This window comes from Ictidomys tridecemlineatus, chromosome 7 (genome assembly GCF_052094955.1).
Source record: "Ictidomys tridecemlineatus isolate mIctTri1 chromosome 7, mIctTri1.hap1, whole genome shotgun sequence".
In the NCBI taxonomy this organism is placed as follows: Eukaryota; Metazoa; Chordata; class Mammalia; order Rodentia; family Sciuridae; genus Ictidomys; species Ictidomys tridecemlineatus.
Genome location: NC_135483.1, coordinates 42,918,074 through 43,161,866, shown reverse-complemented (window position 1 = coordinate 43,161,866; position 243,793 = coordinate 42,918,074). Strand labels below are relative to the sequence as shown.

General features: G+C 35.9%; 2 protein-coding genes and 1 long non-coding RNA gene across 7 annotated transcripts; 2 read left to right on the top strand and 1 right to left on the bottom strand.

The window, feature by feature from the left end:
* The first annotated feature begins 573 nt into the window (after nt 1-573).
* Lrrc69 (leucine rich repeat containing 69) lies at nt 574-102,630 on the top strand. Of its 2 annotated transcripts, XM_005328680.4 has the most exons (8): nt 574-1,269; nt 17,180-17,306; nt 20,213-20,285; nt 28,078-28,273; nt 33,581-33,652; nt 79,812-79,913; nt 84,715-84,894; nt 102,418-102,630. In XM_005328680.4, the coding sequence occupies exons 1-8, from the start codon at nt 1,087-1,089 to the stop codon at nt 102,526-102,528; spliced, it is 1,044 nt and encodes a 347-aa protein (XP_005328737.1). In that variant the 5' UTR covers nt 574-1,086; the 3' UTR covers nt 102,529-102,630. The 2 variants fall into 2 exon arrangements, with proteins under 2 accessions (XP_005328737.1, XP_040149805.1); XM_040293871.2 differs by lacking the exons at nt 17,180-17,306; nt 20,213-20,285; nt 28,078-28,273; nt 33,581-33,652.
* On the bottom strand, nt 99,843-123,395 carry LOC144365460 (uncharacterized). The gene is made up of 3 exons (XR_013423925.1): nt 123,273-123,395; nt 120,508-120,595; nt 99,843-100,142 (listed from the first exon to the last, which is right to left on the bottom strand). It is a non-coding gene; the product is annotated as an uncharacterized LOC144365460 (long non-coding RNA).
* Nucleotides 123,396-126,445: 3,050 nt separating this feature from the next.
* On the top strand, nt 126,446-226,758 carry Slc26a7 (solute carrier family 26 member 7). Of its 4 annotated transcripts, none has more exons than XM_013360095.4 (19): nt 126,446-126,588; nt 126,871-127,075; nt 146,366-146,476; nt 151,940-152,112; nt 164,417-164,581; nt 179,048-179,200; nt 182,857-182,939; nt 185,061-185,208; nt 187,430-187,543; nt 195,383-195,460; nt 196,658-196,753; nt 203,698-203,804; nt 205,579-205,645; nt 208,349-208,486; nt 212,304-212,352; nt 219,989-220,089; nt 224,778-224,832; nt 224,916-225,019; nt 226,061-226,758. In XM_013360095.4, exons 2-19 carry the CDS (start codon nt 126,883-126,885, stop codon nt 226,094-226,096), a joined length of 1,971 nt encoding a protein of 656 aa, XP_013215549.1. In that variant the 5' UTR covers nt 126,446-126,588; nt 126,871-126,882; the 3' UTR covers nt 226,097-226,758. The 4 variants fall into 4 exon arrangements, with proteins under 4 accessions (XP_013215549.1, XP_040149803.1, XP_077873056.1 ...); XM_040293869.2 differs by having other exon boundaries at nt 126,458-126,588; nt 126,767-127,075; XM_078016930.1 differs by having other exon boundaries at nt 126,465-126,588; nt 126,852-127,075.
* Nucleotides 226,759-243,793: the final 17,035 nt, after the last annotated feature.

Sequence of the window (243,793 nt, the reverse complement as noted above, 5' to 3'; positions counted from 1 at the left end):
GCCCAGGTCTGACATTGCATCTGTCTGTTATTTGTCTTATGTTTCATTTTCTTCACAGCAGTTTTCTCTCTTTTTATTGAAATCATTGATTTGTTGATGAAACCTTGTGCCATTGGCCCTATAAAATTTTTCATGTTCTAGATTTAACTGAATGCTTTCCTGAAAAGAATTTTAATATGCAGTCTAGAAAATGGGTAATTAGATCTTGAAGCCATGATTAGATTCAGGTTCAATTTTTTTCTTTTAGGCAAGAAAATTTATTTGGTGGTACTGTGTACTTTTTATTACATCCTACATAGAATTTATAACATGTGATTGCCCCAGTTTTAATGATGACTAAAATTGATTAGTTAGTTAAATTATTAACTTGGTTCCTTCCTTATAAAGTCTCTTAGCAAACTTTCATTGAATACTTTTAGCATTCAATTTGATTTTTGCATAGATTCTTTATTGCTTTAGAAACTTGCAAAAATAGTTAATCTTCTAAAGCTATTTTTCTTCTGTATTTATTAGCTTAAATTTTTCTATGAATAAAAGCTTTATTAATTATTAGATTATGCTGATGCAATTTATACTAGAAGAACAGAATAAAGCTTAATTTCTTCCTCCTTATCAGTTTCATATTGAGTTAGCAACTCCCAGTGTGATTAATGAGTTTCTTTAAAAAAAAATACCATTTTGAACTCTTTAGATTTTAATATGGTTTGATGTGTTTCAATCCACTCTAATTTTTTCCTCCCCAGATCTTCAGTATTTTTCATCTTAAACTAGTGGAGCTCTCAGAACTTGGCTCCTGTGTCCTTTTGATGTGATCTTGTCTTTGATAACATCTTTGTCTCTGGCCTAAGGTATTCAAGGTTTATCTTGCACATTTCCTGCTCCAAACCTGAACCAGCTATTTTCCCTCTCTGCCTTTTCTATAGGAAACCATCCAGTGCCTCCTACCTTCACCAGGGAGGATCTCAGAATGTTTCTGTTTCTATGACACACCAATTCTACAGTTAAAGATTCTAAAGATGAATAAGAAAGAACTCTAATCTTTGATGTGACATTACTTTCTTCATTTTCTACTTCTCTTCAAAGATCATGACTGAGAGATTGTTAATAAGAGCAATAAAGGGTCATGGACAAACTCAGATCGTTACTTTGAATGGGAAAAAAATAAGAAAGATGCCCTCAACTTTAGAACTACTGCCTGACCTGAAGAATCTATGTCTTCAAAATAACCTAATCTCCAAAGTGTGCCCGGAGATAAGCACCTTGACCCAGGTGAGGAATCGAGTGTCTTTGGGTTGAGGATGGAAATAGGAAGAGAGACAAAACAATAAGACTTTGATCTATGGTGACATAGCTCTCTGGAGACTTAGTGTGGAGTGTTGTTGGAGAGGCATCAGAAGGTTTTCTTGCTTAGGGAATTACACATGGTAGGGAGAGGAGATGTTTCAATTTATTCATGTGCTCTTTGGCCTACATCTGGAATCAGGGGATTAGGTCTCTCTACCACAGTCATCTTTCTGGAGGCTGTCATCTGGAAAAGGGCTAGAAGCCTAGGTCTGCTCTCTACCTTGGGGGCTCACATCTGGAAACAGGTTTGAGGATCCAGGAGAGGCTGTTCACCCTGAGGATGGTCCTTAAGCTTTTACAGAAGAAATGAAGAGACATTTAGGATGTAGAAAGGGAGTTCCTTTTCAATTTCCTGGAGCAGGTCAAAACTTTGAAATGGAGCATTGGCAAGGAATAGGAAGGAGGGGACATTCATTTCTTCTGAAATAGTCCTTAAAAGAAGGTTAATATTTTAAATAAGGAATGCCCTTCTTAAGGAGCAACAATCGACATGAATGAATCCCAGATGCTTGTGTTAAACATTTCTGTGTAACAATGTGAATCTCCAGCTGCGAAAAATGTTGAGGTTGAGAGAAGGCCAGGGATATTAATGTTGTTTTTTCTTTTTGTTCACTTCTAAACTGTCATCGTTGCCAAAAGAACATATAAGCAGCTAAGTCATTTTAGCTCACTGATCTTTGAGTTCCCAAAACTAAATATCTTCTTATCTTCACTCTGCCTCATTGCCTTTTTAGGCTTAAGAAGTTATTTGAGCTTGTTATCGATGGTTGTATCTTTACAAGAAATAGGGTAATGTTCATAAATTCCTCCCTTGGGTAGTAACTTCAAATAGCACACTTCTAAGGCAACAAGGATTTGAGCTTTTCTAATGAGTAGATGAATTTCTATGCAAAATGATTTAAGGTTTGACTAAGCCATGATTGGATTCTCTCTCTTTGCTTGAATTTATTTCTGTTGTAATAATACTGTACATTGTTTCAAGAAAATGAAATTCTAAAAAAAAGCTTAACATAAAAAACTATCTTTTGTGCCATCCTCCCTTATACCCAATGGTAACCTCTATAAAGAATCACTTTTAATTCTTTTTTCTTGACTTACCATTTATTACCTATATTGACTGTCTTTTTGCCCTGATTGGACTGATGCCCTCCTGGTTGGACCCATGGTTTTTCTGTATTCCATATTATCCCCATATTCTTTGTTTTGTTTTGTTTTGTTTTTTTAGGTTTTTTTAGTGGTAATTCTCTAAATATCATCTTAGTCTGGGTATGTGATTTTTTTTTTTAATCTTTTTCATATCTGAAAGTGTCTGTATTCTTATTAAATATGGAAAATGACAAATCCTCAAAATAGTGAGCCCTGGGGGAATGAAAAGGAAAGCATACATCGAGAGCACTGATCCTTTCCCAATACATTCTTTCCGGGTGATAAAACAAAACATGGGGAAGAGGTGTCCATAAAACTTAGAAAAGCAGTCTCTGGGAAGAGGCCAAAGCATTAATCTTTCTGTAAACAAATCCTTTCCAGATATCAACCACCCCAGGCCCTCCATTAGGTCTAATAAGATAAATCCCAGAGCCTGACTGCTGACCCTAGACTCCCTCTCATTTCTCCTGGTAAAACAGACCCCCAATTTTTGAGTGTCCAAACTGACACGCTCATTAATTAAGTCACCTCTCAGTATAACCTACATGAGCCCAGTCCCCTCTTTTGTTCAGGAAAGTGGGTCCATTCCCGTTTGTGTAGTCCCATTTCTGAATAAAGGCTGAAATGATCTGTGAAGTTTGCATCTGGCCTGGTCTCTTTGTTCTAGCAAATCTTTCTCACATTTGATTAATAGTTTTGCAGTAAAGACTTATATGTTCTAAAATTCACTTTGGGGGTGGTAGTGGTGCAACAGTCTAATTGATTGCCCATAGCATTGTCTTCATTTTGTGACTTCTTTGGTGCTTCTTTCCTCATTATGTCTACTATTCCCGAGTAACCCTAAGATTTGACTTCAATTTACTCTCTCTCAATTTCTTCAAGAAGGAACTGGATCAATTCTTCTTATTATCAATACTTTTTGGGGGGTGGGGGTACTGGGGATTGAACTCAGGGGCACTCAACCTCTGAGCCACATCTGCAACCCTATTTTGTATTTTATTTAGAGAGAAGGTCTCACTGAGTTATTTAGGGCCTGGCTTTTGCTGATGCTGGCTTTGAATTCTCCATCCTCTTGCCTCAGCCTCCCAAGTCACGAGGATTACAGGCATGGGCCACTATGTCTGGCTCAACTCTTATTTTTAAAGAAGAAATCACATTGCTACAAATTCAACTGATTTGAAACTTGGCTACGTTTGGTCCATCTTTAAAGAGCTTTACAAGGTTAATTCAGGCTAATGGCATTAAGCAATTTAACTGTTCATGAACTAATAGTTTTTCTTAAAGACTAGTATTTTTTTCTTAAAAAATGAGTAGTTTTTTTTTCAAAGATTGTGGAATTTTGAAAGTCAAAACTATTTCCCCTTTGTAATGGAAGTTCTAGAAGCAACTACAAAAGAATGTACAGGAAATACTTGAAGAATGGATATAGATTTTTGACACAATTCAGAACTATTTCTCAGCCCTGCAACTGCTAATAAAAAGGGCAAGAGAGAGAGAGAGAGAGAGAGAGAGAGAGAGAGAGAGAGAGAGAGAGAGAGAGAGATTGAAAATAAAAGGACTGAATAAGAGTTTGGAAGTGCTGCCACATAGAAGTGTTGCAATAACTGTACTGGTTCAGCCACTTTTTAGTTAAATAAAAAGCACTTAATCTCTATGGGTCTTGCCAATCTAAGGAACATACAGAGAAAGATTCTCCAAAGATTAGCATATTTATTTGGAACTAGTAGAATACTGCAATATAAATATATGTGACATGGTAAACTATGTGTGTGTTCAAAGAGGTTGAGACAAGGGAAAATTTTTAAAGGCAAAATGAGAAGGATTATGTAAATTACTTTGATAGAATAATCCTGGGCCACAAGGTTGGTGACAAATTTGAGAAGACAACTCCTGAATAGGAGTCCTGGCAGAAGTATTCTCCTGCAAGGTTGTGGTTCTGGTAGTCTTTTATCAATGGTTGTTGTTATCAAGCACCCTACAAACATAATTTTCTCCTTCATAATCTCCCAGCTCTATAATAATAATAATAATAATAATAATATTGTTTATGTTTTTGTGTGGGCTTCACAAATTAACTCCATTTTGATTCTGACTCCTTTTACAACCTCAATTTCTGCCTTCATTTTATTCAATCCACAACAGTATTGAGCACCTAGAAACTGGTATTCAGCAGTGAGCAAAACATGGAAATCCTGCCTTCACAGGATTTGCTTCTCATCAGAAGAGTTGTAGGAAACAACCAATTAGGAGGCCAGGGGATGATTAGTACTCAGGAGAAAAACAAAGCAGGAGAAAGAGGTGGGGCTTGTGGTATCCCATGAAATGTCCAATGACTTGTGATGAAAAGTGTCCTTGTGGTCTTTATAACCTGGGATATATATGCTATACTTCAGTAAACATAACAATCCTTATTGTAATGTTTTCCTGTATAAAATCCACAATGTAATTTTCAAAAGTTAGTTTGAATTCTTTCTTGCATTGCTGTAAGTTATACACTTCGTCAATAATGATTTTAAAACTATCCATCCATCCACTACTTTTGTTGGTATTGTGCTTGTCTTTTACTACCTTTTCTTTAATCATCATAGGAATTCCAGTTTACTATAGTTTGGGGATTATATTAGATGTCAATATCTATAAATTTCCATAGCTGGCACATGGGAACTTTTCAATATATTTTTGTTGCTAATATAATTGATTGTTACCATTAGGATATAACCAACAACACTGATAAAAATAAAGGGGTTTAGTTCTTTGGAGAATTCCAATTCTCTCTCTTCCTATATATATATGTGTGTGTGTGTGTGTGTGTGTGTGTGTGTGTGTGTGTGTGTGTGTGTACACATATGTTTATATTAGTTGTTGATACACCTTCTTTATTTATATGGTGCCAAGAACGGAACCCAGTGTCTCACATGTGCCATGCAAGTGTGCCACCGCTGAGCCACAGCCCAGCCCCTCTCTCTCTTCTTTTTGAGATTTTTGGTTTTGTTTTGTTTGTTAATTTGACTGAAGAAGCTCTGCAAAATTCTAATCACTTGTAATGACTAGGAAAAAAGGGTTAATTTTTTATAATTTATGATGATTTTTGTTCTATCCTTCACAGAATGCAATGTGTTAAGATAATCTTGATAATTCTTTGGTTCCTAAAACAAGCATACCACTTTTACATTTCTGCACTCACAAGCCAAGAGAATAACATCAGTCACTTATTGAGAGCCAGATACCAGAGCAGGAGATCCTCATTCATTTTATGTAATCCTGCGAGGGAATTGCTACCCTCCAGCTGTTATTAAAAGTATTGTTCAGGAAGAGGTTAAGTCAACATATCAAAGGTCACCTAACCAGTGAATACATTTATAAAATGAGGTTTCTTCTGAGGTTGTTTTCAGCTCTATTATTTTGTTAGTCTATATATTTAGTGTGAAATTTCTCAGAGTATGGTTTTCAATCTACAGTTCTTAAAAAAAAAATAAGAATCAGGTTGACTGAAGATGGCCAGCTTGGACACTATGTGGAATTGCCCTTGTTTGTGTACACATTCTTTTATCAAATGTATCCCATTTACTTCCTTATGTTTAAGCTGGTCCTGAGAATATAGGTGCGAGAAAACTGTTGCTTCTCCTTCATGTTTAGGGATTAAATCAAATGTTAATATATATATATATAATTCCATAGCTAGCACATGGAACTTTCAATACATTTTATTTACTATTATAATTGGTATTACCATTATGATGTAACTAATAATAATAAAAAAAAACAAACAGGGGAGGGTCTTTAATGAATATAGATCTTCCTTTTCCTCCTCCCCTCTTTTTGCTAATTTGACTAGTGAAGATCTGGAAAAATTCAATTACCTGTAGATACAGGAAAAAAATGAGTTGATTTCTTATAATTTTTGCTGACTGTATTTAGTTTATTATTGTTGAAATGTTGAGATGTCAATAATTTATAAATAAATACTATATGAATTTTGAGGGCAAAACTGTCTTGTTTCTAGTGCCTGGCACCTAGTAAGCCATGTATTGTCACCTCAAGTGGAATGCAATGGAAGCAATTTTCAAAGTCCAACTTAAATGAACACAATACTCTTATGATTATGGAATCATCTAGGAAAATGTTTTCTTAAAGGCAAATAAGACATCATTTTAAAATCCCCAAAGAAACAAACAGCTGTCATGTCCAATTGTGTTAGCATTGTTGAAACGCATCACAAGGTTCCATGGCAGTGTGGCAATGTTCCCCTTAAGCTGCTCACATGAGTGGGTTGCCTGGGACAAACCCTGGTCTGCCTTAGCTTTTTATTTGACCATAAACAATTGACAGTAAATAAGACCAACTCAAAGCAGAGTTGAATAGCTTATAAATTTGTTATTGTTTCATATGTTTACTGTTCTTATCACCCCAACCCAATTAATTTTGTTCATTCATTCATATAATTAATAACTAGTTATATATGCCTGCAGTAGTCTAGGTACTCTGCTAGGTAGTGACAATATAAAAAGGAACAAAACATCCATGTGTCCCTGTTCTCAGGTTTAGTTAGGAAAGGCAATAAATATATAGATAAATGTAAAATTGTAATTGCAAAAAGTGTTAATGAAAGACAACTGCTTTATGCTATTTGAGTCTCTAGTCAGAGAAGTCAGAGAATTTGGTCCTGTGGAAGTTCTAAAATAATGAAGGAGAGAGTTATATAGAGGAATAGGAGAAGAATGATGGTAGGTAGATTTTCCCTCTTTGGGCATTGAGTCTCAATCCTACCAAAGCAGAGAGGATCTGATATTATTTACACCATTTATCAGCATCAGGTCTTTCCTTTCTCTTGTCCAATCCACTGAAAACCTCTTCTTTCTCCATCATCTATATGAAAACCTCTTCTTTTCTAAGCCTGGCTATCAAAGAGGGATTCATTATCCTGGTTTATTGTATCCTATTTTGGTACAGGGACACCTAGTGAGTTCCTTTTTACCAAGCTACTTTCATTCCTTCCTTCATCTGCTTCTATGCTCAGGCTTGCACTAAGACTTCTGTACTGCTACTGAGACTTTAACTTCTTAGTGGTATGGTATTGCTCCAGAGTGATGTCAAACAACCCCATAAACTATCTGAAAAGGAAATCAAGAAGACAATTCCATTCACAATAAAATACTTAGGAATAAGCTTAACCATAGAGGTTGTTTTAGCCAGATTTGCATCTCTGTAACCAAAAGACCTGAGAAGAACAATTTAGAGGAAGAAAAGTTTCTTTTTGCTCCTGGTTATATAGGTTCAGTCCACAGTCAGCCAACTCCATGGCTCTGGGTCTGAAGTGTAGCAGAATGTCATGGTGGGTGGGCATGGTGGAGGAAAGATGCTCAGAGAGAGTTCCTCTCACTAGGGACAAAATGTAAATCCCAAAGGCATGCCCCTCACAACATTCTTCCTGCAGTCACACCCTTCCCACCTACAGTTACCACCCAGTTAATCCTACAGTTACCACCCAGTTAATCCATATCAGTTGATTAATCCATGAATTAGGTTACACTTCTCATCATATAATCATTTCACCTTTGAACATATTTGCAGTTTTTCATATATGAGCTTTGGGGGAGAAACTTCATATCCAAAATGTAACAGGTTAAGGGTGTGTATGTTGAAAACTATGGAACATTGATCAAGGAAATAAATGGAAAGACACCCCATGTTCATGGATTGGAAGAATCAATATTAAAATGTTCCATTCAAAATGTTCATATTACCAGGAGCAGTCTATAAATTCAATGCAATATTTATCAAAATCCCAATGATAGCTGAGTGTGGTGGTGCACACCAGAATCCCAGCAACTTGGGAGGATGAGGCAGGAGGATTGTGAATTCAAAGCCAGCCTCAGCAACTTATGGCGGCTCTAAGCAACTCAGTGAGACCCTGTCTATAAATAAAATAAAAAGGGTTGGGGATGTGCTCAGTGGTTAAGTGCCCCCAAGTTCAATCCCTGGTACAAAAAAAAAATCCCAATGGTATATTTTACAAAAATGGAAAAACAATCCTTAAGTGCATTAAAGGTCCTGAGTAGCCAAAGCAATCTTGAGCAAGAAGAGGAAAGCTGAAGGCATCATAATTCCTGGTTTCAAAATATATTACAAAGTCATAGCAATCAAAACTGCATGGTTTTGCCATAAAATAAGACAGTGGAACAAAATAGAGAGCCCAGGAATAAATCCATACATTTGTAGTGCACTTATCTTTGATGATAGTCCAAGAGCACACAACTACAAAAGTATAGTCCCTTTACTAAATGTGTTGATAAAACTGAATATCCATGTGGAGAATAAGAAAATTGGATCTGTATTTCATATCATATGCCAACATGAACTCAGAATGGTTTGAAGATTTAAATATAAGATCTAAAACAGTAAAATTACTAGAAGGAAACATAAGGGAAAAGTTTATTGACATTGCTCTGGGGCAATGATTCTTTTAGAACATGACACCAGTATACAGTAAAAGTAAACAGACAAGTAGGACTACATCATAAAAGCTTCTGCATAGCAAAGGATACAATCAACAATGTGAAAAGGAATCCCATGAGAAAGAAAATATATTTACAAATCCTGGATATAATAGGGGGTTGATATCTAAAATATGTAAATAACTAAAGAACTTAACTTTGCAATTCAATAGGAAAAAATCAAATAATCTGATTAAAAATGAGTAAACGGACTTTTAAATAGACATTGCTCAAAAGAAGCCATTAGTCATTAATGGAAATACAAACAAAACCAAAATGGGTTGGCATTTTATATCTGAAAGATTGGCTATGATCAGAAAGAGAAAAGATACCAATTGTGGTGAGGATGTAAAGAAAGGGAATCTTTGTGCACCATTGGTGGGATTATAAATTGGTATAGCCACTTTGGAAAACAGTGTGAAATTTCCTCAAAAAATAAAAAATAGAACTACCTTTATAATCCAGCAATTCCACCTTTGGTTATATATCCAAAGGAAATACAATGTGGAAGAGACACATGCACTCCTATGTTCATTATGTCATTATTCATAGAAGATGAAATATGGAAATAACTTAAAGGTCCATAAATGGATGAATGGATAAGTGTTTGTTTGTGTGTGTGTGTGTATGTGTGTGTGTGTGTGTGTGTGTGTGTGTTAGAACGAGTGAATTTCTGTCATTTGTAACAACATAGATAAACCTCATAAATAAGCTAAGTGAAATAAGTCAGACACAGGAAGACATACTACGTGTGATCACTTTATGTGGAATCTAAAAAACTCAAACTCTTAGAAATAGAGTATACAATGGTGGTTACATGGGAGATGGGGAGATGTACATTAACAGGTAAAATGTTCAGTTTTACATTGTAAAAAAATCTCTGAAGATGTAATGATCAATTATATTGCTAGAGGTAATATTATATTGCATATTTGAAATTTGCTAAGAGAGCAGATCTTGTGTTTCTCAACACACACACACACACACACATACACACACACACACAAAGTTACAAGAAAAAGTTTAGAACCTTGGGTAGAGAAAGATGCTAAATAGTAGAATGAGATTTTGTTTGTTGGCCATCTATTTTAATCAGAAGCTGAACTCATCTCCTGGCAGGTAACGTATTTGTGAGAAGGGGACCTACAGGAACTTTGTGAACTCTGGAGGCTCACGCATAGTCGATAGTGGCAGTCGAGTTAGTATCCAACTCTAGTGGATTTTTGCCTCATCTGGATTGTGTTTAAGGTTTTGTTGCAATCAGACCACTTAGAAAAGCTTCTATGAGTCATATCCATTGTCCAAGCTGATTTTAGATGTAATTCAGTAAATGGAATCCATTACTCTCCAAGTGTTAAATTGCACAGGAACGTTTCTCTCAATTATTCCAGCCTAAAAGTGTTTCTTAAGTGTCTCTTAGTTTTTGAGGGTTCCCCTTTAGTAATTTGTAATATAAAGTGATTTTCTAAATTCATTCAAACTAGAAGAGAAAATAGGTTTGTCGTTAGTAACTGTGGCCCACAACTATGGTTAGAGAGTTATTAGTGTGAAGCAGGCTGACTTCTAGGCCCATGGTTGACCCTGCACATGGAGATCCTACCAATCCTATTGCATATTTATGGATATTGTGCCTGCAGCTAAACCTAACAGGCATGGTTTACCTTGTACTGAGTAATGAATGTGTGTTTGTAATTTAATCATGATTTAAACTGTATTAAACTTTGTGCCCCAGGCCTTTTTAAAAAAGTGACGGTGACTGTAGAAATATTTGAAAAAATGAGTTAGAAGTTAAGAAAGCAAATAGGTTTAAAATTTGAAAATAAGTAGAAGTGTGTGTGTGTGTGTGTGTGTGTGTGTGTGTGTGTGTGTGTAAAATACCTAATGCATTTCTAGCACCATGTGTAACATTTTCTCCCAGGACCTGGGCCCAAAAGATTATACTTAGTAATTAATAATAGCTGTTATTTGCCAGGTACCTCATAGTACTGTCACTAATTCTTTTCTTTTCTTCCTTTCTTTTTTTCTAAGTGTTGTATTTCTTTATTTTATTTATTTATATGTGATTCTGAGGATTGAACCCAGTGCTTCACACATTTTAGGCAAGTACTCTATCACTGAGATACAGCCCCAGCCCCTGATGCCAATTCTTAAAACTGCTTTAAGAAGAAGATACTACTAACATCCCCATTTTCAAAAAGAAACAGAGGCTTAGGAACTTGAGTGATTTGCCCAAGATCAGGTAGCTAGTACACTGCATAGGGGATGGTTTCCAAAGCCTGTGCTTTGACTATTGCACAATATGCACACAAATAAAAGAAGTGTACTTAAAGTGTACATTCAATGAGTGTATGAGAGACAATTCCATTTTGTGTGTACATTTGTAGGTGTATATGTGTATGTACGATCATTTTGAGCAAGAGTAAGTTCTCCTTGAAAATAGATAGTATAGTTGGTATAATAAGTTGGGAGTATAAATCATAGAGACAAGAGACATTATTTTACTCTAAATCACAGTTTGGGCCTTGGATTCAGTTTCCTTTAAAATCAGTGTTATTGTGAGGTCCATATTAGTGTTCAAGACTATTTGTCACATACTAAATTCCACTTAAGTGTTAGCACTTAGTATTATCATTAATAAATTAATCAGTTACTTTTTCTTCTTAAGTTTTGATGTACTTCTCTCCTACTTATTCAAAGACTGCTGCTATACATTTAAGCTAGATTTTATAATCTGAAGGCATCAATGAACACTGACATGCTTTCCTCCTATTCAGTCTGAAAGAAGAACTATATCTCAAGGCAGGCCACTGTAAGGTTAAGTTAGAGGTATGAGGGTGCCATTGGAATTAAATAAATTTATAAAGAGTTGGGAGAGAGAAAGAGACTATTTGTGGCAAGTGTACAAAACCAAGAAAAGGCTACAGGGAGGTTGAAAACAGGATGTACTAGGTAGGGAATTCCTCAAAGGTTGATTATTGGGCAGTTATTTAGGTATTGCCTAGTAGAGTTGGGCAAAGGAATCTAAGTGATAATACATCCCCTTCTTTGCATCTTCTGCTATGCAATGTCATAGGCAGGCATAATTAGCACTAGTACTAAGGGACAGAAGTGAAAAGATGCATTTAGGAGCCATTTTGACAGTAGAAATTGGTGATAGTTGATTTAGTTGAAGGAAGAGAAAAAAGTTCTAGGTGATTCCTGTTTTCGTGCAAAAGGACCGAGCCAGGTGCAAACTTCATGGATTAGCACAGCCTTGATTCAGTGGTGAAATCACATATCTGGTGGACCACTTTCCTGGTGGAAAATGAGTCATTGGCCAAAGTGGGAATCTGTGCTTATATAGATTACACTGAGAGGTGACTTAAATTAATGAGCATGTCAATTTGGGGACTCAGGAATTTCAGATCTGTTTTTACTGGGCAAGATGGAGGGTATGGGGAAGGATTTGTTTTGGGAAAGATCAATGTTTTGGCTTTTTCCCAGAGACTGTCATTCCAGGCTTGATGGATGTCTCCTCCCCAGGGCTTGTCTTGTCACTGGGAAAGAATGTATTGGGAAAGGGTCAATGTTATCAATGTATGTTGCATTCTTCCTCATTTCCTCTTCCCAGGTCACACTATTTTGGGGTTTGTCATTTTTCATATTTAATAATTCCAAAGTTCGACCATCAAAGTATTATAAGAACAATGGGTGTCTTGTCCATAGTAGAGGTGGGAAAAACAGAACTAGCTTATTCTGCAGTCTTATCTAGTTTTAGGCTTTGAATTAAGAGTGACCCTCTGGAGATGACTTAGGAGCCAAAACCAACAAGATACAATTTTTGCAGAGTTAAATGTAAATCATACATTTAGGTTAAGAAAAGAATTCAGTTGCACAATTCAGGATGTGGGTTATCTGCTTGACAGCTAACTTAGGAGGGTTTGTTGGCCACAGGCAAAATTAATTATGCACCAACAATGTGCCCTGTTGCTGAAAGAGTGCATGCCATGTTAGAATGCATTAAGACGAGTGTAATCATCTGCCCTAGGGAGCCCAGTGGTCCCACCAGCATCTGTGCTATGAGCTCTCATTTCTCGTCTCACCCCAGGCACCATATCTTCAGAGGGGAGCACTCAGAAAGATTAGAGAGCAGACAGGATGGTCAGGGGTCTGGAAATTATGTCCTAAGGGACATGGTTAGGGGAGAATAGAGCACATTTAGGAAGAATATGATCACAATCTTCAAAAATGTAAGATTGTTACATAGGAGAATAAAACTATTTTTTATTGTTGATGTGGAAGAATTATTTAGAAGTTACAGAAAGCCAAATTACAAAAGGTAATGAATAGATGAAATTTTTGAACAGGATAAAAGAGCTCCTTTTACTGATGTGTTCATGAGGAAATGCCCAACTGTGTTTTTATGTTGGACTTGATGACTTATAAAAGGTACTTCTAATTGTGAGATGCTCTAACTCCTGTGTCATGGGTTTATAAGAAGTTATTAACAAGAGGAGTTACTAAGAATACCAGCAAAAATTCATTCTTTAAATAATTATTGAAGTAAAGCAGGCTTTAAAACTTATCAGGTTGTATGTTATATAACTGAAAACCTTTCTTTAGGAACTATCCACAACCATGCAGTGTTACTAATGAAACATGGCAAAAACTCTTTCCTGTGGGGCGGTAGTGTGTGTGTGTGTGTGTGTGTGTGTGTGTGTGTGTGTGTGTGTGTGTGTGTATGTGTGTGTGTATTTATTTTATTTCTGCAGATCTTTTCAGTAAACCATTTTGAACAACCTATCAAGAAGTCCTAAATTTCTCACCTCAAACATCTCCTCCTCAGAGGAGATTTTTGATTTCCTTACAATCTAACCTGACCTCATGTTACTTTTCATCTCATTTTCCTGGTTTCTTTCCTTCATATCTAGCACTGAGCACTAAAGGGAATTGGTGGTCTGTTTGTTTACTTATTTGTTGTCTGCCCCACTTCTCAACATATAAGCAGGATCTTTTGGGTCTTGTTCACAGTGGTACTTGTAACATTCAGAAGAGAGCTTCCAGTATGTTATAAACACATGATAAATATAACTGAATTCATGAAGCATCTAGGTTGTGAGACATTTCTCAAGGTAACTCAGTCTTTTCCTCAGTGTCCCTGCACCTTATGTATAATTTAAGTAATATGTGTTGAAGCCTGCATGTTTGCCAAGGCAACAGAATGTGAATCTTGTCATCTGTCCTTTAGGAGAAATGTGTGAAGTTAAAGGCCACCACTGAGACTTCCTTTGGTTATCTTACTCTATGAAGGATAACCTTTCTGGGTGCTGTGGCACCACCTATAATCCCAGTGACTCAGAAGGCTGAGGCAGGAGGATTGCAAGTTTCAGATCCTCAGCAACTTAGAGAGGCCCTGTCTCAAAAAATAAAATAGGGCTGTGGATATGGCTCAGTGGTTAAGCACCTCTCTGTTAAATTCCTAGGAGAGGGGGAAGGAAAGAGGGAAGGGGAGTGGAAGAGGGAGGAAGAAAGGAAGGGGGAGGGAGAGAGAAAAGAAAGAACAAACCTCAGGTCATATTTTCTTCACCCCCTTTTAACGTCTACATTTCACAATCTTTCTTGTAGAGCTTAGAATTTGTGTAACATTTTTTAGCCAAACTGCTCTGTAGTTAGTACATCAGATAAAAATGGCCTTTCTGGGTCATCTGTGCCTTTTGCAACATTTTTTTTTTTTTCTGGGAGCTAAGCTGGATCAAAAACCAACCATGATAGTCAGTCCCCCTGTGGTATTTCTAGCTTACTTTGTACAATGATTTTTTTTTTCCTTTTCTTCAGACTCTTGTATCTTCTCCTCCCACTGGATGACTTTGTTTCATATCCTGTGTAGAAAACAGATATTGCCAGCCAGTCAGGAACCCCATCTTTCCATCACCAAACCCATTCTCTTCCCTACCTGCTCTTGCTTTCTCTACCTTTCTTCTTACTACCCCAGTTGACGAGCCCCTACTCTTCTGGCCAGCATCCGCTTGTACTTTGAGTCCCATCTTCTAAATCATTTGATTCTGTAATTATCCCTCTCCTTATATAATTAGTTTCTCATTTCCCATAGGATTTTTTTTCTATCAGCATATAAATAAGCTGTACTATCTTTTTAGTTTTGAATTTAAAGGAAAAAAAATACCCTCCAGTTCTTTGCTTATTTTTTATGTTTTTCTTAATAGCAAAAGTTCTTACAAGAATTTTCTACAAGTTATTGTCTTTGCTTTCTTATATTTTATCCACAGCCCACTTCAATCAGACTTTTTTGCCCAGCACTTCACCCCTATTGTTAAGGTCACTAATGGCTTTCATGTTGCTAAATCCAGTGGCTCTTTTTGTACTTTCTTAAACTTAACCTTCCCCCTGGAGTTGACCCGCATCTTTCTTCTTGAAATCATTTTCTTCTCCTTTTCTTTCCTCTTGGCTTATGTGACACTGCTTATCCTGGAAAGCGGGAGATAGAGACTTTTGTAATCAACTGAGGGAGAAACATGGAAAGGAGTAAATAAAGGACAGAACAGGGAGAAAAAAATTAAAAAGGGCAAAGATATGGTTGGGATAATTTGTTACAGACTCTGAAATAAGCCTTTTCATTCAAATGACTGCAAGAATGTATTCCAACTTCACCTTTACAATAGAATAAGGTCTCCAAACTAATAAATGCATTGTGCTTGTGTACACATGCACACGTGTACACACACACACATACACACACACGTATATAGAACAATGTTAATTCTCAGGTGAAAACACATATGGAAGTGAAACCATTACCATGAATTCTTGGGATAAGAAATTTCATTGTAAAAGTCTCTGTCTACTATTTTTTATATTAATTTAAACCATTGACAAAAGTCTATACCAAATATAAGTAAAAATGTAAAATTGCTCAAATTTGTACCTTAATTATTTTTCTTGTCTTGCATAAATTGATTTGTGAAAGCACCCAAGATTCATTTTCTTTTGCCCTTAATATTAAAAGTCTAAACCGTGAAGTTGATAATTGTCCATGAGTGGTAAATTACACTTGGAAATCAAAGAGCAGATTTTTTGTCTCTTGAAAAGACTAGTAGAGTGGAGGAAGGGGACAAGGGGAAGGGAGGAGGGGAGAGGAAGGGAGGTATGGGGTACAAAACTGACAAAATTGTATTGTGTATATAAATATATAACAATTAATGCACTATTATGTACAGTTAAAATGCACCAATAAAAATAAAAAGAAAAGCCAGGCATAGAGGTGCACACCCTAATCCCAGTGGCTCAGGAGGCAGCGGGCTCTCCAGTTCAAAGCCAGCCTCAGCAAAAGCCAGGCTCTAAGCAACTCAGTGAGACTCCGTCTCTAAATAAAATACAAAATAGGGCTGGGGATGTGGCCCAGTGGTTAAGTGCCCCTGAGTTCAATTCCTGCTATAAGTAAATAAATAAATAAATAGAAAGAAAGAAAACTGCCATGCTTTAGAAAACAATCCTTTATCACTGATTTATTGAACTAAAAGACTAAGAGGGAACTTTTAACCTTTTTCTATGTGCAGTTCTTCCTATGTCTGACCAATCTGTTATTTGTAGGACAGGTACATCCAGGGCACATCTTCTCTGGTTTACTCAGACCATTTCAGTAGATGCCTTTGTGAATTTTGTGATCACACAGAGGGCCGCCAAAGTTAAAGACCCTCAGTTATATCCACATAATGGAGTGGTCTTGTTAGCTCATTTGGGAATAGTATGATGGAAGTCTTCAGCTCTTTAGCTGTTTCTGATTTCCTTTTACTGAGATTTCAGTGGTTGATTCTGTGGGTCACAATGTTAGAATACTGCTGGGTTGCTCAAGTGAGTTATGAATGGGTCATTAGTTCATTTTAAAATGCCCCTTTTAATTTTTTTCATAATAGCAAAAGTTCTTCCAAGAATTTTCTTACATATTATAAGAATTTGTAATATGATTTTAATGAAGTTGAGTGCTTTGATTAAGACTTAAATTGTGATTTAATTGGCATAGCGTTTGAGCATGAAGCTCAAGTGAACTTCATAAAGATATTTTCAGGTGTGTAAATGAAGTAATTCTCAAATATCTTGGTTTCCTTAAGTTAGGTAGATCTGAGCAAAGGGGCTTAAATTATTTATTTTTTCATCTGAAGGTGGATAATGTATGAGCTGATTAAATCTCTATATGTTTGTAGTTGAAAATACTAAATCTAGGAAACAACCTTTTAGAAGAAGTCCCAGAAGAGATGAAATACCTTACCTCCTTGAAGAAGCTTCATTTATTTGGAAATAAGATTTGTAGATTTGCATCTGGAGCATGTGGTAAGTTAGTCAAAGAATGACATTATAGTTTCAAATTTAACCCTTCATATTTAATAATATGAACTGAAATGAGAAAGAATTTTTCATGCTTTAATAATTTTTTTTTTGTTTTGGAGCTATTTTCACTTTTAAGGTTAAGAAATTTTTGAGGCACTACTTTTGCTTTTCAATTTTTATAACAAACATTAATTTCCATGTAGATCTAAGAGAATAAAAAAAACATTAGTGTTAAGCTTAAACCAAACTGGTGTTCATTTTCTCCTTTTCAGAATTGGTGTACATTGAGACTCTTTGGAGGTCTTTTTCCTGAGTCAGAGTAAAATATTTTGAAAACAAAAATCAAGAGGAGCTCTTTACTATTCTCCTTGTTCTTTTCATTTTTAATTTGCTCCAGCTATTAAGTCACAGTTTTTTATCAAAATGTTAAATATGAGTCAATTTGGGAAGGATTTTAAAGGAAAGATATGAGATCCAATGACTTGCAGTCTTTACTTTGTGTGTGTTTTAAGCTAAATATTTCTCCATTCAGTATGCCACTCTTATTTAATAATATAGGTACAGTGGGTTTAAGGATACATTTATGACAAAGAGATCCCAGGTGGTCTATATAGCTTTAACTCATGTAGGCACTTCACCACCTTGTTAGTTAGCTGTCATTGCAGTAACAAAATACCTGAGATAAACAACTTAAAAGGAAGAAAGGTTAATTAGGGCTCACAGTTTCAGAAGTTTCAGTCTTGGGTACTGTGTTAGTCAGCTTTCTCACTGCTATCACCAAAAGACCTGACAAGAAGAGGAAAGGTTTATTTTGAAGTTCACAGTTGCAGATCATAGATGACCAACTCCATTCCTTGGGGCCTGAGGTGAGGCAGAACATTGTGGTGGAAGGATTTGGTGGAGGAAAGTGGCTCATGACATGGCACCAGGAAGCAGAGGGTGTTTTGTTCAAGAAAGACAAAATATAAACCCAAAAGGAACAAGCCCACTGACCTACCTCCTCCAGCAAAACCCTACTTGCCTAGGTTACCTTACCCTAGGCAGTTAATCACTGTCAGTGGATGAATGCACCAATTAGGTTAAAGCTCTCATAATCCAATCATCTCTCCTCTAGACTTTCTTTCATCATCTCTTGCATGAGCTTTTGGGGAACACCTTATACCTAAACCATAACAGGCATTTGGCTCTGTTGCTTTTGGGCCTAAGGTGAGGTGGCACATCATAGTGGAAAGTATGTGAGGAGCAAAACTGCTCACCTCAACAGTGGCTTGAAAGCAAAGAGAAGGCAGCAGGAGGGTGGGGAAGAAGGGGGTGGGTTTCCAATACCCTCCTCCAGGGCACTTCTCCACTGTCCTAACTTCTTTCCACTAGGTCCTGCCTCCTAAAGATTCTACCATCTTCCAATAGCTCCATCAAGTAGGGACCAACCCATCAACACATGAGCCTTGGGTGAACATTCAAGATCCAAACCATAGCAGTTCCTAATGGCAAAACTAGAGACACGTTATAGAATTTATGAATTTCTGTGAAATTTGGGGGACAGGGGTGCCATCCATCATCAACACTGCAATCACGTTCTCATATAATAACCACAAGGTACTTTATTTATTTGTATATTTTGCAAGGTTGGGGATTGAATATGCTAGGAAGGGCTGGCTCTACCATGAGTTACAGCCTCAGCTGTCAAGGCAGAAATTTGAAAATTTCCCTGTGATTTTTTATTTAAATTATAAGGTCCTGATTATCCAGGGGTAGAAGTGATTTGGCATCAGGGGTTGAGCGTTGTTCAGTGTGGGTTGAAAGCCTTGCTGTGTTACATGGGAATCTGTCCCTCTAACCAAAGCAGATTGACCAGAACAGACATGCATCACCACCCTGAATCAGTCATACACTCTCTTTCTTGAGGGTTGTGATAGTCTAAAACAGTTTAACTGGTTTGAGAAAAATCACATGACCTGAGACAAATGGAATGAGCTGAATCTGGGTCATAAATAAATTGGTTCTGTTTCGTTGGCCATTTCAAAATTTTTAACCGGGTGCCAAAATTTTCAAGTAGGAGAGTTCACAAAAATGTCTAGATCTCTGGCTCTTTTCTGTTTTACAAAAAGAAACAACACTGTAATCATATTCCCCCCTGATAATTGCAGGGAGTTGGCTACATGGTGGTGGCTCTGGTTGACAAAGCATAAGGCTTTCTTGATTCCTGTAGGCAATTGAGGTGGAGAACTCTGTTTACCCTGACTGTGAACATTCAAACTCAGGAGTTGTGGAATGGTCCAGCATGGGAAAAGAGAGCAAATCTGTTCAAAAGAGAAAGAACATATTGGGTGGGGAGAGACAGAGCAAAGAGAGAGGATGTAAATATGGAACTCAGAGAAGCTTTAATGTGAAAATAAAGCTTCTACAGAGTTATTGGAAGAGTATATCCCTGGTTCTGAGTGGCCTTGATTTCTAGTTCCAGTTTGTGGAGAGTCTGGTTGTACCTTCTGTCTCTCAGACACCATGACTTAGCTTCTAGTACTGGGGATTGAACCCAGAGGCGCTTTGCCACTGAACTTTATCTCCAGTCCTTTTCTTTCTTTTCTTTCTTTCTTTCTTTCTTTCTTTCTTTCTTTCTTTCTTTCTTTCTTTCTTTCTTTCTTTCTTTCTTTCTTTTTTGAGACAGGGTCTTGCTAAGTTACTGAGGGTTTTTCTAAGGTTCTGAGGCTGGCCTCAAAGTTGTTATCCTCCTGTTTAAGCCTCTGAAGTCCTGGGCTTACAGGCATATGCCACCGTGCCTGAACTCTATGAGGGTATTTGTCAACAGCAACCAAAACAAAAAGCCAGAAGGAAAACAAAGGTGTATATAAAAGTGACTAAACCTTATTTTCTAACAGATGGCTCAAATGACTGAAATTATTTTCTAACAGATGGCTTACAAAATTTGATCCTGCTTAATCTGAACAGAAATCAGCTTACGTGGCTTCCTCAAGAAGTTAGCAAGTAAGTTGTTCATGGCAAGACTTGGTTAAACATTGCCCCCTTCTCTCCATCCCCATTCAGATCCTCTGAAAGCATGGCGTCCAGCCTCGTGTCCTTGGGGGATTTATACACAACACAAAGGTTCTGAGAGACTGAAGTAAGATGATGATTTCAAGCAGATGATTCCCTCAATACTTAAGAGAACCCAGAAACAACATGACTTGGGTAGTCTAAGTGGAAAAGTGGGGGTTTGAAACAAAGTTCTAAAACTGATGTTGTTATGGATTTCTCAACTCTGGGATTCTTAGCACTTGCTCAGCCACAGAATTGGGGGCATTAAATTTTATTTTATATGAGTGTAGTAAACCATTATGAGCTTGAGGGAAAAGGTAATATAAAAGCAAAGGATTTAAAACTACTATGTCATTTTCATTAAAAAAAAAAAAAAAGAAACACCCACCCATTTTATTATCACTAACAACAGCAACAAAAAATGCTGTTTTCTCCTATCCTGCACATCTGTGCCGACAGGCTGCCATTACAGTGCCTTTCCGGAGCCAGCTGAGGGTCTCATCTTTCTGCAGGCAAAACACCCTCTTGGGCTTTTCCTCTGACAGATGGAGAGAGAACTCTGTTCAGGTTTACTTTGGAGACTCTCTTTATTGCCTGTTGAACAGAAACAGATGCATTACAAAGTAAGAGCATCCAGATTTTATGGGGGTTATGAAACTACGAATAGTTGTCCACGCAGGGCTTTCTGCAGTACCTAAAGTCTGTTCCAATTCACTTGTCTATACCTCCAGCTGAGGTATTATCTTTTACAAAGAGACTTTTATAAGGAAAGTAATATTATAAGGCAGGGCACCTAGAAAAAATTGAATTAATTTAATTTGTATAGAGGAGAAATATATATAGTAATTAAAATGCCAATAATTGGCTTCCTCCCCTCTTATTCAGCTCATCAATTGATTTATGTATTGATGATGACATAATAACCAGAGGGTCACCTTAAAAGATCTGCTGAATGAGGTTTAAGACATATCTTTGTGCAACCAACCATATGACCTTGGGCAAATAATTTAACTGCCTAGGACCTCATTTTTCTCATCCCTTAACAGAAGAATTTTGACTATCTGAACATCAAAGGCCTTGCAGCTATAGTTTGTTATAATTTCATAATTCATAAAGCTTATTTCTATTTGCAGTAGGATGTACAATATTCAAGGAATCATAAATCTCAGGTGATATGTTGAAAAGTGAAGGACAACTTTCTCTGAAAAAGTAGGATGGTGAACTCGACAGGCCTCAGTTACTTTCCAGCTGGTTTTGGGTTGTCTGTATTCTTGCTTGGCCCTACATGCAAGCTGATCAGTCATCTCCCCAAGCAGAATTCCATTTCCTGACCTTGAAGAAGTTTCTTCCCCTTTCCACTCCTTAAATGTCTTCCTCTGCACCATGAGGATGAAAACAGTACCCACTTTATAGGGTTGTTCTGAGATTCAAATATGTTAATCCATAAAAGGGATTTAGGATTGAGTAAGTGCTCTGATGGATGTTAGCTTTTATTATTATGGGAAGCTATTTTTAGTCTAACTCTTTTTCTATTTCCCTCATTCACCTCTTCCCACAGACAAAAGAGTGACTCAGTGAATTTGGGAAGAGCATTGGACACGCATGGCTTTATGGCTCCTCTCCCCCCACTCTCAAGTTAGCAGTCACCTCAGCAGGAAAGCCTATGAATTAAAGTTCAATTCAGAAGAGGGCTAGTAAAGAATCTGAGAAGAATCAGGGCAGCTCTATGCTTCTCCTTCTGAGTCCTGTCTTATTTCTCAATTTGTTTAGAATCCAGAAGAGATATAGAGAAAAAGAGGATGTGTGGTGTTTTGGCTTGCTTAAGCCACATGAGCTTACTGTCAAAGCAGGGGAGGTGAGAGTTTTACCCCTGAAGGACTTTGTCATAGGTGGATCTTCACAGCTCCACAAGGAGGAGAATGTAGGCATCCTGGAGACAGAATCTCTGAAAGACAGGCAAAGTGGAAGGAACCAAGCCAAAGGACTCATTTTGTCCAAATTCACCACTAGTGAGGTTGTTATGTGAACAGCCATTCATCAGCTCACTGGGGAGGAAGGAGGACAAGAAGCTGTAAGTGTAGTTCCTCCTCAGTTATTCTTTGGAAAAGTAATTTTCCCTGCTCTGTAGAAATGCAACCAAAATGGATACTTGTTTCCTCCCTCTCCTTTTAACTCCCCCCCCCTCCGCAAGTGCATGCTGAACACATTTGTAACAGACCCTGAGTTCATTTTAGTGCCTTGAAGTGAAAAAGAAAGAAAAGCCAACTCCCATATAGTAATCCAGAATAAAGTCAATTAAACTAATGATGATACCGTGATAAAAATCAAACAGGGCCGAGTTCTGTTTCCCCAGATGTGAAGACTGAACACCCAAGAAACGCTGAGGTGTAGGAAGCAAGTTTTATTTGAAGGATAGAACAGAGATAGACTTCTTCTCAGAGAAGGGGCCCCAGAGCGGGATATCCAAAGTGTGGGGGGGTGTCTTGTCCCTTTTATACATTGGGAATTCCTTTGTTCTCATGTTCTCCTCCCCTTATCTTGCCTCTCTCCTCTCCCCATCTGGCTATGTGACAAATCACTCAAAAGATGGGCCAAGAGTGAACCAAGCAGGAAGGTAGCAGCCCAGGAAGCACTAATTAACAACTCCTACCACTCCTTGCAGGGCGAAACAATCCCTGGGGCAGGTTACCTTAGCAACAGGTTGGAGGAGGAAGGGGAAGGGCTTTGAAAATGTCAGCATTTGATTTCCTTTCCTTTCTAACCAGCCCCCCCCATCTTGCTGATCAGATTCAATTATTCATTTTTTACATTGACTGCCTTTTGCCCCCCCCCCAACCTGCTTCAATGATTATAAAAATGACTAATAAAGAAAACTCTCCATCCCTTTCTTCATAGGACCTACTCACAAAATTCCACTCCCTTTCAATCTGAGTTTTTCTTCTATGACCCTTTGTACTCCCTGCAAATGAGTCTGCTTTTTACTTTATCTAGAATATTGAGCTCCCTCAGTTCCCTTCTTTCAACCCCTTTGTCTTCATTGATCAAACTTCTTTTCTTTCTCTCTGGCTCTCTCATGGTCTCTCTAAGGTGCTCTTTCCATAGCTTTTGTTCATTCTTTCCTGCCCTCCATTTTATTGTAAATCCTTTTCAAAGGTCAAGAATGTACTTAAGTTAGCCAAATCTTATGGCATTTTCTCTCTGCTGAATAAAAATCACATAAAATTCATGACGGTATACTTCAAAGAGTTTTGACAAAAATACAAACATCAATAATATATAGAATATTTCCTATAATCTAGTGATTTCCTCATGTTCCCTTCTAGTGGATTTTTACTTCTCGTAAGCAACTAATACTGACTTTTATCTCTACAAGTAAGTTTTACCTGTTGTAGAACTAAATGAATGGAATCATACAGTATATAAAAATTCTTTTGTGTTTGTCTTATTTTGTTTAGTGCATATATATATATATATAATTTTTTTGTCTTTTGTTTAGTGCATATATATATTTAGAGAGAGAGAAATAGAGAGAGAAATAGAAAAGAGAGAGAAATAGAAAGAAATAGGAGAGAAGAGAGAGAGAGAGAGAGAGAGAGAGAGAGAGAGAGAGAGAGATTCATCTTATGATGCTTTTATCAATAGCTCATTTTTTTTTGTTTATCCTAAATGGCATTTTATTGCATGAATGAGCTGTAAAGCATTATATTTTTCTTCTGTTTATGCACATTTGGGTTGTTTTCAGTGTGGGGTTATTATGAATTAAGCAATCAAACATTCTTGTGCAAGTCTTTTTGTGGAGTTATGTTACTTCCATTTCAATTCCTAAGAGTGAAATTATAGAATCAAAAGGTAAAAGTGTAGGTATTATGTAACTTGTGAAAGATTTACCAAGTTTTAACAAAGTGTGTGCCTTTTTACATTCTAAACAGGGTTTTTAAAAATTGTATCCATTCTGGTATGTGTGAAGAAAAGTCTCATCATAGTTTCAGTTTGCATTTTCCTGATGGCTACCGACTTAAGCACCTTTTAATGATCTTATTCACTCTTTATATATCTTCTTTTGTGAAATATTTTTTGTCATTAAAAATATCTGTGTTGTTTCTTACAATTGAACTGTAAGGATTCTTTAATGCATTTGGGATACAAGTGCAATGACAAGTTCATGTACTGCAGATATTTTCTTCCAGTCTGCAGTTTATCTTTTAATTTTCTTAATGGTAACTTTTGATGGACTGAAGTTTTTAACTTTGATGATGGCAATTTATAAATATTTTTTCTTTTATGATTAGCGCTTTTGGAGAATCTTTTAAAAGAAACTTTTCCTGGCCAGACACAGTTGAAAATTATAATTATAATTCAGACACAGCGGCACAACCTGTAATCCCAATGGCTTACGACCCTGAGACATGAGTTCAAAGCCAGCCTCAGCAAAGGCAAGGTGCTAAGCAACTCAGTGAGACCCTGTCTCTAAATGAAATACAAAAGAGGGCTGGGGATGTGGTTTAGTGGTCCAGTGCCCCTGAGTTCTAACCCCAGTATCCCCCGACCACCCAAAAAAGAAATATTTTCCTATCCCAAAGTTTTCTATCTTTTGTTTTTCAATGATTGTAGTTTTAATTTTCATTGGGATCTATCATTCATCTTGAATTAATGTTTGTATATGCATGGTGGAAGAGGGTGGTCAAAGTTCATCCAGTTTCTAGAACATTTTGTTCAAAAACTCCCTCTTAATTGAATTGCTTTGACACCTTTGTCAAAAACCTATTGATCATTTATGGATCATTTGGACTTTATTTTGTTCTGTTGATTTATTTTTCTGTCTCAGCCCATTTGGGATGCTCTAACATACCATAAACTGGGTAGCTTATATACAATAGATTTTTTCCTTATAATTCTAGAAGCTGGCAGATTTGATATCTGAGAGGACACATTTTCTGGTTCAGAGAACAGTGCCTTCTCCTTGTGTCCTCACATAGTAGAAGGGGCAAGGCCACTCTCTGGGGCCTTTTATATAAAGCTGTGATCCCATTTATGAAGGTTCCACCCTAATGACCTAATGGTCCCACCTTTTAATGATCTCCCAGTGGTGATGGGTCTCTAACATATGAATTTGGGTGGGTGGCGGGGACACAAATAGTGAATCCATTACACTATCATTTTTTTTTTTTTCCAGGACTGAACTACCTTGGTTACTGTAGCTGCCTTGTAAGATCTGAAACTGGATTATAGGAATGCCTCCATACCTCCCCCTCCCCTTTCCTCTTTCTTTTCTTTCCTTCCTTCTTTTTAATTTTGTTTCTTTAGTACTAGTTCTTGCTATTCTGGGTCCTTTGAATTTCCATATAAATATTAAAATTGATTTGTCAATTTTAATGTCAAAAAGAACCCATTGAGATTTTTATTTGGATCTCTTACTGAATCTACAGATCTATTAATGGAAAAATTGACATGTTAGCAGTATTTTTTTCTTTCTACACTTGAAATTCAAGATGGATCTCTACTTTTGTTTAGAATCTCTTTAAATTTTCTGAATTTATAAATTTTATAATTTATAGTTTTCAACATAAAGGTCCCTCATATCTTTTGTTAAATGTTTTCTTACCTATTCTATAGAGAGTTTTAAAAATTATGTTTCTACAGATGGAATTCCTTAAACTGTACTTTCCGATTGTGGCTACAAGGTAGAGATAGAATAGATCTTTAGAATATTGACGTTATAATTTCTCTCTCTGCTTTCAGTTTTACCTTTAGTTTGTTAATTTCAATTATATCTCTTTGACATTTAAACTCAACATTTAAGTTCTTGACCATCCCTTTGATTTTTAAGTACTCTTCTCCCACACCTTTAGAGATTACTAGTTGATCTGAGTCTTTTTCTATTTCTCCACTCATGACTTGTCTGTGTGCCTTTTAAGTTTTAATTGTCAGGTATTCATTTTTCTGAGGACTCCTCCTGTTGGCTTCCCTCACTCTCTTTCCCCGCCTCCATTTTCTACTTTTTTCTCCTGTCACTCACACGGTTTCCACCATTGTGTGCATGGAGTCCCCTCTCAGTTGCTCTCACTGGTGTGATCCCTTCCCTAACCTCTAGTCTCACACTTTCAACTGCCTAAGAATAATAAGAGAAATAATTCTGACTTTGAGACCAGAGATGATACCCGTGTGGAGAATCAGATTCTAAGTCCCTGTTCCCCTGGGGCACCTGAAAAGAGCAAAATGACTCTTCCACAGAGGAGGGGGTCGAAAGCTGGTGCCCCAGGGAGTGAGGGAGTCCTTTTATAGATTTCAGATTTCCTTTGTTCTTATGCCCCCTCTTCTCATTCTGCCCTCATAACCCAAAACATGGGATGATCCAAATGCAGGAACAAGCCACCCAGGGGTACAGGCAGAAAGGGAGCCACCCAGGGGCTACTCATTCACAACTCCTTGTAGGGAGGAATAATTCCCTGGAGGCAGGTAAACTTGGCAACAGGTTGGAGGAGGGGGAAGTTTCTGGAGGTATTAGCATTTTATTTCCTTTTGAATCAGCCCCCATCTTCCTCACCCAGTCATTCACTACCTATAGGACTGTCCTTTTGTCCACTGGCCTCAACTTCAGGGTTATACTGATTATTATATTTAATATACAATTCATGCTTCGTGGTAACAATTCCCTTCTGTTTCCTTATTCATAACATTTTTATAGCTCAGCATTCCCTCTTGTGGTTTTCCTCTTTTACTAGTTCTATTTTTCAGAATAAAATAAAAAATGTTAGTTCTTCCAAAAAAAACTTGTGATATACCTCAAGTGCAATATCTGCCATAGTAGACTCACATTTCCTTCATGTTCATTTCCCTATCATCTTCCTTTCTTTTAAAAAAATTTTTTTAGTACCTAGTGGTATTTTCCTTCTGAGTCACATCTCTGGTTCTTTTTATTTTTTTATTTTGAGACAAGGTCTCACTAAGTTGCTTAGAGCCTCATTAAGTTGCTGAGGTTGGCTTTGAAATGGGGATCATGGGGGATCCTCTGCCTCAGCCTCCAGAGCCTCTGGGATTCAGGTATACACCACTGCACCTGGCTATCCAGTACATTTTTTATCTTCACTTTCTGGTTTTAATGTCTTTTTCTAAACTGTGGTATCCGAAAGAGCAAAATTTGTGGTTGATTCATCTTTGTGTATTCCAGAGCAAAAAATTAATACTGCTTGGTACTAGATATGTCTTTACTATTTATCTATATCTATTTATACCTATATCTCTATCTATCCATCCACATGTATATGCATGTCTTTCTTTGTCCTCTAGCTTCCTTTTTGATAGTTAATGTATAAGTATAAAGATTGAAAATAAAATTTTACTTTTAAAAAAATCTATATATTTATTATATAACATATTTATGACATAGACATCTGATTATAAAGAAATCCTTTTTTTAATATTTATTTTTTAGTTGTAGTTGGATACAATACCCTTATTTATTTATTTTTATGTGGTGCTGAGGATCAAACCTAGGGCATCACCTGTGTTAGGCGAGTGCTCTACTGCTGAGCAACAACCCAATCTCCAAAAAAGAAATCTTTAAAAATTAAATTTCAGCAAAGACTTTTTTGCTAAAATGACTTACAGTAGATGTGAACACTTGACTAAAGTGAACCTCAGATGAGGTACGTAAAATAAGTGACACATGGCTTCTGATGGGTCGTGCCTGTACTGTGGATTCTCTTATTATGAATTTCATTCATATGCTTTTTTTTTTAAGATTAAAAAGCCTTACACATCTGAGTTTAAATTGCAATAAGCTAGTCAGCATTCCCACAGAACTTTGTCTCCTTAAGAATCTTCGTGAACTTCAACTTAACTACAATGAACTCAGTTGCATACCTGAAGAGATTAAGTTCTTGAAGAAGCTCCAGAAGTTTCTTCTGGTCAGGAACTACATTGAGGTTTTGCCAGAGGTAAGCAAAGCATGGAACCTTGTGTTTTGTTTTGTTTAAGTGAGTAGTATATATGTTTAATCTATAACCATCTATATAGAATAAAGCACAGGTTCATTTGAAATATGTGCTGGATGTCTTCCATTTTTCCTCTTTATCTGTCATCAATTCTTTACAACCTGCTCTGTGCCTGGGCAGTTTATTAGTTATAGGCATCTAACAAAGGAGTTAGAGCTCCTTTGTCCTCTGGCTTCTTCTTGGATATAACCAATGATATCCGTTAGCTCAGAATGAAAGGGCAGGAGAGAGAGAGAACCAGAAGCAATTACTATGGCACCTTCTCTGGCAGGGTGAGCTAGGTTTAAGGAGCCACTTTTCTAAGGTTTGAGGAACCTTAGCTTTCTTAAAACTAGTCTTTTATAAATAGTGCCTTTACTAAACTTTCCTCAGATTTCCCAGTTTGAGAGTTCTATTCTACCAGGAACATGTCAATACATTTACCTTCCTTCCTTATGCAAATTAGAAATAATTTGACAAGGAATGCATGTTGTACAGCAAATCAAGGAACAAAAAATTAGCAGATTAGAGCAGTTTATGCTAAGTGAAGCTTGCCAATCCCTAAAAAACAAATGCCAAATGTCATCTTTGATATAAGGAGAGCAACTAAGAACAGAGCAGGGAGGAAGAGCATGAGAAGAAGATTAACATTAAACAGGAATGAGAGGTGGGAGGGAAAGGGAGAGAGAAGGGAAATTGCATGAAAATAGAAGGAGACCCTCATCGTTATACAAAATTACATATAAGAGGAAGTGAGGGGAAAGTGGGAAAAAAAAACAAGGGAGAGAAATGTATTACAGTAGATGGGATAGAGAGAGAAGATGGGAGGGGAGTGGAGGGGAGGGGAGGGGGAATAGTAGAGGATAGGAAGGGCAGCAGAATACAACAGACACTAGTATGGCAGTATGTAAAAATGTGGATGTGTAACCGATGTGATTCTGCAATCTATATATGGGGGAAAATTGGGAGTTCATAACCCACTTGAATCAAATGTATGAAATATGATATGTCAAGAGCTTTGAAATGTTTTGAACAACCAATAAAAAAAAATAAAGGACTGTGGGTGTAGTTTGATGGCAAAGCACCCCTGATTCAGTCCTCAGTACCACAGGAAAAAAAATTAAAATAAAAAGAGTAATAACTTGCAAATTGATTCTAAAAAAAATTAGCAGATTGATTAGGCATGTATATAAGTGAAAACTCCCTACCATTTCACTTTTCTTTTATAAGAATAATACTTTTAAAATTTTTATCTATACTATAATCTGTGATGACATGGTGGTAGGCTGTAACTGAGTGAATTTCAAAAATTTTATTCTAAAAATTCCAATTTCTGTAAACACATAATAAATGTTAAAATTATAAAATAAATCTATTAAAACAAATTTTTGTTTGAGGGAAATCTATAAAAGCTGCAATGCATCATCATATAAAACAATTTTTTTAGTGTTCACAACAGTTCTGTGACATCACACTTCTTATTATTACCATTAAAATAAGGAACAAGAACTGTTGTAACTTGACACAATATTGAAAGAGAAAAGGGGGTGATGCCCATATCTGTCTGATTTAAACATATGTTCATCAAATTTGACCTTACTCTTATTGCAATTTTATAAATCCCAAGAAGTATAAGTTTTTAAAATTAAAATTATAATCAGTCCTATCATGAACTTTCATCTAAATAATGCCTTGGATAATTTAATTGTTTGGACATTTAATATGATTCAATCTATCATTTTTATTTTTTGCTTGCATTATAAGTGATAAGGCATTATAAAAACTCTTTGTTTTCATAAAGAGCAAATTATGAATCTTTTCTTCTACATTGTAAATTACATTTACACTTCTTGTGGCTTTAGAAGTAAGGCAGATAGATCATAAGGTAACAATGGCAGCAGAATTTGAAAGCTCCCAAAAAGAATTTCAGAATTCATAAACAAAGATAGATAATTAGGAACTAAAATAAGAGTGGTCAACATAAGGTCTAATCCATCTTTCCCCAAACCACTCTCCAAGGGTATGAGTCTTGTGTATTCTTTTGAGAACATGTGTTTTCAAAGATGCTATCATGGACTGAATGTTTGTGCCCCTCCAAAATTCATATGTTGAAACCCTAACTTACAATGTAATGATACTAGCAAGTGGGGACTTTGGAAAGTGATTAGGTCATGAGGGTGGACCCTCATAAATGGGATTATTGCCCTTATAAAAGAGGCCTCAGAGGGCTCTAAAGCTCTCTTTCTACCCTGTGAGGATCTGAGAAGTTAGCAGTTTGCAACCCAGAAGAGGATATGCTGGAGTCCTGACCTTGGACTTGCAGTCTCCAAAAATGTGAGAAATAATTTTTTGTTGTTCATAAATTTCCCAGTCTGTGGTACTCTGTTTTAACAGCCCAACTTAGATAGGTATATCACCCCTTCTTGGAGATTTAGAAAATGCATTAGTATGTTAAAAGTCTTGCGAAGTCCTATAGTAAAGCTGCTTAACTTTGTTAACAGAGAATTTCCTGAATTTAACTTAGATTTCATACTTGATAGCAATATCCCATGGAATCTGCTTTTGTAAAATTGGACAAATGACAATTTTTTAAAAATTTAAAGATGTAATTCATATGTTTTCATTCATCATAATAAATACTATGAATACTATCCTTTAACTCAGTGATTAGTATATAGTTGACATTAAATATATGGTTACGTTTTTCTTCCTAGCATCCATCTATGCTTATTCTCATAATGGTATCAGCATTTAGCTTTGTGAAATTCCCCCTTCTCCAATCACTTTGTGACGTTTCCTTAGTGTTGACCTTTCCCACTGGTCAGGTCAGGTCAGGTCCAGCATATCAGAATATTCCATCCCACTAGACGTAGTGACTTGGTCAATGATAGGCGTTTGACTTAAGCTAGATCAATGAGAAGGAACTTTGCTGGACTCATGGGAAACGAATGCATTCTTTGTGTTGTGATTGGTAAACTGGGAAAATGCAAGCCCAGATCTACTAGTTTCTATCTTGCCATTCTTTAGGAGACTCTGACTTCAATGTACTATCACAAAAGAAAGAGACAATGGTACTACTGAACACCTAGAACCAGCTGTAGACAATATCAATATTTAAAAATTTTTCTGTTACCTCAATTTACCCATTTGTTTATTTGGGTTGGGTTTCTATTAACTTGCAATCTAAAGAATCCCAAGAAATTAATACACATGACATGCATAAAAGACATTTCATAATCTGAATTCTTCTTTCCTCAGTCCTTTTTGCTTACTATCTTTTGGACCAACTACATGCCTTATGGTTATCTCCTAGGGATTCTTGTCTCTTAATTGAACATTCTTTATTGCAAACATATCAAACAATCTCAGCTTAAACTTTATTTCTTCTGGAAAGCCTTGTCTGATCTCATAATACCAAATGCCCTATAATTTTCTCTCATATTTCTGTATCTTTAACGCTTCAGAACACTTGCCATTCACACAGTACAACTTTGTCATCACTCATTTGTGAGTTTTTAATTCTTGATTAAGGAATTTTGGAGAATGTAAATATGTAAAGATAAAACCACGTCAAGAACAAAAAATATCAAGAGGGATCAATAGCAGCAGTCATGAACAGCAAGAACAAAAAATGGAAAAGAAACTTAACAGCCATAGAGTTAGCACTATCAAGTGTTTCAAGTGGCTGGAAAGCCCTTATATTTTAACTTGTAGATACTGAGGACATATTGAGAGTTGGAAAGTCTTTTAAGCTAACACAATAATGAGAGTATCATGGCAATGTAAGGTTTTGTGGGACTTAAGGAGAGGACTTTGTGTGTAATAGATGGTATATTTCCCTTCAAGGACCTGTTAGTCAGCTGTAGGAGTGGGGACAGCAGACAGGCTTAGTTAGCTATTCAGTTGCAGGGAACCTCCTTTCTTCTCCAAGCTCATTCTCTTCCTGGAACCTCCCAAATTCCGTGATTGACAGCAAGGAAGGGTTATAAATAGATGGCTTTTTCTGCCTGATAGAGAACAGTTTGGATGGCAATACCCACTAGAGCTCCCGACCCAGTTGAGTGAAGTCTATTGGGTCTGTAGCCCACCTTGACTTTTCCATTTGCCAATTCTACTTATTGACCCTACTTTTTATAGGGTTAGGTCCTTAAAAACCATCTAGTACCCCAAATTCCATCTCAACATCTGCTTTCAGGGAATGAAACCTGTGATAAGATCAAAGAGATAGACAGTTGTCACAACTAAAGAGACATATACCATTCTCCAGGGAGAGGTTGGTCATTAAAATAAGAGTGACTGTTCAGAGCTCTCTCGACAAGTGGTTGAAATCATTTAGTGTATCATGCCCATATTTTTCTTTTTTTTTTTAAAGAAAAATAAAGAGACAGAGAGAGAGAGAGAGAGAGAGAGAGAGAATTTTTTAAATATTTATTTTTAGTTTTCGGTGGACACAACATCTTTATTTTATTTTTATGTGGTGCTGAGGATCAAACCCAGCACCCCACTCATGCCAGGTGAGCACGCTACGGCTCAAGCCACATTCCCAGCCCATATTTTTCAATTAATAAAAAAGCTTTTGATGTTTCTAGTGAAAAATAATCCTACTTATCCTTTGCTTATTACTAGAAATGCTAAAACTAAGATGTACCATAACAACCAGGTGGTTACTATGGCAACGCAGTCACACTGGGTGTAGAGATACAGCAACAGATTTTATTTCTTTTGTAAGGAAAGTTTTTGTATGCACAGTGCTAACCAAAAGGAATATGCATAATACATTTTGGTGACATTATCAACAGAAACAACATTCCAGAATTGTTTTGTTTCTCAGATTCTTTCTGTTTTAATAATAAGTACAGACTATTGAGTGCTCATAACATATTAGGCCCTTTCATAAACACTCAAGTTAGCAACTTACTTAATCTGTGAACAGCTACTTGAAGTAAGGATTTTTATTAGCATTTTCATTTTACAGATGGAGAAGTCATACTTATAAAATTTCCCAAAGTTACATGTATTCACTGTCAGAATTGATATCTGAATCTAGAAGTAGTCTAACTCATAGCATGTTATAATGCCCTGGGGTGGTCAAAAAAAAATGGAGAATTCAAAGTTCTGTGGCAACCCATAGGGATCTTCTTAGGAAAGGTATATGGAGGAATTGGTCAAGCAATTGGAAAAGATACTCACTGTCATCAAGTTTGAACTTAAATACTTGTGATTTTAGATATTAGATTTTATAACATTTCTCTTTTTTGTTTTCTGACACAGGGGATTTGTCATCTTAAAAATCTAAGGATTCTAGACATAGCTGGAAATACTATTCAGATATTTCCACCAGGAGTAAGTAAAACCAACTTCTATTATAATTGAAAATAATTTTGTTGATGCTATTGGGAATAGAAAAATATGGGCAGCCAGTAAAAGCTGCAGTAACTGGAACCTTGAAGTATACAAATGACTCAAAGATTTGCTTTGCTCTTGAATTTCAAAACCTGTTCTTTTGATTCTTTGTATTCGGTGCCTGCTGAACTTATTTAAACAAAATGAACTCTGATTGCTATCATAAATATTTTAATATATCAGTTATGATTAAATTTTTTTGGTGGTTACTCATTGCTTTTGATCACCTCAGGTTTTTTGAAAACTACTACTTTACAAGGCATAAATTTTTATCCCTTGTAGTTAGTCCAAAGATGACACTTTTGTTAGTTGTTTTTAAGCTAAACCATGAAAATGCACTTTTTTTTCCATTTGAAAGTGAAGTTTGAACTTGTTTTACTTCAATAACTGAGAAACACTTTGTTTGATAACTTTTAACTTTTGAGGTAGAAATGCTAGTTTTTCCTATTGCGTGCGTGTGTGTGTGTGTGTGTGTGTGTGTGTGTGTGTGTGTTTGAGTGAACATACTTGAACATTCAAGGTGATAATCAGAAGTCCATTAATCCAGGGGATGCTCTATAAATAGCTGTTGATCCACTTTTTTTTCTGATTGATTGAATACAAATTGAGGTTTTCTTTATCATCCATGAGAAAAGTGAATGATTCAAATATGAAAAAAATGTGTGTATGTGGTGTGCATGTATGTACATATAAGCACATATACTTATGAAAATGTAATATTTACCATTTAAACCATCTTCAGTGTATAGTCTATGACACTAAGTACTTTCCCCAACTAAAATTCTTTGTCCATTAAACATTCCCCATTCCCTTTGTAGCACCCATTTTAGAGGTCTCTATGCACGGTTTAAAATAATTACCTTTTAAAAATAAGACTTCTCCCCCTCCTCTGGAAACCACCATTCTACTTTCTGTCTCTATTAACTTGACTATACTAAGCATCACATGTAAGTGCAATCATAGGACACTTGTCCTTTTGTGACTTATTTCATTTTTTATTATTTCAAAATGTCTCTAAAATTTATCCATGCTATAACATGTCAGAATTTCCTTGCTTTTTGAGGCTGAATAACATTCAATTGTATGTAGATACCCTGTTTTGTCTTCATTTATCTGTGCATGGACAATGGGGTTGTTTCTACCTTTTGGTCATTGTGACTAATGCATGTATAAATAGAGGCATGCAAATATTGGTTGTAGTTTGTACTTTCAATTCCTCTGTGTACATTCTCAGACATAGTATTACTGAATTACTAATTCCATGTTTAATTTTTTAAGGGTTTATTACATTGCTTCCAAAACTTACAGTTTTGAATATATAGGAACAGTTGGATGTTGTTAATGTGAACCTGGTTAATCCCACATGTTGGTATTCATCCTGCGGTCTTAATTTAACTCTCTGTACTTGGAATGCCTCCCTGACTTCCAGCGGAGCCTTCATGTGCCACTTCTTCCATGGGGCCACTGCAGCTGAGATCTCACAATGGAGTGAGTCTTTACAAGTCTGTCTTTTGTTAGACGGTATGCTCCACCAAGAAGGAGTGCATTTTAAAAAACTTTTATCCAGAAGAATCTTGAATATCAACTTCATATATATTTCTTAAATGAATAAATTTAAATAATTTTCTTTAACTATACTCAGTATTCACCTTAGTGGTGCTGTTAATTAACTTTTTCTTCTACAAAGTGATTCTGTACTCACAATTTTGATGACACACCATGAGTTAGGTTCCAAAAGTTTAAAATAATTGGGTCAGTTTTGCCTTTATAGCACCTATTTCAGAAATTTTAATAAGCACTCTAAAATGAGATAGTCTATGAACTCATCTGAGCTTTGGTGCAAAAATAATTCACCTCAAATTTTTATAAATGATTTTTCTTTTTTAAAAAAGTAATAATTTGCTTCAAATTATTTTGGACAAATTGGTGCGAAATTGTTTTCCCACATTTGATAGATGGAGTTACTAATGAACAAATGACAAACACAGAGGAATGAATGAATGTAGGCCATGAGCATCAGTGAAATTAAGTTTCAAAGTGATGGTAATGAACTCTAAAAACATTGACATGTTTTTTAGGTAGAATAGTAGAGAAATGAAGATCATGGACTTTGGAATCATACATACATAGGTTTAAAGGCCTAATTTCTCATTAGCTAAATTTATAATCTCAAACAAGTTGCTTAACTTCTGAGATGCCGTTTCCTCATCTATTAAATGGATATATTAAACCACAAACTTCGTAAGGTTATTAAGTCAGATAATGCTTATAAATCATTTTGTACATAATTATCTACAGAAGGGAAACTGTTATTATTATAAGTTGCATATAAAAATATACCAATACTCAAATGTTAATCAGTAATATGTAATTAGAGCTATCTTTCCCTGTCTACTGGTGATAATAGGAGGCATTAACCTTGTATAGTACATTTTAGATTTTTTTTTACTATAAAAATATTCAAACATACATAAATCAGGAGTGAAGCTAAAATCTATGTACCTTTTACTTTGAAGCATACTTTAATTCCAAGACTTGAAACTGTTTTCTGCAGAATTATCTTTACATGGTTTACTTTATTGCCTTACAATTGCTCCCTCTTAAAAAGACAGATCTTTATAGAGGATTATTTAACAATTTTATGACCTAAAATTTGTTGTGCCACTTGGAAAATGCAATTATTTTACAGTAATATATTTTTTTATTCACAACAGCTTTTATATAACCGAGACTGAATTTTCATCAGGACTTTTGTATAAAAGTGTACATTAAGTGAAAATCTCTAAAAGTGTACATTAAGTGGAAATCTCTAACAAGAAATGGGACATTATAAATACTTGTTTATATGCAAAGACTCTAAAACTTTTCGGATTATTTAATTATGGAGAAAATTCTGCCATGCATCACATAGTAAAGTAATTGTTTGGAATTAAATGTGTCAAGACTTTTCCTTTTTTCCTTTATTTTTTTTAAAGTTTTAAATATTATATAAATGATGTATCCTCCTTAACATTTCAAGCAATACAAAAAATATGGAATAAAAATGAAAGTCTTCATTTCCAGGACCTCTCCATGTGTATGCTTTTAGAAAAGTCTGCTAAAACAGTTTTAAAAATATTATAATATGTATTCTGTTTTAATTTTTTCATTGCTGCAATCAAAAGACCTGAAAAGAGCAATTTTAAGGAGGAGAAGTTTACTCTGAGGCTCATGGTTTCAAAGGTCTCAGTCCATAGATGGCCAACTTCATTCTATATGGTGGTGGTAGAATTATGTGGTGGAAGAAAAAGGCTCAGGGAATTGCACCAAGAAGCAGAGAGAACTCTGCTCAACGGACTATACACTCCAAAAGCACCCTCAATGACCCACCTCTTTCAGCCATATCCTACTTGCCTACTGTTACCACCTGGTTAATCTTTATCCAGGGATTAATTCACTGATTGGCTTAAAGCACTCATAACCCAATCATTTCACCTCTAAAATTTCTTGCATTTCTTCACACATGAGATTTTGGGGGACACCACATATCTAAACCATAACAGTTTCATTATATTCAATTTTCAAGTATATTTTTTCTTTCTGACAAAGTACTATCCAAATATTCAAAAGATGCCATCTACTATTGAGAGAAGCCAAAACTCAGGTTGATTTGATCTGATTTATCAGCGCACATTTTAGTACATTCTCAACTCTTCACATAAAGTTATTTGTTATCTAATTCCTTTCTAAAACACATAAAATTGTTCACCTTAATAGTTTGCAAAGTGTCCTCTGGTTCTTGGATGAATAGGTATTGTTAAGATTTATTTTAAGATAATTATTGTCTTTCTACTCATTTAACTTGCTTGTCTTTCCGTGTCTCTAGTAAGTAGAAGTTTACTGGAAGCTTTTATAGAAATAATTCATTCACTGTACAAAATGTAGAAACTAAATAAGAATAGGAAGAGTTAAATGCTGTTTTAGTCAGCTTTTTTACTGCTATGGCTTAAAGACCCAAGCAGCACAATTACAGAGGAGGAATAGTTTATTTGGAGGGCTCACAGTTTCAGAGGTCTTATCCACAGAAGGCCAGCTCCATGCCTCAGGGCTCAAGGTGAGGCTGGACATCATGGAGGGATAGTGTGGCAGAGGGAAGCAACTCACATCATGGTGATCAAGAAGCAGAGAGAGAGAAACTCCACTTGCCAAATACAATTATGTACACCAAAGCCATACCCTAATTTCCACCGTCTCCAGCCATACACTACCACTTCATTTACCACTCAGTTAATCCCTATCAGGGGATTCAATCACTGATTGGGCTAAGACTCTTAAAATCTGATCATTTCTCCTCTGAACCTTCTTGCATTGTCTCACATGTGAGCTTTTGGGGGATAACTCATATCCAAACCATAACAAATGCTAAGTACTTTTAAATTTACCTCTCAGTGGTGACACTGATATTTTCTTCAAGCATCTTATTTTTATAAGTTCACTTTAAAAATAAAATGGAGAGTACACTTTATAAAAGTCTGTTTTTTGTAAAGAAAAGAGATTTATTTTGGTTCATTGTTCTGGTCCCATGGTGAGGAGCTCTATCTAGATGGCCTTTTTGCTGATGGAACTCCAGGGCAGCAGAAAGTGTGTGTGTGTGTGTGTGTGTGTGTGTGTGTGTGTGTGTGGGTGTGTGTGAGAGAGAGAGAGAGAGAGAGATAGAGAGAGAGAGAGAGAGAGAGAGAGAGAGAGAAAGGGAGAGTATATATGTCTTATTGTTTTAACATTATATATGGAACATTTTCTTTAATCAAATATTTTTCAAATATTTGATTTTTAATCACTAGGTTTATCATATGTTTACTTTTCCTTACATTTTAACTTATCACTGGAGTTAGATTATATTTTGAATGAACAAACTTTGAAAAAAGAGTGGTCTGAAAAAAGTGTCTTTTATTTGCATTTCTCTTTGGGAGAGTAACAGTAGCAAAATGTGGCCTGTGGTAGACAGTGGATAGTCTATGGAAATTCTCTTAGTTGTTTAGTTAGTACAGGAAACATGGATCCTTGGTATATTAGTAGTGTTCCACAAATACTACAACATAGAACACTAATTGAGACTTAAAGTAATATGCCTCTACTTTACTGTCTTGAAAAGACGTAAGATCTTAGGTTTTGCTTTACTTTTTTTTTTTTTTTTAGTATGATCATCTTAGCTTATTATATCTGCAAAGATTGTTTCTAAATAAGGTCACATTCTGAGGTTCTGGGTAGACATAAATTTGTAGGGGGACACTATTTAATCCTTTACTTTGGTAGAATATTGAATTTTTTATGTTCTATTTAGTATCAGTCTATGTGATATATACAGATTTTCTATGTGAGGCTTATATAAAAAATAAATTCAACAAATATTGAGTATCTCCTCTTTGATTACCTCTCTCTGAAGTGCTGAGCTTGAAGATTTGAAGAACTCTCCCCCCTGTGGGACTGTGGGGAGGCATGAATTATGAATGTTGCTTTGTAGGAAGTTTGGGATTCATGTTGAGGAAGTCTCTGGAAATTGAAGTTGGCCCTGGAGAGATCACAAGAGAGAGATAAATACAGAAATTTAAAATTAGAAAAATTAGACAAAGTGACATTAATTAGCTTGGAGGTGGATAAGTAATAATGTCATTGCAGAGTTCAAAGGGAGAAATTGTCCAGTTGCCCTGATAACTTTAGACAATGGGGAAATAAAAACTTATGGTTATTTACTGCTGAAGAGCTTTGGATAGGGTGTTACTAGGATTTCTGGGAGGAAAGGGTTATCAGTCTCTCTCTTTGGATTCTAAAGTAAGGGCTAGGACATTCAGTCTTTGAAGAAGTTATAAGTCAGTCATTTCAACAGGGATAAAAACGAAGTACTGAGTTTTTTAGTTCCTTTGAAACAATTTTAAAATGCAGATTTTCTTTCTCTGGCTCCTCTTTCCCCCAGGAGCCCAGTTATTTTCCAAACTGCAATCATTTGAAGAAGTTGAGCTGACAAAAGTGAGAAAAGGTTTAATGATCATCACCAGGGGGCATTGTGAGGTTTGTCTTTGATGCAAAGTTCATTACAAAATATCATATATAAAACTTCACATTTCAATAACGGTCTCAGAATCCTCCATTAGCAATCTATCTAGCCACCTGAACTATTCTGATCACTTTTCAGATAGATAGAGAAATGGCATTGAAAGTTATCATTCTGGATAACTCTGCAATTATCTAGTTATTTGCAATTTTGCAAAACAATTTTGCATGTTATAAAATCTATTGATATTGGATAATCCTTTGAAGAGACAGGTCTTATTATTACTGTTTGAAGCTCCAGAGAAGTAGGTTGTCTCAAGCAGTTGGCCTCAAACTTGAGTGCACATTAGAATCCCTTGGATGGCTAATTAAAATCCAGAAGGCTGGGCCCCACTCCCAGAGTTTCTGAGTCAGTAGGCTGGGAAGCCCAAGCACTTGTATTTCTATTAAGTTCTTAGGTGATGCTGAGGCTGCAAGTCTGGGGACCACACGTGGAGAACCACTAGGCTGAATAACAAAGCAATGAAGACTTCATTGCAAGCTCAGACCTCCTCCTGTCTTAGCACACTGCTTTGGAGGAATCTATTCTTTGTCTCAGAAGTAATAAGAAGGGCAGTTTCTGTTTTTCTGCAAAAACAAATAAGACATTTCTTTTTATCTCAGTGGGAGTTTGCATTCAGAGAAATTCACTGTGTCCTTGACTAAAATGATACTCAAAGAACATTTCTTGAACAATGGAATTCTTATACACTGTGAAAAATGCTTTACCTAGAAACTGAAATTTTGGTATGTGAAAACAAGGAATGTCTACACAGTTGGAAGCTGAGATTTATATGTTGCTTAATGGAGTTAGCTTACTCCTTTTAGCCACATTGTGGATGTATTTATTGCCTATATGCCATTGAAAAAAAAATTGTTAAAAGTTTACTTATTTGTTTAAGTCGTGTATATCCTCCTGACTCAATCTGGGCAGATCATATGGCTTAAGAAATTTATTGATGCCGACACTATCTTCTATTTTATTGGAGTATAAGGTTTCAAAATAATTTCTAATTATCTTCTGTATTTCTGTAGTATCTGTTATGATATTGCCTTTTTCATCCCGTATGCTAGTAATTTGGGTTCTCTCTCTTCTTCTCTTCGTTAGCATGGCTAAGGGTCTGTCAATCATAAGATTATTTTTTCAAAGAACCAACTTTTGGTTTTGTCAATTTTTTTCAATTGTTTCTTTTATTTCAATTTCATTGATTTCAGCTCTAATTTTAATTATTTCTTGCTTTCTGCTGCATTTGCTGTTGATTTGCTCTTCTTTTTCTAGGGCTTTGAAATGTAGTGTGAGATCATTTATTTGTCGGCTTTTTCTTTTTTTGAGGAATGAACTCCATGCAATGAATTTTCCTCTTAGAATTGCTTTCATTGTGTCCCATAGATTTCAATATGTTTATATGTTTGTTTATTTTTGTGTTTTCATTTATCTCTAAGAATTTTAAAATTTCTTCCATGATGTCTTCTGCAACCCATTGTTCATTCAGTAGCATATTGTTCATTCTCCAAGTGATGTAGGAATTTTTCTTCCTTATTTTATCATTGATTTCCAATTTCATTCCATTATGATCAGATAAAATGTGTGGTAATATCTCTGCTCCTTTATATTTGTTAAGAGTTGCCCTATGGCATAATATGTGGTCTATTTTTGAGAAGAATCCATGTGCTGCTGAGAAAAAAAAGTGTATCTGTTTGATGATGGTTGATATATTCTATATATGTCAATTAAGTCTAGGTTATTAATTGTATTATTGAGTTCTATAACTTCTTTATTCAACTTTTGTTTGGAAGATCTGTCCAGTGGTGAGAGAGGTGTGTTAAAGTCACCCATAATTATTGTGTTGTGGTCTATTTGTCTTTTGAACTTGAAAAGAGTTTGTTTGATGAACATAGCTGCACCATTATTTGGGGCATATATATTAATGATTGTTATGTCTTGTTGGTGAATGGTTCTCATAGTGTCCTTCTTTATCCCTTTTGATTAACTTTGGCTTGAAGTCTATTTTATTTGATATGAGTATGGACACCCCTGCTTGTTTACGAGGTCCATGTGAGTGGTATGATTTTTCCCAACCTTTCACCTTCAGCCTGTGTATATCTTTTCCTATCAGATGAGTTTCCTGTAGGCAGCATATTGTTGGATCTGTTTTTTAATCCAGTCTACTAGTCTATGTCTCTTGATTGGTAAGTTTAAGCCATTAACATTTAGGGTTACTATTGAGATATGGTTTGTACTTCCAGCCATATTTGTTTATTTTTGTTATTTAACTTGACTTGGTTTTCCTTTTTGATTAGTTTTTCCTTTACTGTACTACCTCCCTCTGCTGGTTTTCATTGTTATTTTGAATTCCTTTCTCTCACCATTGCACAAAAGTTAACTCAAAATGGATCAAGGATCTAGGAATCAAACCAGAGACTCTGGGTCTAATAGAAGAAAAGGTTGGCCCTATATCCATCACGTGGGGTCAGGCCCCAAATTCCTTAATAAGACACCTATAGCACAAGAGTTAAAATCAAGAATCAACAAATGGGATGAATTCAAACTAAAAAGTTTTTTCTCAGCAAGAGAAATAATGTGTGAGGTGAATAGGGAGCCTACATCCTGGGAACAAATTTTTACTCCTCACACATCAGAGCTCTAATCTCTAGAGTATACAAAGAACTCAAAAAGTTAAAACAACAACAACAAAAAAACCCAATCAACAAATGTGCCAAGGACCTGAACAGACACTTTTCAGAAGAGGATATACAATCAATCAACAAATACATGAAAAAATGCTCACCATTTCTAGCAATCAGAGAAATGCAAATTAAAACTACTCTAAGATACCATCTCACTTCAGTAAGAAGGCAGCCATTATGAAGTCAAACATCAACAAATGCTGGCGAGGATGTGGGGAAAAAGGCACACTCATTCACTACTGGTGGGACTGCAAATTGGTGCAGCCAATTTGGAAAGCAGTATGGAGATTCCTTGGAAATCTGGGAATGGAACCACCATTTGATCCAGCTATTCCCCTTCTTGGACTATAACCAAAAGACCTAAAAAGAGCATACTACAGGGATACAGCCACATCAATGTTTGTAGCAGCACAATTCACAGTAGCTAGACTATGGAACCAACCTAGATGCCCTTCAATGGATGAATGGATAAAAAAAATGTGGCATTTATACACAATGGAATATTACTCAGCACTAAAAAATTACAAAATCATGGCATTTGCAGGGAAATGGATAGCATTAGAGCAGATTATGCTAAGTGAAGTTAGCCAATCCCTAGAAAAACAGAGCCCAAATGTCTTCTCTGATATAAGAGGGATGACTCAAAATGGGATAGGGAGGACGAGCATGCGAAGAAAATTACCACTAAATAGGGAAGAGAGGTGGGAGGGAAAGGGAGGGAGAAGGGGAATTGTATGGAAGAAGGAAGGAGAGCCTCATCATTATACAGATTACATGTATGATGATGTGAGGGGAAAAAAAAAAGTAGTGTGTCCCATTAGATTTGGTAGAGAGAAATGATGGGAGGGGAGGGGAGGGGAAGGGGGGATAGAAAGGATAGCAGAATAAAATGGACACTAGTAATGCTATATGTATATACGTGACTGTATGACCAATGTGATTCTGCAACTGTACACTCAGAATAATGAAAAATTATACCCCATTTGATTCAAATGTATGATATGTCAAGATCATTGTAGTGTCATGTGTAACTAATTAAAACAAAAATAAAAAAGTTTACTTATCAATCTAAAAATAGAAGTTTTTTTTCTTTGCATGTAATTTTAATGCTAAATTTCATTTTAAAGAAATTTTGGGAAAGCCAATCTTCACCATGTTTTTTATTCATTTTGTGGTGTTGGGATTGAATCCAAGGCCTCATGCATGCCAGGCAAGTGCTCTATCACTGAGCTACATCTCCAGTCCTTTTTAAAGTTTTCATTTGGAGCTAGAGTCTCACTAAATTGCCCAGGCTGACCTCAAACTCGCAATCCTCCTCTCTTTGCCTTTGGAGTAGCTGAGATTATAGGCATGTGCCCCCATGTCTGGCTCTGTTATGAATTTTTGTCTTTATGAAGTGTCCCATTTACATTGGCTGGTGGTAGTTTGGAAATGAAACTCAGGTTTAGCTGAAACATTTACATGGATACAGATCAATGTGAGAGCTTACAAGAAGTGCTTTGCTGAGAATGGACTTGAAAAATGTGCTTTAAAGAGATGTAAATCATAGCCAATACTACTTTTACACAGTTGCTGCTTTCTTTCATTTTCAGATTCATTATATTAATGTTCATTTGAATTTCTGGCTTTCATAAACAGATCCTGTGTCAAAGTCAAGAATCTTAAGTATTTGTATATCTCTAATGTTTGCAGGCACATAGTGTTTTTGTAAAAACAAAAACAAAAACAAAAACAAAAAAAACAGGAAAAAAGTCTCATGCAATGGTGTTGTCATGAGAAAAATTATGCTTGGACTATTTATGGGAAATAATAGTTATAGCACCTATTCCGTTTCATCAATGCCCTCCCTTTTTCCTTCAAGAATTCTTTAATGTTACTATAAATCAAATTTGAGAATAGTGAAAACATTTTTCTCTTTTACAGTATGAGAAATATAGGAGGGAAAAAAATGCAATGACTTTCCCAGAAACACAAATCATTTGAAGAGTGAAGATTTGAATCCACTGTTCCCAAACAAAAATCAATTTTGCCTCACTTAACAGTTTCCCAGTTTTGTGACCTTCGACATATAAACCAATTCCACTATGTCTCATCTTTTTTTTTCTCTTTATGTTGGAGATATTAATAACACTTGTATCATAACATTGTAGAGAAAGTGTCTGACACATCAGTTGGTGGTTAGCAAAAATAGAATGAATAGATAATGAAATGAGATAAGGTATGTAGATCCTTTACCAGTGTCTTGGCACATGATATTTATTAAATGTTAGTCTCATTTTAAGGATTGATCTGAGCTACCTGTCATTCAACCCATCTCCAATTCATAGTTGTATTTGTAGGATTTCAAAACCATATGATCACCTGCATGATTCTATGGTGCTACTCTCAGGGTAACCATCGATCTGTGACAAGAGCGTATAAGGGGACTTGCTAGCATGCTCTGCTTCCTATCCTCCATGAGCTCTTCCCTGAATAGTTGTTCCATGTTATTTTCCTTTGCAAACCCATTTACATTCTTTTGATTTACCTTGATTATGTAACAAAACAGAACCTACAAACTATCATCCTTTCCCCAAGATCTTCACCTTTGATTCTCTGTTTATTTCTGTCTTATCCCGCCCTTCTCAATTTCTGATTTCTAGATTATATTTCTTTAAAAACAAGCCCTTCATCACTGATTTCCATTTGTCTTTGTCACTTTATTTGACTTGTTTCCTACTAATTATTCTGAGGTCCCTTCTTTCCTTTGATACATTTAGTTTGAAGTGACTTCTCTATTCATATCAATGCTGACTGATTTTGACTCACTGAAGTCTAAGCACACCTTGTTATAGTGTTCTTGACTGCAGATTCTGGGCTGACATGTATTATGGTATAGACTCTAGTTTGCTGTCATCTCTGCTTGATCCTTGTCTAATTCAGAATGCTTAAGTATTTTACAAGTGCTTCCAGGGTCTTGTTATTTTTATCTTTTTGTCTTTAATCTAAAGCCAAGTGAAGAAAGCCATTTTATATTTGAATGACTCTTCCATTTCAAAATGGCCTCACCTGCCTTCGACAGAGTAGTTTCCATGTATGAGCAGTTAGACACCAACGTGCATGTTCACAAGGCATTCCTAGGGAGACCATTTAGTTTTGGATTAAGAGAAGCACTCCTGTGAAATTGAACACATGGAGAGTGACAATGACAAATTTCATCTTGTCCATGATCAAATATATCTTTAAGTGGTCCAGAAAGCACATTGTGGGGAAAAAGCCCTTTGGGAAAATGAAACAGTATCATTTTGTAAAAACTTCTATGAAAACTTTAAAAACTCCTTTGCAAGACAGTTAAGAAGAGCCTCGAAAATTAAAAATGGGACACAGCAAAATGTCCACGAAGCTGCAGCCAACAACATCCCCAAACATCTCCACAGTCTAGTGATTTTGACTGAGGCATACATTTTGCTCAGAGAGTCCCGAGAAATTCTAGTTGTCTGCTTCATCCCATTTGCTATTCTGCTTCTCTTGAGTAACAATATTAAAGATGCACTTTGTTCCTGTTCCCATATTGATAGTTTATTTTCTGTCTCTGTTGAATATTAAGGAAAACTCTTACCCTAGCCTTGAAACTCATTAAATGCCTCTCTACAATTTGACCTTGATTTGAAAATGGTTATTTTTTTTTGGTTGTCAATGCTGCCTTCAGTGGCTGAGTTTATTAGGAGACATACATCTAGAACAACATTAAATGACCTTTAAGAAAATGGGACACAAGCCAATGCTTTCCTAATGGAAACCCCTTGTGGGCTCTGTGGTTTTATGTAAAGTGATGTAAGCTTAGCTAATATAGAATTAGCGAGTTCCAAAACTTGACTAAATCCTCTCCCGGTCACTACTTTTATGAGAATGAGATCATGTTTTCTGCTGTTTCTTATTTGGGGGTGGGTAAAGAGGACAGTGTTGAATTATATGTTATTGCTTCTTTTACTATACTAATTCTAAAATTTCACAAGATAGACTTTTTGAAATGAAAAGCAAAGAGAAAATTTATAAAATATTACTCTGGATGCAGTGCTGATTTTTTTTTCTTTTTTTGTAAAACTCTGGTTTAAAAATTGAGTGCCCAATTAAGTTAGGGGGTATGACTATTTTTCTCTGCTTAGCTAAATTAAATAATCTAGATTCTGACTTTCCATTTGTATATGTGATCTTATTGAAATTGAAGACAGCCTAGAGTTGTGTGCCTATAAAACTTATGTGCTGCAAAAGGACCCCATGCCACATGGTATGGTGGTTGGTGAACAGTGTTTAGCTATTATCAATTAAACACTTGGAAATTTCACTCTTCTAGCCAAGTAGTTAATGGTCTGATGATTCTGGAGATAAGAGGGACCTGATGATTCAGGAGATGAAAAGAGATTCCAAGATTCAAATAATACCTATTTTGTTTCCTTTTTTTTAAAATATTTTTTTAAAGAGAGAGAGAGAATATTTTTTTTAATATTTATTTTTTAGTTCTCGGCGGACACAACATCTTTGTTTGTAAGTGGTGCTGAGGATCGAACCCAGGCCGCACACATGCCAGGCGAGCGCACTACCACTTGAGCCACATCCCCAGCCCCCCATTTTGTTTCTTGAGAGAATAGAAGGACATAGTTATTTGTTCAGAGTCAGAACGTCTGTCCTTTTGCCTTGTCATACAAGAAGAGTTCAAATAATTACAAAACCAGAGTCAGTAGTTTTCAGAGAAAAAGCATAGAAACAAATGAAAAATATAATAGAGTGGCTTGGGGGCTTGAGGTTGTAGCTCAGTGGTATAGCATTTGCATAGGAAGTGTCCTTGGGTTTGATCCCTAGCACCACAAACAATAAATAAAAATCAATCCTTCAACCAGCCAATCAAGAGTGGATCTGATTGATATTCAGTAATGTGGCTCTCATGCTGTTTATTGATCTTCATTTAGATACTGAGTTCTCTCTCTCCCACCACCCCTCCTTAAGTCAGCCGCATGAAGATAAAGATTTTGTTTCATTTCATTGATGAATTCTAAACACAGAGCTCCATGCCTGACACAGAGTAGGCACCCAGTAAATACTTGATGAATGAATGGATAGACAGATGGAAGGATGGGTGAGTATGAATTTTATATAACAAACATGACTGCTTTTCTATGTCTAAAAAATCAAAACTGATTTGTGGCTGTTAGTAATAAAAAAAGATTGGTTCAAAGAAATGATTTTCAACTGGGAACGATTTCTGTACCCTAGGGTATTTGGCAGTGTCTGGAGACATTTTTGGTTATCTAAATTGAGGAGTAGTACTACTGGTATCCAGGGGAAGAGGCCAGAAATCCTGCTAAACATTTTGTAATACATAGGATAGTCTACCCTAAAAAAAGTATTATCTAGCCTAAAATGTCAGTTTTAAGCCAGGTATGGTGGCACTTACCTGTAATCCCAGTGGCTCCGAAGGCTGACGCAGGAAGATTGTGAGTTCAAGGCCAGCTTCAGCAAAAGTGAGGCATTAAGCAATTTAGTGAGACCCTGTCTCTAAATAAAATACAGAATGGGGCTGGGGATGTGACTCAGTCGAGTGCCCTTGAATTCAATCCCTGATATTCCTGCCCCCAGCAAATGTCAGTTTTGAGTTTGAGAAACCCTAAAACATAAAACCCTAGTTTAAGCTTTATGTTTCCCAGGCCTTATGAAATAGATTTTCAGATGCATAAGAATCAGAAAAGGTGATCATTAAAATTTTGATACCTTGCTATGTAATATATTCAGAATTATTGCTAATAATATTTTGGGTTTGAAGTTATTTTTTTCTGATATCAATGCAGTTATATTAGCTGTATTTTGGCTAATGTTTGTATGATATAGCTGTTATCTCTCCTTTACTTTCAACCTTTGTATATCCTGGCATTTTAGATGTATCTTTTAAAAATAGCACGACTCATCATTTTAAAAAATCCAAGATGATAAGTTTTGTCTTTAAGTTGAAGCATTCAGTTCATTATAATTTAACATAATTTTTTATTTATTTGGTGCTAACCCAATATCTAACTATATATTTTAAGTTTGATCTATTTGTTCTGAGTTCCCTTTTCTCTACTTTTGTAGTTATTGAATATTTTTATGATTTCATTTTAAAAATCTTAGTAAAAATTTTACACAATTTACTGTTTTTAACTAACTATCTTAAAAATTTAAAAAGTTCTTCCTTGCTTTATGAGGATTATTAATTTATACTTATGCTCTCATCCTAGAAAATTAAAGAACTGTAAATCTGTTTACCTGCTCCCATTCTTCAATGTTTTCTGTTGTATATTATAATTTTTTGTATCTTAAAAAATTATATTATTTTGCAAGATGGCACTCACTTAGATTTATCATTAGTTTTACTATTTTCATTGCTATTTTTTTCTTCCTGTGTCTCTGATCTTTCTTTTGGAATTCTACATTTGCCTCTAGCTCAAACTATATTCTTTAGTCTTTTCATTGTTATTTTTTTTTGCAGTGAGTCGACTTGTAGTTCATTATCCAAGTTTTTATTCAATTTAAACCCTAGCTTTATTCTCTAAGAAAAATTATAAATTGACAATATCATATATTACCACATTCAAAATTTCATTGTGCTAACTTCTACCTTCCAGCTTCTAGCCTCCATTGTTGCTGCTGAGAGGTCTGCTGTCCATCTTGGTCCCATGCTCAAAACATTAGCATGTTTTTCCTCTGTAGGTAATCTGTTTTTCTTTTCCTGGAAGCTTTTAAGATTTTCTCATGGTCCTCTATATTATATATTTCACTTATGATAACTCTAGTTATAAATTTCATTTTACCTTTTTTTTTGCCTGTAGTTTATTGGCTGCTTAAATATGTGGAATCAATGCCTTCCATTATTTTTGAAAAGTTCTTAGTCATTGTCTTTTCCTATATTGCTTTTACTTCCCCCATTCTCCTTTTGTAACTAACTTTATACCTTCTCACTATATATTTTTTGCACCTTTCCTTTTTTGTGTGTGGGAGGGTGAGGGTACTGAGAAATGAACTCAGGGGCACTTGACCACTGAGCTTCATCCCCTGTCTTATTTTGTATTTTATTTAGAGACAGAGTCTCACTGAATTGCTTGGCGCCTCTCCGCTGTTGAGGCTGGCTTTGAACTCAAGATCCTTCTACCTCAGTCTTCTGAGCTGTGGGAATTACAGATGTGCGCCACCATGCCCCTTATCTTTTCTCTGCTCTGTTTTCCATCCCTTTGTGTCTCTCTGCTTCATTCTAGAGATGTTCTCCTGATACATTTTACAATTGGATAGTTTACTTCTTAGCTGTGTGAATGCATTTGTTAAATCCATTTATTAGGTTACTTATTTCAGTTTTACTCAGTGTACAATTTCTGGTTGGTTCTTTTTCAAATATACTATTACTTTTTAATATTTTTTCAATTGTTTCTTGAAAAATTTAAACTTGGCTTTTAATTGATGAACATGCTAAATGTACTGATTTTAATGTGTGAGTCTATATATCCAGTATTTCAGAGTACATTTTAGGTCATTTCTGTTGTCTGCTTATTAGTGCAGTTTCATTCTTCCATATCAGAGTTGTCCAGAGGAACCCTATTCAAGCCAATGCACCATCTTTTTTTCTTTTATAGTTGATTATCTTTGACTTTACCTTGGACATTGTAATTAAAAATATTTTTTGAAAAAAATTTTCAGTCTCAGATGAGGTGAGATGTTTTCATTTGATTTTTGTGTGAAAAAGTAATATAGCATCACTTTAATTCAATGGAGACATTATTTACTTTAATCCAATTTCAATGTTCAAGGAAAACCTAGAAGATTTGATACTGAGCTGCTATCTATGGGGGCCTGGATGATTTCTGATGTACCCTTAATTCTTAGGTGAAAACACCTTTTAGTCCCATGGAACCAAATTAATTCCAAAGGTGAGATACATTCTTTGTATATCTGTTTGCTCCTAAATTTTGTCTGGACTGTTTCTGATGATCTTTTAAGAACTTTTTGATCTTATGAAGATTTTAATGTATGTTTTACTAATGTTTACTGGGAGGTATGTCTGAATTAACTTGGTTTTTCATTTATTAGAATTGAAAGTACTTGATTAATTAAGACACTAAGAAAATTGGAGGGACTTTATTCTGAAAAACCCATACTCCTTCTTCAAGAATCAATGAATTTCTTCTTCTTTTCCTTAATGAAAATTCACCTCTGATCATTTCTAGTACTCTTCTACAAGTATCGAAACATTCTAACTCTAGCTCAAACTGTTCTCTTATTGATGTATAGGTCCCAGATCTGACTTTCTGACCAAGCAGTGTGGTGGTCTCCTTATTTCCTGCCTTTCAGGAAGAATAGTCTCCCCTTTGATCTTGGCACTGCTGGTTCTTTTGTATGATAAGGTCTCAACTCAGATATCAATTACTCAGAATGGTCTTTCCTGATCAACCAATCAAATAACCATCACTCTATTATATTACATTAAACTTTTTTCCCTAGAAGTTACCACTATCTAACTTTCTTTATTTGCTTATTATTTATATGTATCCATCCTTCATTTTTTTTATCACCAATAGAATACAAGTTATCATGAAAACAACATATATGTGTTTTTATTTTATTTTTTATTAGAACTTTATAGTTATTCATAGTAGTTGAGTTCATCCTGATAAACTCAGACATGCATGGATTTGATTTTAGTTCATGATCCCTTCTTTTTCCTTCCCATGCTCCCTCTCCTCCACCGTTTTTCCTCTACTCCACTAGACTTCCTTTTTCTGGTCTATTTATTTATATTTGATTGGTTATTTCTACATACATATAAAGGTGAAGTTCCCTGTGGTATATTTATATATGCACACGACATGATGTTTTAAGAATTCAGTCTGCATTTCCTCCCTTTACCCATCTCTTCACTCTGCCTCTTAATTTCCTTCTGCATTACTAATTTTCCCTTTATCTTTATGTTATCCTTTCTCTCTTTTTTTTTTTTATTTTACTCTAGCTTCTGCATGTGATAGAAGACTTTTGACCTCTGAGTTTCTGAGTTTGGCTTATGCGAACAATATATTTGCCTGTTTATTCATTGCTATATTTTTATTGCTTAGAGTACAAGCTGGTGAATGACAAAACTTGCAAAATTTGTTGAGTGAAAGAATACATGAATGTTTGATCAAATCTATTGCCTGATTTCCCTATTTATTTATTTATTTTTATCTTATGCCTATGAGTCACAAGCAGTGGGAGGGTTTCAGGAATTTTCATTGACCTTGTGTGAGAATGTATCTCCATTTTGGCCCAACCTTCGCCAATTTCCACTTTATTTGCTTGGTTGTATATTGGTTTCTTGCTCCATTTGTCCTTCAGGGGACTCTGTTTTTCCATTTTTCAAGATGTTCCAAAGGTAAATCTCTGATAATAGATATGTTGCTTTAATAATGTAGTCATATTCCTTTTAATTTCTATTCCTATAATTAAAATTATATAAACCATTTATAATTATGTTTGCCTTAACTTTCAATCAATTCAGAAAAAAATTAAGAGTTTGCAATCATGGAATCATGACCCTTTTCTAAATTTTGATCTCTTATTTAATTGGCGACAATTTATGTATCTTCCATTATAAACCACCTAGATTTCTTTGATCATAAAATATATATTAAAATATAAGTCAAACAAAAAAATGAAACACAGCCCCTGATTGAGAGGATATTTCAAGATATGTCTAAAGCTCTCTATTTTTTAAATTGCAGTATATTTCACTGTATTTGATTTGTTGTCAGCAGTAAAGGTAGGAGACAGAGGGCTCCATTGTCTCATTATTCCTAGGGTTTTTATGAGTACAGACCAAATAAATTTAGAAAAAACTGCCTGCTCTTTTATAAATGTCAAATTTCTCTGGCTTTTTACTCTAAGTGCTCATCTACAGAAAATCACACTGTTGTAGATTGAGGAGGAAGTATAGAGAGTGGTAAGATAGACACAGTGATTATTGATACTAAAATTCTACAACCTAATGGGGAGGGGGACTCACTTCTGTGTCAGGAAGACAACCACTCAGAAATGTTAGGGAATTAGGCCCAGGAAAATACTTTTATCAGAGCCACAGTAGCTTTTTTCAAGGAAATTCTGGCAAGGAATTTTCATTGACCAGAGGTCTGATGATTCAAGGCAGTCATCAGAGTTGGACAAAGGCCACTGAAGGCCAAATTTTTAGTCTGTGTTATGTTCAGGATGGTTTGTGAAGGTTTCCTCTTTCTAGTTCACAGACACTTACTATAAACGGGAATATGCCAAGAGGGGATATGTAAAACTTATATATAAAGACAATGGTGACCAATATTTTTTGATCTTTATGTGGTTGGTTTTGTTTTAAGCCCTTTCATGTATCATATTATTTAAAACGAACTATTACTCCCTGAGCTAGGTACTATTACTATTCCCATTTTACAGATGTGAAAGATATGAGAAGAGATTAAAATACTGTGAAGCTTTGAGAAGAGATTTAAAGTACTTCACCAAAATTATAGAACACAGATGAAATTCAAACCTAGGTTGCTTGCATGCCAAAATACTCTTAATTACTAGAGTGATTTATACTAATGCATGCTTGTCACATGTATAAATAAATACACAAATTTGTATAAATTCCTGGTTGTCATATATTGTTCCTCACTGCTCCGCAAGACTGCATTTCTTTTAATTGTTGAGGAAGGGGTGGCTGAGATGAAGGAACCAGAGAAGGGATGGATGTGAGAGGCTTTCCTAGCTCACTTTGGAAAATAGAAGTCAAGCCCCACAGAAATGTGTTCTTTAGGACTATCAAAAGCACAAGTCCACTGGAGATGAGGAGCTGAGATTAGCGCCTGATGCGGAAAGCCCTTTTGGATGGACATTTTGTGCCTGGTAATTAGGAGAAAATATTGGCAGCCTCTGTAGGTCCCTCTACAAAAGGAACATTTAACCTAATGTTGAGAGAAGGAAGCACACAGGGGTTGGGAGTGTTTCAGGCTCCACATCTTAGAGTCGGTTGCTGGTGTTCCTGTGGTCCAGGACAGAAAGTAGATATCAAAATTACAGGTGTGGCTTTCTAGGAGGATACACTAGAGAGAGAAGAGCGACAAGTCAAGAAAATAATTCCAAACAGAACAGAAGACTGTGGGGCTAGAAGAAGGCACAGGCGACTAAGCTGGGCAGTGGATGTCCTGGAACCAGCTCACGAAAGGGTGACAGTAAGTGACCAGGAGGAAACCTGTTTGTAGTGTTATGGGGAGACTGTGAGGCTTTAAATCATGTGGTTGTTTTATTTACTTTAGAATATTGCAATTTTGTTCACTTTACCTTTCTTATGCTTGTGAGTAGGGAAATGGTGCTTATCAATTGGAATCCCTTGGTGGTGAGATTTCTTCAGGTATTTGGGTACTTTTTTGAGTTTGAGGCTTTTTCCACTGTGCGTTTCTGTCATAAAAAATTACAGGTGGGGCTGGGGATGTGGCTCAAGCGGTAGCGCGCTCGCCTGGCATGCGTGCGGCCCGGGTTCGATCCTCAGCACCACATACAAACAAAGATGATGTGTCCGCCGAAAACTAAAAAATAAATATTAAACTTCTCTCCTTCTCTCTCTCTCTTAAAAAAAATTACAGCTGCATCAAACCATAGTCCTTCCTATTCATCTTTAATCAATGCATGTAGTTAATGAGCTTTTCATTTTTTATGTATTATGGGTGTGTGTGTGTGTGTGTGTGTGTGTGTGTGTGTGTATTTATTTATTTATTTATGCATCATTGGAAGAATCTATGTTGGTTCTAACAGCAGAAAGTCAGACATACTCTGGACCATACAAACCTAGTTTGAATCCTGAATCTGACTCCTTATGATTCTTACAGATAACAGCCCATTGCAAGAAATCTCTTATTTGGCCACCGAAAACAGGATTTTGTTTTTTGTTTTTGTGGATTTATAAATCAGCCCTCCCAGGGACAGCTACCATGATGTCAGGGCCCTCAGTAGGCTCTCCTAAAAGGTACTTTATTGCTTCCTCTTCCAGTTTTCCCCTTAAACGGCCTTTTAAATATTTGGGAGTCTTGTAGTAATATGACCCAGCCTATGAGAGAATGAATTTTGGGTGAAGGAGATTTGACAAAAGTAAACCAAAAAAGCATAATCTATGACTACCTGAAGAGTACTCTTGGAAATATAATTTTTAATATTAGCAATGACCTTTTAAAACTTTGTAAGAGGAAGAGGAATTATGATTTATGTTCCTGGATAGAATATGTACTCCATAAACTAAGAATAAAAACAACGAAAAGTCAAAAGGTAAACATATAACTTGCATTAAATACAAGAGTGGGAGAAGCCACTTTATAAAAATATTTTACAGTACACACAATTTTTTATTTATGGACTCAGTATTTTAGATACAAGTTCCATTGATTGACCCCTGAGGAACAATAAGCAGAGTCAACCCAGGACTACCTGTCCTCATATAAAAAGAACAAGGGGTTTTATGCCTCCAAGGGACAAACTCAGAACTGCCACCCAAGTGCTGTTTACAGCAAAGGTTCTGTCCTTGCTCATTTTAATAGACACAGAGCTGGTAATAAATTCTGTCCTCTTTCCCCTCTTACACCCTCTTGATGTTGCCTGATTTATCTGCAAAATAGAAATAAGTTTTAGTTAGTGTTTTGCCCTGCCTCTGCTGGGCTGTGGTACTTGTTCAATGAAGAGTTGGACAGTGGAGGAAGTAAGAGGCACCAAGCTGGACACTTGGTAAATACCACAGGAGCAGCAAACCAAGGACAACTCCCTGAAAGATGAGAAACTCATTATGAGTGATTCCAGCATTAACACAGACAAGGGAGAGGACTGGGACATATACAGCAGTTTGCTGGTCCATGTTTCACATCTAGCTTTCAGCTGGTGGTGGTGGTGCTGGGGGCTCTCATTAGCATGTGCCAGTTTCCATGGTGTAAATATTCTCACCATGCTCACTGTTGCCTGCCATTTTTTTTTTTTTTTTTTTTTTGTCTTTTGAATGCCAAGAACTGTTTTAGGCATTCTGGATAGAGAGGAGAATAAAACAAACTCCCTATCTTCTTGGAGCTTATATTCTGGGAAGAAAGAGTGATAATGAACTGTTTGATAAACAAAAAATTCAAGCAGTATTATGAAGAAATGCGTGAGGTACTGCAAACCTCGAGAGGAGATTATGTCTTTTGGGCACTATTGTATCCTCAGTGCCTTTGACATTGCAAGAGGAATGTCAGAAGTCTCTCTGAGGGGTTGACATGTGATCCTCTCTGTTTCCAGGACTTGATTGAGATTAGCAGCCATTCTAGGACCATAAGTGGCAAGTATGAAGACAATGGCCCCCCTGTCAAGCATAAGCATGATGGATGGAAGGTTGGGTCTCTGGCCACCATAGGACCTCATCAGATACTCCAGGACTCCCTCTTCAAACTCTTGTTACACAAGATAATGACACATGACACTCAATATATTGTCTGTTTTTGGAACTGATATAGCAAACCAGGCCAAAAGGGAAAAAAGAAAAAAAAAAGAATGTTATAGGAAGTGTAATGAGGATTAAGAGAATTATGTCATATAAAACCCTTGCTAGAATTTAAGAAATTATGCTCAAAATGTTATATTATGAAGGGCTCAAGTAACAAAGAATAATTACATATTTTGAGCCCCTAATCAGTGCTTTATAACAAGAATCATAATAATATGAGTGATTACAGAATAGAATAAAATAATGATTGTTAGTCTAAAATCTTGGGACTAATGTTAATAACTATCTGAACACAGTTCATCAAAGCTTCACACAGCCGTATTTAAAAATAAGAAGCATTACAATGCTTAGAAAAAAATCTAGCATTTTATAAAATCTCATCCTTTTTAGCATAGAAACTTCAATATAGAAGCAAGTCATAAGAGTTAATGGGTAGTTTCCTGAAGGAAATGTGTGTATTTTGGTGTGTGTGTGTGTGTGTGTGTGTGTGTGGTGTGTGTGTTGTTTGTGTATGTGCTTAAAAAATCATTAGAATTGAAGGTATATAAAAGAATAATTTGGGTTTTACAGTCCCATACTGAACCAGAGTTTCCTAAGTTTTATTGTTTCCCCACCTCATCCCCACCTTTGAGCCTTTTCAGTAATTTTAAAAATAACTCCTCCAAACCTCTAGTAATTTTAATATCAGTGATATTCTGTATATATGTTTGTACTATCAGTAGGGCCTAAACCAGTATAATTCCTACAAAGTTTTTAATCTTTTCCATAAACCAATTTTCACCTCCTTGGGAATTTTATCACCCTTTCATGGACATGCACAAAAAAAAAAAAAAAAGAAAAGAATTTGAAACAAATATTTCTTACTTTTTTTTTTTTACCTCATGGGCAAGATATGTGGGAGAATTTGCAAACTTCTGAGAAAATGTTAGAATCAGCACCCAGATGTTGATATAACTTTCATGAAACTCTTGTAATATTTTTAGCCCTGGGAAAATTTTATCTACTTTGGGAAATTGTATTTTCAATCTTTTAGCCTAAAATAGGGCTCTCACATTGCTCTCTCCCAAACTTGTCTTCTGAAAGTTTACAGATTGTTAATCAAAATTAGGGTGATTTAAATCTAATTATTCCCAGAAAAACTTAAAAATTTTTTCCACTGTGGATTATTTGGGAAATACAGATAAGTGAAAAAGAAAAACAAAATTATGTATAATCTGAATACCATCAGGGGCAGGATCCATACCATCAATATATTGGTTTATATTTGTTAGTATTCTTTTAGTTTTTTTAAAAAATGGATCTTTGCATATGAATGCATACATAACATGCACATATAGGTATTTTTCTTAAGAAGTGTATATTTACACGTTTGCATGTCAATATTATTAATATCACTTATACATATGTGCTTTATCACACACCTTTTAAAATTTTTACTGTAAACATTTCCCACATCACTGTTTCTAATGTCTGTATAGTATTGATGTATGTATATATTTAAATAAGTCCTATTTTTTTGACAGGTAAAAAATTTCAGACTTCTTACCACAATAAAAAGGATTCCATGAATTTCAGTGTAGCTAATCTTCACATACATCATTAGTGATTTTCTTTTTTTAAAAAAAATTTTTAATTGTAGATGGACACAATACCTTTGTTTTATTTATTTACTTTTATGTGGTGCTAAGGATTGAACCCAGTGCCTCATCTGTGCTAGGCAGGTACTCTACCACTGAGCTACAACACCAGCTCCCCATTACTGATTTTCTTACAAAATATTGCTAGTTGTGCTGTTGCTGAGTCAAAAATTATGAATACATTGATTTTTACAAATGTTGCCAAGTTTAGCTTTAGAAAGCTTATAGGAATCAACATTTCCAAGTTTTCTCATTGATTCTTTTTATCACCTTTTCTTGCTTTATTTAAGTAGTATTTCAATCTACTTCCCTGAAGATATGAATTACACTAATTATTATATATTATTGTCCTATTATATCTATTTTCTCTGGTATAAATTCTAGTTTCTCCTATGGTGTTGTCATTCTGTGTTTATCAGGTAATATCATTTAAAATTTTTTTTACCTTTTAAAAAAAATTTGGAGCACTTGAGAATTCTCTAAAAAGTTGGTAGCTGTTTTTGGCAGTTCATGTTGTAGGAGAGAACAGAGGTCTGACTGGGAAGGCTCTGAAAGGACAGAAATGCCTGAAAAATGCCACCAAGTATAGTGCGTGCTGATCCCTCCCAGATGTTGGCAGCCACTCAGGGGCCCATCACATCTCTGTTCAAACCACCGCTCCTTCCAGTTATGGGTATATGGGATTCAGGGGAATAGAGTAGGATGGTAGGAGTGAGTGTGGCTGTGGGGTGAAGTGTGGGTACTGAGTCCACAGAGCAGCCCATTTTTTTAAGCCCTTTTTTTCTCCGAAGGCCTCTATTGCGTCTGTGCACTGAATTCCCTGAATTTTTGGTAAGAGTTCGTCTCTGGGCTTGCACATTCCTTTTGGTTTGATGCTTCCTTCTTCACTTGATACTGTCCACACATGGTTTGGTTTCTGTTCCTGTAAGAAATTCTCTTCTTGTCTTTAAGTGTCTATTTATTTACTATTTTTAAAGGTTTACCATTTCTAGGATACATAATGGGAAAGGGAGAGTGCTAAATATATTTAGTTCTGCCATCTTGAATCTGGAAATATTTTCATCTCTTTAATAACACAGTCAGTATATGAAATTTATCCTCTTCTGGTAAAAATGAATGGAAGCAAAGTAATTGTTTTAGTTGGTTCGGTCCACTATAACAAAATGACTTAGACTAGATTATTTATAAAAAACAGAAATTGCTTATAAATTTGAGATGTCTCAGATCAGGGCACCAGCAGATCTGGTATCTGGTGAGGGTTTACTCTTTGCTTCAAGGGTGGTGATGCTTAGCTGTGTTCTCACATGGTAAAGGTGGATAATTCCCTAACCTTTTTACTTTATTTTTGGTTCCAGGGATTGGAACCAAAAATAACCTTTTTATTTTATTTTTGGTTCCAGGGACTCTTTACCACTGAGCCATATCCCCACCATTTCTTGAAAATTATTTTCTTTTACATTGAGACAGGGTATCGCTTAGTTGCTTCATGTCTAAGGTGCTAAGGCTGGCCTTGAACTTACAATCATCCTGACTCAGCCTCCTGAGTCCCTGGGATTACAGGCATGTACCACTGTGCCTGGCTCCCCCGAACCTCTCATATGAGGGCACTAATCTCATTTGTGAGGGCAGAGCTCACATGACCCTATCACCTCCCAAAGGCCTCACCTTTTATTTTTTTGAAATTATTTATTTATTTATTTTGCATTATAATTTTTAATACACCATTATACAATAATTAAGGCCTCACCTTTTAATACTACCACCCTGGGAATTAAATTTCAACATATCAATTTGGGAAGAAGGGGAACATGAATATTCAAATCATAACAGTAATGAGAAATAAAAAGGAAGGAAAAATAATGGCTGAGTCTAGTAAGTATTTTCTGTTGAAAGAAAAAAGAAATATGACTTCCTCACTTTAATGGACTGTAGTTTGCTATATTACCTCATTTTCTAGAATGCCTCAAAGTCTACCAAGTACTTTAATAATTCTTCATTTGATCTTCACCTTATAATGAGAACCTATAGAGAAGTACAGGCTCAACTGCTTTAAATGACATGTACAGAGAGGTTGTGTGTAAGAAATGGATTTCAACCCAGTCCCTTCCATTTAGCCCAGGATTCTCTCTAGTAAAATTATTACATAAGATTAAGTTATATGAAAAGCTAAAAAACATTTTATTTTTTGTTTTGGTATTTTGATTACGATACTAGTAATTTAAGAGGAAGTGAAGAAAAGCATTGATATCTAGGTTGAATAAAAAGAACGAAGTGAGTGCAATTAAAAGTGTTATGCTTTTGAGAGGCCTAGCCACCCTGGGACTTGTGGGTGTGGAAATCAAGTTAGGAGCTACGGACTGACATTTTTCTGCACTTTCTGTTGTGAATCTGGCCCCTCAAGTTTTAATTTCCTGTCAAGATAAGAAAAATGGAAGACCAAAGATGCCACAATTAGTTTTTAAACCATAAACAGCTTTTACAAAATCCTTGAATATCTTTCTCCTAGCTCACTGTTCTGAATTGTTGCCCAGTCTGAGTAGATTTTGAAATGAAATTCTCCAGTTTAAGTTATCTACTATCCTAGGCCAGAGGTTGAGAACTTTTGTTTTTGGCATTTCCTGAAGAAATTGCCCTTCATAAGAATTTGGTTTCTGCTCTTTCTTGCTTTTTTTCTGTAACCATGGCTTGGAGGGTTTGAAATATGATGAAAGAGTATCTCTAGGTATATCACTCCCCTCCCCAGCAGAGAAACTAGTCACATAAGTTGCTTTCAAAACCTAAAAACAAACTGGGTGCGGTGGTGCTTGCGGATAATCCCAGTGGCTTGGGAGGCTGAGGGAGGAGGATGGAGAGTTCAAAGTCAGCCTCAGCAAAACTGAGGTGCTAAGCAAATCAGTGAGACCCTGTCTCTAAATAAAATACAGAATAGGGCTGGGGATGTGGCTCAATGGTTGAGGGCCCCTGAGTTTAATTCCCAGTACCCAAAATAACCAAACCAAACCAAAATAAAAAGTAAAAACAAGACTGTCTTAAGAGTAATGGACTAAGGAATGAAAGTATCAGATAGAGAGGAAGTAGATGTGTATGTTTTGCAAAAGAGTTCATAAGAAAGCAATTATGAAGGATATTTGGAGTGACTCAAATATTGGAGAAACTTGTCTTTGCTGTGAGTGAGTCAAGAGAATTTTATCACATGTTGGAATTGGCATGTAACTGGTAATTTGGTTGCAACATAAGTGAATTTTAATTAAAGTTACATGGGGGAATTAAGGAGAATCTTGTGAGGATTTAAACAGACAATATGGTAAAACTGGGCAGGGATCAGGTGTCCTGGAATTAGTATGTGATTCTGAGTTCAAGGAGGTTCTGGAATCCTCAGCTGCATGAATATTTAGTCATGACATGAATTACCCTATTGGTATACATAGCTATATTCCAGATGCATTGAAAACATTTTGAATATGGCTATATACCTTTTTTCCATTGCTTTATAGCTTCAACATACACATGGCCCACTGTGGACTCTTCATTCCCTGACATAACAGCTGTTCTATTTAAGCTTCCAGAAATAAGGGGAAAATTATTTCCATATTTCTTGGATCAAATTCCCCCCAAAATATATGATTAGGCTAGTCCTTTTGATTCTAGATGATTGAATCAGAGTTTGTGGCCAGGCTGTGATTGGCTTTCTTTGGCTCAAGAGTCAAGGCCTTGTTCGGTCAGTTCAGTTTCCAGGCAGAAGAATCATATGGTGATATATGATTCATATGAAACCTGCAGGTTGCAGGGCCCTGGGATGGGTGGTTACACTTAGGAAGAAGGCAGGGAGCTGAGCATGGTGGCACATGCCATGGTCTCAGTGACTAGGAAGGATGAAGCATGAAATCTCCTTTGAGGCCAGCCTCAGCAACTTAGCAGGATCCTGTCTCAAAACAATAAAAGGGTCTGGGGATGTAGTTCAGTGGTAAAGTGTCCCTGGGTTCAATCCCCCAGTATCACAAATAAGTAAGTAAGTAAGTAAATAAATAAATAAATAGGGAAAGAAAGAAAAGAAAAGGGGAGAGGGAGACAGCGAGGGAGGGAGGGAGAGAGAGAAAAGAGAGAGCACATGTGTGCATGAGTGATCAGGGAGGTATGGCTCTAGCAAAATAAGAAAAGTTTGTTGGTCCTAATATATGTTTAATTGTATTCTTGATTAATTTTTAGTGTCTTTGAGAGCTAGGCCTAAGTTATGAATGAGATGTAACACCACTTTGGTTCTTTGACATGATCTGACATGTTCTAAAGGACCACTCTAGAAGCTCTTAGGGAAGGACCACTATGCACATTTTGCTGTATTTCCTTCTTGTCCAGGGCAACAACACCTCTTTTGTGAATATTCTTTGATCTCTCATGTATGATTAGTTAACATTTTGTGGGTATCTCTATTGAAGAATTTATTGCATGGCATTTTGTTTTCTTCTCCTGATGGTCATTACAGTTTCATTGCCTCTTTCCTTAGTAGAGTCTTTAACTTGTGGTTTCTGACGCCATCCTTCTCCATGATACCTCTTAAATAGATATATCAGTGTTCTCTAGAGAGACAGATCTAATAGGATATCTATCTATCTATCTATCTATCTATCTATCTATCTCCATGAGGAGATTTATTATAATTAATTTACTCACATGATTTTGGAGGCTGAGAAGTCCCATTATCTTCCATCTGCAAGTTGGAAAACCAGGAAGGGCAGGGGTATAGTTTCAGTTCAGGCCCAAAGCCTGAAGCAGGGGAGCCAATGATGTAAGTTTAAATCCAAGTGCACAGGAAGACTGATGTGCTTTCTTTCACTTTTGTTCTTTTCAAATCCTCAGTGGACTAGATAATGCTCATTCATGTCAGGGAGGTCAATCTGCCTCACTCAATTAATCAATTAAACTGATAATTTCCTCTACAAACATCCTCAAAAACACACACTGATAATGTTTAGCTAAATATCTGGGCACCTTGTGGCCCAATTAAGTTGACACATAAAATTAGCCATTGCAATAAAAATGTTAAAATTATTTGAAACATTATTATGTTGTCTGATTTGATTTACCATTGTTCATAGTTAACTATGTGGTCATTTTATTAAAAATTGGTTACCATCATTTTTATTTTGGGGGAGAAATCACATATGAATTATTTATTTTATTTCTAATTATAATATTCTTTAATCAACAATGGATTCACTAGCATACAAAGTGTGTACTGTCTAGTGCTATAGATGGCAAGTTGAATGGAGAGTATCAGAACTTACACTGCACACACACACACACACACACACACACACACACATATATATGTTGTATGCACATCAACTCATTCAGCATACCTTAATTATAAAAAGGGTAAAAGTTAACAGATTTTAAAATAGCTTTTTCAGTATTCTCTTAAAATTATCAGTGAATGTATTATATGAAAGGCCTGACAATCAAGTGTTCTTCATTTCCATCTGTGTTAGTTAGCTTTTCATTGCTGTGACCAAAATACCTGATAAGAACAACTTAGGAGGAAATAAATGTTCATTTTGGCTCACAGTTTCAGAGTTCTCAATTCATGGTCAGCCAACTCTGGGCCTGAAGTGAGGCAGAACATCAAGGTAGAAGGTTGTGTGGAGGGGCAAGAAAAGAAGGAGGGAGGGAGAGAGGAGGATGGGGTGGGGAGAGACACCAACAGGTACAGTATATAGTCCAAGGCCACACTCCCAGTGACCTACTTCTTCCAGCCATACCCTACCTGTCTACAGTTACCACCTAATAGCCCATTCGAATCCATCAGATGGATAAATCTACTGGTTATTTTATAACTCTCATAATCTAATCATTTAACATTCCTGCATTGTCTCACATATGAGCTTTTTCACAGACACCTCATATACAAAGTGTAACACCATCTCAGCTATTGCTTAGCCTTATCTAAGGCAAATATTCTATTGCATGTAACATTTTATTTTGATCAAACACAATAGGAATTGACAATAATTATTTAAATTTAATAAAAATCATGGCTCAAGTCAGTTATTTGAAGGTTGTTTATTTTGTTACATTCATTGTAATTTAGTAAGTAAAATAGCTCTTTTGATGCCAGTTGTATTGGGGTCCTATATCATATTTCAGAACAGTGAGCATGCCACTCAACATATTATAAATAACCCAACTGGAATGCAGAAGATTTTATTTTCAAAAGAAAGCAAGAGAACAAGAAGAAATGAAAATGAGAAAAACCTATTACTCTTGAGGAATAAAAGTACTGTAATGTCTAGCAGCAAATATTAACAAATTAAAAATCTGTCTTGCTTTCTCTTTTCAAACATCCCAAGTTTAATCATCTTAACACTAAAGATTGTGTTATGGATTCATCAAGTTTATGTGATGGATGAAATGTGATTGAAATATGATGGCTAAAAGAGTGAAATGGGTTGGAAAGAGTTCAGGACTGGAGGCCTATTTGATTTGTGTTTGCGACAGCTGAGAGGTCGCCATCAACAATGGCTCCTTTTCTTCTTGGGTCACTTAAAATAAGCACTTTGGCACTCATTAACTTATTCTGATTGATCTTTTATTCTCATTAATTAACTTAGATGACTTTCTAACAGAGGGAAGAGACAGGGATAATACAACAAAAATATTTCTGATTTTGCATTAATTATACAATTAATATAAATGCTCCATGACTTACAACAGGGTTGATCACCTGTTGTAAGCTAAAAATATCAGAAGTAAAAAATACATTAAATAGACCTAGTCTATAGTCTTGCTTAGCCTACATAAACACACTCAGGACACTAAGAGCATATAATTGGGCAAAATATAACATAAATTCTATTTTATAATATGGTGTTAAATAGCTCATGTAATTTACTGAGTACTGAAAACAAATCCAGAATGATTGTGTGGCATGCTTTAGCACCAGTGTAAAGTTGAAAAAATGGCAATTTGAACCATTGATAAGTAAAGGACTGTCTGTACATAAAATTGATGCAAATGTTTTGGTAAGCAGAGAAGTATATTTGATTTTTTTTGTGATCTTCCTGCCTCAGTTTCCTGAGGTTGCTAGTATTATAGGCGTATGCCACTGTGCCCTTCTAAGTTGGGATATTGTAATGCAATACACTGGTAGTTCTAGAGCTTCAAATTAAAGTTCTCTGAGTCCAACAGAATGGTAAGCTTTTGAAGGCAGCAATCAGTCTTTAATTCCATTTCTCTGAGCCTGAGGTGACACAGAACATCATGGCAGAAGGGTGTGGTGGAGGAAAGGTACTTTTCATTGTTTTTTTAGCATACTGTCGTCTTCTTCATAATGATGGGATTTATGTAACAAATTGCCACAAACTTTAGCAGTTTAGAATAACAGACATTGATTTTTCCACACAGGTTCTGAGAATTAGGAGGCTGGGTGTGTTTTAGCTGTGTTTCTGACTTAGGGTCTCTCATGAGTTGTGACCAAATTCCCACCTGTGATTGCAGTCATCTGAAGACTTGGCTGGAGCTGGGGGGTTTGCTTCCAAAATGACACACTCCTGGGACTTCCGGCAGAAAGCCTGGGTTTCTCACCATGTGGGCTTCATAGATGTCCTCACATCACAGCAGTTGGTTTTCCACGGAGTTAAGTAATCCAAGAATAAGTGAGAGCAAACAGGAATTGCAATGCTTTTTATGATTTAATCTCTGAAGTTGCACACATCTCTTTATTTTATTCATTAGATGTGAGATGCTAAGTCTAGGGGACAAAGGGAAGAGGAGGAGGACCTATCTATTAAAGGAGTAGTGTGGAATAATTGGTGGGAACATGTTAAAATTACTACAATGTATTAATAGAACAGAATTTGTTTTGTCATATTTTTCTTCCTGAAATTTGTAGATTGAGAGCAGAACTTCAGAAAATATGTAAAATCCTGAAGACTGGGAAAACAAAGATAGGAGGAATTAAGAGAATACACAAGAGTTTAGAAAGAACAAGAGTCTGGCATAGGGCAAGAATGTCCACAGCCTGGAGATATTTTGTGCTGATGGTCTTAGGTAATCATAAGAAAGAGGCAAAAGAAAATGATAATGAAGGATGGTAGTAGGGAAAGAATGGAGAAGGAAAAAAATAATTGAAAGGAAAAGAGGAAAAATTAAGTGATATTCTTAAAATGGGTTGTGTAAAAAGTAGAAGAGTGAAAGAAGGAAAGAAAAGAAAAAGTACTTGAGGAAAAGGCTAGAGAATGGTCAACAAATATACGAAAAAATGTTCAGCATCTCTAGCAATTACAGAAATGCAGATCAAAACTACTCTAAGACTTCATCTCACTCCAGTCACAGTGGCAATTATCAAGAATACAAGTGAAGATGAATGTTGGTGAGGATGTGGGGGAAAATGTCACTCATACATTGCTGGTGGGACTCAAATTGATGCAACCACTGTGTAAAGCAGTATGGAGATTCCTCGGAAAACTTGGAATAGAACTATCATTTGATGCAGTTATCCTGCTCCTTGTCATATACCCAAAGAACTTAAAATCCACACACTACAGTGATGCAGTGACATCCTTGTTTATAGCAGTTCACTTCACAATAACTAAACTATGGAACCAACTTAAGTGCCTTTCAACAAATGAATGGTTAAAGAAAATGTGTTATATATACACAATGGAATATTACTTGACCATAAAACAGAATGACTTTATGACTTTTGCTGGTAAATGGATGGATCTGGAGACTATCATGATAAGTAAAATAAGCGAATCCCCAAAAACAAAGTCTGATGTTCTCTATAATATGCAGATGCTAACATACAATAAGCGGGCAGGAGGGAAGAATAGAAGTTCATTGGATTAGACAAAAAGGAATGAAGGGAAGGGAGATGGGACTAGGGAATACAGTAGAATGAATCAGACATAACTTTCCTATGTTCATATATGAATATACCACCTGTGAAACTCCACATCATGTACAATCACAAGAATGGGATCCTACTTAAAATAAGTTATACTTCATGCATGTATAATATGTCAAAACACACTCTACTGTCCTGTATATATAAAAACAACAACAAAAAATGTCTATAGAACAAATTTATTGACCAGTTGCAAATCAACAAGCTCATTGGGAGTGTGCAAAAGGGTTATTTTTGAAGTCTTTGTTGTAAAATAGTTAAAATATGAATATTTTAGATGTTGTAGTAATTAAGGTATCAATACTGAACAGAATGAATTAAGATTTAAGAGGAGCAGTTTATGATTTTTAAAGTGAATATCTGAAAAAATCTAAGAATTTCCATAAGTTCTTTATATGAAGTATTCAGAAATAAAATAGTTATGAGAGACAGAACAATTGTACCACTATAATTATTGCTGGTCAAATTATAAACAGATTTATCTAAGAGAAAGGGAATGTAAATGTGTAATGAAACCAAAGCAAGGCAGAATCGAAATGGCATTGCCTTACTCCCCCAGGAATTACTTAGGGGGTAAAGAAAACTACTGAGGTCATTTACTTGTATAAAATACAGATATAGAGCAATTTTATTATATTGTTGTGTCATGTTTAGATATCAGGGGTACAATCATATGTGGAGCTGACATAATGTTCGTGTGAACTAAGTGATAAGATGGATATATTGCTTTAGTTTTGTAGGTCAGCACAATTACACAAAGGAAAAGTATGATATAAAGTATGACCAAGACATTATTTAGAGGTTAAAGAGTCAAAACTCATAAAAATAAACTGGCAAGATTTTATCAGTTCAGTGTGAAGAGAGGCATTGCAGAATTCAGATAATACAAAGAGTAAATGGAGGCATAACTTGGGAACATCAATAGGAGAAAGAACCAGCTAAATGCTAAATTGGTAGTAATGGTCCTCACGAGAAAGGAATACTATTTAAAATAAGGGGGCTGGAGTTGTGGCTCAGTGGTAGAGCGCTTGCCAAGTATGTGTGAGGCACTGGATTTGATTCTCAGCACCACATATAAATAAATATATAAAGGTCCATCAACTACTAAAAACATCTTTTTTTTTTTTTTTTTAAAAAAAAGGATGTTCAAGGGATGTAATTAGGTTGTAAAAGGCAGAGTAAGACTTTAAAGATAGTCATTGGTGACCCAAAATGGAGATTTTGTTTTAAATAAGAATAAAAAAAAATTATGTTTTTTTCCACAAAATGTGAAAAAATTAAAAGACAATTAGGAAATTGACAGGTAATTTTTTATTTCACATTAGGAAGCCAATTTTTTTTTCAAGATTTAAATGAAGAAAGGATAGTCCATTGTTTCTTTGGGTATAAAGTAGTTTTCTATAGAAAAATTTGGAAAATATAGGAAAATGTGAAAGTGCATAAAAAGTCCTCACTTTAATGACAATTATTGATATTTCAGTACTTCTATGCTTCATGTTAATATTTTTGAGATATCTTTTAAAAGTTATCTTTTTAGAGCAATTTTGCATATTGCTTACCTTGCTGAATATTATTATATCATGAAAATTTTTGTCATAAATTAATTTTATTAGCTTTTTAATTTTGAGTAAATTTTAAGTGTATGATATCTAATCTAAATATTTACTAAATGTATTATAATAACATGTATTCTAAATAATAGATGTTTAAATTATTAATTGGTTAAAATTACTTGTTGACTATCTGATATGATAATGATCAGTATTAATTATTTATTCTCTCAGCGGCATTGTTCTAATTCTTTACAGAGATTATGTCCTTTAAAAATCATATCGATCCTATGAATAAGCTATCATTATTGTTCCCATTTTATTTGAAGACATTTGGTAATACGGCTCAAGTTCTCACAGCTAGTCAGTGTAGATCTGGAATTCAAAAAAGGCAATTTGACTCCCAAATCCATTCTCCCAAGTCCATACACTTATATAACATGTACTAAACCCTGCACTGGGCACTGGGGATATAATGGTAAGGAAACAGCAAGGTTATCTCCACCCCCTCAAAGCCATATAGGCAGGGAAATAGATATTAGCCAAGCAATTGACTTTGTGAATGTGTATTTACAAACTGAAATCTATATATTCAGAGAAAGGGGCATGGGTCTGTGAGAGATGATAGGAGTCTGACTAAACAGCTTGGAGAAGTCTTCCCGGAGGAAGACTGAGACCTGAAGAATAAGTAACCTTCAATTAGGTGATTACTCTGTATAGAGTGAACTCGTGGAAAACACGAGGTGGGAAGACACGTGGATGTCAGGGCCACAGGAATTCAGAGATCGGATGGGAGGGGACTGGGGCAAAGGAGAGTAGAGCGTGTTAAGGATTTTTGATCCTTATTTTAAGGTTCATAGAAATCTCACTGTTTTAGATAAGGGATGACATAATTAGATTTGAATTTTGTAAAGTTCTTTCCCTGTGCATTGTGGAGGCCAAAGGGCATGTGGATGGTATTCTTAGTAGATTTTTTGCTGAAGCCAACAAAGAAAGGATGGTAATTTAGTCCAAATTGAGGCAATAGAGGTGGAAACATCTGAGCAGATTCAATGGATATTTCAGAGGTAAATTCTAAATGATGATGGGTTAGTAAGCTTTTCTATGGGCTGAGATAGAAATCCCTAGAAAAGACCAAAACTAGGAAGGTAGATTATGAGTTTAATCTTGCACCCAGTGATTTTGGTGTGTATTTAAGACACCTAAACAAAGAATTTAGTTACACAGTTGGCTATAGGGTGTAGAACCAAAGTCATTGCCATAGATAAAATTGCCCCCCAGGAAAGAAGATAAAATGTAAATAGAGTTCACTAGTCTCTGGGAAGACTATTTCATGGTTGGGTAAAGAATCGTGAGTTGGCAAAAAAAAGTGTTGTGAGGAGACAGGTTGTAGCCTGTCTAATGTAGGTTAGAATTACCAGTGATCATTGAAAGCACACTGGAAGTTGGTGACCATGAATTTATGGTGAATCCATCTGCCCTGAGGGGTGACTCTGCAAACAGCACTTGTGTAGTTGGGTGCAAAGGCAGAAAAGCTGAAGAAGACAGGGATGACCCAGGATTGTTTTCAAGGTATGTGGAGTGAAAGGCAGAGAACCCCAGAATTCAGGCACATAACATCATGTAGCATAAAATTGTTAATATAGAAAAAGGCTTTAAAAATATTAAACAACTCTGAGAGCTACATTTTATGCTGAAATATTTGTTCCCATTTCCAATATTTCTTTTGGATAAATTCCTAGAATTACTCAGTCAAAGAGTAAGAATAATATTCAGAAGGAGCTTTAATGACATTACCAATTTGTTTCAAATAAATTTCCCTAGTTTTGTTTGCAACAGTGTAGTGGGTGTTCTCATTTTCATTCTTTGCATCTTGACAGGCAAAAAGGATGTATCCTTTAAGTTCTTGTAATTGTTACTTTTGGGGGGGGCTACTCTGTGTTTGATAAATTTTCCTTGGTTAAGATACATATCTTATGGCCCATATGAGAAGCCCTTCCTGTTGCTTTTATAGAGCAATGAAACCTCATCTGGTTATTGAGTTTTGGAGTCATAAAGCACTTCTTGCAAACCAATACATTATATTCTGAATTTTTGGACAAATCTGAGTGCAAAGTGTTCCAAGAAGAGGATAATGGAAAGGCCCCAAAGTAGACAATGCTTAGGAAGAAAACCAGTCTTACCTGAGCAGAGAGGGAGAAATAGGAAAAATGAGAGAGCAAATGTTAAGAGATGAGGTCAAAAAGATAGTGCAGGGTCCAAATATAACAGGGTCGTGAAACCAGGGTGAGGAATTTGCATTCTGTTTTGAGTGAAATGAGAAACCTTGGATGATTTTGAACAGGAGAGTGATGTGATCTGACTTTAAAGAGATGACACTGTTGGGTGGCATGTACAGGACAGAGTGGAAGCAGAAGCCTCTTCAGGATATTAATTCTCTGGTAGTTCAAGGGCAGAAGTGGGGTCCGAAGCAGGTATAGGCTGAGGACTATGAGATGATACAAATAAACCCTTTTAATTCTGTTCTTTCTACACTGATGTGTAAGTTGAGAGGCTCAAAACAGATGCTGGAGACTTGTTCCTTTAACTTCAATGCCCAGGAGGTTGAAGGCAGGACAGGCCTGGGGTTTGGGGATCTTCAGCTGCTGCTTCCTAAGGAGAACTGGGAAAGAGAGTGTGTGTGTGTGTGTGTGTGTGTGTGTGTGTGTGTGTGTGTGTGTGTGTGTGTTTTCACAGCCCAGGAGTCCATTTATCTCTTTCCTCTCAGTCTTGGCTCTGAACCTCCTCTCTGCGACTCCCTCTAAGGATCTCTCTTGGGACCTGTATCTGGCCAATACTGAAAGATTATATCTCTCACTCACTTTCTGCCCATTTTCTCTCCTACTCATGCAGGGTGTGTGAGACAGTGGTTCCAAATGCAGAGTTTTGGGCTTTCTTATGTTCAAATGATGTCATCAGCATAGTCATCCCAGATCATCCCAGAATCATCCCATTCTGATTAGATAGCAAGTTTATCATGCAGCATCTTTAATTTCCCATTGGACATACATATTTTATCCATATGCTTTTTTTAGAATTCATAATTAAATCTATTCTTTGGATGCCATACTCCCTGCACTTAAATCTTATCCTCCTCACAACTCAACCCTCAGCCTATTTAGAAATCCCAGTTCTCACTAAAGGGTAACTCTGTGATCTTTGAGATGGTTTGAAGAATGTGTAGTAATTTGATATAACTTATCAATTTTATTTTTGAGTCCATGTGAAATCTCAGCCTCTTCCCCCACTGTTTGCATTAAAAAGCTCTTTCTAAACTCCCTTTTGACCTGCTTCATGATTTTAGGTTAGTCTGAAGTGTACTGGGTGGTGTATGTAGTTCCTGAGGCCTGGGGGAACAGTCATGTTAATTTACCAAGTCTAGAGAAGAAGGCCTTTGCAAATTTTGAGTCCCCAAGGAGAGGTGTCTGTTGCAGGATTTTCTGAGAAGATGTTAATTTATATATCAATTATTTATTGGACTTCAGTTCTGTACTTGGTACTGACATGATGTAGTCACTTAAGACTTAATTCTTAAAGTCACCAAAGCCTGTTAAATGAAGACAGACTTTCCAACAACGAATATCTCAGCAGTTTATAGGAACTGTGATACACAGGGATCAATGAGGAGACAGAGACATTTGGTAAATGTCTCTGGGAGGGATGGTATTTTAGTTCTAAGGAGAAGATCCAGATTTGGAGTGAGTTAAAAAGGATACAGCATAAGAAATAATTGTGCCATAAGACACAGACCTGTTGTGAGATCTCTAAATACCTCAGTATGGGTACCAGGTTGGATGCTGGAAAGAGCCTAGGAAATGAGGTCAAAGAGATAGTGGACAAAAGGGAGCCATGAAATTCTTTAAGATAGGTTTTATTAGACCATATTTTCATTTTAAAGGACTGCGTAGGGAGCAGAGTTTGCTCTGAACCCAGAGAACTACTGCGGTCACTTACTTAATAGGAAATTCTCAATAAAGGTGGGGAAGGGCTGGGGCAAAGGGTAGAATGAAACTGTTCAGTGATGGTGCAGATGTGGGTGGAATGGGGGATGGGAATAAAGGATAGATTCTGAACGGGTTTTTGCACAGTATAGAGCTGATTTATCTATTTTTTAGTGCTTATTAAAATTTGATTCTTTTTTAAAAAATGTATTTTTTAATTTGTTATTTTTAGTTTATACATGACAGTAGAGTGTATTTGATATACATTTGCCGAAGTCTGGCTTGGCACAATTCAGGAGCCACTTGTCAAAAGAAACTAACTTTATTTTTAGAACTACAAACGCCAAACAAAACAGCTCCTCAGGGAAAAACCCTCAGAGCCCAACTGCCACCACCGGCTTCCACAAGCCTCTCACCCCCACACCAGCCTCTCAACCTCCCACAATCCTCCTGCTCTTGAGGCCGATTGGCTGGGTTGCGTGGGAAGAGCCAAAGAAGTCACCCAATGAGCAGCTCCGTGGAGGAGCCAATCAGCTAGATGTTGCTGGGGCCGCTGTGAGCCAATCATCAGCTGGCAGTCTGAAGGGCAGGGAAACAGCCCAATGAATATCCCCGCAGAGGAGCCAATCAGCTAGATGTTGCTGGGGCCACTGTGAGCCAATCATCAGCCAGCAGCTGGAAGTTTGCTGGCAGCTGGATCATCAGCCGGCAGCTGGAAGTTTGCTGGGGCCCCTTTGGCTGTGGCTCTCAACATACATTCATGGAGTTTAACTTCCCATTTTTGTGGTTGAGCTTGATATGGAGTTACACTGGATGTGTATTTAATATATGAATGTAGAAAAGCTATGTCTGATTCATTCTAGTGTCTTTCTTATTCCTATCCTCCATCCTTTATTCCCCTTTGTCTAATCCAATGAACTTCTATTCTCCCCTCCTCGTGCCCTTATTGTGTGTTAGCATCCACATATCAGAGGGAACATTCAGCCTTTGTTTTGGGGGGAATTGGCTGAGTAAAATTCCATTACGTATATGTACCACATTTTCTTTATCCATTCATCTATTGGTTGGTTCCATAGCTTAGTTATTGTGAATTGATGTGGTTATGTCACTGTATTATGCTGATTTTAATTCCTTTGGGTATATACCAACGAGTGGGATAACTGAGTTAAATGGTGGTTCCATTCCAAATTTTCTGAGAAATCTCCATACCACTTTCTAGAGTGTTTGCACCAATTTGCAATCCCACTACCAATGTATCAGTGTGCCTTTTCCCCCACATCCTCTCCAACATTTATTGTTGCTTGTACTCTTGATAGTTGCCATTCTGAGTAGAGTGAGATAGAATCTCAGTATAGTTTTAATTTGCAGTTCTCTAATTGCTAGAGATGTTAAACATTTTTTCATGTATTTGTTGCCCAATTGTATTTCTTCTTCTGTGATGTGTTTGTTCAGTTCCTTTTCCCATTTATTGATTGGGTTATTTGGTGTTTTATTTTTTTTTGGTGTTAAGTTTTTTGAGTTCTTTATATATCCTGGAGATTAATGCTCTGAGGTGTAGAGGGCAAAAATTTTCTTCCATTCTATAGGCTCTCTCTTCACATTCTTACTTGTTTCCTTTGCCACGAAGAAGCTTTTAAGTTTGAATCCATCCTATTTATTGATTCTTGATTTTACTTCTTATGTTTGAAGAGTCTTGTTGAGGAATTTGGTTCCTAAGCCGACATGGTGGACATTTGGGCCTACCTTTTCCTCTAGTAGGCACAGGGTCTCTAGACTAATGCCTATGTCTTTGATCCACATTGAGTTAAGTTTTATGCAGGTTGAGAGATAGGGGTTTTCATAGCATCATTTCATTTTTCTGCATATGGATTCCCAGTTTTCTAAGCATCATTTGTTGAAGAGGCTATCTTTTCTCCACTTTATGTTTACAGAACCTTTATCTAGTATGAGATAACCATATTTACATGGGTTTGCCTCTATGTCTTCTATAAATGCTGAAAGTTTTAAGAAGGGTCAATTGACAGGACATAGTGAGAGATTTCATGTGAGTGATGAAGAAAAGGAAATAGTAAAATTTGGGAGAAACATGAGTTCCATTTTCAAATGTTGGAATTTCAGGTACACATGGGACTTCTAGCTACAGATGCCCAGCAGATAGCCATTAATCTGAGACCATTAATACAGAAAGGTATTGATACAAATATCTTAGACTCAAGATTCTTTGAATCTTTGATATATTTTGTCTCTCTCTGTCTCTCTGTCTCTGTCTCTCTCTCCATCTCCTTCTCTTACCTTCTCTGTTATGGTTTGGATATGAGGTGTCCCCCAAAAGCTCATGTGTGAGACAGTGCAAGAAGTTTCAGAGGAAAGAAGTGATTGGATTGTGAGTGTCTTAACCCAATCAGTAAATTAATGCCTGATGGGATTAACTGAGTGGTAACTAAAGGCAGGCAGGGTGTGGCTGGATGAAGTGGTTAGTCAGGGGCATGGCCATGGGGTATATATTTTGTGTCTGGAGCTGGAGTCTCTATCTCTCTGCTTCTTGATCACCATAATGTGAGCTGCTTTCCTCTGCCACCCTCTTCTGCCTCACCTTGAGCCCTGAGGAATGGAGCTGGTCTTCTTTGGACTAAGATCTCTGAAATTGTGAGCCCTCAAATAAACTCTTCCTCCCCTACAGTTGTGCTGATCAGATCTTTTAGTTATAGCAGCAAAAAAGCTAACTAAACCACCCTCTGCCTCTCTCTTCTTTCCTGTGGTGCTGGGAATCAAGCCTGGGTCCTCATGTTTGCCAGGCAAATGCTCTACTACTGAGCTATATTCCCTTAGCCCCTTGATCCTTGATTTCAATAACCTTCTCAGTCTTCACCTCCTGAAACCATATATACAGTCATGTCTAGATCTTGACATCATCTTCACTTGATCTAAATTTGAAGAATTAAAGTCCAGAATGACAATCTGACCACTGGTTCTTCCTATGTTCAAGCTCTCTTACTATTTTATAGCCATGTCTTTTCACTTGGTCATTGAGATTTCATGTCCCTCTACTTAAAAAAAATTGTTCTAATTGGTTGTGTATGACAGTAGAATGCACTTTGACATATTATACATAAATGGAGTATAATTTCTCATTCTTTTGGTTGTACATGATGTAGAATCACACTGGTTGTGTTGTCCTATGTGTACATAGGGTAATTATGTCTGATTCATGCTACTATTTTTCCTACCCTCATACCCCCTCCCTTCCCTTCACCCCCTCTACCTAATCTAAAGTAACTCTATTCTTCCCTTGCTGCCCCCAACATTGAAAATTAGCATCCATATATCAGAGAAAACCTTCAGATTTTGGTTCTTTGGAATTGGCTTATTTGGCTTTGCATGATATTCTCTAGCTCCATCCATTTACTGGCAAATGCCATAATTTCATTCTTCTTTAAGACTGAGCAATATTCCTTGTGTAAATATACCACATTTTTAATCCATTCATCTGTTGAAGGATACCTAGGTTGGTTTCATAGTTTATCTATTTTGAGTTGAGCTGTTATAAACATTGATGTGGTCATGTCACTATAGTATGCTAATTTTAAGTCCTTTAGGTATATACTGAGGAGTGGAATAGCTGGGTCAAATGGTAGTTCCATTCCAAGTTTTCTGAGGAAATCTCCATTTCACTTTTCATAATGGTTGCACCAATTTGAAACCAATTTCTTTCACATCCTTGCTAATATTTATTGTTGCTTGTATTATCGAAAATTGCCATTCTGACTGGAGTGAAATGAAATTGTAGAGTAGTCTGATTTTCATTTCTCTAATTGCTAGAGATGTCGTATACCTTTGTGTATATTAGTTGATTGATTGTATTTCTTCTTCTGCGAAGTACCTGTTCAGCTCCTTAGCCCATTTATTTAAATTGAGTTATTTGTTTTTTTGGTGTTAAGTTTTTTGAGTTCTTTATATATACTGGAGATTAATACTCTATATGAGGTATACGTGGTAAAGATTTCTTCCCATTCCGTAGGCTCTCTGTTCACATTATTGATTTTTTTTTTCTGAAGCTTTTTTGTTTGAATCCATCCCATTTATTGATTCTTGATTTTACTTCTTGTGCTTTAGGAGTCTTTTTATGGTGAACATTTGGGCCTACTTTTTTTTTTAACTCTTGGTTCAATAAAGATTTATAGTGTTATTTCTTTCTTTATCCAATCTAGGCCATAAAAGAGTAGTCCTTTTATTGTTCAGAACATGTAATATACTAATTCCCTTATTTTCTGATATACCCATTCTGCAAGTTCTAAATGTTGGATCTGGGATACTGGGTGCTAAGGGGAAGTGACAATTATGCAGACAGGGACCACCACTAATGTGTGGATTCAGTAGGTTCCTCAGCAATTATGTGTCAAATGTCTGCATATCCCTATCTACCCTATCTAGATTCCTCTTCTGAATCCTATAGCATGTTCAGATCTTCACCATTTTGACTCTTTCCACACTAACACCATGCTGCAAAACTTGACTGATAGTCTTTCCATTTCAAAGACAAAATAGAAGGAATCATATTGGACTCCTTCAACATACAATATACCACTCCTTCAAAGGTATCCATGGGAACTTTTACACGTTCTTTCCTCTGGCCACAGAGAAGAACATAACTAAAAGATGTTAATATTCAAAAATCAGTCTGTGTTCTTGACTTGATCATTTCTCTTTCAGCGATTCCTTCTTTCTCTGCTACATTAATCTTGTGTATATTGTCATTTACTGTCAGTTTTGCATTTGCTATGACCAAAGTACTTGACAAGAACAGTGTAGAGAAGGGAAAGCTTCTTTGGGGTCACAGTTTCAGAGGTTCAGTTCATGGTTTGTTGAGTCCATTGCTCTGGGCCATAGGTGAGGCACAAAATCATGGAAGAAAGGCATGACAGAGGAGTACTGCTCACTTCATTGTGGCCAGGAAGCAAATAGAGGGGTAGAGGCTGATGGAAAGATGTATCCTTCCAGGGTACACCCCTAGTTACTTACCTCCTCCAGTGATATCTCACCTACCTATACTTACCACCAGTCAGTCCATTCAAGCTAAGATGGACTGATTAGGTCACAGCTTTCACAATTCAATCATTTTACCTACGAATATTCCTGCATTAACACAGGGGCTTTTGAGGGAAATCTCATATCTTAACCACAACACTTACCTTCTCCATGCTCAAGACTTCTTAAAAAAAAAAAAAAAGGAAAACCCTCAATTGAATTTGAATCCATCCTTGAGCTGCCAATTCCTTCTCCAAATCAGATGGGTCAGTGTCTTTTTATGCTCTTCTGCCTTTAAACCAAATTTCACAACTTCAGCACTATTGATATTTTGGGTTTGATAATACTTGTTGGGGCACTGTGTACTCAAGGGATGTTAGCAGCATCCCTGGTCTTTAACAACTAGATGCAGGAGCACTCCCCCTACCAGCTGTGACAAACAAAATGTCTGCCGACACTGCAGGGTGTATGTGTGCAAAATCATCTCAATTGAGACTAAACTCATAACACTGGCTGTTTAAACAGGCGTGCACTGAGACTCTGAACAGACCTTGGGAACGTTTCATTATCAGGGGAGAATGTAGCTGATTTTACTACTGGAGTGACCACGATAACAAATAATTTTGTTTTCTTCAGAAGCTATGTTGACAGGAAACTCAATATTTCTAAAGAGAGAGGACGTGAATTTCACATCCTGGTAATATTCAGAGTGGTCATCAAGAGATCCATGTGGGTTTTAGTCAGCTGTTTTGTCACTGTGGCTAAAAGACCTGACACGAATAATTTTGAGAAGGGAAAGTTTATTTGAGGGCTAATGGTTTCAAAGGTCTCAGTCCATAGACAGCCGACTCCATTCCTCAGGGCCTGAGGTGAGGCAGAATATCTGTGGAAGAGTGTGATGGAGAAAAGCAGCTAAGGACATCTCAAAAGGAAGGAGGGAGGAAGGGAAGAAGGGGGGGAGAGAGAGAGAGAGAGAGAGAGAGAGAGAGAGAGAGAGAGAGAGAGAGAGAGAAGGAGGGAGAGAACGAGGAAAGGTGGGGGAGGGAGAGAAGGAGAGAAAGAGTAGGAGAGAGAAAGGGGGAAGGAAAATACTATGCTCAACAAAGACAAAATATAAACCCCAAAGGCCTGCCCCCAACGACCCACCCACCTTCTCCAGTAACACCAGTTTTCACCCAGTTAATCCCTATTAGGGGATTAATGTACTGATTAGGTTAAATCTTTTATAATCCAAGCATTTTAATTCTAAACTTGCTTGCATTGTCTCACATGTGAGCTTGTGGGGGACACCTCATATCTAACCCGAAAAAGTGTGACTTTAGGTTATTGAAACATACCTTTGGCAAGATATGCATTATTGATTTTCCATTAAGGTAACTTCTTTCAGATAGTATTTGTATTGAATTACAAGCTGGAGAATTCTTTTTATTATGCTTGATGGAATAATAGTGAAAGGACCTGAAGGAAGAAAACATGACTGTAAAGAGAAATGCGTGTCCTCTGAACTGGGGTCAAATTTATTGGGGTTTACATATATTGATCCTATTTACATATCAAAGATGCTCATCTTTTAATCTTTGTGAGTTTAGGTACAAATTATGGAATGCTACTGATTAAGACAAGGAGGAAAAAAATTGGTTGTGTATAACATTAAGTGCTGGAAGTATCCCTTTTAATTTTAGTAACCCGCATTTAAGTATGGCTGCCTTTGGATTCAACTCTCTAGATTGTTTCCTGGAGTGGGATATCACGGGAGACTGCATTAAGAAAGTTAGAATGAATGCCCCTGGTGAAACCAGGACTAAATATGATACTAAAGAGGCCTTGAGCTGGCTTTTTTATTTAGAAGTCTTTTCTATGTTGTACAAGCTTTACTGTAACTTTTGAAACCTAATGACATGGTGCCCTGGAATGATGTTTTAAATCAGTTGTTTATAATTTGTTGAGTGCTTGCTATCTTTCAAATCCTGGGCTGAAATCGCAGAAATCTAATTCTCCCATAAATTTTGTGAGATGCTGCATTGTGTCAGAGCCAACTTACCTTGGCTCACAAGAGTAGATTTTGGATATGTCTTTCCAACTGTGTGTTCAGGGTATTTCTTTCTTCTTCCCTTCTTGTTTTCTTCTCTTCTTTCCTTCTTGCTTTCTTCCCTTCTTTCCTCCTTTTCCTTTCTCATTTAATCTTTCTTTCTCCCAGGGAACTTGTTGATCAGCATAACACTGAAGATAGGTTCAGTCTTATCTTCATTTTATTGTCCTCATTTTATTGCAGAATTCAGGTTCAGAGCTGTAATTCCTTGAACAAGTTTAACTTTTAAAACTACATAAGTTCTTGGGCTCTTCACTGGACATACATGGATGCTAAGACAAGCTTTGAAATTTGGAGTATGCTGCATTTCAGAATATTTTTCATCATGCTTGGTTTCCTAACATGTATTTCCAAAATGTTCCCAGCATTTGTGTTATTAAACCCCTTTCTAGCACTGATCGGTTCTGTGACCCTCAGCATGTTCTCAGCCACTCAACATGGGGGATGTGACCATACTGAGGGACCTTTAAGATCCTGCCCATTCATGCCAGCATTAAAATTCTTATACTTGTAATGACATCTTCTAGAAGATGTCCCATTTAAAAAATATTAATTTAGAATGCCTTAAATAATTCTAGTCTAATTTTATTGAAAATGTAGCTTTGGTGGGGACATCTGTCATTTTGTTGTTATTTTGTTTTAAAAGTTTCAGAATCTGAAGCTGAAGGAATTCTACTGTGAGGAAAACCCACTTTTCGTGAAGCGGCCAGCCATTGCTCTGCAACAAGAGGACATCTGGAGTTTACAGGTGAAGGTTTACTTCATTCACATAAGTCTTCAAACTAAAGCCATGGTTTAAAGTTCAAAAGGTCTTTCTTTTAAAGTGTTCTGGCCAAGCCAACAAATGATTAATGTAACATAAGACCATTGGCAATGTGAATCCTACACATAATTTTTTGACTTGCTTACAAAATCCAATGTAATCCTATCTGATTTCCAGAGTGACTAAACACAGAGAAATGGAAATATTTTGTTGGAACAAAAGAGTGGACTTTATTTTCACTTTGGCCTTCTAAGTACTTTTTCCTGTATCATCTAAAGATGCATTTGATTTGTTTTAGTGGGGTCTTTACCTCTTCTATCTCCTTTTTATTTGTCTCCAATCCTACTGACTGAATGAATATGATCCAGAACTCATGTTTACTTTAGTAAAACAAGATGATTTTTTTTTGTACTTGTAAGTAAAGCTGGGGGCAGGGGGAGAGGAAGATGTAAACACTGAGTCACATCCCCAGACATTTTTATTTTTTGAGACAGGGTCTTGCAAAGTTGTGGAGGGCTTCACTGAGTTACTGAGACTGGCCTTGAGCTTGTGAACCTCCTGCCTCAGCTTCTTAAGTTGCTGGGATTACAGACATGTGTCACCATACCAAGCCCCTCATTGGTGATATTAAAAAAAGAAATAGGAAAGCATAGTAAAGCATTGCATTCATAATTGACAAGTTACAGATTGCAAATCCTCCCATATTTGGGTATCATGAATTTGGACTTCTCCCAGATCCATTTAGGTCTTAGCTGAGCATGTAAGGTTGTCATAAGAGTTTCAGGAATTGTATAGGGTTCACATTTCCTGTTGTAGGAAACAACCAACCCTTTTCAATGGCTTAATTTGTTTTAAAATACATTTCCCCCCTTTTTGTATAAGTCATACATACTAATTACTGAACACTAGAAAATACAGATGGACAAAGAAGAAACTAAAAATTAGTTATAATATACTGCTTTGGGAAGATTCTTACCATGAGTAGAGAAATTAGAAACTGATAAAAAATACTCAGAATTGTAGTGTGCATAGATATAACCACTCTTCTCTATGACATTATTGTTCTAGAAACTTCCTATGCATACAGATGTGTTTTAAATCAAAGATGAATTCAAACTCTATACATTAAACTTGTTTTTTTCACTTAAAGTATTGTGAATTTTTTCCAGTCAGGAAAAGAGATTGACACCTTTTTTGATAGAAATATGATATTCTGTAATGTCATATAACATTTCAACTATTTCCACCTATTTGAATTATTAATAAGTTTTGGCTTTTTGGTTTTTATATTTTATATTGTCTAAGGCAACAATGACCACAGTAAATGTCTAGCTCATGTCCATATCTCCATGAATGAAATTGGTGGGGCAAAGATTTGGATTCTTTTACAGATTAGTTCTTTTCAAATTTTCCTTTTAGAGAATATGTCTATAAATAATATTATTTCCTACTGTTGTGTGGAAAAAATACTCACTTTTGAAATTCAATCCTAAATCATTGAAAAATTGTAGCTTTCAATTTATTTAATTCCTTACAACCCATTTTTCCTCCTGCATCAGAATAGTATAGAATATTTCCAAATATCAGCAGCTAACACTTATTTATGCTTCCTTGTAATAAGGCAGGAATTTAAGTGTTCTAAGTATTTAACAGGAATGGATAATGCAGTTTTTTAATAACACTGGAAAGATAGGAGCTATTATGGTCCCCTTTTTATAGAGAAACAGACCCAGAAAGGTTATATAACCTGTTCAAGGTCACAGAAACAGTGTTTGGACACTGATATCAGGTTAAAGAATTGAACATTAAACTTCTACTGCAATATTGCCTCAGAAATTGGATGAAGGAAGGTGAGGAAAATGGAGACTGGGTATTCCTGGTCTGAGGAGATTCTGATTTGTGAAGAAGGCTGGATGACCAGGTAACCCAATATGGCAGCAATCTCTCAGACAGACTTCAAGGGCAAGAACGTTGCCAACACTCAGGATGACAGCAATATATTTTTTTTCTAATTTTCAAAACTATAAAGTCCAGAAGCACAAGAGCTAATTTTATATGCACACAAAAAGTATCACGTGTAATATATAATATAAATATATACTTATATTCATAAGAATTACTATTTTCTTGCAGTATGTGAAATATTTTGGTATTTTAAAAAAATCTCCAAGAATTTTTCTTAGAAAGATGACTTAAATTAATTATAAATTTTATATTTGTACTTAAAGTCACAGTCATTTTGACTAGATTTTTGGTTAATGTTACTGATTAAACTCCCTCCTTTGGGTGTCAAAACATTATAGTTTTGAAATAGTCATGACTTGGTAGAGAATTTTTAAAACTTCTTCATCTCAGAGATAGATAGGTAAGCTAAAATTGAATGTTCATAACTAAGTTATAACAAAATATTAACTAGAATATATTGTATTATACCTGCGATACTGTTTTACCAGTATTAGCTGATTGAATTCTCAAAACTTTATGTGATGGCATTGGAAAAATCCTTATTTTTAAAAGGAGGGATACAAAATCAGAGAAGTTAAAGGCTTGTCCAAATAGGGTTCAAAGCTTATAAATCCCAGAGCCAGGATTGAACCCCTGTATCTCTTTGAATCTGACAGTGAATTCTTCTTAAATTCCTTAGTGCCTCTCATATACAACATGACAGCTATTTTTGAAATAGTTACAAAGCCTATCATTTCTTCTAAGGTTTCATATTTGTTTCTACATTTAAAATTTTTTATGCTTATATAAGTACAAATCATAGATGTATAATTTCATAACATAAATGAAATAATCACATGTAAGGAAAAATAAAATAATTCCCATGAAAATAATTCCAATTTATGATGAATTAGAAATAGGAATAACTGACCTGCATAAGTTGGCTTACAAATATTCTAATAATAACATATAAGCTATTCAAAATGAACAATTTATTTGCCTTTAAAAGATTTCCTAATTTTTAATAATCCTGTTCTTGGGCCATTACTAAATTGTTTACTGCCAAAAAAAAATTGCATTGAATGTATCTCTCAGAGGTGTTCTAAAAGGTACTATTGTTCAGGTAAATAGTATTTTACTTTATATATACTTGCATTTCCAGGTAATAGCTTTACTTTATATTTTAATGGTGTACATTTATTCCTCCAAAGTAACACATTGGCAGCAAATAGAAGAATATAAAGAAAGGTTGATGTCAGAATTGTCAAGATATACTGAGTGCAACAAATATGTTTGGGTCCAGCAATCATGAAGGGGAAAAGTGATCTATACGAACCTATTTATAGGTCTCATGCATTTCAACAAATTCTATTTAGGGGTGATGAATACTTACCCATGAATTTTCTTCAGCTTTATAGTGAGACCTAGCCACTGAATTCATGTAGCTAACAATGTATTTCATTTAGAAACACCAGCTAGGCTCTGCTTACATAGTTTGAAAAAGGGGGGCATTGGACATCTGAATTAGGAGTCCTGGTAATATTAGTGCTTTCAGATTCATTCTTTCAGCTGACCTCAGTCCTATAACCACCCAGGAGAATGAGCTGAATCCGGTAGGAGGTTGTGCTATTGAAGGACCAGACATTTAAGGAACACACACTCAGGGTTGTTTGCAGCATAAAGTCTCTTGTTAACTGGGAGGGATAAGGTAACAGGGAACAGGGCTGTAGGAATTTGTAGGAGTTTGTTTTTATTTAAAAAATTTTAAAGATTTTAATTGGGGTTAATGAGTGAAAGATTATGTATGTATGCACGCGTGCATATATTCCCAAAGATTCCTATGAGAGCCTGATGTGGACTATTCTTATCCTCTTGGGAATTCTTTCAGTTTGGCTAGGAAAAAAAGTGTCCCAAGTAAACTATGCCCATATACCATTAGCATTTCAAGCAGTGTTTGTGTTACATTATACAGGACTTCTGTGCTACTGGCATAGACAATGGGCAAACATTTAGGGAGTGAGGCAAATGTTTGTGTTCTTAGTGAAGGTTTGATTTTACATATTATATATTATATACTTTTACTTTAGGATGATATGTTGCTGACGGCCCTGGCGAAAGGCAACTTCCATTTCCTCACTACCTCTATTATAATTTAATATTATAATATTATGATTGCACAAATCAGTTGAACACCTATGTAACCAGGTCTAACAGAGGTTGAATTCAGAGATTTAGTTCATAGAGATTATTGCTCTTGAACAAGGTGGCATATTCAGGTACTTAATACGGCTAATCATTTAAAACAGCCCTTCTTAAACTTTAATATGCACACAGATTACTGGGGCGCTTTGTTGAGATTTTGATTCCGTACTACTGGTTTATAGTCAGGATTCTTCATTCCCGATAAGCTGCTAATTGATGAAGATGATACTGGCTTGTAAGCCATGATTATAAAAATTATTTAGACCTTAGTGAATATGACACACTCAATTTTTGAGTCAGTCAGAATGTTTGTGCAGTCCTGCTTACTGAAATGAAATATACCAAATTTGAGCCTAAACTATATATTACTTTATTAAACAGGTAGTGCAAATTTATTGTAACTTTGATTCCTGTATGCGGGAGACATAAATGTATTACCATGGAAGCAACTTACTTATATTAATTAAAACCAAACTTATTTACAATGTCAGTCCTTTACAACCTAATTCATTATACTGAAGAATCTTCATTTAACAAAAACTTAGGAATAAGAAATTTGAATTAGTAAAATGGGAATCAATGTAATGTAAGATTTAAAAAAAACAATTTTAGAAACCATATTCTTCTTTTTTTAATTTAGGAAATAACATCAAGATATGTCATGAATCAGCTAGCAAAAAAGCATCCTTTCCTAATGTGTGCTATTGAACAGTATCCAGAGGTCAGGAACTTAATCTCTCAGGGAAAAAAATGTCCAATATGTGGAAAATATTTTTTATCCATATGGCTGGAATGTGTTCGGTTCATTCCTCCACCAAAGGTAAATGGTACTTTCCTGTGAATATGAACATGAGGCCCACTCCCATGTTTTGTCCTTATTTTTTAAATCCACCTGTACTAAATAGACTTATATCTAAGCATTGACTTCTATGGTAGTAGGTTAATTTTGGGTCGATAAATTTGTGTATCTGGCAATGATAATCATGACCCATTCCATTTACTTTCACACTTTTTATGAGAACATACTTTCTATCAAAGTTCCAAGGAAATTGAAAATTTGTAATCAGTAAATAATTTTTCATTATTTTTATTAATAAAACCAGAACTATGTTCTCTTAGGGAGAAGAATTTTTCAGTAGTCTATAATGTCGTTTGGGTGGAAAACAGGTGCACATGCTGGTTACTTTGTGTCATAATGACATTCTAGAACACCAAATGCGCCAGGATGTGAGTTATAGCATTATGTCACCTGGAAGTTAAGCACCCCTGGCCAGTTTGTAGCTCATAAACCATGTTCTAGACCAGTGCCCAGCAGGTTCCTTTTTCTAAAATTAGCCAAATAGTGAATATTTTAGGCAACGTGATTCTTGTCACAATTACGTAACTCTCCTTAGTAGCATGAAGGCATGTGTAGACAATGTGTAATTGAATGTGTCTATATTTCAATACAACTTTATTTATGAACCTAAATTTTTAATTTCATGTAATGTTCACATATCACTAAATATTTTTTCCTAATTGTGTAAAATGTGAAAACTCCAGCTCATGTGTCTAATGGAAACAGAGTGTGGGCCAGATTTGGACCAGGGACTGTAGTTTTCTTAAATCTGTTCTAGACCATCCAACATATGTTCTTGATGTCATAACTTCCTCTCTGCTTTTGGTGAACACTGGCCTTTCTTGGGACAGCACATAGTGCAATGGTTGGTAATAATGTTAAATAAATGAGCAAACACAGATGCAGTTCCTGTCATTATGAAGATTATCATCTGGTGAAAGAGGCTAACATTAAACAAATGAACACACATGCAATTTAAAATTGTGATAAATATTATGACATAGACGGATAATATATTATTTTGTTAAGGCTGATGTAACAGTACCACATACTGGGTGGCTGAAGGAACAGAAATTATTCTTTCTCTGTTCTGGAGGCTTGTTGTCAAATGTCAAGTTATTGGCAGGTTTTCTTCCTTCTGAGAATTGTGAGGAATAGTCTGTTCCAAGCTTCTCTCCTTGACTTATAAGTGACTCTCTTCTCCCCACGTCTTGTCACATTCTCTTCCTTCTATGTGTATCTGTGTTCAAATTTCCTCTTCTCACATCTGTCATATTGGATTAGGCCCCATACTAAACTCTTTTTTTGTGTGAGTGTGTGTGGTACTTGGGATTGAACCCAGGGCCTGAGCATGCTAGGCAAGTGCTCTATCACTGAGCTACATCCCCAGCCTAATGACCTCATTTTAACTTGACTACTTTTGCAAAGGTCCTGTCTTCAAACAAGATTATCTTCTAAGGCACTAGGGGTAAGGATTCAACCTTCCATTTTTTTCGGAGGTGGGATACAATTCAAATCATAACATGTACATGTCATAAACAAGGAACAAAGAAATTCCCTTTTAAAATCTGGGATAAAGAAAGTCCTCACAGAGGAAAGGACATTTTAACAGACACTTAAGAGACGAGGAGGAGTTGGTTCAATAAAGAAGTAGAGAAGAGCATGTCCAGGGAGGGGGAACAGTGTGTATTAAGACTTTGAGATGGGAAATCACTTACTGATTTGAGGAACTGAAAGGCAGTTCAGTCTGACTGAAGAGTATTAATCGAAAGTGACGCTGAGGTAGGCAAAAGTTGTTTCACAGAATACCAATCAGTCTTCACTGAGGAATTTGGCTTTTACTCAATATGCAATGAAACCTAGCTGAAGGATTTTAAGTAAGAGTGACATATCCTGATTTGTATTTCAAAAAGGTAACTTCTGAGTGGAGGGTGGATTAGAAGAAGGTGAGGACATGAGGATATTAGGCAGAAGGCTATCATCCCAAACTGGGTGAGAGAGAACGATGGTGGAGACAGTGGAGATAGATGGATCTGAGTGAGATATGTTTGCAGGAAGAAGTAAGAAGACTTCCAGTTTTCCGGCTTAAATCACTACATGAATGCAGATGGCTTTTTGTTGATATAGGGATGACTAAGGGAGAAGCAGGTTTGTTGGGGGAGAGATAGAAGTTCTGTTTGGGCATGGGAAGTGTGAAATTCCTACAACCAAAGAACATGAGCAGCTTGAAGCCCTAGACTCTGATCCAGTGTGCTGGGAATCTAGAGTTGTGGATATGCGAGTTTGCGTGGTGGGAGGCAGTGGGGGGCAGATTTTGGAGCAGAGCTATATGTATGATCTCTTATATCATTTCTACAGAGTCTGATTCTAAACCTTGTGGTTTTAGCGATTGAAAGTGTCTTTCCACTGAGGCAGTCTTTGTGCTAATAAAGGATCTCAGCTGAGTTGGCTTACAGCTGCCTCAGTGGATCTTATCACTAATCACTCACCAAACTTACCTACAAAGCTATTTAAAAATACAGACATTCCATTACACACCTACTAAATCAGAATCTGTGGATATAAGGCCCTGGGCATCTACAATTTTATCAAGTTTCCCTGTTGATTTTCATGTGCAATCAGGGCGGGGAATCTCTGTCCTTCTTGTTCAGGGCTGTCTTTTTGAGTGAGCAAGGACTCCTCAGTGCCTTATCCATAGCTGAGAGCAAGACTCATTGATTGAATGTATGAATTAATGAATGACCTCTAGTGACCAAGGTGAGATATGAATAATAGTCAAAAAGAAAAGGCGAGAGTTGGTGAAGGGGTAAATCCACTGTGTGAATGGGTGACCAACACATATTTTCATTTGGCTTCCACCTGGGAACCCCTGAGTAAATCCCCAGGAAGTCAGCTTGAGAGCACATTGTAGAGTTTTCTCTCCATCTGTCTGCTTCTTGGAAGTCATGCTGAAAGGCTTTCCATTTATCCGGCTGGAAGCAGAACAAAGGCTCCTACAGCAGAGATCTGTGTTCCTAAGTGTCTTTGGAGCCAGGATTAGGGCTCTCACAGCTGTTTCTTCCCCAAGGACAGTTGGGGAGCTTATGGGGATGCTGATAATGTATTTTCACTAGCGTTATTAGTTGCTGTTTCATAGGTTTACGTTTCTAACTGCTGGATGAGATCATCACTACTTATATTTCAGAGCTATATTAGGTTTCTCCAAATTGTTAATTGTGGGAATTTCTTTTATGAAATTAGCTGTGTGCCGTTCATGATAAAGTCCAGTAAGAACAACTACTTTTCCCCACCAACTTTTCATTTTGAAAAAAATTTGAAATCAGCTCAAAAACCTGAGTAACTAATACAGTGGACATTTTTTATACTCTCAACCTAAAGTCATCAAGTTTGAGTAGTTTGTTTCATTGGCTTCTTATATTTTTGCCTTTAAAATTCATTTGGTCTAGAACAAATTGGGATGACAAAAATCAAGAAAAGTTCGTACCTAGAGAGATTGTATCACTTTCTAGGAAAAAAAGAAAAGATTCTGATTCAAAGAAATAAAAATAAATAAGTATCTGTGCTTCATATCAAGTAGAGAGTTTTTATCAAAAGTAACCCCTGTTGATGGTCCATAAAATATGTAGGTTATTTTAGCTGTAATAAGCCATGAATAGGTTGTGGAGGTTCCCAGTATTAACTGTTCACATCTAAGAAGCAGAACACAGATTTTATTGTATTTTATTTATTTATTTATTAGTTGTCAATGGACCTTTATTTTATTTATTTATATGCAGTGCTGGGAATTGAACCCAAGGCCTCACACATGCTAGGCAAGTGCTCTACCACTGAGCCTGTACAATGCAGCTCCAGAACACAGATTTTATAAGAACCACTTTAAGTAGATAATTTATAATTCTGTAGGATGAAATTTGGATTGTCACTTAGTTCACATCACCTGATGTCAGGTTTTTACCCAGGAATGTTGTGTAGCAGGCGACAGGATTGCAGAGCAATGGGATTTTACTCCAATGAGTAAGAGATCTAAGCCAGCTATGGTTGTGGTATGGAGCTTCTAAAATTTTTCTCACAATGTCTTTTGCCATAGTTTTTGAATCTAGCAAGTATTTGCAAATGTTACACATATTATACAAAAAGGCAGGGGAAATCTCTCAAAAATAGAAGGAACACAAATAGAGTAGAGGAAGGGGATTGAGAAGGAGGGAGAAGAGAAGGGCATGGAAAAGTACTGAGGAATAAAGCCTACAAAATTCTGCTATATCTATGTGCTAATATACTACAGTGAATTTAATATACATAGAATAGTGCACAGATTAAAACAACAACAATAATAGGAGATCAGTGGAGTAGATCAAGTAGATTGGGGGGAGGGGAGAGGAGGGGAAAGAAAAGGAAGGTACAAGATTGATCAAATTATGTGCATATATGAATATTGCAAAATGAATTCCTCTGTCATGTAGAGTTATAATACACCAATAAAAATTAATAAAAGAAACAAAGACTACTAATCCAAATAGAAAAAAATGTTATACATGATAACCCACTTCTTTATGAATGAGCTCTCACTCATCACAAAGGAATGATGCTAAAATAATTCAGAAAGTATATGGGTCTCATTCCTCATATAAACCATTTCTAAGAAATTTGTACCATCACCATAATCACATTGGCAAGAGATTTGTAAAATACTTTCTTGAGGAATTGGGAGCCTAAATGGAAGGTTAATTTTTCCCACTCTTAATCCACTCATGAAAAATCATGTCTGTACTAGGCAGATCTACTTGATCTTAAGAAAACAAATTTAAAAAAAGAAACATTTAATCAAAGAAAGTGTCCTCAACCCAGCAACATGTATATAAGCCTCTATTTTTGTGATTATATGCCTACAGAAGTTCCTTTTGAATAAGAAACTGCCATTTCAATTGTCTAATCCTTTAACACATTGATGCTCTTGCTATGGAAATGTCTTCATGGCACTTAGAAAAATTTGAATTCATTTATTTCATTGGTGTTCAAGGACTTTCTTTACCATGAACGTAAGTACCAGGAATTCAAGGACTGCTTTGGTTCCCTTCATCATTTGTAGAAAACTTCACACACAGCCTGGTACATGTTTGGTTTCTACTGGAGTCAGAAAATCTGGATTTGAATACCAGCTCCTCTTTTTCTTTTAATTAGGTTATTAATATATTCCATGAAATGCAGCATAGAGCACAATCTGGCAGACCTGCTACCAGTGAGGGCTAATGTCAAGGTTTCAAAAAAACCTGGACCAAGAACAAACCATGTCGCCAAAGAGAACATTGAAATAATGGGTTAGGAGAAATTTAAAACTAGCTGGAACTAAGCAGCAAGAACAAAGAGAGAGCATCAGTGAGAAAGTATAGAAATGAATGTTTTAGTCCACAAGGTGGGAGTAAATATGTAATCGTGAGCACATGTGTAACTTATCTGTGGAATTGTTCACATTACCATCTGGAATGGCTTGTTGTAGTCAAGAGTCGTTTAATGATTACAACATGTCAGATTACTTGGCAAAAGTTGCCCCAAACCCTATTTTCCGCTGGCCATGTTATGAACACCTTGGACAAGTTGCCCTATTCATTTCTATTCTGACAGATTCCATCTCAAAGTCATCTGATGAATTGCTAGTCTCATTTTAAATCCCTTTTGCAGAAATTGCAACCTAATAAAAATAATGACGGCTAACAGTTAGTTGGCACCAAGTGTATGTCTGATGCTGTGTTGAACACGTCTCCTAAAATACCTTTATTAATGTCCAGAACAACCCAGGACACTAATGAGAAATTCCAAGCACAGAGAAGTCAAATAAGTTTTCCAGGTAAACAACTCTGAGGAGGAAATTCAGGTGTATGATTTTTTGTTCTCAACCAGATGTCCTGGGCCATCTTTCAGAGGTTTACAACCCAATCATTCCTCATCTACTTCAACCAAATTTAAGATATTTATGTTGAAGAGGTTCCTGTAATTATTTGTTTATCCACTAAAACTCGTTTATTTTTTTCCTGTTATGAGTCAGGTTCTTTGACAGGCATATGGGAATGCAGAACCCTGGTCATTGAGAAATTCCTGCAAGAAGTGGAATTAGAATAAAGTGACTGAAATCTGACAATTTAAGCTTGAAGAACAGCCGCAGTGCTTGCTAGCAGTGAAAGCTTAATTTTCTCTTTGAGGCAAACCTTCTTCCACTGTCAAATGGCAATAATAGTAGTGTCCACCTTACAGGGATGTGGTGAGGGATATGTGAGGTAATGCATAGATGATACTTAGCATAGCAGGTGCCTAGTAATGATAACACAATAGATGCTTAATAAGGGGAGTTATTCTTTTTTAATCAAAGGCTTTCAGCAAGAAGGGATTTATGACATTCTTGTAATAAGTTGATATGGAGGTGCACAGGGTTCTATGAGAAGAAGGTACCCCAACTAAATTGGATATTCCTTGATTTATACCTGAGGCCAACTGCAGTGATTATATATGGTATATGGAGGATACACAATAAAGGTTTAAACTTATTTTAAAAGGCATCTCTTGGAAATGTGCTTTGAAGAATAGGGAGGCATTAGAGTAGATCATGGACCAGTGGGCAGTCATTTTGGGTGAGGCAGCTGCCTGTGCAAAGCTAATCTTGTACAGATAAATTGCACAAGGAGTACTAGAACTCTCTGAAGGTGACATGTGGGAAACAAGATTGGAAACACAAGCGGAGTGAGGGAGAGGGCTCTTGTATGTCAAGTTGGAACTTACTTTTGAAAGCTATTACATAGTTTGCTAGGGATACTCCTATAGACTAGACAGATTTGGGGCCTTCAAAACAGAAATTTATTTTCTCAGAATTCTGATGTCTAAAAATTCAAGGCCAAGGTGTCAGAAGGCTTGACTTCTTTGGTGGGCTTTCTCCCTCACTTGTAGAGGGTTGATTTTTCCCTTGTTTTGACATGGTATTCCTTCTGTGCATGTATATGTCCAAATTTACTATTCTCATAAGGATATTCATAATATTTGATGAGAACCCCCAATAATTGACTTAATTTTAACCTAATTATCACTTTAAAGATCCTATCTCCAAATACAGTCACTTTGAGAACTACTGGGGGTTAAGACTTCAACATATTGATTTTTGGGTGTAGTTTTAGTTTATAAAAGCTACCTGGATAGTTGTAAGTGCTATAGCAAAAAGAAATGTTTGTTTGACAAAAAGAAATTTGATCTGGTGATGTGAATTACAGAATTGGTTTATGTAAGCATACTATTTATTGAAGCCATGGAAATGAAGATTGCCCAAGGAGATTTGCCCAATGAGGAGAAAGAGCCCTTGAAGACAGTGATTTTTAAAAGGTGGGAAGAATGTAGAATTAGCATAGGAGAACAAGAAGGAAAACACAAGGATAGAAGAAAAAAAATCTAGTAGAGAGTGCACTAATTGTCCAACTTTAAAATGCAGATGTGTAAGAAATAGAACTTTGTTTTTCTTCTTCTATTTGGGTTCCCGTTCTACTGGAAAATTTATTCTAGTCAATTCCTAGCTTGTGTGCTGACTTTAGGATGTTGTTAGTTATTTCAGGTTTAATCTTTATCATTTACAATTTCCTTACCCTCCCTTTCTTCCTGTACTATCCATCTTTTGGACCTCTTAAATAGTTTCATGGCATTAGGATGTGGGAGCAGAATGTTCTGCCAATGTCCTTTGTTATATATGGGCATCCCCTGAGGTATAAGATCATCCTATCTAGACCTCGAATATGGTCATTGCTCCACGATGGTGTCTACTCCCATTGATGTCTATCCATCAGGTTCCCTGTGTTGTCTTGTTCTGACTTTTTAAGTCCCATTGCTGGTCCTCTTTCAAACACTTCCACACTATGCTTTGAATATGAGAAAATTTGGTCCCTTCTTTACTCCAATATAGGCTCAAAGATGCAATTATTAAATATGCCAAGATGAGAGAAAAAATGATGAAAAATTGGAGGAGGACCATGGTGTCCTTTGTGTCACTAAGTGGCAGGGTTGGAAGCAGGCTGCATTAACCAGAAGACAGAAGGTCAACAAGTCTTGAGTAATCTCCATGAAATGTAGAGTTAAAAGGCAAGAGAGCTACAGTGTGATTCCTGGAAGGTGAGAAAAGACTTTGAGGTGCGGGAATATGTGCATGAGTGTAGGATGTGGAAGGAGCTAGCAGAAGGTGGAGCTTGAAATCAGTGTGTTTTATATGCCACCGGTTGTAAGATTTTAATATTTTGATTGTGTCTTGATACTTTTAGAAATTAATAGAGCTAGAATTTGGTGACCACATAATGAGCTTTGTTGTATTCCACCACATTAGGGAATTGAATATGCTAAAGAGGAGATTTGAAAGTTTTTATATAGCTAGAAAATGGCCAGTGGTAGTGCTTTTCAATTTACAAAATTATTTTTACTGTTTTATTGTTTGTTTGTTTTAATACCTTTATTGGATGCTTACTGTTTTCAAGGTGCTGTGTTGGGGTCTTCAGATCCCAGACACAATCCATTCCACTGAACAGATCACAGACTATATATTTTAAATGCAATGTTATAAGCATTCTCAGAAAGCATTATACCTCCATGTTTATGGAATCACCGACAGTGAGTATCTACATAGGAAGTGTAAAGGAAACTTTCCACTAGAGATAATATTTGAGTAACTTGAGTTCCCCATCGTCATATTAGCTTTTTGATGTGGTTTTCATTGTCTCCAGCCATAGATGAGAAAACTAAGGCTAAGCAAAGTCTAGTAGTTTTTTTTTTTTAAACAAGTTTCAAATCTATCAAACAATAAAATTAAGACTTCAGCTTATGTAGTTCCTTATAATATTACCTTCAGATTTCTTTTTGCTGCACTATGGTGTGCACATTTTTATTTTGAACCATAGGAGAGTATGCAAATAAATTTATTGATTGATGGTGATATAGGTATTTCTAGTAGCTACCTTCATTCAGTTGAAAGACCATCATATAAAAGAGAGATAAAGATTTTCTTCTACTGATTTCTGGAATGGAACATACAACCACTGGTATATAGGTCAGAAAAGATAGATGGAAGAATTTTGTTATAAGACTTTACACACACACAAGGTTAAACATTATTTATCACTGAAGAAACAACAAAGACGGAAGAAAGGAAATAAAAAAAAAATAAAGAGATTTGGTATTCAATAATTTATTTTAAAATATTAAAAGAGAAGTTAGAATTATTTTTTCAATCAGCTCAATGTGTCTGAAGGCACTATAAAAACAGAAACAGAGTGCATGGGGGATATAGCATGGTTTAAAAACACAGTAGTTAAATTAAATAAGCCAGACATCTGGGTGTAGATTATAGTTAATGGCAGAAAATATTGAAGAAAGATATAATCTCTCAGGTTGAAAAATCATGTTGAATGTCAGGTAGAATAAATAAGTACAAATCCATATGTAAGCACATTTTGGTGAAACTGTACATAACAAAGACAGACTATTAAGAGCTAAGGACAAAATGTTTTGAAAAATATATAGGTCACCTATAAAGAAATTACAGTAGACTGAAAGTAAATTTTTCTTAGCAGTAATAGAAGCCATAAAAAATAAAATAATATCTTCACAAAGGGAAAAGAACTCAAAATCTAGACTTATATGGCTAGATAAGTTGATAGACAAAAGGCAGTGGAGTGTAAAAAGATTATGAGAAAAAATATTTTGAAAAGGAAAATTATTTTACTTTGAAACAACCATTCTTTCTAAATCATTAAAATTTAAAATGGTAAACTAATAATAGTATATGATAGTGCAAAAGTATGACAGAGAAACAAGAATAAGTATATAGTATTAAATCCATTAAACAACAGAACTTACTAATCATTACAAGCAAATTTAAGGGTATTTAAAATTATTAAAATTTTAAAGAGACTTGATTATTTATTACCAGGTGAGCAGCAATTGAAACATACATTTGTTATGCTTAGTTCTTTGTTTACAGAATGAAAACATGCATCAAATACCTGGGGATGATAATCAATTAACCATCATGTTGGTAAATAGTCACTTTTATATATCTTTAGGGTTTTATGCTGCTTTTCTACTTAAGAAGATAGAAATTATACAAACATTAGTTTGTCTAGAAGCCTCCCTTAAGAAAAAAAAATCAACTTCTGATTATCCCTTCAGGAACTAAACTTAGAGAACGCTGATCTTTACAGTAAAGACTTTATCATGAAGAGAGAACCCACTTGATAGATCTCAGCGTCTCACTGTCTGTCCTTTTGTGCCTTACAGAATGTTCTGCTAACAGTGCTTGCATTCAAAGAAGGGAGAACCCCAGGTGATAGATGGCATTAATTCCTGACATAAAACACTGAAACAACCAGATATCAATTACAATGTCTTATATTTAGGTGAATGTGAGATTATGCCATGCTTGCTTTCGGAAATAGTAGCATGATGATTGGAAAACAGACGGTAAAAAATGACACTCTGTCTCCAATATTAATCTCTACTATAATTCATCTGGAAGCTGTTGTCTTTTTCTAAATATTTGAATCCTGCCATCTGAGTTTTTAGCCCTTAGCGATTAAAGAATTATCAATAATTCTAATGTAATTGGTATTTCAGTATTAACTACTAAGGTTATAAATCTTTAAAACAGCAACAAAAATTAATCCTTTTTAGTTACTACTAACTTGGGCCACATTTGGACTAGTAACCTAAATAGTTTCATAAAATCCTTTCCAAACACTTGAGTGTTTCTGTGCCCAAGATATGCATTTGATAGTTTTCATTTCTTATAGTTTTTCATTAGTTGAACTTAACATTTCCCCAGATTCCTTTAAAGTTGAAGAGTTTAGGGAGGGAACAGTTTGGACATGAACTCTCAACCCTGTATTGTATGATGTAATGTAATTAAAACTACCCTCAAAAGAGATTAAACTGAATAAGTCTCACTACAAATGAGTGAAAACGCTCATCTACTTTATGAAATCTGTAACCTTAATCCCTTTTTTATGACAAACTGCCAGTAATGAAACATAATATAAGATTACATTTAATAATTTTACTCATTACTTATAGAGTAAAATCTTACTTTGCAGTAAAAAGTTATTACTGTTAAGATACCACTGACATTCATTTATGAAACTGATCATTTCAACCAGTCAACTGTGAAAATGAATGTAGGTTTTAAAACATTTATGCAGCAGTTAGTCAATTTAATGTACATTAGACACTAAGAGGATCAGAAGGCATCCCATTTTGAATACTAAATGGTTGTGAAAGTAATATGTATTTATTGTTCAGAAAAATTGAAATGGTATTGTACTCTCTTTATTTTATTCAGAAAATAGCAAAAGACAATTATAGTATAAATGCACTCACACACTGTGTTTTGATTACTTCTATTCTTATAAGAACTCCCCGAATCCTCTTTTCCCTTTAAAAATCTCTCCCTTTTGTCCTTAAATTGCTGGATAGAGTCATAGTTATATGCAGCATCTACGATTCTTTTCTCCCAAAGAATCTTAAAAATATATTCAACTCAAGTTACATTTATCTGAAGCTGTGCATCACCAAAATGTTGAACCTCCCAGGTGAAATTCAAAGGTCACTGATTTTGCAGGAGGTAGTAGCGGCGAGCAGGACCAGTCTGTAGAAGAGAGAATTCCACTTAGCTTCCTGGATGGCTTGGACATGGGTAGGATTTTTTTTTTTTCTAATTTCTGCCTTTACCACAGTCCAAAATCCTCTAAGGGTAGAATGACCATGGAATTTGTCATGTAAGCCAAGATGCTTTTGAGAGTGGAAGTGAACATTATCAATAGCCGGAAAACTATCAAGAAACCAGGCTGTCCTGTGTGTATCTGAATGTATGGCAACCCTTGCTAAACGGAGGAGTTAACCACAGAGTAGTGCTCTTTGCCTTTGCACTGTCATTGAAGTCTCAGAGGAATTGTCATTCTGAATCTCCATCTTGGATTTAAGAAATTATTTTTAGTTACTCCATAAATATCTGAGGGCCTACTTTAAGCAGGAAACTCTGGGTGTAAATAAGTAGAGGACCTACTCAGTCCCTAGTGGTTTAAAAATTTGAGTTTAAGCTCTAAAAAAGTAAAAGACATTTGCAGTCAAAGCTAACTGCTAAACAAGTAGTAAAGACCAATTGCTTTAGGGCTTCCCGGTGGAATAGGAGATCACTGCAGGTTGTCTGGCTTGGGAAGTACCCAGAAAAGTGTGGTGTCTTACACCAGACCTTTAAAGAGGCAGAATTTAGACAGATGGAGAAGGAAGCTGAGAGGACCTGTTAGAAGAGGAGGGCAGCATGGAGGAGAAGAGATCATGTTCCCAGGGCAGTGAATCAATAAAACTGGTTTGTGTACAGAAGTGGGAAGAAGAGACAGAATTTTAAAAAAGAGGTAAAATTCTATAAGCCTGTTATAGGATAGACTAAGATGTTTGAAATTGACCCAATTTTGAGTGGCATCTATTGAAAGTTGGCTGCAAGTCCATGATATAAAAAAAATTTTTAGAGTTTTTTAGTCATTTAGCAGTAGTGTGCTTGGAGGTTGAAGAGGAACTAAAGAAAGGTTAGAATGGCCGTCTTATAGTAGGAAAAAGGTATAGCAGTAAGTGCACTGAAGGGAGATACCGCAAAAAGGAAATGACAGAATGTACCACCTCTGACGGGGGCGGGATGAAGGGAAAGAAGATCAGTGAGGAGTTTCAAGTGATGCTGGATGATTCAAGTGAACATGTGTAATCATCAACCTGAAACAGGAAGAGAGTAGAGCAATATGCTTCTCTTGGACATTATCTGAAAATACACACTTTCCTACAGCTGGTAATGCTATCAATCTGTTCTGCAATATCAGCCCACTAATCACAACCATTCATTAGTGAAAGGGCTAGGGACAAGCTATGATTAACAGAATCTTGTGAACTTGGATTCTAGTCTGGTCTGTATCTTGAACATGAGGCCTAAGGTAGGTCACCTACTTTCTTGCTGTATCTGAACTTGTTTCCTCATCTGGACAATGAAGGGAATAGACCAAACAAAGTCTTTTTTAGATTGCAGTTGCCTTGACTCCATAGAGGGAGAGAGACTGCCTTCCCCAGGGCTGGTCCTTCAAAGAGAGAGTGTCATTCTTCCTTTGTAACAAGTCCTGCTAATCTGGAATGTGAGACCACTGTTAAGTTTTCTATTCATGCTGTAACAAATTGCCCTGAACTTGGGACTTAACAGAAGATATTCATTGTCTTGGGGTCCAATGGGTCAGGGATCCAATATGAGTCTCACTGAGCTAACAGGCATTACAGGCTGAGTTGGCTTCTGGAAACTATGGAAGAGAATCCACTGTCTTGTACTCTACAGCTTCTAGAGTTGCCCACATTCCCTAACGCATGCTCTTTCTCCATCTTCAAAGCCAGTCTTGGTAGATCTGGCCCTTCTCATATCATATCACTTGAACCTTTTCTTCTGTCTCCCTCTTCCACTTTTATTTGTTTTCTTTTTTTAGTTGTAGATGGACACAATATTTTTATTTTTATTTATTTATTTTTATGTGGTGCTGAGGATCGAATTCAGGGCCATGCACGTGTGAGGCAAGCACTCTACCACTGAGCCACACCCCCAGCCCTCCCTCTTCCACTTTTAACAATGATTATGTTTACTTAGGGCCCACCTGGGTAATTCAGGATAATCTACCTAGCTTAAGGTCATTAACTTATTCATATCTGCGAAACTCTTTTTTGCCATGTGATGTGACATGCATATATATAGGTTCTGTGAATTAGGATGTCGCTATCTTTGTAAGGGTTGGGATGGGGATATTGTTTCGTCTTTTCATGATATCTTTTCCTGAGGAAACAGGAAATTATTTTACTCTTTGTTCTATTTCTTGTGCTTCACATAATATTGAAACCTTATCTGAACTTTATACTGTGTGCTATACAAATATATTCAATAATTTTTAATTTATCAACATTTAAAATATGGAAGTCATTGTCATTGAGTCATATGTTGAATGATTTAAAAATATCCCAATTCTACCCATTCAACAAACATAAAACTTAGAAAACATGCATATTTAAATTTAGAGTGGAAAACTATTTTTTCCCTGAAGGAAGAAAAGGGATATAATTGAGTTTATTTGCCTTAGGAAATAATAAAAATAGTTGAAGAGTGAGAAATTAAACTTAAGTATAGCGTTTCACTTTTTAAAGCTTTTTTTTTACTAAATGATATCCTTTCAAAACAAAAGCATGTCTATAAACTCTTTTTCTCTTCTCCGTCTTTAGCTTGACAAAAAGGATATTTTGCTTGGTGTTTTAATTTCTATTTGTAAACAACAATGTAGTAACTGTCTTTGACAGTCGGGAGGATTTGTTAAATGAGGTTTATGAAGAGTGGTCCTCCACAGAGTGTGTCACTTTTCCTTTGTAACATGCTCATTTCGAATGGACATATGTTGTACCAGCAGAAACAATGGAGACCAAACCACAAGTGGAAATAGAAATTTCAGCATATGAAAGTGAAGCATTAGAGAATTTTTCTCATGCAAACTTACTGAGGATGATGAGTCTAGATGGAAAAGTGTATTTCCAGAAGTCATGTCGAATCCTTTTTACTCAGCAAAATTCCCAGGAAACAGTCCATAGCCCTGAGAAATACTATACTACAAACCAAAGTTATTAATTTAGAGAATAATAACCAGCAAAGTTACACATTCACTACAAAAGTGATAACGGCCTTGTGCAAAACAAATTCCTAAAAATCTAAACAAAACATTTTATTCAATTAACTAAATCATAATCCTCCCCAGAAGAGGAAAAGAGGGCACAGACACTTTACATTCCTGCTTGCAACAAGAGCCAACCCAAACTCTGCCCATGTAATTTCTAAATGACACAAGGGAGATGGCTAAAACCACAGTGGAAATAGAAAATGCCTTTAATACTTTCTATTATAAACTTTTCATCTCATGAAGAAACTCGGACCAAGCACATTGGATAACAGTATGGCCCCACTTGCTCCCATGGTTTATTTTTGCTTCTTTCTCTAAACTGCTCCTCTTCGTTCACGGCTCTGTCGTTGGTTCTGATGTCTTAAATGGGAGCTGAGTAAGATTGATGTGGCGTGGTTTATTTTCGATAGTCCCATTGTTCCAGCTGAGATAAGTTTCAGAAGTGGGCAGGAAGAGCTGTTGGATGAGAGGGCTGTCTACTATCTGGAAGGAGAAAGACGACAATCCGTTTTGGTTTTTTGCCATTTGTTCTCCCAGCACAATTTCAACACTTACCAATTATAGTTAAGTAATCAATATTATCTCATTTAGAGTACATTCAAAATATTATAATGTGTCTCTCATTGCAAAAATACTCTTAAGTTCTTTTTACTCCTATATGTATTGTTGATATCCCCTGGTTTAATCTTTTCTGGTCTAGTTATCATTTGAACTGTGTTGTTTCCCCAGTATTCTTAACGTGCATTCTTGAATTTCTGCTCTCAAGTTTACAATTTTTAAAAAAATGTCCTCTGGCCTCCTCTACAGGCAGCCACATCTAGTCATCTTCCTTCCGAATCCAGCTTGCCTTTTTTAAATATTATGGAATCTTACATAGATGCAGTTTATGGTAATGTCTCCCTTCTCTGCATTCATATAGAACTTATCACTATAGAACTAGCCATATGTTTCTAGTTATTTATTGTGTTTAGTTCTTGTCTTTCCAACTGCTAAAAAGGTTCTTGGAGGGAGGGATTGTTTGCTGCATATTTTAGTATTTATGGCACTTTGCCTAATATCATGCAGATTTTAGGTTACTTATAATTGATTAGGACTCTTGGTTGAATGTTAAAAAAAAACTTAATTCACACATTAACTCAACTAATGAAGGCCAGGGGTTGGTCGGGCTGAATACTTAGCCATCACTAGACCAGGTTTCCAAATTTATCTGTCCTTTTCTACTTATTGTCTCTGCTTTCTTTTGTCTTTGCTTCCGTTTTAGGTAGGAGCTCCCTAAATTGTACCCTATGAAATAGAAAGAGAGCTTTCCTCTCTCAATAGATCTAGAAGAAAGTCTTAATGTTGTTACTCCTTGGCATTATTGGATCATGTGATTACCAAGGCTATCAAGGTTGTCAGAAGGAAGTGCTTGGGTCATTGGCTGAATCTGAGTTATGAGGTCATTTCTTGAATCAGGAGGTGTATGATCTGTGGCCTTGGTGCTCTCCATCACAGGAACTGAGATTGGAAGAGGAATGGTTCTCTAGTGGAAAAAGTGGCCTTTTGTGCCATTAGAATGGGAAATGGGCACTAAGCAGACAAAACCATGATGCTCACTGGGGAGTTCAGGAAATGTTTGCTAACTGATCAGCTTAACATCCTTGTAGGAATAAGTCAGGATTGTAGATATTCTTTTTACCTTCACCCAAAATATTTTGTGGTTAAGATAGTGCTTCACAGTCCTTGTTTGAGGTGGGTGTGAAGGTGATGTGACCTATGTCTTTGGCCCCCCTCTGTAACAGGTCACCTGTATTAAGGAGGCTGTTATTCTCTCAAGTGTGGGTTAATAACTGTGTGTACGTAGTGTTCAAACCTCTAAATAGGATCTCAAAGTTCTTTTGCGGAAGAGTAGATAGAACAGTAATCAAATCTCTCTTTGTGGTTTGTGATATTGGCCAAATTGTTTCATGGTAAAGCAACATAGAGAGCATTGTTAAGTGACTAAAGCGCTGGTTTTATGTCTCTGTTTTGAATCCATTTACTGAGAACTATGTTGACTCCAGAAATTGATTACAAAGCATACAAATGGTAAGCCTTTGAAGTTGTGAATATTTCTTCTTCTTTTTTCTTTTTGGCATTGCTGAGGATGAAACCCAGGGTTTTGTTATGGTTATTTGGAACATGAGTATTCAGGATATTTTCTGAGTATTCAGGATGGCAGGATTTTGACTACCTATTTTGTACAATGAGAAGTAAGAACAGAAGTTGTTGAAGTGTAAAATTTTAAGTCATGCATTGAATAATTTGCTGGAAATCCAGCCAGTGAACTTGTTAATGAACATTGTAGATAGCGAACAAAGAATATTAGGAAAGTTAATTTCCATAGGAAATGGCTGCTGGATAGGCAAAACTGAGATGCCCAGAGGAAAGTTCAGCCAGTGTTTTGCTGACTGACAATTTAATGCCCCTGTCCAACAGGAGTCAGGTTTATGTACTATTTTCACCTTCAACCAAGCACTTTATGGTTGAACTGTGTGCTAAAATTTGGATAAAAGCACATATAATCCTTTATCATTTGAATTTTGTTTGATATTGAGTATGCATTTCTTATCTAGTTAAGTTTGTTTATTTGTTTTGGGAAAAGAGCAAATCAAGCATAAAAGAAAAGAGTGTGTCCTTTAGAAGTCAATGTTCTGAAACCTCTGAGTGAATAGTTATTACAATCAAAAACATTTATTGGATCCTGCCTTAAATTAATTTTTAATCTTTACTTTTTTAGAACTGGAAGATAAGCAGAAATCTACAGCTGGTACCTGTCCAGGTATTAATTTGTTCTTACAAATGTTTAAATCGGCGTGACCCTAACCTCTTTGGAATTGCTCATATGTAGAGCAGGTGAGACGCTCTTTCAGAGCCTCGCTAGACAGCTCTATCAGCTCTGCACACTGGTGTTAATGCCTACCTAGGATGCATCTGGTCTCTTTATCAATATATTAATCAAAGGAAGACAAATAATTCAATTACAAAGATCTCAATTTAAGTATTATACTTTTAGATTGTTTACCTTCTTAGGTGTGCTATTTTTTTTTCTCTTGGGCTCAAAAAAATAAAACGAATGAATAAAAAATGGAAAAGATCTGTGTGGTACAGAGTTATTTTTTTTTTCCTGTCACTTTATGACCACCAAATCTCCTTTTCTAGAAAAATATTAAGAGACTTTGATGAGGAGAAGTGTTTATGTGATGAATGTTTTGCGATTGAAAGATTGCAATTGAAAGATCGATTTTTATTGCTGGATACTTGTATTATGTTAGTATGATTTCATTTGAGGGACCAACATATATTGAATTAAGTTCAAACTTTCATTCTGCCCTAAAATGGGTGAAAGGCTGGATCTCAGATAAGCTAAATCCTCACACCACTTCATTACTGTTTATAAAGTTTCAATTTTTAAATTTTTTTTTTCAACAAGAAAAACTTAAGAAAGCCAGGGAAGTAGTGCTTTCTTTGAGGGGAAAGTTAGGAAAAGAAGTTATACAAATGTATGGTATATTTTGCATAGACCATTGGTTCTTGGGAGTGCATTTTTTTTTTCCTAGCACCATATACAACACTTGGGAACTTGTTACAAATGCAAATTATTTGGCTCTACCCCAGAAATACTGAATCAGAAACTCTGGGAGTGTGGCCCAGCAATCTCTGTTTCAACAGCCCTCTGGGTGATTTCTTTGTATGCTCTAGTTTGAGAACTACAGTTCAGTCTGCTTTGCTGTGTATTCAGAAAAGCAAGAAATTTAATCATAATTTTTTATTTAAACTTCATTGGAAATATATTTCTCCATGTAATTATTTTTTGGTTCTTCTAGCAGAAAGCACAGTCTCTTCTTCCATGCATTTATTATCATGTTACCTTCACAGCTAGGCCTTTGTGAGTTCAGTTTAGGGCATGCTCCTTTGCGCATTAGAGTTGCCTCTGGCATACCTGGGAAGCTAAATCCATTGTGTACAGCAGAGAGGCTCCCCATTTCCAAAGAGCAAGGTTCAGACCCCACTCCATTACCCAAGAATGCATTTTAAACAAAAATAAAAATTAGAATAAAAATGAAAGGCTTAGGAGCTCATTAATAATAAGTTGTAGAAATACACTCTGTGCTTATTGAGGAAAAGCTGCTCAGTAAATTGATTTTGATTAGGGAAATACCTTAATACAACCTGTGCTGTTTTCTTTACCATATAAATGTTTTGTTTACCATATAAATCCCTTGACTTCAGTCACAAGTTATGTGCCATTTGGGTTCTGAAGAGAAATTCCATCTATTTATCTATCTATGTATAATTTATTCAACAAATATTTCCTTGAAGCTCCAGTGATGTGAGAGAGGATCTTGGCTTGCTCCCTTTCTATCCTGGTTTTCTTTATCTCTGAAGGTACAGCAACCTGGATTCTGATTCAGCATCCCACTCCGACTGGCCTTTCATAGGTCATCATGTGTTCCTTCCTAGCTACCTGCTCTTATATAGCTGATACTCATTGCAGGTTTGGGCACCATTGACCAGTGGCCTCCTTAAAACTGTGTGTCTAAAAAAACAAAAACAAAAAACAACAACAACAAAAAAAAACTGTGTGCCTAAGTTTCATTCCTCCTCCTCCTCCTCACTTCTCTTTTGTACCTTACTTTTAAAAACTGGCATTCTATGAGATTCTCTACTCATTTTCTTCTCACTGTTTCTTTAGTGAATGAATTCATCTACCCCCACCATTTTTATTCAGTATCGTTGATCATCTGAGTTAGCATCTCTTCAATATCCTCCTCTGTTTTTGACCCATGTTTCTAAGCTCCTCATTCTAAACTATCCAAAATAGAACAGTGTCTCTTCTACTAAGTTGTTATTTTTCCATTTATTCATTTATTAGGCAATGTTTATCGAGGGGCTATCTACCAGGCACCATTCTTTGTTGTAAAGATATAACAATGAAGAAGACCAAGGGGCCCAGCTCTCATAGAGTTTGCTTTGCTAATGGAGGGAGGTGAATGATAAACAATAGACAAATAATAGGGTGATGAATATTTTGAAGAGAAATAAAATAAGATTCAAGAGATAGAGAATGATGGGAATATTCTTTTATGTAGGGTGGTCTAGGTCTGATAGGGCAATATTTGATCAGAGATTTCAAGTTTCTGTAATAAAGCCAGTTGGGTAATTGAAAGCCTAAAAGGTTAGGATGATATCAGAAAGCATCAAATAACCAAAAGTGTGCTAAAGAATAACCATGACTCTGATGTCAGGAAATTTAGTGTTGCTGGCTGCATGGTCAGTATCAAGTGTTGCCATGGGAACCACACTAAAGAAGGATGCATTTGCCTTTGCCCTATAGGGACATCCCATATCCTGAATCATTGATAAATTAAATCAGAAACTTAATCTCTTACTCCATGTGAATGTGAAACCATAATCCATTTTAAATGCTGCTGTCACATCTGAAACAAAATATTTTTATTATCCAACAATTACAACCAACCTTTATGTAGAGGAAATCGAAGCAACTGGAGCATTAACTTTTTGTGAATTATCTACATTCAATTCTTTTCTCCTTGTTTGTCACTCCCATGAGTACTCTTGGGAATTTTCATTTTCACTCATGTTTGCCTCATAAGGAGAATAAAAAATGAGAAACTCGTGTCTCTTACTGTTTGTTATAAATTCTTATCACCCATGGGAAAGCAGTTTCAAATAGAAGACTCTTATTTTAGAATCATTAATGAATTCTGTTTATGTCCCCAGAATTCAAAATTCAAACGTGGTTTCTAAATCTCTATGTTTATGTATCTCCTTTGTATACATAATCCAAGACATTTTTTTCCAGCTAGTTGCTCAAAATTTCTAGCACTCTTTCAGAATGTTATTGATTGAATCCAGATGGCAACGATTCAATTGATATGGCTAAAGAACTGATACAACTTTTCTATAATTTAAGCAATAAGTAAATAAGGATAGTTGCTTTTTTGTCTTTTATGTTAAAAAACTTTTAATGCACATTTTATATTCATATTAACTTATCAATACTTATTAATGTATACTTCACTCAAAATTGTAAAAGTTTTAAATGAAGGTAGTAAACTCTTTTTTTTTTCACTTGATAAAACATCTAAAAATACCAAAGTTTTGTTGTTTGGGTTGTTTTCTGGCCTCAGTAGTAAATAATACAAATGGCTGGAAGTCAGCACTTGCTCTTGCTGAAGAATTGTTTTGTCTCCTGGCACAGAAAGTTCTAGGGCAGCTTAATTTGCAAATCCATTATTGGAACTCTGGGAGCCTTCTGCAGGCAACAGGGTTCCAAATTGCATGAAAGCTCCTAACCAGAGGTTCAAAGGTAACCTTGAGACTCAGAGAGTGGCCAGGCACACTGGGATTACGAGGGGACATCTGAATAGTCCTTTTCCCACTAAAGTGGTGTCCTGAGGAACCTGAGTAGTCACCCGAGGGGAAGGAAGTCCAGGGTGTCCAGTGTGCAGGGCTGGAGTGAGTGAAGGTGGTTTATGGCATGTAAACTTAGGAGCCGGTGGTAGGTGAGTGAATGAGCTGTAAATATTAAAAGAGCAAGGCTACCTAGAATATATTTAAGTGGGAAAGCAAAAAGATCTATAATCTCATAGAGTCAGACTATCGAAGGGAAATGAGAGATCTCAAAGACAAGGCTGGGAGTCTCCAGAGGAGAGAATGGGGCCAGGCAAGTCAGCATCACTGTGGACTCATGCTGAAGGCTAGCCTGGGTCATGTGTTGCAGGCATAAGGCACCAGACATGGGCTCCATGGAGCAGAAGTTTCACCAGGGCCACCTAATGGGGAATCACAACCTTTTATTCCCTTAAGTTGGTTGATAATTCTTGGAGAGGGGAAGAAGGTGAGTGTATTAGTGAGAGGGCGACCTAGATGGTGGCCATCACTCTCCAGGTCACTTCAGTGATAACAAAAGCCTGCAGTTTCTTTGTTGTAACTGAAGAAATCAGGGGCTAGACGTGGCTTATTATTCTGTCTTTCCATTAAGAGGACCAAAGAGTGCATTTGCCACATTTTCAAAATGCTCAATTAAAATGCCTCTGTCAAGTAAAATGATTCTGGTTTGAAAAAGAAAGCACGAACAAGAATATCTCTATTCCACTGTAAGACTTTCATTTTACGCTTATAATTGCTCATCCAACAGATATTTATTGATTCCTACCACAAGGAAGACATGATCTGAACTTAGAATGGATGAGCCGTCATCTTCCCTAGACCCTGACGAGAGAAGGATTCCTCTAAGATCAGTCAGATCGAGCTGTTTTCTGCTCAAAACCTGACATCTCCCAACAACCTTTTTTCTTTCTTGTTTTAAATTTTAGTTGACGCATGCTAATTGTACACATGCAGGGGGTGCAATGTGATGTTGTGATATTCTCACATCTCCTTTCCTCCCCTGGATCACTCATTCCCCACCTTCCTCAGGAAGTCCCCCACGACACCCTATTTAAAATGGTGAGTCCCACCCAGCATGCACCGATGTCCCTTTGGTTTCTTCCAACCCTCATCATCTTCTATTTCAATCTATAATTTACTTAATAGTTTTATTTGCTGTTGATTATCCTCTGTTACAATATATAACTCTAAGAGGGCAGGGAAGGTATTTTTCCTTTCCTTTTATTATAAAATTTCTCAAATCTACAGAAAAATGGAAAAATTTTGTACCCTGTGCTTCTCATTTATTGTGTATCACTCCATTCCTCTATTCAGTCATTGATCCATCTTCCTTTTGATGTTGAAGTAACTTTCAGCACATCAGTACATTTCCCTTCTAATGTTTTAACAGGAATATCACTAAATGGAGTCTAATAGTTGTTTGACTTCTTTATTCTTCTTACATGTTTCCATGTGCAAACTTACATAGCTCTGGCAAATGTATTTCTAACCCCTTATGAAGATGTGGAGCATTACCACTACCCTAGAAAATTTGCTCATATCCCTTTCCCATATAATTTATAGATTTCACAAGTAACAATGCACGGGACATATTTAGACTAAAAAAAATTTTGCTGTTGATCCTAAATTCAAATTTAACTGAGAATCCTATATTTTATCTGGAAACCCTTACTGTATAGTAAACTTCTACCTCATTCATACCTGTGATTTTCTACCTTAGATTTTTCCTGTTTTAGAATATCATATAAAGGGATCATATGATATGGATTCTTTTTCTGTAATATTTTTCACTCAGCCTAATGTTTTCAAGATTTATCTGGATATATCACAAGTTTGTTCTTTTTATTGCTAAGTAGTATTCCACAGGATAGCCATAATACAGTTTGTCCATTCTTTCTCCATCTTGGGTTCTTCTATGTTATGAATAAGCTGCTGTGAATCAAAGCATATTTTGAAACATCTGATGGCTGTCAGTTAAATTCTAGACAAAGTCCATATTTCTTAATATTCTTTGTAGGCACTTTGGAACTTAGCTTTTCTTACCCAGATCTCATCTCTTGTCACTCTTTCCTTGAGCTACATTTTCTCTGTCATTTTCCCTTCTGGAACCTGAAGCTTCTGTGCTATTCAGACATTGCACCTGCCATATGCAAGTCCTTCTAACTGGAACACCGTTCCTCATTCCTAACTGGAACTGCTGGTTTCTGCTCATGCTTCTCTAGTTACGGAAGTGTGGCTGGAGGCACATTTCCTAGCTTCTCTGGGCTTCGGTCTGTAACTGCTCTATCTGTTACATTGAATAATAGTTCCCTTCTAGGGGTTATTATGGAGAATAAATGGGTTAGTACATGGAAAGCATTTAACCTGGCACCACAGTAAAAGTCCAGGCAATGCTTGTAAATGATGTATGGAGAACCTTGAACTTCTAGAAGTCTATTCAAATTGACATATACTGAAGAACAGAGAGTGATTGAAGATAACAGTAAGAGGGTGGAGGATAAGTTAAGGGAGAGCAAGCAAAGAGGAAAAAAACAGACCAGGGTACATAGCATTAGTCTACATGCATGCACCAAACGAGAGTTGAGTCAATGGCAGTAGGAATTGAATTTGGGAGAGAGATTCAGAGATTATTTTAGAGAGACAACTGATTAAACATAGTGTAATGAATGTGGGGACCATAGATATTTGACAGCTTTGTGTTCTGTGGATCTGGAGGGATGTGAGTGCCAAGAGCAAGGTAAGGAAGTCAAGATGAGGGTCTGGATATGGAAGGAAATGATGAGATTGGTTAGAAATGTGGGAAATAAGGCTGCTAACTGGGCATTGGTGAAAAAGTCCAGCAGGCCTTTGGAAAGGAAATATAATCAAAGGCATGGATTCTGATAAGGAATGAATTATTTTGTTCCATCATCCTCTGACTGTGTTTCCAAAGTTGAGGGTAGGGTGGGAAAATGCAGTGCTTTTCTTGCTGTAGTTTAGGTAATGCTATGCTTAGATTTCTCCTACAATCCTAAAGGCTCTTTTGGACTAGTCCTGAATGGGATTCTAATGGAAAAAACTTAACTCTTTTCCTCATAGGCTGTAGCCTCAGATAGTGGACATACAGGTGGAGAGAGATCCAAAGATACATGAGGAGTTTGTTTAAAAGTCAGAAGTAGCATTGTCTGCAGGGGACCACTTCATAAGGTCGGACTGGGTCTGCCATGAAAAGCCTTTCTTTTCCCTTTCTTTCTTCTTTTCTGAAGGCTTAAGACTCTGGCACTTTGAATCATCGTGTTCTGATTTGCCCCTTAGAATAAATTATTTTAAATCCTAAAACTGTAAGGGAAAACTTGGAACCAGTCGGTAGCCATTAGGTTCCTGATTTCCAGTCAAGAAGCAAGTATGTATGATGCAGGGAAATTTTGTGTGTGTGTGTGTGTGTGTGTGTGTGTGTGTGTGTGTGTGTGTATGCACATTGTCTTCTTTCCATGTTTTGATTCATTTCTTCCAACACGTAGGAACTAAAGATCAGAGAAATGCCTGGCTTGACTACCAAGGGCTACCTCTACTCTAATGAAAACTTCCCACTCATAGTTCTGGGGCTTTATGTCATCTTTTAGAAAATTAGCTATATGTAATCTTCATCTACTTTGTTGAATAACTTTGTTTGAGTAAAATGTAACATAAATGATCCCACATTTTCAAGCTGACAAGTACTTTGAGAAATCAAGTTGCTTATTAAGAAAAAAATGAAATTGATCTGAGGTTCATTTGTTTTCTCCAAATGCATTTTAAAGTATGTGGTCAGTAAGTTTCACCTCTCTGATACAGATATATACGGAATGAAATGCTTTTCAAGGGCTATTTATTTCTAACCAAATAATCTGTACACAATAGGTCATTTGTATTTTCCTTTGTATGAGGGTCAGTGTCATGAACCCAAGTTCTGATACATTATGTTCTAAGAGAGATATTTAAAGAAACTGAGAGAATATGCTACGGAAGAGACACAAGGTATTTGACTGTTGTTTCTAAACTTCTCTTTTCATTAAAGGGGTTATTTGTTTTTAGAAAAGTACTTTTCCACTAAGCTACGTTTCTTACAATACTGAAGACATTCCCAGTTGCTCCGTACTAATGAATTTTCCAGGACACATGTTCCATAATTAGTTCTTTAATTTTTTTTCCTCTTTTCCTTTCTTTTGTTGATGGTGCATTGTAATGATGCATAGTAGTGAAATTCATTGTTACATATTTGTACGTGCACAAATTATAACAATATACTATAGTTAGTTCTTTTGAGCCTATTTTGCTAGATTTCAGGAGCATCTAAGGAAGTCAAAGTGACTTGATTTGAAAATCAGAGTTCCAGAATGCCTGAGTAGGTGATAAGGAGGGGGGCCTAGTGACGGATGATGTTGCCAAACATCCTACAGGGGCCTGTTTTGTGGGGCTAGTGCTTGTTCCCAGAATATCCCCAAGGCTCTAAGTATTGTATAAAGGAATCAGGTCCTGCCTATGCCTAGAAGACTTATAATATATATCTATGAAGCTTCAATCTAAACAAAACGTTGATTTTTCTAGGAAAAAAATCATTTAGAGTATATTGATGACTGGATGAAGTGATCTCTTGGGGCTCCTTTTCGTCCTGTGATTCCAAGAAAGGCTATGTATTTCTGAAAGCCAGTGATTACCAACAGATTAAGGCTTGACGGTTGTAGCCAAGAAAGCTGCTTAATGTTCATCAGGAGAACTGAAGTAGAATGGGAATATTTCCAAGCTGGTGAATACCCCGGGTTTGCAAGATGCTTCTATCAGCTTGCCTGATCATATTTAAACTGTGCTTTTTTTGGGTATCCTTATGGGACCCTGATGACAAAGAGACCCTCCAACAGTAATTTATTTTAGCCTAGTTAAGATTCATTAGTTCAATTTTTTGCAATAATCCAAAGCAGGCTGAGCCCAGAGGGGGAAAGAGAAAACAGGAAGGAAAAAAGCAGGGAAGGAGTTGGCCAGGGCAGGGGCTGTGTGAAAGGACAGTAGGCAGCCCTTCCTCAGAATGTGTGGCAGAGGGGCTTGTAACTTGACCTCATCTCACTTTTCAGTAAACGTGTCCTTGAAACCCGAAGGGGTGAAGCAGCTTGTTCAAAATCATACAGCATTGGTTGTACAGCACAGAGCTCTGAGTCCCGTGCTGAGTTTGGTGTGTGTTATCTCAAGTGGGCCTGTGCCTTCTTCCTCATGAGTTCTCAGAGCCTGAATTGTAAAGTATCTCTATTTAGCTTCATTGTTGCTACACAAGCGATGGTGGTGGTGGTGGGGACTGAGGATTGAACACAGGGGTGCTCAACCACTGAGACACATTCCTAGCCCGTTGTTTCTATTTTATTTTAAGACAGGGTCTTGTGGAGTTGCTTAGGGCCTCACTAAATTGCTGAGGTTGGCCTTGAACTTGAGATCCTCCTGCCTCAGCCTCCTGAGCCCCTGGGATGACAGGCCACTGTGCCTGTCACAAGTGCTAACTCTTTAGACACTTTACGTTAACTGCCCTGGACGCTGTCAAAGAATGGAGTGTGTGCTCTCCTTTCCTCTGTGCTTGAGCTTTCTCTTCTCCTGTTTAAAATCTGTAATTAAACTTTTTTTAAAAAACAATTAGTGCATTATATTAATGGTTGGATCATTTTGCATCTTCATCAATGAATACAACATTGTTTTCTCCATTTCAATCCCCAGTACTATCCCTCTTCCTCCTCTTGTCCCTTCCCTTGATCCTCTTCCTGTACTCAATGGGTCTTCCTTATGTTTATTTATTTTTTAATTGCTGCACCATACTTACACATAATTTGGAATGCATTTTGATACAGTCACACGTGCACACAGCTTAATCTGGTTAACTCGATTCTCCACTTCTTCCCCTGTGCCTCCTTCTCTCTCACCCTTGGTCCCCTGCCATGAGATCCCTTTTTTCATGAGATCCCTTTTTTTCATTCATGTTTCTCTCTAGTTTCCACATGTCTTCTCCAACATTCCTAAGGATCAAATTCTAAATAAGAATTTTCAGGAATACCTGCTGGCAGATACAAGAGACTGGGACAATAAGAGTGGATTTATTGCTGGTTGTGGTGACTCTTCTATTCATTTTCATACTTATCTTCTTTCCAACTAGTATTATCCTCAATTCTCTGAAAGTTCTGATGCCTGTTCTTCTCTTGCTCTGCAAAGCAAGACTACTATCCCTCTGGGTGTGGAGCATTGCTTAGGGATATATTTTGAGGTTACTAGCTCTATAACTTAATTGGGTTTAATCAAATCCATTGGTTATATTACAAACTTTTCTTTTTGATTTTTGCTCATAGGGTCAAATTCATTATTTTCTAGATTGGTCCCTGCAAGGCTTCAGTAACTGGTTTGTTTGTGGTTTTTGAAACCCTTTGAGTCCTCTTAGGAAACAGAGTGGTTGCTTACCACCAATTATGAAAGTTTGCAAGTATTAAAAATTTGAAATTGGCAACTGAGAAAGCCATATATTGCATGTGTTAATATTGGGTGGCACTTCTGTTACATTCTATGAAGATGTTGCAGAGTGACTTGGCAGTGAAGGGCACCTGTCTGTACCTCCTTTACAGATTCACAAAACACCGGTCCATTTTTTTTTAAGTCTTATGAGATAATTGAGAAATTAAATGTTGAGTATTTAATGCTCTTAAATGAAACAGTAAAATCTGAATCCTAGATTTTTAGTTTTCAGATGGAAAATGATCATGGCTGCAAATGGTCTTCCCATTCAGTGAGCTGACGTGTCGTTTCCGCTAAGCTCTCATTGCGTTGCTGCATGGTTTTCTCAGATACGCTCAGCTAAGTAGTACAGCCAAGGACAAGGGTGTTGTTCTTCTCCTCATATGACTCATAAATGAGTTGTAGAGGACTGTGCAGAGCCTCCTGTTACTACACTTACAGCTTTCCTTGCCATAGTGGTCACTGATGCCCTGCAGACAGATTTGAGCTGAACTAGCGAGCTGGTTTCCCAGGTGTGCATTATGTAGTTGGAGCTCATTGGGGGATTAAGTGCTCTGGCTCCATTGTGAGGCCTGAGGTTTCTGCAGGGCAGGATGGCATCCAAGCTGTCTACCTCTGGTCATTAAGTGCTGAGTCCCCAAAGCCTAAAATATGAGCACCCCAAAGAAAAGATTTAGAGGAGATGTAAAGAAGTATTGGCAGGCGATGTACTCTTGCTCATGTTTAGAATGGGCTTTATAAGTTCCAGCATGCCCTTTCTAATAAATTATTCATGTTCATATCTTCACTCACTCCTATCAAGAGAAGAAGAGAAGATCAGAATTCCCACCAGTCTAGGGACATTTTGAAACAGTGTCAGCTGTAAAATATTTATGAAAGATTTTGGGTGAAGGGGAGTTTGTGGGAGGAAAGAACTGTGAAAGGTCTGGGAGTCAGAGAAATACTGGGTAATTGAAAATCGTTGTCTGGGGATTTGAAAAATATATCTAAAAAAGAGTGGTTCTTTAAAAGGACTCATTCCTAATTTATGTTTAAAATATATATATTTCTCATAAACAAACTCAGGAAGTGCTTTGACAGTCACTGATTAATAACTCTCAAGCCATATCTGAGTTGATATATTACTGTTTTTAATGCCAAGTTTATTCAGTTTAACTCTCTGCTGACCACTAAGCCCTGGGGTGCTAGCTTGGGACTTCCATAATATTCTCATGTAAGAAGAACATTAAATAGGGCCAGAGTCAAACCTCCCACAGAGGCTACTTGGGATTCTGAATTTCTCTTGACATTTCTGGAAGGGAACAAGAACTGACTTATTCATTATTTTTAAAAAATTTTACTTACATGCATAACTCTATAAGTTACAAAGCTCTCCTCTCTTTGAGAGACTCTCAGGAAAAATGCTGCTGGAGAAAAACAAAACTATCTGGAATAGACACCAGTCCCCAATTGATATAGAAACAAAACTGACAATTGATTATTTAAATCTTAATTTAGGTTTTAGGAAAGTTTCCTTTCTTTTTTCAAAAGAAAAGCTTACATCCTTTTGACTATTTGAGAAAGAAAATAGAAACCTCTAACCTAAATAGAAGGAAAAAAAATCCAAAACTGGTAATTGAGAAAGCCTTCAGCTTCATATTCCAAGTTTTGCCCACTTCCGTTACCCCTTCTGCCAAAGTTCTCAGGAAGTAAGAGAGTTGGAAGAAGCTACTAGAAGTCAAAAATCCATCTGAATAATTTCATAATCAAAACTCCTGGACAGCAGGAGTAGGTTTCTTTCTTAGTCAGTTAGATTGCCACAGAAGGGCAGGGAAGGGCAGCAGGTACCAGGCCCTCGTGTTGGTGGAATCTGAGTAATTTTAATAAGGCAAAAAGAAATGAGTTGATCTAAAGTGATGGAGACTATTATCTACCATCAGTATTCATTGCTAACACAGCTCTGCACAGATGTAGCTGAGCAACCTTTATCCACATGATCTTATTGTTTGTTATTGACTTCATGGCCACTAGGTGACACTGTTGCTTCAAGAGTTAGTGTAGGAAGCACCATTACCCTTGTAAAACTCACACAGGAAGCACTATTGTTCCTATTTGTTACAAATATATTGTTTAGTTTCAATGTGAATCTGGTTTGCCAGTCTGAAACCAAACTATTACTTATCGTCACTATATTACAAATAGTTCTGACAACACTATCTACTATGTAAAATGTACAGGTGCTTAGAGTAAAACAAACTGTTGCTGCTTCTACTCCTAGAACCATTCACCACTGCACTGATGTCTGATACTTATCAACAGCTTGCTCTGTAACAACCCTGGTTCTTTTTACTTAGGCAAATTTTTCCATTTAATTCTTCGATTAGCCAAATTTGCTGATAATGACAAAGCCAAGAAGTGGTGAAACGAGGAGAAACCCTGCCTGCTGCTACTGTGGCTCTTTCATTGTGAGGGAGAGAACAAGACTTGGACTCTGCAATGGTTTTCCAAATCCAGTTCATGCTGCAATGATACATATGATGCACAATTAAATTTGTGTTTCTGATAAGTGACTTTTTCAAATCCCATATGCCATGCAAAATTTTGAATATCAGATAAGCCATCGATGCCATTAGTTTTTATATAAGTAATCCCATAATTGCATGGGACATTCCTAAACTAAGTGAATGTGTGTGTGTGTTTGTGTATGTATTTGCGTGTGTATATAGTCTTAACTGATCTAAAATTTTAACTTAATACCTGTAGATACCAGATTAACTCTAATTTGAGACAGTTTAAGAAAATTCACATAATTTCTTTCCTCTCTGACTTCTCTATATTTTCTCTTCCACTCTTGTCTGAGGAATATATATTTGTCCTCTTAACGATGTTCCTGAAATTATGCCTTTTGTAACAACTTTTTCCTTCTAGTACTGTCATGTTTGCCTCATTTTTACTCTTTTTGTCTCCACCACATCTTTTTCACATCTATGAAAGTGATTAGAAATTTCTGCCTTAAAAGCCCTCCAACTTCCTCCACGTCCTGTTTGGTTATACTCCTTGAAGAGTGGACTCTATTTTCCTACCATGCGTTCCCTCTTCAGCTAAGTGCAGTCTGATTCCTCTACTCTTTACTATAATAGAGCTTCTTTCCCATAGGTCACTCAGCAACTTTCTAACTACTAATTCTATGCTTTTCCAAGACCTTATATTTCTGTTTTTTTTTCCTATTTGATGTGTTCCATCTCTAATCCCTTATTTCACTCTTGGTATTATTTCCCATGACTTAATCTTTTTGTGGGAGATTCCAAGGTTCCCAATCTTGACCTCTATTGTAATAATATTATCATCACATACCAAATCACATGAAAACATTCTTCTTTGATATGTTGGTCTCAAGGACTTTGCTCTATGACATGGCTTTACCTCTGTCGATTAATAATCTAAATGCATTATTGACTGAAGGAAGAGAATTCTTCAAAAGAATTTAAGATAAACAGATAAACTCTTGCCTTCAACTGGTTACTCTTTCATGGTACCTGTGAATGTGGAGGTGGGGTAGAGCAATGCTTATCCTAATGCTCAAAGTGGGTCAATAAGTTCAGAAACTGTTTTACTGGTAAATATGGTATAACTAGTCTCATTACATTCACTTTTTTGGAGCATTATCTGCTCAAGATGTTGATTAGTATGTGGGAAAGATCATTTGTCAAATCTGCCTTATTCCTAATTTCAATGACTAGTTGCAGAAGAGCAGTCCAGACCTTGAACTCTTAAGTATGTGGTCCTTGGTTTAAAAGACTCTTACTCTTGAACTATAACTCACCCTCATTCTTAGGACTTCCTTGAAGTAAGTGGGTAATCCATAGAGAAAATATCAGAAAGCATTTTCATCATCTTGCCTAGTGTTGAAGCAACCTATTGTAACAATGACTTCAAATGATAAGAATGTTCATAGGATAGAAGACCTCAGAAATATATATATTTAATTAGATGAAAATTTTCACTTAATTACAGGTTGGTAGATAACCCATAAAATAATTCCTTCTCTATAGACAGCTAAAATGATTGACAGGTGTAAGGAACTATATGCCACTGAGCATGTTCATTACTTTATTATTTGGCGGTAGTTTAAAGTTTCTAAGTGTGTAATAAAATCTTGTTTTTACTGATTGAATTGAGACTCACTGTCAATTTGTTAAAAGTGATCTATGATGAAAATATGGAAGAATATTTATGTTAAGAAAATTTCATAAGGAATTGTCTTAGATTAAAAGCTCCTAGAGCAGTCCTGGTAAATCCACACTGTTTTTGTGGTCATTCCCACTAATACCCATGGCAGATGTTACTAAAAGGTCTATGCAGATTTTCCTACTGAACAGGATGTACTGCTTCAGATTATTCCTCTCCATGTCATATATTTTGGTGTTTCAACACAAGAACTAATTCATCTGGATAGACACAGGATTGACATAGATAGAAACAGATTTGGGTCATTATTCATTTTACAGACTGAATTAAATAGATAAGTTTGCAGAAAATTACAAACTAGGTAAGATTGTCCATCCCAGGAGAAAAAAAATATTTCATTCAAATTGGATAATGAGGAGGAAGTGAGGCTTATAGGATTATTTCTTTATGCTTTTAATGTATAAAGGTATATTTAAAGCTCAGTTTAAAACTCTCAAGAGACTCAAACATTATCCAAATTTTTTTAGCAACTAATGGGAGCAATTTATGGGAGCTAACAGCTAATTTATTAGTGCCTCTCCTAAATGCCAAGCAATGTCCTTGGTACTCCACTTATCTAAATCCTCCCCTCAAAGACCTTGACAACTTGTTGTTAAGTTTTAGCTTTGCTTGCCAATGTGCTGGTGGCTTGTCTGTCTCCATAGTACAACACTTCAAATATTTCTTTTCTGCTAGGCTCCTTCTGATGTGAATACAAATAATGTTCCCTGGGGTTGATTTATCTAGTATATGTATTTTTTTTTGCTACCAGTAATATAGTGAATATAGTTCTAAATGTCATTGTAATCTGTGTGCAATGTAACTCTTGAAACTTTTAGAGTAAATTTCAGTTATGCCATTAATTAATGAGGAGAATGGAAACCCTGGTGCTATTTTCTATATGCTACTTCTTGGAGTGAAAGAAATATTTTGTATAAAAAAGTCCCTTAAGACATTGAACTTCCAATAAACTAAAATGGCTTGAGAACTTCTCTACATCTTCCCATAAATGATAGATCAGTAATTATTCACTGTTTCTTTTCCCACTGCTTTGATTCCACTGTCTTGAGTTATACTTAGCCACCCAATTTGATTTCCCAAGACAAATAAGCTGGAGCACTGAGAAATTCTGGGTGGTGTTGTGTGTTGGGGGGGTCAAGACATTAGCAGAAGTTCATATTTGAATTACATGTCAGCTGTAGAATGTGAATCAGCTAGTAAAAACAACCTCAAAATAAAAATACATATTCTGTGACTTTATGGTCCCAGGAAAGTCTAAGCACGTGTGCTGCAAGATTTTACTGGAGGGTCAATTAATCCATAAAACTAGGAATCATGACTCTGTGGAAGCCAGCACATGACAGTGTTGAGTGAGACCACTCAAATGTGAATTTATTATAGATCTGGGCTCCTGTAAGATGTTGATCCAGAAAACTCTCATGGAAGTATGGGAAAAACAGCTACCAATAACATAACATAATTAGGAATCATTATTTGACACTGAAACTCTAAAGATTTTACATCTAAAGAAATAGTCACAGGACTGGGGATGTGGCTCAAGTGGTAGCGCACTCGCCTGGCATGTGTGCAGCCTGGGTTCGATCCTCAGCACCACATACAAACGAAGATGTTGTGTCCGCCGAAAACTAAAAAATAAATATTAAAATTCTCTCTCTCTCTCTCTCTCCTCTCTCACTCTCTCCTCTCTCACTCTCTCTTTAAAAAAAGAAATAGTCATAAATCTATATGAAGATTTATTTCAAGACTTTCCCTTAGCGTTATCTGTAATAATAAAAGAATTGAAGGCAACCAAAGTCTCTACTTCTTGGGAAATGGGCATATATTCAGGTACTTCTTTATCAAGGAATTGAGTATAATCATAGTGTTCTCTAAGGGTTTTGGGTGATTTGGCAAAGGCTTTTGATATAGTTGGTAAAAAAAATTATGTATATAGTAATGCTTAAATAGTAGAGAAAAATATCTCATAGAAAAAACTAGAACATCAATAGTGATTATGAGACATATTTTTCTTTTTCTTCAGTATGTTCCTATACTCTTCAAAGTCTTCTATTTTATAATAGTAATATAATTACTTAATAACTAGAAATTAAGAAAATATTGACAAAAATAAATCACATCTGAATTCTTATTAAAATGTGAGCACTGCATTTGGCCTTGTTCATACTGAAAATAATACAAACCTAGGAATCTTCTAAAGTAAAAGCAATGTATAAGCAGAAACTTCTAATTTTTTGAAAATTTAAATGACATATATGAGAGCAGTTTGGTATTCTTCAGTTTTGTGAGTTTATCTTTTTATGTATATCATAGCTATCTTTTGATAAAAATACTTTCGTTTCAGGTAAGTAAGAACCCTAAAAGTAATCACAAATTCTGGATGTTATAATAGTCTTCTACTTTGTGCATAAAAATCCAAATGACCATTTCACAGAAATGCTATGTAAATTGTTTCCACATTGCTTGAGTCTTTGCAATTAGGGGTAACTTTTAGACACAAATCTCTATTTTAAATGAGAATGAGGCCAACACACAAGATACACATTAGCTCCAAATTTCCCTAACAGTAATTCATAAGTTAATTTACAACAATGTTGGAAAATTTGCTTTTGGGGGCTGATTCTTATAGAAACAAAGGCTGTATGAAGGATTTTAGCCATTTTTCTTCTAACTCAATGGGTATATATAGTCTAGTGTTTTGCTATTATTCTTTCTAGATGAGGACTCAGTGTCCAGGAGGAGAGTCTAATGAAGTTATTAAACAAACTCAATATCTTCTTAAAATAGAAACACTATATCAAAAAATTATATGCCTCATAATTTATACAACTTATTTCCAACTTCAGAAATCAGTTTGTTATAAAGTCTTATGATAACTTTTGGACACAATGAAAAAAAAGTTCTAAATACCTGCCTTTTCTCAAATAATTTGTTCTAAAGAATAAATTTCAATCGCAAGTATAGACTAGTAGGTATGTCTGTTTTTCTTATTTATTAATGATTTGAATAGCAGCTATATAGGCATACTTAATAAATTTTGGGGTAATCCTATGAACTGATGGTGTTTCTTCAAAATTCATATGTTGAGGCTGTAACCCCCAATTACAAGATATCCAAAGAGGTTGAGTACAAAATACCGTGCTCAGATTTGTATAAAAATCTCCAGAAAGAAGAATGGGAGGGGAAATATTGGGAAATTATTTTGGCCAAATTATATTGTTATATTGTATGCATATATAAATATGTTACAACAAATCCACCATTACTTATAAATATAATGCACCAATAAAAAAATGAAGAAAAAAAGATTAGAGAATATATCACTTAACAGAATTGTATTTGGGAAAAGTTAGAATTTAACCATGTAGTGTTATTTACATTTTTAAAAGTCCAGAATACTGCTAAGTGTTTTGTTAAATTTTAGTGTCAAAATATGAAAGGAAAGTTGACAAGCTGAAGCAAGTCATGGGCAAGGTGATGATAAGGGTAGACTCTTTGAAAGACATATTATAAAAGGGATAACCGTCACATCCAGTCATTTTTGAGTTAAATGGACTAAGATATGTCTTCGTTCCTCAAACTAATGAAACAACCTGAAGCAATATATGAAACAATGTGTCAAGATTTTTGACATTAGCCAATGGTGGACAGAGATCTTAGAGAGATGGGAAGTAAACAAAACAAGCCTTACAATTATCTTGGCTTCTGGTAGGCAGTTTCCCAGGTCATGTAGAGCAGAGCATGGGGGTGCTGGAGGACCCTGGAAGTTTGGTGTCTTCCTAAATGAAAGAGAAGGAGCTGAAATCTGGAGAGGACAAAGCAGCCAGATTTCATAGAGAAGAAATACGGGGAGATGTGGGGGTGGGGGTGCAGAAAGATGATACACTGGGTGAGAATCTCACAAATCTGCATATGCAGAATGTTTTATTAAGTAATGATCAGCACTGAGTGTGAGGATGCTACAGACACTGGGGGAATACTTAGAAGAAGTGATCCTAGAAGCTCACAGAGTTTCCATTAGCCAGAGTAGAAAATCCCATTAGCAAGATGTTAGATTTAAACTCAATCATATTAATAATCACATTAAATGTAAGTGGCCTAAATAAGGCAGAGTTTGTCATGTTGGATTAAAAAAGGAAGACCCGACCACATGAAGTTTACAAAAAATCTGCTTTGACTAAAAAGATACAAATAGGTTAAAAGTAAAAAGATGAAAAAATATATATGGTATGACTGAAGGAACACAGGATGTGTATCTGGAAAATGAGAATACACAAAAGGACAATCACAATCTTCCATTATACACATATTTCCTTTAGCATGAGGGTTAATGTTTCTAAATATAGAACTGCTAAAGCAACAGTTTCAATTGTGCATTTGTTAGGGAAGTAAATTTCCAACATTATACTGGAAAAATACCTCTTAAAATCTTCTTGGGTTGTGATGGGTTCCCAGCTGTAGTTTATTTTACTTGCTGTTTATAATTTTTGGTCAGAAATGAGAAAGGCCTTTTTCTTCCTAATCCTCAATGAAATGCTATCTTTTATTGTTCTCTTCCCTTTTTCTCTTTAATGCCTCCGTTTCTCCCTTCTCTTTCTTACTCCCTCTTTTTTTCTAGTCTGTATAATCTCAGAAAATCTTATGTCAATTTTAAAATGTGCATTTGAATGTATGAGTAATTCTTTTGCTAGGCTTTTTTTATTACTTTAATAGTGGTATTTCCCTTTGGTTCCTATTATGAGTCAAAAAGCACAGAATATAAAACAATGGAAGAAAGATTAAAAAAAACATGGTAGGGCTGGGGATGTGACTCAAGTGGTAACATGCTCGCCTGGCATGCACGAGGTACTGGGTTCAATCCTCAGAACCACATAAAAATAAAATAAAGATGTTGTGTCCACCTAAAACTGAAAAATAAATATTAAAAATTCTCTCTCTTCTCTCTCTTTCTCTCTTAAAAAAAACATGGTAGAGAAACAGTCCAAAGAAAAACAAAATAAACTTCATTAATAATTAGTTCTGAGAGCATAGAATTTTTTCTCAATGTATAGTACTGACTGGCCTATCATAAGAAAAATATTAACTGTACCATTCTGGACTGAAATTGATTTATAAGTGTGCATCCTTACTTAAATCTGATAGTGTTTGTGAAGTGAACAATACTAGCATAAAGTTAATCATTTTGGATTTTTGGTAGCCCTGAACTAATCAGGCCTGAAGCTGAAGAGTTTGTAATAAAACATAGAAATTAGGATAAAGACTGAAGAGTAGACATCTGAATAGCAGATCTTGGTTCAATCATTAGGAAAAAAATGTTCTAAAAATCAGAATTTCTGAAAATTGGAAGGGACTGTTTTTCTAAGCCTGTTAATTTCAGTCATTGGAAAATTAAAACAGAGGTTGGATTCAGGGTTTTGCTAACCTATAGGAAACTTTGGGTAAATTAGGAGAAGGTAACCTGTCTGGCAGATTTAATGATAAAGAAGCTGGTCTCTCTGTATGGGTCCACCCTGGCTTAGTGAATAGAGTGGCTTTCAGTTTCCACCTCCTCTGCTAGATGAGAGCATTTTGTACTGTCCTCTTATTAGATGTGCCACAGGTCAAGGTGCTGAAGTAATAGATATGAATTAAAAATTGATGCCATCCAAGGTTTATTAACTTTTATTTCCAAGTAACTTGGATATAAATCAATGCTCTAAATGTTCCAGTCTCTGTACAGGTAAAGCATTGTGCTAAAATCAGAAGAATGTCAATCTGTTTTTTTGGTGGGGGGTACCAGGAATTGAACTCAGGGGCACTTGACCACTGAGCCACATCCCCAGTCCTATTTTGTATTTTAATTACATACTGGGCCTCACTGAGTTGCTTAGTGCCTCACTTTTGCTGAGGCTGGCTTTGAACTTGCTATCCTCCTGACTCAGCCTTCTGAGCCACTGGAATTATAATCATGTACCACTGTGCCAGGCAAGAATGTTAATCTTTATCTGTGGCTCTCAAAACCATTAAATGTCATCCAGTTTATAATTTGCACAAATTTTCTCTAAAGTCTCTTAAGTCACTCAGGCCTGGCCTGATCCCTTTCACTTCACAATTGCTCCAGGAGCTCTCACGGGCCAATTCCCCAAAACTTTGTAGCTCCAATTCAGGAGATTTTCCGCCTCTCTCGTGCTTCTTCCCTCTTTCCTGCTCTTCCCATTTACTTTTTCCTCTCTGCAGATTCTATAATATAAGGAGACAGACCCGAGTTGAAAGAACTTTCTTCAGATTGGGAAAGAACAGGGAGAAATTGAGCCACCAAAGATAAAGTCTCTCCTTACTTCCCCTGCTACTGTGTCTAATTCTTGTTCTTTCTCCACCTATTTTCCTGATATCTTAACAGCACAGCCTGGAAATCAGACTGAGACAGATTGATTCTCGGGTATTTGAGCAGTAGGAACGTTGAATATTCATACTTACTGAGTAGATCCTAGGTTGCAGCTCCTTCTAGTAGATCCTAAGGAAAGAGACAAAGCAAAGTATGTGACTAATCCCTACTCATAAGAACTCACAATCTTATGAGCCAGACTGAATAAAATCACGTGAAATAGATTTAAAGGAAGAAAACCAATGAATTGTGAAAATGTCTACAGCACTACACTCTAAATAGCCTGAGATTTTATAATCAACCTGAATGTTGATTATACAGCATGGGTAGAACTCTGGGGAACCTGGGAAAGTTTCATGGAAGAGGTAAATATTGAATAAGCATTTAGAAAATGTAAAAGACCATGTAACTAGGGAAATTAGTTTAGAGATAGACTGAAGAGTTAAGGTAATGTTCTGCAGAGTGACTCTATTTACCTGTTGAAATGAAGGGTCAAGGCAGAATGAAAAAGCCCCCTGCCTTTTTTTTTCTCATGGGGAATGCTAGTCTTTCTCTTCTGAGTTTCCCTACCATTCATTATGTGACTTAATTATCACTTTATCCCATTCTGCCTCGAGTTAGTCATTCATTTTCCTGTTTTCTTTATTAAATGAGAGCTCATCAAATACAGAAACAATAGCTCCTCCCTGTCCCCTTCTATAGCTCTTCACACAGAGGCTAGCAAATCATGATTGGTTCCCAAAACCAAAAACTAAAAACCAAACCAAAACAAAAAAACTCCAAAACATGCCATGTTGAGTAGGATTGATCAGAAATTTGCCAGTGGGTAAGGGAACAGAGAAGGGTCACTTGACTTTTGCTAATGGGTTTGATTTTGAAGATAACAGAAATTAAAATGATGTTTTCAGAACTTTTCCATTGGTCCATGGGTGAATTGAAAGACAGTAAGTCCGTCTTTTGTATAGGTGTTATCCTGGACATTTAGAGAGGTGTGCCCCCTACAAATGGTACATAATGTTGAAATTTAACTGCCTCAAGTCACAAAAACTTCTTAATACAGATATTTAGCCTTTTTGAATTGTATAGGTCAGACAAATCATTTATTTCATGTGCATGAAGAAATTCCTTCAGAAGATTTTCTTTACTTGGTATTGCTGATTCTAAGTAGAAATGATATCATATTCTGGAGTGAGATTTGGGCATGTTTTAAATAAGTATCTGCATATGGAATTGAAAAAGATCTGGAGCTGGAATTCTAGATTTAAACTTCAGAAAAAGATTTTTAGGAATGATTTATTCTATTTTTTTTAGGAAATTTTTGATTGAGAGACTTCAGAACTATTTTATTATACTAATTTCTCCTTTCTCCCAGTCTTGAAATGTTTTAGAACAATCACTAGCCCTGATGTGATCTAGAGTACATCTGCACAGATTCACCTTCAATTCTGGAAATACTTTTCAGGTGTACTCTTTTTTTCTCTTTTTGGTATCGGGGATTGAACTCAGGGGCATTCAACTGAGCCACATCTCCAGCCCTATTTTGTATTTTATTTAGAGACACGGTCTCCCTGAGTTGCTTAGCACCTTGATTTTGCTGAGGCTGGCTTTGAACTTGTGATCCTCCTGCCTCGGCCTCCTGAGCTGCTGGGATTACAGGCGTGCGCCATCATGCCCAGCTTCATGTGAACTCTTTGTTATAAAGACTTAACTCAAATGTTAAAGTGATTGAAATTCTATAAATAGTGAAAATAAGAACTGTCCACTGGTCATTTCAGTCAAGCTTCCAATTATTTTTCTCATTTCATAGCAAAGATTTGAATTTATGACCCAGGTATTTTTTGGAAAAAAAATCTTCAGTGTTCATTTTGGTTATGAAAATCTTATAATTAGTACATATATAGCTCCTAAACCTCTTTTTGTATATACTGAATGAATATAAAGTTAAAGATAGCATTTGTAAAGGAAAAGCAATATTGCCTCTCTATTAAAAGTAGATTTACATTTATCTGGTGAATCCACTCTTTATGCCAAGAGAATAGGGGTTAGAATGCTACAACTTAGTCACTAAATGAGGCTCACTATAGGCCTCAAACCCAAACTATGGAATAATCTGAAAATCTAATGTAATATAAATAATTAGAAAAATACAAATCAAATTCTTCTGCAGATGGAAGTAAAATCTCTCTCCCCCACCTCCTCCTTCCCTCTCTCTCTCTATACATTTAGAATTCAATTGAATTGGGAAAAAAGGATTATTGCGCATGATACAAAGCAAGAGGTGTCATCTTTTAGAAGGCTGAGAAAGTAGCTCTTCATTTTCATTTTAGAAACAATGGGGAGAGGTTCTGCAGGGATCCTTAGAAGTAGCCAACAAATCCAAGTACTTTGTTATTCTAAAAGCTTCCAGAAATCAGATTTGTATTCTCTGGACAAATGGGCATTAAAAGGCACTGCAGCAAACTATATACATGGCATTCTTTATCTTGGCTTCACAATTTTAGCTAGTGTATTGGCTTTTCAGTTTAATTCCAATGACACAACTCATAAATGCAGGCTTTTTTTTTTCTCCCCTGGGGGCTGAGGGAAACCATCATAAAATAAAAAGCTTTGTCTGTCTGTCTGTTGTATTATGAAGTGTAACGACCCCCACACCCAAAGTTACGTGAACACAGGGAAATACTGCACACAAAAAAAGTTAGGGACACTTCAAACAACAGTATAAACACCATGTTATTCCTCAATAAATTTCACTTACAATGCATAAGTGTGTGAATTATAGGACTTAGAGAAACTGTCAGAGGAAACTGAAGGAACAGCTTCAGGGACAGGGAAGAACTCAAGCCACGATTATTTGTTCACCGTTACTTATTTTCTAAGCCCATGAGATGAAATTTCAGTTGCTCATGAGAACTAGCCAGTCTTTTCCCAGGCTGTGCAGTGACTAAATGTATCTGTATGAATGAAAACCTCACCTACCAGGGAATCAAACATGCTAAGGACCTTTAGAGGGCCCTGTCACATTTCTGAATCTTGTAGAACTGGCAATCATAGGATATGTTGAAAATATGTACCTCCCACCAAAGTATGGGGGATTCTCTGAATGTAACTTGCACAACACCCTTCTGTAAATCTGGCAGATTTATGACTTTGCATAGCTTAAAGGGAGAAACTGGAAGAGCAGGATGTTTTCTGGTTTCATTAGCATAGCCCAGCCTACTTCCAACACACGCCCAGAACTACCTCATTAACCATTGGGATTGCAGCCAAACACATAAGACTACAGTGAATATAAAGGGAATTACTGGCAAGAGAGCTGTAGACTAACTTACCACCGAACCCATTACTTTTCCAAGATCAGAAATATATTACACTAACAGGAACCACTCCTCATTCAGATAAGAATTCAAGGTTTTCATCTACAGTTTTTATCTACAGTAATTAGCTGCATCATAATAAGACAGATAGCTCAGCTGCATCTATTTAAGTGCTTTTAATCTTCCTCTCCCCTCCCTCTCTCCCTTTCTCTCCCCCTCTCTCTCCCTTTCCTTCTCCCTCCCTCTCTCTTACTTATTTATTTTCTGGGTAGCTTTGACATTGTAAACCATAGACGAATTGGAGCCTGGCATTGAAAAGAGGTGTTCTGCAACTTTTTTTTTCCCCCTTGTCTAAAGAAGTTGACTTCTACAACAGGGAATCTGAAAAATGACAGGGGCGAAGAGGAAAAAGAAAAGCATGTTCTGGAGCAAGATGCATCCCCCCCATTATGAGGACATTAAACAGTGGTGCAGAAGGCGGCTACCTATTTTGGAATGGGCACCTCATTACAATCTGAAAGAAAACCTGCTTCCAGACACTGTGTCTGGGATAATGTTGGCAGTTCAACAGGTGACACAAGGTAATGTACTGCATTTGGTTTTTCCGTTTTCTGCAGAGTGGATGTCGCTTTGCTTCTTGGAAGGTATTATGAATGAACTGGGCTGGACAATTTAGATAACAAAATGAATATTTAATGAAACTGTTATTAACTTTGGGAAGCAGTGTGGATATCTTTGTGTAAGAGTTTTCCTAATTGTTCTTTAATTTCTGTGCTATCTTTTGCTAACAATTACGCACTGACCCAATTTTTGAATGGCATTACACAGTTGTGATGTTAAATTTCACACAATGTTTGAGTAAAAGATCAGTTATTATGGGAAAGTGCACTTTTAAAACTTGATTTTGCAGATGTAATTTCTTGCCTTCACTGAAACAAGCTATAAAATATCTCCTGATTGGAATACAATTGTCTTTCAACCTAATTAGTAGTACACAATTACCTGTTGTTGACTTGAGAGCTGTTATAAGCAAGGAACAGAGCTGTCTGCACAAAAGGAGGCTCTTTGCCAAGATCATTATTTGCAAAGAGAATACTGTATGTCCTTAGAGCTTATGTCTTATTCTGATTTATTTTTGTATCCCATTACCTACTGCATCTATATCTCAATAAGAAATTTGAACTGGTGAGAAGTATGATTTTAACTGCCCCAAAGCAGATTCTAAATGATATTCTGGATTTAGATAGGTGTTTGTATTCATGAAAGCTAGTTAACTAGTATGTGTGTGTGTGTGTGTGTGTGTGTGTGTGTGTGTGTGTGTGTTTTCCCTAAAGGTACATTAATCACAGTTTTTGGCTAATTTAGGTAGTAATTTTCTACCTGTAACAAGGAAAGAAATGGCTTTCTCAGCCTTGAGAATTTGGAACAGTTTTCTTGGCATAGACTCTGTAGGTTTATATTTCCTTGCTATTTCACTACCTCCCTGGCTCTAACTGTTATTTATATTGTTAAATTATAAGCACTCTTTTAATTAAATTATTCTGTAGCTGGAACAAACTGGTTTGTGTATTTGTGTTTTTAGTATGATTAGGAACATCTGCACTGGTGGCTTTACTTTAAGATCCATAACACTATCATACTTTATGGGATTCCATTTCATTACATAGGGTTGTGTTACATTTTTAATAACCATTTTGCCAATAGCAAAGCATAGTAATCTTTCAGAAAAATGCAAAGGCAAACAACAGGATAGGGTATTTTCAGCCTTGCTTTTATTCAATTTAAAATTCAAAATGAAACACTACCACCATGGACTTTGAAAACTTAGGTGATGAACTAAAAAAGGGCTTTTTCATCAGATAGTTTCAGTATATGTTTTAAACTTATCTTGCTTTAATTTAATGCAAAATGAAAGAGAATTATGTTTTTACTAATAATTTGTCTTTCATGTTTGGGAAATATCAGATTAATTAGAGCATTTTGAGATATGATTAAGTTGCCTGATGCAAATCCTAAATGCTGAGGTTTGTTTGTAAGTCTTTAGTAGTCAATTGTATGGCTTTTATTTGGGTATAGATTTTGAGGGATTTTATTTTACGAGTCATATATTTCATTGACTATGAAGAAACACGTTGGTTAGTCCTCAACAGATGAATAGCACAAAGCTTACTCTGCTCTTGTGCCATGGGAAAGTACAGATCTGGCTGTTGGTTCTCTTGGAAGTCTACCAGTGAAGGGACAAGTCACACTGCAGAATTTAAAGGTTTTTGCTGGCATATGAAAAGATTAATCCTTCTAAATGTACCTATTCTTTTAAATACAGTTCTCTCTTGAATTTTTTCATGGTCATCTACAATGGACAGATAAAAAACCAAAATATCATAAAGCTATCATTTGTTTTAAGCGGCACTGTGCTAACCCCTCATGTACATCACCACCCTCATTCTCAGTGACAACAGTCTTCTCTCCATTTTACATATGAGGGAATGCAGGTTTAGAAGAGTAAGGAATTTTCCTTGGACTTCATACCTGATAAGTGGTAGAGTCAGGATATGATTCCAAAGCTAACACTCTTAACATTTTCACTTTTTATTCTACACTGCCAAAACAACCAGACTTTTTATAATATCAATGTTATTAGTAACAGGAGACATTCTTTTGGAAAGATATGAATATCCTTCCCTTCAAATTACTGTTACATTCAGTTTTCATTCCTGTAGTTTTTAGACCCCAAAGGCAAAATGACAAGAAAAATAACTACAGTAGGATACAGAGAAAGGAAGGCATTTAGATATCAGCATCTCCTATTTGTGTTAATATGATACTGGCAATTATTATCAGCTTCATTTCTTTAGGAAAATTAGAAGAGGTAGTTTTAGTCCCTGCATCATAATGGAAACAAAAACCAAATATTCTTTTACACAATTTCAAAGCAGATTTTTATTGACTCAGCATAGTAGAATTATATGAAATTTTTGAATTCAGTTTTTCATTATAAAAATGGAAAGTTTATGATTCCATCTAATTATCGTTTTTCATTTTACTATCTCTAGAAATGAATTTAAAGTTAAGAAGTATAATGGAAACTAGCATTTGACTGTTTTCTATATGTCAATGACAAGAAGTCATTTTTAAATTACTTTATTAAAGATTTCCTAATTGTGGAATATAGGTGCTTTTCAGTTATCAGTATACCCGACTCCTTTATAATATTTTCTGTATATGCTGTACTCTTTCTAGACTCCTTTATTCTCTTGGTTTCAAGAAACTAATCTTTCATTTTTCCCCACTACTTGTCTGGACTTCTCTTCTAAAGTGCCTCTACAAATTTTGCTCTTTGCATTTTACTCTTTCATTTCAATACCAGTGTCTTAGAGACTCAAACCCTGACCTTCTTCTCAAAAACCATCTCAGACGATCTGCATAAAAGGCTCTCACTGTTATTACCATACTAGGACCTCAACCTGAGATCCACATCTACTATGCAAACCTAGAGTGTTCTAAAAGCACATCAGCTGCATCATTTAGTATTCTAAAACAAATGGAGTGACACTGCTGTCCTAACCAAATTTATAATAGTTAATAACGAAATTAAAAAGGATAAGTGGAAGTACTGTTTTAAAAGCACTTGAAATATATACATATGTGTGTGTGTGTGTGTGTGTAAAAAATATATATCTATAGAAGATAAATAACTTGCCTAAAGTCACACAGCAAATGGAAAGAAGTCACATTTGGACTCAGGTCATCTGTCTTTAGCATTATGCTCATAGTTTTTGCTAGACTTTCTCTTGTAGAAAGTCCTGTGAGTCATTCTCAATTCCTCCCTCCTTTTTTGCTACCCTGGCCACTAGCATACCAGCAGACACAAAGTTCTTTCATTTCTATCCTTTAAGTATCTTTCCCACCAGTTCGCCTTGGTTCATGCCTCTGCTGCTGCCCTGATACATCCTTTGAACCCTTGAAACCACCAGCCTGAGTCTTCATTCTCTGTTCTGTCTCCACCTGTAGACAGCATTCCATACTGCAGCCAGAATTCTTTAAGATTTGAACATACTGCTTCCCTGTTCAGAATTCTTAAATAGCCCTCTATTTCCTCTCAGATAAAAGCCCAGTTCTTCAGCATATCCTCTCAGATGCTGAACAATCTAGGCCTCTTTATATAAAGCTCTGCTCAAAGGGATCTCTCCTCTGAAAACCCCTCTCCAGCTCCTGGGAAGACTCACATTTTCTTTCCTTCCACACTCTTTGTACTTTTGACATATCTCTATCATAGTCTTTATTTAACACGTTGTATTATAGATTTTTGGTGCAACTCTTTCTAGACTGGTTTGCAAACACTGGAAACTAAGTCAATGCCTTCACCTTTATATTCTTACCAACTTATATTGCCCAGCACAAAGAAGTAGGTTTTCAATAAACATTGGAAGAGCTAAGCCTTTCCTTAGCTTAAGCCACTGAGTGTTCTATTGCACAGGGTGCTGCCATAGGAAGGAAGGTGAATTTAAATGAATTCTTTTTTAAAAAAATATTTATTTTTTAGCTGTAGTTGGACACAATACCTTTATTTTATTTATTTATTTTTAATGTGATGCTGAGGATTGAACCCAGGGCCTTGCTCTTGCTAGGTGAACACTCTACCGCTGAGCCACGACCCCAGCCCTAAATTAATTCTTATGTTTTAAAAGTAACGGTCCTAAGGATATCTATAGTGAAAAATATACATTAAATTATGAGTATTTGGTTTCTTCCAATTTCTCTTACTTTCTTGAAGTCATACACTTGTAGCTCTCTAGACAGATCTGGTAAAAGGTACATCTTCTTTTTTTCCAAATAATGTTAATCTTTTTTCTTCAGCCAACATTGACAAATAGGATATTTTATGTAAAAACCCAAATACTTTGCTTCTCTTGAAAATGAGAAAGACATGGCCGTATAGGGCCTACATTCCCGTGTGGCAGAAATCTGTTGATCTCCTTAGAGACTTCCTGCTTTAGGCAGGGCACGCACTGTACATTCTGCCACAGTCCCCACCACTCCCTTGTCTACTGCCACCTTCTTGTTAGTGTTCCCTTTACAAGTTTAACCTCGGTGAATGTGTTTATTGAGATGCTTTGAACTCACTTAAATAAAACATTTATGGAGAGATTATAAATGACTATATTCATAAACTGGATCAGCAGAACCTTCAGTTCTATGAACTTGGACTAATATATTATTTCAATATTCATAATTTCTCCATAATCCTGTGAATTTTTTATAACTTGTTTTTAAAAACAGTATTCTGGGAAGGAGTCAATAGGACTTTACCAGACTTCCAGAATTATGATTGTCCCTCCTGAAAGTAAATAAATGCAGAAAGAAATAGAAAAGAAACCTTAGGCCACTTTTTTCTTTTTTTTTACCATGTTCAAATGTTTCTTAGAAATCATTTTCTTTAAAAAAATATTGAAAACACTGAAGAGCCTTCATTACCATCACCAGGTAAGAACCACTCTCTATAGGTACCTTCTGCCAAAATGTTCTTTAGCTGATGTCTTGAAGGTCCTCACTACTGAATGTATTTTGAAGATCAACCAAAATTTATAGAGAATGTCATCCACACAAAATATATTACCAACATGGTTGGCAAGTTAACCAGCATCAGACTGGTCTTTAGACTGCTTAGTTTACATTCTAGCCAACACAACCACTTGGGAGTTACTGTGTTTCAACCTGAAAACTCAAGCACTGAGACAGACTGGAAAACTAAAATGCATGACTTGCTGTAAAAGAACCAAATCTCCTGGGGAGGAAAATGAGAGTGTTTTGCCTTGCATTCCAAGGGATCACCTAGAATTTTTGTTCCAGAACCATGAAAAATTTAAGCTGCCATAGGGTTGCCTGATGTTCAAACCACAGAGTTTTGGGCCACAGACAAACGATGGATGTTCCTTATAATTATGCAGAATGTGTGGCATTACTGGCACCAAAACATATGTGTTGGAAGCTGAGCTTCATTGCACTCCTGAGGGCAGCTTAGTGACATGTGGAACAATAAGTGGAAATTCCTGAAGCATACTGCATTGAGAAGATTAAAGGCTTGTCTGGGAATTCTTCCCTGCATGCTCTCAGCCTTGGGGATACGGAATACTAATACTGGCTATGTATCTCTAATCCAACCCCCTAAATCACTGTATCTTCCTGCTAGTGACTTTTCTCTTCTCTAGGAACAAAGGCAGCTAAATATTACTAAGTAAGTCTAAAATATACTTTCCATGACCTTCATGAAAATACACAGAGGCACTAGTGACATTTGCTGGTTTTCCCCTTTGGCTCCATTTCTCCTCACCCCATGACCCATCCCCTCCCTACAGCTACAGCCTCCATTCAGCTCAATGTAGAAGCATGATGATTCAGAATTAAAGGTACATTGATTAGGATAAGGTTCCCTATAATATTTAGAGTTGTCCACATGGGAAAGCCATAACCTTCCTTTTTTAGGGTGTGGAGAACTTGAAGGTTTGTTATAATAGCAGTGAGGATGAGGTGTGTGGCCTGTGGAATAGTAGCCTTTTGTGTTGGCCCCCTAAAATCCATCCCTGTTGTCTTTAGTAGCCATGCTTCAGATTTGTTTTGAGGAATACTATGGTTTAGATTTGAGGTGTCCCCAACAAGCTCATGTGGGAGTTAATGCAAGAACACGTAGAGGTGAAATGATTGATAATGAGAGGTATGACTTAGTGGATTAATACATTGATGGATTAACTGAGTGGTAATTGTAGACACCCAGTTGGGTGTGGTTGGAGAAAACAAGTCACTGGGGTTTATATTTTATCAGTAGAGCATGATGCTCTCTGTGCTTTCTGGTGGTCATGACTTGAGCTGCTTTCCTCCACATCAGGCACAATTCCAGACCTCTGGCCAGTGACTGATTCTGTAATAAGATCTATACTCCAGGCACAAGGGTTGGGTTAATTATATGACAAACCAGTAATTTATTATTTTAAAATGGTAATGAGAATAAAAATGATCCATGTGGTCTAGTCAGTGTGGATCCCAACACGTGTGTGTGTATTGAAACTTTCAGGAGGAGACAGCTTTCTCCTTTGTGCTAGAGTTGATGAGAGTACAGATTATGCGCCTCTATGGCTTCCCAGGACCTCCAAGATACGTTGCAGCAGAGATAACAGAACACCCATGACTTGACGTGCAAGCACACATAGCTTTTTTCTTTGCTTATGTGAGAGTTTAAGTTGGGTTTCTGCTAATCATCTTAATAACATATAAAAGTGTTATTACTCCCTAAATAAGCTGCACATCTTATGAAATTCAGTAAGATAAATATTATTGTATTTTATATTTTCATGAGGATAAGAACTTTAAGGTTCAGAACATTAGGTGAATTGCCCCCAATTCTAGTCCTGCTAAGACAGATTCAAACATTGACCTGCCAAGCCTCAGTCTTTCTCTCTGGCTGCTTTGTGTTTCCCTGAATGTTTCTAGTATGGCAGACTTTACCTGGGTGGGACTGGGGTGGCTCCTTGCTAAAATAAAGCTGAGGTTGAATCCAGAAGAGAGCTCAGATGGTGGGAAGAACACTGAACATGGAACAGTTGCTCTTTTCCTTTAGGGTTGATCATGGCCCCCTGCCAGAGTTGGTTAGGATGAGAGAGGGAGAGGAGATGTGCATTAATACTGGTTTAAGCCTCAGTGAACAATATTTTACCATGTAACAGAGATGACATAGGATAAAATGTTTGAATAAGAATTTACTAGAGACAAGGGGACAATAAAAGGGACAGAATCATGGAATCTGTAATCAGTACCAGGAAATTTTAGTGCCATGGAACCTATAACCAATACCATGAATCTGAAACTTCAACTGGTTTGGTCCTTTTTGTCTCGTTTTTGCTCTCCTCTATCCATATAGATGCCACCTCTCATCCTGACCACGTGCAGTCCAGGGCACAACTGCAGAAATTTGTTGTCTCTCATTCTGAGTCCAAGAGAGCAAGTTTGAGCCCTTCTCATCTTTCTAACACTGGAGATGTCTGCCCACCAGGAAAGACTCTATCCCCACCCACTAGAGCTTCAACAGCACAGTTACAGCTCATCTTACACCATTTCTTTCAATGAAAAAAACACAATGGTGGTTTTTTTTCCTCATTTCAGTGTATATGCTTGATCATCGTTTCTTTTTTCTCTATACATTTTGCTTTTCATTAGCTAATCCATTTCCATGGCTTCAACTGCCAATTTCCTACTGCTGAATTGCAGAAATACATTTCCAGTCTGATTTTTCTCTTTCCAGCTCTAGATAGAAATATTCAGCTAACTATTGGACACCATCATAATATCTCCCAAGGATGTATTTAAAACTGAACACATCCTTTTCCCTCCTCAAACCCATCCTTGTCCTCCATCTTTATTATCATGAAAGTTAACCCCCTGTTTACCCAGTTTTTCATGCTAGAAATCTGGAAAAGATCCTTATTGCCCTTTTCTCTTAAAAGCCATATTCTATTAATCAGGTTCTATAAATTTTTCCCTTTGAACATCTCTCAGAGACAGTCTGATGCCCACTGTCTTTGTGGCAACTTCCCAGACAGTAATAAACATAACTACTTTCGATAAATACCTAAATATGCTAAATGTGCCATACGTCGTGATAAGGATTCATTGTGTATTACATTATTCTTTATAAAAACCTTTAGAGTTTGATGCTGTTATTACCCATGTTTTATAGATAAGGCAGATTGATTGATTTTGTAAGCAAAACATTTCAATATGACAGAGGGAATGTTTAAATGCAAGTTTTTCTGACTTTAAAACCCATGCCTTTAACTTAATTAAGAGGCATCAAAATTCATTGCTAGTCAGTTAAGGTATCTACTCATTTGTAGTCTTGTTCCTCTATTATCTATGTAAAACTTCAATAAAAATAAATTTGAGTCAGGTAGGAAAGAAAGTTCCTATCATTACTGTTTCTAAGACTCAATCTCGTAGGTCTCTTCTGGATCATGATAATTCTTTATTTTTATGCTTGTGAGATCTCCATGTATAGCCATTGACAGCATGAAAACTTGGTGTAATTTACTTTACTCCTTCTAGTGATTAGAATCACTGTCTTTTGATTAATAGTTGCCTGTGAACCAAAAGAACATGTGCTGATAGGAGTTTTGTTTTCACACAATGGTGGTTCTTGAATATGTGTAAATTTACCCTGGGAGACCCACTTGTAATGTTGCTTAACCCTGAGCCTGCTGATAGTGTGAACCAGACAGCTGGCTATACTGTGGTTTGCTAATAACAATGCTAAGACCACCACAAACCAGTTACCAGATGGAAATAACTTTCATCATTACCCACACAGTTTGGGTTTGATTTGGTATGTGTAATTCTTGGAAGTGCCTACCACTACCTAATTATTTTGTTTTCAAGAATATTGAAATCTGTCTTGCTAGGGTCTTTGTACATTTCTATTGAAAAATACTTGACAGAATATACAGTCTTTTGCTATATTCTTAGAAAGAGACAGAAAAGTATAAGATAACAATCTAGCCCACAAGGGGCTTATTATTTTTCCTTTCCTCAGAAATGCGTACAAGAGAATATGATCTTGTTATTTCAACCTTGAAGATATCACTCTGGTGAGGGTATGTAAGGGTGGGAACATTTTCTTAATGAAAGTTTATAGAGTATTGGTTTCAGCCACTTTTTGCCTTGAGTAGATTGCATAACCCAAGGAACTGCCAAAGAATTGTGCTTTTATTTAGGAACATGAAGACTAATACAGTCCCATCTGTATAGCAAACATGAAATGAGTGTTTGGTGGTAAAAAATTGGATAGATATAGAGAACAAAGTAGTGGTCTTAAAAAAGCTAGCAAAATTTGATTAGCTATAGGTATTGATATTATATAAAATGTCATTTTAAGAAATCAAATCACACTCATTTCTCTTTCCCTAGAGGGGATCTCTAGGGAACTACAGACACAGGAAATGGCAACCAGTGTCCACTGTAATAGCTATAGTAGTGGGCAAAGTTAGCTCTACCAAAATTAGAGTGCAGAAAAACAGTGTAGAATTGATATCTAAGGTTTTTAAAGCTAAGGTTTGAATATGCTTGTGGAAAGAGAAAGAGAAACACATCAGAGCTTACTTTGAGGCAGGCCCTGGACCTTTTATCATGCCAACAGCATGGATTAAGAAATAGTAGATGCAAGAAAAACATAAACTCTTGGACATGGCCTTCTTCCACCAGGAAATGTGTCCTCTCTGGAGTGTTCAAATTTGACCCTTACCACTAGCAGTCCTTCTCTTAGGTAGGAAGGTAGAAGGTAGTGGAGAGAAAGGGGTTGGAGAACTTCTGCTCCACAGATTGTGTTGAGTTGTGACTTTGTGTATGGAGAGACATAGAATCCTGACCTAGGACTAGGGGTCAGGTTCAGGAAGGCAGAACATGCAAACAGCCTGGTGAGTGAAAGTTTAGTCTCTGAATGTCAATCTGTGGGAAAAGTAAAACTGGGGAATAAAGTGTTGAAACAACTTAGGTAAAGTGTAGGAGCAAATCAGAATTAGAATGTGGGTCCAAGATTCTTGGTAGAAAGATCTCTGAGTTACAATCTAGCAAGCCAGCAGCACTGATAACTCTGAATCTTCTCTAAGTTTCTACCCAGTATATGAGCAGGCCTCAAATTTTTGTGGGTGAGCCTGAGCCCATGGAAGGCAGTGATAGGATAAATCTGGCTGGTGAGAGAAAAGAAAAAAGTATCAACCAGCAGCTGTTATTGAAGGTGATGTGTTGGTGTCCCTATCCTTACATTAAAACATTAGGTTGGTCTCTTGGCCTATCTGTGGATTATCCTAGGACCATTGTTGGAGTTATTTGACTTTTTTTTTCAACTAAATGTAGAGGAACAAGTGGTTATCAAAATCTTAGTCCATTAGGGCCTCTCAATTTTGAAGAGGATGGGGAGTTTTGCTGACATTGACTTCAAATATGACCTCATTATTAAACATTTATGGACTATAAGAGGTAATGCAATCATGAGTTTTGCAGGGTGTTGAAAATACTGCCTAATCTGATTACTAATTTTAGCATAATTATTAGTGATATAATTAATATTTTAGCATTTGATAAGTAAACCATTAACTTTGAGATGAATTTAAATAATTTAAGTATTATTGAAGAATGTGTCTACCAATATATGGAAACTTACCTTAAGTGCTAAGAATCTAATTTATAAATGTTATTTGCACCCAAACTATTTTTTGAGTGCTTGTAAAGTGATCAATGATAATTATAGAATTCCATGTGACAGAGAGGAAAACTGACTCTTAAGGGTAATTATCTGGTCCCAATAAAATCTATACTATAGGCCTACTGACAAAAAAGGTATTATAGCAGTTATACTGTCACCTTTGAGTAAACATTAAATTATAAGATAATAATCATCAGGCAGAGCTGAGAAATCTCTGATGATGGCTCCTTCTCTGTATCAACTTTTCTGCTGCCCTGGCCACTGGATTTTGCCATGACTTTGGCCTTGATTCTTTACGTTCGTTTTAGATACAAGTACTTCCAATGTTGTACTGGGGCTATCTTTTCACACACACACAAAAATATACTTGAATGGAGGGTTTCATTTCTCTCTTACTGTGAAATAAAAGCTCTTCTTGACCAAAATCAACTACAAGTATTAATATGGCATCAAAGCCTTGAGGACACCTTCTAGAGAGGATATTGTTGACATCTATGGGCTACAAAAATGCCAGTCACCTATTCAAGTCCTTTGTATCAGCACCATGTGGGATTATGAAGTCTCTTTCTTTAGGACTTTTCCTGGGATATTCTTTTCCTTTTCTCCTTTCCTTCCTATAACCTTTGTAGGGTTCTCTCCTCAAGTCTTAGAAGTAAACAACACCAGCACTCCTGTTACCTTACCATAATAGAGTACCCATTGATCAACATTTCCCCTTCCTTCTATTCTCCTTCACCCCCGCCAACCCCAGCCGCTAATAACCACAATTCTACTCTCAATTTCTGAGATCAACCTTTATACATTCCACAAATGAGTGAGATCACGCGGGTACTTGTCTTTCCTTGCGTGGCTGACTTACTTCACCTAACATAATGATCTCCAGCTCCATCCATGCTGTTGAACATGACAGGATTCCATTCTTTCTCTTTGGCTGAATAGCACTCCACTGCATATATGTGCCATGTTTTCTTTATCCATTCATCGGCTAATGGATACTTAGGTTGTTTCCACTTCTTTATATCTCCCATGGGGATAGAAAGTACAGTGTATTGGGGTACATAGTAAGAGCTTTATAAATACTTGTGGAATAGCTGTCAGAGAGACCTCAGTTTTGAACTCTGCCTACATCACTTAGGCAAGTTCTTTAGCTGCTCCAAGATTTAGTATTCCAATATCTAAGATAGGGATAATAATACGTAGCTTACAGGGTTGCTTTGAGGAAAAATGAGAAAATATAAAGTACTCAAGGCAGAATCTAGTATAATTGAGGTGTGTGATAAATACTATGATTATTATCATCTTTTTCCTATGAGAGCATGAAACAATATCTGCAGATTATAAACAGAAACTCCACAAAGGCATGGATTTTAATCTGAGTTGTTGTTAATTGATATTACCTCTCTGATACATAGTAGGTGCTTAATTCTAGACAGATGTTTTTCTACCTGTAGGTTTTCATTCTGCTACTTGAAGGTAAGAAGTTGGAGATCTTCAGCTTTGCAAGAAATCTTTCAAAATAAGTTTGAGAATTTCTAGGCATCATACAAACTTTTAAGGAGCACCCATTTGCCAGCAATGGGTACTTCAAACTTTTTTCTATTAATCACTGATATCATGTGCTAGAAAGAGATCCTTTAACATCTGCAGGTACTCTGTGTATGAATGTACACATTTTCTCTCTCTCCCACTTCTTTCTCTCCATGCCCCCCTCATCCTACCCAGTTAAAAAACAGTATCAGAAACAAACTAATCCAAGAGGGAATAGAAAGAGATGGCAAATCACCTAATTAGCATTTTAGGCCCATTGTGTCATTGTATTTGAGTTGCTAGGAGTGCAAGTCAGCACTTATGTCCAAGACTGGGTAAAAGAACCTTTTAACAACTCTTTGTGTCCCATGGGTCCTATATAATTTTCATTTACTTTATCTAGGAATATTGTCTGGGATATTGCTAGTTAATTGCAATGTACAGAGAGAAACATCATTATTGCTTTCTTCTGCTCTTAGGAGTGCTGATTTGGGTGCCAGCTGTATGCCCTGGTCTGACCAGACAATTACTGCTCAGTCTTGTTCAGAGTCAGAGATTAGCAAAGTGTACCTTCCCCCCATTTGGTATTTCCTCATTTTCATGTGAGCATTAGTGTTTGGTATTGCACTCTTATCCACTTGAAGCCCATGAGCTAACTAATCCTTGCTGGTAGTAGCCTGATTATCTTCAAGCAGTAAAATTTAACCTTTTCAGAGCAATTTGGCTTTTAAAATACAGTTTCAAAGAGAGTTAAATCATCATATTTTGAAAAGTGTTACCATCTCACACATATTCTTTAATGTTTACTTACATAATACTATCACTATAAGGCTAAGAGACTACTTCATTTCTCCCCTAAAATTACAATTTTTAACATTGTTATGTAATATCCTTTTATTTTTTCTAATTTTTTAAAATTTTTATTGTTGGTTGTTCAAAACATTACATAGTTCTTGATATATCATACTTCACACTTTGATTCAAGTGGGTTATGAACTCCCATTTTTACCCCGTATACAGATTGCAGAATCACATCGGTTACACTTCCATTGATTTACATATTGCCATACTAGTGTCTGTTGTATTCTGCTGCCTTTCCTATCCTCTACTATCCCCCCTCCCCTCCCCTCCCCTCTCCTCCCCTCTTCTCTCTCTACCCCCTCTACTGTAATTCATTTCTCCCCCTTGTATTTTTTTCCCTTTCCCCTCACTTCCTCTTGTACGTAATTTTGTATAACCCTGTGGGTCTCCTTCCATTTCCATGCAATTTCCCTTCTCTCTCCCTTTCCCTCCCACCTCTCATCCCTGTTTAATGTTAATCTTCTTCTCATGCTCTTCGTCCCTACTCTGTTCTTAGTTACTCTCCTTAAATCAAAGAAGACATTTGGCATTTGTTTTTTAGGGTTTGGCTAACTTCACTTAGCATAATCTGCTCTAATTCAATCCATTTCCCTGCAAATTCTATGATTTTGTCATTTTTTAATGCAGAGTAATACTCCATTGTGATGTAATACCCTTTTACTAAAAATACTAAAGGTGAATGTGACAAGAAGAAAGTCTTGCCATTTCTATTACTGATCTTGAAAAAAAATCAAGTTTCAAAGTCCAGTTTGAGGAAACAAATTCACTACTAACTTGCATTTGTGCATTTTATTCCTGTTAGCTTGCATTCATATGACATTTTTTTACTTTTCAAAGAATCAGTTAATCCTTAATGTGGTGATCTGGGCCCAATTCATAAATCCTGGATTCTACTTTATTAGTAGAAATAAGTACAGCAGACATTAGGAGCAAGGAGCAGCACTCATCAACATTCTCCCCCCACATCAGGCCCTCTCATAGTCAAGATGACTTCTTTCTTCTGGATTTACCAGTTGTTCTGACTGACCATTTCTCTTCCCTCTAAGAGCTGTGCTTTCTGGATTAGAAGCCATGCTAGAATTCTTATTAGGACTCACAGTTGACTGTCCCTGTTTCCACTTGAATTAAACTTTACTGAAGCAGAAACAGTCTTTTTTACCAACAGTCTATTGAAGGCTCTCAGCCCAGGCCTTGAATTGCTGATGTTTTTAATGCACTCCATCTTATCATCCACTTCCTTTCATACACTGTAGACTTGTGGTTTTCTTCCATGTCATATCCAGACTTGGAAAATCAAGAGGCTGCCATTGCAGTTTCTTTCTCTTCCTAATCAGGTGGTCTCGGATTCCAAAGTAAAAATGATCAGCAAAAGCAAAGAAATGGCATTTTTTTCATGCATATTTGAGTTTTTACCTGCACGCGTGTCTCTGGTTCCTGTCATCCTTGGTCGCCATGTGAAATTACACCCTTTCTCAATCATCTTTCCCTTCCCTGACTGTCCTCTCATATGTGACATGTGTACTCCTCTCTTGCTTGAACTTTGAGTGATATCTGTATGGCCAGTTTTCCCAAGCACCCTCAGCAATCGCTCTTTCTTAGGAAATAAACTCTATACTTTCAAAAATGTTCATGAAACATTCTACTTGTTTGTCTGTCTTAGAAGCTGATTCTCTCATATGGGGTATTAGCTCCTGAAGACCCTCTCAATGAAAAGTAATCATTCTCCCACCATTCCGGTAATTCATGTAAAAAACTCATACTTGCATATACTTAATATTGATCTTGTTCAAGATTATATCCCCATTTACATCTGCCATTTACAAGGCCAATTTTTCACATGGTCATAAATGTCTGAAAATAAAATATTCTAATAGAAATTGATTAAGAACACTATTTCTTCCCAGCCCAAATTCCTTTGGGTCATGCTTCTATGTACAGTGATGCTGGAGGGGCTGGAGAGTATTTGTGAGATCTGGTGAAGGGGAAGTTCCCACAAAATATGGGCATTAACAGAGATAAAAATAAAACTCCTCATTTGGATCTATAACAAAGACATCATCAAGGCACTGATTAGTTAATGTTTGCAATTTAAATATTTAAGTTTCTATACAAGAAAACTTGAAATGTCCTGAAATCCTAGAAATATCAAGAGTTAATAGGGACTTTCCCAATTCAACACTTTAAATTTAATGTGATATTATTAGCTGGGTATAAACAAAACAAAATAAAACTTTATAGTGTATTTAGAGAGTGCCAAATAATGTTAATTAGCACATGTATTACCTTTTGGGTAGTGAGAACACTTGATATCTACTGTCTTAGAAATTTCAAGTAGATAATATGTTATTATTTACTATAATTATTATGATTCACAGTAGAGCTCTTGAATTTATTTCTCTTGCCTAACTGAAATTGTGGATCCTTTGACCAACATCTATAATTCTGCCACCTCTAGCCTCTGTTAAACTTTATGAGTTTGACATTTTTAGATTCCACATAATAGATCAGATCATGTGGTATTTATCTTTCTGTGCTTGGCTTATTTCATTTAGCACAATGTCCTCCAGGTTAATCCATGTTGTTGCCAATGACAGTATTTCCTTCTTTCTTAAGTCTGCATTGTGTTTGTGTGTGTATGTGTGCATTGTGTTTATGTGTGTAGGTGTGTGTGCTACAAGGGTGTTTTACCTTGAGCCATATCCCCAGCCCTTTTATATATTTTATTTTGAGACAGAGTCTCACTGGGTTGCTTAGGGCCTCTCTAAGTTCCTGAGGCTGGCTTTGAATTCACAATCCTCCTGCCTCAGCCTCCAGAGCACCTGGGATTACAAGCATGTGCCATCATGCTCTATTTCTAGTTTTTGGAGGAACTTCAGTACAAACTTCCATAATGGCTGTGCTTGTTTACCAACACAGTAAACAACAATGCACAAGATTGTAAGATAGTTTCCAAGGTGTGTATATGGTGATTTTTTTTTGACTACCTATTTTTCCTCCTTTTCTGGCTCCTTGGAGAATAATCCTCCTTTCACTCTTAGTCCATTGATTCCTATAAGCCAAGATTCTCTGCCTTCAGGGATAGGAAGAATCCCAGGCTTAACTGGTTAGGTATTTTTTACCTCTCTGATCAAAATAATAATTTGTTCTCAGGACATTAGGCATCTTTTTCAACAGCTTTTTACTGATGTTTTATGTCAGAAAATTGTACAACTTTTGTTATTTTTCTAACTTTTCTTTGAGAGATCTTGCTGCTTTTTTTAAAAAAAGTCACTTTTATTGAGATAAAATTTACGCTTTATTACTTTTTTCTGCCTCTCATGGTCTCTGAGGCCATCATTTTTTTTTTTTCTTTCTGCAGGTAGAGTTAGCTCCTATGTTCATTTGGCCTTCCTCCCTTGGGCAGTTTGAGAACCTTTAAGTTCATGATGATTAGGGTCTACATTTTCTTGCCACCGACACAGATCTGGTTGCTAGGATCTCTTAAGCAGGGACCAATAAGAAGCTGTACAAGACACAGCAGATTCTCTCTTTCAGGGCAGGACTGAGCAAACATTTTCTCCTGGTCATGAGAGAGTTCGATGCCCTGCAGTGGTTCCTCTCCAGAGCCACAGTATTCAGGCCTCTCCAGAACCCCAGCAGGTCAATGGGCCTGCCATTCTCTGAGGAACCTCATGTTTAGGATCCCATCCTTTTTCTCCTCAAGCAGTGGTGAAATCCCAGTTTTCCCTCCAGCTCTTGAGGAGAGAGGAGCCGATTCCCCTCTTGTTTGGTGTGTTCCATCTCTTGTTTGGTGTATTTGGCATTAAAGCATGCAATTGAGTACCTAAGTTGTAGCATGAACTTTTACTGGAATTTCCCCTTCCTGGCCCAGCCATGTCTTTTCTAATCTGATGGGTTATCAGAACAGAGAAGAAGCTGGGTGAGAGGATATCCTAAAATTTCAAAACTTCCACCATCTTGAATCCCAGGTAAATTTCTAACCACTTATCTTAATACATAAAATCCTTTACTATTTAATGTATGTTGTTAACCTCTCTTGGCATTGTCTCAAGTGAATCCCTTTGGTTGAGCATACCAAATGACTCTGCATTCCAGAACTAAGCAAGTTCTTGTAGAACTCTGTGCCATTGAATAGATCCTGCAATCTAAAATAGTCTCCTCACCTTCACTCCTCAAACATCCACTCCTCATTCATTTTTTTTTTGCCCATGTATTACTCACCATTTCCTCCTCTTGGAATTCTTCTTTGGGATTCAATCATTCATTCCCTATCTTAACATTTGGTTATATTTAAATGTTATTCATATTTTCATAAGACCATAAAAGTGAGGCAAAAACATTGTAGAAATTTTGTGTAGGGTAAACTCAAGTTTTAGAAGGTTGTCATGTGGAAATGTCTCATTGTATGTGATAGAAAACACAATTTGATGTAGCACAACTAAGAAGCAAATTAATCGGTTTCATAAATGAAAAGTCCTGAGGTAAGATTGGAATGTCAAGGAGGAAATGAAATGTGTAGCTGATGGGCCATTTGGAATGACTCAAGATTCCTATCTTCCCACTGCCAAATGTTAAGGGATTCCAGACATTTCCACCAACTCTTTTTTTAATGAGAGCATATGTGAGATAAGCTGAAAAATAAAGCGAGAAAGACAAGTTTTGGAGGGAAAAGTGAGAGAAAGAAGAAGAAGAGGAGGAGGAGGAGAAGAAGAGGAGGATGGGGGAAGGAAGAGGGAGAACATATTGTGTGACACTTTTATATTTGACTCCATAGCTATCCCTACTTTCTAATTGCTAACCTAGAACAGTACCTCTAGTTCTCCTTTTCTTCCAGACCTGAAGTTGGTGATTAAAGAAGTAGCACAGGATTACATCTTAATTTCCTTTCATTGGGTTTTATTGTTAGTATTTTCTCAAAATTCCAAGCTCTTTTTCTCTTATGGAATTACTGGTAGTTGGCCCTTTTTTTCTTAGAATGAGAAGTATTTTTGTTTTAGCAACTCTAGGTTAAATATGGTACTTTTTATAAAGTTAAACCAAAATGTGAAGAGTAGGGGATAGTCGGCCTTCTAGTGCTAACTTAGTTCCAAGACCTGCCTTAAATGCCAGCACTTACAAACCAGATTGCTGACTCTCACCATGTTTATATGACATTCTAGAGCAGCCTCTGCCACCAACTCCCCTGCAGTCACTTTTATTGCATTCAGACTAAGAAATATGGACGTAATTACCCTAAGTACATGTATGAAGACACAACTGGTGTGACTCTACTTTGTGTACAGAGACATGAAAAATTGTGCTCTATATGTGTACTATGAATTGAAATGCATTCTGCTGTCATGTATAACAAATTATAATAAATAAACAAACAAAACAACAACAACAACAAAAAGAAATACCAATAAACAAGCAATCCAGATGGTTTTTGAAGAAGGTCCTTGGTAGAATTCTCACCTATTTTAATCATGGCTAAAATGTGTCTTGTACTACTTGAGAAATATTTTATGTATGATTACAAAGGTCATTTTAAAAATAAATTTAATTTAATTTAAAATGTAAAAGTTCAACAGTAAAAATGAGTGATATTGGAACTAGACTGTTAGGCCCCATAATGTGAATAATGATCTGTCCTCAAGTATAGGCATTTCTACTGCCACCTCCTTCCTGTTTGTAACTTGTAAAGTTCTTTACACCAAATCAGATGTCCAACATTAAATTGATAGACTCAAATGGATTTGTCAGAACCTAACATAGTAGTTGCTTAATGCCAGGGACCAACTACAGACAAGATCACATTAATGAACCTGTTCCAATTCATGTTTTGGTCATATTTAAATCACCAGTGGTCCTTTAGAAAGGTCTATACAATTTTTCTATGTGCATGTAACATACAACTATATAGACAGAAATATCTATGAGGAATTAATAATTAAAAGTTATTTCTCACTTGATCATTGAAGGAGCACACTTGATTTTTTTTTCCACTCTAAGAAATTATACCTGAGAGATAGACTAGGATCCAGTTAATGGGAAATGGATAGGTTCATGAATTAGCCAAGTCACTGTACCATTAATTGAACATATATTTGAACTAATGAGTAATTTTCTCCCATTTAGGAAAAAAATGCCAGATTTTTTGTTGAATAAATAGAACTATTAAATTATTTCATTTGGCCTCAATCGTGGAATATATCTTGATGTTATAAGATGGTCCTAATCATTCTGGTCTTCTTCACAGGGTTGGCCTTTGCTATTCTCTCATCTGTGCACCCAGTGTTTGGTTTATATGGATCTCTGTTTCCTGCCATCATCTATGCCATATTTGGAATGGGACGACATGTTGCCACAGGTAATAAATTCCTGCCTATGCTTATGCTTCTCATGTTAATAATAAAGGAGACTCAGAGTGATTGTTCCTTACTGATAACATTTCCAAAACAATTCTAACTTCACTGTTGGAAAATATCAGCAAATATTGCTTCTATATATTTCTGTGTTTTGGATAGTCAGTGCACACTGTGAGTTATTGCTACCTTACTGTGTAACCAAGGTTATTGCAAAGGATTCTTTGCATTTTTAAGTTGTAAAAAGACCATGAAAGAAGCTGGGCACAGTGGTGCACACCTGTAATTCCAGTGGCTTGGGAGGTTGAGGCACAAGGATTGCAAATTCAAAACCAGCCTCAACAATTTAGTGAGGAACTTAGTGAGACCCTGCCTCAAAAAATAAGGAAAAGGGATGAGGATGCAGTTCAGTGGTTAAGGGTCTCTGGGTTCAATCCGCAGTACCAATTAAAAAATAAAAACCATGAAAGAGGGGGAGGGTTTACAATGAGATAAGAGGAAGTAAGAACTTGAAAGAAAACAAAAAAGACTATAAAATTTAGTGATTCAAATACTGAAAAATGTTTTACACATGTGTTTGATATTTGGACTAAATGGTCTTCTAGGTTTCTTCCAGGCTAGATTCTGTAATACCCTTTAATTGGTATGTATCTTGCCTTAAAACATGAGCAGTCATGATTATTCTGCTACTACAGCAGGCTGGTTGGTGTTAGTTAAACTTGGGCATAGATCTCCTTTTCTGTTTGCTATCTATGTGATCTGGACAAAATTTTAAAGCTATTAATTTTAAAGCTTAATACTAAGATGCCCTTCTGCTGAATTTCATATAATCACACTGAGAACTAGATCATTGATGAACAGTGTCTAATTTAGTACTTGCTTCATAAAGTTTAATAAAGTTAGCTATTATTAAAAATGCACTTTAATCTTAAATACTAATAAAGTACTTTAAAATGGAAATATATACACATTTCTATAATATTTTCTCAGTGTCAGATCTTAGCCTCTAATCATTTTGCAACCATATCTTCAGGGATCACTTTGTGTTATTGATTGTATTAGTTTCCTAATGCTGCTGTAATAAATTAGCATGAGTTTAGTGGCTTAAAACAATACAAAGTTATTGTTCAGTTCTGGAAATCAGTAATCTGAAATGAGTATCACAGGACTAAAATTGAGTCAGCAGGGCTTCATTCCTTTCTGAAAACTCTTAGGAGGGAATGCATATTCTTGACTTGCCTGTCTTCTAGATGTTTCCTACACCTTCAAGGCAGCATTGTGGCATCTTCAAATCTCTCTCTGACTCTCATCTTTTTCCTCCGTCTTCCATATTTAATGAACCTTGTGATTACATTGGATATACATGGACAATCCAGGGTAATCCTCTTATATTAAGGTCAACTGATTATCAATCTTTAAATCATCTGTAACATGAATTATTCCTTGTCAAGGAGCATAGCATGTTCACAGGTTCTAGGGATTAGCATGTAGACATATTTGGGGGACATAATTTTGCTTACAACATTGACACATAAAATTTTTCATGACATGTTTTGTGTGTAATGTTTGGTTTTTTATATCCATAACTTTGTTATGGGGAAGGATTGACAGCAAACCATCATTTAAAGTATTGCTACCTAAACTCTTCTCCGTGAATCTGCATTGCATGGAAGTTTGTTAGAAACACAAAACCTTGGTTTCTACCTCAGACCTACCGAAATACAATCAGCATTTTCACAAAATCTCCAAGTTTTACATATACACATATGCATAGTCTAGAGCCACATAATGAAATTTTAGTCAACAATAAATGACATAGAAGAACATGATCCCATAATAATAACCTAGTGACACCATAGCTATCTTAGTTTGAGTAAGTACAATTATGAATGATGGTATTTGTCTGAGAGAAATTGGTTACAATGCATTTCTTATAATGAATCCCTGTTATATACATGCCTGTATATAAAATATAAACATTATATATATATTTATATAAAAATATATATGTATATGTATGCATATGCATGTATCTTTATGTATACATAAGTTTCAAAACCATTCATATACTATTCATTAGGTACTTTATTAAGAGCATTACATGTTACTTTGTGCTATTTCTTACCTATTAAGTGGGCATTATTATCTGCATATTTCAGATTAAAAAGAAAATAAAAATAACCACAAAATCTGAAATTCAGAAAACTTCCTGGGAGGGTACAAATTAAAGTCAGAGGTGCATGGTTTACAATTCAGAGGTAGCCAAATATAAAGCCTAAGTTTTTTTTTCTTTTCTTGACAATGTGGTGTTTTAGAATGAAATTTTCTTTTATATTAATGCAAAAGAAGAACACAATAATGAATTAGAAATTTGTAAAGCTTATTAGTTAATTATCCTGCTTTTTCATTTCTGAATAGTTTATTTTCATTTTTGAAAGATTTTAATATGTTCTTAGAAAAAGCTGACTGGCTTATAGTTTCAGAATGAACCTCACAGATTTCCCTCTATTTAACACAAGAAAAGGCAAAACAAACCAATAGGCCATAATTACATTACGAAGTAAAAAATGCACAGTTTGATAATATGTACATGTACCTTTACATAAACCATTTTATTACCTAGGTAATCACTGAAGACATTTGTTGGTTGAGTAGTTTTGAAATTACCATTTATATAAGACCTCAACTAACAAATTATTTAATAAATTATTAACAGCTGTAGGAAATTTATGGTCTATAAGGTAAAAAATAGATATAATTTCTGTGACAAGAAATAATCAATTAACTTATTCCTTTGGCTATAAAAGGAAAAGATGGAAACATGGGTAAGAATCCAATGGAAACAGAACTAAGGAAAACAACCAATATGTGACAATTCAGAAGATTTACTTGTCTTCTAAATTGGACAATTTTTTGGTAGATGAGGAAGGGCCATCTAAATGGCTTTTCTGGGAGAAGAAAAATGAACAACTTAGAGAAAACTTAGGAAGATAATATAAGAAATAAAAACAAACAATTATTGTACTGAAAGTTTACATTGTGAAAATGTTTTATATATAAAATTTCATCTATTCTCTTCCCAAATTTTATAAGTAGATATTTTTTCATCATTCAAAAATATGGAATTTGGGTGAGGTTGGTAAATTGACCAAGATCACAGGCTGATATTCAGTGGAATAGGATTTAAACTTGGGTCTGTCCAAGGCTGGAACCCATACTCACTTCCTATTAGACCCTTCTACCCACAGTACTATTAAGTGACCAAATGGGTTAGTGGTATTTAAGGGTTGCTTCCACTAGTGGATTTAAAGCCTGACTAGGGTAAAAAGTTGAGAAAATAACAGAAAAAACCGAGAGGTAGTAGGAAGAAGATATAAACGAGGGTGAGGCTCATAAATAGAGAAAGTAGACCATCCAGAACATCCTTACATTGCAGCAGCCCCAGCTCCTTGGTCATCCTCCACTATCTCAGAAAGAGCCAAGCTGTAGTCTTGCTAAAGGAACTCCTATGCAGGTGAGGCTCATCTTCTCTCTGCAAAAAACCATGTAGATGACCCTTTCTGTTCTACCATTTAAATCCTTCTTATCTTCCTCCAAATTCTAAGAAAGTTAGGCCTAAACTCAAAAAATTAACTCTTTTATATGTTTTCAGTTTTATAGTCATTTGTTCAGGGCTTCTCTATAAATCATTTTACTTTGTGGTCCAGGAGATTTAAAGATTTAAAGCAACATCTGATTCACTTTCAGGACAAACCTGCTGTAGCACATCCTGAAAAATATATCTTATCAAGATAAGATTCTATTGTGAATGTTCCTTCCTTAATAGTCTCTATCCTGGGTGCTAGAATCTTGTCTCTCATCATCAGATATATTCATTCCTGGATGCATTCTTAATTAAGCTTTTTTTGATGAGGGCAATAATCAAGATGATTTATTTATGATTTATTGAGGATGACTTTGCTCACTAAAAGAACTCTTCAATTTTCCATATGTTTATGGACCATCAACTCTAAGAGAAGAGTAAAGAATAACAGACCATAAGAGAGCAATCTGATCTTAATCTTACTAAGAATTGTCTGCCTAACATTTATTAGGAGCTAACCACATGCGATTAGATGTTTGCTATTTGATATGTGCTGTATTTTATTATCCAATTTTAGCTTCATAACAACCCCATTGGATGAGAAATGCCATCTGTTTACAGATAAGGAGGTTGAAGGGTGACAGTTCTGGGACTTAAGGCCACCTTCATTAGAATCTATAATCACCACTTTGTTCTAAATCCACAGCACATACTGCCCTTCTTATTTAAAGCCTCTTATCCATTGAGAAAAGAAGATTGTGTGTGTGTGTGTGTGTGTGTGTGTGTGTGTGTGTGTGTGTGTGTGTGTAGGGAGGTATGTTCCATTGAGACTCATATCTGTTGGAGTCCTGTTTTGCTTGCCCTGTGCTACTGCATGCTTTGTGTTCTATGGACATCTTGCCAAGTCCATTTTTTTGCAGTCTCCATTATAACCTAGAGCAAAGTAAGATTTTAAGTAGTGATTTGGGGGCATGTTTGCACAGTGCAGCAGTGTTTTTTTTTTTTTTAACCCAAGTTTTCTGAGCCTTTCTGTGGGAATGAGCATTTCCCCATCTAAGCGGCAGCATTTCAGGCGGTCTTTACCAAGATGACAGGCATAGGAACTCTTGACAGGAAAAGGGCACTCACTAAACATGGTCCCACACATGTAGAAGGCAAGGTGATTCTTGGTAAATATTGCTAGCCTTATCTAACAGCAGTAGATGTATATTTAACCATTTTATGAGTCACAGGACATTGTTATATTATAATAAAGCTACACTTGGTTATGAGATCACAGTGGGGAGAAGAATTTAAGCCTGGTCAGGAGTAACTGGAATAGATCCTTTTGAATATGGAATATCAGCCAGAATTGAAAAATAAGTAGCATCTGCATAGGAGCATTTCAATCAGAGTTCATATGTAACCACTGAGTTTACTGAGGTCTTTGAACTTACCTCCTTTACATTCTCCCCTAACCCTGAAATATAGGTATTATTAATTGCCCCAGTTAATGGATGAGCTAACTTAGACCCAGAGTAAGGCATTATAGGTCACATTATTGATAAATTGAGGTACTGGATTTAAATGCAGGCCACAATCTTAACCACTGCCCCTAGGACATTTTCCATGCCAGTATGCAGACAGGAAGGGAAATATATGGCCCAGGAGGTCATAGCAGGTAGATGAGTATGATTGCTTGTTAACGAATGTATGTATACAGAGAATGCACGTATCTACTTGTTTCAAAGAGAGGGGTGAAAGATGAAGTGGGGATACAGATATTGTTTCTCATAGATCTGTTTGGCTTTGCAATATGGCATCAACTTTAATGGTAGAATTCAACAATTTTGATTATATCATTTTCTTGAGTTACTAATTGAAGGTTCTCTGCATCTCCTTTTAGGCACCTTTGCCTTGACATCCTTAATATCAGCCAATGCTGTGGAACGGCTAGTCCCTCAAAGCAGCCGGAACCTCACCATGCAGAGCAACTCCAGTGTACTGGGCTTATCTGACTTTGAGGTACAAAGGATTGGAGTTGCTGCAGCTGTTTCCTTCCTGGGAGGTGTGATTCAGGTAAGTAATACTGAGGCTTGAGAAGGCAGAAAGGGACCCAGTAGCAAGGGAAGCTCTTGTTCATGGGCCTTTCGAGGTAGATAAAGGGCAGATGTATTTTATCTTCTATGTTGTCTACTACCAAGAATAATTACTGTACAAGTGCTGGTTAAGTGAAAGAGCTAGAATCAAGAAATTGAAGTTACAGAGTAGCTGTTGCTGGCTTTTTAATAATGAGCCTTCTAAAAAATGTTTATGAAAAGTGGAATAGGCTTTCTTGGAAGGTAGCCAGACCATCCTTGTTTTCATACAGTGACCAGATTGTCCCTGGAAGGGAATGTCATGATTAAAGTTCCTATAATGGGAAGGAGATGTGATAAGACTTTGAGAATCCTTCCCAACATTTTATACTGCCTACGCCAGTTACAAATGATACTTAGCTTGTGTTACAGGTTTGCTAGTTTGAGGTCATCAGACTCAGATCTGGATTAGTTTTTGCCCCTTTCCAAATTAGGTGTGTATGTTACTGCCAAGTTCGCTACAGTCATTTTTTCAAAATATTAGACTATGTAATTTGCTGTTTTTAATCAGTGTTCAAAATTAGGTAACTCAGACATGACTATAAAATAAATATAGACAAAGCATTGGATATTAGATAGGGAATTGTCTATTTCATAGACATTTTTGCTTACTCCCACACTGTAAACTGAATTCTATGTACACAAACTACCCAAATGATTGCTTTCTGGGTTGGTAGGAGCTCTTACTTTACAGTGCCCTAATTACAAGGTCAAAGATTATGTAAAGGTCAAGAAGGGAGACAAATAGTTGATTATTGCTTGGAATTGGAGGGAAAGAAGAAAGGAGGTAACCTAGAAGAGAGAAAAATAAAACTCTAAGAGTTACATTGCCTTCTAAATGTGTCAAAAAGACTGAAGAATTACAGATGTGAGATGAAATGAGAATAAGAATTCAAGTCTTCACAGTTATGAGAAAAACACACCATCTGAGTAGCATCTTTTTCAAAGAGATGGACCAGTTGATATTTTCCAAGGCATAGGTCTGGTTGCCTGGGGGTTCTGTAATCTTCGTTTTTTCAAACATGGATGATGTCAGTGTGTTCCAAGACTTCACAGGCTGGCTGGCTGTGTGTCCCTTTCCTTCTCATTTTGTCTGTGTGAGGCTGTGAAATACCTGTCATCTGTCTTCATTTTAGAAACAATCAGCCATGTGAGCTGGTGATTAAACATGGATGTGCTGCATTGGATTGGATATAGGTTTCCCTTAATTTCTGTACATGCAAAATAAAAATGTTTGTACTAAGATGGCAAAGGCAATATTCCTTCTCCTTGTTCTGTTGCTTTCCATTCATGTTTCTCATTGAATTTATGAGTTATAATAAGTTTCAACTTTCTTTTATTCTATACATCATGGAACAAATAGTTTTAGGTGCATATTACTATATTAAATGTCTATAAGAATACATAATCAGCAAGAAGACCATAAATGATCTGCTTAGTCTCATTTTAACCATTTTCCTAAGTCCAAAGCAATAATTAGGTGTTTTATTATTTTCTAAGCATATTTGGGTTAAGGATTTAAATGATAAAACAGAAAAGTAGAAGCCAGGATTCTAACATAAAAAGTAAATCTCATTTTCCAGACTGAAACTCCCTAGAATTATAAGAGTAATACAGGATATTATTAAAGATAATAAAAATAATTTCATTTTCATGGCCTTTTACTACATGTCAAACCGGATCCAGATAGTTGCATGCTTTCTCTTATAACTTCATCAAACATCTGCTTTTCTTCCCTGTTAGCTCTGGTCCTGGGTATGTGACCTATGTTTTAGCCAATTTTCTAACAGATGGCTGGACTTTATTTGACCTCCAAACTTATCTGTCCATTGTCATCCAGATCCTTAGAGTCTTTTAGATCTCTTGGATCCAGCTCCTTAGTCAATTTTTCTTTCCTGCTTATTTGAAATTCACTGACTAGGAGGGAAGTGACTTGTATCTGAGTTCTATAAACACTGGTGTTGTTTGCTTGTTTGCCTTCTGTTACACTGATTTGTGTGGTATTGTTCTTAAACATCATTTGTTCTCAGGTATTCCCCACCCCCCAAGACCCAATAGATGAGATAATTTAGGTGAATAAAAATATATGGTTCAGGTGTCTCTAACAATCACATCTGATCTGATCCCTAGAGTGTGTACGTTAGAAATGCTCTCAGCTGCAAGTAACACATAGCCTTCTCTCAGGACGTTATGCCATAAAGACATGGATTGCATTTGGTATTCCAGGAAGTCACAGAAGCAGGGTCTTGAGGGGCTTCAACATCTGGCAACACACTGAAGTGATGAACTTATCTTCTTTTACTGATAATAAGAGTTCTGTGATATATCAGTACATTTCCTTTTGGGCCTTCTTTTCTTTTGATTCACAAGACCCTCCCCTGATTGTGCTTTCATTTATCCATTTTTCCCTCACACAACTCTGTACTTTTTTCACTTTGATGATATCCTTTAATATCATTTTAATGATTTGAGCATGTCTACCTGTTTAATGTTAGCTAGCCTTGTACAGTTTTAGAAGAAAGTAATGGCATTCTACTATCTTTCCTATCCCCACATCCCCCCATCCCCACATCCGAATTATTTCCCCCCTATGCGTAATTTTTTTTTCTCTCACAGCCTTTAAGATTTCATCTTTTTTCTCTGTCATTATTTTTATAATGTGTCTTGGTGTGAGTCTGCTATAATTTTGTACCTTTGGTGTCCTGTAAGCCTCTTGTATTTGATTTTTATTCCATTCTTTAGGTTTGGGAAATTTTCTGCTATTATATCATTTAAAAGATGGTGTATTCCTTTGGTTTGTATATCCACTCCTTCATCTATTCTGATACCTCTTAAGTTTGGTCTTTTCATGTTATCCCATAATTTTTGGATGCTCTGTTCACGGTTTCTTATCATCTTCTCTGCATGGTCAATTCTACCTTCAAGACTATATATTATATATTTGTCTTCATTATCTGAGGTTTTGTACTCCAAGTGGTCTATTGGTTGGTGAGGCTTTCTATTGAATTTATAATTTGGTTTATTGATTCTTTCATTTTGATTAGTTCTGCTTGGGTTTTTTTCATGGTCTCTTTATTGAAGTGGTCTTTCACTTCCTGAATTTTTTCTTTGATTTCACTCCTTATACTATCCTTTACTTCATAAATCAATTTAACTATGTACAATCTGAACTCCTTCTTAGACATTTCTTCTACTGTGTTATCAGTGGCTTCTGTTGTTGAAGTGTCTTGGTTGGTTTGGGGCACTTTATTCCCTTACTTTTTTTTCATGTTGTATGTGTGTTTTCCCATCTAAAAATATGGATCTAAGGTAGCATACATTATACCCTCTAGACCTACAGTGTTCCTAAAGGATTCTAACTCTTCACCTTTAATGGTGAGGCCAATATCAACAGCATCCAGTGAACATAATATATAGCCTTAAATCTAATAACTCTCACTAAGGCGTCTACTGCTTTCTCGCATTAAACCAAAATGATGAGTTCAATAGCAATCTATTGTATAAATAGAAAATTTGTTAAAATGGTTTACAACTTCAAATGGTGGATGAGAGAACAGAGATAGTGTAATATGCAATATTCATGAAGGAAGAAGAGAGAAGCTAGAAGTAAAATTTCACAGGAAGAGTGAAAGAGGAGCTGACAGAGATTGGATGTTGGTTAGAGAAAAGTTGGAAAGAAAATCCAAGAAAACAGACAAGAGAGAGGAAGAATATGAACAAAGAGAAAAAATTAAAGACATAAGAATACAACAAAAATGCAAAACAACATTCATGTATCATTGTCCTCCAAACACTGATGCATAAAAAACATCCTATTCCAAATATGGTAGAGAGATTAGCAAATCAAAAAATAAAATAAAATAAATCTTCCTGGAAAGTTAAACTGTCTCTGTCAGTGTTCAACAGTTTCTCAGCCTGTCTTTGACATTTTTGGGGATCACCAAACCCAGATTAGCCCTCGAAAACCCAGTCTCTATCCCACCAATCTGAGCTTCACATAACTCAGGCTTGGCTATGCTGCAGACCCAAGATCTCAATTGTTGCTCCTACTTGTAGAAAGACCACTAGGGATACACTAATGCAAAGGAGTAACCCCAAGATGCAACAGCAAGACAAGGGCCACCAGCACTCTTAGCAGGAAGACCCCCGTCTCCTCCAGGTCCTAGCTGGAGTCCCCAGATAGAGGCTCTTGTGGTGGTTATCCTGCTGGCATCTGGGCTCCAGGGCCCTGGGTGGTGTCCCAAAATGGGTGCAGCCACATGCAATCAAACTTGGAGTCTCCCCTGAAGCAGTTCTCTAGGCCATGGTAGACGTGGTAGTGGCAGTAGTTGTTAGCTACAGGCAGCAGGTCAGCAGTAGAGGCGGCTGCAGCGGTGGCTGCAGTTGCAGCTGTGGGGGCAGCATCACCAGGCTGGGGATCAGCTTCAGTTGCATCTGGGACAGTGGCGTCTTCTTTGACAGCAGCACCCAGAAAGAAGACCTCTGGGCAACCTTAGGCTGGCAGCATGGAATCAGAGGCAGCAGCAATGGTGGTATTGGTGCAGGTGGCAGTTGATTGGCAGGAGACTTACGGTTCAGCAGCAGTGACCATGAAGATAGTAGGAAGTAGCAAGGTAACTAAGGTGGTGCCCAGAGAAGAGACCTCTAGGCCTGGAAGGGCTTCCACAGCAGCAATGTTAGCCCCAAAAGTCTTTTAAGAGAAGAGTTTTTAATTTTTATGTGGATATGCCTTTTTCTTTTTCATTTTTGTCAATAATTTCTAGTGCTATTGCACATGATCAGGGCGTGTTTTTTGGAATATTTTCTTATTACCTAATTTCCTAATATTTTCATTATGATCAATTTTTGTGAAAGAAGTTTCATGAACACCTGGGGAAAATAAGGCATAGACAGTCTTAGGATAACAATCAAGATATAGCTAAAAGTTTTACTTTATTGATTATGATAATTTGATGCTTGAGAATCTGATCTTTTTTGCACTGAGAATGGTGCATTACTGTAGACTCCCTTCACCAGAATAATGGTTTTGTAGGTGTTTGTTGACCATTTAGGTAAGATGTATATGTGGGTGTCCTAAACATAAATGCATCCAAATGTCTCTCACTCATTGTCATTCAGGTACAATAAATTATCCCCATCTCTCTTCTCCCTCAACACTGTATTTACATTACTAGTATAAATAAAGGGTACTTATACAACCACAGCAATGTAATGTGATGTGTATCTGTATTGTGCAATAGATATGGGCCCTTAAAAAATAGTCATAATGAGGTATAATTGCCATTTAATAAGTTCCACATATATAAATTGTATGATTTGATAAATGTTGACATATGTATAAGGCCATGGAATCATCATCAAGATAGTGGTATTTATCATTTCCCAGCCCCATTTTTTCCTGGACCATCTGTAATCGTTTCCTGTCATTCCTATTGATTACACCCCCACTCCTTGGCAACCACATTTACTTTCTGTCACTATAGATTAGTTTGCATTTTCTAGAATTTTATAAAAATGAATTTACTCCCTTTTTTTTTTAAAAAAAATTAGGTCTATTTTTTCTTCTTTCCACTCAGCATTACTTTATTGTTGTTGATCTCTGTTTTAGTCAACATTTTTGTTGCTGTGATCAAAAGACCTGATAAGAACAATGTAGAGGAGGCAAAGTTTATTTGGGCTCACAGTCTCAGTGGTCTCAGTCCATAGATGGTGAACTCTATTGTTCTGGGCCCAATAGGAGAACATGGTGGAAGGGTGTGGCAGAGAGAAGCAGCTCAGGACCTTGCACCAGGAAGCAGAGAGAGAGCTCCACTTACCAGGAATATACCCCAAAGGCTCCTCCCTTTTCCAGTCGCACCCTACCTGCCTAAGGTTACCACCCAGATAATCCACATTGGTGGATTAATCCACTGATTAGGTCATGCTTCTCATAATCTAATCATTTCACCTCTGAATGTTCTTGCATTGTCTTACACATGAGCTTTCGGGGACACCTCATATCTAATCCATAACAATTGTCTAGGTTTTTTTTTTTTTTTTTTTTGCAGTGGTTTCACAACATAGTAGAAACTTCTGTGGTTAGAACTTGTGTAATTTCTGATTGAATCATACAGTGACTAAATGGACTGTGATGTAATTATTTTGATTCCCATTCCTACCATCCATTTGTAAGACACATTAAATATCTCATTTGCCAAGATAGTCTTTTGGTGTAACTGATGCAATTTTGTGTTATTGGTATTACTTTAGAAGGAAAAAAAAAACGAATAAAAGACAAGTTTTCTCGCCAAAAGACAGTAGCGGCCAAGAGAGAGAGATTGCTTGCACACTCACAGCAATGAGGTGTTAACATCAAGGCAAGGTAGAGGCTTTTGAAATGCTAGTATCAATAAACATTTCTAGTGGGGAAACAAACACTTAATAAAAGTCAGTGCACTTTTAAAAACATTGTTTCTTCTCCTTGTAGCTTTTACTATTCTCTCTACAATGGGCACTTTGCCCATTTTTTTTTTTCCAAGAACTGAGAGAGGTCTGGAATTGTCTTCTGCCCATTTACTTCTGGAAATTTCCCCAAGCTCTATTTTTCTGAAGCAACCAAAGGACAAGATTTCTGCCCTGGAGGATAAGGGATACACGGCTTTCTTTGTTTGAAAGTTGCATCAGCATTTGGTGACACAAGGTGGGGGGTTCAGTGTAAGAGTCTTGGATTATTGTACCACTGCATTTTGGAAAAACATGATCTTCTACCTCTAGGGATAATAAAGAAACCACAGACCTAAATAGGAGATTCTCTAATAATTATGTTTGGTTTCATACTGAACTTTTATTTTTTGTATTAAATAAGAAGATCAAGAGTATAGGAAGAACCAATGATGCTCAAATTTAACCTGCCCATCATACCTATATACATCATACGTATTTTTTTTCCAGAAAAATTGTCAATATCATTCTTTTGTAATGCAAGAGGAGGACAACTTCAAAAATAATAATGTTTCATTATTTCACAACCATTTTAGTCAGGAAGTCATTAATGTGTTTAATCTAAATCTTTCCAGCTGGGTTTGTACCTGGAAAAACTAAGAAATAAAAAGCTTCATAAAATTAGAATTATAACATTCTTCAAAATTCATAAAAAGAAAAATGTCTCATGTTCAAAAATAATATTTATTATCCTACCATATGCCCAGCTCTGTTCTAAGCCTATTGCATGTATTCATAGTCAGTCTTCACTGACATGTTTTCGCCACTGTGCATATGAAGATACTGAAAGGCAAAGTGGATTATTTAGAATCTTATAATTAGGAATTGGCGAGTAGGAGTCTCAAAACTGCTATGCTGTGCAGATTTCTATATCAGTACTAAGAAAGGAAGCAAAGTAACTTAATCCGCCATCTTGTAGAGCTAGGCATTGGGCCAGCTCTTTCCCACATTTTACCTTCTTAACGTTAAGGCAGGTGTGTGCCAGGTGGTGGATGGCTTCCAGGCTCCTTCTGAGTCCACTTGTGTGACTCTTTCTTGTCATTCAAGTTTCAGCTCAAATATACTTATCTCGAAGAAGCTTCCGGAGACATCTCCAATCTTCCATATGTTTTACATTTTAGGACTTCTCAACCTACCAGAAATTTTTTTTTTACATATTTGCCTCCTTTTCTACATTGTGAGTCTCCATGGAACAGAGACTGTTTATAATTCTAGCAGCTGGTGCTTAATAAATGTGAGTTGAAGAAATTAGAAGGGAAAAAGGTCAATTAAATGTTAGTGGCAGCACTATGTTAAATACCAAAATTAAGATTTTTTTCCCTACTTTTTCAGATTTACCATTCTCTCCCTCCATTCTTCATCTGAAGATTGTAAATGTATATGTCTATTTTTTAAAAAAAATTGTAACACAATTCTTAATGAAAATGGAGTAATAGAATTTCTAAATTTCCAGTTGGTGGTGTATCCTGTTAGTTCCATCTTCCTCAAATGTAGCGATCTAATCAATGAAATCTCTCCCCTCTTCTCAGTTACTTCTAATACTGATGGAAGGTAAAAATACAGCTACACTACTCCTTCAGCTGTCTGTTCCCCTGTGTCTTTCCACATCACACTTCAACCATCCCACTTTACAACCACACAGTTGTTTTCTTCAGCTGGGGCAGTAGGCAGAAGAGTGAAGTCATGCATTTCTGGCGCTTCAGAGCCTAGTAATGTCTTGAAAAGTCCAAGAACAGAAAAGATCGTGGTGCCCCCTTCAATCATGTAGATAATTACAAATAAGAACAATTCTTAAGGCTAGTGAATTTTAGATATATTTTACAATAACCCAAAATAAAAAATCGTGCTTGCTTCTAAAACACATCCTTGGTTTGCCTACCAGGTGATCTTGGTTCACCTCTGCCCTCCTTTCCTGCTGTCTGGTTTCAGTGCCCTTGTCCTTTTGGCTCTAGCTATTCTGATGCTAGCCTTTTAAATAGCCATTCATCCCACTTTCTGTCATGACACCAATCCTACCAAAGCACCCCTCTGATGTGTGAGTCAGTGTGCAGCATATTTCTTGGCACAATTAGGTGTTTAATAAATGTATGGGAGAGTGATGTCACTCACTCCTGCAAAACTCCCTTTTTACTACTTTTACATCGCTCTGTATTCTGACTTCAATGTTCTTGTCTTATTTTCTATTGCTCCCTATTGGCTAGTTTTGCTCCTTCTAAACTAGCAGCTCTGTGTGCTATGGACACGTCCCATGCTGAGCTGTTTTACATGCATTCTCTCTTGTCTTTCTGGAGTGCTTTCTAATACTTTCTCTGTTGAATTTTGCCTTAAGTATCAAGGCACAGAGCTAACCCTTTCCTGCAGTGTTCCCTTCTTGCTGGGGAATCCAGTGACTCACCCCTCCCTCCCTTCCTCCCTCTCTCCCTCCCTTCCTTCCTTCCTTTGCAAAGATAATATATAAAGTTGCCATATACCCCCTAAGTTTCCCTGTTGTTAACATCTTACTAATGCAACAATAAGCATGGATGTATAAATATTTCTTCAAGATCCTGCTTTCAATTCTTTGGGGTTCATACCCAGAAATAAAATGCTAGATGACATAGTAATTCTATTTTTAACTTTTCAAGGAATTCCCATACTGTTTTTCATAGTCGTTGTACCATTTTTCTTTCTACCAACATTGCATGAAAATTCCAATTTGCCTATATCCTTACTCAAACTAGCTATTGTCTGTGTGTAGGTGTGTGTGTGTGTGTGTGTGTGTGTGTGTGTGTGTGTGTGTGTTTGATAGTAGTCCTCTTAATGAACATGAGGTGGCATCTCATTGTAGCTTTGATTTGCATTTCCCTAATTATTAGTGATGTTGAATGTTTTCTATGTAGTTCTTAGCCATTTATATATCTTTTTGGAGAAAGATCTGTTCAAGTCCTTTGCCCATTTTAAAATCAATTTTTTTTAATATATTGTCAAGTTTTAGGGTCAGTTTACACATTCTGGATATTAATCCCCTGTCAGATATATCAATTGAAAACATTTTTTATTCATTCTGTGGAGTGCCTTTTTATATTGCTCATAGTGTCTTTTGATAAACAATTTTTAAAACTTTCCATGAAGTCCAGTTTGTCAATTTTTTTTTGTTACCTGTGCCTTTGGTGTCATATCTAAGAAATAACTGCCAAATTCAAATTCCTGATGCTTCTATCCTGTATTTTCTTCTAAGAATTATACTGTTTAGTTTTTATGTTTAGATCCTTTATATTGGTTTTCTGTTAGCTTTTATATATGGTGTTAGGTGAAGGTCCGACTTCATTTTTTTGCATTCGTACCTTTTTCATTTCTCTATGTGTATATTTTAATGACAGTGCCACACTCTTTTGATTACTATTGCTTTGTATTAAGTTTTAAAATGAGGAATCAGGAGTCCTCTACATTTGTTCTTTTCTTTCCCCCTCTTTTACATATCTTTATTGGTGTATTATATTTGTACAGAATGGTGGGAATCATTGTTACATATTCATACATGCACCTGATATAGCAATATAGTTTATCCAATATTATTCCCCAGTTTTTCCCCTGTCCTTAACCTCCTTCCTTCCTTTCCTCTAGCCTACTGATCTCCATTTAATTTTCCTCCACTCTACTGATCTCTCTTAACCTTTCTTTTCTTTTTTCCTCTCTAGCTTCCACATATGAGAAAAAAAATAGAGTATTTGACTTTCTGAGTTTGGATTATTTCACTTAACATGATTTTCTTGAGTCCCATTTGTTTTACTGCAAATGATGTATTTTTTTTCCTTATGGTTGAATAAAACATCATTGGGTGTATATACCATATTTTCTTTATCCATTTATCCATTGATAGTCACCTAAGCTACTTCTGCAGTTCGGCTATTGTGAATTGGACTGCCATAAACATGGTATGCATTTGTTCTTTTTTTTTTTTCCTAAGGTGGTTTTGTCTCTTCAAGGTCACTAGAGAATCCCTCCAAAGTAATTTATTTTAAATTTGTGCATGTCAAGTTTCACACTCATGCTGTTAATAAGATCCATGGGTTTTAATAACGTATAGTGTTACATGTCCACCAGACAGTGTCATACAGAACAGTTTCGCTGTCCTAAAAACACAATTCACTTCAGACACTTTCCACCATTTTCAAATTCCTGAAAACTACTCATTTATTTGCTGTCCCCAATAGTTGTTTTCCCCCCATTTTAGTTATCTAGATAGAATCATGCAGTAGCTTTTTCTGAAAATCTGATTTTTCTTACAATATGAATTTAAGACTCATCCATATCTTTGCCTTTTTTGTCATTGCTCTTAAGTTTTTTAACTAATAATAGTATGGACGAGGGCTTTCTATTCCAAATTTTACAACCCATACCTTCATAGCCATCATCTGATACTATTTTCTCTCAGGTTGTCTGGTCACCCAGAACTTTTTTCTGCTCTTCCTACACAGCATTCAGTTGTTTTCTTAGTGTCATGAGCAATTTAGTCCTCTCTCCTAACTTGTATATGCTGAGCAACAAACACAACAGGGCTTTTTTTTAGCATTTCAGGTTCCACCCGTCATTTTTTAGACTTTTACCTTCCATATGCTGGTGTTAAATCTTCTTTACGGTTCCAGTCAACATTTTTCTCTTCCAATATCCTAATTTCACTTCTATTTATACAGTCTTTTAATGTGTGACTCGTATCTTCATCTCTGTATTCTACAGCAATCCTGGGCCTATCCCCTTGTAGATATTCGATAAGTACTCATTGAATTGACAAATAGTCAGTATGGTGTTATGTAAGAGTCAGATTGCATACAAACCAACATAACTTGAAGTGCACACTATATTCAATGCTATATTCCATCCACTTGCATGTATATTTGTTTCCTATGCTCTCACATTTAAAAAAAAATATATTTGAAGGTCACTTCTGAAAAACGACCTGAAATCTGAGATGCATTCAATTTATGAAGAACACATGGTGTTTATACAAGCATTTCCAAATAGTACTATGCTAGTGAACCTTGATAATGTATGTCAGAGGTTTTTGGCATTAGCCCAGAACATCAGCATTACTATAAACAGTTGAAATATATTGTATGAAATTTATTTTCTCATAAAATGTTGCATGGTCAGATCATGGAGTTGGCTAGCCAGAGTAGAATCATTATCATGCATATTATTGGTAAAAGGAGCTGATATGTTCATATATTAAGGGATTCACTTAAAAATCCTTAATGTTAGTATAAAATTTAAATACTGAGATCTAAGAAAATAAAATCACTTTCTCCCTTTAATGCTTTTGAAGTTTCAAGTCCAGTGGGCATCAACCAGTATCATGCATGTTCCTTTGATTTTTTAAAAAAAATATAGATATGGTAATGCAAATTTTATTTTTCTTCCATAGGAATCCACATCCAAACTGATTTGAGCATATCACCCTCCCTCCCCACAACACACACACTTTTTAAACATGCAGGATTAGAAAAAGACAAAAAAGGAAAAAGTCAATATTCAGAAAACAATACTGTGTTGATTTTAATTTAACATCTGCCCAGTTTAAATGCACACTGTACCCAATAACATTTGGAAAGTCTTGAAACCTAGTAATGTTCTCAAGAAAACCCAACATATTGAATTAAAATTTAAGAAACCCATTACACGTCAATTCTATGTAAAATGAAAATGAAAATGTGTCAGATATTCTTTCCTTTAGGTGCCTTGAGAACTTTCACCTGAACTCTCCTCTGACTGTTTCTTTGTCCTCTTAGGTGGCCATGTTTGTGTTACAGCTGGGCAGTGCCACATTCCTGCTTACGGAGCCTGTGATCAGTGCCATGACCACTGGGGCTGCCACCCATGTTGTGACTTCGCAAGTCAAGTATCTTTTGGGAATAAAAATGCCATATATATCTGGACCACTTGGATTCTTTTATGTGAGTGTTCCAAATGTCTGTGTTCATATATATGGACTGTGTATTTTTTCATGAAGAAGAATTTAGTTAATTACAGTACTGAAAATTTTCTATTTTATAGTAACTTGGGTTTAAATAGAATCTTGCCGAATATTTTAAATATGATTTATTGTGTGAAAGTACCTTAATCTGTAATATTTACCAGTTCTGGAAACAATTGAATGTGATATAATTTGGGGGCTCAATGAAAAAAAATAGCTTGGACATTTTTACATGTGTGTGTGAAGCAGATATGCTGCCAACTTCTAATGGAAGCCATCTTACCAGGGTTGTGGCCCAGTTTAACACCAGTGCACTGTACCACAGTCTCTCAGGATTGTGAACCCCAGAAGGGATCAAAACAGAGGCCTGCTCAAAACTAGTGACTGTAGACCCAATAGCCAACAACCAGCTGTTCAAAGCCATCTGAACCCGAGAGAGAACATCTGCCCAGTTTCAAGACATTGCCATAACATAACATTCTCCTTTGCTCTTGATTTCTTTTTAAAGTTGACCTAAAATCTGTGACTCCTTGCATTCAATTGGAGCTTTATAAAAAGAAAAATGTCCTGATGATTTTTTTATAATGATCTTTTTTTTTTTTAATTTGTCTATGTTGATCTTTTTTTTTAATTGATTGTTCAAAACATTACAGAGCTCATGATATATCATCTTTCATACATTTGACTCAATTGGGTTTTGAACTCCCATTTTTACCCCAAATACAAATTGCAGAATCACATCTGTTACATACTCACATTTTTACATAATGGCATATTAGTGACTTTTGTATTCTGCTACCTCTCCTATCCCCTACTATCCCCCCTCCCCTCCCCTCCCCTCCCATCTTGATGATTAATTTAATAGTGAGCAACTTTCATTTTCCTTAACTTTATACATTGCTGTAAACTTAATGACATTAATGTTTTATAACAAGAATATTGCCGTCAAACTTTTTAAATCTGTATGGTTGAACAGTAGCTTGATACATGGAAGTACAATTACTTACTGATATAATTAGTGTTATTGAGGTGTTTTTTGGTGTTACCCTATTTGGTTCTAGGAGGATTCTATTTGTATATTCTTTCTGTGTCACTGATTATGAGGATAAGTTCCTCTTAATAGAGTTAACCGACCAAAAGGATATAATATCTTTTTTTTTGTCAAATTTCAATCTGAAAAGTTGCCCAGATTATTAATTTACTCTGACTTTATTATTGTCAACTCTGATGACTTCTATTTAAAAAAAATCTCCAGTTTTAATAAGTGAAAAAATGATGTCAACTGATTAGGTGGTTAAATAGTTAAGAATGATAGTAATTGGCAGCACAGAATTGGAAACCAATTATAAAATTTTGTAACTTAGGTAATATCTGGATCAATGATTCATTCATAATAAGAAAGCTTAAAACCAAAACAGGGAAACTGGAACTGGGCCTGGAAGCAGCATAATTTCAAGCTTCAGCTCAAACAAAAACAGACCAAAGTAGCTGTAAGCTGTCAGATGACTGGCTGAGAGTTAAGACTTTCACTGGCACCATTTCTATGAGACAGAAGAAAATCAGTGAAGATTCTCTCTTGACCTGTCTGGAAACAATGTATTTGCCTGTGCATGTGCATTGTAGAAAATGCCGGCAGGTTATAGCTTTGTCTCATTAGTCATATATACAGATAGTGATCTTTCTTTTCACAAATAGTGTTAAAGAAGCAGGGTAGCCTGATATGGGAATGACGTCTCTTTTTTTTGTTAGCTTGTTTCTATTATGACACTGTATATGACTGTTATATGAAAATGTTTTGTGTTAGTTTTTTTTTTCATTTTGTTTTCCAGTGAAGTAGATTGGAAGTTATTTTATTTTGATATTATAGGTCCAATATTATATGACTTTGGGAAATCTTTTGTGTGACTTCACACTCAAACTAAATCAAATTTAAGAATAATTTTATACTCCTGACTTTAAATTCACATTGCTATTCGTATAAGTGACTGTGTTTTGTGCTGATGAAAAAAAAAATGCAAAAATGTTGCTCTTTCTTCTCAGTTGCAGATCCCTGCACTGTTCAGCTGTTAGATAGGAATGGGGCTTTGTTTTTCGCCACTGTCAGTAGATGCTGGTTTTGCAATGTCAAAAATTGTGGTGAACTTTAGATTGAAAAAAAAAATTTTACATCATACATAATTTACACGGGGATATAAAATGAGCTCTGGTATAGTTACATTATCAGTAAATCAAAACTTTCTCCTGAACAGTTTAGGTGGTACCTGAAGGAGTAGTGCTGAACTCAGCATGTAGCTATAGGGCAGAGGACATCATAGAGGTCTTGATCATCAAGTCCAAGGCTCTAGAGAAGAGTAACACAGTTGGGGGAATTTTCACCTTTTTTGTATTTTGATTATGCATCTTGCTTCTGCAGTTTGACCCTCTGAAAAGCTATTTTTCCCCTCTGAAAGCTATTCAGGCCAATGAGAGATTAAGAACATATAACTGATATTTCTTGGAGCAGAAGTTACTATCTAGACTAATACTCTTGCACAACGAGTCCATCACAAATCTTAGTAATCTCGGTAGGACAGTCCTCTTTTGTCAAATGAATTCAGGTTCTGTCAACCAAAGTGCTCATTAACTAATTCTGGTAGCAGCCATCATTCTGTCAACATAGAGAAAACATGACTTTCTGCATTCTTTCTGTTGCCAGATTGGGGCCTGCAGGTTGGGATTGCTTCCTTCTGCTACTGTGATGGTTTCTACAGTGTCTTCTTTCTGGGGGATCCTTAATTCGAGGCTATGAAGAGAATTCAGTTCTCTGCTTTGAATATGTCAAATTTCCATCCATTTAGTTGTTCTGGGCTGACAGATGTGTTTGTCTTGGTGGAACATTTTTAGGGAGCAATTTAAATCAGATACAGGAAGTTGTGTAGTCTCAGTTCTACCCTCTTAGGTGCAGATTAAGTATCTAATAGCTTGAGGGATTGACATGGCATACCTTTTCCTACATTCTACCATTTGGATCTGGAGTGTCCCCCAGGGGCCCATGTGTTAAAGGTCTGGTCACCAGTCCATGGTGCTCTAGGAGGTGGTAAAACCTTTAGCAAGTGGGTCTGAGTGGGAGGTCTTCTGGTCATTGGGGCTACATCTTCAAAGGGCATCATGGGGCCCCAGTCTCCCCCCCCCTCTCTCTCATTTCTGGCCATGAAGTGAGCATCTTTGGTCTGCCATATACTCCCTGACATGCTATGCTGCCTCACTAGAGGCCATCCACAAAGTGGTCAGGTGATCATAGATGGAAACATCTAAAACTATGAGCCAAAGGACATCTTTTCTCTTTAAAAGTTGACTCTCTTAGGCATTTGCTACAGTAATGGAAAACCGACTAACACAAGCATACACCACAACTCCCTCTGAGCTCTGTTTCTCTTTTAGCTGTCAATCAGCATCCTCAGGTGAGGTGTTCTTCCAGGAGTCTTAAACCCCACTGAAGCCTTCCCCTGCTACTTGGAGGGCCCATCAAGAATTTCAAAGGTCCTCCATATTCAAAATAAGCCTCTAGAATATATGTCATGACCCTCCTATGTCCCTAAAGAATGGATGTGTAATTAGACCTAATAGACATTTTTTCATTTCAGCTTTTCCTGCTTCCTTTAGCCTTAGTACTACTCTTCCCTCTATTCTTCAAGATATTTTTTCCCTCAATTCTTAGGAATTTGGAAACTCTCTTTTTTTTACAAAAATTGTTTTCTTCCTAGTGACTTTGAAGAATATTTCAATACATTCTTCTTCTATTTTGAGTAAAAATCAACTTTTTTTTCTGAGTTAAATTTTAGCTCTGATGATTTTTGTAGGGTGTATACAATCAGACTCTAACTGATTGGTAATTTTGCTCCCTGCAAGGTGGGTACAGGAGAAAGAACTTTACAACAAGTGAAGCCCAGATTCAGATCACAGCTCAAGTCATGACCACAGCAAATGACTGAGTGTCTTTAACTTCCATTGCCTGTTCTGTAAATTGATGATAATTACACCTGATGGTGTTCATTCTCAAAATGAAATGTCTGGAATGTTAAATGGAAGCCATTAGATTTTTACTAGCAGTGAAGGTTTGGATATAACAAATTGCAGATTTTAAATGTGCCACTTAAGTGATAAATACTAATGCTTATCCTCTACAGATGACTCTTAATTAGATAAACAAAATAAGACAACAAAAAATGAGATTATATGATCTTTGAAACTTAAATATCAAGGTGACCTGAAAATTTATAACACTTAGAAATAGTTCTGCTCTTAATGAGGGGTGCTTATCAGAATTGCAGAAAAGCTATTATTTTCATTTGCAAATATTTCCATTGATTCAGCTCAAAATTCCCTTAGCATTTATAATGTCATGTAATAACACATAAACAATTCTATAATATATTTAAGAATAAGCAGAAACAATAATGTTCAGGGTCATAGTGTCTTGGAATCTTTGCTCGCTGTTTAAATCATTCTATTTTTATTGTCCTGAAGATTCAAATGACAACTTGTTTGTCCACACAAGTAAGAGGGAAAAGTTTAATTCTTTAGAATTAAAGGATCTAATCAAGTGATGTAAAGTATCTGTTTATTAGAAAGGATGCTTTCCCCAAGAGGCACAATAAAAGTTACAAAAATTCCTAGCTCATATTAACACATGTGGATTTCTTTGAGATGGCGCCAGTGTCTCAGCCTGCAGCAGCCTATGATAAATTTGGCAGAACTAGCCACTGGCATGGCTTTATATGAGTACTCTTCTAAGTAATTATGCACAGTCCTGTACATTAAAACTAAGAGCAAAAGGCAAGCTTGGCAATATATTCAACTACCCTTCTTGGAAGTTTTATTTCCCTCCTTAAAAATGGGAAGTTTCAGAACTGGGAAATAATTGCATTTCCACTCATACCCCTGCTGCATAAGCAAAGCACTTTTTGAGTTTGGACTGCAAAGACTGCAAAGCAAGAATTAAGAATGTTAATAAAGTGGAATCCAAACATCAGAAGGAAATCAGAGCCGATGAAGCAGTTTCTTTTATAGAGAATGAGATCACAATTAAATATGTACAAATGAGATTTCTATGTGCAGAACAAATCTTCTTTGAGGATATAGGCCCCGTGGGTTTTCTGAGTCAAGAACACGCTTTGGTGCTTTATGAAATCCCACATTTTCTTTGCAGATATTGTGATGTTTCTACTGTGACTTGCAGAGATGTGCAATCTACCCTGAAAAATGGACACAATAATTTGAAAGACAGAAAAAGAAAAGATTCATTTGAAGCTTGATTCAATCAGTGATTCAGGGGATACAAAGTGGGACAGGTTTCATTTGGATATGGAACCATTATATGGAAATTTATGGCAAAGGTTACTTTCAAATTATAACTCAGAAAGGAAATATTTTTGCAACTTGACCATTTGGACTTTGCTCTTTCCATCCCCCCACTCTTCCCTGAAAAAAATGCATCACCACAAAACCCAATGCTCAAGTAGTTTAAATTGAACTCATTTTTCTAAACAAGGGTTGGCTGGATTCCACCTGGGCCTTGGCATGCTTGATTGTATGTTTGTGTACCCATGTTGTCTTTAGCTGTTTAACATACCATGCTTCCCCCAGACTACATTCTGGACTGAGACTTAATTTATCCCTTAAAGCAATAGAAAATGAATTTATTTCCAGTATAAGATATAGTTATTGAGGAGAAATTTGGATATAATGATGTAAAAACTTATAGAATGTTTTTCCCATTTCCTGTTGGGATTTGGTTTGTACTGATGAAAATTCTGTTTGAGATTAATATTTTATTGAGTATTTCTCTATTTGTGTTTTCTAACTTGGGAAGGGAAGGGATTTTGAAAGCTTCATCTTATCAATGTCCATCCTAAAATATCTACTGTTGTAATGATAGGTAGACCAAGTTTATAGGGGATATCAAAATCTTATGCACAGAGACAACTTGTACAAACATCTATTTGGGAAATATCAGAGATGGCTTTAGGGATGTGGAGGCAGGTATGTAAAGTTCAGATTGAAATATAATCAACTTGAAAGGGATTAGGAGAAGTCATACATGGGCAATTGTGGCTCAGGTTTAAAGGCACCAAGGAGGTAAAAACTACCTTAAATATTCAACAAGATAATGGAGGAGATTTAATAAACTATACAAATAGAAAGATGTTGGCATGCATTCTAGATTAAGGAATCACTAAAAAAATTATTCAATAAATATTCATTGACCATTCATGGTCACTGGGGATGCAGTGAGAAATAATATTCTTATGAAATTTTATTGAAATACTGAAAAGAGATACAAACTAAGGTAGGAAGAGACAAATTGGCAAGCAAGATGCTCACATAAATGATGCTGTGATTGAAAGGGGGGCTGTGTGATAGGGCAAAAGGGTGGGATTGCTTAGATAAGGTGGTGAGAGAAGTACATTTGGAGAGTGAGAGTTTGACTGAAGGCCAGAAAGGCGATAGACCCAGCAGTGAAAGGAATTTGGATTGAGTGTTCTAGGTGGCAGGAACAGCAGATGTAAAGGCCCTGAGAAGGATACAAACGTGAAGGGATGGATGGACAGATAGAATAATTTTAGTCTTAAAATTCTTTCTCATGGAATTTCAGCAACTCTTGTAATTCATCAAGTCCTGCATTCTGGCTATGAGAGCAGACTTTATTCTTGTTTTATGTATGTAACCAGCAGAATCAAGTGTTGATAGGGAGACTGACCAAAAACTACACTCCAGGTTCACTGTCTTAATTTTTGTGTGTCTATAAGAAATTTATGTAAGCTCTGAGCCTTATTTCCCTCATATTAAATGGAGGTAATAATGTTAATCTTGAGAAATTAAATGAGTCATTGCATATCAGATGACCAACACAGTGCCTAGATATAGTAATTTTCCCATTGCTTCTTCCACAATTTGCCCTTCCCAACCACACTCTGTAGGTAGAAATTGACTTTCACCAACATATTATAATATTCAACTAGGTGGATTATGTAATAAAATTTATTCATCATAGGATATGATAGCAGTTACAATGAATAAAATGATTTATTTAGTGCTACTAACTTTGTCTCATTTAAAAAGATAATCTTTCTAAAACAAAAAATCCCAATTGTAATGAATTTAACAAAATCATGTTACATGCATACATGAACATGCCACAGGGAATTTTTCATATATATATATATATATATCAATAAATAATGAATAAATAAATAAGGGAAAGGAAAATTAATAGAATAGAAGCAGGAGAATAGGAAGAGTGAGGAGGGGAGGGAAAATAGGAAACAGGGATTGAAATCAAGACTATATGTATGTATGGTTTTATCAAAATGAACCCAGTTACTATGAATAATTACAATGCTCTAATAAAAAAGTCCATATTTTTAGAAATGTATCTGTCATGAATTGTGCCAAATACATTTTTACACTAAAGTTTGCATGTATGGTAGCAAGGATATATGGATGCTAACATTTTTGTTTAGAAATAGTCTTGGCTTTTTGGTTGATGACTGACTCAAAGCCATACATTGAGAACTAAGACTAGTAGATTGAGGATTTGCAATCTAGTACAGTAGTGTTCTGACATTGTGACAGCTTTCTGATTTTACTAACACGCTGTTGTTTCTCTAGTAAAACAAAACTTACTGGAACATGTTATGGTTTAGATATGAGTGTTCCCCAAAAGCTCATAGTTAAGAAATGATAGAAAGTTTAGAGTTGAAATGACTGGATTATGAGAGTTTTAACCAATCCATGCATTAATCCCCTGATAGGGTCTGACAGGGTGGGTAACAGTGGCTGGAGGAGGTGGGTCATTGAGGTTGTACCTTGGGGTTTATATTTTGTCTGTGGTAAGGAGAACTCTCTTTCTACTTCCTGATTGGATGTTTTAAGCTGCTTTACTCTACCATGCTCTTCCAACATAATGGTCTTTCTCACCTCTACCCCAGAGCAACAGAACCCGCCATCTATGGACTGAGACTTTCTGAAACTTCAAGCCCCCAAATAAACTTCTCCTCCTCTAATTATTCTTGTCAAGTCTTTGGTCACAGCAGTGATAAAACTGACTAAAACCTGACAGATCCTTAATAGAAAAATAACAAAGGACTAATAATTAATAATATCAAAGGATTTGATATTTTTCTTTGGCATATAAATAATACATTTCAATAGTCTTGTGGTCCCTTTAGAGTGAGTTCATCATTATTATTAAAGAATTATTATCAATGATGTCATTAGACTTTGAAATGTTAAAATATTTTTTTCCTTATAAAAATTTTATTGCAGCAACCAGAATGCTGGGAAAAGAGATATTTTGGTTTATAGAAATTTGGGGGTTAGTTGAGTATTAAGCAGAAAGTCCATTAAGTTTTCATTTTCTAAAAATATAAAATCTTTCTCGTTGCATTGTGTAATTTAACACAGGGGACACACTTTAGATTTTTCTTCCTCCACAGGTGTTTCTATACTGGACCTTATTTAGAACTCAGTAATAGTTATGGAATGAAGAAAGATTGAATACAGGTAACCCCAGGAAGGGCTTTATTTTTTCTTAAGCAAATGTTGCCTGTGAGATTTTTCAGTATTCAATTTGTTCAATTCTTATAAAATTTTAGTTTTTAAACATTGAACTTATTAAACTATTGAGCATTGAAATTATTTGGATCAGATAAACTATATCAAATACATGGATTACTTGAAATTTACTATAATGTTATCTTTAGTGTTTAGCTCAATGTCTTGCACAAAATAGAACCTCAATAAACATGTGAAATAAATGAGTACATGATGAATACAAATTCCCCTAATATGACATAGTTGAGGTATTGATAGTTGGAAAATAAGCTCAGTCCTTTCTCTACTAGTCATTTTGCTTAGTCAGGGTAAATCTACCCTATTGAGAGATTTGTTTTTACTATTGCCATCTTATGCCAGAACACTGATTCATTCAACAATATTTATTGAATCTCGTTTTGAATATCCAATACTCAATATTTATAGACTTTCTTTTAGACATTGTTCTAGAAATTGAGACTTGATGGGAAAAAACTTATAAAGGATTTCCAAATCCGATAAAAATACATTATGTAAATATACTGTGTATACATATGTATGTGTCCATGTATGTGTGCAATGCTAAATGCTGCAGAAAAGTTTCACCTCTAAAGAAAATAACAATAATAAATACTAAGATAATCAAAAATAAGGAGAGGGGCATAAAAAATTAATAGAAGAAAAAATAGTGGAGTAGACAAAGCAAAATATAGGGAAAGGTTGAGATAGGAAAAGACAATGGAATGAATCTGACCTAACTTTCCTATGTATGTATATGAATATGCACAGCAAATCTCACCATCATGTACATCCATCCACAAGACACTAATGTTTTAAAAATACTATAAGCTAATAGAATGATCAGTAGAGCATAGGGAAGAAAGTAGGGGAGGGAAGAGGGAATCAAAAGGGGAAATACTGGGGACTGAATTAGAACAAATTACATTCCCTGCTTTTATAATTATGTCAAAATGAATCCTATTGTTATATATAACTAAAAAGAACCAATTAAAAATCAATCAATACCTGTACTATGGGTATTCTTAAAAAATCTCAAAATGGATTTCTTTCTGAATACTAACATTTTTCCATTTTATTTCATTATAATAAATGGTCAATTTAATGAACTAGTGCGATAGTCTCAAAATGATCTGAACTTTTATTTTATTAAATGAACTATTTTATTAAATGAACTTCTATTTTATTTAAACATGCTTTGTTGGATGAGCTATAGTTTAATCCAGACAGTCAGGTTTGACATAATAGCTTTCTTATTTATCCAAACAGATATACACGTTACCTTTCTTCTCAGAGATCTGGGAAGCAAATAAAGATCCTCAATAAGAAGTTTTATGTACTGGGGCTTAGTGCATAATAGCATACTTGGATGAGTGGATTTATACCAGAAATGAAAAGTTTATTGTGTGCTTAGGATGCCTCAAACTATATTAAGTGAGGGTATATAAGTGTGTGCATGTGTGTCTGTCCTGGCTCTATCTCCGTAGGCCACCCATCTCCTGTGAGCCAGTTTGCTTGTGACTTCTCTCTGTGGGTCCACATGACAGTCATTAGAACAACACTCCTCATCAGCCTGCTTTTCTTTCGTGTTCTTCACGCTGATTGCAATGAGCCTTTGCCCACCCCCCTCACGTTCTTCTGGAGCATCATGTAAAACATGCTTTGTTGGATGAGCTATAGTTTAATCCAGACAGACAATAAAAACTCTGTTTTTTTTTTCATTCCTTTCATTCTGGGGTGGCCATTTTTATTACTGCAAACACATGTTCTTGAAATGCACATTACAGCAAATTTGGTATGGCTTGGGAGTTTTGCCTATTTCCCAAATTTCTTACACAGGCACTCTCATGGCATACTTTTAATACCATGGGGGAACGAAAACATAAAGAAGAGTTCTTTAAATGCTCTGCAACATTTGAATGTTTGGCTTTTTCCTGACAAGTCATTTGAATAACTGTCTCAATTTTATCCTCAGATCATGATAAACCGTCAGAAAGCCATATATTTTGACATAATTGTTTTGAAATCACCCTTAACCCCACAACCTGTGGGATATATTTCATTGAGTAGAATTTTGGATGGACTATGAGTAACTAGGAGAAATGGATCTTGATACTTCAATTGTAGGAATGCTGCAAATAATTATCATCCACAATGTAGATCAATTGGCAAAATATTATCTGCATCTCAGATAACTTTGATATTGTAGTATCGAATTTTCTTTCTAAGTGGTGTGGAATAAAGTAGTATATTTTGAAAACAATAAGTATAACTACTTGGCCTCTGGTTCATTTCTTAATGTATGGTTATGGGACTGATGGTTTGCTGTTAATGGTATGGATAAGACCATTACTCTGGTCCTTTTCACCCAGTGAGACTTCATTTTTAACAGAGTACATTTTCTTTGTTTGAAGTTTTAGAAAGTTAATAAGCATGTTCAATAGATAGAATTCATCTTGGATAGCCTGATGCACCCACTTTACAGAAGGTGTTCCTCTCATCCCTGGACCAGGTAGGCTGAGTTCTTGAATTAGGAAACCTGCTAAGCAAATTTTAAGAGATACTAATGAATGTAGGCTAGATTATTTTACCTATATTCTACATAATATTTTGACCCAATATTTTGGGTGTGGTCAACTTATATTTGAGATGTTAAGCCTAAAGAACAAAGAACACCAGTAAGTTGTATTACTATAAGAATAACTTACATATTGAAATGAAAAACTAGTTTTTTATCTTCTGAAAGGAGACTTGAGGAATCTGTGGACAAACAGAAATGAAGTTATGAGAACCGCATTCAGGATTTCCAAGAGAAAGAAGAGGGGAGAAAAGGGTGAAAATTAGCATTTAAGGCTTACTTAACACCTTTAGAATTATAGGTGATCAATCCTCATAAGAGAGAATATGCAAGGTACAGACAGGCACAGACATCTTATGCAGAGCCTCGAATTTCTAGAATATTACTATTCTAGAAATATCCATACGTAGATATTTAAAGCATAAATTTTATGTTACAAAAGATATGATTAGTTTGTAGAGCTACCATAACAAGTATCTCCTATGAGGTGGCTTAAACAAGAGCAACAAAACATTTTTTACAGACTTAGAGGCTAGAAGTCCAAAATAAAGCTTTTGGGAGATTGATTTCTTCTGAAACCTCTTGTTGCCTTGCAGATTGATGCTTTTTAGTTGCATTCTCACATTTTTTTCTTTTAAAAATTATTTTTGTCAGTACATTATAACTGTTCATAATGATGGGATTCATTATACCATACTCATGCCTGCATATAATTTTATTACTCTTATTCCTCTCCCTTCCTCTCTCCCCCTGATTAGCTTGCTGAACTCTACTGATCTCTCTTATATTATTATTTTAATTAGTGCATTATAATTACTTATACAAGTGGGATTCATTTGGTATGTTTATACATCATATGATTTTTGTGTGTGTGCATGCACATCAGCATCCTGATCTCTTCTTATAATAATACCAGTTATATTGAATGAACACCCACTCATATGACCTCATTTTATCTTAATTGCTGCTTTAAAGCTACTCTCTCCAAATACAGTCACATTCTGAGCTACTGTGGGACCTCAAAATATGAACTTGACATTAATTTGGGGAAGAACTCAGTTCAGCCCATAACACTATCAACTCATACACTTACCTGCAAGTTGGTTTTTCTACTCATCATCAGGACAGGAAGGCCTTTCCACGACAATAAAAATGAGTTTTGTCTAAAGCAATGTCTTTAGTGAATGTAGACTATTGTATATATGAAAGTGACCGAAATACTTTCCTTTTGCTCTACTGTTTAAATGAGTTTAATTTCCTCTCTCCCTGCCTCCCTCTTTCCTTCCTTCCTTCCTTTCTTTCTGCTATTTTAAACACTGGTTCCATGTAATAAGTTCTTCCTTGTAATAAGGTCTTTTCACACAAGTCTAATTATGTAAATACGCTAATTTTCTTAAAGTGGGGCTGCTAGGGCAAAAATAGAATATTTCAAGTTTTTGGTGTTTTATCAGATTACTTAAAGAGTATACCAATTCACAGTCCTATGGGTAGTGTAGAAGATTTCTCATTTCTTCCTCCAAATTTTACCAACATCAAGTATTATTACTTAAAAATCACTGATAATTTGATAGAAGAAAAATATGATTTTTACTGTTTGAATTTATATTTCTCAATGACTACTGTGTTTTAGCTCTTTGTTTATATGTTTATTGGTCCTTTCTTTTGTTGGTTATGTCTTCTGCCCATTTTTAATGCCTACTTTTTCTGTGACTTCAATTTTTATATTTAACCTTTTTAATCTAGAATTTATTTCATGTCACTTAATTTTGTTTCAAACATGGGTTATTGGATAATCTTTTCTATAATGCCATTAATATGTTTCTGGGCTTTCATATGTTTTCTTTTTTTTCTTACAGATTTTAATACTAGTATCATATTATCAATTACTCTGCATTTGTTTATGTTTGATAGTATAAGCTCACAAATATTCTCCTTCAAAATTCTTTTATTCTTATGCATTTAATACTCTATATGAATTTGAGAATTGTTGTTATTTTTCTAATTAGAAAAATTTGGATGGGTTTCTTTATATCAAATGTTCAGGTAGAGACAGGATTGGATTTAGGTTAGTTTTTTTCCCCCCTTTAGTACTCAATTTAGAAGTTTTAAAAATCTTGCCCCATCTTCTTTTATGCTGCTAGATAAGATGATTATATAATTATCAACAAGACCCTAAGTTGTTGAAAAAAATATATTTGACACTTAGTTGAATAAACATAAACTTTTAATTTTAGAAACAGCTTTATTTTTTCTTTTCCTTGATTAATTCTTACATTTATTTCATTTTTCTGCCAAGTCAGATTATCCCAAGTTACCAAAATCTAGTGTCTGATGTTAGTAGATTGTATCTTCTAATAGAAAGCTCATTCTTTAATGTCAGCATGATTTCACATAGGCTTGCTTTTAAAGACAAACAATTGTATTGGTTTCTGACGGTATTTTTTTGGAAATCTTATACTCTTCTCTCCACATTCTATGCCTGAGTTATATTGCCTTTTGACAAAACATTTTGTTCAGATTCCTTCTCACCCACCTATCTCCTTCCTATCTTTAACCTAGTTAATTCCCACTTATCTTACTTGGCAAGGGTTCATCTCCAAGTTATACATTTCAGATACCCCTTCCATATCTATAGCATCATATTGTGCTAGTTATCATTTTAATTAGCAATTCCTACACTAGACCATATATTCTGTGGATACTAAGGCTGCATATAAGTTGTTCCTCACTGTAGATGTAGCACTGACACAGTGCTTGGCATAAATATGTGGCAATAGACAAATAAATGCTGAGTGACTGAGAACATGGTAATATTTTACACGAAGCCAAACATCTGATGTCTATTAAATACCAGTTCTTAACTCCTTTATGTGTGACTTATGTGTGTGTTTGGTTCTGGCTTTGAGGAGAAGTGGTGGGGTCAAAGGTAAAGGGTCTATAGGCCTCTTGCTACTCTTAATGCTGAATCTATATATAACTAATGAGTCCTAGAACTTCTACCTTTTAAGTGCTAGGGAAAAAGCCAGAAGAGTCTTTCTTTCCAGTAGTGTCCTTGTGTAGGTGGGAGCAAACTCTGAGTCTGATGGAATAATCAAAAGCAATTTTGTACATACACATGAACATGTAGCTTTGCTCTACTTCTCCTTCTACATTCCCACCTCCCAGTCATTAAGACCTTTTTATTAAACAAAATTGAATTTATTTTGGGCCAGATTTCCATACTGGTATATTTTGGGAGACCCTGGATTTTGTTTATGTTTTTTCTCATTCTTGTAGATTTATGCGCACGTCTTTGAAAACATCAAGTCTGTCCGACTGGAAGCACTGCTCTTGTCTTTGCTGAGCATCGTGGTCCTTGTTCTTGTTAAGGAGCTGAATGAACAATTTAAAAGGAAAATTAAAGTTGTTCTTCCTGTCGATTTAGTTTTGGTAAGTATGAAATCAACATTTAGCTTTCTGCTATCCAGAGCCTGTCCGTGGTTGGGGTAATCGGCAGATGCTTACTATATTGTCTACAGTAACCCATAACTACTCCTGGGTCTCATTAAAGTAGGGCTAATTTGCGTGGCTATACATTAATGTAAGAACAGGAAACATTTTGAGTCAATAATTTAAAAAAGGAGGCACACATGTTCTCAATTTATACAGCATTTCTCATATGCTTTTAATTTTTTACATAAATAAGAGAACATATAACCTAGGATCTCAAAGAGATATTTCTAAGGGTGAGACTCAAACCATGTCTGTCATGATCCTATGTAAAGCAATAAAATATGATACCACCTCCTACTGATAAAACATCTGTATGCTATATAGAGAAATATTATCAACTAAAATTTTTCTGCTAATGATTATTAGTTTGTTTATACTTGTTACCCACCTAATTTTGCCTTACTGAAAGGATGCTCATAATTTTCATTGGTAGGGCAGGCTCTTTAAAAAATTTGTTTTTGTTGTTATACCTGGCAAAGCAGTACAATATAATTTGCTCCCAAGGCTTGTGGCATGAAAATATATGTTTTGAAAATTTAATCACCTTTAATGGGAACCTTAACCAAACAAAGTGTCAAATTGAAATATTAACACAACCACTTCTAATAAATCTACTAATTTATTCATAGCTTTATGGCATTTGTATTATATATATACACACACATATCTTACCAATAGTGTCTAAATAATTTCAATTATTTAAAAAATATCCCTTTATAATGTTGAATATTGTAGGTTTAGGACTATAAAAGATCAGAACATTGGAAGCTGCCTCTTTAGGGCACAATTCATTTCTACAGAACTGAGATGGAGGCCAAGTATGATGCTATACTCTTGACACTTCAGTGAGATACACATTAATAAATGGGAGCTACACATGTGTGTGAATATTTCAAATGAGCCATAGATCTCAGAGTGCCACAATCATTAGCTTTCACAGTAATAATTCTGAAACATACCATCATTTCTCAAAGTCCTACAGATATTGAGAAATGCCTATCTTGGGAAGCTATACAATATAAGTTTCCATAAAATAAAAAATTGAAAATAACCCTGGGGGAAGGCTCTTAAGCTCATAATAAGTTGAAATTTTCTGCAAAACTAGTAAGAGCTATTCTTAAAATAAAAGATATTCCATATACAGTGTGACAGTTATTAGACCCATGGCAAAAGTCTGAAAGGCTAATTCAATGATTTGAAATATTACTATTATACCAAAAGTACTGGTAAAAGCTCAACTATTTAAAAATTATAGATCAAAATATTAAACAAAACAGGAGTGTTTTTTTTTTCTATCTTGACTAATGTAACCTAGTAATGACCTTGAAAACCAGGGTAGGGTGGAGAATTCTCCCACTTCTTTGAGCTGTGCTAGAATGCGGTGGCCTGAGGAGAGAGCCTCTTGGCTTGCTCCTTATCTTGCCACTCCTGCTTTATTCCAACCATGAGGGGATTCACCTGAATATGTGTGGATATTCCTGCTCCCGTGTCCAAACTCCAAACAGTTCCCCAAGACATAACAACTGTGTTTTGGCTTTCCTTGGGACACCCTAATAAGATAGTCCTAGGGAAATGGACACATGGACAGAGGGCCATTTGGGCATGAAATAATATATTCCTCAGTTACATACTGTAGATCAAAAAGAGAGGTACAGTACGAATTGGGCACATCTTCCTGTTCCTACAGAACTCCCATTTATGGAGTAGGCTAGAGATGGAGGAGGGCAAGATTGGAATCATTAAAACACCGCCCCCCCCCCCCCCCAGCAAGATCTCCTAATGACTGAGTGTAAGGGTGGTACTGGCCTTATACACACACATGATGTTAAATAACACTGAAGAGGGACCAAAGACTCAACTGATAAATAAATACAATGAGGAAGTAAGACACTGTCTGAAAGGCTAATTCTATGATTTAAAATATTACTATCATATCAAAATATTTATAAAATTTAACAATATAATCTGTTAGCAGTTTTATAGCTTTTTCTGTTTATTAAAATACTCAAAAGGTGGTTTCTTTCCCAGTTTTCCAAGGAATCTCCATACTGCTTTCCATATTGGCTGCACCATTTTGCAGTCCCACCAGCAATGTATGAATGCACCATTTCCCCCACATCCTCGCCAACACTTATTGTTGTTTGTATTCTTAATAGCTGCCATTCTGACTGGAGTGAGATGAAATCTTTAAAAAAAATTCTCAAGACATATGTATACCTAATTAAAATAAAACAAACAAATAAATTTATAAAAAAAGTCCTTAATCCGTTTGGCTTTTTAAGCCCACTTAATACTTTAGAAACTTATTCAGTTAAATATCAACAGACATGTACAGATAGGGGGAAAACATACAAAATGGTATTATTGGGCATTAATTGCTAGATATTCCTTATTTCATTAGTATAACTATGTTATACTTTGTTTCTGCCCATGTGTATGGTAACTTGTACTCTAAATATATAATTGGTTTATCTCTTTTAACAAGATAACCATTCCAAACTGATAACATAACCATGTGAAATTCTCAGTGTCTATTAAAATTATCCTAAACAGAGAAAGTGAAAATGGATGGAAAATAGTCAGTTGGCATAGCTATAAAACACAGGCAGAACTGGCTGGGTATGTGGGTTAAACATGATGATGGGCATAAGCAGAGAACAGGTGACCCTGCTTGGTGTATCATTAACAGCATGATAGGGTGTCCGAAGCTCCATAGGGGTCCTTTAAAAAGCATGTATCCAATGACTGTGAACCAATGTTTTACTTAAAGAAATAGTAAAAGTTCAAAATTCACAAACATTCACAGGACTGTAAATCATCACTTGTTACTAACATAGATTAGAGATATTAATCCACACTTCAAACTCTTGAGAGGTTGTCTTCGTGGAGGGAAAATATGCTGTTTTACAAAGCATCCCTTTGTGTCATGACAGACAGGTATTTAGGTTGGACTGATGTGACTGTGTGCATGCACATGCATACATCACACACACACACACACACACACACACAAACACACACACACACACACACACTCATCCCTATAGTCTCTTTCTTCCCTTCCAAATTGGACACACTGGGTTGATATAAAAATATTAGAAAAGCCATAATACTGAGATATCATCTAATTTTGAGACTAAATATGTACTTTCAAAATTCAGAGTGACCTTTTGAGCTTTCTAAATATATTTTTAATTATCCATATTTGTAGGATACAGTGTGACATTTCAACACTTGCATACAATGTGTCATGATCAGATCAGGCAATTGGTATATCTATCATCTCAGACATTTATCATTTCTTTGTATTGGGAACATTCAAACATCTTTATCCTCCTGAGCTATAAATCAACAGAATTCAGGCCTCCTGTCCAACTGCTCCTGTTCACCTATTACCTACTAATCATCATCTTTCCAGTATCCCTGACCTTTGGACTTCCAATATTTTTCTAATTTTAAAAAAATATGTGTAATTGCTGCTTTACTCTTGGTAATCATGGAACATGCAGTGTTCACTTCAAAAAGTGGTTTTAAGGGTTTTAAAAGGCCAGTAATATATTTTTCTTTTTTTCCCCACGCATGGAACCTCGAAGATTATTGCTGCATCTTTTGCTTGTTATTGTACCAATATGGAAGACACATATGGATTAGAAGTAGTTGGTCATATCCCAAAAGGGTAATGTAGTCTTCTAAAAATATAATGTCTGTCTGCTTCTTTGTTTGTTGATAGGGGAAGGGACTTGGGGGGAGGGTGGGTAAGCATTTCTTTTCTTTTTGTATATCTTAAGGGGCAAACTTCTAATTAATGTCTATTACAAAATGATAGAAACAAATACTACATGTGAAGGGAAACAGTCAGTACTCCTAGACTATAAGTTCATACATTACTAAGTACGTTGGTAACTGCCGTACATAGCATTATTTCAGGTAGAAGATTCACATAATATTTATAAAGGTATTACTCAAAAAAGTGGAAGGTATTGAATTTGCCAATTAGAGTTATGCACTGGGGTTTAGTTAACCCTATTACCCCCATCTACATATTCTTATGAATATTTTTATTTTACCTAAATCACTGATACAGATGGAAAAGTATCATCTGAAATACCAATCCCACAGGCCTGGGTAGACTTGAATAGTGAGGGAAGCTAGAAGAAGAAAAGGGGGATTCCCACCTACCTACAGCCTTCCTCTGGACCCTAAGAGAACTTTTAACAACAGAGGAGGTGGTACACCCCAGAAGGCAGAAGATCACTCCAAAAATAGGCTGAAAGAAGAGAAGGTATAATAGAGAAAAGGTCTTATGGATTGTTTGCTTTTAATGGACTGAATATACAAATAAGGGACAAAGTTAGAGTTGTGGGGTCCTCTAAGTTTTTATCTTCCACCCCTCAATTTTGCTTTCTAACTATACCATAATTGAGGAACAGTAGAACAATTCTCAGTGATGAAAAAGACAATTTAAAAAATCTCTCTATTTGTCTAGGTGGATAAAGGTTAAGGGTAATGAATTGAATTTACTTGAATTTTCCAAAGTTCTCTCTGCCTTTCTACCCTTGAAAACAAATTTATTCTTTCTTTTTAGGTCAGTTTATTCATTGGGTACACTAAATTTTCATGAAATAAAAATCTCATACTTTGGCATAGTAGTAGTTTTCTATGGTACATATATTGGGACCTTAATCATACAAATCAATTTGTCTTAAAGGTAAACATTATTACATTGGGGCGTAAGACACACCTCTCCTCCATCCCCTCATTTTCTTATTTTAAGTGACCTTTCTGGAACCATCTTAAATAATCATAGATTGAACAAGACTTTGAAAATATGTGGAGCTAAGATCCAATCCCAACTCAGCCATTCTCTTTATGATTTTAGATGAGTTATCTAACCTTTCTTGAAACATTCTTTCTTCCATAAAATGGTTATGATGGTACTTGGTTTGGGGGATTTTGGGAGAATTAAATGAATTAGCTAATAAGAAAGGACCAAAACTCTACTTACATACTGATAATTAAATCAACATGAATTCACTTCCCTTTTGCTTCTGCTTTTGCCATAGGGATTTTTTGGTAAGTCTCATAAATGATGATACTTTGATTTAAGTGGTTTTCAAAGTATTCTCTGAAAACATTTTCAAATACCCAAGCTGGGTATTATTTGAGAAACATTTTAAGCTATTCTTTGAAACAGAGAACAATTAAGTATGTCCCTGTATTTGGCAACAGAGTAGATAGAATCTTTCTACATATTTTCTTAACATATGTAAGCTATCGTGAAGTGTTTTGTGAAAGGATTGAGTTAAAAATATAATTAAGATAATTAACTCAATGGCAAATTCAAGAATTAACCCAAGAATTGTAGTTGGCAATAAACTAGTGTTTGCATATAGCACTGTAGTATTCTTTAAGGGAGGAAATACAATCTCCAATGCCGGTCAAATAAATATTTGGAAAGGTTTGGATGAAAGAACATTCCCGAATTGCTTTTGTTTCTGATACAGGAATTTCTGATACAGGAGTCAGTTTCTGTGATGTAACCTGAATTCCCTGGGTGTAAGTGCCAGTTAGATGCTTGGAGCTGAGCGTGTGGTCTTCCTCACAATTTTGCTTTTTTTTTTTTGCTAAATAATGTTGAAAATAAAGGACTTTTAAGGGCAAGACTGCTTAGTTTTCTCATGGGTATTTCACTTATTTCACATAAACTTCAGAGTCATTACTGTAGTTCCATTCATGGCAAGTTGTTAAAGAAATTACATGGAGGTTGGCAACTTCAATTTGCTCTTTCTTTCCACAGCATTCCTCCACCTAGAGCTCCCCCGATGAACATCCTCTCTGCAGTAGTCACGGAGGCTTTCGGAGTGGCACTTGTAGGCTACGTGGCCTCACTGGCCCTGGCTCAAGGATCTGCCAAAAAATTCAAATATTCAGTCGATGACAATCAGGTGGAGTGTGTCCTCAGCCCATTTTCACCCCCTTCTACTAGTGTTCTATGTACTCTCAGATCCTGAAAATGTTGAACTTAGGAAAAGTATAACTTCCCTAAATGTATAACACGAATGGTAGAAAAGAAAACAACAGAAGAAAAATCTCCATCAATCACAGAAAGCTGAAATCTGGCTTTCATTGTTAAGAATATGTAATATATATATTTTTAATACTAGGGATTGAACCCAGGGGTGCTTTCTGAGACAGCATCTCACTAAGTTGCTGAGAGCCTTGCTAAACTTGCTATCCTCCAGCTTTAGCCTCCCTGGTTGCTGGAATTATAGGTGTGTACTTAAAAATTACAGGTGCCTGACTTAAAAATACTTTTTTAAAGAGAGAAAAGCACCTTGATATTCTCTATCATTTGATTTTAGCCAAGAATCCAAATGTATTTATAACTGTATATTAACTTTTAAAAATTATGGATTTCAAAGTGCAATACTGGTATTGTTCTTAGTAAGACAGTGAAGGATGTGAAGGTCTTTTCTAAGAATATCAAAGAATGAAGATTGGTTATATTTCTGAATATATTTCTGACAGTGAATTGCTTCAAGTTTTGTGGCCCTACAGAGCTGCACAGATCAGAAAAGAAGCTGTGATGTAGTGGATATGAATGCTAGACCTGTGTATAAATCCCACTTCTGATATTATGTGATCTTTATTCCTGTGTCCCAGTTTTTTAATCTTCAGAAAAGAAGATTTATTCATTCTATAGTTGTATATTGATTTAACTGTGTACCAGATACCGACTTAGGCATGAGAGATACAGTAGTGGACAACATGGACCTTGTCTTTCTTCCACTTTTCCCCATGGCTTCCCAGGATCCTTGGGTAGAAGCCTCATTATCATGGCAGACAAGACTGTATGTGACTTGCTGCTGTCCCATTTTCTCTCTGCTCTCAGTCCCCTTTTATACTATGTTCTAGCGATGGCTAACCATCTATATTTTCCTTGAATCCTCTAGCTCATGCTGTTCCTCTGGATATCTGACACAACTGCTTTACTTCAGTGCTTCTCTCTTAGGGAAGGCACTAAGTCATCTAAGCTCTTAAACTCCAGATTTCCCTTGGTCTCCACTGCTTTAATTTCCATATTTATCTTTTTTTGTGGTCAATATTCCCTCATTAGAACCACATCTTTTTGAAGGCAGGAATTCTGTGTTTGCTGACAACAACAAATACAGGCAAACTGTTAGGAGGCTTTTGCAATAATCCAGGAGAGAGGTGATGACTTGGACCAGGATGTAATGATGAAGGAGATGAGAGTGTCAGGATTCCCAATGACATCCACATGCCAGCTGAGGAGAGAAATGGTGTGGAGAGTCTAGAATAACTCCAAAGCTTTTGGACTAAGAATTTCAAATTTAAGATGGGGAAATCTTAAACCCAATGGTTAGATTTTATCTTTACGTGACCTAAAACTGGGAGGACCCAGTTGAGGTAGTAGAAATCTGTCACTCTAGATAGTAAGGTTGACGTACTTGTTAGTCATTAAATGGCAATGCTGAACAGAAAGTTGGCTGTAGAGATCTGAAGTTCAAAATGTGGTTGAAGCTGGAGATCTAAATTTGGGAATTGTCATTGGATAGTTTTGTTAGCTAGATATTGCTGAAGAGAAATAAAAAGTGAAATGATCTAGTATTTGCAACTGGTTAGATAGGAGAAACCACAGTGGAAATTGAGAAGGAAGTATCAGAGAGGCAGGAAGAAACCAGAAAGTTATAAGGTCCTAAAAGCCAAGTGAAAGAGGCTTTAAGGAGGAAGAAGCTAGTAACTATGTCAAATGCTCAAGTTTTAGACCAGGTAAAGTAAAATCTAACCATTGGGTTTAGCATTGTGGAGGTCATTGGTGAACTGATAGGAATAAAAGCCCCATTTTAATGACTTAAAAGAGGAGAAACTGGCAGCAGAGAGAATAAATAAATAGTGTTTCCTTATAAGGTTGTTATGAGATTGAATGAGTAAAGTGCTTAGAACAGTTTCTGGCTCATTGTAAGCACTCAATAAATGTTAGCTATTTTTATTATAATTGTTAAATCCCTCCCAACTTGTGGGGGAAAAGAGAAATTGAATACTAACAGGCTTTTGCAATAATTTGTCTCTGACAATTGTACCTGTGGTCTTTAAGAATCCATTGCGATTAAGAACTTACACATTCTCCCATTTTCAATCTTGCAGGAAGTTTTGGCTCATGGCCTCAGCAATGTGATTCCTTCATTTTTCTTCTGCATACCAAGTGCTGCAGCCATGGGGAGAACGGCTGGCCTATATAGCACAGGGGCAAAGACACAGGTAAGGTGATCATTCAGCAGGGACAAAAGAACAAAAGAATAGCAACAAGGAAACTACTGGGTCTCCACTTCCATTATGAGAGTATGGGAGTGATAGTGTCTGTAAAGTCCTGAAAGTATCTCCACTTCATTTTTGGGAAGTCTCTCACTTTCCTCCCTCTCTCTCTTTCTCCCTCTCTCCCTCTTTTCTTATGAACAGCCCTTCTCCAGGCTAAGTGATTCAATAAACAAACTGGAAAATTCTGTACAAATGGCAGCTTTGTTGTTAGCAACCTTTGAAACCAAAGCTCCCTCTAGTGGTCACTCTGATATTTTCCTATTCATCTAAAAAGTCACGGTGACTTTTTTTTTTTTTAAATAATTTTGTTCACTTCCTTTAAATAAAATAAAATCCATTATATGCAAAACCAATCCTGACACTGGAATTCCTATGTATAGAGGTGCACAGTGAATGAATGTGGCACAGAAGTCTGAATATTTTAAGAGAATAATCAATTGCTACTTTTTTTTTTTTTTAAACTCAAAGCAGTTTGACGTTTATCAGAGGCCTAGCAAATACCAGGAATTTGCTGGGTGCTAGCAAGAGGATGATGATGATAGGGAAGATGATGCTGTTGTCATTGATAATGGTGTTGGTGGAAACAGTAATGAGTTGTGTGCCAGGAATTGCATGTCATGTTTTTATATATGTGAATTCATTTTAATCCTTTAGGCAATTCTATGAAGGACGTATAATTTATTGTTCTCAGTTTCTAAATGAGAATGTTGAGAAAAAGAGGATTGAAGTAATTTACCCTGCTCACAGAGTTAGTGAGTAGCAGAGCAGGGATTGGAACACAGATAAATGCACTTCAAACCTTGTTGTCTTAACCACTGTTTCATACAAGAGAATCCACATGTATCTTAATATAAGACATTAGTAATAGTTAATCATTAATAAAACATTTTATAATGTTTAAAATAGGAATTGAATGAGAATCTATAAAACAACTTGTTGCTAATTCAAAGAGGTTTGGGAGGTTTGTCCTGCATTAAATGTTCTTTGGACTGTAGAAAAACAAATTTGAAAAGTATATGGTTCTTGACCTTGAGAGAAAGTGACAAGAAAAATACACATAAATACATATTAAAACATGACATAAAACTAACAAAACATTCTTTGGAGCAGAGGGGAAGCAGCAACCAATTCCAAATGCATTAATTCAGCAGACAAATAATTGCCACAATTCATGAGCTAAGAAGTATACTCCATGGGCTGAGGTTGTGGCTCAGTGATTGAGTGCATGCAATGCTCTGGGTTGGATCCTCAGCACCACATAAAAATAAATAAATAAATAAAAATAAAGGTATTGTGTCCAACTACAACTAAAAAATAAATATTAAAAAAATAAGTGCATTCTTCATGCAAACTTTGTTTACTTGATATCAAGTCATTTGATTGATTATTTTTTTTGGGGGGGAGGGAGGGTGGTTACTGGTGATTGAACTCAGAGGCACTTGACCACTAAACCACATCTGCAGCCCTATTTTGTATTTTTTTATTTAGAGACAGGGTCTCACTGAGTTGCTTAGTGCCTTGTTATGTTGCTGAGGCTGGCTTTGTACTCATGATCCTCCTGCCTCAGCTTCCTGAGCCACTGGGATTACAGGCATGCACCACTGTGCCTGGCTGTTTGATGAATTTTTACACAGTGATTTCAAGTATAATTTCATTGTGTGTTGGCACTAATATTTTTGCAAACTGTACTCTCAAATATTTGTGATCTAAGTTTAAACACTTAAATTTGTAGCATACTTAAAAGTCATCCTTTACTCCAAGAACTTAATGTGAGTATATTAAGTTTCTTCTTCTCATATTCAGGATCAATAAACATAAAGAGTGGTTAAGACATGAGTTCCAGAACCTGGGCTTGTGACCTGGCTCCACCACATATAGCTGGGTGACTTTGTACAAGTAACTTCACTTCTCTTGTTTAAATGGACTCATCTGTTGAAATAAAATTACAATATCATAAAGATTAAATGTGTTAGCATATGCTTTAATTCAATACCTTAGCACCAAATAAATGCTCTTTAAATGTTAGTGATTATCACTGATTTTATTATTTTTATTTTTAAAGTATGAGATATTTTTAGAACCTTTTTTTAAAAAAAAACCACAAAATATTAAAACATCCTAGTTTGATTGGGATGCAACAAGATGGTTTTCTGGCCCTGGCTGCCCCTTCAGCTTGCTGAGGGACCTTGACCAAGGTAGCATTCTCATTTGTCACATGGACAGAAAAGGTTAAAACAGAATCCCAGAGGTGTTTCCACTTTGAATATGTGCCTTCTCTGGGGTTTCCTTAGGCATTTACCATACTTTTCTAATTACTATTTTAGTAACCAGAAAACCCTCTGATTAATCTTTGTAACTTTCAACATCAAGTGTCTAAGAGGAAGAATATTTTGAGAAAGCTTGTACTTATTTTAAAATCTGAGTTGGGCATAAATTTGATTAATAGGGCAGGGATAGAAGAATGCCCTTTCTCTTCTCTGTTCTTGAGGCCACATATTTAAATGATTAGGAAACAGAACTTTTCTAAGGAATTTTTATTTAATAGAGATCCCCCCCCACATGGTATCCATCCAACTTCAAAAGAAATGAAAAAAAAAAAAACCTAACAAAACACCAGTTCAGGGAAACAAAGCTTACTAGTAGAATATTTTTATGATTCTCTGCTTATTGAGATTGTCACCGATCTAATAATTTCCATTAAATTGCATAGGAAAATAATATGATTTAATGTGTATACTAAATTGAGAATGCTTTCCCATGGTAGTCATTTCAGACCTTTAACATTGCAACTGTTAAGTTTATGTGGGTATAACTGATAACTGACATGGTTTTAAGAAAGCTCTAGACAGGCCAAATATTAAAAGTTTAGTTCAAAATAGGCTATTTGCGGAAACATTTTTCTTTGTGACATGATCTCACAAAACAGCCCCTCAAATGGCTGTGACTCTCTTAGGGACTCGATTTATAAACAGTAAACTATCCTAGAAGACTTTGATGCCTTTCAATTTTTAGCCTAATGATAACTAGTGATAGCTATGTTATATTTGTTAATTGATTTACTAACTGCTTTTATTCTGAAACATTTTCAGTTATCTTTTTAAAATGCAAATTATAATCATAATGCTTCTTGCTTGGAACCCACAAAAGGCTTTGCATAAGTTTTTAAATGCAAGTCATATATTTTAGAGAAGCACTCTTCATTAGAAACATGAGTTTTTTAGGTAATTTAAATACCTAGCAGCCACATATTAAAAAGTAGAGGAAACTGATCAAATTAATGTTAATACTATAACTTAATTTAGCCAGTATAGTAAAAATATAATTTAACCTAGACTCTATAATAATAATCTATAATCATCATCATCATCATCTAGAAATTATTAACACTATTGTTATGTTATTTTCCTTCTGTACTAAAACTTAGAAGCTTGGCATGTATTTTACACTTGCAGCTCATCTTAATATGGATGACCACATTTCAAATGCTCAAGAGCCACATAGAGATGCATTGGTTAGGGAATTTAGGCTTTTCAATACAAGTAAGTAGAGAGGAAAGCTTTTTAATGTTTTATTCCTATTTAGATTAAAATGTTTGAATAGGAATAACAAAAGATGGGGTCATTTAATAGCAAGTGCTGTGGTTAAAAGCCTGGATACATTTCTATTCCTCATGTGTAGAAGAAACCCTTTTTAAAGTGACCCCCTTTAGATGTGACATACAAAGCACGTGCCTCTAAGAAAGGCCTTTAGCAGAATAAGAAAATCTTGGTGCCGCCTGGACTCATAGCACACATGAATGCTACATTTCTCCCCCGCTTCCTTCTGATGAATGCTAACTATGGGAGGGGGCTCACAGTCCCCTGGCTCTCTCCCCTGCGTGCCTCTCTTCACTTCCAACGGAAGAGATACATGAGTGCTCTTCTGGGACTTGGGGAGGCATCACGGAACCATGAGGGATGCCAGACAGCATCTGCTGCAGAGGCAGCGCAGCCACAACTGAAAACAACAGCTGGCGTGTTGTTCTGCAACACTAGGATTGCCTCTGGGTTCTGATTTGCCAAACGATATTCCCTTATTCTTTCAAAATTTGGCTCATTGCTTGCATCTTCTTGAACACCTTTTTACTCTAGCCTTAGATACCCAATGTCCTGCCTTTTCTTTCTTTCTACCATCCATTCCCTCCCCCCGACCACCACCATCTCTTTCACCATCCTGTTATTTTCCACAAGATTGTGCATGCAGTGAGGTCTCCACCTATCTGCATTGTTTGACTACTACTGAAAAAGGAAATGTCCCCTTTCTCCAGCCAAATATATGTACAGTTAAGAATAATGCTAATGCCTGTTTTCTTTGTGAGTAACATGTAACATATATCTTACTTAAGAATGACATAAGAAGAAAATAGAGATTTTATTTCACTAACTTCTATGCAGAATTAACTCTTAAATATGACTAGTGATAATTTTAAAATAAAAGAATCTCTGGGCATTTAATATGATATGGAGAGTTGAACCTGGGCACTGGTTACCCTGTGGATAATTAAGGGTGTGAATGCGTATCATTACTAATTACAGTCTAGGTCTATTTGAAACTTATTAAGAAGGAACTAATTCAGTTTTGTTTGTTTTTGAATATTAAAAATCAAAAAGAAAGTTAATATTATTTAGAGAAGAGCTTAAATGTAGTTGTGTTTCCTTGTTTTCAAGTAGAATTATTTGGGTTGCAAGTTCTATAAAAATTTTTACTATATTGTTATGTGTATAATATATATATTATATATATATATGAATCTTAAAATACCTTTGGGTTTTTACTCAACAGTAATTTTTAGTATATTGTTATATATATACATAATATTTTATATATAATAATTTTTTGTTATGTATAACACATTTTTAGTATATTGTTATATAATACATATATATATATATATTTTAAAATACATTTGAATTTTTACTCAACAGTGTGGCTTTGCAAATCTTAGCTTGTTTTTAAAAGCAAAAAATTGAGTGAACTGCCTCACTTTGAATACTACTGCATAAAGCTGCAGGCCACTGTGTGTTTGCAAACTCTCCATTACTAAATCAAATGCTCCACTTTACAATCAGAGCCAATGTTTAATATTAGAACTATGATGCATATCTTACTTTGACTCAAGGAGAAAAGACAAGTTATTAATATAGGAAAACAAAACACAAAAGTAAACAAATCTTTAGAAATCCCTTGATACATGTGTGTATTTATATTAAGATTATTATCAACATTTAAAACTATTAAAAATAAGATTGTCACCTCATCTTCTCTTCTTTTAACTGCCATGTTATCTTTTAAGGAAAGAGAGGAAAAAAAATGATTTTGTCCATATTCTAAAGTTTCTTAATCTCAATGCCATTTTGTGCTCTGCAGTGTCCCCACCTTCCTACTGAACACACAGAGTCCCATCATCAACTCTTATTGGCAGGAGGCAGAAAAATTATCGATATATAGAGTTGTGCCAAAATGCACTTGGCTTTTAGGGATCCCAATTCAGTACATATTTATATTGCCTGTGTTTTTTTTTTCTTTTTTAACTCCCTGTGTCTATGACCTTGGAGAAGTCTTGTTGCCCCTCTGCCTCAGATCCTTTCAAGCAATTTGCCTCCAAATTAAGTTCATTCCAGCTCCTAAGAAGGAAAGTTTTGCTTTAAGGTCATGGTGAGCATAGGCGTAAAAAAGTCTTACAAAAAGGATACATGTCGTTGTTTTGTGTCTTGAAACAAACCTTAGCAGTTAGTGTTGTTTCCTTTCCATAAGAACGTAGATTTACTCAGTCACTGAGCTGCTTTCTGAATGGATCTGTGGTCTGCACTTCAACACCTAGATCTTTCCAGGCCAAAGGAATTACAGGTAGCATATTTTATTGTTTAAGAAATTCTTACCACATAAAACCACCAATTACTCCTAAATGGTTAGTTTGGTGTACTATTTAATCTCTTTTGTGGACAGTCATTTAAAGCCTAATGACTCATTTCCATGTGAGAATTATTTTTCCCCTTTTATACCCACTGTGATTTGTTAGTGAGTAGTTCTATTAAATATGAGAACACAAACTTCCTCAGCCTCTGCCAACATGGAAAAGCCTGTTCTAAGGCCTGTTTGAGAGGTTGTTTAGCTGAATAATTGAAGGGGCACTTGCCCTCAACCACCGTCCCCCTATGCCCCGCCATATACCCCCTTTAAAAGCACCAGGTTCAGGCAGGAAATGAGGCTATACTAAATCTGGGTGTGCACACATGTGTGCAAGGAGTTATGACAGATCCCTTCTCCAAATCATGTTTATAGGTACATTTAGCCATAATAAAATTCATCCTTTTTAGTTCATTTAATTTAGAAAAGTATGTTGTATAACCACAAATACAATCAAGATATATAATATTTTAATCACAACAGTTTTCTCCTATTCTATTATAGTTAATTCTCCGCTTCCACCCATCCTTGGAATCTTATAATTTTTCTTTTATTTTCAGAATGTCCGAGATAAAGGATCTTCTAGCTTTTTATTATTTACTTAACATTAACATTTTTTTATTATTATAATCATTAGAACAAATTTCACTGTGGCATTACCATACATGCAAGTATCTTATCATCTTTTATGTCTAACTTCTTTTTCCTGCTTGATGGTTTGAATTTCATCCATGTTCTTTTTATTGCTGAGTAGTACTTTATCATATAGCTATGCCACAATTTATTCAACGAAGGTGGACATTGCAGTTATTTACATATTATATGGTGTTTATGAGCAAAATTTCTAACAAATATTTATATATGGGCATTCACATAGGTACATTCTTTCATTTCTCTTAGGCAGCCTTAAGTCCTTAAGTCTATGGTTATGCTTGTGAATAAGGTCATAAGAAACTGCCAAACTGTTTTCAAAGTAACTGTATCATATTGCACTCCCACCAGCAATGCCAGAGATCTCCAATGGCTGTATGTCCCTTCCTGCCCTTGAAATCAATTATTTTTAATTTAAACCATTCTGATAAGTCAAGATTTCCTCAGTGACTCCATAATGATATTCTGGGCATCTCTGTGGTCTGTGAGAGTCGATTTGCTCCTATTAGCACAACCGTGTGGCCGAGTGTTTATATGAAGTCATGTGAAGTCAGGTTCTCCCTCCAGCAGAGCTCAGCTCCAGGGGTCAGGTGCTCTGAATTGCGTTTTGCCAGCAGGCTCAGCGGTTAGAACACTATACATTTCAGGATTATTCAGTCTGTCTCACTGCTCCTATAATCTCATAGAACCATTTCATATAGAGACCCTACTAACAAAGAACTCCAGAGAGAAAGTGTTTCAGTGCAGATTTGTCATCAGCACAGAAGAACCCTAAGCTGCGTTTCCAGTGATTATCTACACAACCCTGTATGAAGAAGGAGGGGGGAGTCGGGCTAAACAACAACAGGCTAAAGGTCTTTTCCTGGAATGTCACTTTTGCTATTCCACAGCAGCAAGCCACGGCTGTGATGTGCCGTAAACATTGATGGTGTCCTATTTCTTTGTGTGGAATTGCTTTTCTCTCATCACTGACTTAATTTGATTGCACCAGTTTGTCACCTGTCATGTTTAGCTTCTTCTGACTGCAAAACATAATGACAGTCTATGCAATTTAACAATGATGGACCTACATTTTGCGTCTTCTAATCAAGATGAACTAAGAATTTGTCACTCTCATCTACAAATTTGGAATAAAAAAAAAAGTTCAAGAATTTCTTCTTTTCTTTCCTGTCTTGTGTTTTACAGGTGGCCTGTCTAATATCTTGCATTTTCGTCCTTATAGTCATCTATGCAATTGGACCTTTGCTGTACTGGCTGCCCATGGTACCGTAGTGTTTTTCACTCTCTACCATTTACTTTTAATGAAAATCATTGTGAATACAATTTCTAGGAAGAGTCAAATCAATAATCCTAAATCTGAAAATCGTCTCACATAAGTAAAGATAAATGGAGGGGAGGGGTGCAAAGATACTACATTTGATGAGGTAAGGATGGTACCAAGGGAGAGTACCATGACTGATTTGTTTTTATACAAACCACACACACACACACACACACACACACACACATTTAGTTGTAGATGAACACGATACCTTTATTTACTTATTTATGTGGTGCTGGGGATCAAACCCAGTGCCTCACACGTGCTAGGCAAGCACTCTACCATTGAGCCACAGCTCCACTGTGACAATCTTCCAATTCTTTAGCTCCCATATAAAAATGACACTCTGGAACTAGTTCTTTTGTGCTCATCTGGAGTATGGAACAAGAAATACTCTGCTGTACAAAAAGTAGACTTTGGAAGAATTTTATAAGAAATTTGTTAAAAAAATAATTGTGTGCTGGGGCAAGGAAGAAGGATCCAGAATACATGGTCCCACCCTTGATACATCCTTTATACTAAGTGGCTCAGAACATTAGAACCAGTAGTTCCTTTTGCTCTTTATAAGCCTGAGGCACCAAAGTGATTCAAGTTAAGATGCTGGGCTAAAAAGAGCCAGTCTCCACCCTTTGTTGCTCTAATTCTTCACTTGTACAGTGAAGATAAATATTTCCATGGAATGATCTTCCAATAATTAAGTTCCCTTTTCAAGAGAGTTATAAACATCCTCTGGCAAAACCAAATAATTGAGATTCAATACAATTGTAAAGAAATGAATAATATAAATGTGTCATAGTTTTGCAACAAACACATTTCAAACAAGTGACAGTGTATAATTATGAAGGGACATACTATTCATCCTTATCATTCACTGATTTTCCTTCCTTCTTTTCTACCTTGGGATGTGGAATTGCAGAAGTTTTTGTCCTGTGATTTTCCTAGAATTGATATTATATTTCTAAAGTACAATAATAAATTAGTTCTAAACAAAACAAGCATTACTTTAGTCTTCTAATTGCTTCTAACAGCTTCTCCATAGTATTTTCTTTTAAAAACAAAGAAATAAAAAATACTGTGGTCCTTTTAATTTCTGACTAAAATCTTTATCTTGATTTTTACTGGCTTATTTTTGTTTGCAGTGTGTTCTTGCAAGTATTATTGTCGTGGGGCTGAAAGGAATGCTAATACAGTTCCGGGATTTAAAAAAATATTGGAATGTGGATAAGATCGATTGGGTGAGTAGAAATTTCACCCTGAATTTTCTTCTTTGGTTTAAGCACATTACCAAATAAAACTATTGTTATATTTGCCAAAAACAGATTTAGGCTTTTAAGACTTGTATACTTTACGAACTACCAGTTACTGTTTTCAAAATCTTAATAAAAGCATTAAAATAGAAATTGGTTTCATAAGAGACAGAAATGGAATTTCTGTGTATAGTTTGAGAACTTTTAAAGAAATACTAACTAGCCAAGCATGGTGTCCTGTCACATGACTCTAATCCCAGAGGCTCAGGAGGCTGAGACAGGAGGATCATGAGTTCAAGGGCAGCCTCAGCAATGATGAGGTGTTAAGCAATTCAGTGAGACCTTGCCTCTAAATAAAATACAATAGGGCTGGGGATGTAGCTCATTGGTTGAGTGCCCCTGAGTTCAATCCCTGGTACCAAAAAAAAAAAAAAAAAAAACCTAATTTGAGTGTATTGGGGATGTCCAGTTTACATTATGAACTGATTCTGGAAACTAGGCTCATCAGGAAGGTACACACCAATAGAGATATGATGATTTATAGTGTGTATGTAAAACTAGCATTAATTGCTATGAATGTATGCTATGTGGATATAGGATGAATGGCTTTATGGTGATCACATTCATTCTAAATACATGAATATTGTGAATGAATTACACTGGCAAGATCGTTATGTTAATAGGCTATTGCTGAGAACAGATTAAAGTGTACTGAACAATGATGAAGTGTGGTTTCAATGAACAGAAATGTTTAGCATACTTACATTTTAGAGAAACCTGTCTGTATGTGGGCATCCAAATCCTCTCCATATAGGTGAAGTAATTCATGAATACCCTTCTGTTTAGTTCTATATGGTATTGACCATATTGAAATGTCATGATCTATGTATTTTCTCTCCTTCAGATTCTTTGTTCTGTGAGCCTTAGGAGATTGTTTTTTCTAATACCTACTTATACCTACTTTCATAATAACGAGGCGCAGTATTACTGAGTTTCTACCAAAGTATGATGCCGAGTGCCATGAGCAATGTAGAGATGAGCTACCATCTTTCCCAGATGCTTATAGTTCAAAAAGCTTGGTGCAGGGGAAAAGTGGAGGCAGAAGCACTCATTTGTACTGGTTAATATGAAGGGCTCTCACAGCAGAGCTGAAATATGAATGGAGACTGCAGGTCAAGAGGACAATTAACAAGTCCGAGTGAGGATCATGACTTTTTTTTAATTAGTGTTGATGGACCTTTATTTGTTTATAAGTGGTCCTGAGAATGGAACCCAGTGCCTCATACACGCTAGGTAAGCGCTCTACCACTGAGCCACAACCACAGCCCAACATTTTTTTAAATTTTAAAGGTGGTTTATATGAAATCACTCATGGGGAAAAATAAATAAGAAGATGCAAACTTATTCAACAAGCTACTGGATAACCCTGTGAGAAAGGTATTTCTAAGGAGCTTATTAATCATATGGAAGGAAACATGTTTTCATATTGCAGGGGACGGGAGATATCAGAGAAGGCTTCTTTTCAGAAGTGATTTCTAGGTGGAGATTTGAAGAATGAGTCCATTTTATCTGGGGAAGAGAGAAAGAGATCCATCTGTGCAAAGATACAGGAATGAGCATGAGCATGTTTGAATCTCCATACCAAGGTGTTCAGCATGGGTGGGACTTGCAGTGTGAATTGCATGTAATGACAAATGAGGCTGTAAAAGTTAAGAATGGGTTGGATTGTGAAAGACCACTTTTGCAAAGAGTAGATTTCATTCTGGAGACAGTGAAGTATCACAGAATGGTGAAGTAGATACAAGATTAATAAGCTTTATGTATTAAAAAGATCATTTGAGTAACTTTAGGGAAATGAATCATACTGAAAGAGGATAACACAATTAGAGCACTGCCCTGGTAATTCAGGCAAATGAGGAAGGCCTAGACCAGGGCTGAGATCATGAAGTTCAAGACAAGATAGATTTGAAAAATACTTAAAAGACTGAAATAGTTAGTCTTTACCACCAATTCATCCTATAAAGTAGATCCGTCTAGAATGACATCTAAGACTCTAGATAAGAACATCAATGGAAAAAGACACTATCATTCATGGAGTTATAGAAAATATAGAATTTTATTGTTTAAAAGCATGTAAATTGGTTACCTTTTATCTTTAAATAATATAGGTTCTCATTTCTGAGTTATTCATTTCACCTCTTTGTTTTCTGTATGTCATCACTAAATAGTTTTCCTAAAAGGGTTCATGTGTTTTATATTCAAAGTTATTACATTTTAAAAATATTGACCTTTTTCACAAATACTAAAATGTAGTTTTTGGCTGAGTTTAAAATGCTTTCTTTCAGAACTTTTTAGACTTGGCATTATCTTTAGACATTGAATAATAACATAAGAGAAATAGAAGTAAACATGATAGTTTGTTATTTTATGCAACTTTGTTTTTTTCTAAATTAATACACAATGAAGGCCATTCTTTCTGCTCACAAAATTTGGTGATGTTATCAGAATATTTCTGTGGTTAATGCTCCAGTATCAAATTTCTATGAGCACCACATATCCTTTTGATCTCAGAAACAAAAAAGAAATCTCAAATTTCTATGAGCATTATGTATATTTTGATCTCAGAATCAATAATTATTTATAAAATTTTTCTTCTAATGTATCTTTGGAGATTTTTTTTTCAAATTTATTTGTTCTGTCCTCTTAACAAATATTATATTTGTTGATTTTGCTTTTTCTTTTTTTATGTCTCTGTATTTTCCTATGACTCCTTCCCACCTTCCCCACCCCCTGGTGTGGTTTCTATATTTATTGTATTTATTATAATTCTGATTATGAATTTCTAGTTGTAATTATTCTGTTTTCTACTTTTAAATATTTTTTATATCGCCAATATTTTATTTCTACTCAACTTCTTTCCTAAATTCTTCCAGCATGTTTTTTTTATCTCCTTTAACAAAGTTTTTCTCTTTGTTAAATAAAGTATTTCTTTCATATTTCATATCTTTTCAAAAGTTTTTTCCTGAGATTCTGATTACATATTCAGACCTATCCTTTGTCTTTGCTTCATGTTTTCATTTTCTCTTTTCTATAAGTAGTTACCTTGATGATTAGGAATATGCATTTTTTAAGTGAACTTAAATATTTACTAAAAAATTACATGGGAATTGCAGGAGATAGGAATGGTTTTAGGCATGTCATTTTAATACACGTCCCCAGTTAAAGCAAAATCTCAGAAATCACAGGTTCTCTTGCAACCTGACACTTGTCTCCTTTTCATACTTCAGGTTGCTTCATCTCTAAGTCTTCTTTGGTCAGGAAGCTAGGTTGTGATACAAATGGCTAGGTTGTGACACTGCCAATGCAGGCATACTGTATCATGTAAAACTCCATGGGTATATTTCCTGCTTCTCCGGTGGCTCAACCTTCCCTGTAGAACTTAGAAGCTCTTGCCTCTTGAAGTTTTTTATCAAGATTATCACACAGGATTCCCAGGATTCCAGTGGTTAGACAAACATGTAAAATTGATTGAACTCTGAGAAAAAAAAATGTGTTGCCTTCTCGTATCCTCATTGATTATTATCCAGATTTCACAGTATTTGACAGAATTGTATCTTATTTTGTAGTTAACGATTGTGAACATGTTCTTTTTTACATTGAAGTTGATTTTTTCCCTTTATAGGTTGTATTTGATTTATTTTAATATAAAGGAATAGAGTACAGAAATCTTTAATATACTATCTACATATGATATCCAAATGTATACTTAGGTAATTCTGGCAGCTGTATGATAAATAATTTATAATGCAGATAACAAAAATCGTTGTCAGATAATTGGAGTTGTCAGAACAGTCTAGGGAAGGGATAGTAAGGTGTAAACTAGGCACCATTAATAAATTGAAAAAGGGTGTGGTTTTAGATGTTTTTGATTAATAATTGATAGGGCTTGGGAAATGATTTGACAAGTGATGAAAGAAGAGAGAGTAAACTGTTTCTAATTATAGTGTGTTGAAGGATATTACTGTTCTAACTGAAGGAGAACATTGGAGGAAGGGTAGATTTGGGTATGAAATTAATGCATTTGCATTAATGAGTTGTTGACTTTGAAGATGTTTTATAATAACTTGGAAAATGGTTTAAGAGCTTAAAATTAGTATATATTGCTTGGACATGATTATTGAAAAGTTAAAGAGAGAACATATGGTATAGGCAAGGAGTAAGATTGAGAAACTTGACATGGGTGTACCAGGTGCATGATGATTCAATGGGACATTAGATTAGCTTGATAATAGATGAATATTTCTTATCTTCTAAGGAATTCAACAGCAAAAAGCCATGGATTATTGGGATATAATGTTGATATAATATTTGGAGCAACAAAATATTGCCTAGACTTTTGTGGATATAGGCTATATTACTCAGTAAACATAACATATCTAGATTATTCAATACATAGAATATGCCTACAGTGTAGTGGAAGAAAAATTACCACAAATTGTCTATGTGTGTGAGTGTATGTGTATGTAAAATAATTTGAAGGTTTAAAGGCTAAAAAGTCATGTAAGTAGTTATCACATGAAAAATCAGAAACATTTTTAATTTTTTAATTTTTTTTACAGTTCAATATAGTTTCTGTTTTGAGTTGTAGGTCAGAACCCTCTTTGAAGTAATAAAGAATCTAAATGGAAGTTTTACTCAGGGACTCAGAACAGAGTTTGAATAGCTAAACAGATCTATCAAAATTTAATGGTATGAATTTGTCACCAAAACAGACAGTAAAATAGATAGGTAAGGGAAAGGTGAGATGACCCATTCATTGTTAAATTGTGCTTTACACTGATAGATATTCTATTAGAAGCAAGACTTTATGTGTTCTCTATTTAAGCTTAACCTGGGGGTAAGTTTGTGTCTAAGGGCTGTGGATTTCAATTTTTTTTCAAATGATGAAAAATATAAAAGGGACCCAAGAGCTAATCAATATATAATAACTGTAATAACCAACATTTGGGTCTTTAACAGGAATTGTTACAGAAAACTATTGAGACAAATTCTAATAGAACTATTTACTGATCTATGTTATTGATTTTCATTTGTTATATTTTTAAAGTTGTAAATGTGGCCACAGAGAAAAAAAGAAGCATTTGAAGAGCTTGACTTAGAATAGATGGTGTTGTGGGAGGGTAAATATGCTTTAAAAACAGAACCAGATGGCACCAAAATTTTTGGTTGCTCTGATGAGTCCTGGCCTCCAGGATTTGTGGTTTTTTAAGTGGCAGGGTCCAGCATCCTTAGTTGCCCATGCCGTTTTGAATCATGGAGGCTGGCCAGGAGGAACTGGATTCTTAAACTCTTGATGAGGTCTTGTTCTGCCACACTCAAGCAGGTTCATTTAGTGTTCAAGGATGAGTAAGACTCAGAGTCCTCACAGAAAGTTGCAAGAATGATCAAAAGCTTACAGTCTTTATTTTGTATATGATTGAGTACAATGTAATACATTAGAAAAGGAAAAAAAAAACACTACACAAATAGAAGACTCATATGACTGCCAATTCATCTCAATAAAGGAAAATCATCTCAGTGTCCTAACCTAAGAGATGACAGGTTGTGAATGAGCTAAGTCCTAACTCAGCATTGCCATTTATAGGAGATGGAGCTTATGTGTGAATTATCTTAAAATATATATTCTCTTACTCCAGAATGCTTGTGTCTTTAATATCAAAAGGAATTTTACAGATAAAAAATCTTTCCATTTGCTTCTAAAGGCTTAGCTTTTTAAAACAGTCTGTTTTTGAGAATCATACAAGCTCAGTGTAGATAAGTAATATAGACAAAGAAAAAACATTTTCAATAAAAATTACCTTTAGAAATGTTTGTTTCAAATGTGTCTGAAAAAAAGAACTATAACTTCCCTCTCCCAAGATCTTATGCTGTTTTCAGATTACAAAGTAGTTTTTACTTTTTTTTGTTTATGTATGAATAGAATTAAATTACATTTTGAAGTAAACATTGGGACAGAGGAAATCAACTGAAAATTGTATATATAATCAGAGTGGTGTAATTGTTTGGGAGAAAAGAAAGTGAAAATTTTGTCATTTTACTAATTGATGGATGCAGGATTTTGTATTTAGAACTATAATCTTCTGGATTTCACAAATTATTCTTCCCTTAAAGATTTTATTTTCAGCACAAAGCTTAGAAAAGCCAACTATACTACAATATCTTGTTGCAATTATAAGTTCAGGCATGGACATAGGTAGAGTAACTTTGAAATACAATCTAAAAGAGAATTAGTTTATTGCAACTTTTTGAAATATTCCCAAGAACTATGTTGTCCCGTTTTTTTTTGTTTGTTTGTTTGTTTAGCTTTTACAACAAGTGGCCCTTATAGATAAAAATTGTAATGATCTTAATATGTTAAAGTAGAATTGGCAGTGTTGCTTGATTCAATCACTTAAACACTAGGCTTTGAAAGTCTTATATGGCAATAAACTATATTGGTAATTTTATAGTAATCCTTGAAAACAGAATATTTTTGAGAAAAACAAAAATCTGCAAACAATTACTTGTGATATTGTTACATTACATGAGGAAGCAATAGGAAATCATGGCATGTATCTAACAACGCACACATTGATCAACTGTTTACAGATCTTCAAAACAGTGATTGCTGGAGATTGAACTAAGGTTTGGCAGTGCCTGGAAATAAAAGAAGGAAACTTTCCCCACCTCTACTGCTACTGAGAGTCTGGTGGAGCCGGGATTTGCTTCTGTGTACCTGAGCTTCTGTTTACCACTTCATAAATGATTATCTACTTTCTGAGAGATTTGGTCATAGGAATATTGTAGATTAAGATTGGTGAGGGATTTAGAAATCACAAGAAAGATGAGAACACCAAAGAACCCACACCTTCTGTTTTCTCTTGCTCTTTTAGGGCATATGGGTCAGTACATATATCTTTACAATATGTTTTGCTGCCAATGTGGGACTACTGTTTGGTGTCGTCTGTACCATAGCTATAGTGATAGGACGCTTCCCAAGGTAAGATCTTATTTAAATACTATTTTTTCTTAATCAGCAACGAAGTATGTGGTGTTGTTACAGAAAGCTGTTGAGACAGATTCTAATAGAACTATTTACTGATCTATGTTATTATTCCCATTTGTTTAATTCTGTATATCATTTACTACTACAGTCTCATGTTTTACCTGTTATAAGTGAATTAGAGATAAAGAGATAAGAACATGTTTTATGTTGATAAATGTTATATGTATAATATATAATGTTAGTGAAGAAAATATCAAAATTTTAAGCTAGAATGTAGTCAGCTTTCTATTGCTGTAACAAATACCTGGGATCAAATGAACTTAAAAGGAGAAAAAGGTTTATTTTGGCTCATGGTTTCAAAGGATTCAGTCCATGGTTGATGGCTTTGGACCTGTGGTAAGGCAGGATATCATGGTGGAGAGACTGTGGTGGAGCAAAACTGCACATTTCATGATGATCAGAAAGGAAAGAGAGAGAGAGAGAGAGAGAGAGAGAGAGAGAGAGAGAGAGAGAGAGAGAGAGAGAGGGGAAATGAATGAAGTCCAATGCCTCTCTGCTTTTTTGGTACTAGATATTGAACTCAGTGGTGCTTAACCAGTGAGACACATCCCCAACTCATATATATAACTCATATAATAATGAACTCATACAGTTCATTATATATATATATATATATATATATATATATATATATATATATAGAGAGAGAGAGAGAGAGAGAGAGAGAGAGAGAGAGAAAGGGAGAGAAAGGCCCTTGCTGAGTGGTTCAGAACCTTGCTAAGTTGCTAATGCTGGCTTTGCACTCATGATCCTCCTGCCTCAGCTCCCCAAGCTGCTAGGATTCCAGGTACGCACTCCCACACCTGGCCCAGTATCCATTTTGAGGACATGCTACCAATGATCTAATTTCACCCCACTCTTAAAAGTTTCTACCACCTCCCATAGTGACACAGGATATTGACCAAGCCTTCGGAGCACATTTCAGATCCAAACTGTAGCTAATATATAAAATATATTAAAATAAATAAATCCCTTAGCCATGTACTCAGAGATTTTTTTTAAATTATGTGAAGGGATATAGTATCCAATGAGACACAAACTATGTAACAGCAGTAATCACTTGGAAAATAAAGTAACTGTAAATTTCTGGATAATTTATTGAGGAACACACTTCCTTTTTAAATATCTACTGAACATCTATAAATTATTTCCCCTATTTTGATCCATTACCTTTTCTGATTTCCCAGTAGCCATCTGAAAATGCTCCTCTTCACTTCTCATCCTTCTTTTGAAATGTGTATTATATTCCTAAAAATGTGTTTAGAGACTCTTGATAGACTCCATCTTTATAGAATCTGTATCTACAGTTCATTATTATCTGACTTGTCTTGCCCCTGATTCCCCCTTTCCTTTATTTCCTCCACAAACAAGATTTTATCAAATACTGCATGCTTTCTCATCTTTTCTCTTTTATAATTCTTTACCAATCCACCTCTTACAGCTTGGAGATATGGGGCTCTGGGAACCCAAATGAGGTAAATTTCGTTTATTAATCTCTAGTTAGATGTCTATGTTGTTACTCTCTATTTTCAAATATCCCAGAGATACATAGATTTACCAATGTCTTGTGAAAAAATGGGTTATAGGATCTAAACCATTTCAGACACTTTTCTAATTGTAAAGATAAATGACATCCCTTTCATTTCTTCATTGTTAATGTAGTGATCAGGAAATGACTTGTTGTATTTTCTATCTGCCTTAACTTTAGAGCAAAGACTTTAAGTATAAAAAACATGAAAGAAATGGAATTTAAAGTGAAGACAGAAACAGATGATGTAAGTTTAGTTTCCTTTTTCCTCTGTGAAATTATCACGTTTGTGGATTCAATAGTTTTGATATATCATATAAGGTGATGCATTTTGAAAATTGAAATGTGATAATTCTACTTCTATTTATTGTGAACTTCCAATGGTACATATGTTGACCACCACTCATGTAGCAGTGGATATGCAATGAATCAATAGAACAAAAGAGAATCTCTTTCGGTTAGCATTCAGACAAAATCATACCATGGTTCATATACCTACAAGGCATAGTCAAATCATGACCCAGATTAGTTCAGACATTTGGAAACCTCTTTTCCATAAAGTAATCAAACAAAACTGTTAGTCTTCTGGATTAAATGGTACAGGAAGAAAGAGAATAGGGAAAGGAATAAATCAAAATTTGTTCATGGTGTTCCTTTTTTAAAAATCCAGTCAATGAGATTGCATAGTTAATAGAGGGTAATTAAGTTCAGTGGTTCTGGAAAGCCTAGAGGATTAGATTTTTTTCACAGTAGACACCTTCTTAAAGAAATAAACTACATAAATTGTCTTGCCCTGCCTATGCTTAGGAGGGTCAATTGATAGTGTTTGAGTTCTAGTATTTTCCTTTAAGAGATGTCAAAACAATTTAAAGTAAGGGAAAAAATGTTGACTTGAATTATTTTTGCCAATTTAAAAAAAATTGCCCTCATTTTGAATCTGTGTTATCTTTTATTTCTTATATTCACTTGTTTCATTCAGTACCTCATGATTTCCTTCAAAATAGACAGAATAGACCTCCCACCAGAAGGACTCATGTTAGAGAATTTCCAAGTAGTAACATCAAGAGTACTCCTGCAACACTCAGAGAAATGGCTTGTGATTTTAATAAGCATGGAAAGACTCGCCTCACAGAGAGCTGAGTTCAGAGCCTTTGAGGGTTTCCAGACTTAACTTTTCCACTGTCTCTTTTTTTTCTTTCCTTGAATTCGTTATGACAATTCAGTGTTTGTACAAAATTCTAGTCTGATTCTCTGGCCCCTGAAGTCTTCAGTGTATCAACCCTACATGTATAATTGCATTGATATCTTTAGCTTTAAGACAGAATTCAACTTTGGAATAACTATTTTTTTTTTCAATTTAAAAGTCACTGGCTAATAAACTGGCTAATCTTTACCTTCTTTAAGGGCTAACCACATGAAGAAGTATATGAGGTTATTTTCAAGAAGATGAAAATGCAGGAAATTTCTTCTGTCCATAAACCTTGATTTATTTGAGTTTCATCAACCCACTGAATAATAACTACACCACATGGAAATTTTGATTTTACTTAAATATTATACCGCACTGGTTTCTTAACATTTTATGTCCAAACTAAGATGGGAAGAAACTAAGTCTGAGCAAAATTTGAATATGAGTTGGTGGATGGAATAGCTAACATAAAATATAATGATCTGTTATTCCTGTTACATTCATGTACTTTCTACACTTTATTCACTCAAAGCACCAATTCCTAATTTGGGAGATCTCTTCAGATTCAGCGAATTCAATTTCATTCACAGTTTCTTTCCTGGGACAATGAATATCTCCATTCAAACACATATTTTTTCATCTTATCTTAAAATAATAGACTGACACAATCTCATGTGAACTGTGGTGACTAGCTATGACAAATCTAGGAAATTCATGTTTTATTTTTGGATTCTAAGAAGTTGACTCTTGATTAAAACTTTGGCAGTTTAAGTTTTCTTGACTTACTTATTGACAATCTCCTCATTAGCTAGAGTTAAATCAATAGTTTTTAGAAACTTTTGAGGTTATCTAGTTTAAACATGGAGCTAATTTTAAAAATGAGGAAATGTAAAGAGGTTAAATGAATTGTCCAAATGAATGTACCTAATCTTTTCTCTTTCATCTCTCTTCCGCCTGCATGCATGACCAATTTCTGCATCTTCTCTTCCATGTGAATACTAAAGCCTGAAGTTAGTTGGTAAGGAGTTATCATATCATAGAATTGACCAAATCCTGTGCATTTTTCTTTCCCAGAGTCACAGAGAGGACAGTTTCCATTGCTCATCACTGAATATAGCCAGTTAAACCTGGGCAGTTGGCCCAAACAGACACCTTTTCGTGTCAAAATGTTTCCTTCTTCAGTTCTGCATCTTTCAATGCCTTGAAATGCTGCCCAAAGCAAATCTATATTCTGGACACAAACTCTCTGTCTCTTCCTTCCAATTAGGACTATCACTTATAAAGTCATATTTCAGCTAAAGAAAGTTCATGACATTATTGAGATAAAGGACTGACAGTTGACCATTTGGAAGATATTTTCATTTTTGAAAAATATGGATGGTTAAGTACATTAATTTTAATGACAGGTTGAATGGAAGAGGTAATTTGGGAAGATAGGTCTTCATGGCATTCTTTGTATATTCTAGTTTTTTTGGGTCCCCAAAGCCCAGTCAGTAGGAATAAGGACCACTTTCTAAAAAGCTGTAGACTTGTCTCATGTTATTAATGTTTCATAATAGAGAGGAAGTACATATTCTCCATAAGAAGTGTGATAGTGCATTAAATCTTCTAAACAAATTTTAATAATTAAAGTGATAGTTAAGGAATTGCTTCTACAACTGAGTGACATTTGGAGTTAAAAGATTTAGATTCATTGGGTATAGTTATTCCATTTTATTTAATTCAGAGTTCTAAACCTACTTCTTTTTTCTTCCTTAAAAGGAAAGCCTGCAGCAGGTGAAAATTATCTCAATAAACAATCCACTTGTTTTTCTGAATGTGAAGAAATTTCATATGGATCTAATAAACATAATGCAAAAGGAAAATGCCAACAATCAGCCACTTGATGATATCAGTAAGGTAGGCAGGAACAGTGACTTTATGATTCAAATGTCATACTACAGGTAACTGTACCTCATGGCACTAAAATATATATCATATAAAAATAATACATTATAAAAGTGTTTGCAACCCTCTCCCCTCAGCAAAACCTAATATCATATGATACTTTTCAGACGGTTCTCATAGTTAGCCTTCAGGTAATCCCTCACTTATCTTTTCATTCATTTACTGAGTGCATGTCTAATAAATATGTGTACCAGATACTATAACCTCAAGAAGAATAAATAAGACAAGTCACTTAGTTCAAAGGAAGTTTTTTGTTTGTTTATTTGTTTTTGTGTTGCTGGAGATTGAACCCAAGGCCCTGTGTATGGGAGGCAAGCACTCTACCAACTGAGCTATATCCTCAAACCTCAAAGGACTTTTTTTTTTTTTTTTTTTTTACTGAGTTCCTAACAAAAATACAATTTGTTAGATCTAACTCTTAAAGAAAGAATACAATAAATGGTTTCAGAGAAGCACAAATTACTACCATTATTATGATAACATTATTATAAAATTCAGTTTTCTTTATTTCCATAAGTAATGTCCATTATCAGAGTTATTGAATCAAATGTGCATTAGTAAGAGTTAATGCAAATGAGCTATTTGTCATTATTTGAGTCCTGCAGTTCCCTGCAACATGAAGAGCCTGGACTTTGGAGCCAAACTCCCTGGGTTTACTACTAACTAGCTGTTGAACTTTAACCAAGTTACTGAACCTTTGTACTTCAATTTCCTCATCTATATCAAGATGATTAAATATGCAAAGCACTTAGAATAGTGCTTGGCCTACTCAAAAACCTTACACTCTTAGCTACTATTATTAGATCAGTTGATTGCACTTTTCATGAAGCTTCTCTTTTTTAAAAAATGTAGTTTTTAGTTGTAGTTGGACACAATACCTTTATTTACTTATTTATTTATTTTTATGTGGTTCTGAGGATTGAACCCTAACCCTTGCACATGCTAGGTGAGTGCTCTACCTCTGAGCCACAACCCCAGTCCTCATGAAGCTTCTCTTGACTACTCCAGACCACAATGATATCTTCTTTCTCTTATGTCCTTGATTATGTGTTGTCTCTCAGTCATCCAGGTACTCCACACCACACCAAATTTCCCTTATTATTAACATCTTGCATTACTGTGGCATATTTGTCATTATTGAAAAACAAATATTGATACAATTGGCTGATATAATTGACATAATAAACAAAAGTCCATGTTTTACTTACATCATCTTAGTTTACCTAAATTCCCTTTTTTAAATTACAGAATTCCATTCCAAGATACCACATTATATTTAGTTGTCATGCTTCCTTAGGCTCATCTTGTCTATTGTTTTTTTAAAGACCTTGAAAGTTTTGAGTAGTATTGGCTAAATAGTTTATATAATGCTCTTCTATTAGAATTTGTCCAGTGTTTTTTTCATAGTAAGACTGGGATTATGAGTTTGGGGGAGGAAATCTATAGCAGCAAAGTGTGATTATTTTACTGCAACCAATCAAAAGTACATAATATCAACATTATTTGTTACTGATGTTGACCTTGAACACCAAATGAGGTAATGTTTGCCTGAATTCTCCTATGTAAAGTCACTGTATTGTCACCCTTTCTGTGCTGTATCTATGGAAGGAAGTCACTGTGTGTAGATCACAGATAAGGATTGTGATTTGGAATCTACCTCCTTAAAGGTGGAGTATCTATGTAAATTATTTGAAATTATGCACAGAATTTCAAGTAGGCAGTTTTAAGAGGAGGGAAAGGAAGTTCACACTTGTTGAATGTGTCTTGGGGCCAATTCCTTTAATTGGGTTAACTATCATCACCAGCCACACCATGTAGATGACATTATTCAAATGCTACATAAAAGGAAGGTTGAGACTATGTTTCAGTCAGCTCTGTGTTGCTGTGACCAAAACACCTGACAAGAAAAACTTAAAAAAGGGAAAGTTAATTGGGGGCTCATGCTTTCAGAGGTTCAGTTCATAGATGGCTGACTCCATTTCTTTGGGCCCAAGGTGAGGCAGCATATCATGGAGGAAGGGCATGGTGGAGGGAAGCTCCTCCCTCAGACAGCAAGGAAGCAGGGGATGTAGGAAGGGTCTGTAATAAAGATGAATGCTTCCTAGGCATGTCCCCAGTGACCTACCTCTTCCAGCCACACTCCACCTACATACAATTACCACCCAGTCAGTCCATTCAATCTCAGATGGATCGATTAGGTAACAACTCTCATAATCCAATTCTTTCACCTGTGACTATTCTTGCATTAACACATAAGCTTTTGTGAGGACACCTCATATCTAAACCATAACAGACTGAGAAATGTGAAATAAGCTGGTAGAAACTGTACTGCTGATATTTTACTCAGCAATGAAAGAGAATAAAATCATGGCATTTGCAGGTAAATGGTTGGCATTGGAGAAGATAATGCTAAGTGAAGTAGCCAATCCCCGCAAACAAATGCCAAATGTTTTCTCTGATATAAGGAGGCTGACTCATAGTGGGGTAGGGAGGGGGAACATGGGAGGAATAGATGAATTCTAGATAGTGCAGTGGGGTGGGAGGGAAAGGGAGAGGGCAGGAGATTAGCAAGGATGGTGGAATGTGATGGACATCATTATCCAGCATACATGTATGAAGACAAGAATTGGGTGTCAACATACTTTATATACAAACAGAGATATGAAAAATTGTAGTATACATGTGTAATAAGAATTGTAATGCAAAAAAAGTACATGTATAAAGACATGAATTGGCATGAGCATACTTTATATACAAAGATATGAAAAATTACGCTCTATATGTGTAATAAGAATTGTAATGCATTCCGCTGTCATGTATTTAAAAAATAAAATCAATTGAAAAGAAGAAACTGTACTGCTGATAACTATCAAAGTAATACTCAAAATATATAAGCTGTATCATTGGGTATCCAGAAGGGAAAATAAAATTTCTCTAATCTACCTTAAAAGTGAAAAATAATTTCACAACAGCAGCAGCATAAAGCAGTGCTTGGAAGCCTCATTTGGAACTGGAAAGACATAGGCTTTGAGTCTAGCCCAGCTCTTAACACCTCTGTGAATTTAATCAAGTGTTATAACTTCCCTTATCTTTGACTCCCTCATGTGGAAAATGAGATTGAGGATGAAATGATCAACATCAGGTCCTCAGTGTGCAGTAAGTACTGAAAAATTACCTGTTGCTATCATCCTCATTAATGAGAATAACAATAATACAGTGTTCAAGGAGTAGATAGCATGTGGTCTCATTAGGGGCATCAGATATTGTCAGAGAAGCTTCACTGAAGGCTAGAGAGCCATTCTCCTTCTCCTCCTTCTCCGGCATCTCCATAAATTAGGAATGTTTCTCAGGCATTTTCATGGATTTAACTTTTGTGTAACACAAAATGTCTGACACGTGGCGCTCTCTCTCTGAGAATGCCCTGTTAATGAGGTTAATTTCTATTGTGTATGTTACACGATAAACTCAAACAAATGTTTAATTTCCAACCCCAAATGGAAACAAACTAAGTTTTACAGCAAACATTTTAAAGAAGACAGTCTGACTTGATAACATCAATAATCCATGAACTAATATACCCTTAGAAGTCTTTTTCATCTTATAATTTCAAAGTTTATTGTATGCAGAATTCTGAAAACAAATCCTGTGAAGAATATTTTCTGGAGACTTTCTTTCACTGTAGATAAGAAATTATGTGTTATTCCCCCCCCCCATGGACAGTGTCATTTTTAAATAACATTATTCTTCTTTGTATTTGTTTTCATTTCAGTGTGAACAAAACACGCTGCTGAATTCTCTATCCAATGGCAACTGCAATGGTGAGTGAGCTTTAGGTAAAAAGGAATCTAAGTGTTTTTATTTTATCTTTTTATCTACTTTGTTTTTTTAAATAAATCTTTTATTCTAATTTGTTATATATGACAGCAGAATGCATTAAATTTCATATTACATATGTAAAGTACAATTTTTCATATTTCTGCTTGTATACAGAGTATGTTCACACCATTTGTTTCTTCACACCATTCATGTACATTCACTATGGATGTGTGAAAGATGAGAGTGTTATTGGTCTCCTGATCCAAAAGAAAATATGGTCAAATTCTTAGTAACCTATAATTTTACAAAAACTGATTCAGAAAGTTAAAGAAATTCCTATAAATTTTTCTGTAACTATTAAAGAAATTAAATCATTACTTCAAAATATTTTCACAAAGAAAATTCCTTACCTCAGTGTCTTTACCAGTGAATTCTACTAATGGGGAAATGTAGTGCAAGATTTTTCATAATAGCACTCTTTAATATCCTATAAAAAACTGGAAACAAGCAAAATATTTATCAATAGTACAATGGATAGAAAAATACAGAATGCTTATATAATTGATTAAATATGTATTAAGTAATTATTGTATTAAAGTGTGATATATATATATATATATATATATACATATAAAATAGAACAGAAAAGAAATATCATAGATGCAGTTTAAGTATTAACTTCTCTGGTCTTTCCTAAATTCTCATGGCAAATTTGCAGTTTCCTGCCTGTGTTCTCAAAGAACTCTTCTAAAATAGTGATGTAGTGCTTACTTAATGATGGCTTTTTCAGTGGTTTACTGTGCTGTTAAAGTGAAAACTTTTCAGGGAGTTCTCACCTCTGCCTCCCAGCACCTATTCCACTTTGCACAGAACAGTAGCTGATGAGAAAGCCACTTTGCTGTATCCTGTTGAATCGCTGGCACCCAGTGGCCCTTTACAGTGGTCAGAAGTAGTTGATGAGAATATTCCTCTGCCATCTTCATCCTCTCCTGTCTTTAGACACTCCAAAAGCATCCTCAGTCCTCTTCTCTCTTGTTCAGTCACACATCCTGCCCTCACTGTTCTACTTTAAATGCCAAGGCTAGGTTTATTGCTCTTGTTCTTGATTGCCCCCTCTCAATTTAAACTAGTAAGTCCCAAGTTTTCAATTCTGTAAATATTTCAACAGAATTGATGTGACCTATTAAAATAAGTTGAAAACCATAATCTAGAGCTTATATATGCTTCATGTATTTTCATCTGTATGTATGTATACATACATATACACATTTAAGTACTCTAATCATTTACCTATTGCTTTTCTCAAAAGAATAGACCTCTAAAAACATAATAATTATCTCAAAGTTGCCACAAGTGCTGTATTTATTGACCAGTGTAAATTTTTATAGGCTGTCAACATCTGGGACAAAGGGAAATACGCATTTAGTCACTAAAACCTGTAACTCTTGGTTTCATTATGTCTACATTTTCACTTTTGTGACTCTGATTCTGTCCTTAATCAAGTTCAGAAAGAATTAGTATAAATTTCATATTATTTTTTTCTGCTATGAAACAAATGATGATTCTAAAGCAGTCTAGCTGGGAGTAATAAGGATCCCAGGAGGGTGGCTACAGAGAAGCTGAGTTTGATTTGGAGCATGGTAAATTGAAGCTCATGGGAGGTCATGTCGGAGACATTCAGTGGGTTTTGGAGAATACAGAAAAGATCCAGAAGTGACCAAAGCTGAGGGAGGCATGAACTGAATACAGCAATGAGCAAAGTAGAAGAGAATCAATCTTCTCAGGAGAAGATTCATAGTTGAACAGATGGTAGAATAATCAAAAGATATGAAACAAGCCACATATATCATAAGATAGAAAATGTGGTAATTCTTTGAAAATAACAATTGCTCATCTATGGAGAAATTTTCTATGACTATGTTTAGTGGTTTGGGTCCCCACAACATTTTAGTCATCTTATGTTGATCTAAGAGGCACCCTGTTGAGGTCTCCATTAGTATTAGGATTTGCCAGTTTAGCCTCCAGGTCCTGTTTATCTACTAAACTCCAGTCCTCCTCCAGGTGTCAGCTCACACATCCCATTCCTTCATTCCTGCCATTGTTCACTCAGCAAATATTTCTCACATTTATTGAACATGCAATAAATCTTGGGTGCAGTAATGGATCCTGCCTTTTCAAGGATGAAAAAAGAAGACATGTTTTTTTTTCCGTGTGGACCCTGAAATCTAAACAAGGTTCTCCTCTCCTCCCACCCTCTTCTATTCCCTATGTTAGTTAGCTTTTTAGCACTGTGACCAAAAGCCTGACAAGAAAAAACCCAAAACTTATTTTGGCTCATGGTTTCAGAGATTCCATCTATGGCTGGCCAATTCCACAGCTTTGGGACCAAGGTGAGACAGAACATCATGGCAGGAGGCCATGGCAGAGGAAAGTTGCTGGGTTTGTGTCAGCTAGGAAGCAGAAAGAGCTTGAGTGCAAGGAGCCAGGGATAATATAATCCCCAAGAGCACACCCCAGTGACCTACTTCCTCCAGTCATGTCCTACCTGCCTATAATTACCACCCATTAATCCACTCAAATGGATTAATAGGCTGATCAAAATCATTTCACCTATAAACAATCTTGAGTCTTCTCACACGTGAGTTTTGGGGAGAAATCTTATAACCCAGTCCATAACACCACCCAAATCAACAGCTCTGGTGTATACATTTCCTTCTGCTATTGTAGCAAATAGTTGAGTTTAGTGGCTTAAAATAACACAATTTATTATTTTACAGTTTGGGGCCACAGAAATCTGAAATGAATATTAAGGACATAAAATCAAGACTTTGGCATGGGTATATTCCTTTTAGAGGCCCTAGAGTACACTCTATTTTATTGTTCTTTTCAACTTCTTGGGGGGCATCTGCCCCACCCTGCATTTTCAAGCCAGCAGTGTGGAATCTTCAAATCTCTCTGACCTCTTCTTTTGTCACAGCATATGCTCTGACTATACCTCTTGCCTCCTATGATTGCATTAGATGCACCTGGGCAATACAGGATAATCTCAAATCCTAACATCCTTAATTTAATCAAACCTGCAAAGCTACTTTTGCCATACAAGGTAACCTATTCACAGATCCTGAAGATTAGTTGTGAAGATGGAGGGGGTGGGGTGGGTTGTTCTGTCAATCACATCAGATCTCCTGTGCTTCTTTAGCACTTTCTTTTTTTCAGCCTTCACAACACTTAGAATTACCAGTTCAACTGACTAGTTTCCCTGTTTGTGAGTCCACTGAAGGTAGAGACCATCATCTCTCTTGTTCACTGTTGAACTCATATTTCCTAAGATGGTACTTAGAGTAAGAACTCCAGAGCATCTATACTACTTGAATGAACACATGAATAAATGAATGAATGAAATTCTCAATAACATGTGCATGTTTCCAAAGGTAGTGTTGTTGTTTGTCTTAAATGTTTCTTGTCCCCTTATTTCTTGAGAAAATTAGAGATTTTTAAGAAATCTGTTTCTCAATAGTTAATTGATATCAACAGAAAATACTTAACTTTTAAAAAATTATGAGTGACTCACAGACTGTCAAGAATCTTTTGAAGTATATGAAAGGCACTTCTAAATTATGCAACTATGAATACTTTTTAATTAAAGGAGTTAATGAATATTCTACAGGAAAGAGCTGGCTTCCACAGTCTGGAGTTAATTGCTCACCCACACCTGATGGTTAATTTCTTTCTGAAATGTTTTTTTTTTTATTTTTTTGTAGATAAAGCCTATCATTTACCACATCCCACATGGGTATAGATTAGTTGTCTCTCTGCACATGCTCCAAGCTTACCTCATTTTGCTTAAGGCAGGATATTAGCTGTGCATTTCACTTTACTCTTTTCTGGGATGATGTGATTTTTATTGCACTAGTTGATTTACTTAGAAGCTTAGAACACAAGGTTATACCCATAAAATCAGCACAATTGCAGAACCCAGAGGATACTGTGTAAAAGGAAGACTTCACTTATTTTTTAAGAAGATTTCAGAAATGTCCACTGTATTTTAATTTTTATTTGAGTGAATTGGTGACTTAATCATTGGGATATCCTTTTGTCTTTTTTATTTAGAAAAGGCATCATGAATTGCTTCTTTTAAAATAGCAAATACTTATCCACAACTATATGGCATGAGTCTTTTGTTTTGCTTTATTTTATTTTGTTTTTGTTTTGGATGGCCTGAAGAATATACACATATTTTGATTAAAAGAATTGCAGGGGTTGGGGTTGTAGCTCAGTGACAGAGCACTTGCTTAGAATGTGTGAGGCACTGGGTTTGATCCTGAGCACCACATAAAAATAAACAAATAAAATAAAGGCATTCTGTCCATCTACAACTACAAGAGGAAAAACGGAAAAAAATGCAGAGAAGAAACTCAGATATAAAAATAAAAGACAAAGAAAGTAATGGCATGAACACACTCTGAGACAATGGAAGAGAAAATTTTATATCATTACTGATAAAGCCCAAACATTTACATGGTTCATAATCCATCACCACTTAAATTATGAAATAATTATAAGAAAAGAGAGAATGACAAGTACAATTTAGAAGTGAAATAAAAGTAGTAAGATAGAAAGAAAAAAAACTTGTTTTAAAAAATATTTTCAATATCTTTTCATCAACAATAGCAAAACAAAAGACCCATGCCATATAGTTGTGGATAAGTATTTGCTATTTTAGATACAGTTATCAATCTCTCTAGATAAATACACAGATTTTTTTTCACTGTAGTCTTTTTAATGTTCAGAGTGACAAATTTTTGGTCACCTAGTAGTGGTTTTCCAAAATGCTGAGTTGATAAAATACTTAGGTCTTGTTTGACCTTAGTGGAAAAAGTAAACTAAATAATCTTGTCTGTCCTGCTGTGGAATCTGATGATAGAACTCATGCCACAGGGGTATAAGCAATAATATTTGTAATTTCTTTTAATAAAATTTATTGAGTTAAAAAAATCAAATGTGACTTATATTGTTTCAATTACGGTTTATTTTTACTAACCCTCTCTTGTAAACATTACGATTATGCTTTCTAGTAAACAAAGAATAACACATTAGAAAAATTTGTTATTCACTAATTTTTATTTTTAGGTCTAATTATTAATACTATTTTCCTACAGGAATTTTTGGATAAAGATTTTAGATTATACCTTATTTTGAAATATGTACTATTTGATGTCATTTGGTCAGAACATATTGTAAAAAGTGGAAGATAGAAGAACTAATTTTGATATCAAATTGTGTCATTATTGTTAATTTAAGATCTTTTGCCACATATTTCAGTGGTCTAAGCCATTTATTTAATCAAGGCTATATATTTTTTTAACTGATGATTTTTTTTTATTAATGTTTAACAAGCATGCCCACCTCCAAGCATTGGTGTGCTGGAACATCTTTAACAAGCAATTTTTGGAGTGGGGGACATGGGGTGGTGCTGCACAGAAGCACTTGTCTGTAACATTTTCCAACATTCCTATGATGATAATATCTACATCATTACTAATGTCAAGCCACCAACATGTTCTCACTGAACATGGAGTAAGGAAGATGTGTACGTGATTAGCATGAGCAAAGAAGCCATATAAATTTCATTTTTAAAATAAGCATCTTCAAAAAAGATCTACATCAAAAACTACAGATACTTACCTGATGTTTAACTGAGAGGTTTTTATATCCTCAAAATTTAATGAAATGTTTCTAAATTGCATAAAAATGTACTTATAACCTGACCAACACTCCACTGTTGAGTATTCTTTTCTTAGAGCAAGTATTTTGCTTTTTTTTTGTGACATCTCAGTGTTTTTTTTCCTGTCTGATAATGAGCAGGGCACATTATACCCAAGAGTATCAACAGGTCCCTGCAATAATAGAGGTAAGTCCTGTGTTTATTGAGACAAATGGTGAAGGCTAACAATGCCACCACATAGAGCGGTCAGTGGATAAGCTAGGTTGTAGTGACTTTCAATTTTGTTTGAAGTTCTAATTTATCATTTTAGACCAATAGAAGCATAGCCTGAACCTGTAGTAACTGCTTAGCCCCTTCTTGCAGGAAAAACAGGGCAACAGAAGGCACAACTGCAGTGCCTGGCCCAGAGTCGCCCCTCAGTACATGCTGGTTGAATGGGATGGGAGCAGGAGGAGTCTGAGATCTGAAGCTGTCATTAGTGTTTAATTAAAGCTGTCCATATGCCTGGGATGCTTACATCTCTGCATCATTTCCTTGAAGGCTGCTTTTCACATGAAGCCTTCCCCAATCACTCCAGTGAGACTTCTCCTTTTGTAAATTCTCATTCTTTTTCGTTTTATCATTTTTAATCATATGTCACTTCTGAACCAGTCCTATTCTTGTCACTCAAGGATATCATAAGTTCCTTGAAGAAAGTTAGGATCATCTCACTCATATTTGTTAGTACCCACTGTATTTTAAAAATGTTCTCAACATACTATACACTTTGTAGTTACTGATCAATTAATAAATACAAATATACATCCAAAGGTGAAATTTCAAAACAGATCATGTACCTGAATACCACCTTTCAAATATGTTGAAGTTTACTTTGTATCATTTCTCCTTCTTCTAACAGATACTGCCATATAAAAATTTTCATGTCTCTTTTATAGTTTCTGTTCATCTGTTTTTCACTCTAGCAGTAGTTTGTTTAAAACATTCTTTCCCTCATATTTTTCTACAAATCAAGAAACAATCATACTCACATTTTCTGCAGTAATAGAGGAGAAACCTTGAGAATTTTTACTAGCAAAATTATTCTAATTAAGAATTAATTTTTTCCAGAGAATTTCATGATAATTATGAATTGGAATTTATCTCATAAATGTTGACTGTTAATTCTGGGGATACATTAAGCCTACATGGTCTTCTCTGAGAGCTATGTTATGTTTAGAGGAATCCCAAATGGGACTTGTCACCATTTAGAAACATCATCTCACATGAGGAAGCTGTGGCCTTGAGAATGTCAACCAAAAATAAGCCATAAATTCCCAAGTAGCATCTTTTCTTTCTTTCCTATCAAATACATTCAGAGGCAGTTTTAGGCAGTTTTACTATGAAAATAAAGCTTAATTTTCAGGGTCTGTCATACAGGTCCCTTTAAAATTTGTGGGACAGGCCGCAGAAATGGATCTTTGACTTAAAGTGTGAATCCCAGATTGTGTAAACCTCAAGCATCACAAAACAGGGCTGTTCCTCTGGGCACACCCATCAAGGAAACATGTAATATCATGGAAAGCATATCCTTAGAGGCCTCTGTTCTACCCTTGTTTAGTTCTAACTTGTTAGATATCTTTTCAAAATCATTTAAACTTGCCTACCCCATTTGTCTATCTGTGAAATGATACTGGTAATTAAACTACCCTGCCTTCCTCTCTGAGTTATGTGATAATTACCTTAAATACCATCCTAACAATAAAATATCCAAGTTCAGAAATAATTAGTAATTAACTGAAAATGTAAAAATGAAGAGGCATTTGGAATTATTATTTTTAAACACAAGGTCACTATTGTCTTGACACCATTCAATGAAGTCAGCAGCAAAAACGTCTGTGAATATTCCCTAACTGAAGTCTCTGTTCTTCCTACAGAGGAAACTGCACAGTCAAGCTCTCACGACAAGTCGGCCTTAATCCTGGATTGCAGTGGCTTGACCTTTTTTGACTATTCTGGCGTCGCCATGCTGGTTGAGGTATTCACAGTCTGTGTCTGGATTGATTCCTTCCCTTCTCTTTAGTAACAGGCCTATTTTAAAATTACTGGTGTATATTAATTACACAGAATGGTAGGTTTCACCATCGCATATACATGCATATAACATAATTTGAGTAACAGGATTCTTCATCAGCCATTCTCTCAGCTCCGAAGTCTGATATTCCTTCCCTTGAAGGGACATAAGACATTGTACTTCATACCACTGTAGATTTGCTTTCGGGGGATCCCATCAAGCTTTTAAGTATGTACATGTGTGAGGATCAGAGATGGAGTATTTACTGGGTAGGTATAAAACACAGCCTTGAGATGTGGTGGGCATAGCATCTATAGCAGTTGGCATGCAAGGTTTCCAAAAGAGTAAAAGTCCCCTACAGAACGCCGACTGCATGATCAAATGGCCTTGTTCTCTCACATGGTGGCCCAATACTATTCCTGGCCTCTCAAAAAGTGCCCCACTCAGGGACTTTTCTCTATTCTCTTTGGCAATGATGCCTCCTCTATGCCATGATCTCCATGGCTTCTCCATGACTGACATGTGCAAAACACAAGTCCATTGTTGAAAACCCCCATAACTCACAAACCTCATTTCCACAGATGGAAGAACACTTAATTTTGAGAATTCAAGGAAATTTAAGATACTTCTGGCATTTGTTTTCTCTTTCTATTTTTTAAAAATAAACACTAAATCAATAAGGAATTTGCCCCCTTCCTTATTTCCTTCAATCCTCCCCCTCAATATTATAAATTGAAGATTGGGGTGGGACAACAGATTGAGGGTGGAAAAACCTCTATTCTCAGTCCTCTACCAGTGTTTGTGCACCAGTGTGGCTGGTCTTCAGGTGCTGGTTCCCTAGCAATCTTTATCTCCTTCATATCCTTTCTATCCAATCTTCTTATCTTCATATCTCCTGAGCAGCTTAGTATTAACTCAAAGCCTTAATCAAAATACTGTGAAAATTTCTAGAAAATTTTCTCTGCAAGTCCTCTTCCTTTCTATATTCTCTCTACCATCTCCCCTCCCCGAACTCCTGTTCTGTCTTCTCAATCCATATAAGCAGCTCATTTTGCTTGGATCTCCCCAATCCACACCAAAGTGGATTTGGGAATCTGCTTTGTGGCAAGAAGCTGAGCTCTGGAGGACTTGTCTCATTGGTCCTGCTGCTTTTAGGAGACTTGGTCCTAAACCACTGGAGGCCTATTGTCTAAATACAGTTGTTTGTATGTTGTTGTCCAATTGTCTCTTTGTTTGTGGAAGATGGGTTGGTCTCTCATTAGTTACTCATTATGGCTAAAAGTAGAAATCGGACATTAACTTTTTTTTGGGGGGGTACCGGGGGTTGAACTCAGGAGCACTCAGCCACTGAGCCACATACCCAGCCCAATTTTGTGTTTTATTTTAGAGACAGGGTCTCACTGAGTTGGTTAGCACCTCACTTTTGCTTAGGCTGGCATTGAACTCATGATCTTCCTGCCTCAGCCTCCAGAGCCACTGAGATTTCAATCAATGCCCGGCCAGACATTGATTTTTAAAGTGTTTGGATTTATAGCTTTGACATTGTTTTACATTGTGAATTTTGATGGTTTTCTTGTGAGAATGCAAACCTGAGTCTCCATTCATTGGTATTTTAAATAGATTTTGAAATGTTGAACTTTTCAAAGTCAAGCAAGTACAGAGGTAAGCCGGCCTGTCACTTTTCTAGGCAGGAGCATGTGGAGGGAAAGCACTGGCTCTGTCATACACACTGAGGTATCAATAGTCATGTCCCCTACCTGGATCTCAGTTGATTCCTTTGTAGAAATGAGGCAGTGATTTTGATTCTGGATTGGGAGATATATCAAGAAAATAAATAATACAAAACAATTGAAATTTAAATACTTCAGGTTTTAAATCTATTGGCTACTTTTGGCAAATTACCCTTTTATACTTTTTTCCTTCTTTTTATTAACATAAAAGCTTTGTACAGTATACTAAATATTTTGTATTTTCTTGCAACTAAACCTGGATTGCAAACACATAGCCATTCTCCACTGGAAGGTTTTTTATGTTCGGCATTTTTTATTTACTCGTGTTTCCAAAGTCTTCAACTTTTATGCTTCAAGGTAATTTGGATACTCCTTCGAAATGCATTTGTTTGAATCCTGATTCTGGTCCATAATATTCATTTAAACAACCCTGGGTAATTCTAGGTGTCCAGGGATCATGTTTTGAGAAACAGGAGACTAGAATTGTTCTTTTACTCGGAAAGGCTGGTATACATATTTTTTGATCAATTGCATTTTAAATTTGTTTCTGAAATTATTAGCTGCCCTCTCTAGACATTTAAAAACAAGACAGGATTATAAAAGAAGAGGAAGTGGTTACCTCTTCCCATTGAGTTTAGGTTGACAATTCAGAGGAATCCAAACAATCTAAGCACTGGGCATGTTGAAAAAGAACTTGTTTTTTTGTTTTTCTTTCTCATTTATGGTTTTAAAATTTTATACCGCCGAATGGTGAAATAAACCAACAGATGCAATCTATTTATCTAATTGTATTTATTTATTTTTTGTGGTACTGGATATTGGATCCAGGTTATCATTCATGCTAGGCAAGCACTTGACCCATGAGTTTCATCCCCAGCCCAATTTATTTTTAAATTGGCAGAGAATAACATTTGCCCTTGGCTAGGTGTATATATATCTGTCTATACAAAGCTGGTGGTTTTATATTAGTATTCCCTTTTTAAAAAATTTCTTATTACTATTTGATTTATTTCCTCATTATTTAAATAACATTATTATATACAATAGACAACTTAACATGGGTAGGATCAAATGTTTGTTTGCAATTCTAGGAACCAGTAGTAGAGGTATCCATTTCATCAAGTTATGAGACTTAGAATGGATATATTACATATAAAGCACTTAGGAAGCTGGATGCGTTGGCCATGCCTGTCATCCTAGCAACTCAGGAGGCTTATGCAGGAGGACCTCAAGTTAGATGCCAGCCTGGACAACTTAGCAAAACCCTGTCTTTAAATAAAAAGTAAAAAGGACTGGGGATATAATTCAGTGGTAGAGTGTCCCTGGGTTCAATGTCCAATGCCAAAACAAACAAAAAAATCCACCTAATAAAATGTCTGCCAGTTGATAAGTACTCAATAATGTTAGCTTTCCATTTTCTAATTCTAACAAGTCATTTCATAAAGTACAACTAATATCATTGCAACTAATATTATTTCTTAGTTCCAGCTACCCTGGAAGAGAAGCCAGAGAAAAGAGCCACAGGACTTCTTTAGCCAGAGATGTTAACACTCCCTTGGTTAACACTTCTTGGTCACTTTAGCATAAGGAACATTTCCCTGGAAGTTGTAGGTTGAAGGAAGTGGGATGACTTCTATTTATTCTTTTACTTGGGACATGAGAGAGGTCAGTGAACTGGAGATTATGTTTATCAGCATCAGCAAACCACCCATAGCAATGTGTTTGTGCTCCACTGAGCTGAAGAAAAAGTCAAACACTAAGAGGTCACCTTGAATTAATTATTTTAACACAAGCAGGAGCCAATTATTCAATGTTAAAGTCTAAGTCCATATTTTCTTTTCTTTTATGTTTTGTTTGATCATTTTTCCCCAAGTGATATAAATATTATTTCACAATTAGTCTTTCATAGAGAAAATTATTTGCTGCTGAAAGAATCTGAGGGACCCTTGGGATGTATTACATATACCCTTAGACTGTATTGCAAATGTAGATTTCTACACTTTTCATGAAAGATATATAACAATTATATAACCAAATTTATCCTCCTGAAACTAAAATGTCTAGATTTACTGTCATTGACTCTCATGGTTGATTTTGTTCTGGATGAATTTAAGATCAGAGATTTTCACAAATTGTACCTTCTTGAGATTTTTTTTTTGGAACTTAAGGGGCAAGACAATAAAGTATGCCAAGGAAATTAGTAAGGATTTCTCATCTTGATAGACCTTTAAACATGGAAATCCAGTTGGGTCCAAGGTCCATGTCTGTAATCTGGGAGTGGGAAGCCTGAACCAGAAGAATTGAAAGTTCCAGGCCAGCCTCAGCAAATAAGTCAGGTCCTAAAAAGATTAGTGTGTTGTCTCAAAATAAAAACAAAAAGAACTGGGGTATAGCTCAATAATAAAGCGCCCCTGGGTTCAAATTCAATGCCCCCCCCCAAAAAAAAGAAAGTTGGAAAACCAAAATTGTGTGAATCATAGTAATATTCTCAATTTTTCATCCCTGGGTAGAATTTATCCAGTCCATAGATATGCTAAATTATTGTAAAATATTAAAATATGCAGCAGGTCAGCAGGTTAATTTCACAAATGGTTTCTTGACTTATAATACGAGTGGTTGAGAACAGTTTTATATCATTCTTACAGGAAAGGAAAGATGATGTTTTGATTTTTATTCAATCAAGTTGAAAACATAAGCAGCCAGACTTAATTGTAGTCAAGGTAGATGCCTCACTCATACTAACCTTAGTTTTTTAGATGCTTGCCAGTTTGTGACCGACTATGTAGCCATGTCTCCCTCTGGTGGTTGACTTCATACTTTTTTTTTTTTTTTTTTTTTAAAACAAGACACTCAATTCCTGTTTTATTCCTTCTTGCTAGCTATTCTGAATTAATTGTGGGTGTATTGTTTTAATTCTTCCAGGTGTACATGGACTGTAAGGACCAGAGTGTGGATGTATTATTAGCCAATTGCACAGGTAAGAGGGTGTCCTTGGCTAACACTGAACATGATCCTTCTATTGCTTCATGTATCTTGGTGTTTTCCTTTGCTTTCTCTTAGCTTCCTTGATAAAAGCAATGAAGTACTATGGAAACCTAGACTCGGAGAAACCAATTTTTTTTGAATCAGTATCTGCTGCAATAAGTAACATTTATTCAAACAAGGTAAGTTGATAACACGAGCTTGCAAGAGTTGTAAAAAATATAGAATATAGAATTAAGGCTTTGCATTTTTTTTTTGTGTATTAGCTTTTTAACTCACTAACATCTAAAATCTATTAAAATCCCTCTAATCTCCACTTCAGAGTATCTGTAACAAAAAATAATATTTCCATTCATCTTTTGGGGACAGTTATGAATAATTATTTAATAATTTGCATCTTACTACAATGTTACTATTTAGAGGATTTGGCCTTACCTGTCAATTGCAAACTGCTTGCTTTAATGCTTCTTCTGGGATCTATTGTCCTGGAAGTTTGAATCTACCTCTGACAAATATAAAAACTCTAAATATAGCTTGCCAGTTTTTCTGCTCTGATGCTTTCCTCCAAGCTTATTAGATTGCCATCTTTGGGAATATTATTTGAAGATTCTAGTGCTCCCATGATCTGAAGTATGAAAGTTACCTTCCAAATATCGGACTTTATGACTTAGTTTTAAAACTGTTTCCAGCACTGTGACTTCCTGCACTTTTTCCGTGACTTTTGAATCATTTTGCCTTCCTTCATCCCTAGAACAGTATTTGGTGCCTAATAGAATCATCTTTATTATATTTAATCAGAAGAGTATGTATTTGCAAAATAATAATATTTATTATGATGATTATTATCACCATCATCCCCATTATATACCCTTCATATTTTGAGTACTTACCATCTTCCAGGTATATTCTAAAGGTTACAATCTATATTAATTAACTAAACTTGTCTCAACTTTAGAGGTAGCTACTATTATTTAACATTTTTCAAAATGGGGAAACTGAGGGCCATGGACATTATGCCATTTGTAAGTGGAAGAGCTGGTTTCAGAGTTAGCAGTCTGACCGTGGGTCTGGAGCTGTAAACTTCATACTCTCCTGCCTCATAGACTGTCCATTTTCTTAGTGTGTCTGGATAGCTGGCTTCTCTTTCTACTGTTCTTTTCCAATGGTACTGATTTAAGAGTTGAATAAGCAGTGTATGTTTATTTCTTCCTCTTCTATTTCAGAACTTCAACAAACTCAGTGACCACAGTGAGGTCTGAGCCTCATTTGTTGCAGTATGGATCTTGACTCTAGGAACTTCTCTGAAAAAGCCATGTACTGGCATTTTGCACATTTTTTAAAAATTTTATTGTATCGATCCTGCATGTGACCTCCACTCCAATAAGTTGATGTGAATTTGTAACTGCATAACGTTGGTCAAGATTTGCCAAAAGTTTTTTTTTTTCCTAATCTTTGTTAGTAAGGAAATTCACTTAGTTATTTTATTAAAAAATCACAATGCATTTAGCTTTAGTGTATGAAGAGTAAACATGATTTTCTTTCATTTTATTACAGCATTTTGTTTTGTTTTACTTCTATTTTGCTGTAAGCTTATCTTTAAAACTGAGAAATTTGGAATCCTTAGAATTCATTTGTAAAAGTTCAGATCATCTGTAACTAATACACAAAACAACTTGGCAAATATGCCATTTTCCTGTACCTTGTATCCCCCAAAGCCATTTAAACACCAATAGGAATAAATCTTACTCTGTACATTAGGATATGAAATTCACAGAAATAAAGGAATCAGAAACAGGTGACCAAAAAATGACAAATTGAAGTCATTGATCTCTATATCCTTCAATGCACTCACTCCTGAAGTATTCAAGAATGTTTTCATATTTGGAAGAAAACTGGTATCCAAATAAAATCAAGTTCTTTACATTGGTCTGTTTTTGCTTTGAGTATTGGAAATGCTTAGAATCTTCACAGAGTGCTCCAAATGCCACAATCCCACCCTACAAGAAGCTCTGTTTTCTGTTTTAGTTTTATTTGAGCTAGGGAATGTGGAAGTATATTATATCTTTTCTTCACAAATATGATGTTTAGGTGAGAAAATGCCACCAGTAGAATTGCCATGTGCTCCTTCACTGTAAGATTAACTGTTGTAGTTCTGACTTAGTTCAGAGAGACATTCAATAAAATATATTTATCTATCCATATCTAGATAGATAGGTGGATGAATGGGGTCTACATAGTATGTTTTTTTTCCCTTTTGTTAGATAAGAGCTTGATTATATATAGACTCACCAAACCAACCAGAAAACTGGCAAATACTAATGGCCAGGCTGAACAGGATAAATTAATGTTTTCATGCTTGTATATATATTTTTAATTGCGTGAAAGCACATAATTTCATATTTTTCTCTAACAAACTGATCTAGGTAGGAAGAAATCTCATTTTCAAAATAGGCATAGATATATAATTATGCTTTAGTCTTAATGGTGTTTTAACTATTCTAGAAACTACCAGTATAAGAAAAAGCCAGGTATTTCACAAGTCTGACAAGCAGGTTGAAATAAAATGAAGACTGTCATGTATGTTCTTTCATGGGCTCTATAAGAGTCAATCCCAGCTCCTGTCAACTGGTTTGTAATGATCTCTAACAAATGTGTGGTAAATATTCAGATGATCCTTAATTTTAACATTAACTCTCAGGTAGGGTAACATAATAAAATGAAAGAATAATCAATGTTTTAATTCTCATATGTATCCAAGCCATTTTAATTTTTATTGAATGAACTACAAAGAATAATCTTGGTCCCCCAGATAGACTCAATCCTTTTGTTACTAGTTTTAATTGAAATAAACAAGGGTAACTCACATTCCCATCAAAAACTGTTCCAGAGAAAAGCAGAGGCAGTAATTGGAGGTAAAATGTCCTTATTGAAAGGATTTTCACTCTGCTTTATCCAATTAAATAATTCCCATGGTGGATGGTAGTCATATTCACCATTTCTAACCCACTGGTCACTGGCAGATAAACATGAGTCAAGGAAAGTCAAGAAAAGAAAATACATTTGACTGCATATAAATTGATATTTCACTATGCAACTTTAGCCTATAATTGAATTCATGCACTAGAAGCATTTTCTAATTTGTTAGAGATTATGAACCATGGATGACATTAAAATCATTATGTTAATCAATGAATAGTTGTTTCATCTTATTGTTAATGCTGACACCATATTGTCTGAACAACTGCATTTGAATGCATTTCAATGTTTATAGTAGAAGTTTAATGGATAAAACTTTAAAGTCAGTATCTTGGGTATCAAATTCAAAGAAAAGGAAGACCAGACCATGAACTGCAGGAAGTCCTTTACCCTAAGGTTTATCCCTCACACCAAGGACCCGATAGCTGATAACCTGGAGAAAGTCCCTTAAATTAAGGTCTCAGAGTCCAAAAGCTGTACATGAGTTTTAGACACATGAGAATTCTAAAGCATAAATGTCTATTTAAAAGCAGGAATTGACAACACAAGAACTGTAATATGGTCCCAATGCTAGAATGTTTCTGAAACACACTGAATTACTTTTATGGGATCATCTTATTTTTATATATGATAAACTACTTTCATATTACTTATTATGGTACAGTAAAATGGGAAAAAATTAAAATTGACCTATAAAAGTGTTAAGGACCTAGTATAGTGACATATATAAATTAAGTATAAAATATATAACCAGGAAAAGACTGTTAACATTACATTTATGCAAATTAAATGCCCTTAAATTTTTCCATTTGTCTTTCATTTTAAAGGTTATTTGCCCCGATTATATAATTCAAGTGTTATAAGGTTTAGCTTAAACTACTTTGTAGTAATTTATTTGACAGATCTCTATTCTATAAATGCATAATGTAATGAGAAAAGAGATCTTTCTTTTTTAATGAAAACATTAATCTGTTAATACTCCACATGAATAATGCTTGACATTTAGTGGTACCAAAATATGTTGGTGTGTTGTTGAACATAGATTCGCCTTAGAAATGCACATTCTGTATTCTGTGAGATGATGATCTAATTCAATATAGAACATGCTTTTTGGCAGTGAGTTTGTTGCGAGATTTCAAATAGGGAGTTAAGTGGTGCTTTCATAATCCAAAGATTTTTAGTAAAAATCACGTAGGCTAATATGCTGCACTTATTTTTTTATATTTTCCAATGCATTTAATTATCTTTTTTATAATTCTTTGTACTAACTCAGCATGTAACAACCAATTTACATGGAAATAAATTGAAATATGATAACTATTATGCTTAAATGGATTTGTGTCCATTATTTCACAGTATTTACTCTCCCGCAAAGCAAATAATACATATTACTTTCTTGGACTGACCACAGAGTAATATGTGTTACAAATTCCTGCAAGTACTCATTTTTCCTAGTAATTTGTTCTTATGAAATTTAAGAACTAGTTTTTAGACTGCTGATAAAGATACATTTTGCTACAAGGGTACATTTATACAATCCTCTTTTACCGGGTTTGCATTCTTTTTCTTCTAATTTTAGTTAATGTGTAAATTTTTATTTTTTACTTGTACTCTTTGGGTTCATTATATTCTTTTGTCTGTCTTTCCTGAGTTTCTAGGATAAATTCAATCTTCCTCAGCATGTTAAATATTGCTGCTCCAATGTCAAGATGATAAGGCAGTATCCAGGTGTTGGAGATGCAACAGTGAATAAAACAAAATATTCCTTGCCCTCATGTAGCTTATGTTGTAACCAGGGAAGACAAAAATAATCAAGATAAATTTAAATACATTTATTGAAATTTAGATGATAATATGCATGAAGAGTTGAATAAATTGAGCAAAGTATGATGAAGCGGGGAATTGCATCCCTAGATAGGGTGGCAGGAAGATTACTAATGGTAGGTTCTTAGCTTAGGCTGCTAACACAAAATACTAGTCTAGGTGGCTTAAATATGCAGAAAAGTATTTCTCATAGTTCTAGAGGATGGGAAGTCCAAGATGAAAGTGCTAACCAATTCGGTCTCTGGCAAGGGCTATCTTTGTGGCTGGTAGTTGGCACAGTCTTTACTTTGTTCTCCAATGGGGTGAGAGAGAACTTCATTAACTTATAAGGACACTAGTCTTCTATGAAGGGGACCCAACCTTATGACCTCATTTAAAAATTAACCTTCTTGTAGATTCTACCTTAAAATACAGTTACATTGAGTGGGGGCATATAATTCAGTTCATCGAAGTCTGTTCCTGGCTGTCCCAAAATTCATGTCCTTATCACATGCAAAAGTACATTCATCACATTCCACGATTCCAAAAGGTCTTAACTTGGTTCAACATCAACTCTGAAGTCTAACATCCAAAATATCATCTAAATCTCACATACGTCATATATGGGTGAGAACACAGGCATGATTCATTGCTAGGCAAAATTGCTCTTCATCTGTGAACCTGTGAAACCAGACAAGCAATCAAGCAATGTACCGCCAAAATACAATGGTAGGGCAGGCAAAGGAAAAGTGTTCCCATTCCATAAGTAGGTACAAGAAAAGACAGGAGTGAGGGTCCCAGGGAAGTCTAAAGCCTAGCAGATTCCATTAGATCCACTGAAATTTTTTTTTAATGTTCTAAAAGAAAAATTTAATGAGTTTCCACTTATTAAAATTGGTTCTTTTCTAGTTATATATAACAATTGAATCCTTTTTGACATAATTATACAAGAATGGAATATATCTTGTTCTAATTCAGACCCCAGTATTTATCCTTTCCCTACCCTCCTCACACACCCTGCTTCCTTCCCTTTATTGCTCTTTCTGCTATTTACCCAATGTTATTATTATTTTTAAATTAATTTGCGGATGTATACGATGGTAAGATTCACTGTTTGTGTATTCATATATGTACATAGAAAAGTTATGTCCGATTCATTAAATCTTAAGGCCTAAAGATAATCTTCTTTGCTTGGATGTTACCCCACCTTTTGGACCTACAGGTGTTACAGTCCTGGTTCAAGGCTCCACTGAGTGGTTTCACCTCCATGGGTCTGCAGGATGGTCCTACCCCAAAGCTTTGATTGGAAGCTGTCTGGCCTAATAAAGCTGGGGCGATGTCCCCTCTCTCTGAAACTGATGAGGCAGTGTTTTTGGGGGGCGTGGAGTGGGGTGGGGGGTATTAGAGATTGAACTCAGGGGCACTCAACCACTGAGCCATGTCCCCAGCCCTATTTGTATTTTATTTAGAGACAGCGTCTCATTGAGTTGCTTAGCATCTCACTTTTGTTGAGGCTGGCTTTGAACTCGTGATCCTCCTGCCTCAGCCTCTCAAGCTGTTTGAATTACAGGCGTGCACCTCCACACCAGGCATGAGGCAGTCTTGATGATCTCTGAGTTGCTTGAAGAATAGGACACATTCACAACATATTATTTTTATGGCCCTGTCCTGTATGACTCAAGAAGTCCAAGCATCCTCCTTCATTTTGTTCTGTCTCTATACCCTTCAGTTTAAACTGGTAGTGTTGTAGCTTCTAACGTTCAATCTCTATTTCTGGCTTGCAAGGCTGGTTAGCTTCATGTTTACACTCATGCTAATCTTCTTACCAAATGGTTGCTCAGTCTCAGTTCTCTTCAGAACAAGAGTTCCCATTCTATGCAACATGGAATGGCTGAGAATTTCCCAAATCTTCAAAATCTTGTTCCTTTTTGTTTAATAATTCTTTTTCAATTTCTCTTTCTCCTTTCACATTTTGCTGCAAGAGTCAGAACGAACCAAACCACTCCTTCTAGGCTTTCCTTAGAAATGTCCTCAGCTAAATATCTACATTTCATCACTTGCAATTTCCACCTTTCACAAAACACCAGCACACAGTTAGCCAAATTCTTTGACATTTTACAACAAAGATTGCCTTCCCTCCAGTTTCGGATAAAATATTCTTCATTTCTGAGATCTCCCCTGCATATTTTTTTCATGACTATATTCCTATCAACACTCTGCTCATGATTATTTTTTTTCTCTGAAAAGAGGGAGGGCTTTCCCTTCCTCTTTTGTTTTCCAGCCCTCTTCAGAATTGCCTTTAACATCCATATTTCTACCAACAATCCCTTCACAGAAACACAGGCTTTTTTAGCATGCATCTCAAATCCTTTTCAGCCTTCACCAGTTATCCAGTTCCAAGGCTGCTTCCACATTTTAAAATATTTGTTATATAGCGGCATTCCCTTTCTTAGTGACAAAATCTGTCTTAGTCTCTGTAGGCTGTGATAACAAAATGCCATAGACTGGTTTGTTTAAACAACAGAAACTTATTTTTAACAGTTCTGGAGGTTAGAAGCACACAAAGTGCTGGCCAATTTAATTTTTGGTGAAGCAGTCTCTTTCTGACTTGTTGGTGGATGTTTTCTGTCTGTCTTTATGGTGGAGAAAGAAAGAATGAGTTCTCTGTTGCCTCGTAAAAGGACACTAATACTATGGGCTCACCCATTCGGGCTCATTCATTGCTATTTATCACTTTGTCTGTCCTATCTCCAAATATAATCTCACTAGAGGTTCAGATTTCAATATATGAATTTTGCAGGCACACAATTCATTCCATAGAAGGGAATTATAAATTTTAAATTATAAATTGAAAAACATTAAAACAAAATTGTCCATTTTTATGTCTAAAAAGTAGACCTATTAGAATTTTATCACAGATGTATGTCATGCTTTTGCATTAAAAACATGATAAATGATCGTGAATTAGGTTCAAACATTTTGCCCTAGACACAGTAGGTTAGCATACACATGACTAGCTGTATCTGGATAGTCAGAAGAGATTAAGCCATAAAAAAGAGGAAGTTGCTAGGAAGGGGTTAATAATGTGGCACTGGCCACACTGAAGCAAGACATGTTATATTTTGGTGACAGTTCCTAATAATTAACTATCTGGTTAGCAAAGAATTGAATTAGATATTTTTTATCAAATATAATGACATTGTATTATCAAATATAATGGCATAGACATGTTTAGTTTTGCCAATTATGAAGACAGCTGCAGAGCAGAGTACTGCTGCTAAAGTTACACTTTTGGTTTTTGCTAACTTGTTTTTGTTTTAATGTGTTTTTTAGAAAGAAAGAAGCCTGAGATCCTACAAATTGATTATGTTCTCTGGAATAACATATTTCAGAGTACTTATTATTTAAAAACCTTACTCATTTTTCTATTGTTTCAGCAATAGGAAGTTCATGTTAGTCAAACTCATCTCCTTTATTTCCTAAATAATAAAAACTATTCTCTAGAGTAAGTGTAGGAAACTTTTCAGTCTTTTTTATTCCAATTTAGAGCCTTTAATTTTTTTCACACTTAAAATGGGCTCCTTAGTAGGTTCAGTAACAATTCCTACCTGACAAGAACAGTTGTTACATTTTTTAAAAATGCTTCAATAATGAAATAAATAAAAATAAAACTAGAATTCTACTTTCATTTTCTTTCCTGCCAGAGTTGCTTTTCTTAACTTCTTGGTTTTCAAACAGTTGAAAACCTCTTTCTGGCTTTGTGTGGTGAGGAAAGAGAAGAAAGGGCTTCTTCAGGCTGTCCTGTCTTCCAAATCCACTTCCGTATTCACCATTGTTGAGAGCCACAGCCAAAGGGGCCCCTTTGGCTGTGGCTCTCAACATCTCCCCCTCTCTGTTTAAACAAGAAGCATGTGGCTTAGGGACTGTGCCTGCCTTAGGTTGTCCAATACTACATATGGTCCTTACCTGTCATCAGATGAGCTGATGACCATATTCAACAGCACTCTTTTGCTACCCTTCCTTATCCCTCAGTTTATATGCTGTAGGTTTTTAAGCTTCTGTGTTCCCTACTTTTAAAAATTTGAAGTAAGGACCCATTGTTTAAACAAAGGTGCCATTATTTAGGGTAATGAAGCCTTGGAGTGTTTAGGGAAGGGAGGAATGTGAATACGACTCTTGGGCACTGGCTGGACTTGGAGAGGAGAAACAAAGCCTGAGCATGTGGGCAAGATTACAGAGGGTATTTTCTGGAGGAAGTTGGTTGGCATGATTGACCCTGGGCTGGTGTACTTTGAAGGATATCTAAAGTTTCCTTGAGTCCAAATGTCTACTACAGCACTCCTAAGGGGCCTGAAGTTCTCATCATTAGCCATGTGTTTGAGCTGGACTAAATATTATAATAAAGGAAACACACATTGAAACCACTGTGACCTATCGTGTTGGTGTTATAAGGAATGGCTTTATCCAATCCAGCTATAAGACATTGTCACCAAGGACCTGAGAAAACAAAGCACACATGTTTTGGTGAGGAAGGATGGTAAACATGTCTGCGGTACTGCTCAAGATAGGGTTAGGAGTGGCCTGTGGCACTGGGAGCAGGTTGGGTGATGAGGGAGAATGGAGAGTGGATAGGAAGGCAGGCTGAGCCATTGTCTTGGGCATTCCTAAAAGACCAAGTTCTTCCACCTCTTCTCACACCATGCTAGGCCACAGAGTCGGCAGAACAGAGTACATAAAGCCAAACACAATTCTTCTCACAGAGCAACTTTTCTTGGAACTTGGACATATGCTTTGGCTCTGAAATTAAAATTGGAGAATAGCAGTGTGACTGCCAAAATGAGATTAACATAGGACGCTTGTCTAATGTAAATCTTTTTTTTTCCAATTGCCCCTTTCGCACTGTCGATGAAAATATTGAAATGGTTAAGAGTCTAGCCTAACATAGCAGAAGTTTTATGAATTAAAATCAGTCAGTTGATGGTGCTCCTTTCTTCTTAAACCTTTTTGAAATGGGATTGTTATACCATCTACACAAGAATCATCATGGATGTTCACTAAATTTGCAGATTCATATAGCCTGCACAGGATTTAGTGAATCAGATTTCTTTGGGATGGGTTTTGGAAAATAGATTTCAAAGCAATCAGGCCCTTAGTTTTGTACTATGAAGTTTTAGGATCAGAGTCACAAAAGCTTTTAGTCTGATATTTGAAAAGAGTTCTCTACTTTTATTATTAGGTACCTACATTTAAAAAAATTATTTTTTTAATTTTATCTAATTTGTTATATATGACAGAAGAATGCATTACAATTCTTATTACACATATACAGCACAATTTTTCATATCTCTGGTTGTACTCAATGTTGAGTCACACCATTTGTGTCTTCATACATGTACTTAGGGTAATGATGTTCTTCTCATTCCACCATCTTTTTTACCCCCATCCACCCTCTCTTTCCCTGCTTCCCCTTTGCTCTATCTAGAGTTCATCTATTCCTCCCATGCTCCCCCTCTGAACTCCACTATGAATCAGCCTCCTTATATCTGAGAAAATATTCAGCATTTGGTTTTTTTGGGGGGGGATTGGCTAACTTCACTATCCATTTACCTGCAAATGCCATGATTTTATTCTCTTTTATTTCTGAGTAATATCCATTGTCTATTCATACCATATTTTCTTTATCCATTCATCTACTGAGGGGAATCTAGGTTGGTTCCATAGTTTAGCTATTGTGAATTGTGCTGCTATAAACATTAATGTGGTTGTGTGCCTGTAGTATGCTGTTTTTAAGTCCTTTGTGTATAGACCGAAGAGTTGGATAGCTGGGTCAAATTGTGGATCCATTCCCAGTTTTGCAAGGAATCTCCATACTGCTTTCCATATTGGCTGCACCAATTTGTAGTCCCACCAGCAGTGTATGAGTGTACCTTTTTCCCCACATCCTCGTCAACACTTATTGTTGTCTTCATAATACCTGCCATTCTGACTGGAGTGAGATGATATCTTAGTTTTGATTTGCATTTCTCTGATTGCTAGAGATGAAGAGCATTTTTTCATATATTTGTTGATTGATTGTATATCCTCTTCTGAGAAGTATCTGTTCAGGTCCAAATGTCCTTAGCCCATTTGTTTTGTTTTGTTGTTTTTGTTGTAGTTTTTTTTTTTTTTTTGGTGCTTAGCTTTTTGAGTTCTTTATACCCTAGAGATTAGTGCTCTATCTGATGTGTGAGGAGTAAAGATTTGCTCCCAGGATGTAGGCTCTCTGTTCACCTCACAGATTGTTTCTTTTGCTGATTGAGTTTGATTCCATCCCATTTATTGATTCTTGGTTTTAATTCTTGTGTTATAGGAGTCTTATTAAGGAAGTTGGGGCCTAATCTCACATGATGAAGATTAGAGCCTACTTTTTCTTCTATTAGATGCAGAGTTTCTGGTTTAATTCCTAGGTCCTTGATCCATTTTGAGTTAAGTTTTGTGCATGGTTAGAGACAGGGATTTAATTTCATTTCATTACATATGGATTTCCAGTTTTCCCAGCACCATTTGTTGAAGATGCTATCTTTTCTCCAGTGCATGTTTTTGGCACCTTTGTCTAATATAAGATAATTGTAATTTTGTGGGTTAGTCTCTGTGTCCTCTATTCAGTACCATTGGTCTACTAGTCTATTTTGGTGCCAGTACCATGCTGTTGTTGTTACTATTGCTCTGTAGTATAGTTTAAAGTCTGGTATAGCAATGCCACCTGCTTCACTCTTCCTGCTAAGGATTGCTTTAGTTATTCTGGCTCACTTATTTTTCCAGATGAATTTCATGATTGCTTTTTCTATTTATATGAGGAATGCCATTGGGATTTTGATCGAATTGCATTAAATCTGAATAGTGCTTTTGATAGTATGGTCATTTCCATAATATTAATTCCACCTATCCAAGAACAAAATAGTTCTTTCCATCTTCTAAGGACTTCTATGATTTCTCTTTTTAGGGTTTTGTAGTTTTGATTGTATAGATATTTCACCTCTTTCATTAAGTTGATTCCCAAGTATCTTATTTTTTTTTTTGAGGTTATTGTGTACCAGGTAGTTTTCCTCATTTCCTTCTCAGAGGCTTTGTCACTGATATACAGAAATGACTTTGATTTATGGGTGTTGATTTTATATCCTGCTACTTTGCTGAATTCATTTAGGAGTTCTAGAAGTTTTCTGTTGGAGTTTTCTGGGTCTTCTATGTATAGAATCATATCATCAACAAATAGTGCTAATTTAGGCTCTTCTTTTCCTATACATATCTCTTTGATTTCTTTCATCTATCTAATTGCTCTGGCCAGTGTTTCAAGAAATATGTTGAATAGAAGTGGTGAAAGAGGGCATCCTAGTTTTTAGAGGGAATGCCTTCAAGTTTTCTCTGTTTAGAATGATGTTGGCCTGAGGCTTTAGTGTAGATAGCCTTTACAATGTTGAGATATGTTCCTGTTATCCCTAGTTTTTCCAGTGTTTTAAACATAAAGGGGTGCTGTATTTTATCAAATACTTTTTCTACAACTATGAGATGATCATATGATTCTTATCTTTAAGTCTATTGATGTGATGAATTACATTTATTGATTTCCATATGTTGAACAAACCTTGCATCCCTGGGATGAATCCCACTTGATCATGGTGCAAATCTTTCTGATATGTTTTTGTATTTGATTTGCCAGAATTTTATTGAGAATTTTTGCATCTATTCATTAGAGATATTGGTCTGAAGTTTTCTTTCTTTGATGTGTCTTTACCTGATTTTGGGATTAGGGTGATATTAGCCTCATAGAATGAGTTTGGAATTATTGCTTCTTTTTCTATTTCCTGAAATAAATTGAAGAGTATTGGTATTAGTTCTTCTTTAAGGGTCTTGTAGAACTTGGTTGTGTAACCATCTGGTTCTGAGCTTTTCTTGGTTGGTAAGATTTTGATGGCTTCTTCTATTTCCTCATTTGATATTGGTCTGTTTAAATTATGTGTATCTCCTTACGTAATCTGGGCTAATCCTGTGACTTAAGAAATTTGTCAATGCCTTCAATGTCTTCTATTTTATTGGAGTATAAGATTTCAAAATAATTTATAATTATCCTCTATATTTCTGTAGTGTCTGTTGTGATATTACGTTTTTCATCACATATGCTGGTAATTTGAGTTCTCTCTCTCATTCTCTTCATTAGCATGGCTAAGGGTCTGTCAATTTTATTTATATTTTTCAAACAACCAACTTTTTGTTTTGTCAATTTTTTAAATTGTTTCTTTTGTTTTGATTTCATTAATTTCAGCTCTAAGTTTAATTATTTCTTGCCCTCTACTGCTTTTGCTGCTGGTTTGTTCTTCTTTTTCTAGGGCTTTGAGATGTAGTGTGAGGTCATTTATTTGTTAACTTTTTCTTCTTTTAGGAATGAACTCCATGCAATGAATTTTCCTCTTAGTACTGCCTTAATAGTGTCCCAGAGATTTCAATATGTTGTGGCTATATTCTCTTTTACCTCTAAGAATTTTTTAATCTCCTCCTTGATGTCTTCTGTGATCTATTGTTCATTCAATAGCATATTGTTCAGTCTCCAGGTGATGGAAAAATTTTTATTTTGTCTTTGGTTTCCAATTTCATTCCATTATGATTTGATAAAATGCATGGTAGTATCTCTACTTCTTTGTATTTGCTAAGAGTTGCTTTGTGGCATAGTATATGGTCTATTTTAGAGAAGGATCCATGGGCTGCTGAGAAGAAAGTGTATCTGCTTGATGCAAGTTGAAATATTCTATATATGTGAGTTAAGTCTAAGTTATTTATTGTGTTATTGAGTTCTATAGTTTATTCAACTTTTGTTTGGAAGATCTATCCAGTGGTGAGAGAGGTGTGTTAAAGTCACCCAAGATTATTGTTTTGTGGTCAATTTGACTCTGGAACTTGAGAAGAGTTTATTTGATGAACAGAGCTGCACCACTGTTTGGGGCATATATATGTATGATTGTTATGTCTTGTTGGTGTATGGTTCCCTTAAGCAGTATGTAATGTCCATCTTTATTCTTTTGATTAACCTTGGCTTGAAGTCTGCTTTATTTGATATGAGTATGGAAACCCCTGTTTTCTTCTGCACTCTATATATATTGAGAGCCACAGCCAAAGGGGCCCCAACAAACTTCCACAGCCAAAGGGACCCCAGCAAACTTCCAGCTGCCAGCAAACTTCCAGTTGCCAGCTGATGATCCAGCTGCCAGCAAACTTCCAGCTGCCGGCTGATGATTGGCTCACAGCAGCCCCAGCAACATCTAGCTGATTGGCTCCTCTGTGGTGATGTTTATTGGGCTGTTTCCCTGCCCTTCAGACTGCCAGCTGATGATTGGCTCACAGTGGCCCCAGCAACATCTAGCTGATTGGCTCCTCTGCGGTGATGTTCATTGGGCTGTTTCCCTGCCCTTTAGACTGCCAGCTGATGATTGGCTCACAGCGGCCCCAGCAACATCTAGCTGATTGGCTCCTCCATGGAGCTGCTCATTGGGGGACTTCTTTGGCTCTGCCCACGCAACCCAGCCAATCGGCCTCAAGAGCAGGAGGATTGTGGGAGGTTGAGAGGCTGGTGTGAGGGTGAGAGGCTTGTGGAAGCCGGTGGTGGCAGTTGGGCTCTGAGGGTTTTTTCCCTGAGGAGCTGTTTTGTTTGGCATTTGTAGTTCTAAAAATAAAGTTAGTTTCTTTTGACAAGTGGCTCCTGAATTGTGCCCAGCCAGATTGCGGGGCCCCAGCAAACTTCCACAGCCAAAGGGGCCCCAGCAAACTTCCAGCTGCCAGCAAACTTCCAGTTGCCAGCTGATGCCTGACCTTTCACCTTCAGTCTATGTATGTTTTTCCTATGAGATGAGTCTCTTGGAGGCAGCATATTGTTGGGTCTTTTTTTTAAATCCAGTCTGCTAGCCTATGTCTTTTGATTGGTGAGTTTAATCCATTAACATTTAGGGTTACTATTGAGACATTGTATTTCCAGCCATATTTGTTTATTTTTGTTATTTTACTTGCATTGGTTTTCCTCTTTGATTAGTTTTTTCCTTTAATGTACTGCTTCCCTCTGCTAATTTTCCTTGTTTTTTCATTTCCTCTTCATGAAATATTTTGCCAAGAATGTTTTGTAGTGTCATGTCAGTTTTCTACTTTTGTGTATCATGGAAGGTGTCAGTTTTCTACTTTTGTGTATCATGGAAGGTTTTTATTTCATCTTCAAATCTAAAGCTTAATTTTTCTGGATACAAAATTCTTGGTTGGCACCCATTGTCTTTCAGAGCTTGATATATGTTGTTCTTGGATCTTCTATCTTTCAGGGTCTTTGTTGAAAAATCTGCTGTTATTCTAATTGGTTTTCCCTTATATGCAATCTGATTTCTTTCTCTTGTGGTTTTTAAAAGTCTCTCCTTATTCTGTATGTTGAGCATTTTTATTATAATGTGCCTTGGTGTGGGACTGTTGTGATTTTGTACATTTGGCATCCTGTAGACTTCTTGAATTTGGATTTCCAACTCATTCTTCATGTTTGGAAAGTTTTCTGATATTATTTCATTGAATAATTGTCCATTCCTTTTGTTTGAATTCTATGCCTTCCTCTATCCCAATAATTCTTAAACTTGGTCTTTTTATGGTACCCCATATTTCTTGAATGTTCTGCTTGTGGTTTCTTATTGTTTTCACTATGTGGTCTATGTTCTTTTCAAGAAGATTTATTTGATCTTCATTGTCTGATGTCCTATCTTCTAAGTGGTCTACTCTGTTGGTGATGCTTTCATTTGAGTTTATTATATCTTTCATTTCAAGGACTTGTTTTTTTTTTATCTCCCTGTTGCAGTGATCTTTTGCTTCTTGGATTTGTTTATGTAGCTCATTGTCAAAGTGATCTTTCACTGCCTGTGTTTGTTCTCTTATGTCTTCTTTGTAATCCCAAAACATTTAAGCCATGTATATCCTGAAATCTTTCTCTGTCATTTTTTCTGCTGTAGTTGCCAATGCTTCTAACGATGTGTTGTCTTGATTTGTTTGTGGTACTTTCTTCCCTTGTCTTTTCATGTTGCTCATGTGTCTTCCTTTCCAGCTCTGTGGATTTGGTGTATTGTTGTTTTTACCCTATAGATTTGTAGTGCTCTTGTAGGGTTCCAAGATCTCTCCTTTGTGGGGAATAACAATGTTAACTGATCCCAATACCAACAATATATCACCTATGAACAAATTGTTGTTATTAAGACAATTATCTTTTAGTCTCAATATCCAGAAATGTTGGATTTGATTATTATTTAAAATATAACCAGTGGTTTTATAAAAAGGTTTTCAGTTTCTGGCGGTGGACAATGAACTGGGGGTCACTTGTAGGACGATATGTTGAGGGGAGAAGATGTGAGAGTATAGAGTTAATATATCTTAGAAAGTGTGAAGGAGAAATCTAGTAAAGAGGGTTAGTAGCAGGAGAATAAATATAGGAGGTAATTTGGAGTAGACAATTATGTGGGAAGACAGTAGAGTACATAAAACAAACACATGTTTTTAGAAAAATACAGGATATTAAAATATTATAATTTGGAGGGTAAAGGAAGAAGAGAAAAAATGAAAAGAAAGAAAGAAAAAGAGAGAAGAAAAAGGGAAAAAAGGGCTTATGCACTTTTTCTATATTATATTATTCAGGTGACTCAGTCAAAAAAGTCCTATTTCATGCAAAGTTCTTGGTTTTATATATGGGGATGTGGGGCCTGAGAAGAGAAGGGTAGAAGAGAAAGAAGAAGAGGAAAACTAAAAAGAAAAGAAAAGAAAAGAAAAGAAAATATTCTTAGAGATCCATTTCTTTCTCTTCTCATCCAGTAGGTGGGGATGTCTCATCCAGTAGGTGTCTCTGCCCTCAGGATGGTGTAGGTAACCAGGGTGTGAAGACTGGACCTGGTATGGAGCATCTGGAAGCAGGGAGTGCCACCCACCAGTCCCAGCAGGGAAATAGCACCTCATGGGTCTTTTTTTGTGAGGCTGGTCTGATTTGAGCCCCTGGTATCATCTCCCTATCTTGCCTGGAGATTTCCCAGATCTTGATCTCTCCATTATGCTCCAGAGTCCCCTCCCCTCTCTTACTTATCATATCCCAACTGCAGGACTTCTCACCTCAGGCTCACATCAGGTGGGCAGTGCCCTGTTTCCACTGCATTCCTGTGCAACTGAGAGCTATTCTTGTGTTGAGTGGCCACTATGCCAAGTTAACTCAATTGGGTAGGGGGGAGGAATTGAGAATTATGTACCCCTCAAATGGCCATATGATCTGACAGCCACACCCACCACAAAATGGTGAGGAAGGTTTTCCAAGATGGAGTCAGTCTGCTTCCAGCCAGGGTGTGTAGTGATGTGGGGAGAGTAGCTGCCAAGTAACCCGTGTGGGAGCAGCGTGCATTCTACAGTTCTGCAGAGGTGCTGATAGGTGTTTCTGCTACACCACTTGTGAGCCATGCGTGAGCTAGAACTGCAGGCTTTGGGTCTGGAGTTTGGAAACTTACCTGAGCCCAGACACTCTGATTTCTGATGGGTGGTTACAGCGCTGCTTTGACATCTGCAAAAATCCACTGGTCCCTAGAAATCTGATCTAGGAACTGCCCCTACCAAATATGTAGAGAATGTTGAGCCAAGATCTGCTTTCAGCACTGGGGTGTCTGGTGAGGTTGGGGGAGCCGGGCGATGGTATTATGCTGTGGGTAGGTAGCAGCTGAGTGACCTGCGTGGGAGTGGAGTGAAGTCTTGGTGATCTGCAGATATATTGATAGGTGATTCTGCTAAGGTGCTCCCTGAGTCTTGCTTGCACTGGAATTTCAGGTTTTGGGTCCTGCTCCAATACCAACATCCTACTGGAACACTGAGGCCTGGAGCCTTGTGCAGGGTCACAGCACAGGTGATTTCTGCAGAGAGCAGCTGGATAAGGGTCCTCTAACACTTTCAGAGATGCAGTATTCTGATTAGGTGAGATCTGGATCACAGAGTGACACAGAATGCTGCTTCCCTCTGGTCTGCCGTCTTGAAGAGCTCCCAAGACCATCTATGTCTTTTGATTGGTTAGTTTAGGCCATTAACATTCAGGGTTATTATTGAGACATAGTATGCATTCCTAGCCATTTTTGTTATTTGACTTGGTTTCTCCTCGGATTAGTTTTTCCTTTAGTATAATACATCCCTCTGCTGATTTTCGTTGTTGTTTTTCATTTTCTCTTTATAGAATATTTTGCCAAGGATGTTCTTTAGTGCAGGTTTTCCAGCTGTAAATTCTTTTAACTTTTGTTTATCATGGGAGGTTTTAATTTCATCATCAAATCTAAAGCTTAATTTTGCTGGATACAAAATTCTTGGTTGGCATCCATTTTCTTTCAAGGCTTGATATATGTTGTTCCTGCATCTTCTAGCTTTCAGAGTCTGGGTTGAAAAACCTGCACATAGCCTAATTGATTGCCCCCTATATGTAATCTGATTCCTTTCTCTTATGGCTTTTAATATTCTCTCCTTATTCTGTATTTTCATTATAAATGTGCCTTGGTGTGGATCTGTTGTGATTTTGTACATTTAGTGTCCTGTAAACTCCTTGAATTTGGTTTTTCAATGTGTTCTTCATGTTCAGAAAATTTTCTGATATTATTTTGTTGAGTAGATTGTTTATTCCTTTTGTTTGGAACTCTATGCCTTCCTCTATCCTAATAACTCTTAAATTTGTTTTTTTAAGTTATCCCATATTTCTTATATTTTCTACTCATGGTTTTTTACCATTTTCACTGTGTGGTCTACATTCTTTTCAAGATTGTATATTTTGTCTTCATTGTCTGAGGTCGTGTCTTCCAAGTGGTCTAATCTGTTGGTGATGCTTTCAATTGAACTTTTGATTTGGTTTATTGTTTCTTTTATTTCAAGGATTTCTATTCAGTTTTTCTTTAGAACCTCTATCTCCCTAGAACCTATATCTCCATAATCTTTTTCTTCCTGTATTTGTTTATGTAGCTCTTTGTCAAAATGATCTTTTGCTGCCTGTATTTGCTCTTATATCATCCTTTAATTCACAGAACATTTTAATCATGTACATCCTGAACTCCTTCTCTGTAATTTCATATGCTGTGCTAGCCATGGATTCTGATAATGTGGTATCTTGATTTGTTTGGGACATTTTCTTC

What these genes read in the sequence shown, in the direction of transcription:
- Lrrc69 (XM_005328680.4), top strand. Translation starts at nt 1,087, where the DNA reads ATGACTGAGAGATTGTTAATAAGAGCAATAAAGGGTCATGGACAAACT. An exon ending in CTTCCTCAAGAAGTTAGCAA is followed by an intron (nt 20,286 to 28,077) that starts GTAAGTTGTTCA and finishes TTTTTTTTTAAG; the next exon opens with ATTAAAAAGCCTTACACATC. An exon ending in ACATTGAGGTTTTGCCAGAG is followed by an intron (nt 28,274 to 33,580) that starts GTAAGCAAAGCA and finishes TTTCTGACACAG; the next exon opens with GGGATTTGTCATCTTAAAAA.
- Slc26a7 (XM_013360095.4), top strand. Translation starts at nt 126,883, where the DNA reads ATGACAGGGGCGAAGAGGAAAAAGAAAAGCATGTTCTGGAGCAAGATG. An exon ending in GTGATAGGACGCTTCCCAAG is followed by an intron (nt 203,805 to 205,578) that starts GTAAGATCTTAT and finishes CCTTAACTTTAG; the next exon opens with AGCAAAGACTTTAAGTATAA. An exon ending in TGAAGACAGAAACAGATGAT is followed by an intron (nt 205,646 to 208,348) that starts GTAAGTTTAGTT and finishes CTTCCTTAAAAG; the next exon opens with GAAAGCCTGCAGCAGGTGAA.